The following is a 283611-nucleotide window of genomic DNA, read 5'->3' on the forward strand; positions in this document are numbered from 1 at the left end:
TCGTCAAGTTCTGAAAGTGATTCAAACCTAGGTGAAACAAGTAGCAGGTGTCTATTTCAATATTTCATTTAGTTTGAGATTATATTATATGGTTTAAAATAAACATGACAAATAAAGTTTTTTAAGTCCTCTTTTTTTTTCTCTCGTCTACTTAGTAGAATCCAGACCTTAATATTTATGTAGTATATGTACCCAATATAAATGTGACAACTTCGTATTTCCCACTTCGTTACTGTTGGATGTTACTGCCAGCCAAGTGCCAACGTGCCAGCAGTGCCAACCTTCTCGTTTTAAGTTTAGTATCTCGGTTCTCATTTTTTTATTTTATTAGATTTAGATGAATAAACATATTTTATTTTTTCTTAAATAAACGAATTGCAAAACATTATGAAATTTAAACAAAATAGTATATTTTGAAAAATCTACCGATTTTACACCACAATCTACCGATTTTTTTAACAAATTCTACCGATTTTATTTTTTTAAGTTTGGGAACACTGGTGGAATAAGGTGCAAACAATTGTCACGCCTTTTTCTTTTTTTGGTTGCCTTGGTCTAATCAAATAGCATATATAAGATAGATAATCCACATAACACATATTAAAGAAAAACATAAAGAAAAGTTCATTTTGAATACGTGTCCTATCGACAACTAAGATCAATTTAACAAGAGCAGAAGAAATAATGTGGTTATGAATCATATCAAATTGACAGTAGTGTCAACAGTAGTATTTTGGTAGTATAAACAAATTAGTTATAGAAGTTTTTAATTGTGTTAAGTTTGAATTAAAATTTTAAAAGTGTGTCATGGTAGATTTAGGGGGAGGACATGATGGACCCATTGAACATGGTTTTTCTAATTCCGTGTTTATTATTCCTGGAATAGTATTTGTTTCACTAAGTGGTAAGTAGAAAGTTTTATTATTTTCCAAATAAACTAATATGTATTAAGCTGTATTTTTACTGTTTTAAAATTATTGATTAAATATTTGTGAAGTTTAAATTTCGAATAAAATTAAATGAACATAGCAAGTCCTGTCTTAATGTCTTGATTACTTAATTAATTTATGATAGTGTTGTTTCTGAACAACACTTTAAAAGTTCATAGTTTACTAAAGTGGGTCCTCGTTTTTGGGAAGAAGCTGTTAGGAAAAGAGAATATGTTACTAATTTGTGATCCAGTTGTTTGTGTTGCAAAATACATATGCGTTAAACATTTTGTAGTTCACAAGAAGTTGTAGAAAATATAGTTATGGTGATAAACACATAGCTTAGACTTTTTGGATGCTGAAAGATGCTAGTAGCTATTAGTCACAAAAGTACTTAAAACTTGTGAATAAACTGTTACTGTATAATACATAACATAATAGAAGAAATCCATCCTTCAGATATACATTCAATATATAGTATAAATACAACATCCATCATCCATTCCATTAACTGCGTTTTTCTTTAAGACATATTTAAGGAAGATTTAAAACAAGTATCTTCCCAGATGTTGGTATATATTCATTAATGCATCAAAGAGCAACAAGAAAGTAGGTTATATTTGATTCACATAATCACTTTATAAAATCTTTTAAATCAAATAAAAAAATTAGAGTTTATACTATAAAATTAATCAGAATCTTAGGATTGGAATTTCACAGATGTTACAGCACATGTTATAGAGTTGCAAGATCCATTTTTTTTGCTCCTTGGCCAAGGTGCTTTTTTTGTTTAATGCATATATCCACACCTGAAGCTTTGCTGTTTTTTAGCCTGTTCATACTATCATAGAGTTATTTCAGTGTAAATGGAGTTCCTAGGTTGTTTGTCTTCTTTAGGGTTTGGGATTATATGCAGATTAAGCGAAAATAAAACCTTATACAAATTTAATACATATCTGAACTACGTTTGAAACAGTCAACCAATAAAAAGTTTGACACATTAACACCATACATTATAGCAGCATTAAGTTCAACATGTTGAAATTAATGCTCAATTGTCTTTTTCCTTTGCAAGGCCAGCTGAAAGCAACAGAAATTTTCATTTGTCATGCTGAGCTTGGCTGCTTCACATCAAATGTCACATTTCACTCTCAGTCCAGCCTATGCTCTTCACTTAGTAGGTTGTTAAGTCCGTAATACAGTGGAACCTCGATTATCCGCCTCTCTATTAACCATCACCTCTGTTAACCATCAGGGTCCATACATAAGTTATATTGACAACATAAGTAAAAACTTAATCATCAATTCATTTTGTTTGAGCATTGCGATAAGCCAAACGAAATTCGTTGAAAAGTACATGTGAAGTTATGCCACCACCGCATTTTTTTATGTAAATAATTATTGTTTTTATTCAGGGCTCTGGATTAAATTTCAATTTAAATAGATACTGATAAATGATACTGTGCTTTTAAAGTTTCATTTTTAGAATCGCAAGTCGAAAATAAAAACGCAGAGCACAATAATTAATACAGTCAATATCTGTGTGTCAACATAATTCAGTTTGATTCAAATTCGAACATTGATTTTGTCACTTAGTCACATTGAGCAAAAAGTATGATGTTCCGAGAACAACAATCAATGATTTAAAGAAAAATGCTGATGGAATTGAAAAGTATGCTTCGCAAATGGAATCATTGGATGGCCGGATGATGAAAAAAAGACACAATTGAATTACTTAACACGGCACGACACGACACTCTGTATTTGTGGTTCGTTCAAAAAAGAAGGGAAGGTGTTCCTTTGTCTGGACCAATTGTTGCCGAAAAAGCGTTGTTTTTCAACATGAAATTGAATGGCGATCCTTCATTCAAAGGAAACAGAGGTTGGTTGAAAAGTTCAAATATCGCCAAGGTATACAGGAACTAAAAATCGAAGGTGAAAAATTGAGCGCCGCAAGTATTGAAGTCGTTGACGAATATAAAAAAGTTTCAAGATATTATCAATGAATATGGTTTGACACGCGGTCAAGTGTTCAATGCGGATGAAACTGGTTTAAACTACAAAGCATTGCCAACGAAAACACTCACTGCACTGTCTGAAAAATATAAACCAGGATTTAAAATGCAAAGGCAACTAATCACAGCAATGATATGTTTATATGCAAGTGGTGACCATCGCCTTCTTATATTATTGATTGGTACAGCAAAAAAAACGTTGTTTCAAGGGTATAAATATGAAAGCGCTTTCCGTTAACTACTACGCACAACATAATGCATGGATGTCCTAGGAAATATTTGCTGACTGGTTCAAAAAGGTATGTACTGCAAACCAAAATTTTTTTATCTATTTTTCTAACGTCTTGTCTTTTAAGTTTTGCAAGCAAAAAATTTGACACCAAAGGCGATTCTTATTTCGGACAATGCACCTGCCCATCCTGAAGCCGATATGCTGCGAACTGACGATGAAAATTGAAAATATTACTTGCTCCTTTCTGGCTGCGAATACAACATCATTGATACAGCCAATGGATCAATTGGTCATTAAAACATTCAAAAGAAGATACAGAAAAAAATTTATTCAAAACCTAGTTATGGAAGAGGAATATTCTTTGCCAGAATACTGGAAAGCATACAATTTAAAACACGCAATCGACAATGCGGTGGGTGCTTGGGCCGATGTTTCGGAAGTAACGCTGAAAAGAGCGTGGAATAAATTATGGCCTGAATTAACTCAAGATGAAAATACCCCCGTGACAGCCGAGTTTGATGCGGTAACAAATGAAGTTATGGCGAATCAACTGTTTTGTTTTCGTTGTATAAAGATGACATAAACGAATGGTTAATTTGTGACGAGGACGCAAACGGCTATCGATTGCTGACAGATGATGAAATCGTTGAAATGGCAACAGAGGCGGACGATACTGATTCAGAAACTGACAGAGACTTTGATGGTGGCGGTGTTGATGATGCTATTGCAATTCACAAAGATTTGCGTAAAGAAAGAGAAGCTGCATCGCACATACAAGAATTCCTAAAGTGGTATTATCGGCAAGAAGAAGCAAATAAGGTAGATTTGATGATTTTACGTCGATTAAGAAATTCAGCCGTTGAAAAATGTGAAGTAACAATAAAACAAACAAAGATTTCGGAATATTTTAAATCAAATTGATTCATCTGTACTGACATAAATCCCTCTTATATTGTCAAATAAAACATACAAATATGAAAGAACAACTAGTCAGATTGATCACATCTTAATAGATTCAAGACACGGAACGGACATAATAAACTGCAGAAGTTATAGAGGCGCAAACATAGACTCAGACCATTGTTGATCTCAACACTAAGGGCTAGAAATATTGTTCTGAAGCTATTTTCTTGTGGCATTTTAAATTAATTACTATTTAAATGGGAATAAGCCACAATTAAAGGTTAAAATACGTTTATTGACGTTTCAATTTCCACTTCGGAAATCGTTCTCAAAATACAAACATTAGTAAATTAAACAAATTTTGTTTTTTTGTTACTTAGTGAAAAATTCTTCTAATCATTTAATTTTATATGACTCATCTATATTGACAATTCAGACATACCTTATACATTTTAAAGTAGACGACTTTAAAATGATATTGTCAATATTGTTGAGTTGCGTTCCTGGGACGACTTTACTTATAAGATAGTTCATTCGATTACATGAAATCAACTTTAACTTGAGAATATCCGTCAGAAAAGATCATAACATGTAATTCGTCTTTAAAAAGACAAATACATGCCATGATGACAGTAAAAGTCTCCTGTTAGTGATTCCATAGTAAATTATGAGGGAAAAACCAGGAAAAAAACCTCATAATACTATCCCGACATGGTAAGTATTTGATCGTGCATTTAGTTTACCTTCAATAAACACCAAATTCCGATTTTATATGTTTGTTATTTAAAAAACATAAATGATGTATTCTCTATATGTTACTGACTTACCAATACTGGTATTTTCCTTTTAATAACTTCCTCTTTCAATATGGGTAACCAGATCCTACTACATTCTGCCGAGGAATTCGCGACACAATTGGTCTCATTTAGCATAATTAGAGCCGCTTCTTTGATTTATTTAGAGGAAGTTATTAAAAGGAAAATACCAGTATTGGTAAGTCAGTAACATATAGAGAATACAGCCTATGCAAAAATGCTTACCCGCCGAACTAGAACAAGTATAGAGAATTACCAGACAAAGAGAAGAGAAGAAAAGAAAATATACAGAATGAAGAAACGAAACCACTTAAAAAAGGAACTTCAATATATAGAAAACCTCAACAGAGAGAAAGAATTCAGAACATTCTATAAGAAAGTTAACATCAACAGAAAAGAATTTAAGGCAAACACAAATCAATATAGAAGTTTAAATGGCGATCTCTTAACAACAAGAACAGACGTACTAAACCGATGGACGGAATATTTTATTTTATTTTATTAAGCGGAGCAGACGAGAGGGAGGAGGATCCACCAACGATCCTGGAAGTTAAAGACGCTGTAAACAAACTAGCCAGAAACAAATCACCCGGAATAGATAATCTCCCAGCGGAATTATATAAAGAAGGTGGCCACGATATCATAATAGCGCTACAGCAGCTTATAAAAGAAATATGGATACAGAAGTCCCTTCCCAATGATTGGAATATTGGAATACTTTGCACCATACACAAAAAGGGAGATATCTTTGAATGCTCTAACCATCTAGGAATTACGCTCCTAAATGCAGCGTATAAAATATTCTCCAATATACTATGCCATCGTATGGCACCATATGCAGAGCGAATAATAGGACAATACCAGGCTGGTTTCAGTGGTGGTAAATCAACAATTCATCAGATTTCAACCCTGAGACAAATTCTAGAGAAAACACTGGAATACGGTGTAGACACGCACCACATATTTATAGACTACAAGGCAGCCTACGACTCTGTAAATAGAAGATAATTGTTTAGAGCAATGATAGACCTAAGAGTACCAAATCAGTTGGTAAGTTTAACCAAACTAACCCTTGAAAAAGTTGAATGCAAAGTACGAATCCAGGGGGAACTCTCTGAACCGTTTAAAACAAATAACGGGCTACGTCAGGGAGAACCACTCTCCTGTATACTATTCAATCTAGCTCTGGAAAAAGTAATACGTACGTCACAAATCACAACTACCGGTTCAATATATAACAAATCTGTGCAAATCTTAGCATATGCTGATGATATCAATATTGTTGGGAGAACGGAAAACGCAGCACGAGAGGCGTACGTAGCATTAAAGGAAGCGGCTACAAAAATGGGTTTAATAATAAACACCAATAAAACAAAATACATGAAAATAGGTACGCAACCACAAACACTACGGCCACTTGTTATAGAAAATGACGTCATCGAAGCAGTTAACGAATTTGTATACCTGGGAACGCTCGTCAATTCTGAAAATGACACTACCGCAGAGATAAACCGCAGAATTTGCACGGCTAATAGATGCTATTTTGGGCTTAATCTCCTTTTTAAATCTACAGTTATATCAAAAAATACAAAAGTAAAACTCTACAAAACAATAATACGCCCAGTCCTAACATATGGTTCAGAAACCTGGACTTTAACAAAAAGCAATGAAAACATGTTAGGATGTTTCGAAAGAAAAATACTAAGGCGCATCTATGGAGCGGTAAATGAAAATGGTGTCTGGAGAAGACGATACAACTTCGAACTCTATAGGATATACCAGGAACCAGATATCGTAAAACACATAAAGATAGGACGTCTGAGGCGGGTAGGCCATGTAATGCGGATGGAGCAAACCGACCCAGCTAGAAAAACGCTCCTTGATAGACCTATTGGTCAAAGAAGAAGAGGAAGACCCAGAACAAGATTCCTAGATAACATCGATGAAGACATGAGAAATATGGAAATACGTGCTTGGCCGAGGAAGGCGATGGATAGGGACGACTGGAGACAAATTCTTGGGGAGGCTAGGACCCACACAGGGTTGTAAAGCCAAAATGATGATGATGATGAAACATACAAATAAAATTTGAGAGTTATACTATGAATTTTTTTTAATGTTCTGTTAACCGTCTTTTCGATTATCCGTCATACCCTTGGTCCGGTGGCCTGACCGATCGAGGTTCCACTATATATGAAAATAATTTCGTAAATACATCAAGATGTATACAGTTACAGCAAAGATGGAACTTTGAATGGAAAAGATGGAATTTAACTCGGTATTTTGGAGGTTACTTAACTCGAGAAATAGTAGATTTATTCGTTGTGTCTTTTGAGAATGAAAGGTTCCTTCAAGTTTCACAGTTGACTCAATAATTAAAAAATTTCGCAAATGTGGGTGTATTCAAAACTGTCACAAATGTAATAATCTTGGTAAATCATGTGTTCATCAAAAGAGTGAACAATGTTTAAATAAAGAAATTAATGTTTGTGCTGCTGTTGAAGCTAGTCAACCATGTGCAAGCAGGGAAATTGCTAAAGAAATAAATAACCTAAGTACTGTTCAAGTCATTTTAAAAAGAAATGGATCAGTCCTATAAAGTTAGATAGATAGACAGATAGAATTTATTCATCCACAAAGTTTACACAATTCTTACAAAAAAAAATGTATAAATCTTATCGGACTAGTCAAAATTTTAGTACAAAAGAGTAAGTACAATATATAGTAAAAGTACACATGATTAAAATAAAACAGTGATTACAATAAAATAAATAAGAAATAAAAGTTACAAATACAAATTTAGAACTATTGTTGCAAAAATGTTAAAAATTTAAAAATCCATCAACACTGTAGAATGTGTTGTCAATTAAAAATGAGTGCACAGTTTGGCTAAAACCTTTATGTGAAGAATTACTGAGAGTTAATATATTCACTATTTTATTGTAACATTTTATTCCAATATATTCAGGTGCATGCTGGGATACACCTAATCTAGAGAAAGGTTGTCGAAAATTTGATTTACCTCTAGTATTATGTGAGTGAATGCCCTCATTTCTGTCAAACTTGAGCTTGTTTTCCTCAATGTGCAATATTAATTCTAAAATTAAAAGGCTAGGTAGTGTTAAAATATTAGACTTCTTAAATAGTGGCTTACAACTATCTGAAAATGGAACACCATACATACTTCTTAAAACTTTCTTTTGAGCTATAAATGCATGTTCAAGATGAGATGAGCAACCCCAAAATATTAAGCCATATTGAAGTACAGACTGGACTAAACTAAAGTAAATCATCCGCAATATATTAAATGAGACAGTTTCTCTTAAATTATGCATTATATAGCTATAAGTTTATGATCTAGGGTTGCCCCAAAAATTTCGTTATAGTATAAGTTTCTACTGATTTGCCATGCACATGTAAATAAAAGTCAGAATTTGGAATTAAGTTTTTTGGTAAGAAACGCATAAAATGTGTTTTTGTTGCGTTGAGCTTGAGTCCATTATTTTTACAATATGTGCTAAATTCAGCAGACGCAACATTGGTATTTTCCACCAGTTGTATTGGTTCACTGTGAGACATGAGAATATTGGTATCATCAGCATACTGAACAATTTTATCTCCAATCTCCATCTCCTTTTATCTTCAAACCACTCAAGAACTTTTTCCCAAGGACAATATTAAATGAATGGAATTCTGTGAGGAGATGATGGAAAAGCAAATGAGAATGATGAAGAATTTTTTAAATAACATTTTATTTAGTGCCAATCGACATTTTCTCTTCACAAGAAACACTCATCCATTATTCGATATTGGTCTAGGGAAAATAAGCATCTTAAGTATTCCTGTGCATACACAATACCCATAGACCCCTTTTTGTGGTACCAGCATGATGGATGTCTCAGTCATAATACCAGGGCAGTTACTGAATTTATCCAAAGGGCATTTCCCAACCACGTAATTGTAACAACCGGTACAACCAAGTGACCTCCAAGATCAGCAGATTTGTCCACAAATGATTTCTTTTTTTGGAGCATTCTTAAATCAAATATTTATCGGCACAATTTTGAACGTGCCGAAAATTTAATAGAGTTAAGGGCGAAAATTGTCCAGCATTGTGCCAAAATTACGCCGAATCAACTCAGAAATACAAGAATATCTTTGTTTAATAGATTCAGCTATTGTTTGGCACAACTAGGAGGATTATTTGAACCTTTAATTCATTAAATTTTTGCCTAAATAGGTAATAAATAGTTTAGACTTCAGCAGTCCCTTGAGTATTTGATTTTTATAATATAATTCTTTGAAAGCCTTTTGTTGGCTAACTGCCTGGAGAGAGTCGAGCAGGACTACATGTAATTTATATGCTCCGGTTTGTTTTTTTTTTTCACTGAATATATATATATATATATATATATATATATATATATATATATATATATATACAGTAATACCTCGACTTACGCAACCTCGACGTACCCGTATTCGGAGTTACGCGATTTTAAAATATCGTCGATTCATCTTTTATTTTTGAAACAATTCAATTTTTTTGGTGCGGTAAAAACAAAATTGGTAACCTATGAGAAGAAGCTACTAACTTCGCAAATTACCACAAAATCCACAAAAACAGCAGCAAGAAAAAATGTGTTACATATACCATACCCTATTGGTGAAACAACGAAATGCAGCCCAAAAGAACAAAATGCATCAGAGTCAGGCGAATAGCACAAAGAAACAGAACCACATATGAAGAAAGATTTTTTGCCAAAAATAAACGAGCAATTCGAAAACGATTTTTAATTTGAGAAATCTCAGTGGCGTACCATTTGTTTCTTTAAAAAGTTTGAGACTATTACCCGTAGCCCGCGCCAATGGTGAATATAAAATTCCTAATTGTATTAAATATTATCTTTTTATGGAATAAATATTATCTTTTTATGGAATTAAGCCACAATTATTGATATAGCCAATATTATATAATTAATTACCAATAACAAAATCTTTGGTTATACACATTTTTACATAATTTGTACAAAAAACTTTTTTTGATGAAAACAATTTACAGTGGAAATTGAAACGTCAAATTAATATAAGTTAATTAAAAATGTGATTTTCATCACAATCCCAACCAATAATTACTGTGGCTTAATCCCATAAAAACATAATATTTAACTTAACCATGACACAAGACATGCGTCCATAGGAAGAAGACGAAACTCCTGGTTAAAGAATCTACGGGAATGGTATAGCTGTAGCAGCAACGAATTGTTTCGGTCAGCAGTTTCGAAAATACGTATAGCCCTGATGATGGCCAACCTTCGGAACGAAGATGGCACTTGAAGAAGAAGAAGATGCCACAAGAAAGTAGTTTCAGAACCTTCCTAATTGTACATATGTCAAAAAATACGCAATAGCCAACTCTTAAAAGCCACTAAATTTCATTTGCTTATCTCAATAAGTTTCAGTGCAGTAAATAAGTCATTACTTTGTAGGAAAAATTTCAACACCCCGCATCTCGAAAAAGAAAGCATTTGTGGCATACGTTTATGAAGCAAACTGTCATTATTTTTTATGCAGAATCACTCTCTGAAGTTAGCTGCACATATTTACTAAAACTCTGTATATTTTACAAATCTGTTTTATTCAAAATGACTATAAACGGACACTTTGAACCTACATATTATGTAACTAAATTAATTTCTGAGTTTTGGCGCAGTGATAACTTTTGATCAGCGTGACCTCTCTGCAAATATTCAGCCAATTTAATTGAAATCACTTTTACATAAGAGCCGGGATCCTTTGCTAGCATTTGCTATACCCATCAGCAAATCCCGTGTCCTAGCTACCAAAGAGTACATCCAAAAATGGTTCGCGGAATTAGATCATTGTCGTAAAAAATAATTCCATTTATATTTTAGAAACTCCAGAAGCTCCAGATGCAGAAGTAATGCTAAATGAGGAAGAGAACGGTTTTAATTTAAATCTTAAGTCGGATAAGATGTTCCTCCTAAAGTGTGGAGAAATTTATTGGATTGATAGAAACAGGAAGAATCGTTAAGGGTGCAATCGCGTTTACGAATAATTAAAACAAAGCAAACATCGAGAATTACCGACCAATATCCTTGCTATCACATCTGTATACATTACTAACTAAAATCATAACCAACCGTTTAACACATAAGCTCGATTTCTATCAACCTATCGAGCAGGCTGGATTCAGAAAACATTTTAGTACCATAGACCACTTGCACACCGTAAGAACACTGATTGAAATATGCACCGAGTATGATGTTCCAATTCATATGGCGTTCGTCGATTTCCATAAAGCATTCGATTCCATCGAATTATGGGCAGTGCTTGAATCCCTAGAAAATGCATGTATAGATTCAAGATACACTAACATAATTAAAAACATATATGAAAATGCCACCATGCAGATAAAGCTGGACGAAAGCACAAAAACTAATCCCATAAGACTACAACGGGGAGTAAGACAAGGAGACACCATCTCTCCCAAACTATTTACCCTTGCTCTAGAAGACATTTTTAAGAAACTAGAATGGAACAACAAGGGTATCAACGTCGACGGATCATACTTAAACCACTTGAGATTCGCAGATGACATAGTTTTAATAGCCGATAATATCCAAGAACTAAATGATATGTTACAACAAGTAAATGCAGTTTTAGGAGCGGTAGGTTTAAAAATGAACTACAGTAAAACAAAAATACTGAGCCGAGACCAGACAAATATAACAATACAAAATCATACCATAGAAAATGTCGAATATTATATAGGTCATGTTATCAAACTAGGAAAACCAAATCAAGATGCTGAAATTAAAAGAAGAACACAACTGGCATGGGACGCTTTCGACAAACTAGCATATATCTTGAAAAACACCTCCATTCCTGTAAACTTAAAGAAAAAGGTGTATAACACATGCATACTACCAGTTTGTATTGGAGCCCTTACCAAAAAATCTGCTAAAAAATTAGAAAACAACGCAAAGAGCAATGGAACGAATCATGCTTGGAATATCACTGAGAGACAAGATTAGAAACACCGAGATACGACGTAGAACGAAAATTAGGGATATTGTGGAAGAAATTACAAAAATGAAATGGCGCTGGGCTGGTCATGTAGCCCGATATAATGACAACAGGTGGACCGGAGAATTCTAGAATGGAAACCAAGGACGACAACAAGATACATGGGAAGACCTCAAAAAAGATGGGTAGATGACATAAGAGCAGTGGCAGGCAAACAGTGGATTAGATTGGCGCAAGATAGAGAAAGATGGAAGCAATTGGGAGAGACCTACATTCAGTAGTGAATGGAAAACGGTTGACAAAGAGAATTAATATACAAGTATAATTGAACTATTAGGAAGCTGCGCAATATCAGACAGGTAAATTGAAAATATCCTATGTATCAGATATCATTTAACCAGTAAATAACCAGTTAATAACCAGTTAATTCTATTAACTGGTTATTAACCTTATTTTGCATTCAAAACTTTTAAAATAAACAATAAACCTTGCATTAAAAGTATTATTTTTCAAATAACCTTGAAAAAACGTGTTCCTATTTTTCATTTAAAGGTTGCAGTTAATATTTAAAAAATACGGTATATAGAACATTCATTCCGTATCGATACCCTGAACTTTGTTTACTTGTTATATAAAAAGTTATCAAAATATAAATGCTTACTAGTAATGATAAGGATAACCAATGGGCTAAGGTGTATAAGCAATAGTCTGGTACAATTATAACGATTTCATTTTTAACTACATACACAAATGACGGTATGATATCAATAGTAAATTATTTGCTAGTAAGAAACGTATATATTTTTATATAGAATTTTTCTATTAATTTGCAACACTGGTGGTGACACGCAGTCTGTCGTGTTTTTGTAAACCCTTTTGTCGATTCTAACCAAGCAGAATTAAAAGTTTACTTTTAACTCGTTTGTGTACTTATTTGAAATATAAAATTGTAATAAACCATTTCTAAATATTATTCTAGTGTGCAGAGAAGCAATAGAAATGGTATGCAGTATTATAAAAAGCAATATAGGAAAACACAAAAGTGTAAAAATACTGAAGAATATTCGACGAGTATTATTATCTTTTATTATTAACGTTAATGAATGCTTCTTATTTTTTTGAGCTATGGTGATCCCTTCATAATTTTTTTCAATATAGTAGGGAAGTGGTAGGAACACTGAGACGCAAAACTTTCAATGAAAATAACTTTTTTATTAAATGCTACTTTAAACTTATATTGTACCTCTATATTTGGTATATAAACAAGAACTAAAAAATCATGTCGTTTTTGGATGGAAACTAAAGTTAACACCTCAAAAATATTAAAACTAAAAATTACTAAATGCTTCACTGTTCCTTTCAATGTGGGAACACTGAGACGCAACAATTAACATTATTTTACGTTTAGACTGTCAAAGTTTAATTTAAATTTTAAAAAGCGAACTTTGGCGCATAGTTAACCTTTGCATTACAGGGGGCGGCAAAATAATTTTAATCTCTCTTTTAATACATGTGAGACATCTGGGACAACTGGAAAAAAGAACCTGTTTTCACATTTAACACTTTTTCTTAAAAACGATATTTCAAAATCATTTTCTTTTATTTGAGACAAGACTTTGCCTACATAGTATGTATGTCTTTTGCTTAGAGTTAAATTCAACAAGCACATAATTCCCATTATTGGGACAGCGATCAAGATCTTCGAAACTAATTGGTTCGGGATCTTCACCAATAAAATCCTCTCCTCCGCTGGAATCTTGTAATTCCATCTCATTTTCAACTTGCTCATCAAAATCACTATCTAATACCTTTCCTTTGTGTTTTTTGTTGTCCTCCCCAGATTTTCTAGTGGGAGCTTTAGGATAACCCTTAAAAACTGTTGGGCTAACAAAGGTTTTCGTGGTATCAGTATTACTTGGACCTGGATTTTCTACATCTAGAGATTCATTTATATTTTCAGCAGCAGCTTCAACTGCAAGAAGTGGCCTGTCTGTCACAAAACTTGACAACAAATCTTCTTCAGTGAAGACATGCCGATCAAATGGAAATATTCCGGTTTTTCGAAAAGCGCTTGTGATGTTAACTTGCGTCATTGCTCATGGATATGCTGTGCCCACACAGGCTGCTACATTATAAATTGTAAATGTCTGACCGGGATAGTTCATCATCTATGCATCTACTGCAGCATTATAGAAAGTTTGAAATGGTTTTAATAAGCCTACGTCCAACGGCTGTAATCTCTTCGTACAGTGTGACGGTATAGTTAGGATTGTAACGCCAATATTTTTACATAAATCGATTGCCTCAATCGATAAATAACTTTGATGATTATCCATTAGCAATAAGGAAGTGTTTTCTCTGGTACTACCAGTGTGCTTAATAAAATGCTTAACAACTTGCACAAAGCACTCCGTATTCATCCAACCTGTTTTTGAAGCTAGTCCCAAAGTTCCAGGGGGCGACCCGTTTATCGTAAAATCTTTAAAGTGTACTCTCGGGAATACCAGAGCAGGAGGAATAGCTGCTCCAGATGCTCGAACAATACTGCATGTTGTTACGAGCGTTTCACGTTCGCCACTTGTAGTCTTACTAACCTGTCGTATACCTCTTTCTGCAAACACTTTTTGGGACTTTTAAACGGTAACGGTTCCTGTCTCATCTAAATTATAGATGCGACTACCATCTCCAAACACCGGGAAACGCTTTAAGACAGTTTTAAGTTAAACATTTCAACGTAAATTTATTGAAACCGGTAGCCCTTGCAAGACTACAACCTGGGGCCCGGAGGGATAAATTATTGGAATGACGTTTATGAAATCCTTTCATCCAGGCAAGTGAAGCAATTTTTGATATATGCCAGTTTGCTGGAACCACTATATTATTGTAGGCTGCGGCTTCATATGACAGTTTTCGGGTATCTTCTTTTGATAGACCATAAAACATTTTAGAACATTTAATTATATATTGGCACAAGTCCACTCCTATTCGATAGTAACATTTGTTTTACTTTGTAATTAGGAGATAAACGGACGTTCTCGTCTTGTTGATGTTTTTTTTACATATCTGTGGACTGTTTGCCAAAATACTAAGGAAGATATTTGGACCAACCCAATGCAGCGATGGTTCGTGGAGAATTAAAATGAATCACGAGCTGGATGAACTAATGCAGAGCGCAGATATTGTCAGATTTGTAAAGTCACAAAGACTAAACTGGCTTGGTCACCTAGAAAGAATGCCAGATAATCGAGCTGTAAAAGTAGTCCAGAGATGGAAGCCCCAAGGAAACAGAACAAGAGGAAGGCCCCGTAAAAGATGGATAGACGACGTAGAGAGGGATCTTAAAACCATTAATATCAGGCAGTGGCGAAGGAAAGTATCCGACAGGGCAGAATGGAAGAACATTGTTAAGCAGGCCAAGACTCACAAAGGGTTGTAGCGCCATTAGAAGAAGAAGAAGAAGTGGACTGTTTGGAAAGATAGTACTTTCATTCGTGCTGCTCGATGTATAGAGGTTTCACCTTGTACTAATTCAACAGCCTGTCTCGTGAGATCTTCAGAGAATCTTCCTATTTTCCGATTTGTTTTATTTTTTCTTGGCATTTTCTTTCTGAAAGAGAAATTATTTTGCAAATTATCTGGCTTATACAACTATAATGCAACAGTGAGACAGTAGAGGAACAGTGAGACGCATCTCATTGTTCCTTCTGCTGTGTTGTCTCACTGTGCCATAAAAATTCGTTAATAAAAGTCGATTAAAAAAACTTATAAAATGTATACAAAAATCGTTTGTTTTAATTTAATTGTCTTGTAAAATAGCTAAAATAACTTACCTTGTCTAAAAAACTTCAATTTCCGTGAAAACATCTGTCACGTAGATACGGTATATTTACTACGACGCACTTATTTCGACCAACGAGAACTAAAACATTTCTTGTTGAATCTCAACGGTTTCTTGTTTGCTTCACTTCAAGGTGTTAATAGGCATGTGGAGCATGTGACAGGGTTTAACGAATAGAAAATGATGACAAGGAAAAATTAAATATGGCGGCATACGAAAGAGACTTTAGACACCTATCTTTGCTACTCTCAGGCCAGTGGTGACATGTGAGGTACCATGACAAGATTTAGCGAATGTAATAAATACAATGACAAAGAAAAATTAAAAATTGTGGCATTCCATAAAGACCTTAAGATTATATGAAGTGTACAGGAAAAAAACCAGATAGGCCATTTCTTTCACAACCTTACAGGATCATATCAAATTTATACTATAAACAGCGAGCAAAAGTACGTGTTAACGAACAGCTGTCAGAAGAAATTGAAATTAGATGTGGAGTAAGACAGGGATGCGTATTGTCGCCAATTCTTTTCAATGCCTACTCCGAAGAGGTCCTGAAAAAAGCTCTTGAGGGTGAAACAGCTGGAATAAAGGTAAATGGAGTTCCCATTAACAACATTAGATATGCGGACGACACTGTGATCTTAGCCGAAAACATTGAAGATCGTCAGAGACTGGTGACCAGAATAGCAGAGTATGGAAAAGAGTATGGTCTAACAATGAATGTTAAGAAGACGAAATTTATGAGAATATCAACAACTCAAAGAAATAACGAGAATCTTCTAATAAACGAAACCAACGTCGAACAAGTGGACAAATATGCATACCTGGGAACAATGATTAACTCCACAAATGATTACAATCAGGAGATAAAAATAAGAATAGAAAAGGCTAGAGCAAATTTCAACAAAATGAGAAGAGTTCTATGTACTAGGGATTTAAAACTGGAACTAAGAGTTAGGTTGGCGAGGTGCTATGTTTGTTCGACTTTATTTTATGGAATGGAATCCTGGACCTTGAATGCGACATCAATGAAAAAACTGGAATCATTTGAGCTGTGGGTGTACAGAAGAATTCTGAAAATATCATGGACAGAACACGTCACAAACAAAGAGGTTCTGGGAAGGATGAACAAAGAAATGGAAATTTTAAATTCAATAAAAACAAGAAAATTAGAATATCTTGGACATATTACACGTGGAGAGAAATACACCTTGCTCCAACTGATTATGCAGGGAAATATCCAAGGAAAGAGAAGCATAGGGAGGCGTAGAATGTCATGTCTGCGCAACCTGAGAGAGTGGTACGGATGTACATCAAATGAACTTTTCAGAGCAGCCGTCTCAAAAGTCCGAATAGCTATGATGATTGCCGACCTCCGCCGTGGAGATGGCACTTGAAGAAGAAGTTTTCGTATTAATCCAGATAGTACTGGTACATTGTATGTTGAACGGTAGTAGATAAGGCGGCTATGATCAGATGATACCACTATTTTTTTTAAACTCTGAGTTTTAAATGGGCATTTTTGTAAATATATTGTGTCTTAAAATGATTTCCAATCCAGTACCATGTTTTGTGACACACTCACTATAACAAACGGCGATGGTTTGGAACGGGAATGCCTAATGACTTCTTCAAACTCTTCCAGGACCTCAGAGGGGCTCTTGAAATTCCACAATCCTACATTTTTGTCGCACTCCAAATAGGAATGTCCTCTTACAGGGAATGTGATATATATATATTTCTTTCAGATTATGAATTTTGTTGTTTACTACAAAATGAATAAATCGAAAAATAGTAAATGATTTATGTTGTCCTCGGTAGAGTCACAGAAGATTTGTAATTCTTCAACATGGTCTTGTAAGTAATTATTGATCAAATGGAGAAAAAAAGATGCAACTTCGTTTGATCCTGTTTTAGCCGTTTCTTCATGATAAGTATAAAAATAGACTAACCAGAAGAGAGGACATGTACATTAAAGGCATACATAGACAATTGGCGTTTATAGTACACATCTTTAGTGGCAATTTTCGGAATGAATTGAAACGTTTTTTGAAAAATCAATGCAGATGGCTTCCTTTTTGCTACTTTTTTTTGCAGATTTTTAGGCTTGCCTTTTTATTGGAACAAAATGGAACAAAAAGCTTTGGCACACACCGGAATATCACAATCGCGAACTCGAACTCGATACACATAACTTGCATCATGGAAACTGGCAGTATTCTCGTTTCGACTAGGCCTTATATGCTGGACAGGTAAGACCGTAATTAAACCAGTCAAATAATAATTTTGCCCATCCTGAGAGCGCAGAGCATTAACATTTCCCAATACTTCTTTTCTTTGCGCCTCATTAATTATCTAAAAGCACTTTAATCTTAAGCAGTTACAAGGCAGGACAGCTTCATGAATCGATAACTTCCAACATTTTAGAGACATCTGACATCCGGCCGGTAGTCTTCTTTTTTTGTTGAACGCATAATTTTATTCTCAACAGACCCCTCTGAATCACTATTAGCCATAATCGTTTATTAATAATCACACAAACAAACAAGAACTTACACTTTTGCGGTTACAATAATACTGGCACGTTTCTTCGCTGGTTTTTTCCCCTGAACGTCCGCTACCAAAATCAAAAAACAAAACGATCTTTTGATTATATATATCAACCTAGTAAAAAATCGTGAACGTTTCGTGCAACTTTGTATAAAAACAGTAAACAACAACAAAGAGAATCATGTTTGTGATTATATATACCACTGCCGTGCTTCTGTCGAGTCTGCTGTGCGGGACGTTTTCTTGTGGGATTTAACATACGGTTTTTAATAAGGTTGCTTATTTACTATTGTACCACAGCTGAAATATCAATTAATTGTATTCTCAGATGCTACGTCTTCAATATACTAATGTATGAAGATGAAGCATAGACACTTACACGTACTATCTATAAGAAACTGAAAGCCCTGTGAGTATGGACCTATCTACATACTCTGTGATTATTTTGGATGGACAGAGCCCCAAACACAAACGTACTGAACCAACTAAACAAACAATCATTAATCGTACGTATAAGCAACAAAGAAAATTAAAAATATTTCGAACATATTGTTCTGAAGTTATTTTCTTGTGGCATTTTAAAGTAATTAATATTTTATTGGGAATAAGCCATAATTAAAGGTTAAAACAAGTTTATTGACGTTTCAATTTCCACTTCGGAAATCGTTCTCAAAATACAACATTAATGAAACGTCAATAAACTTATTTTAACCTTCAATTGTGGCTTATTCCCATTAAAATAGTAATTATTTCGAATATATACTGCATAATACAAAATACATGTTGTTACAACTTGGTATGCAGTGTAATATTGTAGATAAAAGAAGTCAAGGTCGTTGCAATGGTAGTGAACCAGCACATCACTTTTTAGAGAGGCGGTCGACAAAGTTCAAATAGAGTTCATGACAAAGACAACAATAATGGGAACGAGAATATTGTTCACAAATTTGAAGAAAAAAATATTCTTATGCCTGTTTTCGCTTTTTAAACTTAAAAACTCTCTATTTCAATAACGACAAAATTTGTCACACATGACTAGAAGAACGTTTAGTTTTAAATTTGAATGACGAATCGCTCTCAAACATATTTCAGGTTACTTTAAAAACACCCTGTTATTAACCCATTCGTTAATATCTCTTAAATGTATTCTATAACTGAAAAATTAACAGAAATGTACAATATATGTTTTTTAATATTTAATGTAAAAACTATGAAATTTGACTGACCTATAAACATACGTGATGATTTGGCGCCACATCACTGGGTTTCAAATAAAACGTCAAAGTCCTCGAAACAACGCTGGGAAATTATATTTCATTTAAACGCTGAAAATGGCAGAAAACGGTGGTGATGTTGGTGGTATCCCGAATGTATTTGGGAAAGAAGGAAATATTCCGACAACAGAGGAACTTCTGAAGATGTTGGAAGGAATGTCGGAACTTAGTGAAGAAAATAAACAGGAATTAAGGGAGAGCATTCTAAGGGGAGGACTAGCTAGAGAAGCAGAAAATCTAGCCGATTCTGTAAAAGAAAATGTTGCATCCGGTGGTGTGTTGGGAGAATTCACAGTTTTATTCATTTTTATTTCAATAGTTTTTTTGATTCTAGGTAAGACTTTAAAGTAACATATGTTATCCTATAATTATTGTATAAGAGAATTATTTAAAAAAGTACGTAGCTGAACTTTTCGGTCACTATAATTTTGTAATTTTTATTTTTACATTTCTGTTTCGATTTCGTATTTTTTCTTTTTTTTTATAGTTTATTATATTAATTCGTATTTCCTTTTTCTGTACCTACTTACTACTTATCTTTCTGGTTTATCTATTCCTATTTCTTCTTTTTTACATTGCTGCAATTGCGCTGATCTAGCCAATCAGGCAACTTCCATTATTGGCAAATTATTATGTGTTTATTCTACTCTGTGGACTTTTTGATAGACATGGAATAGACAATCAGTTTCTGTGTACAGGGTGTTTCAAAAAGGTATGCCATAAATTAAATCACGCATTTCGAGGACAAAAATTGATTGAATCCAACTTACCTTGGTACAAAAGTGCACTTAAAAAAGTTACAGCCCTTTGAAGTTACAAAATAAAAATTGTTTTTTGCATTATCTCCTAAACTACTAGAGATTTTGTAATAAAAATGGACACGTTACTTTCTTGTTCTGAAAACATTTTTCATACAAAAGAAACAACAAAATCCAAGCACACAGAAAAATTTTAAGGGGGGTAAGCTCAGTTTTTTGAAAAAAGTGATGAGGCAAAATTTTTTTAAAAATAATGTGTTAAACTAATGATGCCACAAAATTCATGTGATTTCAACGTGCTCAAAAGTTTGGGGGGATTTAGGGCTGCACACCCCCCTTAAAATTTTTCTGTCCGCTTAGATTTTGTTGTTTCTTTTGTATGAAAAATGCTTTCAGAAGAAGAAAGTAACTTGTTTATTTTTATTACAAAATGTTAAGTAGTTTAGGAGATAATGCAAAAAAACAATTTTTATTTTGTAACTTCAAAGGGCTGTAACTTTTTTTGTGTACACTTTTGTACAAGGTAAGTTGGATTCAATCAATTTATTTTTGTCCCCAGAATGAGTGATTTAATTTATGACATACCTGTTTGAAACACCCTGTATATTATGTATTCTGTATGTATTATTTTTATTAAAGACAAATAGTCCAGTCGTCAGAGAGTTGACCCCTAAAAATCATACGAACAAGCTGAATTTTGCAGAGAACATTTTGGAACCCTAAAAAAGATGCAAAAAAGTTTACCACTTTTACCCCTGGGCTTCCCCCAAAAATCCCCGTCGCAGGGGGTTAAAAACACAAAAAAAATCGATTTATAAAGAATCTGTACAGCGTAGAAAAAATGTTTTAAATAAAACATGTTGCTGAGATAATTTTAAACAAAAATGTTTATAAGCATTTTTTGTGTAGAATGAACCGTTCTCTTAGAAACAACGCTTGAAGCCACCGTCGATTTTGCACGTCAGTTACTTTCGCGAAATCAATGTTCATTAAAATTTATATCAGCTCGACGGTAAAAATTCGATATCTTTTGATTAAAATGTCCGATCTACAAAAATCAAAATGCGTTTTAAAGGCAAAGTGTACATCTTTCGTATGAAGTTTTTGTATTTTGCGAGAATAAACTCAGTTTTTATAAAGGTGTTAAATAAATTAACGTGGCGCGATTTTTCTATTTTTTACGATTCTTTTGAGATCAATAAAATTGATCACTTTCATTGACCAGTTGTATAAAATTTTATATTTTTAGAGACCAATCTTTAAAACCTATGACATGAAATTTCAATTTTGAGTTTTGGTAAAAACGCAGAATTTAATGTTTTAGATTACAAACGATCACACGTCACGGGAAATGCATTTAAGAAGACGGTTTTGGCCGTAGTTTATTGCTGGAGCTTTGCTCTTTTAAAAAACGTAATAGTGTAATTGAAAAAAAGTTTTAAATGTTTAAATCCAGCGTTTTTTAAGCATATTTAAAATGCCTCACATTTGTTGCCAAAACTCAAAACTAAAATTTCATGCTATAGGTTTTAAGGGTTAGGTTCTAGTAATCGAAACTTCATAGTAACTAGTCATTGAAAGGCATATATTATAGATTGCATTGATCTCGTGAGAATAATAAAAAATGGCAAAAATCTCGCCACGTTTATTTATTTAACAGTTGTATAAAATTTTATTGTATAAAGTTTATTTGCGGTAAAATACAAGAACTGGATACGAAAGCTGAATTTTATTGTATAAAGTTTATTTGCGGTAAAATACAAGAACTGGATACGAAAGCTGAACTCTTTACCTTTCAAACGCATCTTGATTTTTGTCAATAGGTCACTTGAATCTAAAGATATCGAATTTTTACCGTCGAACAATACGAATTTTTACCGTCGATACAAATTTTATTGAATATTGATTTCGCGCGCTTAACTGACATGCTAAATCGACGGTCGCTTCAAGCGTTGTTTCTAAGAGAACGGTTCATTCTACACAAAAAATGCTTATAAACATTTTTGTTTAAAATTATCTCAGCTACATTTTTTATTTGAAACATTGTTTTCTACGGTGTACAGATTCTTGGTAAATTGTTTTTTTTTAGTTTTTACCCCCCTGCGAGGGGAGTTTTAGGGGGAAGCCCGGGGGTAAAAGTGGTAAACTTTGCTTGCATCCTTTTTGGGGTCCCAAAAGTAATATTCTCTGAAAAATCAGCTTGTTCGTATGATTTTTAGAGGTTCGGTGCCATTTTCGTCTCTGACGACTGGAGTAAAACTAATAATTACATCTACAGAACCATAGGACGAGTGTCGGTAGACCGTTAATGTCGCCCTCTTCCACTTCCGGGCTTCTTCTTCTATTTCACATGTCACTAATGTTTAGGTTTACAAGTTAACACAACATAACATTATGCAGTTATGATGTTCCTTCTATAGTCCGTTTTGCTTGTTACAGCTTGCAATTATACCTACAAGACGCAAGAAAGTTACCTAAAGGCATGCGCATCGTCAGCTGATTATTTCCTGAAACTTCTTGCAATTGCGCGTTAATCGGTTTGGTGCCGTTTTCTCTGCAAGTTTTCATGCAAAATCTAGGAGAATTTGTAGGAAGTTTGATTTTTCCACAATGTCAAATGTCATAATCACTGATCGACACGGATTCACCTGAGATTCCTTTTATATTTTTTTGAAATTTACTAAATAGTGTTAAATAAACAGCAATAAGTAACTAAAAAATAACACAAGTTTATAAGTTATGTTAAAGGTAAAAATTTCAACATTAATTGCATTGTAAGTCGAGCTGCAAGCTGTAAAATCGCACATAAAGACCTTGCAATATACTTGCGTGAAAGTTAGTCATGCAAGAAATTGCAGTAAGTTTTCTTGCGAGCTGTAAAGCGATCTTATTGTGTACAGGCTGTCCCAAATTGGTATGTTTTGCAGGGTATACCGAAAACTAGAGAGGATAGAAAAAAAGTAATTAAGATATCATGACTTCTTTTTTCGTTAAAGTAACGATTGCCCAATCAAATCATCAATAGCTATCCACATTACCGAGATACAAGGTGATTATTGAAAAATGTCGAGAACGACAGGGTTAAATATCTTCTTTGTTAAAAAAAAATTTAAAAAACCTTATAGGCATTTTTTATAGGTTCATTATGGAAGAGTTCAGTGTCGCACGAGAAATTTTTTTAGGGGGTCTCGCTAAGAAAATATAATACTAACTTATATTTTTTTTCTATGGGACACCCTATATATTTTGACATTTTTGGTTTATATTTTTAATTCTTTTTTACGTATGACATGACCAAACGGTCTTCCATGCGTTTACTTTTATAGCCGATCGAGGCGCGCTTCTCTCGAACAGTCCTTGGCAAAGCTTCTTGTGATTGGTCCTGTCCGTGTGTAGGTAGGCGGGGTCCTACTAGACGGTCTTGTAGTCTGATGTAGTTTTGACTTTTTCTTTAATACCGTTTTCCATGTTGTTGGAAGCCATTGAGCATCATCACTTTGGTTTATACTATTAGGATTTTTTCTATTTCTATTGATTCTATGATTTCGCTTTTTCTTTTAACTTCAATGTTAGCTAACATCGTAGTTTGGTTCAGGTTTATTGTATGTCCTATGTTTGAAACATGTTGTGCAAGGGACGTTTTTTCTCTCCTTTCGATGGCATTTCGATGTTCTTCTCGCCTAACATTGATTCTTCGGTTGGTCTGTCCGATGTACGATTTGTCACAGTCCCCACATGGAATCTCGTATACTCCTTGATTTTCTTGCGATATATTTGTTTTGGCAGATGGTAAAATGGTTGAGATTTTTCTGTCGGTATTAAATATTGTTTCTATATATATAGAAGAGGAAAAACCGATTGCAAAAGCCATTCTACCATATGTAAAGGGTACAACAGAGAAAATAGGGAGGGTGCTAAGAAAACACAAAATAGAAACGATATTTAATACCGACAGAAAAATCTCAACCATTTTACCATTCGCCAAAACAAAAATATCGTTAGAAAATCAAGAGTATACGAGATTTTCAAACCTACAAACCTACAAAATTTTAATTTTCGAAGAAGATCACCTTGTTGTAAATCTTATACTCTCTGATAGTGGTATAGATGTAGAATTTGTTACCGAAATGCTCTATGAACAACGTTTTTCGACATTCCTACCATTTTAACCACTGTTCGTGTACTTATATTTGGATTATTCTTCACAGCATCTAACATGTCGTCTTCTACATTTAATCGACAGATACTTCTTGTTCTTCCACTATTTTTTTTTTTTTTTTTTTTTTCGATACAACAGAACCAGTTTCTAATAATCTTTGAGAAATATTTACATAAATTTGAATATTAGGAGTTTGCCTTTCAAAATACCGATGCATATAAATTTGGACAGCTAAATTGCTGTTAAGTTCGTGGCATATTATCATGCACGTTGCGTTTCCAGCACATAGCGTTTAGTTTCCTAAAAATATAATTTAAATGGTTTTAAATATGAACAACTCACACTGTCCGGAACGTATGGTATCAGACACCTAACGTTTCCGTTCAGTATATTCGAAAACAATATTTTGCTGATGCCGACGGCTACGTAACGAGTCGTAACCGGTTGGTATGGATAATGTGAATTAGATGTACGTCGTTTTCCCCTCGTTGTTTATTTAGGTATTTGTTTGATTTTGATACAGAGTATTAAAAAAAATTATTTTCGAAGCTATTTTGTCATTTATGCATGTGTTTTTATTGCTTTGTGAAAATTAATCACGGAGGTGATAAACAATTAGGACTTTTGTACGGAAGTGATACCTCTTCTTTTTAAAAATACTTTTTGGTTTGATATGTATGGTTCGTTAAATGGTATTTTGTTTTTTTAACTGAAGGTGTAATTAAATTTAAAACATATTTAAACTGAATCCTATTCATTCTAAAATATCCATAATATTTTTCATCGTCATCAATTAATTCTTTGTATAAAGTCCACTATTCACCTTCCTTCTTCCTTTCTCTTAGCATTGGATGTACTTCAAACCTTCTTTTTACTACAGTTTTTCTTTCTTCATAAGTAGAAGAGCAATTGCACATATTTTTTGTCTAGAAAAGCGAGATCATATCTTCACCGAACCAAACTGAAACGTTCTATGTATGAAAATGTGAACGCGCAGGCCGATTGCTGGAGTGGAAACGCTACGTGCCGGAAACTATACGTGCACGATAATATGCCGCGACCTTTACACAGCGCTTCTTCATAAATAATCAACATATCATAGTACTCACAAATCGAAAACATTTTCGCGGTGGCACTAAACACGATTATTCGAAAATATCTGTTTACTAAAGTTGTGACTGTCTACGTTTAGATTTTCGTACTGCACGTAATTGACATATTTCTTTTTGCATACCAAAATCTATTTTCAAGCTTATCATTTTTGGTTAAACGGCTGAATTTAGAAAAAAATGTTATAAGACTTTTTGTTGCAGTTTCGCAACTATGTATAAACATTTATTAAATATTAAGACTTCTGTGTAGTTTTGATTCTCCCCGTATATCAAGATTCTATGTTCAAGGGTGCATCTGGGTTAAAAACTACATGCTACGAGACGGGCAATCTGCAAAATGAAACAGATGTGTATTTGAGATAAGCGATGCATCTACACAATTAGAGTCGAGTTTTATCTCTCAAACCACACACATGTGTGTACATAAGAGTACCTTAACACACTTGCCAGCGGTCCTTTGACCGAGGAAGTCGGTTTGATGCAGAAAAGTTGAAATTAGAAATTTTGTGGTTCCTGTTATTCGTCGGTGAAGACATATTTTTTTATTTTTTTGTATATTATTTCTATCTATAACGTGGTATATATACAATCGACAGCTATGGTTTGTTTATGGTTCTCTTTTTGTGTGTAAGTTTGTACTACATATATTCTTCTTCTTTTAACTAATATATTCTTCCTTATTTATAGTTGTATATTGGGTTTTGTTTTATTTATGGTTTATTTCACCTCTCTTTAAAATAGAGTTTTATACAGTCCACTGGTTTTCATTTCTTTTCTTTATTTGAATATACATACCCAAATCCGAAAGGGGGAAACCAGCGAGTTCTAGATTGAACATAATATCTTCTCTCCCCCTTCAGGATGACCAAAATTGTTATATTGAGGTCATCGTATGTGCAGAACGCAACATAATGGTCCTTCGAGCCGGATCTTCTTCTTCTTTTTCTGTTTTTTTGTTTGTTTAGGGTTCTCTGATAGTAGATACCTTTTTTCCATGTTCTTTTTCATATCTAGTTGCGGTTTCCTTGTGGTAGGGGCCTTGTCGGTTATGATAACCAGTTAATATGTCGTTGTTTACGGTTTCCTTATGGTAGGGACCTTATCAATTATGATAACAATTTTATTTGTCTTGCTCACGGGTTCCTTATGGTAGGAGCCTAGTCGGTTGTGATAGCTATTTGTTGGGGTATTTCTTTTATCTGAAAAGATACCCAGTCGTCTGCCGAAAGACGATACCTAGTCTGCTGAAAGACTATTTCTTTGTCAAGGTTCTCTTATGCTAGAGACCTTATTGCGGTTATCACAACCATAGTATAGTCGGGTATTTCTTTTATCTGAAAAGTTGCCCAGTCTGCCGAAAGACATTTTACTTTTTACGTTGTACAAGGTTTATTTACTGTATACCTTTTTGCGGTTATCATAACTATATAGTCAGGTATTTGTTTTATGTAAAAAGATACCTACTGGTCTGCCGAAAGACGATACCTGGTCTGCCGAAAGACTATTTCTTCTTTACATTCTTTGTTCTAGGTGCTCTTCTGACAGAGACCTTCTTTTTGCGGTTGTTATAACCATTTATTTTATACTTTTTTTCTACGAAAAGATACCTAGTCTGCCGAAAGACTATTTCTTTTTACATTGCTTTCTCGAGGTTCTCTTCTGACAGAGGCCTTTTTGTGGTTGTTATACCCATTTTTACATTACGGTATATCTTTCATACTAAAAGATATCCAGTCGTTTGCAGAAAGACGATTTTCTTATTTACATTAATTTTTAAGGTGCTCTTTTTACAGAGACCTTTTTACGGTTTTTATAACCATTTTACAGTGAGACTTCTCTTATACTGAAAGATAACTAGTCTGCCGAAAGACTATTTCTTTTTCATATCCTTTATTCAAGGTGCTCTTATGACAGAGACCTTTTCCGGTGTTTTTATACCCATTTTTGGCTGATTTTTTCGTACTTATTACAGTGAAGTATTTCTTTTGTCTAAGCATATACTCAGTCTGCCGAAAGACATTCTTACTTTTACTTTTTCAGGGTTTTCTTAAGCTAGAGACCTTTTTGCGGTTTATATAACCAATTACATTGGGGTATTTATTTTGTGAAAAAAGATACCCAGTCCGTAGAGACATTTCTTCTTTTGTGTTCGTTAGTGTTTGTGAGGTTGGAAAAAGTATTTTCGGTTATTGCAACCATTTTTTTTTTGTTTAATTTTTCCTGATTGTAGGGACATTAGTAACAGATTGAAATCGTTTTATGTTGGGATATATCTTTTCCTTGATAAGATACCTGGTCTGTGGAGACTGTTCTTATTTATTTTGTTTGTAGTTGTCTTATTATAGAGACCTGCTTTCGACTAATACAAGTATCTCTTTGGTTTGTTTCTGTAACAAATCCAGGGATTTACAATTACTTTTACTCGTTCACAATCTTTTTCCTGTTTGTCTTGTCAGTTTTAAATATTAGCTGCTCCATTTTTGTCTAAACAATGGATACCCTCAAATTCAAGAGACGGTCTGCCAAGAATGCAATTATTCGTCACTGTAATTGGATTGCAGAAAATGTTTCATTGGTCGATATTGATTATCTTTTGAAAGTTCGTCGTGAGTATTTACAGGTTGAGTATGATAAATATGAATGCGCACAGGATGCAATCGAGAACTTATTGGTAGATTCCGCTGAAGATAGCGAGGATCGAAACATTGTAGACGATTTGTTTTGTAAGGCAATGGGACTTATAATATGGGAGCCCGTCCTCTCATCCTTTACGTATTATAAAGTAGGTAGTGCATCCCATTGTTCTTCTAGGTTACATGTGGGGGAAAGACCTCCCACACTTAATTCAGATTTATGCCATCTACTCAATGTAGTTAAATCTTCTCAAAATTATATGTTAAAAGACTCATCTTTTTCACAACCTCAACCTTCTTTCGAGACATCCACGTCTCAAATACCTCGTGTGATGGCGCCTAGTTCGTCAGATCAGCTATCCTCGACTTTAGCTCATGTAGATACTGTCCCTAAGGCGTTACCTATGGGCCTTAGCAGTATTGCATATTCCCTTCCACCTGTTGCAGTGGTAAATGATAGAGAGTCCTACAAGACTCGTGACGCTCAAACAAACGCGAGTTCTTCTACGGGGCTCTCCTTTGATAATATACATCTCTCTGGACCTCAGGTCCATTCTAATATTCAATCCTTGCCCAAGGATTTTTCTTTGCACGACTTCCATGATGGGGTGTCTGATGACGCTGCCAATACAGCTTCGCGGGGAGCTAACCCCGATACACTTGATCGATCGAAATCTTGGCATTGTGAGCCAAAATTCTTGTCGTCTCGTGACAGAGACAATTTTAAAGAAGCTATTACCTTAGATATTGCGACCATAATTGGGTCAAAAGTTCCTAGAGTGGCATTACACCCATCTCTAGATTTAGCATTCGGGGTACATATGTTTAAAATGTACTCCTATCTTTCTCGTTTACGCCGAGTAAAGGCATTTGTATTTTGTTTCATCAGAAACGTTCGTAAAAAGCAAGCGGAATTGCTTATTGTTCAAGACTTCAAAAGTCTTTCGTTTCCTCGTATATTGGAATCGTTACCATCCAGTATTGCCAATCCGGATAATCAGTTGGATATTCCGAATTTATTTCCAGAGGAAATTATTTACCGTGCGAAAGTTAGCGGTCTGTTGAGGAATGCTACCATACCTTATGCTCAAAAGCATAATTTTCTTCTTTCTTCGAATAATCTAGTTGTTTTAAATATGTTCGAAACACATGTATGGTTGGGACATGTAAGGCTCCAAGATAGGTCTAATTGTAGACATCATTTCGGACTTAGTTGTTGCACATTTTATAATGTTGAGAGTCCCATCCATCATTGTGTTACCTGTTCGAGATTTCTTTTTATTGCCATAGATTATGGAATATATTTTTGCTTAAAGCTTACATAGCTTTATCTGATTATATATTTGCGCCACGTTATATTAAACTAACGGTTTTAACGTTTTAATAGTTAAGACATTTCTTTTAACATTGTACGAATTCTTTAAGGTACAAAGAATTCTTAGGAGTCACACCATTTTTGTTTTTGTTCGTTTGAAAATGGCCTTTTTATGTAAAAAATCCTTGTTTATTGAATAGTATAATGTTCGTATTTTATCTATTCTCTTTATCTCTTTATTTATCGTAATTCTGATTTATTTTAATTGACTAAGTCTACTACTAGCTTATTCACCGCTTTTTACCGAGAGGGAGCTGAGTCTCAACCTGAGATATAATTTGCTTATTGTTGTTTAAATTATCATAATTTTCTTTTATGAATAAAGCTTATGGAAGAATATAGTTTCTTCATTTTACATTTTTGTCATGTCTGTCCAGGTAGATTGCTAATATCTAGGGACAGTGTTATAATTCATACGTTATTTTCTTTTGCCTTTGCTGCTTATTCGTTTCGAATATTGTAATGGCCATTCGGGCTATAACTATTCTGTTTGTTTGTCCTTAACTTAGTTGTTGTTGCGGAGAACCATTTCCTTAGGTTTGTTAACCAGGATATTTGTCTTCTCCCATTTCCTTGCTTTTCGAGAACTATAAGAAGGTTATTTGTAGGATTTGTATTGAGTGACGTCTCTCATCATGTGTCCGAGACATCCTGATTGTTGCCTTCTAACGATATACATCACTTTTCTTTCTTTCCTCTTTCTTTTTCATACGGTCCCGTTGGTTAACTGGTCCATCCATGATATCCTGAGGATTCGCTTGTATAGCTACATCTCGATGGCTTCAAGTTCGTGTATTGTATCCTAGGATAATAGAGGAATGCACTTCCTATAAGAGAGAAAATCTGTTTTATGTATAGTACTGAGAATTGTATAATTGTAGTGATGTATATTTAGTATGTAATTATGTATTTCTATTCTATTATCGTTTGTTGTATAAGTTTATTGTTTTATGTATATGTTATTGTTCTTTGTAGTCTTTTGTAAATGTATAACTTTTCGTATTCTTGTAAGTGTGGCGTTCGTTTCGTAACCGAAGAAGTGTTTACGGTTTCGTAATTTGTACAGTGCGTCGGGAGTACAACGTACAGTTATGTGTTATTGGCACGTATGCCAACGCGGGGAGAATGTTGCAGTTTCGCAACTATGTATAAACATTTATTAAATATTAAGACTTCTGTGTAGTTTTGATTCTCCCCGTATATCAAGATTCTATGTTCAAGGGTGCATCTGGGTTAAAAACTACATGCTACGAGACGGGCAATCTGCAAAATGAAACAGATGTGTATTTGAGATAAGCGATGCATCTACACAATTAGAGTCGAGTTTTATCTCTCAAACCACACACATGTGTGTGCGTTTGGGTTAAGAGTACCTTAACACACTTGCCAGCGGTCCTTTGACCGAGGAAGTCGGTTTGATGCAGAAAAGTTGAAATTAGAAATTTTGTGGTTCCTGTTATTCGTCGGTGAAGACATATTTTTTTGCGGTGGCCGGAGTGCCATCTTCTCATTGGGTAAGGAACAATACCATAATTTTGTTGCTGCATATATCAAGTACGTTTACTTGGTATATAGATGTCATATTTGCTTCGAACTTTTTATCAGTTGTGCCGCGATCGCGATTGAACTTGATTGAGAACATTTCATTACCTTTATGTAGATTTGTATATTTTTCATATTATAATAATTTCACTATTCTTTTGTATATATATCACAGTGTTGTGTATTTTATTACCTAATATTAACTCATAATGTGTATTATGAGTATACTTTGCATTGAGTTTAATAATTTGTTTTTATATGACATATATATTCATATTTTTTTATTTTTTTGTATATTATTTCTATCTATAACGTGGTATATATACAATCGACAGCTATGGTTTGTTTATGGTTCTCTTTTTGTGTGTAAGTTTGTACTACATATATTCTTCTTCTTTTAACTAATATATTCTTCCTTATTTATAGTTGTATATTGGGTTTTGTTTTATTTATGGTTTATTTCACCTCTCTTTAAAATAGAGTTTTATACAGTCCACTGGTTTTCATTTCTTTTCTTTATTTGAATATACATACCCAAATCCGAAAGGGGGAAACCAGCGAGTTCTAGATTGAACATAATATCTTCTCTCCCCCTTCAGGATGACCAAAATTGTTATATTGAGGTCATCGTATGTGCAGAACGCAACATAATGGTCTCTAGCATAAGAAAACCTCGACAAAGAAATAGTCTTTCAGCAGACTAGGTATCGTCTTTCGGCAGACGACTGGGTTTTTTTTCAGATAAAAGAAATACCCCAACTATACTATGGTTGTAATAACCGCAATAAGGTCTCTAGCATAAGAGAACCTCGACAACGAAATAGTCTTTCGGCAGACTAGATATCGTCTTTCGGCAGACGACTGGGTATCTTTTCCAGCTAAAAGAAATACCCGACTATACTATGGTTGTGATAACCACAATAAGGTCTCTAGCATAAGAGAACCTCGACAAAGAAATAGTCTTTCAGCAGACTAGGTATCGTCTTTCGGCAGACGACTGGGTAACTTTTTAGATAAAAGAAATACCCCAACAAATAGTTATCACAACCAACTAGGCTCCTACCATAAGGAAACCGCAACTACACATGAAAAAGAACATGGAAAAAAGGTATCTACCACCAGAGAACCCCAAATACACACAAAAAAAACAGAAAAATATGAATATATATGTCATATAAAAACAAATTATTAAACTCAATGCAAAGTATACTCATAATACACATTATGAGTTAATATTAGGTAATAAAATACACAACACTGTGATATATATACAAAAGAATAGTGAAATTATTATAATATGAAAAATATACAAATCTACATAAAGGTAATGAAATGTTCTCAATCAAGTTCAATCGCGATCGCGGCACAACTGATAAAAAGTTCGAAGCAAATATGACATCTATATACCAAGTAAACGTACTTGATATATGCAGCAACAAAATTATGGTATTGTTCCTTACCCAATGAGAAGATGGCACTCCGGCCACCGCAAAAAAATATGTCTTCACCGACGAATAACAGGAACCACAAAATTTCTAATTTCAACTTTTCTGCATCAAACCGACTTCCTCGGTCAAAGGACCGCTGGCAAGTGTGTTAAGGTACTCTTAACCCAAACGCACACACATGTGTGTGGTTTGAGAGATAAAACTCGACTCTAATTGTGTAGATGCATCGCTTATCTCAAATACACATCTGTTTCATTTTGCAGATTGCCCGTCTCGTAGCATGTAGTTTTTAACCCAGATGCACCCTTGAACATAGAATCTTGATATACGGGGAGAATCAAAACTACACAGAAGTCTTAATATTTAATAAATGTTTATACATAGTTGCGAAACTGCAACATTCTCCCCGCGTTGGCATACGTGCCAATAACACATAACTGTACGTTGTACTCCCGACGCACTGTACAAATTACGAAACCGTAAACACTTCTTCGGTTACGAAACGAACGCCACACTTACAAGAATACGAAAAGTTATACATTTACAAAAGACTACAAAGAACAATAACATATACATAAAACAATAAACTTATACAACAAACGATAATAGAATAGAAATACATAATTACATACTAAATATACATCACTACAATTATACAATTCTCAGTACTATACATAAAACAGATTTTCTCTCTTATAGGAAGTGCATTCCTCTATTATCCTAGGATACAATACACGAACTTGAAGCCATCGAGATGTAGCTATACAAGCGAATCCTCAGGATATCATGGATGGACCAGTTAACCAACGGGACCGTATGAAAAAGAAAGAGGAAAGAAAGAAAAGTGATGTATATCGTTAGAAGGCAACAATCAGGATGTCTCGGACACATGATGAGAGACGTCACTCAATACAAATCCTACAAATAACCTTCTTATAGTTCTCGAAAAGCAAGGAAATGGGAGAAGACAAATATCCTGGTTAACAAACCTAAGGAAATGGTTCTCCGCAACAACAACTAAGTTAAGGACAAACAAACAGAATAGTTATAGCCCGAATGGCCATTACAATATTCGAAACGAATAAGCAGCAAAGGCAAAAGAAAATAACGTATGAATTATAACACTGTCCCTAGATATTAGCAATCTACCTGGACAGACATGACAAAAATGTAAAATGAAGAAACTATATTCTTCCATAAGCTTTATTCATAAAAGAAAATTATGATAATTTAAACAACAATAAGCAAATTATATCTCAGGTTGAGACTCAGCTCCCTCTCGGTAAAAAGCGGTGAATAAGCTAGTAGTAGACTTAGTCAATTAAAATAAATCAGAATTACGATAAATAAAGAGATAAAGAGAATAGATAAAATACGAACATTATACTATTCAATAAACAAGGCTTTTTTACATAAAAAGGCCATTTTCAAACGAACAAAAACAAAAATGGTGTGACTCCTAAGAATTCTTTGTACCTTAAAGAATTCGTACAATGTTAAAAGAAATGTCTTAACTATTAAAACGTTAAAACCGTTAGTTTAATATAACGTGGCGCAAATATATAATCAGATAAAGCTATGTAAGCTTTAAGCAAAAATATATTCCTCTTCTTTTAAGTTTATATCCTTCTTTATTTATAATTGTATATTGGGTTATGTATATTTATGTTTAATTTCACCTCTTTTTAAAATAGAGTTTTATACAGTCCACTGGTTTTTCATTTCTTTTCTTTTATTTTAATATACATACCCAATCCGAAAGGGGGAAACCAGCGAGTTCTAGATTGAACAGAATATCTTCTCTCCCCCTTCAGGATGACCAAAATTGTTATATTGTGTGTGTGCGTTTGGGTTAAGAGTACCTTAACACACTTGCCAGCGGTCCTTTGACCGAGGAAGTCGGTTTGATGCAGAAAAGTTGAAATTAGAAATTTTGTGGTTCCTGTTATTCGTCGGTGAAGACATATTTTTTTGCGGTGGCCGGAGTGCCATCTTCTCATTGGGTAAGGAACAATACCATAATTTTGTTGCTGCATATATCAAGTACGTTTACTTGGTATATAGATGTCATATTTGCTTCGAACTTTTTATCAGTTGTGCCGCGATCGCGATTGAACTTGATTGAGAACATTTCATTACCTTTATGTAGATTTGTATATTTTTCATATTATAATAATTTCACTATTCTTTTGTATATATATCACAGTGTTGTGTATTTTATTACCTAATATTAACTCATAATGTGTATTATGAGTATACTTTGCATTGAGTTTAATAATTTGTTTTTATATGACATATATATTCATATTTTTTTATTTTTTTGTATATTATTTCTATCTATAACGTGGTATATATACAATCGACAGCTATGGTTTGTTTATGGTTCTCTTTTTGTGTGTAAGTTTGTACTACATATATTCTTCTTCTTTTAACTAATATATTCTTCCTTATTTATAGTTGTATATTGGGTTTTGTTTTATTTATGGTTTATTTCACCTCTCTTTAAAATAGAGTTTTATACAGTCCACTGGTTTTCATTTCTTTTCTTTATTTGAATATACATACCCAAATCCGAAAGGGGGAAACCAGCGAGTTCTAGATTGAACATAATATCTTCTCTCCCCCTTCAGGATGACCAAAATTGTTATATTGAGGTCATCGTATGTGCAGAACGCAACATAATGCTTTTTATACATAATAAGGCAATTTTGAAACGAACGAAAAACAAAAATGGTGTGACTCCTAAGAATTCTTTGTACCTTAAAGAATTCGTACAATGTTAAAAGAAATGTCTTAACTATTAAAACGTTAAAACCGTTAGTTTAATATAACGTGGCGCAAATATATAATCAGATAAAGCTATGTAAGCTTTAAGCAAAAATATATTCCTCTTCTTTTAAGTTTATATCCTTCTTTATTTATAATTGTATATTGGGTTATGTATATTTATGTTTAATTTCACCTCTTTTTAAAATAGAGTTTTATACAGTCCACTGGTTTTTCATTTCTTTTCTTTTATTTTAATATACATACCCAATCCGAAAGGGGGAAACCAGCGAGTTCTAGATTGAACAGAATATCTTCTCTCCCCCTTCAGGATGACCAAAATTGTTATATTGAGGTCATCGTATGTGCAGAACGCAACACTTTTTTTGCTGTAAATTGTGCATTCTATCTATACCTTTAAGGAACGCACTATTTTCGGGGACACCCTGTATATATAATTTGCTTCTTTAAATTTGAAATAAAATTAATATTTGGCCTTTTTGTTTCAGTATTTTTTGGCTATAAACTATATTCATCGCTGATGGAAAAAGAAAGGAGAAAAGAGGAAAAGAAACGACAAAGGCAACAAAAGAAAAAGAAATAAGAAAATATATTGTGTATTGTAATATATACAAATTTGACTATAACAATCATTCCATTATGTACCTGTTTTCTGACTCTTTACTACGTAACTTTGTGGCAGCTGAACATATTATAAAGTGACTTTTCTTGTATTATATTAAATACGATGTGACGTATTAGAAAGTCTAAAAACAGAGCCTAGGAGTATAAGAGTTAACTGTACATTTTATGTCATTTTAAGAAAATTGTGTTCAGAGTTTCTTATATGTGAAAGTATCTATGAAGTCTATTTTAATGTTGTATTGTTGTAATATTTTATGCTATATTATTTAAAGAAATATAAATATATTTATGTCAGTTATCTTTAGTCATATAAATCAAAAAGATCACCCGCTAATATCATTCTGAATCATTCTCTTTTAAAAACGTTTGCTTGTTTACAACTATTTTTCCTTTCTTCCACATTCTTTCCCGCGTTTATGATCTCCGTTTTGTCTTCTTTTACTTGTTCCATCCATAGTAGTTCAGTATAAAGTTTGTCATATTTTCCCTTCTTAACACCTTTACTGCGGCGGTTAAATACTTAATATACTAGTTCTTGCGTCACATGCCCCCGGAGATACGTTATGGTCTATTCTGTCTGTGCGTTACATGCCCCCTATGACATGTGTACATGTAAGTACTTCATGCCCTCTAGTACACAGAAGTATAACTTTTGCAAATATTACATACAGAAAACTATTATAGAAGCATTAATCTACTTTTCTCTCAAACAGGACATGCCGCCAACATCCGGTATAGCACAGACAGCTAAACAAATTTTCTCTTGGAGGTAACTTGATAAAAATAAAGGTGTTTGTCTTATTAATTATGTGCCTTATTAAAACAAGGCAAACAGTATCCAGGTTGACCAGGGCAATCGGAACAAAAAGTTATAATCCTACGAACTTTTTTATTCACTTCACGGTAACTTAAACCTGAAGATTTTAATACTTGACAGCCTCTACATGGCTTTCGTCGTTTCCTTCCAGGTCCTTCAGGTTTGGTAAAAGTGTGCACTCTTTTTTTTGGAAGTGGTTTTTCTTCAGGTGATTGTATTAAATTATAAGCTAACTGATGTCTAAATTCTGTAATGCTCATTTTTGTTTCAGAACACATATTGAATATAATTAAACTATTGACAATAGCTGTTTCGAGTATCATCTCAAATAATACTTTCCAAAAAAAATTATATTTTTTTATATCTTATTTTTTTCTTACTGGTACCATTTGAAACTTCGACGTAGCACTGTATGGTAAGATGACATCTGGTCAGAATAGTCTACGCCTTTCTTTGCAGTGTTGTAATCAATTATACATTTCGGTTTCACAGTATCCTCTTCTTGCCTATTCTGCTTTCCTGTTGGAACCAACTGTTTAGTAGGGGCTGGGACACTTGAAATCATTAACACAGGTCTCTTATCCATTCACTTAATAATTCTTAGTCCATCTTTCTTTTTTCCAATGACCTCTGTTCGCTTCATCTTCTTGGACTGGTTAAAAATAGGTGGTATTCCTTTTCTGTTTCCTCTTAGAGTCCCACGGTACATCATATTTTCTGCTAACAATCTTTTAACGAGAGGTATTCTTGAATAAAAGTTATCAGCAAATAAAATTTTCCCAGCTTTATCTGTGATACAATGAAGTAATTTTAGAACAACTGCTTCAGAGTGTGCTACATTAACTGGTTTTTGTTCACTTTTCCTGTGTAAATACTTACATTGAAAGTATAGCCTTCAGGATAACAGAGTTTGTATAGTTTCACTCCTTATTTATGAGTCTTGTTGGAGATGCACTGACGAAAATGGAGTCTCCCTCTGAAAGGTACCATAGATTCATCTATAACGACAATCTTGCCAGGCTCCATTCTTTTGAAATTCTTTGAAAATTTTGAATCATCTTCGTAACTAAATTTTCTATTTTGCATAATCTATTAGTGGTATCAGATGTCTCCTTATTTTCAAAATGAACAATTTTCAATAAAAGCAAAAAACGGCCTCGAGTTAAAACTTTTGCGATAAATTTATTATTTGTTAAACAGCATAAATATTAGCTTTATTAACAATAATATCCAATATTTCATTAGTTACGAAATGACTAAAAACATCTATTGGTTTCTGTATCGCATGTGGTTCAATACCAACTAATGTATTCTTTCTTACTACAAAATCGTCACCATCTATATCTTCTTCTAAATCACACCATTCATCACTATCCTCAGCACTCTGTTCATTATTATCTGATGGAACTTACCCATATGGTGTAGTAATAATTTCGTCATCACTATCAATAGAAGAATTTAAATCAGGGGATGAAGAAGATTTAGGAAAATAACTTTTATCTAGCAATGAATCGTCACTGTCGAAGGGATCGTCGATACTGTCGGCATCAGATGAAGATTGAGTTGCTGTCTACTCATTCTCCATATCTAGTTCATCAGACTATTCGTTATCCATTTCGTGTTCTATTTCTGTTCGTATAAACTGTTGTTCGTTTTCATTATTAAAATTTTCATGACTTTCAATCAACCCTGTATTATCATGTAATTCATTTAAAATAGTATTTGCTTCAGAACTCTCTCCAAAGTTCATATGATCACTGAGTGTTTGCTTATTTGCAACTTCTATCACCTTTTGTTTCACTATATCAACCATATATCTTGCCCTTTTCGACATTTTAACAAGTACTGCTCACACTTCAATGAACTATAATAATTGATGGATTCGACCGTTACCTAATGGAAATTCATTTTATGTAGCAATAAAACACTGATAACTTTGTTTTCAAAATTTCCACAACATTTATTATAAAATCTTAACACTACAGCTGTTTCGGCTGATTGCCTTTCTCAACCATCCGAAACAGCTGTAGTGTTAAGATTTTATAATAAATGTTGTGGAAGTTTTGAAAACAAAGTTTTCAGTGTTTCATTGTTACGAACTATAATAAACTGGAATTTTTGTTTATGTGCAGCACGTGTCTCCGGGGGCATATCTCATATTACCGACATCAGTAGCGACAATTAAAAATTTGTTATCGATACTTAAAACGACGTACAAATACCATTTTTATCGCTACCGCAAGATGCGACGGTTTGACCAATTTTACTACAGTACAATTGAAAAATGACGAACATGCCACTGGGGATACGTGACGCAGTCAAGGTGTTAATAAGTACAAATGGCATTCGATCTTCTGCTTTTACTACTCTAACTGTCTCGTCACGTTGGATACTGGACTGGACATGGGCCCATCACTCCTGTTTCCATGGGCCCATTTTCCACGTTTGTATTCACATGGTTTTTAGTGAATGATTTGACCATTCTATCTACCATCATCTTTCTGTCTACTGCTGTGGCCCACAAATGACAATTTTGCTATGGCCATTTAAGTCTAGTTATTGTTTGTATAGACATTTTACTTTAGTCCTGCTCGTTACCGAATCATTGCTTTTCTTGCTAGTTTTATTAATCTTTTCCACGGCTATTTCTGTTTTAGCTATTTTCCATATCTTTCATCGGCGTTAAGTCGATTTAATGGATTTACGCTGCCAAAATTATTTTACAGCATGTTTCTACGATAGCTCGTACAAATCAAAGGAAAATAGTGTTTTTTTTTTAAATTGGCATGTATTTTTCATGAAAAAAAATCAAAATTTAAAACGAACAAAAAATATACTGGTTTTTATTTATAACTCCAACGTCGGTATCTGATATATAGAATTCATAATTCGGGTTACCCGGTAACAGCATTTGAATTGTTTCAGGGCAAAATGACCCTTTTCTGTACCTATTTATTACTGCTTAAAATGGTTAATAGTGGGTCAGAAGTTAAAAGAAGTCTGGTGAATATATCTAGGTTGCATTCATCCCGCGGGAACTTCAGTGGATAGTTCTTGCGGTATATTCCGATAGCTGTCCTACGGGCAATGGCATTTTTAATTATGAACTAATATTTTATGCATGGTCGGTGTCATGGGATGCCATATATTGACATATAATTTCTCAGCTGCTTTAACATATTTATCAAATTTTTGGATGTCTATTTTATGACAGCTTGAAATTTCCGATATATTCTTCTTCTTCTTTTTATGTAGGCATGACTATTGGTTTTTCAATGTGCCTCCAGTAAGTTGTCTTTCCATCATTTTCGTGGTCTTCCTACTGATCGTCTTCTTATTGGGGAACCGTCTCTTGCCGACTTGACTACTCTATTTGTTGTCATTCGGCTTATATCATCGTTTTATTCTATTCTTCTCTTTCTTACCCAGTTCTTGATGTTCTCCACCTTGCATCTACGTCGTATATCTGTACTTCTAGCTCTGTCCCATAGGGTCTTACCATCAATTTTTCTAAGTGTTTTCATCTCTGCTGTTTCTAACATCCTTTTTAACCTCTCTGTGTTAGATCGTGTTTCTGCCGCGTATGTCATTATTGGTCTAATGACTGTTTTGTAAATTCTGCCTTTCATTTCTTTCCCGATATCTTTATTTCTCCATATTGTTTCATTCTGGCAACCTGCGGCTGTGTTTGCTCTATTCACTTGATCTTCCCCTTCAGTTTCGAGCTTTCCGTAGCTAGATAATGTGATGCCTAGATATTTAAATTCCATTACTTATTCTATTATCTGACCTTCCAGCTTCAATTTACATCTTAGTAAATTTGCTGTTATTACCATGCATTTTGTCTTTTTGAGGAAATTAACATGGTAACTTTTCTGGCGGTTATATTAAATTGGTGCAGCATACGTTGTAAATCGTCTTGACTTGTAGAGTAGTATTGCGTCGTCTGCATCGCAGATTATCCCCCGTTTTTTTCTCCCATTTGGTATGTTTTTTTAGTTCTTACTTTTTTTATTATTTCATCCATAATTAGGTTGAACAATAGAGGACTCAGGTAATATCCCTGTCTTATCCCATTGCCAGCTTCAATAGGGTCGGTTAGTTCTTCTTCTGCGTTTACTTTTATTGTGTTGTTTTGGTAGGTATTTGATATTTTTGATTTTTCCTAGAGGTATCTATCTTGCGTACAATAAGTGGACAACGTCCTTTAATTTGACCCGGTAAAATGCCTTCTTAATATCCACAAAACATAGATATGCCGGTTTGTTGTATTCTAATGATTTCTCTTGCACTTGCCTCGTTATGAATATATATTCTTCAATCTATGTATTAATTCAAAATCAACTTTTGATGTATCGGAAGCCAATTGAGGATTTTCAAAGTATCTTCGGTGAGTGTTACCATCATTAAATGGTTTTTGGCATGTCGACTAACAATCCAGTTTCTTTTCAAAATTTTTCTAAATGTGTTTTTTGTGAGCACTTCTAACTTCTTTTTTTCAGCAGTTTTCTTTTCTCCAAACTTTTTTATTGATAATTTATATGTCAAATGTAACACGCTTTCAAGCATTTGGATCCTGGCATGTAATAACGACAGAAAACCAAATTTAATAGCCGTAGAACTCGTACCTAATTATGTAGTCAGATTGTTAAAGTCTTCAGATGTCGCTCCGTATGTATAACACCAATTGTAGATTTTTTATTGGTTGCAGCATTACAGACCTTGCCATCAATTATGGTCATCCTGAAGACCAATTGTAGATTTTGTATTGGTTGCAGCATTACAGACCTTGCCATCAATCATAGTCATCCTGAAGACGTGTTGCTGTGCAAAACAACTTCAGTAAGTTCTTGGCAGATTCTTCAACGTAACTGATCTCTCTGTTCGTGACACCAGTGGGTTTTTTCACAAACCTAAATCGTATAGGTCTGCAATATCTAGGCGAAGACGGTGTTGGGTCTTCCCAATCCCAGCCCATTTGAGATCCGTAACAACCCCATTTACAAATGATTTTCAAAGAATTCCTTTCATTATCATTTAGAGAACAAAGGATTTCTTCTAACGCCACTGATAAGGGTTGAATAGTGTTGTCTATCAAACTTTGTAAACTGCTTTTTGCGCTAGTACTGGTAACCTTCATGCAATCCATTGACGGGTACCATGGTTTTTCGTCATATCATGGATAAAATGATTTATTTGTATTTCTAATAATTTCATATTATCGCTTGGTTAAATCGGCTTCAACAAACATTGCTGGGGCTTAAAACAGTGTAAGAACAGTGATGTCTTCTTTATCTAATTTCCTGTACGCATCTCTGTATTTTCCTATATGAGTTGGAGAGTTTGTGATCTCTTTTAGTATTTTTGAAGCATTCCTTTTTCCTCGAGCCTGTAATGTTGTCTGTGCTGTATGAACGATAACTTCACTGTAAAGCAAAGAACGCATTCCTTCTGTTTTTCTTCTCGTCGCTCATTAAGCTGGTTTTCAGACAGTTCATTCTTATTATAATATAAAGGCTGACTAATACGACCCGTGTACTTGGCAAGTACACAAGTATTTATTTACTTTGGAAGTATACGAACTTTGCGATTGTGATGGCAAGCAGGGCGCTCACACAACGTGTACAATTGACAAATACACGAACGTGTATAGACATGGCAAGTATTTGCAAGTTTTCTTAAAAAAACCTTGCCAACTGAATAAGTGGTGTGACAGTCAATATGGATAGAGGTCGTCCGGAAAATCTCGTTGTTGCTTCCGCAGCTTTTGTTGTGATGAGCTCTGCTTATTTAATTAAATATATAAAAGGAGAAGAATATGGTAGATGATATCATTAAAAGTCGAAACAGGTAAGTACCTGTATTTAAAATGAACTAAAACAGAATTTTAAAAACAGAAACTGAAAAAAAGTATATAAATCTGTTTTGTAGATAAAGCGTCACCCATATGTTGCAGGATCTCAAACGAGATTAGCGAATCTGTTTTTTTTTCAGTTCATTTATAGTGCACTGGACAGATATGTTATCTTGTATTCTTTTCCAGGATCATTAACTGCATTACGATTTTTATGTTCTTTATGTTTGGTCATCCAAATGACCTGCTCATTTTTATAAAAATCAGGAAACTGCAACACAATCATTTTTCCAGTCCATTTCAATAAAAAAATACACACACGAATAAAACGTATGTACGCTCCTGAGGTCTTTGAAGACTAAATGAGTAGTCACAGTAACTGCCAATTATGCATTTCGTTTGAGCGACTCTGCAAGTATAGACAAGTATGTACTTCGCAAGGGTACGAATAATCGTGATCCCTTTTACCGACAACATATGGAAACCAACGAGTGACAAATAATTGTACGAGTAACCCAGTCACACAACATGGCAAGTATACACAAGTGACAATTATTCGCCAAGTACACGAGTCGTTTGAGTCCGGCTTAAACCAGTAAGGGCGGGCTTTGAGATTATTATTAGTATTCGCAATACTACGCATCAGTGCGAATTTTTCTAAGCGATAATTGTTAATGTAATTTGTAATTAAGTGAGTTTTGAGTTAGTTAAACGATGTCATCTTTCACTTAATCCCTGAACCCACAAAAAACGTAATAGTATTAAAATAGAGCAAATTATGTACTGCTTTTGAGCATATATGCTCGAAATGTACGGCAGATAAGGTATGGATTTTAGATGAAAGATTATATTTTCTTACTCAGGTCAATAATTAAAGATGAATTTTCTCGAGTACAGCTCCAACCACATATATTTATTGTTTGATTATTATTTCTTATATATATATATATATATATATATATATATATATATATATATATAATATATATATATATATATATATATATATATATATATATATATATATATATATATATATATATATGATTGAGATCTCAGTGCCGTTTGACGATTCTTGTATATATACAGAACACGATACTGGTACGTCAGGAGTGGGCAGATTTAGACCCCGAACTCGAACGGAACCGTATCCATATTGAAAATGACTCCAAAATGGGTGCCGAAACGTCGAGCTTTAAATTCTCAACGCGGTTCTTCCCGAGAACTTAGTGATTTTCATTTAACTGACTGCGGAAATATATCAAACGAGCAAGGCATGCTCGTCCTCCAGACCTCTTGATTCCATCGGTCTTCTAATTCCTTCATTCCATGAGCGTCAAGGTCTACCTCTTTTTCTTCTTCCAGAGGGCTTCCATCTGTGAAGTTTTTGGGGCCAAAGTTCGTCAGGCGTTCTCAATAGGTGTCCAAACCATTTTAAACCTCTTCTTTCTATTCTGTCAATGACCATTTCTGTAGCATTTGTGTTATTTCTTATAGATTCGTTGGTCTTCCTTTCCAGCCTTGATGTTCTAGCACTTCTCAAATAATCCATTTCAACTGCCAACAATCTTCTCTTCAGGTCTGCATTAATTATCCATACTTCAGAGCCATAACAAAAAACTGATTCAACCATGGTTTGCCCTATTCTTTTTTTGTTCTTTTTGGAAACGTTGTGATCTCACCACAAGGAGTTCAGGCATCCTACAATTTTACGTCCCTGATTTATTCGGTGTTTAATTTCGGTTTCTTCCTAGCCGTTCTTAGCAATGAGTGCACCTAAATATTAAAATTTTTCCACTTGTTTGATTTTCACGTCCTCGTCTATCAACACTTCCAACCTTGCATCTGAATCGATAACTAAATATTCTGTTCTTTCATACTGACTTGTAGCCCCCATTTTACATATTCTCTGTATAGACGCTTTATCATAAATTCTAGATCATAAGAATCTTGAGCTAGGACGACTTGGTCATCCGCAAAGTTCAGGGAGAACAGTACGTCATTTCCTATGGGGATTCCCATTCCCTGACAGTGGTTTTTCCAATTTTGGAGGGCTGCTTCAATATATAAATTAAACAGTAAGTATTTTTTAGGTAAGTAGTGTTATCCCTGTATGCTTCTGTGATTATTCCTAAAAGGTATGGACTAATGCCGAGTTGTTGTAAAGCTTGCCACAATCTAAGTCTTGGAACTGTATCATACGCCTTTTCTAGGTCGATAAAGACTAGATGTACTTCGGTACCAACCGCAACCAAAAAAAAATTCTTTTTTTTTTCTATTAATTGTTGGAGTTGGAGTCTTCGCTAATTAGATGTCCTACATCATTTTGTATTTTTCCATTTATTATCTTTCCAAACAATCTCTCGAAAGTAGGTAGGACACTTAATCCTCTGTAGCAGTTAGGATCTTTTCGATTACCCTTTTTAAAGATGGACACTTGGTGAGCGGTTTTCCATTCAGATGGTACTTTAATTTGTTGGCAGCATTGATTAATTAGAAAAGTTATTCGTTCTATTAGAAGTGGACCTCCTGCTTTAAGTAACTCTACAGCTATATTGCCAGGTCCTGGAGATCGCCCGTTTGTCATTTTCATTAACGCAGTAAGGACCTCGTTGTTAGTAGTATTAATGTTACTATTTGTTTGTTTCTTCATACAGTATTTCCTCTCATATATTCCAATCTGGACTTTTGGAGTAAATTTTTATAGTGATTTTCCCAATTTTTGTATAGGAATTAAGTTGCTTAAGGAGTTATGGGTGTTTTTCTTTAGATTATTGATAGTTCTCCATGCTTCCGTATTCTCAGAACCACCAATTAAATTTTCAACTTGTGACACATTTTTGTTCCCAGAAATTGTTTTTTGCTTCTTTTATTTGATTGCGTACTTCTCCGTTTTTCCTTTGATATGTTACTCTATTTCTAGATGTTTTATTTGTTATACACACTTTACACTACATGATTTATCATGTGATTTGTCATATGATTTGGTCATAAAGTGAAATTTACATGTTTACACTGTGTGATTTGTCATATGATTTTGTCATAAGCACTGTCATGCGGCTCGTCATAGCTTGTCACAGGAGAATAGGACGGTGCCTATTCCGCATGATAAAATCATATGATTTTCGGTAATAATACGGGTAACATTAACATATTTGAATATCGCGCCTTATTCTTATGTCAATTCAGCGACATTCTCTTACCAAGAGACAACATTCTTTATTTATTTATTTATTTTTTGTTTGTTGCATTGATATTAAACCTATTATCTAATGTGTGCTATTGTATCGTATTTTTCTTTTATTATTTATTTAGTTTATTTTATTCTTAGTTTAGTGTTTTATAGTCTTCTTAGTCATACTTTTAGTTTAGTTTTTTTATTAATTATTTTTAATTTGGTATAATATCAACAATAAATTTGATATACCCTGTCCACGATTTCTTCGTAAGAGTCACCTGCAAGCCCAAAGGTGTCTGATCTTTTTCTTCTTACTGCTGTAATCTGTACGCAGTTGTTGCCGGCGTGTTATTATTAAAAGTCGGGAAGCCAATGCAATCAACGATTTATTTTCCATTATAATGGTTTCAAAATCTAATAGTTGATACCTATACTGTGTCTAATATCTCTATGACCATAAACAAAAAGAAAAATCAAGAAAACCTCACTCATTGTCACTCATATCATAAGTCATAACTTATCATGCAGTGTAAACACGATTTTTTAAAACATCATAGAAACGAGGAATCATAACAAATCTCATATGATATTGTCATATGATAAAATCATGTAGTGTAAAGTCTACTTTAGCCATTTATTATATATTTTGTTTTTTTCTTGTATCATTTCTTTTACGTTTTCTGTCATCCATGGTGGTTCGTGGTGTTTTTTTTTTCGTTGTTCTCTGTTCGTAATACTCCATACGCATTTTTTTATTATCGTTTTGAGGTTGTTGTATTCTTGTTCTACATCGATATTTCTTTCCATCTTATTTTGTTCCTTTTCTAATCTAGATTGAAAAAGATGTTTAATACTTGGTTGGAATAAAAGGTGCAATTTATATCTCTCCTCTTTTGTACTGTGTAGTATTGTTTCCCTCACTTTCGGTGTTCTGTTTGTAGTATTGTTTGAAGGGGCACAAAAGATTAGCTAAAAGAAAGTAGTGATCTGTTCCACAGTTAGATCCTCTTTTTACTCTGCAGTCTTGGCAGAGACTATTTCTTCTATCAGTAATTATTAAATAAAGATATAATTTAAGTTATTATTAATTAATTTATACTCTGCTCTATTAATTTCTGCCACTGAATAAATAACACGAATATGCAATTAAAAAGCCTACGCATATGGAATTAACGTCATCAGTCACTTCTGTCTTTGTCTTCTGTCATCTTGTGATAAGTCAAAATTCCAGTGGGTTGGGTTACTTTACTGGTCAATCAAATAATTTTCTAGTTTATTAAGTAGTTGTTAATGAATTTCGTAAAGTAATAATATTTACTTATCCAATTAATTAATGTAAATTGATTCTTAAACGCTAAAAAATGAGTAAGAAGTGCGCAAGGTGCGACAAGACAGTATATCCTACTGAAGAACTTAAATGCTTGGACAAGGTAGGTATAGTTTTTTTTCTATAATTTTTTAATTTTATTTTGCCTGCGTTGGTGCAATGAAAGTATTTTAAATTATTGAACAATACATGCATTGTTTTTAAGACAATGAATATAGTTAAGATCTAATTAGTTAACAGATGAATTCAAGGCTGTTAGAACAAGAAAATGAGTCATAAAAATTAACTAAACCACTTCCCTTAATGAGGTTAACTTTACGAAGAAAGCACTGAGGAATGTACAATATGCGTCAATATTTTCTATTAAATTGTTTTTGTCTTTTATTCTTATGTAAAATTATATTTACAGGTTTGGCATAAGCTATGTTTCAAATGCAAAGATTGTGGAATGGCACTCAATATGAGGAACTACAAGGGTTTCAACAAGGAACCCTATTGCGAAGCGTAAGTTAACTACATATTTATTTTATGATTAGTGTGTTACTAAATATCCAAGCTTTAGAAAATTTAAAATCTATTTCATATAACACTATTTACTTGAATGTGTATGAACTATAAGCCTGTAAATAAATGAACTCTGCACATGAATTTCAACAAATTAAAATGTATATTATTTATGTACATTTAAATAAGTGCTTAAATTATACTTTCTTGTGCTAACAATATCTTCTTCAGTTTCTTCCTAAAAGATTATTTATTTACAAGAATGAGTTCGGTTATATTTTTCAACATTAGTACAATTATAAATGTATACAGCAATGTATCTGTAGATAAGTAATAATAATATTTGATTTAGTAAATTGAAATAAACATTTATATTGAAAAAATATCAATTAATACAATTTGTAAAACATTTTGATATGTGATGCAGGTGTTATTGTCATGTAATAGTAATTGACCCTATACCTGTATTTATCAATATCATCCAGTTTCTCATATCGTCTGCTTGCTATAAACCTCTTCCATATGCCTCCAGGAAATTCTATTTTAAGCAAGTTGCATCCAGATATGTATGTCTCTATTCTCTATATATGCCATCTATCCATCGTATCAGTATCTCTATTCCAATCATCTTCTAATCCATCTTGGTTTGCTGAACCTTTCTACATGTCCTTTAAATCTCCATCTTAGCCTTGATATTTTCTTATGATGTCTGTTGAGTCAATTAAGTTTTTTGAAAACATATTCCACAACTGCTGTAAAGAGCTTGAATGAGATTGTATCCCATTGTCATAACACCTCTCTCCAAAGAAAACTTGTCAGTTTTTTCAGAGTTGCATACTTGCTGTTGATTTTACATAGATGTTATTATAAAGTAAGCTGGTGTATATGTAGTCCACATAACTTGGTTAGAGCCCTGATTATTTCATTAAATTGTATTGTCGAAAGCCTTTTGGAAATCAACAAAAACTCTACAAGTGGATGGTTGTATTGCATGGTTTTCTCAGCAAGGGTTTTAGTGCTATATAATGATCATTGTTACTGAAACCTAAGTGAAAACTGACTTGTTCGGTTTATTTTCTAGTCTAATTATATAAATAGGAGAAGAGGCTTAATAGACAAAACTTGAATAGACTTCTCCTCCAACTTTAATACTCCATTACTATACCATCTTGTCCTGGTACTCTTTAATTTTTCATATTTTTGAGTACATGCTTTATTTCATTCTTGGTAATCTGTAATATGTTTTCTGAATCCTGGTTAACTTCTCTCCTTATTTTTTCTATCTTTTTGAGTGTGCTTTGTATCTTTTGTTGGCTTTTATAAAGTTCTCAGGAGAATTCATCAACTGTTGTAAATATTTCATTTTTGTTAGATGTTGTTTCACCTTTATGTTTTTTAGCTTTATAATTTCATTTCTGTTGCTAGCTAGCTTTCTTGTCGGAACTTTTGTGATTTTATTTTGTTTGATTGTTTATATAACTATATATTGAGGTCTTAGGTATTTGTGATTCAACTCTCTTCATTGTTCTATTAAGGCTTTGGTTTGGGGAGAGATTTTATTCTCTTTGTCCTGTTTGGGCAATGTTTGTTTATTGCCTTTATTACTGTTTCTGTTATTGCCTTGTTTAACTTGTTAACATTATAAATATAAACCTTGCATATATGTAATTGATTTTGAAATGTGTGAACCTTACAGCTGCCTCCTATTTTTGTAAATAACTTTTTTTGGTATCTCCTATAATAATAACAGATATGTTGATTGTTACAATATTATGTCTCATAAAGATGAAGAAAGAAAGAAGAAAAAATGATTTATTATATTTTATGATTGTGATTATGATTTTAAATCAGCTGATTTGTCATTATTAAATGACTGAGTCAGGTACATTGGGATGATTTATTATTAGATCACACAGTTAATGATGTGGTTAATGTTTTTATGATGTCATATATTGTTTTATTCATATTACTATTTCACAAAAAAAGGTATCAAAAAGAAAATTTCCATCATGATTTTCTCCAGAGTTAAAACAGCTTACAATACGGAAAAAGAAGACTCATATAAAATATACGAATATACAAATTCAGAGTTAAACAATTATATTTACTACAATAGCTTACGCTCTGAATGTAAAGTCTTCTTAAAAATGTGCTATTTGAATTTTTTTTGATAAATCTGAATCTTCGCTAATGTACCAACAAAATTATGGAACTTTGTTAAGAGTAAGAGAAATAGAAATGAATTAGCACCTCTATTATTTTTTAATAATAAACAATGTCAGTTGGATCCAGATCCCCCTGACCTGTTTGCAGAATTTTTCCAGTCAGTATAACCTTACAAAAACGTTACCCCACAAAATCAACCATCACTTAATTCCATTTGTCTATCAGATTACTGTATACCTATATCAACAATTTATGAAGATATGTCAAATGTTAAAGTAATAAAATAGACACTTACTTAAGATCAACATTAGGTTTGACAGAGATGATAGCAGAGATCAGCAGGTTTTAATTTAATTACATTTGTTGACTATATTTCAGATACCTTAGATCAAGGTGGTTAAGTACATGCTGTTTACACAGATTTTTTAAATGCATGTGATAAAGTCAATCACAAAATTTTATTAAACAAGCTAAAAATTGCTGGTGTCCAGAGAATATTGTTAGAATGGTCATCTAGTTATGTCTGAAAGATTCCAAACTGTAAAAGTAAATAATTTTTTGTCTAAAAAAATTTCCAATTCCTCTGGAGTTCCATAGGGATCCCACCTGTGATCTTTGCTATTTGTACTATTTATCAATGATATTTCAGAGTGCTTCAAGTTCAGAGCTTAAATTTCAGGCAAATCTGGCCAGACTGGATGAATGGTATAAGGTCAATGAAATGGATCTTAATATTTCTAATTGTCACTCCATAATATTTACAAAGAAACTAAACAAAATTGATTTTTAATACAGAATAAAGGGTTCAAACTTATCCCAAGTCACATCTATTCGAGATTTTGGTGTTATTATGGACTCCACACTCTCATTTGTCAATCATATTGACATGCTAGTTTCTGTACTATACTGTAGTCTTGGTAGACCCCTATTAGAATATTGCTCTCCAGACTGAAGGTTTCTGCGGTACCTAGCATATAAAGCAAATATTCCAGGCAAAGAGACTGGGCAGATCTAAAATTATTTTTTTAAATCATTAATTGTATGATTAACTGCCCTTTATTAATTTCTAAAATGTTGATGGAAGTTGCAGTTAGGAACACAAGATCACATATCATCTTTCATCAGCCCTTTAGGTGTACTAATGTTGGTTTTAATTTATACATGTCTAGAGTACCACATGTTGCAAATCTTCCTGCAGATAATATTGAATTTTTTAGCATAACTTTCAGCAAGTTTATAAGTGTGTTGAAACTACATGTTTAGCCTGAGTTCTTTAGTATTATGAGTGGTAAGATAAATTGTAGGTTTTATTTCATATCTATAAAATTTGCTTAGGTTTTAAACTATTTTTAACCAGTGGCAGGATTTTTGTCTACTTAAACATATGAACAATTGAATTAATTAGTTTGATTTCTTTATGTATAAATTATTGTATAGTTAGTATTGTTATTGAGGTTGTAAATTTTTATAATTGTATCTAAAAATGAGCTAGGCCTGTTTATAAATAAATAAATAAAGAGTAATCTCAAATTTTTAAGTTCTAAATTGTTAATTCTGTTTCCCTTAACGAGTTTGTGGAATAAAAAGGTTTAATTATGCATTATAAATTGTATAAATATTTTAATATGTAAATGTCTGCTGATAATTATTAAATTATTTACATGATTTGGGAAACTTTTATCATACTAGCTCAAACCAGTGGTTTATCATAATGAAATATTATGATAACAAAACACCTAAATTTACTTAAAATTATTATATTTATTATCAGCTGATATGTAAATATTCAAAGGTTCTTTTAAAAAAAAGTTTTATAAAATGGCAATTAGATAATTCCAAGATTAAAAACACATGTACTTCATCTTGTATACAGGGTGATCAACGTTTGTGGCAAAGTATATTATAACTGTTATTATATGAGTACCCAAAAAGTTATTTACAAAAGTAAAAGGTAGCTGTAAGCTTCACATTTTGAAATTAGTTACAAATATACAGGGTCTTCCATAACACTTACCATATCAAAGATGTTTTTTTTTTATATATAAATGAAACACCTAGTATTTGATTTTAAATTTAACATCCGTTTCCCTTCCTTGTTTACAAGATTATAAAATTGTTTTATGTTACACAGAGTATTTAAAAAGTTATAAGCAAATTTCAATGAAATTTATAATAAGTTCAACACCCTGTATAATTGAAAAGGGTTACAAAATCGACAAGCTGTTGTATCCATGGTTTTGTAATAATAGTCAAAAATTAAAAAATGATTAATTTTTATAGCATTCATTAAATCGAATACGGGGTAAGTCAAAACGCAAGCACTTTATTATCTTAAAAATTTTAAATGGTTGGTTGAATAAACAATTAAAAAAATTATAAAAAAAAATTATTTTTATTTTATTTTATATTATTATATAAATAATTTTTATTTTTCATTTACAGTCATATTCCAAAAGCCAAGGCAACGACCATGGCTGAAACCCCGGAGCTGAAACGAATCGCTGAAAATACCAAACTGCAATCTAACGTTAACTACCATGCCGATTTTGAAAAAAGTAAAGGTAAATTTACGCAAGTAGCCGACGATCCAGAAATGTTGAGAATTAAACAAAATACGAAAATAATTAGCAATGTAGCATATCATGGAGATCTTCTTAGGAAAGCCGAAATGGAACAAAAGAGGCAGATAAACGAAAATTCAAACGGTAATAAAACATCCATTTGATTTGTAATTTACAGAATAGATTTTGATATAAAGGTAGCGCCACATTTTAATAGTATTTTGCAGGCAATGTTGAATACTCATCTCAAATCTTAGATGCAAAAACAGCTTCTTAAAAAAAATTAATCTTCAATAAATTTTTTATTTATGGTCCAATTTTGATATTTTTAGACATGTAGAAGGAAAATTATATCAGATTATTACAAACAATGATGAACTCCAGCTTGAAATATCACTCAAAATTATCTGGATGCTAGCTTGGCTTATTCCTCATACATTGTTTTTCATGCATTTTTTGAAATCATTATTTGCTTCAAAGTTTGAATTATTGAATAAAGCATTGCTTTTAATAATAATTAATTGCATGTTTTTAATTATAAGGCTATGGAAGAATTAACAATTATATGATAATATAAAGAGTGAACAGTTAAATAAGAACAATACAATAAGAGTGTTATTTTACATTACAAACAACCTTATATCACTGGAAATTTGTAGCTGAAGTTGTCTATTTTCGAAAAACGGGCTTATGCAATCGAAAATAATCAGTTTTAAACGTTTTAGATTGTTTGTAATGTGAAAGTTTAAATTCATTTTTTAGGCATATTTCAAATGTCTCATGTTGTCGAGTTGTCAACTCGCTGCTAGATTCTGCTTATAGTAGGAGTAGAGATATTCTATTCTATCTCTTCTAAAGAAATCAAAGTTCATGATCCATTTTTAACATCTACCCCTTTTTTAGGGTTTAAAGATCCAGATCTCAAAAATGCTAATCAGCCTCAACCTCAACCAATGTATAATGCCTCATCTTCTCATTCCCAACCACCAGCTCCTGTACAGACTCCAGTTGCTAAAAGTATGGGAAAAATAGATGATTATGACCCACAGGCCACAGCAGGACAGGGACAGTATCAAAGCCCATATTCGTCTAGAAATTCCCAAACTCTTATTTACTCCTCAGATGTTGGAACCGTCAATAATCCGCCTCAGCGGCATATAGGTAAGTTTATTAACTGTATGTAGCTAGAGGTAAAGTTATGGAATAAATTAATTTTTTTGAGAATGGGTAAGTCATGGCAGGATTGCCATGTAAGGTTAGCGGTGGTAGATAAGGTTCTTTTCAATGTTAAGTAGCTAAGGTAGAATGAAACACATCTTTATTGCTCGAAGTTCCAGTTTATTCTGTACTTTTCAAATATCAATGTGTTCTTGCACATCTGCTCTATAATAAAATTGCTTTTCGATTAAATTAAATAATTAAATGATGACAAATTGTACCGACGACAATCTTGAACATCGTGAATCATTTCTGGAGTTATATTACGAATTTCCAATCTAATTCTATTTTTTAAATCTTGTAAATTGTGTGGTCGATCGATGTAAACTTTTGATTTTAAGTAACTATGGAAAAAAATCAAAAAGTGTAAGATCTGGAGATCTTGGGGGCTACTCTATTGTTCTTCGTCTACCAATCCATCTCCTTGGAAAACATTGGTTTAAAAAATCACGAACAGAAGTGCGAAGGTGGACCGTTTTGTTTTCATTTGGCAAATTACGATCATTTTCATTTGGAAAAATGAGGAAGGGCGGGTCTGTAAGAGTAGTTTGTAAAAAGTCTCAAGATATCTTTGTCCCGTAAGAGGCTCAATAAAGAAAAAAAGGACCTATAATTCTATTCCGGCCCATACGTTTACTTTTGAGGGACCGAGCGTGTGCTTTAGTCATCCAATTAGGATTCTCTTTAATCGAATATCTGTAGTTTTGTCGATTCATTTTTCCATGTAAACAGAAGGTTGCTTCAATAGAAAAAGGAATTTAATGAATGAAGCATGGATTTTGATTACACAAATCTTATTTTTACAGATAATATTTCTCTTTTTTTTTTCGTACATGTAAAATACATTTTTTTGAATTGTTTGTATCAGCTACAATTTGCCTTGAGTTAATTTGAGGATTCTTTGCCGCACGTAATAACACATCAAGGTTTAATGCATATCATACCTGCTATATCCAATACACAAAATAGGAAATTTTATGGAACAAGGGTATAGCATTACAAGACATAATGTATAAAGTTCTAGCTGTATCGATCAGAAATATGAAATAAAGCCAACATTGAAGGAAACTTGGGTAAGTATAAGGCTGGATAAGAGCAAACAGATCAGTAACAGACCAAATTTTTACAATTAACAGATCCTGGCTAGTTCATATGAATTCAATCTATCACTAAACATAATTGTTTATTGATTTTCGACAAGCATATGACACAATAAACAGACAAATTGATCGACACATTAAAATATTTTGACTTTTCGTATAAAATAATACGATTGACTAACTCTCCTCTGAATGAAACCAAAAGTAAAGTTATGATAGACTGCTCTAACATCACTAGAGACCTATGACAAGGTGACCCCTGTCTACTGTATTTTTTAATCTAATACTGGAAAGAATTTTAAGGGAAAGCAATATACACAAAAGGCTCAATCTACCACCATAGACATCAATGTGTAACATACGCAGGCGACCTTGCCCTAATAACAAGAAGACCAACAGAATTAAGAGAAATGTTTAAAAGACTCGAGAGAACAGCCAGGAAGTAATGCCGATGCCGCACTGCAGGAAGTTTGGTAGGATGGTGGATGGTAGATACCTGCCTGGCGACCATCCAACTACTTATACCACGAATAATACAACGACGGTAGCCGCAGTGGCCTCCCACTACCATCTAACCATCCGGTGGTCCGCCAGGCGTCTATCCACCCATATCAGTCGTGTTTGATAATCCATCCAGGTAGCCTCGCTATGGAGGAAAGCGTAATAAGTGCTGTGTATAAAAGAAGGGTCATTTGGGACCCAACAGACTAACTACAGAAAAATTCTAAAATATTGACTACATTGTGGGAAAAGGCAGCCCTCAAAGTCGGATCAGATAGTAAATACACTTTAATAAAATACTTCGCTCTTCGGTTAGCACTTTTGGTACCTATAAAGTTTATTTTCACTTTCTTTTTACTGTAAAACAATTCTTTATGAAAAATATTTTAAGCATCACGGGAGTAAAAAGAGCAAATTACAATGTAAATATATTAAGACTCGTAAATTTATCACTTTATTAGTAAAAAATATATAATAATAGTCTCCCGTTTTTATACCGCTGTCGCGGCTTTGGGAGTATAGCAGGGTAGTCTGCTATATCTAGGGCCTACGGTATACAACGAAGGTAACATGGCCAGTGCTACGCTTCAACCGTCTATTATTACCCCTGGTTTTACCCAAGGTACTCATTTTTATTCAGGCTGAGTCGACCTGGGGCCTATAGACATTTTTAAAATGTCTAGATGTTCTTGCCGGCGGTAGGATTCGAACCGGATTCGATTCCGGACCACCGGCTTGCGAGGCAAGCATCCTACCGCTTGCGCTACGCAGGCCCTATTATAGTAAAAAATATAAACAACATAAAAACACATTAATTTGCACTGTTCTTACGAATGATATTCTGAGGTAGAGCATAATCTTCCTGCCATTTGACTGAGCCAACACCATTAAAATAATCGCAGAATGTGTTTCTTGTTTTCAATGCAGCGGTTGGGAACCTGTGATGAATGGAATTATGCTGTTCTTCATTTGTATTCGATATTATTTCTCCTTGGAAAGGCATAAGTGTTAGGACAAAGTTATGCAAAACTCAAATAGCTTTCACCATTTGCACGGTATTCTCCAAATTCACCTCAATACTTTTATGTAATAGTCTCCACTTAGTAGTCATACCTAATTCCAAATGCACATTCAACACTGTTTCGTGCGCGACTTAAGCAAAAGAAGAACAAACACCTAAAACAAGACACAAGCAAGAATCTATAAAGCAGCAATTAGACCTATACAGGCTAGACATACACGGCAGAGACGAGACCTGGCACATCTAAAACAAGACAACTACTAGAAACAATAGAGATGAAGGAAAACATAAGAAAAGCATGCAATGTAGAAGGCATAAATGGATGGGTGACAAAACGGAAACAGGAGTGGAACGAACACATTAGTAGAATGGCAGAGGATAGGATAGTACGAACAGCACGAGATAAGTCACCAAATGGACGAAGAAGTATTGGCAGACCAGGAGGAAGGAGACAGAAAATAAACAGGCTTTTAAAGCCTACATACAAGAAGAAAAAGAATTATTATTTTTATTTTTTTCAATGTTTAACTGTAAAATACAACTTATCTCACAGTGATGACAGGACGTTCTTCTGCTGATATAGCTTCTCTGAAATTCGTTGAAGTTCTTTGAAATTTGCATTCAGTCAACTTCAAAAGTAAGTCGAATGCCTCAATTGACATCCTTAAATACAAATAAAATTTGTCAGAGTGTTGTCATACTTTTTTGTAGACTCTCACGAATTCTCCGTCCTGTTGCCGCCTCAAATTGTAAGTATGTACCCACGATTTTTTTTCACATTATTTGCCATTATAATTGCCGAAGATACTAACATTTTTTTCGCAACTTTAGAGAGAGACAGGATGTCTCCTCAGCAGTCAGTTGGATACTGACTTCAGACTTCATTTCACTCTTTTCACTACGTCCAGGATGCAGCGACCCTCCACCATCCACCTTTAAAATCCACCCACCAAGCCACCATCTAGCATCCTGCAGTGCGGCATCAGCCTAAGGAATGGAAGTAAATGGTTATGAGGAAAAATAAACATTTAGGATAGTTTGGAAAAGTATCTGCCCCAGACAAGGAATATAACTTTGAGATAGTTGAACAGTTCGATTATTTGGGCGTAACGTTAATAAATAGAAATGAAGACTCAAGAAAATTGAAAATAAAATGGCTAAAGGTAGTAAAAGAGCTGGAACTCTAATGCTAAGATTCAAGAAAATATCTGGAGGAGTAAAAATAAGAATATATACAACAGTTATCCGACCAATGGTGCTTTATGCTAGCGAGACCTGGATCTTAAGCAGAAACATATAACTAAAGCTAGATAGATGGTAACGAAAGATACCCAGAAGAATATATGTAAATACAAGTAAAAAAGATGGACATATCTGGAGAATAATAAATAATGCAAATACAGTATACTGCCTCTATAACGAACACGGTTATTACGAGGTTTCGCTTATAACGAGATACATTAGATATCCCGTGAAATTTCTATTGAACTATAACCGTCTATACCGAGGCAAATTTGGTTATAACGAGAGAAAACAAGATCCAAAAACGTGTTTTTTACGTTTTTGGTCCGGTCGGGGTTATAAATAAATACCTTTTCAAACAACCCCTCAATAAACTTAACTGCAGCCCGCAATAAACTTCTTTACAATGAATAAATACAACTGTTTCACATCTTTACAAAATATATGATAGAATGATACTGGACCATTTAAAGCAGTTAAAAATGAGTTCTTAAAATTGCAGAAGCAATGGTTTATGTTATCCTTGAAAATACGCTTTATACATTATGTAGTTGGAAAAAAATATAAGTACAGATTTTTTGTTTTAACGTATATCATTGATAATAAAAGTAAACGACTCTTTTAAGTTTTAATATATTTCATTGACAATAAAAGTAAATAACTTTTTTTCAAAAACGCCATTCAAACAATATTTATTAGCATCTTATATTGCTCCGAATGGCTTCACTATAGGAAGTTAATGGTTTAGAAAATTACAGATTCATATGTATGCACAGTATTATTATTGTCTGATATAACGAGATCGGCTTATAACGAGGTAATTAGTCTGTCATTTCAGTTCTCGTTATAGAGGGAGTCTACTGTATATGGACAACAAATAATTTCAAACGTTGCGAAAGTTCAAAGACTAAGATGGCTTGGACACGTAGCTAGAATCCAGGAAGAAAGAGTCCCCAAAGCATTAATAAATACTGAAACTGGCACAAAAGAGAAAAGAGAGCGACCACGAAGAAAATGGATGGAATCAGTAAAAGATTAGGGATTTAACTGAACTGTTTGAGCTGATTTATATATATAAAAAAGTAAACAGTTGGACTGAAATAGACTTTGAGGTTAATTCGAATGCCCAAAAATACATCCAGCTCTTGTAAGATCAAATCACTCCTGACAATTCCAAATCTTCAAATCTCCTCAATGACATTCGGTTCCAACAATACGGTTGTACCTCACATGGTGTACAGATACTACCGAATTACTTGAAATATAACATTCTCAGAGGTTTAAGTGATACATGAGCTATAGTATAATGACAACTTCGTTCAGAAGATTTTATGTCAAATATAGTGAAATTACTACATTAGTTTTCACCTCTTTTCCTTAAGGTGCGCTTGATTTAACATTTTGTATTTTCTTATTTATTATACTACCTTTTTGTTGATTATATATTTTTTTTCACTTTCTGTTTATATAGAAATGTTGGAAACACTTACATTGTATTTATTGTTTGTATTTTGAGAACGATTTCCGAAGTGGAAATTGAAACGTCAATAAACTTACTTTAACCTTCAATTGTGGCTTATTCCCATTAAAATAGTAATTACTTAAACGTATTTTTTAAAGAAGTTCTTATTTGAGAAATCACAAAAATACAAGTTATGGAACTTTTGTTATACAATAAAATTACAAATTAAAAAAGAATGTTGAAAATAATATGTTGCACCTATTTATTGGTTCGGTTATGCTGTGTCTGTTTTTGGGTGATCGGTCGGCTTGGGTCGTTGAGCATTGCATTTTCCCTTCCTCCTCTGGACTTGATTTCGTCCTCGAAGTCTGGGAAACTTCTGCGATTAGCTGATCTAGAATTTGAATTTGGGCTGGTAAGAGGAAAACTATTAAAATTAAACTGGTGGTGTCAAGTCCTGTTGAAATTTGTGAAAGAGGGTCCAGTGTTTCTATTGGCTGAAGCTGGCCATGGGTCTCTGGAATTTTGAGGTTTTCAATTTGAATCTTATGTTCTGGTATCAATTTTATGGGAACAACTTCTGGGATGGAGATTTCTTGTGTAGTCTTTTTATTATATTTGGTTCTTTCTATGATAATTGGTTCGTTTATCATTAAGATACTACTGGTTATGACTTTTTCTTCTTGAATCTTTATTGGATTGACTACTCCTAATAATATTACTTTATTCGTTTTTTGGAAGAAGTTTTCTGTGACAACGACTTTAATGCAATTTTGAACATTTTGTATGGAGCATCTCGATTTGATCAATTTCATACAAATCATCTACTCAGCATGTCCATTACAGTCCTTGTACCATTTATTGTTAGCATAGAAATGTGTGGGTGGCAATATCATAATGTGATCTGAATTAAGGATAGGCTAAATTCTATAGATGAGGTATAGGTAAATGTCAAGGATAGGGATTTTTATTATTATGAGCATTGTTTGAGAAGTGGCACAAACAAGGGCTTTAGATGCTTCTATAAGTTCATAAGGATGATTATTATGGATGTGAAGAGCATTTCTTGAATAAATTTGAGGGAGATTTTCTTTTAAACTTTCGAGTTCATTTAACGTGAATAATTCAATATTTGGGATATCCAAATGGGATAAAGTGATTGCTCTGATAAGATTTATTAGAAATTCGTTAATATTTTGAAGGTTAATTATTTCATTAAATAGAGCAACATAGCCGTCAAAATCGACAGATAATTTATTAACTGCGGATAAAAGTATGAAACTATTATTATTAATTTTGTTTATAAGTTTTTCGAATCTTCTGCGGCATTTTCATTTTATCTACGATTGTTAAAAATTTTTCGATAAACTAAATCGAATTTTTCGGAGTGATCAATAATTATAATATGATTTGTCGACATATCAATTGGTTCTTCTGAAATTTGGATTCCAGAAATGGGATTTTCAACTGCAGTGTGTTACGTATCGTCATAATTTTGCAGTCAGTCATATTGTTCCAAAAATTCGTCTGGGTCGAATTGTTCATCAATATCTTAAGGTTCGGCACAGTTTGAACTGGTACTTAGAGCGTTAATTTGTACTCTAGAAAGGGCGTCAGCAACTTGATTTTCCTTTCCTTTCTTATATTGTACATCAAAATTATATTCGTCAAGTTTTAGTCTACAACGTGCCATTCTACACGTAGAATCTTTAATTTTAAATATCCAGACAATGGGATTATGGTCCGTTTTGACCAAGAACCTTTAGCCATATAAATAGGGACAAAAATGTTTGCACGAATTTATGTATGATGGCTAAGAGTTCCTTTTCAATTGTGGAGTAAATTCAGCTTGTTCAGCTGAATTTAGAGTTCGCGAGTAATATGCCATTGGATAATGTTTTGAGAAAGCGCAGAACCAATAGCTACCTTGGAAGTATCAGTAGTGAGAACAAAAGGTTTTGAAAAATCTGGGTATTGGAGTAGAGGGGCATTGGTTATTAATTGTTTGCATTTTTCAAATTATTACAAATTAAAACGGAACGTTGAAAATAGTATGTTGCACGTATTTATTGGTTCGGTTATGATGCGTCTGCTTTCGGGTCATCAGTGGCTTGGTCGTTGAACATTGCATTTCCATATCTTTTGTAAAATCTAACCCTAAATTACTAACAATAATAATTTAATTTGTATAGGTTCTGTACATGATATGGATCCTGTAAATCATAACTACGGCTCTTTGGGTCGAGTTTATCGAGCAATGTACGACTATGAAGCACAGGATATAGACGAAGTGAGTTTCCAAGATGGGGATCTGATCGTAAACGTACAGAGTATAGACGGTGGTTGGATGACAGGCGAGGTGCAACGTACAGGGCAAGTAGGAATGTTGCCCGCTAATTATGTACAAATGGTAAAGATTTGAAGTGAATTTTTAGATATTTTATAACTTTTTGACCCTTTTACAATAACGACTCCTCATTTATGCATCATATAGGCATTGGTTTTGTGCTGCAACTATAGGAAAAAATTATATGATATATTTATCATGAAAAAAAAAATAGTTGTTAAAGTCTAGTGCGATTTTTCGACAGTTGCAGTATCCACATAGGAAGTACTACTTGTAATTGATATCAAATTAAATACTAAATAAAAGGCATGTTTTGCTTTGCCACGATGACAATAGTTAATAGCTGGGCTATTAAAAGAAAATGTGCCAAAATAACCATGTAGATTATTTTACAATATTATTATATTAGTACAGATTATCAATGATTACTAAATAAATGATTTGTTCTTCCCAATTTCAAGAATATTTAAAATTTTAATTCTTAAAATTATCTGACTGGCTTGTTAAAATATTGTACCATATATTTTACTTAACTTAACAATTTATCATAAGTAATAATTTTTACTGGATATCTTCATATCACGGTAATATGTATCTATGTTTAAATCAACTTTTAAATTGGGCTTCCATATACATACATAATTTTTATATTTAGACTATTTGATGCATAAAATTGGAAGAGGCAAAACTCACCGAAACATCTGCCTAAAATATCGCTATGTTCCTTGGTAGTGATTTTTTCAACCTTGACAAAACTTAATCAACTCACGTTGACTAAGTTTATGTATGTACGTGCTATTATATTTGCAATTACCAAACTTGTTTTAGTATATTTTATTCACGATTTACCATCTAACTCGCATAGCATTAGAGACTGCCTCGTTTACTAAACATTTTTAAGTTTGAAAGTCCACTATCAACTTACAATCGTTTGCTATTGTTAATAAGTAATTTGTCTTTCAAGAAGACTTCTCGAGTTACCTCAAACAAAATATTTACTAGCTTGATACAAATTACATTAGGTCTGCAAAAGAAATATTTATTAAGCCACACTGGCCCAGATATAAGGGTGAACTGGCGCAGTCGATCAAAGAAGATATATTTATTTTTATGTTTATTTATTTTTAAATACAACATACGGTATACTGTCTCGACATAACCCTTTTATTTGCTATGTTATAGACAATTTCAGTGAATATTCGAAGTCAATTTTATACACTGTCGGAATTCGAAGAACTGAACATTTGCATCGGCAACTTTTTACAAATACACGTACTTTTGTTTGTTGATGTTGGATTTTTGAAATCATTTATATATTTTATCAAAACATTGTATAAATTAGTTGTGTAAAATAGCAATAAATATATTTGAGTAACTTATAAAATCCACGTTACGGAATTAAATAAAACGTAAATGTCATTCCATATTAGCCATTGTACTTGCCATTTTGTTGGTTATGTGAAAAACAAAAGATTATCAATGGGTCAGTTTTATTTAAAAAGATATCTAAAGTTTGTTTCAAATAAGAGACCCTTAGAATTGCAACTGAAATTTTAGATCAAAAATGATGTTTTTAAATAATTTTAAAATATATATTGTTATGGTTTTTTACATACTAAGCTATATCTTTACATATACTTAAGTGATTAAATTAAGAATATGTACAGTTTATTGATTTTAAATATCCACCATTATTTATGTCCTTAGTTAGCTTATACGAAGTCTATAGTGTGATCTACAGGGGACTGTGTCTATTTTGTAATCTTAAGAAAAAACTTTTAGTAGTGTAATAAGGGACAGAAAAGGTAATAATTATTACTTGACTCACCTTTAATGTCAAATGTAATAGGAGACGAAACCCAACTAAAAATAACATACTGTAACAATTATAATGCCAATTTACCCTCCCTTATGTTGCCCATATTTCATTAACTTAATATTAATCATATCAACAAAGAGTATAACCGCAAATATTGATTTCGAAAACCAACATTTATCAGTTTCTTAATAATTAACCTCTGGCCACAAGCTTGATACATGTTCCAAGAATTTAAATAATAAACACATGTGTGAGGATCAATGAAAATAAGTTTACGGTATCTGGAGCAGACCGCAGAAGTAGAAATATGGATCAACATTTTACCAATCATGAAGGAAATGGACTTGAAAAAGAGAAAAATCAAAGAAGCCACTCTCATCCTACTTAATGAAGAAAATTGTGTAGCAAACCCATTAGAAGAATGTAGCAGGTTTTGTTTACCAATACTAAAAAAAGAAGCCAACAACAAGAATATACCAATGTATTAACAAAATAGCGATTGCCCTCTTAGTTTCACAACAGAACAAACTTCACACGGATTGAGTTCTGTTTCACGATCTAAATGTCTCGCACCAAAACAAAACGTGTCTATTTAACAGGGGACTGTTTGAATAATTTGAGGACTGCATTTGCACATAGACATTTTGATTAAAATTTTATTTTAAAAATATAATGGTGATGTCAGCAGAGTATGGGACACTTGGGCGAGACAGGACGGGACATTTGAACTACTCTGACGTCACTGTCCTTAAGCGTTGAATCTGAAGTACCGGCCGAGCATGAACCTTAGCCAAGACCGGAACCATTTTGTCAACTGTACATTATTCTTCTTTTTGGTCCGTCAATTCTTCTTAGTCTGTCAACTGTTAATTCTTCTTCTTTTCCGTAGCTAATGTCAGAATGAGGCTATACCGACGCGGGGGATATGACACAAGCATGACTTACATATTTTGATGTTTAACGATTTGAGACTATCACACGTGTGGAAACCGTAACCACAGAATAAATAATCAGAATGCCCACTCTGTTTGAAAAACTAAGTACGCGCATCTCGTTTGCGCAGACGGAATCAGCCATGTTTTAGTCGGAACCAGTGCTGTTCAGTGACATTTTATCTGGTGTGCATAGACAAATTAACCCGCTTTAATTTATTTACGGCAACTACAGACATAATCTGCACTATTTTATTCGTACTTTTAGTTGAAGAATAGATTAAATTATTTCAAATGTACTAAATTATTAATCTCTAAAAAAATTACAGTTCTGTCGTACGTTGTCACAAATTTCTCAATTCGAGTCTGTTTTCGTCTAAAACACGGCGTTCGCGTGCTGATAAACTTCAAAGGCGGCATCTGAGAGTGGGCATTTTGATTGTTATTTATTCTGTACCGTAACTTGCTGCATACTGTATTTTATCTACGACGAACAAGTAATTTATTTTTAAAGTTGTTTAGATTCTTACAGAGTTTTAAAGATGCTTACCAGTTTTTATGTATTGGGATATTTTTTATTCAATTAACGACAAATATATATATATATATATATATATATATATATATATATATATATATATATATATATATGTATATATGTTTCTTCAATCAACAAAATTTCATTAATAAAACTTAATTGCATATTTCTGCAAAAAGAACAACTTTATTATTACTTGTGCAATAATAAATTAAAATTAAAAAAAGAAACATTTGAAGCTTTTAATTGATATTAAAATGACGTCTTTTATGGCAGTAATAAAAATTAATAATAACAACACTCAATGTCACTGTCAAAAGCTAAATAAGACTTTAATTTGACAGTGGCGTAACAAACTATTAAAACCTAAATTACATAAAATAAAGAAAAGCAAAAAGTTTTTCTGTTTTTCTTTACATACTTATAACAAGATTTGTAATTCTTGAAAACGGACATAACAGGGGACTTCGTTTTGAAGTGTTTTAAGTCCATTTATTTAAACATTCCAGTATTAAATTACTAAATATGCTGTGACGTGCCAAGAATACCTTATATCGTTATTGAATAAAAAAACTTCAAAATATAACATTTTACATAAAATTACCTTGGGACAGGGATTTTTCAATTAGTGGAGAATTACCCATATATACATAATTATGTTAAGTATCGAAATATCATCCACTAAGAGAGGGAAGACCATACGGTTAAAATAAAAAAGTAGCACGTTTTTTTTTTATAATTTCTTAATTAAATTACATGAAGATTATATCAAATTTAAAAAAAAACCATAACAATAGATTTTATATAATGATTCAGGAGTGAGAATAATGTTTAAAATCTTGTACATTGACTTCTAAAACCTGTTTTTATTTCTTAATATTTTTTTATGTCATGTAATATGTTTTTGTAATATGTAACATATTTTTTCGATGTGCAAAGACTTGATATGAATAGAAGAGAAATGTTGAAAGCAATGAAAGAGCTAGGAATACCAAATCAGTTGATAAATTTAACAAACCTAATAACTCTTGAAAAAGTTGAATGTAGAGTACGAATTCAGGGGAACTGTCTGAACCTATTAAAACAAATAACGGGCTGTACCAGGGAGACTCTCTCTCCTGTATACTGTCTAATCTGGATCTGGAAAAAGTAATACGTATGTCACAAATCACAACCACTAGTTCAATATATAATAAATCAGTGCAAATTCTGGCCTATGCTGATAATATTAATATTGTTGGGAGAATGGAAAATGCTGTACGAGAGGCGTAAAAGAATCAAAATTGGGTTTAATAATAAACACCAACAAAACGAAGTATATGAAAATAAGCATGTAACCACAAATCCTACGACCACTTGTTATAGAAAACGACGTCATCGAAGCAGTGAACGAATTTGTATACCTGGGAGCTCATTAACACTTAAAATAATACTACCGCAGAGATAAACCGCATTTTTTCACGACCAGCAGATGCTATTTTGGGCTTAATCTCCTTAAATCCATAATTATATCGAGAAATGCAAAAATAAAACTACAAAACAGTAATACGCCCAGTCCTAACATATGGTTTAAAGACCTGGATTCTAACAAAAAGTAATAAGGCGAATCTATGGAGTAGTGAATGACAATGGAGTGTGGAGAAGACGATACAACTTCGAATTTTATAGAATATAACAGGAACCTAATATTGTAAAACATATTAAGATAGGACGTCTGAGGTGGATGGGGCATGTAATGTTCATGGAACAAAATGACCCAACTAGAAAAACGTTTCTTGATAGGCACATTGGTCAGAGAAGAAGAGAAAGACCCAGAAGAAGGTTCCTTGATAACATCGATGAAGACACGGGAATACGTGCTTGGCGGAGAAAGGCGATGGATAGGGACGACTGGAGAGAAATTCTTGAGGAGGCTAGGACCCACGCAGGGTTGTAAAGCCAGAATGATGATGAAGACTTGATATGAGAATATAACTAGATATCATAATAAACGAAGTGCAACTAAGAATAACCTGGAATGGTATGATATAAAAGTCTTAAAAATATCTTGAAAAGGGAGAAAGAATATTTGATCAATGTATAGTTTCAACACTGGCTACTGAGCAAACGGCTTCTAGATTATTGTGCCTTATTAACCCCAAGGACTATATAAATATATACCTGACCTAACGGTAAAAGAAATTGCATATGTGATAATAAAAGCTTTGAAGTTATAATGGAGATAACTTAGATAACCAGAACTACCAATAGTCGATTTAAAAACGAAAAGATAACGCAAACATATTTGCACTATTAGAATTGAACTTTTTAGAATAAATATCATAAAATTATTTTCATAACTTGAAGAAAAAAAATTTTAAACTATCTCACTCCTGCATCACTCAGTATAAATATTAACCTTTTTGTATTTATGTAAACTTCATTCCAATTTGCATTTATCTTGTTTAGTTTATCTTCGATGTTATAAAGCAATGGTGTGTGCCTTTATACCCAAATAATCATTTTACATTGTTAATAATTAGTATTACAGGGTAAGTCACATTTATTACTTTATATATCCATATCAATGTTTTAAAAATGACAATATTGGTGCGCTAAATGTGGCTCACTCTATACAGGATGCGCCTTGCTCAACGAGCCTACTGCAACCTATATCGAATTTAAATCATAACCGCTACAGCAAACGTTAATTATGGTGAAGTTTTGCTGATACGCCACTGAATGGTTACCGAGCTTCGTCATTAACGACGTTTGCTGTGCTTACTACGTTTTCCTGACAAATAAATGTATCTTGTAATAATTTTCTTACTAGGCTCAGTTTTGTTAGAATCTGGAACATTCTGTATATTGGTTTTTGATAGACTTTACGATGTTTGTATATTTATAACTGTTAAATATCTTACAAGACGTTTTTCGATGTGATTTTTTATACAATTTGAGATTGGAAATTAGTATTTTTGAATAGTTTTGGTCATATACCTATATTATTTAGCTCTAATATCGGCCTTTTTATATTTAGGACAATTTTATATAAATCATACACTTTTATATAAGAAAAAATTAACTAAAATAAATTAACATACTACTTATGTATTCACAAATAATTATTGTACTGTCGGTTAAACCTATCTGTCGTAATATCTACATTAAGAATCTCTGATGAATTAAATATACAAATTTTAAAATCTTTGTTAAAAAGTAGATATATAAATATATTAATTTTATCAATTGCTTACATTTTAATTAAAAAAAGTAGCTACATTACGCATGTATCTATGTATTATACTATTTATTTATTTTTCGGTAAAGCGTTTGTCCAACGGGAAATAGGATGATCATTGCAGAATGCTTCGCTTATAATAACAAAAAGACGTGACTGTTAGTCTAATGTTGAGGCAAAAGTAGTTTGAATCCTTGCTCTGAACTGGCAAGAAGACTGAAAGCAATTTGAAAACTAAGAATGATCTCTGAAGTGGAAGTTTAAACGGCAAAATAAACGTATTTTCATTTAGTGGTTATTTCTCATTAAAAAGAGTATTTAACATTAAAATGCCACAAGAAAGTAGTTTCAAGACCATATTAACAGAAGAGACTGAAAGAAAAGGTGCTATTTACTTTTTAGATGATTCTTTAATCCCTACCACTCGAATTTACAAGTTTTAAAGCAATATCACAGGACAAAATTCAGATGTAGGCCAACATTATTAAAAAAAAAAAGCTTTTTACCGGTATGGTAGCACTATTAACCCTTAAATGCATGTTTTTTTTTCGAAATTTTCCGAAAAAAATAGCGATGGATCGGAAAATTGTCGGTAAAAATGAAAAAAAAATTAGAAAATTACTATTTTTTTCCAATATTCATTAACCGGAAAAATTAGTATGTTGCTGAAAGGTAACATTTCCTATTAAGAAATGACCTTAAGTATTTATTTAATGTGGAAGCTTATATGGAACAATTATTATTCTTATTCATACATAGTGCTACGCCACACTTTCTACATTTCGTGTAGAATCGTAAACACAGCTTTGTTTCATATCAAAGACCGTAGAAAATTCGGAAATAATTTTCTTGTATTCGCCAGATGTCGTTACTACTTCTCGTTTTCGTAAATTTTCTCAATTGGACCGGAAACTCTATCGGATGGTAAGAATGAATGACCAACTACAATAAAAACTATCTCAAGTAATTTAACATTTGGTGGTGCGCTCTCGGCTAGCCATTTGCAGCACATACTCATTATCGAGTTTTTATGTTGGTCACTGCATCCATCGGCGACCAGTCGTACCTTCTTTGACATGTTGCCAAAATCAGTGTCATTGAGTCGATGAAAGACTGCAGAGGAAATTTCATTTGATCCTTTGCCAAACATCTCCTCAGTCCAACAGTATGAAAATACATTTTCCTTTGAAAGTGGAGACTTTGAGGAACCTTCAACAACAGTAAAGTTATAAAAATAAAGCTGCCTTGAATAATAAGCACTTTGATCAGGAATTTTATGGAGGACCAAATTTTTTGGCTGTCAAACGAGAAAGTGACTAGGTCTTCTCTGTTTTCTTGAAGAAATTGGAAAAATGCTTTCGCTCGAAGTTTGTGGAGCCGTTTTTCAGTCATTAGTTTAATTTTAGGTTGCTCATTTTTCTCGTATTTAATGCGTTCACTTAGCTCTAAACATTTTGACGAAACGTCGGTTCTTGGAGTTTTAAAGCTCAAATTATTTTTCTGTTAAATATATAGCGAAAATACGATCTCTTCACAGTCTCCGATGAAATTGTCTAAGCAGTGTATATTAAATACAATTTTGAGACGCTGAGTTCAGATGAAAGATACATTATTTTCTTCACTGAACGGCAGTAATGGGATTTAGTACATTTTAATTGGTTTATAAACTTATGCACTCATGTCAGCTTATCCAGATATTTCGCAGTTTTTCGATCACCACTTCTACTTCAGTTGGTGCTTGACCTGTTTCATTAAATAGTTTTATCACATAGGAAAGCCTGTGTTTTGTTATCCCTAGCACGTTGAAAAAAGCTGCTTGGCACACTGGAACTTTCTCCTTGAATAAAAAATTACGGATGAAACATTTTACCTGGTGCTTCTTTGTCGAATACTTTTCATTTTCCGGCCGACGACAGACATTACGATTCACAGTGCAGTATTTCAAAATCAAGGCATCTTGAGTCGCTTTATCTTTGGTCTCATAGAATAAGCTATGACATTTCTGTATATCGTTCATTTTCAGCAAGCAGCACTTATATGTTTTTGAATTGGGACCACATGTTGGGTATTCTGGCATATTCTTCGCAGAATATCTACAACAAAAAATAATTATGAACATAAGTACTGAAAGGGGTTCAAATATTAACAAAAACGAAATATCAAAATTCAACAACGGCTGGGAAATGGAATCATAATATTCACAAAAAAGTACTCACCTTAGATGTTTTGCAACGTTTTTCTTCCATTTTTCAGGTTGTCTTATTCGCTTTCTTGCCTTTGTTGGTGTGACAGGAGACGCATTAACTTCCATGATAAAAAATTAATACTTTTTTTGTATATAAAACTAATTTCTTAGGCACAAATATAGTTTAGGAAAAGCACAAAAGCAATGAAACGAATCCCAAAACTAAAATAAATTATAAAGGCATGATGTAATGGCAAATCTAACCATGTGTTGATCACGTGCCTGCGCTACGCGGTTCTTATTGGCCGCAGCGGAGATTGCCGTGTTTTGGTACGCACTCAGCTATGGAGATTGACGCTTTTTATCCCAACATGAACTTTTCACTGCGACAAGTTAAGACCACTTTTGGTTTTTACAAATAGTTTTATCTAACAGATAATAAAAAAATGCAACAGATGGCGTCCCTAACTCAAAACAAGGAAAAGTGGAGATTGTCGCCTTTGATTTTACACTCCTCAATTATGATTTGCGAAATCGTTGAATTAGCAACTAGCGTCATTTAAATATAAAATCCACAACCTACTTTAATAACAACTTTTCTCGATGGATTTGTATTAGTTGTTTAGAAACAAAAATGGAGATGGGATTGTTTAAGGGAGTATAGAGCAGTGAATGTTTGGTACATAATAAAATTATTTTAGTATGAATTGTTAAAAAAGACAGTATGAAATAAAATATTTAGTTACACGTCTATTAACGATTATAATGGTATTCACAGAATCTATAGACTCGTTTCCTTGCAGCCTTGTCTATAAGTATCTACTGGTACTGTCATAATGTGTTTAATGGACTATTTGTAGTGACGTTAAATACTGTTTGTTAATAATTGTCAGATTCTGTACAATTGCAATAAGTTTAATTGGGTGTAAATAATGTAGCTTCTTTTTAAAGATACGTTTTGATAAGAAAAAAGTCTGTTAATAATTATTAAGTAGTTTATAATAATAGTTCCATTATGAAAAAGTCATTTATCTATTTCAAAATGTATCTTTTACGATATTTATTTTTCTATATATACACTTTTTACATTTTCAAAACTCGGTGCTTTGTATTAAATCAAAAAACAGATTTTAATTTTAAGAATAACGTGCTTTATTTTAATTAATATCAAAAAAACGTTATGGTTTTGATATAAAATAATTCCTTTGCTCTGAGAAGTTGTATCTAGATATTCTTTTTATATGCACATCACCTGGTTTTTCTTAATATTCTTTTGTAGAATTTTTCTTTTTTCGATATCACCATATTAGAAAATACCTTTTTATATGCTTTAATTTTGTGAACTATAGTTATTATAATGTGTTAAATAAAAGTATCAGTTTATAATTATGTAGTTTCTTTTACCTTATAGGAGATTTTATGTAAACAATAAACATAAAATGAAAATTAAGAGTTTAAATCACAACTACATGCCTCAATTACGGAGAACATGAGTTTTGAAATTTTCAAATTTTTGACTTTAACTGGAAGTGGTTGGAACTTACTATACAAGACAGAATATGTGCTCAGCAATATTAATTGTAATTTAAAAATAAAAAAATGTTAACATGCAATTACAATACATGCAATACAATTTATTAACAAAATTAAATTGAATCGATTAAGACAAAGGTTTAAAGTAGTTATGTCAAAGATACGGCCAGCGATCGCAATGTGTTACAGCAAGAAGAATCGTGCTCTTTACAGCTTTTAGACTTCACTCGATTCCTCTACGGAAGTTTTAAAATGCGTACACTAGTAACGCAATCTCTTGCTTAGCAACAAGCAAGAGGAGCTTATTATTTTTGTTCGGAACAATAGAATCTTCCACGCGCTTTGAGTCTAGACTAGAGCCTTCCTTATCGATATAAAAAGAGTGAGTCAGTTGCGAAGTAGTGATTGTGAAAGTATTGTGCATTTGTTTGTGTCGTACAATATCCATAATTGTTATGTCGAGTTCAATAAATATTACCATTTTGGCATGTTAAAAAACGTAGTTGATATAGAATGTAAAGGTAAACCAGAGGTACCAAAGGTAAACACAGAAGTTTGACAAAATTTTATTGTAAAGTGTAGCGGGTTATATTGCCTACCACATTGGGATCACTTATAAGGGGTTGAAAATTGGGGACAGAAATTACTGGGCTGAGGATAGGGTAAGCAAAACAAACCGGAAAGTTTGCGAACTGCTACTCTTGGTTTGTTTGGAGAGCTGGGTAGTGAGAAAGTGAATGAAAAGGGGACTGGAGTGGGGTAACTACACAGGAAGAAAATCAAAAGGGTACTTACATGGATTTCCTGGACAACACAACACAAGAAGGCTCCTAAGCTATTTAAAATGGACGCCGCGCACAAGAATCTTACTGCTGGGTGGAAAGGTAAGCTTTTTTTTTCTAAAAAATACAAAAAGGAGTCAGAATCTTTAAAAAAATAATAATTCTCTTGGTTTAGGGAGAAACATTACATATTTATTATTATCTCACCATAAACAATTACAAATATAAATAATAATAAAAACAATTTACAATGTTGCTATCGGTTTACAACTCTAGACGTTGGGGACCCTAAGAATTTAAATTATTATTGGTACTATAGTATATATAGTACTTATATATTATATTATATTATTATAGTATATTATATATACTATATTGATACTATAACGAAAAATACATTTTTCGACCATAAGCTCCAGTATAAATATACATTTGAAATCTTCAGGGAGCACAAATCTATGATTGATTTTATAGTCACTCATAGAAAAATCTACCCAAAGCAGATTCTAGATATCCGAACTTTAAACTCAGCCGACGCAGGGAGTGAACACAAACTAGTACTAGCAAAATTAAGAATGAAAATAACACCAAAACATTTCGGTAGTATCACTGTGGAACGACTCTACAAGAGAAATGTACTAAAGGAGGCTAGCACAGAAGACACAGTTGAAACAAATAGACATCGAAGATATAAACGCGAGCTGGGAGAAAATTAAAAACAACATTGAAGAAGCATCAACACAAGCTCTAGAAAAATGCAAAGTCATACTGAACAACAGAAACAACAACAATACACCATAGTTCAGAAAAGAAATAAAAGAGAAACGAGAGGCCTACACGAAGTACAAAACATCAAATAATTATCGTGTACGGTACACAAAAACAAATATGGAGATTCATAAGAAACCAACGGAAAGAAATGGAAGAATTGAAGGAATACAATAACATACCAGCAAATGAATGGGAAAGACATCTGGCGGAACTGTTTAAAGGAAAGGAGAATAATCAACACAATAACGTACCTGAATTAAGACACGAAATAGAAATCAGTATTCAGGAAGTAGAAATAGCCATAAATTCACTCAAAAATAGAAACTCACCAGGACCAGATGGAATAACCAACGAGCTTCTAAAACACGGAGGAGAAAGTATAACCCTAGAGATGACAAAACTTATATAAAAACTAATATTGCACTGCAAGATACCAGACTCATGGAGAAACAGCATAATGATAACAATGTTCAAGAAAGGAGATAAAGATGACCCCAACAATTATAGAGTTATAAATCTACTGAACACCGCACTTAAGCTTACCACAAAAGTGCTAACCAACAAAATCAATAAACTAACAACTTTATCAGATAAACAACTAGGATTCAGATCCGGAAGATTCTGCGTAGAAGCCGTATTTGTGTAAGACAAATCACATAAAAGGCCATCGAGTACAATAAACCGGCATATCTATGTTTTATAGACCTGACAAAGGATTTCGATCGCATCCAAGTCGAAGACGTCTTACACCTACTATGTAAAAGAAACATACCAATCAATATTATATAAACCATCAAAAACATCTACTTCCATAATCGAATACAGGCAAAGATAAATGGAAAACTAACACAATGTATACCAGTACAAAGCGGAGTCAGACAGGGTGACTCGTTAAGCTCACTTCTCTTTAATATATTAATGGACGAAATAATACAAGCAGCAGTACGTAAATGTCATGGTTACAAAATGGGGAACAAAGAAATGCAAATATTATGTTATGCAGACGACGCCGCATTAATCGCCTAGACAGAAGACGAGCTCCAAAGATTAACACACATCTTCAATACAACAGCCAAGAAATACAATATGATCAGCAGAAAAAAACCAAATGTATGACAACATCTAAATACCCACTACGATGTAAAATCGAAATTGATGGGAAAATAATAAAGCAGGAAGCAAGTTTTAGATATCTGGGAATATATATATATATATATATATATATATATATATATATATATATATATATATATATATATATATATATATATATATATATATATATATATATATATATATATATATATATATATATATATTATAACTAGTTACGGATATGTTGAAGAAGAAAATACGACAACAAAGCTTAAAAGCAAGTAAAGCGGCGGGATCTCTTAATGACACAATCTGTAAGAACAAACACCTAAAGACCTAAAAACACCTAAGACAAGACACAAAAACAAGATCTAGAAAGCAGCAATTGGACCTGTATTAAGATACACGGCGGAGACAAGACCTGACACATCTAAAACAGACGACTACTAGAAACAACAGAGATGAAAGTACTTCGACGAATATTAGGGTCGAAGAGAAGCGAAAACATAAAAAGCTCTTCTGCAATATAGAAGACATTAGTAGAATGACAGAGGATAGGATAGAACGAATATCACGAGATAAGTCACCAAATAGACGAAGAAGTATTGGCAGACCAAGAAAAAGATGTTGCGATAATTTAAACAATATAAGAGGCTAATATTGAAGAAGAAACAGGCTCTAAAGCCTACATACAAGAAGGAAGAAGAAGAGTGTATAATGAAAGTTGCGATGTTACATTTTATTATTAATTTAATATTTAGTCTGACTTTGACGAGTCTGTCAGAAGTAAAAAACGTATGCTTTGTTAATACGTTATCAGGTGGCTTAAGGAGCAAAAGGTTAGTTTTTTTTTATGTAGCTTAATATATCTTTCAAAGAAAATTTATGGCTTACTATTCATATTTGACAGTAAATAAATGTTATTCATTTCCTTTGTGACTTTATGAAAGAGAACAACAGTTACAAAGAGAACAACAGTTCAACAATGAAGCATTTGCTGAAATAGTTCGTAAACATTTTCTTCAATTGATAAATCGTAAATAATTTTCTGATATAATGTTATTATTATTTAATGTTATTAATAAAATAAATGTTGATATAACAGTTGAATATATTTAAATTGTGTAAATTGAATTGTGTAAAAATTTGGAAAAATTTATTTTAATAATGATGTGTAGAAACAACTCAGCATACAATAATAATTTTTTATTTACTTATTAATCCACATTTTACATACTATAAGTCATGTTCACGTGTTAGTTGTCGGAGTTTCATATGTCTTAATAATTTGCCCAAATTGCTTTAAATCCTCTTTTCTTTCCATTTGTTCAATTTCTAATCTAGTTTGTAAGGCTTTTATTTTCTCTTCTGCTAATTCCAACTGATCTTTTAAGGTGGGATCCAAAGATCTTACGGAACTGATTGAACCATAACTCTGTCTATAAAAATTTATGATTAAAACATGATTTATTTACATTATAATTAATTTATATGGTAGTAGTTTTTATTGAACAAGCTCTGTTACTCTGCCGTAGCCGGTCCCAAGCCCGGTTGAAGGTTAGGTCGTCGGGATGGCTCACCGGCACTTGGAAAACAAAAATATCCAACAATCTCAATAAAAATCTTGGATACCGTACGGAAACGAACTCAGCAACGAAAACGGACAGTAAATATAGGATGTTGAATGTACAGGGTATAAACAATAAATACCAAGAAACTTTTACGGAACCAAAACAATAGAAAATAGACATGACGGTACTTACTGAAACAAAGAAAAAGGGTCAAGGTTACAAAATAATAGAACAATATGTTTATTACTACAGCAGGGTCAATAAAGACCAAAGAGCAAAAAAAATACAGTAAAGTCTTGTTTTATGCGGTGGATACGTTTCACAGAAAAGCGCATATAAAAAGTCGCATAAAAAAAGACATTACTTGCCTTGAAAAAGTAGGGATACGTTCCATAGCCTTCTAAAATGACATAAAACCAAGACAAAAACAAAAAAGTTTGCAGAAATTAAAACAAATAGGCTGCATTATAAATTACTTCGAATATCTGAAAGAAATTCTTACAAAAACTCAAAAAAACTTGTATTCACAGCATAATTTATTTTATTTTATTGAAAAGTAATAGGTACATATAGTTTTACATTTACATTTTTAATCATCATCGCTATTTGATAATGGTTTGCACCGTTTGCGAAGTGGCTCAAAATCATCTTTATCGTCAGAAGAAACTGTCTCTCTCTGCAATAGATATTTGCGGTAAAGGCGATGGGTTTTCACAAACTTCACTCTCGTTCTGAGTAGTTCTTCCTTTTCTGACAATGTAATTAGTAATTAAACTTTGCGATGGTGATGCTGGTAATTTTTTATGTAGCTCACGATATCTGACATGCAGTTCTGGAGCTCACGTTGTAATTTAAAGGCTCGTTCAGAATTGGAGTCATTAATAAGAAATTGATTTTCTAATTTACTGCAAAGTTGATGACCTTCTCGACTTAATTTGGGTTGGTTTTTCTTCGTCCATATTATCATCTTCTAGACTCACGACGCCATCTAAAGCTAGATCAAGGATATCGTGATCTATAATGGCTGAATAAAGCTTGTTGTATTGGGCGGAAGAAATACTATTTGAACATTTGAATGTTGTAAGTGTAGATGACCTGCTGCATTGTCAATAATTAATAAAACTTTAAAATCGAGAGATTCTTCCTTCATATAGGCTTCTACTTCTAGCAAGAAGCAATTATTGAACCATTCTGTAAAAATAGCTGTTGTCACTAAGGCTTTCTTGTTACCCATCCAATACACTGGCAGTTGTTTTAAATCTTTGACTTTTACAGTTACAAAGAACACAAAGAACAACAATAGTTACAAAGAACACAAAGAACAACAATAAAGCACGTGGTCTAAGAAATTTATTTATTTAGATCTCCTGATGCATTGCTACAAAGTAATAATGTTATTCGATCTTTACTTGCTTTATGTCCACTTGAAATTTTTCATCCTTTGCGATGTAAGTACGGTTAGACATTTTTTTTCCAATACAGTCCCGTTTAAATAGCGTTAAATACTTGATCGGCACAATTGTCAACATATTCAATAATTTTCGCTAGCTCCTGTGAAAATATTTTTGCTGCTTCATCTGCTGTAGCACTCTCTCCTGTAATCTTGATATTATAAAGTGTATTTATTTTTATAAACCCAGTTAGTCATCCTTTGCTAGCTGAAAATTCTTTACCAGCTTCGGAAGTGGAAGTTGGTGGCTCTGACTGTTTCATTAACTCATAAAACTGAAGAGCTTTTTCCTGAATTAGATAACCACTTACAGGAATTCTTCTCTGAATTGATATTGATAATAATCCAAATTGTGATGGCTCTTTTTGTTCTAATAATACATCCCTAATACATCTAATAATACATTTCAACTTCATTCTTCTTAATTGCTCTTATTAAAATGTTTTCCAATTGTCGTAGATCCTTCTTCTTTTCCCAAGCGATCTAAAATTGCAGTTATCCTTTCCAACGAAATTGATGGTCTTTGATGTTTTTTTTTTCATTGGGCCAAATAAAGAAACTTCTTATAATGAAAAATAAAACTTTACGACACTCACTTGAAACGTTTCAATCCGAAAACCGTGCTGCTTATTATACTGCAACTTGGAATCAGCAAAATTTTAAACAACCTATTATAAAACGAAGCACCGCTAAGAGAAAAATTATTTTAAAACAATAACAGGTTCTTTCAATGCCAAACTCGCATTGATATAATAGGGACATCATGTAACAAGGGAATCCCCGAATTGCAAATGCTCACTTTACTGACATCTGGATGTGAATAGTTAATATTTAATTATAATAGTTAATAATAGAAATTTTTGGACGAAATCGCACAACTTTACCGCATAAAAATAATCCGCATAAAAAGAGACCTAAGAGTACAACAAATATGTCAAGGATTGGAAAGCCATAAATGAAAAAAATCATCACTGTAGACGAGAAAATAAAAAGAATATTTATATTCATTATAGGAGTATAATTATGATATATTAACAGCTAATTATGAGGAGAAATTTTAGTTTATTTAGATAAGTATATTTAAAAATTACTACCATAAAATTATTTTGATGTTGGATTAAGCCATAACAGAAGTCTTAAATTACTTACTTTGCTATCAAAAGGCTGAACAAACGCATTTAACTTTCTATAATAGATACCTACGTTTACATCCTTAATACATAAATATATATTGAAGTTACCTTGTAGAATTTTCCAATCCCATTCTAGCTAGTGCTGATTCGCTTTTGACTACCTTTTGTTTTTCTATTTTTAACATAGCCTGAGTTTTAATATGGGCTTCTCTTTCACATTTGAGTTTTTCATTTCCAGTCTCAATTAGCTCCAAAAGACTGTTGTACCTATCCATTGGTTCTGACACTTGAATCAATTCCTCCTTTAATATAATTAATATATAAACAAGAAGTCCAAAATAGAGAATTGAGAATTGTGTAAAATGTGTTGAAAGTTGTAATGGGGCAATGTGCAAAGATATTTGACTGTTTTCGCCTCTGTGAATAACTGTGTGGCCAATGAGAATAATAGAAGTTGGAGAACCAGAATCAGAAGCGGTTTAACACTAAAACAACATCTATCAGAAACCTTTATTATCTTCCATTAATCTTAATTTTACTTTTACTTCAGTTTTGTTAGGAGGAAGGCCAACAATCATGCGGAGGAGTTAATGGTGTGTATAATATCAGTAAGAAATGCTAATGAGTTACTTGAATCCATAGACGTCATATCATCTCTTATAGTACAGTCGTCAGAGAGTTGACCCCTAAAACTTATAAGAATAACCTGAATTTTGCCGAGAATATTATTTTGGGACCCCAAAAAAGATGCAAAAAAGTTTACCACTTTTACACACTGGCTTCCCCCTAACCCCCCCCCCTGTGGGGGGTTAAAACGCAAAAAACCGATTTACCAAGAATCTGTACGACGCAGAAAAAAATGTTTTAAATAAAAAATGTAGCTGAGATAATTTTAAACAAAACTGTTTATTAGCACTTTTTGTATAGAATGAACCGTTCTCTCAGAAACAACGCTTGAAGCAACCGTCGATTTTGAATCTGAAATAAAATCGCGAAATCAATGTTCAATAAAATTTGCATCAGCTCGACAGTAAAAATTCGATATCTTTTGATCCAAGTATCCTACTAACAAAAATCAAAATGTGTTTTAAAAGTAAAGAGTACAGCTTTCGTATGCAGTTTTTGTATTTTGCAGCGAATAAACTCAGTTTTTATAAAGGTGTTAAATAAATAAACGTGGTGCGATTTTTACCATTTTTTACGATACCCGTGAGATCAATAGAATTGGTCACTTACATTGGCCAGTCGTAGTAAAATTTCCATTTTTAGAGATCAAGTTTAAAACCTATGACATGACATTTCTGGCAGCAATATGAGACATTTCAAATATGAATAAAAAACGCAGAATTTAATGTTTTAAATTACAAACGATCGCACGTCATGGGAAATGCCTCCAAGAAGACGATTTTGGGTGTAGATTATAGCAAAAGTTTTAAACGTTCTAGTGTATTTGAAAAAAAAAGTTTTAAACGTTTTAGATCGTTTTTTAAGCATATTTCAAATGCCTCACATTTGTTGCCAAAACTCAAAACTAAAATTCCATGCTATAGGTTTTGAAAGTTAGGCTTTAGTAATCGAAACTTCATAGTGGCCAGTCAATGAAGGAATAGATTGTATTGATCTCATGAGAATCATAAAAATTGGAAGAATCGCGCCACGTTTATTTATTTAACACCTTTATAAAATCTGAGTTTATTTGCGGCAAAACACAAAAATTGCATACTAAACTCTTTACCTTAAAAACGCATCTTAATTTTTGTCGATAGGAAACTTGAATCAAGAAATATCTAATTTTTACCGTTGAGCTCATACAAATTTTATTGAACAATGATTTCGCGCGCATAACTGACATTCAAAATCGACTGTCATTTTTATTAAATCTAATTTATTATCTTTATTTATTATAAAATGTTCTACATTTATAACACTTACAAGTTTATTAAAGTCTTTATTATGATATTCACTAATTTATTTCACAATATTTATTTCCGGCTTACGATTTAAACTCGATATTCAAACCTAGAACTAGAACTAACTGTTTTCAACAAAATTCCGTCTTTAAATATAAAATACCGGTAATCGAGAATTCCTTCGAATTCGGACGGCGACCCACATCGAAAAGGATGGAAGGCAGAGAGGTTTTTCGAACTTACCAGAATAGAATAGAATTAGAAATAATATGTTTACAGTTTTATGAGTCATAATATTTATCGTAACATTGCCCCCCTCTTAAAAGATTGTTCCTCCTGGAACCTTGTCGGGACTGGAACTGGAACGGTATGCTGGTATCGGCAACTGGACCATCGTTTACAACTGCCAGTTGTATAAAAATGACAAGGGACCACCCTCCACCATACTTCGGATAACCCTCCAATCTAATTGGCGGCACTCTAACTTTGAGATGTCTAACTTTTGTACGTCGGACTCTAGTACGTGCTCTTTCAATTGAAGTAAGGCTTCCCATACATCTCGGTAAGTAGGTTGGTCACGGGCAGTGTCTTTTGTTACCAGGTAGAAAAGGTAACGTGATGCATCTTGGAGTTTCAAGACTTTCTCGGGAGCTGGCACTTGGCATTGAAGTTCTGCAACTCGACCGAACTTCCTTCGAAAGCCGGATGCTAACCCTGGTGCGTCTTTCATACTGGCCGGGATGGTAAGGGCCAGCGAGTAGTCATCGGGAAGCGCGTGTAGATCTTGCTTTTCTTCAGTGGTAACACCATGTCTTGCTGCACCGGTACCTCCATAGGCCCCCATGAATTCCTCAAACGTGAGGTCAGACACATCTTGGACTTGGTTTACTTCCACTTCTTCATCTACGTCGTGGTCACCTTCGAAAGATGCCAGATCACACTTGTGATCACCCTAGATCACAAGGTAGTCGCATCTCGCGTCCGAATAGGACTCTGGCTGGTGTCTGGTCTGTTGATTCGTTAACAGCAAATCTGTAGGCCATTGTGAAGAATGGAAGATATTGGTCCCAGTCTCGCTGATGATCGGACACCATCTTTGTCAAATACTTGCCAACTGTCCTATTCATCCGTTCTACCATACCATCCGATTGCGGATGATACGCTGTAGTTCTTGTTTTCTTCATAACTAGTCTATCACATATTCCTTGGAATAGATCGCTTTCGAAGTTCCTTCCTTGGTCACTATGGATCTCCAAAGGCACTCCAAATCGGCTGATATATTCTTAGATCAACTTATCTGCAACGGTGGCAGCCTTCTGGTCTGGAAGTGCGTAAATCTCGACCCACTTAGTGAAGTAATCCATTACTACCAACATGTACTTGCCTCCATTTTCACTTTCTGGAAATGGCCCAGCGATGTCCAAAGCTATTCTTTCAAACGGGCTTCCAACATTAAATTGTCTCATATGAGCTCTCCTTTTTCGGTGAGGCCCGTTACTCGTAGCACAAATAGTATATTTCTTACACCAGTCCTTTACGTCGTCGGAACTGTTCATCCAATAAAACCGTTCCCGAATTCGCTGAATGGTTTTCTTTACACCGAAATGCCCTCCTGATGGACTGTCGTGTAACTGACGAAGTACTTTTCTGCTCTTTGGAATCACCAACTGTCTTTTCTTCTCTGACCCATCATCATTTTCCAGTACTCGTTTGAGCAAGCTATCTTCCATGATAAATGAGTCCCACTCGGCCCAATATGTCGTAACTACTAAGCATAGGTTTGATATTTCTTGCCAAGGTGGTCGACGGTTTTCCTCTTTCCATTTTCGAATTATTTGTATAACTGGATCTCTCTCTTGTTCTTCCCTTATCTTAGTAGGCGTCCAGTCGTCATTGACCATCGTTGTTCTTAGCACTGCTGCTTCTTGGATTCCGTTTTATTGCAGTCGGAACACTCTGCTGGGCATGGCCTTGGAAAGCCTGGAAAGAGAATCAGCGTTTCTGTGGCTAACTCCGGCCCGGTGCTCAATCTTGAAATCGTATTCTTGGAGTCGTTCGTTCCATCTGGCTATCTGATCCTCTGGATTCTTAAACTGCATCAACCACTTAAGGGCGGCATGGTCGGTTCGGATTAAAAACTTCCTTCCATAGAGGTATTGATAGAAGTGCTCTACTGATTTCACTACTGCTAGAAGTTCTCTTCTCGTGACGCAATAATTCCGATCAGGTTTTGAAATAACTTTACTAAAATATCCAAGGACTCGTTCCTGTCCTCCTTGAATCTGAGACAGCACTCCTCCAATTCCCACATTACTTGCATCTGTATCTAAGATGAACTCTCGTTCTGGCAGTGGATACCCTAAAATTGGTGCTGTGATTAAATGCTTTTTTAAGGTCTCAAAAGCATTTTGGCAGTCTGTATCCTTGCGGTAGTCTCTTGCTTCCTCTGTAAGTCACGTTAATGGCTTAGCGATATCTGCAAACTTCTTAATAAACCTCCGGTGGGAAGTATATAGTCCAAGAAAACTTCTCACTTGATCTTTGTCCGTTGGTACTGGCCATTCCTTAATGGAATCGATTTTTCGCTTATCCACGGCCACTCCTTCTTTACTGACTATATGACCCAGATAATTAACTTTACCTTGAAATAGCTGGCACTTCTTGGGGTTTAACATCAATTGGGCAGCTTTGTCGATTAAAAACATTTTCTAAATTCTTCAGATGATCTTCAAATGTCTCCCCCAAGACGATTATGTCATTTAGATAAACCAGACATGTTTTCCAAGATAACCATCTCAACACATTTTCCATAAGCCTCTCAAATGTCTCAGGAGCATTGCAGAGTCCAAATGGCATAACGTTGAATTACCACAATCCAGATCCTGTGGTGAAGGCTGTCTTCTCTTCTATCTACTTGGTCCATTTCTACCTGCCAATATCCAGACTTCAAATCCAAAGTAGAAAACAATTTACTTCCAGCCAATGTGTCCAATGTGTCATCGATCTGAGGCAGAGGATAACTATCTTTCTTGGTAACGTTGTTCAGCAAACGGTAATCCACACAGAACCTCGTCGTTCCGTCTTTCTTCTTAACCAGGACCACCGGAGAGACCCATGGGCTCGTAGAAGGTTCTATCACCCATCACCCGTACATTTATAACACTTACAAGTTTATTAAAGTCTTTATTACGATATTCACTAATTTATTTTACTATATTTATTTAGAACTAGAACTAACTGTTTTCAACAAAATTCCCTCTTTAAATATAAAATACCGTTAAACGAGAATTCCTTCGAATTCGGACGGCGACCCACATCGAAAAGGATGGAAGGCAAACAGATTTTTCAGCTGAGCGGCGTACTTACCAGGGGCGTAGGAAATTTCGACACTAAGCAGGTAGCGACTAAAATTTAATGGCAATTTTCGACACCAGCCCCAATTCCCGTTTTTATCTTACAGGTATATTCGACACCAAATAAATATAGCTGCGACATAAATAAAATACCATAATTAATTAATTTATTTATTTTAATAAAAGTAATGTGCAATTTATTTCTTTATAACTGTAATAATATCTAAATATAACACAACTAGTACCTAATTTTTGTACATTTTACCGTTAATATACTTGTATACAATGATTTATTTGCTATTATAGGAATGATAAGATACAGCTTTTATAAAATCTAACCTACGTATTTGTTGGGATCGTAGTTTATCCATCATTTTCTCCAAAAATGCCAATTTAGCCTTAACAGTAGTATCTTTGATTTTTGCTGGTATATGTAAACTATTTATTTTGACATAAGTGTCTACTTGAAATTCTTTTAACTTTTCAATAAAAATAAAAATAGAAGGAGGTGTTGAATAAAAAGAAGAATTAAATCTCGAATGAAAGGATTCACAGGCATTTGTGGTCCTCGCAATAGACGGGTTCTGATTAGACCATATGTGTGGTGGAAATAGAGCGCTATCGAAGTGTTGCGTTTATAGGTTGATATATATGATATTAAATCATAAAGAAAGCATTCTTCAACTTCTGCTGGATTTAAATAAGTTAAACCAAACGTATGCCTTAACCATTTTCCAATTTCTGAATTTGTATCCTTATATTCTTGTACCAAACCCAAAGATTGAATTTTTTTAAACCAGTTTTGGTGTAAGTGAAAACGGCATCCACTAATTTTTGCATTGGGCCACATATACAATAAAGCACAGTGAATTGCTTTTTCAAAGTCCACAAATATTTCAGTTGCCTCTAATGATAATTGAAATGTTTCAAAAATCTTAGACCTTAATAAAGAAAATAAATTTTTGTATGTCATTGACAATTTGTCCTTTAACAAACAATATGCTAAAGGAACATAATGTCCATTTTCCAAGACATGTATAGTAAATAATTGTAGAAAATATTTGGTACTGTATGAAAATGTACCATCCATATACAAAGTTTTTAATTTACACAACAAACGAATATTTGTCTTGCATGAAAATACAGCAACAGCAGTTCTTGTAATTTTGGCAGGCTTTTCCGATATGTCCTCTTGGGCTTTTCTTTTACATGCATTGGTTACCATCTTTACTTCAAGCTTTTTTGGATCGGCTTCATGATTATGTACCAAATCACTTCTTGTGATGGTGATGTCCTCACAGCCTATTGTAAACACTTTTGCGGAACACTTAGTGTTTCTTTGGATGCAGCGCCAAGATATCTCGCCGCTTTTTAACACTTTCTGTTTCGAGAACGAATGATGCTCCACCACTAATAAATCTCGACCACTGGAACTTTTTATCAAACTCATTTTTTAAATATCCGTATACGTGCACAAGTCAACGTCAAACAAGAAATAAATTACAACTGAAATAATTTAGTCACAAGTACACAAGTGCCACGCCCCCCGCCATGACAATAAATATTGGGAAAACCCGCTTGTCCTGCTTGGGTGCAAATGTCCATCGCCGCTAATTACCTACCTACCTGCTTTACGCCGCGGTGTCGAAATTTCCTATAATAAAATTTGACCCTTCGATTATATGTTTACAGTTTTATGAGTCATAATATTTATCGTAACACTACACAAAAAGTGCTAATAAACATTTTTGTGTAAAATTATCTCAGCTACATTTTTTACGTAAAACATTTTTTTACGGTGTACAGATTCTTGGTAAATCGATTTTTTTGCGTTTTTACCTCCCTACGAGGGGGATTTTAGGGGGAAGCCCAGAGGTAAAAGTGATAAACTTTTTTCATCTTTTTTGGAGTCTCAAAATTAATATTCTCAGCAAAATTCAGCTTGTTCGTATGATTTTTAGAGGTTCAGTGGCATTTTCCTCTCTGATGGCTGCAGTAAATGCATGGGCCAATGCGTTTTAAATGCATTAATTTTTTTCGGATCCTAAAAACTAATAAGTATTTTTGAAAAATTTAAACGCATAATGAAAGATTACATTATTGTCGAGGGCAGAAAGTCCCTGAAAACTTCTATAATGTTTATTTTAGTAAGTTACAGGGGTGAAAAAGAAGAGAAAATTAATTGTGATTTTTAATTTCAAATATCTCACTCGAAAGATTTTTTTTTATTTTAAGGGACTTTTGGCACTCGGTAATAATGCAATCTTTCATTCTGCGTTTAAATTTTTTAAAAATATTTATTAGTTTTCTTAGGATTCGAAAAAAATGAATGCATTTAAAAAGCATTAGCACAATTAACAAAAAAATCCAAATGCAAAAGCATGTGAAGATTACAGAATAATTAGCCTGATAAGTAATTTAGTTAAGACCTCATTAAAAATGATACATAGCAGAATATATAAAAAATGTGAAGAACAAAGTGTCATGGCTCTTTTCACTGTGAACGTTTTAATTCAGAGATGCAGATGTCAACTGCGACGTACATATTTGTTTTGTCGATTACAGGAAGGCGTTTGGTAGAATAAAACATGATTTAGTTCTAAAAATGTCCTAAACTATCTTTGTAAACTTACACTTTTATCCAAATTATTAAATGTCGCTTTTTTTTCAAGCTCTGCTCCTTTTTCTTTTAATTCTTCCCGAAGACTTTTAATTACAGATTTGTATTCTTCAATTTCCAATACAAATTGCTTTTTTTCTGCTTGAAGTTTTGTGATCGATCGCTCTTTTTGTAAAATGAGATCATTTTTCATTTCCTTTGAAGAATTTAACTGTCCCTAAAACAAACAAAAAAGTTAAATATGTGTTTAATATTGTCAACGTTTAAATCGCCTAAAATATAATTGAAGGTTTGATGAAAAAAATCAACTAGATTACATTACTATCAATGAGCATTTTTGAAACTCTGTAAAAGTAGTCAAAACATATCCTGTGGCGATGTTCCTTTAGATCATATCCCCTTAGTCAGTGATTTGAAACTAAGACTCAAGAAATTTATAAAGCAACAACCTAATAGCAGGTGGTTCGATGTCGACTCTCTAAGTTATATAGCTTCATCAACCACTTGCATCTAGTTTGGAAAATTAATTTGAAGAAGACCAAGAGTTTCACAATATTGAAGATCACTGGCATCATTTTAAAACTGTAATAAACAAAACTACGTTCGACTTACCTAAAATCAAATATAAAAATAACAGTCGATAAACGATGATAAATTATTTGTTTATGATGATATACCTATTATTTATTCTGTGCTAGAACTTGAGGACAATAAGGAAGACGATTTTTAAAGTGTAGTGCGCGTATTGTCCGCTAGATATACACAATTAAGGTGGCAAAAAATGTAAATATTGTTTGAAATTTCAATTTTATATGGAATTTTGTGTCAGTGGTTTTAAGTAAGACAATCTCCTGGCCGCAAAATAATCATTTTTTACTTATACGAGTGGATTTTTAAATCATAATGATATCGCTATTAAACTCGCGGGATAGGTATCATTTTTTGTAATTGTTTTGACATAAAACAATCGATTTGCTTGCCTTTAAGTTGATAAAAAAAGTCGCAAAATTCAGTATTCTATGATACTATATCACTAAATCATAAAGAAAGCTAACGTACACGAGATATTTAAAAATTTTCTTACATACAGTCAAGTGTAATTTTCAAATTCTTGCCACTCTTATTTTTTCCGCCGAAAATAGCGCCCTCTATCCAGCTCCAACTCTGTCTTAATGGACCGTGGAAGTGATGACGTAGATTTTATTGACATCTGTCAGTTTCACTTTCCAAACAAACCTTGTTTAGTGTGGATAATTTGTATTTTTCGTTATTTTTTAATTTTTATTACAGAATCTTTCCGCTTTTTGCAATATCTAAGTATTCTAATAGTTAGTACAACAATTTTACAAGGTTGTGTAAATAATAAAGCATGTTGTTTTATAAAAATAGCAATAAAATGCATGTATTAATAAAGTAAGGTTAGAATGTCTTTAATTTAAATTTTTAAACTATATTTCATAGAAATAGAACACTGAATTATGATGGTATTATCGTAAAAACACTATACTTAAAAAAAAGCAGCAGAGGAAGCAAAATGTTAACTTTATAGAATTTAAAAAGTCTTGAGATTGGGCATTTCAACTTTTGTTTGGAAAGTAATTGACAGTTGTGACGTCACACTTCCACTGTCCATACAGAGAATGTACGATGTATGTAATCTTAACGATCATATGGACACCGATATGGAGTTCGACTTCCAGTAGCGCACCTAGAATTTGCCTCGGGGGGGGGGGGTTTGGTTGGTCACCGAAATTTTTTTTATGATGCTACTGTCATCAAGTGCCACCAATCACGCACTTCGATGTTCATCGCCCTTCCTTCTGGGACTTATAATTAAATTTAATTGGTTGAGAAATGAAAAGGTTTCATATAAAAGTTAATTTATCTTTAAATATGGGACATTTTCGGATCTCGAGTCAGTTGTGATAGTAGTGTCTAACTCATGGTTTTACCCGTGTAGGGTAGCTCCCTAGAGCACTTTGCTCGAAGGGCTCTGTTTCTTTCTAAGACTCTGAAGCTGAATTTTTTTCTTCTTAGAAAGAATGTGTTTTATTTCCACCACCTAATAAAACCATAATGGCATTGTCTCTTCAAGATAATGCCACAATAAGAGCGTACCGGCCAACTACGCAATATAACACCATATTGCGCAATAGTTGGACAAATTAATAAACATGGAAACTTGCACCAAGTTGCAATCAGTTTTTCATACGTTAATTAATTACACCGGAGACGACATGGCGCCCAACCTTCAACGAACTCTACCACGACTCCGAGATGTTAGAGTTCTCATGCTCCGCGATCGAAAATCGCAAACAGTTCCAACACGATGCCTGCATCAAAACCACTCAAGAAAACAGCGGGGAGAAGCATCGGATGTTAGTACACCAAACTAACAGGCCGATATCCACCTTCTGCAGCCCTGAAACCGTCGATGTGCCATATCTCCGACGAGCCAGCCTACTTGATGCTAAGTACCTGATGCAATAGATGTCTCCGCAGTAGCCAGTCACTGCCTGCCCTACCATTATGTGGTCCAGAGCACCACGGAGGCCCAGGCAAACTCGCCTACGACACACCGGCGACATGCAGATGAGAAACGTACAGCTAGAGAGGACGAAGCTGCCGTAGAACGAGAGCACGTCGTCGAGGATGGACCTGCAGATGCTGTCAACAACACCGACCACCGCCTGTGAGTGTTTTTGTGCAGTGTAAGTGCGCGCTACGCGAGTGTAGTGTGTGTTAGAGGACTTGTAAGTAATTTGACAATATAGACATATTCATTTTGATATATTTCATGTTATATTTGATATATTTTATGCATTTTTTTTCTTTTCTATATGTGATTTGTAAAAAAAATTGTTTTCTTAAGTTTTTTAATAAAATCATCTTTTTTTATCAGCCTCAGAGTCTCCAAAGCAGGGGGGATGTCATCAAGTGCCACCAATCACGCACTTCGATGTTCATCGCCCTTCCTTCTGGAACTTATAATTAAATTTAATTGGTTGAGAAATGAAAAGGTTTCATATAAAAGTTAATTTATCTTTAAATATGGGACATTTTCGGATCGCGAGTCAGTTGTGATAGTAGTGTCTAACTCATGGTTTTACCCGTGTAGGGTAGCTCCCTAGAGCACTTTGCTCGAAGGGCTCTGTTTCTTTCTAAGACTCTGAAGCTGAATTTTTTTCTTCTTAGAAAGAATGTGTTTTATTTCCACCACCTAATAAAACCATAATGGCATTGTCTCTTCAAGATAATGCCACAATAAGAGCGTACCGGCCAACTACGCAACATAACACCATATTGCGCAATAGTTGGACAACACTAGTAATTACACCGGAGATGACACTACCTCCATTTTGAGTCCCTAAAATGTGTGAGTAACAGTGACGGAATTGGGCCCTGGGGTGGGGGGGTTTAACCCCCAAAACCCCCCCTGGGTGCGCCACTCACACTGTCGACTTCTATATAGATATAGGTTATTTAATAGAACCAAATAGAAGTCTGTGGATGGTCCAAAGAGAACTTGAAATGAATGAATCTTGTATGTATAAAAATATAAAAGAAACGAACAGAACAGAAAACAAAAGAATAACAAAATTTTACATGCCAACGATCATAGTACGTAGTCCTCTAGAAAGGTAAGTCCCACAGAAAGATTTGGGAGAATTTTTAGCGCTAAATGCGGACGGGCCGAAACAAATTTTATTTAGCAGCAAATTTAAAACGTAGGTTCTGAATTTTAGGAGGCAAATTAAAAAAATATGCTCTGAATTTTAGACGGCAAAATTCAAAAAGTATATGCTTTCAATGGAAAATAAATATAGTTATGAAAAAAAAAATAAAAACTTATTTTATGTCAAAAAATATATTCTCTCTGTCCAAAAATATAGTATATATACACTTACGCATTTTTATATATAAATATATACAAAATAAAACACAGATATCCTGACACTTATTTGTATAATTTTCTTTGGTAAAGTGTTGGCAACAAATGTCCTGTGACTGCAGTGTTGCTAGGGTTATGTTATTACCTTAAACCAAAGAATATAGATTTTAGTATATTATTATTATTAGCTATAGCGTCTATATTCTTTGCTTAAACTAACAGTAAATTCAAACTTAGCTTAGTCAAATCTTGGCTACTTTATAAACTTACAGTAAACTACAGTAGGAAGTTTGTAATTGTTACAGTATAACCAAAGAATATATAAGCGTCTATATTCTTTGGTATGTATAACGCGTTCGGTTTTTCTATGATAACGCTATAGTAATTATAACTTGCCGCGGAATAAGACACAATTATGTGGTTTTGTCAAGTTTAGAAATGTTTACATTTACCATGTACTCATTTATTAAAATTGTAAAATCCGCAACACTGCAACTGTCTTCTGTGTTCTGTATCGTTCGGAATTATTCGAATCCCACACGTTTTTAATTTGTTTATATTAAGAAATTTCGGAAAAACCCACTTGCTTGTTTTAGCCAACTTTAATTTGACTCATTTGACTGGTTTCTCCTGCTTACGACATCACCGAAACTGAGGATTACCATTACCACCGCAGGGAAATTATTCCAGCGAAAGCTATCAGTGGGTTATTTTAGTTAGTAGTTACATTATTTTTACATGTATTACAATAACTTTCATCTTAAAAAATGTATATACACCAATTACTAGATGAACCCAAAAGAAAATTATGCAAAATTCTTGACAAAGATAATAAATGGCTAGTGCTAGGAGCTGTTCACATGAAATATGATGTTACAGATTTGGAAGAAATAAAAAGGTTAGTAAAAAAGGGTGCATCTATTACTTCAGAGTTGCTAACTGTATGGGGCCATCAAAACCACACAGTATTAGAGTTGTTTGTCTTACTCGGTCACATGAAGCAGTATCAAGCAATGATGGTATTAAAAGAATTAGTTGATAAAATGTATCATGTACTCATTAAAGACAGTGTGGATGAATTAAATCCTGTGGTTCATCAAATGCTTCTGGAGAAAAAGAAAATTAAAAACATTGATTATAGAATACATCCCAATAACTATAATGGCGATTCTGAGAAGATATTGAATACTAAACTAGTTCCTCAGCTACCAACAATAGTAAGTGATGAAAATAACGAAAGTAGTAATTTGCTTCTACCTAAATCTCCCGTTAATTTGATAAGATCCAAAATGTATACAACCTCAGATATATCAGTTGTAGCAGAGTCACTTGGGGGACTGCCATCACTTCCCTATGAAGAATTGCAGGCATCTACTAACAATTGGTGTGAAACCACAGTTCTTGGAAAGGGTGGCTTTGGGAAAGTATATAAAGGTAAGTGCAATTTAGATATTTGCTAGTATTTGTTTGTTAATTTTTCCAATTTCTATTATGATGTTTATAGCATATGGTGTTCTATATTGCTATGGTGTTTTTGTATTCAGTTGTGGATTTTTTCTTCAAATAATTTCTTTCTCTATTGCTCTCCTATTTTCGAAACTATTTTTTAGTATGATTCTTGATTTTAATATAATAGCATAAGTAGGTTTTTATAATTCTCTGTCTGTTCCTTTCTGCCACATGAATTACTCCTCTCACTATGTTGGAATCAATATAAATTTTAGGAATTGATATTTAGACTTTTGATACCAATCAGTCGAATATGTATATAGTGGTAAATTTAATTTTTATATGTTTATTGTGAAACTAGAGTTTAGTAAAACATGGATGTATGTGTAGAAAAAGGAACCATAAACATTTTACAGTACTTTTTGCACAATTTTTTTTTAGTTGTAAATATCTGCATCAACCATGCATGGTTATTAGCGGAATAATTATTTTGTGTAGAGTAAGTACCATGTTACTATGTTAAGTTGGCTTCATCATCTTCATTATAAAAAAGATGGGAATTTTTATTCTTTATTTAATATAGAATTATGCATTTGAACACATGACCTTTTACAAAGTAGGTTAGCACTCTCCCTCTAAGCTACTAAGATGGTTTGCACAATATTTGGGTTTTTACAACTAGAGCAACAGTATATTTATTAACAAGAATTTATATCTGGTCGATTTTGTAGATAATACTAGTTTGTTTAAACATGTTGGCTATATTTTTGAATATTTTAGGTACTTGGAAGTGTACACAAGTTGCAATTAAACGCCTCGACCAGAAAGATCAAAAGGAATATGGAACAGAACAAATAAAACAGTCAATAACTGAGCTGCATTGTCTAAATGCTTACAGGCATGATAATATTCTGCCATTGTATGGATACAGTATTGGAGGTCCACATCCTTGTTTGATTTACCAGTACATGGCAGGAGGATCTCTCGATAACAGACTTCGAACTAGAGATCCTGAGAAAGTGTTAAAGTGGCCATCAAGACTGAATATTGCTGTTGGAGTCGCAAGAGGTAAATACTAAATACAATATTCAATTAATAGACTAGTACATTTTAAATTAATTATCATTAATCAATATGTTATATTTAGTTCTGCTATTAAAGTAAATTCATTTAACAGAAAAGTAGCGGTCAACAAATGCATGCACATAACACGCGAAACCCGATGTTTATATAATTGTACAGGGTTGTATTAAGATTCTAGCAGCCTATACCATCTGAATTTGAAATGAATTAATTTATAATTTTTAGGATTACTGTTAAAATAATAGTAATCAATGATTCATCTTTCAAAGAAGTATACTTAAATAATATTTTTGTAAACTGTCATTCACACATCATTAGTTAATTGTGGTATTAATCAAAAGGCAAAAAATAGAAAGTTGTTTTTATACATTTTACGCTTTAAATCCAATATTTGGAAATAAGTAATAATATAATCATTAATGATATAAAAAGAGACCTCTTCTTGTGTAAAAGTTCGGGAAAATACTTATACATAATTATAGGGTAGATAGACTTATACATTTAACATTACATTAACATTAATAAATAAAATTTATTAAGTCGACGTTTCGATATCGATTTAACATTTATTTGTGTCAGCAGAAACGAATGTATATTTAGAAGAATTGTGACATCACTATATTTGACTTTGATGCCGGTTATGTCGAAGATGGTTCGAGATATCAAAATGCCGCTTTCAGATTTTGACTCAGGAGAAAAAACTATATATGAATCCATCAATAGATCGTCCCCAAAGTATTGTATAGGCGACAACGCACAAACGAACATACTTTGCGGATGTAAAACGAAAGTTTTTCTTTGAAAATGATGAAAAAAACTTTTTACTATTACATATAAGTAATATCGAATTACGAAAAATAAGTACTGGAAAAGTAGATAGGTACAATGAGTAAAATGGGTTACAGTTTTTCATTTTTAAAATATTCCATTTTGTTTATGTAATTTAGAATTATTTCGTATCTTTTATTTATCATTGTTACTCATTTCCACATCAAAAGCTAGATCCACCTTCAACCGGATGGGGGCCTTCTTCAAGAGCCACAACCTCTCTCTTGGTATAAAAGTAAGAATGCTGCGATGCTACCTACGTCTTCTCGGTTCTTTTTATGGTGTTGAATCGTGGACCTTAAACGAAGATATGTGCAGAAAATTTGAAGCATTTGAGATGTGGCTATATCGGAGAATACTTAAAATCCCGTGGACTGACCGAGTCACCAATGAGGAGGTCCTCAGAAGAATGAAGAAGAACCGAGAGGTACTGACCACCATCAAATCTCGAAAGTTACAGTACTTTGGACACATTATGCGAAATGAATCCACATCCGGACTGTATATAGTTTAAAAACTTGTGGAAGATGGAAAATCACATATTATGCAGTAGGATGTCCTTTTTTTGTTTTTTGTTGTTTTTGTCACAGGTTCTTACAAGGTTAAGACCTAAAGGTCTTTATTTTGTAAGACCTTTTATTTACATACATATATAATGATCAACATATCACCTCACTACAATGATAGTGTCAAAAGGAAAAGATGAAGACAGACAGTACCCTGGATGTAAGCGGAAAACTTCTTATTGGCGATATCTATACTATTGTTTTTTAACAAAACAAACTCTTTGCTGGGCCTGAGGATGAGGCAAATATTGTAAGCCTCGAAACCGATCGCTTCTGTAAAACTTTGAAAGTAAATATTAGATTGTGAGTATTGACCTTTTTAATATATTTGTTCAATTATGGACTCACACTTGCAACCCTTTTATCATTATAATAATTATTATAATACAGTCAAAATAATATTAAATTTACTTACTTCAGTTGAGAGAAAACAGCAAACACCTTAAAAATGTTCACAGTTCTAAGTTTATTTAAATAACACTATAATTATAAACCAACACTATAAATATACCAACACACATATATAGAGCTATTAAAAGTAAAAATTATATTTATATAATTCAACAGACATAAATATGATTCGTAAGGATTACTGAATCCATATCTGTTAAAACTGCAAATTATGCGTCTTTGTTTAGAGGTGTAGATTGTCGTTACTTGTGAGTTTCTACTTGTTACTTTTGATACGCTTTTGTATATAATCAGTTACAGTATAAGTGATTTTGTAACAAGTAGATATCTCTTCAGCATCTCTAGATACTTGGAATGAATATATCACGCGTCCCTAGTTTCTATATTCTACTTTTCTGTTAGGCGAATATGGTATAGTATTGCTAGTGATAAATACTTTTCACATCTTCCATCTACCTTTGTCATTTCATTCAGTTCTGACATAACTTATTTTAACATGGCTTGGCCTATGTATTTATCCAGGATATTCTACATCTACCTATGGGGCTCTGTTAGGTTAATCCTTTATCTGTCTCCTGTCATCAGCATTTTTTTACACGATTTTAATCTTTTCTCTTCTGTATAATGTTAATTTTTCTTTTTCTTGTGGTGTTCTTCATCCTATTACCTCATTTCTTTTTTATCCATTCTAGTTACTTGGTGGCATCTCCTGAGACCATTACGTCTCTTTTATAACTTATTGCTGTTATTTTGTTTATTATCAAATTTTCTGCGCATTATGTCATAATACTTCAAACCAATGTTTTATAGACCCGTCTTTTGTTTTCTTACTTGGTTAGCTATCCCACCAAATCTGTGTTTTTGTTTTCATGCTTAAGTGTCTATTTTGCAACATTTTATTCAGTTATCTATTTGCTGTTCCTGTAGACTTTGTTTGATATCTTTTTCAATTGATGCATTTCCCTTATTTTTAAGGGGTCCAAGTAGTTGCATGTATCCTTCCTTATGATAATTTCATTGCAAGGGTGGTACTGCCAAAAGGCTGTAGGGTTGTGTACTCTTCAATAAAATGCTGTGAAAAAAGAATACAATGAAACTATTTTAATTCCTAAATTTCTAACAATTTTATTAATCATATTACAATCAGACAAGCGAGAGCTGGTGGGTTGCGTGTAGAACAAATTGAAAAGTGGAAGGGATTGCTCATTTCTATTGCTGTCGGCTGGGAGTTCACATCGAAGCGATTATTACTAGATTTCTGACAGTGTTGTCAAGCATTTACATTTTTATTTGAAGTGGCCCCATATTATAAACTATTATTTATATTTATTAAAATGGCAAGTGTATTAAAGGGCAAACCTTTGGGATCTCAAGCATGACAAATAATTTTCAATGTTTTTAAGTTTACAACCGAAGAAGGTAATACAGATAAAGTTTTAATTTATTTAAAAAAGATACAAGAACATGTAGCTCACTTAACAGGTAATTATAATACTCATTTTCAAAATAAATTCAGATTTAAATAATTTAATTTAAGTTAAGTTACAATCAATAAAATTCCAATAAATAAATAATTACAGTGCATTAGATTACGAGTAAATAATAAGTAAACAATGGATCAGTTAAATAGTAATTTACAGTTCACTATTACTATAATCTAGTTATAGTTATCATTTATTTTAATTATAAATTTAATTTTAATTTAATTATAAATTTAATTTAAAAATTGGTCAAAACTTTTGGATCAATTGCCTAACATAATTATATGGTAAGTATGCAATGTATATCTACTAATGTAATTTTCTGTGACTACGACTAAGTACCTCTCCTATCTCTCTTAGAATAATTCCTTTCCTATTTTCGGGCAGTCACCCGCCAGCTCTCGCTTGTCGGATTGTACATAATTAAACTTCTTCAAAATATTGTAGTAAATCAGTCAAATCACTCAAATTTTCCTTGTTCGCCCATCATACTAAGGTATAATAAACAGGAACACACAGTTTTCATTTTCCGTCGTGGGAATCACTCGATTCAATTAGAAATAAACATTATAAATTGGACAGGCCTTTGTCGAAATTAAAGTTAATTCAAGTGAATGATGTGGAAAGAAAAGTCTCTGCTCACAATCTTTTTATTAATTAATAATTGATGCTATGTTTCTGTGACCAATTTCAGAGTTTAAAGATTTTTACTCCATCATTAGGCCTATGAAACTAATAAATGGATCTGTATAATGAACATATTAATCTATAGATGTTATAGTAAGTTTAACCACCATAAATAAATCTTCCACCAGTTATCTATTTTTAAAATTGTTTAAAAACGATGGACACTAACATATTAAAATAAAATAATTAACATAATTAAACTCACACCACTCAATGTTAAAATAATTTTTTGTCCAGGGGATTTTTTGGTGTGTTTGCAAATCTTGTCTTAAATATGATCTTTTTAAACGATTTTTAATGGTGAACTTGGGTGAACTTTCCGCAGGTAACCATTTCATCACTAATTAAAGTGAGTAAACGGAAGACAGAAGAAATAAATTTGATCTGTAATTTTTTAAAAAATATAGGCAAAAAAATTGTTTATGTGGATATGAAGTGACATTTATTGTACTGTTTTTTTCTATTGATTTACAATATCGCGTCAAATAGGAACTCTAGAACTTCTAAAAAAATAAAGAAGAATAAACCTTCGAGGAGACATTAATTCTGTCATTGCACTTGCAGTTCTGTTAAAACAAATATAACGGCACAATTAAGTTCTGCTTCCAAAAATTGAAGTCCAGAAAGAAAAATATCGTTCACCAACATTTAATCTTATTTAGAAAGATTCTTCTGAAGCTATTTTCTTGTGGCATTTTAAATTAATTACTATTTAAATGGGAATAAGCCACAATGAAAGGTTAAAATACGTTTATTGACGTTTCAATTTCCACTTCGGAAATCGTTCTCAAAATACAAACATTAGTTTGTAAACACTAATGTTTGTATTTTGAGAACGATTTCCGAAGTGGAAATTGAAACGTCAATAAACGTATTTTAACCTTTAATTGTGGCTTATTCCCATTTAAATAGAAAGATTCTGTTAAAGAAACTTTTACGGAACGAAAAAATTTGAAAATGGACATAGCGGTACATACAGAAATAAATAAAAAGGGCAAAGGAAACGAAATAATAGAAGAATATGTGAAAAGACCAAAGAGCAAAAAGGGAGTGTCTGCAGCAATAAGAAAAAAATATAATAAATATGTCAGTCAAGGATTTAACAGTCATAAATGAAATAATCAGTGTAAATATGACTTTAAAAAGACAAACATTCATTTTAGAAGCCGCAGTTAGAATGCAGTGCAGGTAAGATAGGCAACATATTTCTTACGGGAGAAAGGAAGACCACGTTGCCGGTTTGCCCCGAGCGACGCATCAGGACCGGATTTAAGAATCATAGTACTGGAATATATGTGCATACAACAATTGTCTACAGTTGTATAAAAGACTATCATTATTGTTTCAAATAAAGCATGATTCTGTCATTGATGCATATATAAGAGAGTTACATTACCAAACAATAACATGAAGAAAAATACTATAAAAAAAGTAAAATATATCAAAAATTCATTGTCGATAGCTTATCTATATTTATCAATTTTCAATAGTAAACACATTCTTTGGGAAATAAAGATCATTAGAAAGAAAGTCATTAGAAGAAGCGAATCAGTTTTAATCTCCAAGTATGACTCTTAGTGTGCAAGTAAAGCATGTGTTGTTAAATGTATTGAACTATCATCTGAACTTAAAAAATTGTGACAGCTTGACTATTAATGTGGAAAAAGTTTCGAAAATGTGTGGTGTGAGTGTTCGCAAAATTTATGACATGCGCGAAGAGGCCCAGCAAGGCGAACTGAAACCGGTACAAAAAAGAAAGAAAAACTGTTTCCAGTCTAATCCACATGAGAATACTTACGCCGAGGGAATGAAATCTTGAATAACGAAAATTGGCCATGATTTTTTTTTTGGAAAACACCACCAACCGTCGACAGCATAATGAACAGAGTGAAGGATGATGAGGACCTACCAGCTTTTTCAAAAACCACATTTCGTAGGCTACTAAATGACATGGGTTTTGAATATGGTAAAAGAGGTTGTGATTCGATAATGATGGAAAGAATAGATATATCCTGGAGATACAAGTACCTCAGACAAATAAAAATATTGAGGAAGAAGGATAATGTAAACCTTGTTTATACCGATGAGTATACGGAAAGTAGTACGGAAAAATATGGCGTTCAGATTTTGAGACCTCCGCCTTACCATTGCAAGCTGAACCCAATTGAGATGGTATGGAGTCAAGTGAAAAGGTATGTGGCTTCAAACATCGTCGATTTTGAAGAAAAAAAAAACGGTAGAACGGTTGATAAAAGAAGCTTACCAACGCGTACCGTCCTGATTTCTCAATCTGTCGCCAAACCACCACACACCTACCACTGTGCCGACATGAGCGGCATCGCTGCGCGCCGTAAGACCAACACTGCATTCTAACTGTGGCTTCTACTATAGTGATAATTGGAGTATATGCCCTTAGCAATGACAATAAAGGAGACAAAAAAAAGATCAGTTCGAAAAAACACTAGAAAACGTAAATAGTGGGAAAGAAATTGTATTGATAGGAGATCTTAATGCAAGAACTGGAAGAAAGGATAGTAATGAAATAATAGGACCATATGGAGAAAATGTCTTGAATTATAATGGAACGAGACTGGTTCACTTATGTGACCAGTATTCCTTAAGAATATGTAATAGTTTCGTTAGACATAAAGATGTACATAAATATACATACTATACAAATCCAGTCCTCAATTAAAAATCATTAATAGACTATGTAATTGTTATACATGAGTCAACGATCAAGGTTATAGTACTTTCATTCTATTTCCATATCGGCTTTCAGTCGATCAGAAAATAATCCGATTAACAGTCTGTCTCCTTCAGTCTCTCATATCTTTAATATTTGTATTACTCCCTATTATTTTATTATTATGCTATTATATTATCGATTTTAATTGTTTTATATTTTATATCCATGTGCATGTATATATTTATTAGTGAGTTTAAAATCCATTGGTGATCTTTAGGTTGTGGAATTTGAAATTGTAGAAGTCCTTGGTACAGCCACTTCAACAAATTATATCACAGAGATAAATAAAATTAGTGTCCAAAACTGATTACCAAATAATAGACCTAACAATTTAAAAGACTGATATATTTGTAGACACTTAAGAAATCTTAATGGGTGTAAAGAACATATATTATTTACACATTTAAAAAATTGTATCTCAAAATAAATAATTTATGCAGTTTTCTTGTACAATTTTTACTATGTGTATTAGTACACTAGTTAAAATAAAAACCTTTCTTTTTCTTTGCCCATTTAACTGTTTTCAATGCTGCGACGTATCACCTTCAATGACCTTAAATATATCTTAAGTGTAATTCAAGAGATAACCAAATGTTTTACATAAACACCTATCATGTACAAATAATTTACTCAAATTAGACGACTTATTGTGGCAAATCAGTGGTGGTTCAAGATAGTACCCATAGTTTGAGGAAACAAACATTTTTTTCATGCAAATTTGAAATTTTGATACGATCCGAACAACGATTGTTTTATTTAAATCACAGTTAAGTTTTCTATATATAAACAAAGAGATTTTGATGTTTACAAAATAAAAATACTTAATTTTTATATACAAACATTGAGTTGACAAATATATTATATTAACTCTTTCATTACAACTAAGAAATCGGATAGATTGCCACTGTAGGATCTGATCGAGCATTTTCCACCTGAAAAGTGAATTGGAGCACCTGCCACTAGTCCATTCGGGTTGAAAAAAAAGGCCTAATCTTTTGAGGTATTCTTTCTTTACAAATTTTTTCGCGCTGTCGATATTTTACGAGTTAAGGTGGAAAATAGTGGAAAGGGGGAGGGAACCATAATTTTCGAATTATCTTGTTTATTGTTAACTTGACGACATGAATATACATAAATAAAAATGGAGAGAATTATATTTTATACAATTTTGGTCTCTCATTTTTTTGCTGAAATCAATATTTAACTCGGCACTACACGCGCCAAAAAACTTACGTTGTAACACGCACGGTCAAATCGACCGTATACATAGTTTTGGTTTTAAATTAATAAAAAAAAAAGAAGTAGAACCAAACCAGAAGTAAAATATAAAACAAAAATCTATTATTTTAAACTTACGTTACAATTTTTTCATTTATTGTTGTCTTTTATAGCATTTAGTACAAAGCTGGGAAGTATGTTCTCGGCATATATACTTTTGACAAGACGCATAGGGTTTTCGTTTTTCTGTTCTTTTTCGACGAGCAAAAATGACAACTACCAGGAACGTCATACTGGCTATGTTGCGTAGATACCTCCGGGATATCCAATATTTCTTTTATACAACTTCTCATAGTTACTGGTAATATAACTATTTCTCGACGACATTCAAGTTGCGGTGTAATGAGAGTTATTGCTAATGATTTCAAAAAGTTTCGGAGAGTACTATTAGTATTGTTATTTTTGTCAGCAACGATATGGATATTTATTCCAGATATATTCAAGGAAGTAAAAAATAATGTTAGAGGCCATCGGCAACTTTTTCGTAACACAGAGTAACTTCCTTTTAGCTCATCAACGGTATCAACACCTCTCTTTCTTGCATTGTAAAATGTAATCATTGTTGGCTTGTATGCATCGCCACTTTCTGGATCAATCTCCTCTTTGTAATGCATTGTTGACAATAATGTAACTATTTTGTTTTGCTTGGGCTTGAAGGATACCAAAGTCATATCTTCGGTGAAACCAAAAATGTTCGAATTAACTTTACGCTCCTTTAACTTTGCAGTAAAAATGTCAGGAATTTCTTTTTTATTTTTGCGAATTGTGCCCGTAACAGTTAGTTTGTGTTTTTTTAGCAAATCTAAGGCTAAAAGTATCGACGTAAACCAATTATCAAAAGTTACATTTCTTCTAATTCCAGAAATTGGTTTAATTAATCTTTGTATTACTGAACTATTGTCAATTTTATAGGCCCCATCTGGTTGAGTCCCAACATACACCTCTAGAGTCTAGATTATAGGTGTAATATGACGTGGAATCAACAAGCGCTAATAGTTTGATTACATACTTTGCAGGTTTATTAGGTATATCGAGGGGTTCGAGCGAAAACCCGATAAATGACAAAATTATGAAATCCGGTATTTTTATTTCTTCTGTATTAAAAACACGTCTTCTATCACTGAAATTTTTTTTAAATTGATATTAACATTTTTAAGCACAATAATTGGTAAAAACCAAACATGGTAAAAACCGTTAACTCATATTTTTAAATAACACCAACCCGATAATATAACTTTACTAATAAAAATACTTTGAAGTAAACATATTTATAATATGAGAATCCGGTAGAATCATTTATCTTCTTTTCCTGTGTAAAGTTACTAATTTTATTAGAAATATTTCTGAGTTAAAAACAGATAATTAATTTTATCGGAAATTGAAATTCATAATAAATGTCTGAACTATAAAATCAGTTCTAGGAAAAATAAGCTAGAACAACTTAACTGCTTTCTTTTTAAAAGAAATTCACAAGTTAAGATTTTAAAAATATATAAATTCATTTATCGGATATGAAGATTACAAAGCTGTTAATTTTAACAAAATATATTCATGCGAAAATCCAATAAAGAATTTTATACTATGATACTTTATTAAATTTCAGCACATTTTTGTCCTGCGAAAACCCAGTAAACCAATTTTAGGTTACACGAAGTACAATGATTTACCTTTTTGGGTCGGTAGTTCTGATTAGTTCACTCATGTCTGGACATTATTACGGACGTTGCGTTCTCTAATAAAAGTATAGTTTGATTTAATTTGACGATACTACTTCTTTATTTGGAGGTGATTATTCTGACGTAGATCCAAACTACTGCACAGAGTCATCTTTGGATTCTAAAGATATTGGCGTATCTGAAAATGATCTCGTAAACCAAAAAAAAAGTTCAACGTAAGAAAATTTTATACTCTGAGACGTCTACATCTTTAGTGACATTAATAATTGAAGGCATTTTAGAAACAGTACTGCGTAAGGTAACAAAGCCAAAAAGGTGGCGTAAAAGCAATCCCGCTGAATGGAAATTGAATATTGCGAAAAAAAGACGGTCAGAAGGGAGCACATATATAACGAAAAACAAAATCAGAGCTCAACCAGCAAGTCAATTGTGATAAATGTAAATTTAAGTGTACTGAAAAGTTTTCTGAAGATTATAGAAACAAACTCTGTAGAAATTACTGGAGTCTAGATTTTAAATCTAGAAAAAAATTTATTTTGCGCAATATAACTGTAAAACAAATTAGGACTAGACTTGTCCTTAAAACTTCCAAAAGAAAGGAACGAAAATTTAGCAAAAAATGTTTTTTTCCACTAGCTAACAACGAACGGATTCCAGTGTGCCAAAAGTTTTTTACAAAAACGCTGTGTATATCCCCAGATGTTATAATAAATGCTGTAGCTAACAGTTATTCTACTGGTTGCTATTCTAAAGACGATAATCTCGGAAAACAGGAACCAGTTAACAAAACAAAGGCTGAAGATGTTCTATTTGTTAAAAGTCATATTGAATCCTTTCCGGTTATGGAATCTCATTATACCCGAAAGGATACCATTAGAAAATACTTACATCCCACTCTAAATATAAAAAAAATGTACCAGCTTTAATTAGATATCTGCATATATCTGCGAAAATAATAGAGACCCTGTTGCTTTACGTAAATATCGATCTATTTTTTGTGAAGAGTATAATCTAAGTTTTTTCACGCCCAAAAAGGACCAGAGTCTTATCTGTGCCAAATATGCTAAGGCTGATCTAGAGCAGAGACAAAACCTTGAAATAATCTACGAAGAACACGAAGAACGAAATTTTTCAGGCCGCTAAAAGAATAGATACAGAAAAAGCAAATAAAATAAAGACAAGACATTTATGTCTGTAACATTGGATTTACAAGCAATTTTACAAATACCCAAACGATCTATTAGTCAATTATACTATCGTAGAAAATTGGTAGTATACAAACTTACTATTTGGGAGTCACCGCTACCCAATAACGCACATTGCTTGTGCTGGAATGAAATCAATGGCAAAAAGGGTAGTTCTGAAATCGGAACTTGTATGTATTACTATTTAAGTGAATGCTTAAGACCTGAGGTTAAGCATGTAACAATTTTTTCAGAGACTTGTGGCGGTCAAAACCGTAATCAGTTTATAGCCGTACTGTTGTTGTGGATCGTACAAAATATTGACCAATTGGAAATTATAGAACAAAAGTTCTTAGAAGCAGGACATACTTATATGGAAGTGGATTCTATGCACTCGGCAATAGAATCTGCAAGTAAACATGTAAATGTAACTTGCATAAATGACTGGAAAAATATATTTCAAACAGCAAGAAAACAGAAAATGAAGACAGTAGACAATGTGAAACATAATATACGCCCATACAAGGTAAAAGAAATAAAATATAATGAATTTTTAGATTTAAAGTTACTTTCAGCAAATATATTGCAAAACAGAACAGTAGATTCTGACGGTAATACTGCGCAGTGGTTAAAAATCAAGAGACTAAAATATATTAAAGGTGAAAGAAGGAAAATTTTTTTCAACTACGATCTCTCAGAAGAATTAAAGTGTTTAAACATATCAGAAGATATGGTTTGAATTAAAAAAAAACTCCTACTCTACGGTCTAAAAGGCCAAAACAAATTTTATCCCAAAAAGCAACCCTAGACTTACCAACTCCGGGTAATTTACCAAAGTTATACAAAGTACTCTTCCAATAAGCGAAGCAAAAAAAAAGGATTTAATAAAGATGTGCCAAGAAAACATTTTTCCGGAAGAGCTGCATGCTTGGATATCAAGTTTAAAAATAGGGAATAATGTCGTAGATCGAATTCCAGACATAATGGTGAGAGAAGAATCGGGAGAAGAAGATATTACCTTTTAATTTCCCAAAAAGAATGTAGATTGTGATTTGTTTTATTTGAATAAAATACAGTTTATTTTTATTTTATAATTAACAAAATTAAAAATAAAAACCAATAAAATGAAATGTTGTACTCATCCAGCGAGGAAAAACCCGATAAATATTATGTTTTATTTTTTTTGTAAATACCTTTTCATAAGTTAAACTAAAAATGAATTATTCTAACTAAACATTAAATTCTCTACTGTTTGGCTTTAACTAATATTTGAAACAATTTCCTATGACGATTTTAAAGCCTCTTCAATGTTACGAAAATCTTTAATCGCGATTATCTCCGAACAATGATTTTGTTAGTTATCGGGTTTTCGCTCGAACCCCTCGATATATGTATTGCCGAAATTCACATTTGCCGCGAAATGACTCGAGCATTTCATCAATTGTCACAAATTCACTTAGAGCATAATTGGCTTTGCATCGCTCAACAAATCCATCAACAAATTCTTTTATAGGAGATAGCTTATTGTACTGTTTCCGTTCCTCTCTATCATCAAGATCGTCAAAGCGAAGCGCTCGCAACAAAAATTGAAATCGATTAATTCCCATTTTAAGATGCAATATTCGTTATAAAGCAAATTACTGAGAAATCACTAGAGTATAATAGACCAGCATTTCTGTGTCTGATTGACCTAAAGAATGCGTTTAGCGACAGAGTAAGACTCAAAGATGTAATTTATCTTCGGTATAATAGAGAAATTCCACTAAATATTATAAAAACTATCTAAAACATCTACCAAAACAGTAAAATGGAAGTCAGAATAGATGGACAACTTAGAGAAACTATAGAAATAGATAGCGGAATAAGACAAGGGAACTCATTGAGCCCCATGCTCTTCAATTTAATTATGGATGAAATCATAAAAAGTGTTAACAAAGGAAAAGAGATACAGAATGGGAAACAAAGAAATAAAAATACTCTGTTACGCAGACGACGCAATATTGACAGCCCAAAATTAAGATAGTCTGCAAAGACTGGTCCACAGATTTAACATAAGAGCAAAAGAATTTAATATGACAATCTCATCTCAGAAAACTAAAACAATAGTATTCAGCAAAGAACCAACCAGATGTAAAATAGAAATTGATGGCATCAGTATTGAACAAGCAACGGAAATAAAATACCTGGGAATTACACTGCCCAGCTATGGAGACCTGGACAAAGAAGTGAGAGATCAAGTACAAAAAGCAAATAGACTGAGATGAAGTCAAGAATTTATAAAGCCAGTGTAAGACCAATAATGACATATGCCTCAGAAACAAGACCCGACGCAGCCACAACACAAAGGCTACTGGAAACGGCAGAGATGAGAGTACTGAGACGAATTACAGGAAATACGCTGAGAGATCGAAAGAGAAGTGAAGAAATTAGAAGAAAATGTAACGTACAGTGTATAAATGAATGGACACAAAAGGGAAAAAAAGAATGGAATAACCACATAAGCAGAATGTAGGAGACCCGTGTCGTCAAAATAGCAAGAGATAAGTCACCAATCTGCAAAAGAAGTATCAGACCGCCGCGCAAAAGATGGAGTGAACAGGCAGAATTTCTTATAAAGTGGAAGAAGAAGAAGAATTTTGCTGTCGTCTTCGTAAGATGTTCTTTAAAGCTTACCGCTCTATCGAGTGTTACACCTAGGTATTTTGGGTGTTTAGTGTGGCTGAGGAGTCTGTCCGAAGCCTAATTGCGTAACAGGTTTGTTGAGAAAGATTAGAACTTCTGCGTCGCGTCATAATAATGTTAAAACAAACAAATTGGCGGGCAAACTAAATCTTTTTTCACAACAAATTACAGACAACATAAAAATATACTGTAGTGACATATTAACTCGAGCTGGCCTTAGCTCGAATTTATTTGTGTTGAATTCCCGATCTATTTAAATGTTTTTAATATTGTTACCAAGCTCAGTCATTAAATTGGTAAAAACAAAACAAATCATTTAGTTAGTAGTTTTGACCGACTTTACAGCTCTTGACGTGATACTAATTCCTAAAAATACCCCTAAGATCAAGATTATTGTTTTTTTCGTAAACTTTTACGATATTTCCGTATAGATTATTATTATTATATTAAAACTTATTTTGCAATTAAGGAAATTTGCAATTAACTATTACCGCACAAAACGTGAACAGTGTCGTAACCCGTCCACACTCTTTACATTCACTGATCCTAGCTGATAACAAGCTGAATTTTACCGAGAATATCAATTTTGTGACCCCAAAAAAGATGCAAAAAAGTTTACCACTTTAGCCCCCGGGCTTCCCCCTAAAACGCCCCTCTTAGGGGGGTAAAAACGCAAAAAAATCGATTTACCAAGAATCTGCACGCCGTAGAAAAAATATTTCAAATAAAAAATGTAGCTGAGATAATTTTGAACAAGAATGTTTATTAGCACTTTTTGCGTAGAACGAACCGTTCTCTCAGAAACAACGCTTAAAGCGACCGGCGATTTTGAACAAATTAAGGTCAAAAACGGTAAATTTTAGCTTTTTTGTTTATCGGCAAAAAGTGAAGCATTTGAAACAATAAAAATGAAATAGACAGTTAAGGTTTGATTTCGTTACAGCGAAGCAACCATTCGCTGATTGCATATTTCTGCCTCTTGGCTTCCTCAGAGCGAGTTCATGGTAAGCTCGTACTAGCTCTTAAGAGCTATGTGACTTGGTAGAGCCTATATTGCCATTAATATGACTAGATTTTAGTTTAGAAAGTTCTTTTGGGACACTATGCATACATAATATTAAATTGTTCATTCTTTTTAATTCACAACTACCTAATTTTAAGGAATCCATTTTTAAAACGTTTTTTTTTTTCAACAGGTCTTCAATTTCTGCATACGAATAGAATAAATGGCAAACCGTTGGTTCATGGAGATATAAAGTCGGCGAATATTTTATTAGACCCTTGCAACCAACCACGCATCGGCGATTTTGGCCTAGCTCGCGAGGGTCCTCAGAGTCAATATACGTACATAAAGGTGAGCCGAATCCATGGTACTCGCCCCTACCTACCAGAAGAATTTCTAAGAGCAAAAAAGTTTTCCACCAAAGTCGACACCTACAGCTTTGGAGTACTGCTATTCGAAATCGCAACCTCGTTATCGCCTCATTCTGAACATCGAGAGGAAAAGTTCTTGAGGGATCATGTGGTGAATTATCCAGGTGACATTTTAGAGCTTAAAGATAAACGCGTAAAGGATTACGACGATTGCTTTAAACAGATACTAGAGATAGGTAAGATGTGTGTAAAAAGGTGGGCAAAAGAAAGACCTGAAATGGTTGCTGTACTGAGAATGTTGGAGAAAGTATCTCTAGTGGAATAAGACTTTTAATTTAAACTTTTAAGGCGCATTTACACATGCTTATTAAAATAACCTTGGTAGTTGTATGCCGTGTTGCTACACATATGAGTTTTTATTTACGTATACTATTTCGTAGTATCTTGTTAATTGACATGCTAATTTAGTTAATATTCTGGAATTTGTGTTTGAATATTCAATACGTACAGTTACTATATTTATAATGTAAACAATTGTGATCATGTTATTTATTTATCAACATCTAATTTAAAATACTGGGGTACAACAAAAAAAGAAAAAAAGATTAAAAGTGGATTAACTGAAGTTGTTCTTCATTAACTTCTTGTACTGTTTTTAAAAAACTAAGGACTGAATAAAGGATCTCGTTAGGAAGCAATAATTAATAAAATATACAGTACATTCAACCAATTTACACCTGTAAACGATTATTGGAATTCGCAGAAAACCTTTCGTTGTAGTAAAAGGCACGGCAAACTGCACAGGAGTTCTCCATAATCTTTTTTAATAAGTATTTACTTTGTTTAGAATATTTTTGCCTGTATTATCAGTTAGAGTTAATTTCTATAAAATGAGGAGCAATAATTCAAATGGGATTTTAAATATTATTGTTTGTTTGGCTAATAATGAATGTATAAATATAATGGTTAACCTGCTGTAATTATTTTGTAAATAACATTATAATAGTGTACTTACTAATTATTTAAATTTATAAATCATCATCATCGTCTCTAAATTTACTACCGCTATCATTATGTAAATCTATAATCACTGGATTAATTTCACTAATTTTATTTTCCCGAATCCACCACTATTCTATTAATTTTTCACATTTATTTACAGTTTTGGCCCATATTTCTGGAGCTACAGTTTTAAGAGCTTCTTGCCAAATTTCCCTAACTGCATCGTCACTATCCACTGCATCCAACGTGATTATCATAAATATACGTTTTACATATACCCCAGATGTGTTCGATGGGATTAAACTGGCAGTGATACTGCGGTAACCGTAGTACTTGATGTCCATAACTTGATACAATTTAGTCAACTATATAAACTGTTGGTTTTTCATTACATTTCGAAATTTCCAATAACTCTGATTTGAAGGCGTATTCCGGAAAATTGATATTATTTTTATAGATCACCTAGTTTGACTGTGAGTATTAACAAAATAGGGATTGCCTATTGCATAGTAATGAAAATTATGCTGATTTACCGTTCCATTTTTGTGAAATGTAGACTCATCTCCAAAAAGCACATAATCGAAAAAAAATCGGTCTCTTTGCACTTGCTGCTGAGACCATTGACAAAAAGCTGTTGCCGTGAAATTTCACGAGTGCTGATGTGAGGATCTTCAGTAGTAGCTATTAGCAAATTATATTCCTTTTCTTAGAACAGGTTTGGTTATCTAATTTTTTTCATATACAACTGACCCAGGGCGAACAAAACGATCCATTAATTTTTTAAAAGCTCTTTCGTTTGGGTTCCTCCTTTCAGTATATCGCTCGTGATATATTATGGATGCAAATAAGCAATTTCTCGAACTTTCTCCTAATACCCACATCTTATCTGTTAACTCTTCTTCAGAAAAATTCATATTTAACAATAAAGACAAGCCGCACAGTTCGATTAAAAAGGTAATAATATGAAAACTGTCATTTTTTCAAAACTATTTTACCTTTGTAACTGACACAAATGGCCTTTTACTTATTAATAACTGCGCGTCACAATCGGCAGTTAGGAATGTTTTATTAAAAATTTCTGGCTTAGAATACTGTTGATATAACAATCTAAAAATTGTTACATCAATTGTATATTATTTTGCTTTCTGTTTTGTGTGAGTTATTTATTGAATAAAAATAATCTTGTTATATTATTATACAAAACATATTATCTTGTAGGAAGTTTAGGAATCTTGTATTTCATTAAGGAAATATGATATTTCCATAATATCACATTTATTGATACATTCATTGCATATTGTTATGGTTTATATTTTTTGTTAGTTACTTAATAAAAATAATTTTGTTATATTACCACTCAATACTCAATACTTATTTCTACTTATAAAAATTGAATGTATCTCCTAAATTTGAAGAAAACTAAAAAATCTCAGAAAGTAATGAGTTTAGGTATAGGAAATGCTATATAAAAATGAAAGAGTATCATATATACAATATTTCTAAAATATAAAATATAGGGTGATTCATTTAAAAAATTGAGAAAATCGTAATTTTGTTTTGTAGTTCACCCTGTATACAAATTTTTGTCAATGATTTCAACTAAACTTAATTTAAAATCTACAATATATTGTTTACTTTATTATATAAAATAAATAATTGTTTATGCGTTACTTCTTTATATACATGGTGTTGATTTCATAGGAATTTCGAAATAAAAATGGTCATAACTTGTTAAATACTCTGTATAGTAATGCACACCCAATACAATAAGAACAAGAATTATAAGAAGAATACAAATTTGAAAAAATATATATGGTGTCCCATTTAAAAAATTGTATGTTTGCTGTACCACGTGGTTATTAATCACCCTGTAGAATTCCACATATTTTTCTAGTATGTAGAATATCATTGTCTACATTTTTTCTAAATAAGTTTTTTGGATATTCAATACCATAATGGAATTATCAACCGATGTCGCACTAAAAACTCACCCTGTAAATGAAAACGTACGTAGGCCTAAAAATGAATATGACAAAAACAGAAACTATGACAAACGTCTGACGTATGACTATAAATGGTAATGAGATAGAACAAATTCAAGAATATATCTACCTAAGCCAAATTCTGAAACTTGATAAAGGGAGCCAAAGTGCTCTTTACAAATAATAATAACCCTATGTAACCTGCACCAAGATATTCCCGACTTAAAAAAATGAGCCTGAATGGCCTCTCTGAGCATATCCAGGACCATGGAGTGACTTCCTTGAACCAATAAGCTGACTACATAGTCTCGACATCAACGTTTAATAATATTTTAATGCTATTTGTATTATTTTTATGTAAAGTTTGTAATTTATAGCATTTAAATTATAACTAAACGTTTGCGCCAAGTCTTAAAAACTCTACATAAAATTGCATATCATTTAAATAAATTAACTGCAGCTGTTATTGTAGGAAGTAGCTGTAGTTGTAGCGCATCCTAATAATAAGAAATATAGCAACAACGTCTTACCTAGACTGTCAAGAGTTAGCGTAACCGCTGGAGGATTAAAAATCTACTAGATTGTTGTCTCTAAAAAACTAGCAATCTAATATTTTAAAATCCTATTTGGGCAAAGCCTGCTCATGTTGGTAGATATTAGAATTGATTGGCATGTGCAAAAGCGTCTTAATATATGTTTAACTATACTTACTATGAATTGTAACCCTCCAGTTAGGGTTTCATTCATTTAATTTTTTATTTTACTCATAAATATATTGTGTTTTATTTCTAATGTTCGCTTAAAAAAAAACAGTGTTTTATATAACCTATTGGTTAGGTCATTTCGTGTACTACCAACTTCTGTCTCGCATATTTAAAAGTAACAAAAAGAAAGCATCAAAGCAACAATTGACGTCAAAGGGAGGTGTGTCCCTAGAAATGTTCGTAAAGGGTCCGGTAAAGAATATATCATTTACGTTTGATGGGAAAAATTCAATTCTATAATTATAAGATTGAAGTACTAGCTGCAACTGACGTATTCATATCTGTTTGAGCAAAAGATATTGGCTTGCAGATATTATTCAACTCTGCAAGGGCAAAAATATTATAGTATGTATTTGCTTATGTATGTAATATATACTATTAATTATGTCTGTATTTTTATTCAGTTATCACAGAGGCTTTCTTGAAAAATTTCTATAAACTAACACTATTTTCTAGCGGTTCCTAAATTTGGTTCTACATCACTATTTAACATCCATTTTTTTCATTGTAAATACATCTGCATTCGCTTATAATCCGGTCAATTTATACATAAAAATAGTGGCCAAATAACAAAAATTCCCAGAAAGCCAAATATTGGTGAAGAGCTGGGGTACGAATAAAGTTTTAAAAATCCCCATCGATTGTATGTGTGCTACAAAAGTTATTTGAGATCAAAGGTCAAAATTTGAAGTTTTTTCGATTTTAATCGAAAACGGTAAGTTTTATCGAAAAAAACCCTTAAACCAAAGTTGTAGATCTTAAAATTCTCTACAAAAAATAGTATTTATGATTTTTTTTTTCCTAAGGGTTGCCAGTCCTGGGATATCGCGTTTCTAAGAATCACATTATATATATATATATATATATATATATATATATATATATATATATATATATATATATATGATATGCACATATAAGCCACGTATATACATATCAGGCACTTAATACAAGTATAAATACCTATTTGTGTCTCTTATATATATTATACTATTCTGAAAACATTTATTCAAAGGGTAGTCAGTCCCTAACTGAATCCCCTTTACCCACGGTGCCTTGAAAAACATCTGGCTATTCTATTGTCCGTAGGTCTTATTCATATACCTGTTTCTTTTAGTGCTAAAGGTTCAGTTCAAGTGAATATACGTACTTATTACAAGCGTCTACCATTTAGGTTATTTCTGCTATTTTATAGCTCTAAAAAATGTCTCAGTTTTGCTTTATTTGCAATAAACTTTTAAGTGAAGATAAAACAGTTGTGGTTGATCGTGTGGAAAGCTATTTTAGTTTAATTTACTGAGTATTTAAGAACTCAAAAATACTGTGTATTTTGTGCAATGCAATGAGGCCAATGAATAAACTGAGAAAAAGAAAGCACAGCATCTTTGAAAAAAAATTGTAAAGTGACTACACTAAAATTCAAAGAATCCTTGTTGAAATTAGCTTAAGATCGTTCTGATGATGTTTCAAAGGCTGTTCTTGAATGTATTAATTTTGAGTATGATTTAGTCGCTGCTGATGCAAAATACCATGACAGTTTTTACAAATCTTTCTCCAAACCTAATACTGGTGGTAAAATTGACCGTCCACAAGATGAAATTGTAAACTCTATGGAGAAAATTTTTCAATTCATAGAAGCAAATGATGATTACCAGCTTTCGTTGGATGAACTAAGGAATGTTTGTCAAGATGTAGATGACAGAACTATAAAAATACGATTGAAATTGAAGTATGGCACTAGAATAATTATTACGGAGAAGCCTGGAAAATTAACATTTATTTGTTTTATTGACAATTACCAAGGTATTGTCAAGTTTGGTCAGATAAAAAACTACTTGCATTGATAAATACCGATAATTTTGTAAAAAATACGAGAAACAAGAAACAAGTACCTCTATCATGTCTTCCTCCAAAATCGACATCTGCTATTCAACACTTGTATCGAGTGTACTATCAAGTTCAAACATGGCTAGGCAATCAACTGAATCCAGAAAACTGGGGTTGGAAATTGATAGATAATACTCTGGAACCGATTAAAACTTTACTCCCACCTGCTCCAGAAATCTCAACACTATTTTTTGCAATTGCGGAAAAGGTTGTAGTGTCAAATGCGGCTGTAAACAAGTCGGGTTGCTGTGTTCTCCAAAGTGTACCAATTGCCGAGGTCGTTCTTACTCAAATGTCCAGTTAAGTACAATAGAGGAAGATTCCTGTGAATGAAGAGACCAATGACTCAGTCACATTTGAACAATTTATGAACATCCAGCAAGAGGAAGAAGAAGAAATCGAAGAAGACTTGACTGTTGAAGTGGAGAATCTGATTAAAATATCTAAACTAAAGAAATCAAAACAATAGTTAACCCAATAATCAATAGCAATATCAATAATAAGGTAATATCTAAAATTTGACAGGTATTGTTCCCTTAAATTATCCTAAAATTGCCATTACAGTTAGTGGAGTAGGCCTACAAGAGAAAACACGGTAAAAAAACGGGCCCAGTACACTACCTCACAGTTGGCGTGGAAATGTGTGCATATCATGTATAATGTGACACTTAGAATCGTGATATTTCAGAAATGGTAAATCTTAAGAAAAAAATTATGACGACCATTTTTGTAGAGAATTTTAAGATCTACAACTTTGGTTTAAGGTTTTTTTTTTAAACTTACCGTTTTCGAGAAAAATTCAGAAAACTTCAAATTTTGACCTTTGACCTCGAATAACTTTTGTAGCACACATACGATCGATGGGGATTTTTAAAACTTTATTCGTAATGGTAAACCCCAGATCTCCACCAATATTTGGCTTTCTGGGAATTTTTGTTATTTTAAATGTCTATATTATTAATCCGGTAATAACCGGAGTATTAATCCATTAGACAAGACGAAGACGTCGATTGGAAACTAAATTTACTGATCTTACACGTTGTGTTTAGGTTATACATAATAATTTTAATTAATGAAAATTAATTACCTATATATAATTATGCAAATAAATAAATTCAAACTATGTTTTTGAAACATTTCCACTGCTTTTCGTTATACATGATAAATTTCACAACACTAGCTTTTTCAAATATTAAGGTACAGCTATCAAAACGAAAATAAGCGTTTATTACAATTTTATTATTGGTACAGTGAAAACATATAAATATTGAAATTCTAACATTGCATTTTTATGAAAGCACTATTAGTCGTTAAGGAGATTGTGTTTTTATGTCGATTAATTTCTAAAATTTCTAAATAAAAAAATTTCATTTATACCTTATGTTTGTCAATTCTCAGTTTAAAATTTCTAATGTTTTACCTATATAAAATTTGAAAACAAACTTTTCAAAATTAGGTGATACTGGGAGGTTGTAAAAAATATAGGTACAAAATTTTACAGAACATGAATAACGACATGAAAGATGGACAAGCAACAGTTTGCAATCGATTTCAATTGAATTTTTTAACTGGTGGCACTATACCGTAAATATGTTCAATTTAAGAAGATTTAAACATGTTAAACTGATGTACATGTAGATTTCACGAAATCACGATGCTTGAAAACAAGCGACCGACTAGGAAGAAGCAGAGAAATGTATCAAAATACAATGTTCTCAACAACAATTTAGTTTTTATTATTGATAATTTAATACTTGTGAAACTGAACACATTTCTTGTATAGTGTTATCAGTTACAGCTTTTAAAAAATAAAACTTATCTTAAAACTAAAATCCTGATTTTTATTAACTGTTTTTAGGAGCATTTTAATTTTAAATAAACCAATTATTATGTTTTATTATGGGTAGCTGTAACATTGTCTTCCAAAAGAACTATTTTTATAGTTCATCTATTTTTATAGTTCATATACATATGCTAAAAGCAAGTTTGTAATTCAATTATAAATATATATACTGTGATACATTTTCAATAAAGTTTTTATTTATTGTATTATTAGAGTTCTTTTTTAATAACTGTTCTAGAAAATATACCTTATAATCAGACTTAGGTAAATATGCATATTCAAACGCAGAGTACAGTAAAACCTGCCACATCAAGATATCAAGACCATTTAAAAATATATAGCTGTAAACGGCCTGAAATTTATATAATAGTTTATAGCGTTTTAGGCTATAAAAATCTAAACATTATAGTTTTAGAGTTTTCAACCTGTATTTCGGTTCTTATAAACAAAAATTAAACGTTTATAAACTTAGTACATACATACATTCAATATGATCCATACTATAAACAATTTATTTACAAAAAGTTACACATTACAGTTATAGTATTCGAAGGAAAATTAACTTTAAATTAAAATTACAAAGATTTCAGTTACACCAGTTCCAAAGAGGAACAAGTATTAATTTTAGTGATTTCGAGGAAAGTATTGGAAAGTGCTTCAATAACCAATATTTACGAATTCCAAAGGGTAACAACTCATATAATATCGTTCTGTGAAGATGTCACACATATTTTTTGTCATAAAATGATACTTATTTTAATTCCAAAGTGTAACAATTCGAGTTGTTTCATTTTGTAACTGATTTCTTTTCCTAGGCGATATATTTTTTCAGTTCCAAACCGTAACATTTCTAAATTTTACACTTCAAAATTGGCAACATTGCTTACGTCTAAATTTGAATCAGATTTTTCTTGTGGATCTGATGAAATATTCATTCCAGAATCCTCCGATACATTATCTGACATGATAGGTACCAGATACTACTAAATGCCAAAAGTTACCTGTTCCTACGGCTAGCATAAGGGATGCAGCAGCTCCTGGCGTAAATAATGAACCAGCACCTGCTAGTAGTAGTAGCAGTGCTTCAAACAGGTCTTAAAATCGAATTCGCCAGCCTTCGAAGTCGACTAAGAATATAAGAAAAAGCGCAATTCTGGGCAAACTTCTAAAAATTCTGCTGGGAAAGAGATTGCATCCCGTAAAGTGCAAGGATAAATAGCTGACGAAGAGAGGCAACAGATTCACACAAGCTATTGGTGTTTATCAGACATTAACAGACAACAGGATTTCTTAGTCAAAAATCTTAAACCAATCAAGCCTAAATATTCTACAAAGCAGCCTGGAAGTACAAGGACATGCAATTATGGATACTATTTCAATTTACACAAAAATGAAATTAGTATCTGTAAGACCTATTTCAACAATACATTGAATATAAACAACATAGTTATACATACAGCTTTAAAGAAGATAACAAATGCAGGTTTTATAGAAAATAACAGAAGAGGTGGTAATGTAAAGGCTGAACGTCCAAGGATAGATGATGAAAGAAAGAATTTTGTAAGAAGGCACATAGATTCTTTCCCTGTAATAGAATCCCATTACTACCGAGTATGCACACAAAGAACATATTTACAGGTTGACTTACATCGATTGTATTTGTACAGAAAATAATTGTCAACCTATTAAAAAGCATTTATATGAAAATATTTTCAATACTGAGTATAATATTTCGTTTTTTCAGCAAAAAAGGATGCATGTTGTTTCTGAGAATATTTTAAAAATATATCCAATGAAGAGAAGCTGAAAACCAGGAAAGCTTTGATACTTACATTAATAAAAAGAGCCGAAGTCGATTAGAAAAAGAAAATGATTTAAAAATGTCTTCTTCGTCAACTGTAGTATGTCGTTTTGACTTGCAAGTAGTTCAAGTTGTTCCAAACGGAGACAGAAGTGATCTTTTTTTATAAAATAAGGCTTGCATGTTATAACTTCACAATTTACGATATAAATAATAAACAAGGATATTGTTATTTATGGCACGAAGGAGTAACTCGTAGAGGTGTCAACGAAATAGGTAGTTGTTTGGTAAACTGTTTGAGAGATCATGTTACGGTAAAACATGTCGTATTTTACTCAGATAATTGCCTGGGCAAAATAAAAATAAGTTTATATGGACTCTTTACTCCTACATTGTACTAAATACACATATTGAAAGCATTACCCATAAGTTTTTTGTGGTAGGACACACCCAGAACCAGGGCGATGCAATGCATGCTCTTATAGAACGTGAAAAAACACGTGCTCTGAAAGGAGGACCACTGTATCACAACTAACACCTATAATAAATTTGGCAAAGAAAAATGGAAAACCCTACATTACTAACGAATTTCGAGATTTCGTGAAAATTACAGCTTTGGTTAAAAACATAGATAACTATACCAAAAATAACAGCGGATAAACAATTAAATGGAGTGATGTGCATATTGTTCAAGTAGAAAAATCAGCTCCCTACACAATTTTATACAAAAAATCATTTTTTGAGAAAGAATTCAAAAGTATAAATGTTGATCGGGAGAAGAATATTCGGTGGCATCTGTGAAAATGGTGTTTGGAGAAGGAGGTACAACTGCGAGATATATCATAGATATAAACATATATTTGGTGGTAAAGACGTAGTATCCTTTATAAAAATAGGAAGACTAAGATGGGCAGGACATCTGGCAAGATCACAGCAGAACAACCCTCCTAGAAGAATCCTTATGTCACAACCTGTGGGAAGTAGTGGTAGGGGTAGGCCAAAACTCAGATGGAGGGATGGTGTAGATGAGGATGGTAGACAAATAGGCGCAGCAAACTGGCAACATTTGGCAATGGATAAAACTGACTGGCGTAATAGACTTGGGAAGGTCGAGGCTCTTTTATAGGGCTGTAGTACCAATGATGATGATGATGAAATGTTGATCGGAGAACAAGAGGACAGCGAGTAAACATTAAGCTAAACCCTGCTTATAGCTATCCACCAGGTATTTCATCTTTAACGAAAAAGACTTGATTTCCTTGTGCAATTCTAGGTCGATCCCAAGAGCATATTGGGATTTTTATTACGGCCTTCCTGTAGCCACCACAAGGGTAAACGAAGAAAACATCAGATTAATAAATTAAGGTCTTGTAGTATATATATATATATATATATATATATATATATATATATATATATATATATATATATATATATATATATATAACGAGTTTATTACAGCTGCCACCGTTTCTCGCAACCTAGCTTCCAACGCTTGCGATCGTTCCAGTCATCTACTTGTAGACCCCTATCTTCCATTGCACCTTTTACTTCTTGTCTCCACGATCTTCTTGGTCTTCCCTTTTTACTGCGGTTGGTGGGGATCCACTGTAACATTCTCTTTGGCCATCGTTGATCATTCATCCTTTCTACATGGCCATACCATTTCAGCCTTTTGCATTCTATAGTTTCCAGGACGTCAATGTCTATGCCCATACGCTCTCTGATTTCAGTATTCCTTACTCTATCTCTTCTAGTGAGTTGGCAACATCTTCTCCAATAATTCATTTCCATTGCTTTTATTTTGGATGCGTCATTTTTATTTATTACCCAAAGCTCTGAACCATATGTAGCAATGCTTTCTATGATACTTTTGTATATCCTAATTTTTGTGATGTGGTTATTCCAAAGTATACTATTCAGTTGACGTATTACTGAATTTCCTTGACCAATTCTAGTAGCTATTTCTTTTGTATTCCGACCATTGTTTGTAATGTTTACACCGAGATATTTATAGCTATCAGTATTTTGAATTTGTTTGCTTCCTAGTTCTAAGTGCTTTCCTTCACCTCCCACTACTACCTACTCTGTTTTTGATGGATTAATTGATAAGCCCCACTTAGTATATTCTTCATCTATTTTTCGTAACATGTAGTGGATATCATCTTGATCTTCTGCAAATATCACTTGGTCATCAGCAAAATGCAAGCTGTACAGTGTATGGTCTCTAATTTTAACACCCATAGGTTCACATTTTCTTTTCCAAATATCCAAACCCCCTCCAAATAAATTTTAAAGAGTGTAGGTGCAATGCAGCAGCCTTGCCGAAGTCCTTTGGCCACTTTTATCTTTTTTGTCACTTTTTGTCCAATCTTTATTACACTCGTCATATCATCGTACAACTCCCTTACAGCATTAATGTAAATCGGTGGAATATTCTTGTCTTCTAGCACCTGCCATAGCTTGGCTAAGGGACACTGTCATACGCTTTTTGAAGATCAATAAATACCATGTGTGTCTCCATATTATGTTCCAAACGCTTTTCTATTGTTTGTTTTAGGCAGAACACATTGTCTATACAAGCCACTTTGATCTTCAGCGTCTTCCCAGCAATCTTCAATTCGGCTTTTAATTATCTTCCCTTAGACTCTACAGATTGAGTTAGTTACACTAAGCCCTCGGTAGTTCTTACAATCTTTTCTGTCGCCTTTATTTTTGTATAGATTGCTGATATATGCAGTTTTCCATTTTGGGGGTAGCTCTTCTCCTCTCAAGAATAAATTAAAAGTATAAGCCAATAGCTGAAATAGTTTGTCAGAGCCATATTTAATTAGTTCATTGGGTACTCCCCCCGGTCCTGAAACCTTTCCATTTTTCATAGCGTTGGCGTGTTTTTTAATTTCTTCTGGTGTTATTTCAGTTTCTTCGCGGTAGGAAATATCATATTTTTGGTAGCCAATATCTTGGAATACTGTTCGATCTTCTGTCAGCATTTGTTCATAATATTCGATCCATAATTCTGGGGCTATTAGAGTTAACCTACTGCATTCTTTTCTATCTGTTCTACTACCTCTGGAACGGGCTGGGTTCCTCTGCACCGTCCAAGTGGGCCGAATAAATACTTCGGCTGGGTACAAATAATTATAAGGTAATTATTTCGGATTAGCCTTCGATTTGGTATATTTCCATTAAGCGGTGGTTCTTTTTGTTACATGGATTTAATTAAAAACTACTCTTGCTCAGTAGAGATGTATTTTGATTATCAATAGTATACCCTTAATTGTTTGATGAACAATATACTAATTACTATTTATTTGCTCATTGCTTGTGTAATGAATATTAACACTTACAGTTATTATTGTTGACGTGATCGGATGGTTCAGAGCGATGTGTCTTCTCGGAGAGTTGAACGTACAAGAGAGAGAATTGTGTGCAATCTTTCGTATCGTCAAATTTTTGGTCTGTAACAAAGGGTGGTTAGGGGTAGGACGCGAGGGCGCGGTTGCCAGTTTGGATCAAATCCGAACATACTCCCCGGCCGTTGAATGTCTCATTCAATAACGAGGTGGAAGGAAGAAAGGAATGAGATATAATGGTTCAGTTGGAACGTGAGAAGATACAGAAGACCTATGATATATAAACAAGAAAGTAAGCAGGAATAAGAAGAAAGTAATAAACGACAATCAAATTAAGAATCTTGAGGCAAGGGACATAGCTTTGTGATGGGCCTAATGAAGACTCCTTCACTAGTTCGAATCCGTACAGCTCTGACCGGAAAGTAAGGGCTGTGGTCCGACATGACCAAGTCTAGTATGTTCGTGTGAAAGCAGTAGAGTGACTACATGTGATTTAGAGGGAAGTAAAATAGGGTGTTTGTAATATTCTAGAATGTCTGCATTTTTTAAGCGTCCACCGACACATAAAAAACCAGAGTGATTTATGAATGGGCTAAGTGAGACCATGTTTTTATTTGAGAGTGATTCGCTATTTTGGATTTCAGAGATTTCTGAACTGAAGTGTTGGTGTTGAACAATTTTACAAATTGAGTTAGTGGACGTGAGAAGTTCATCTACAGATAGTGGACCAGTAAGAGTTTTAGTGGGAAATCTTGAATTGTGAATAAATCTGTGAACATATGCCATTGCGTGCACTAGTCTAGAAAATTTAGAAAATCTAAGAAATATTTTATGCCAAAAATTTTCTTCGGTAGGTTTAGTGGTAAGAAGTGAGATTTGTCTCTCTTCTGGTAAGTTGCATTCATTAATTTTTTCATTAAAATGAGCGAGATTTAGATTGGGGTCTTGCAGAAATGAAGGACCTGACCACCATAAATCTAATTTTAAAATGTTTTGGGCTAGTAATCCTCGAGATGGGTAGTCGGCAGCATTTTCTGCAGATTTTATGTGGCGCCACTGAAAGGCATTTGTCAATTCAGTGATTTGAGCAACTCGATTGGAAACAAAGGTATTCCAGCGGGATGCGTGGGATTGTATCCACGATAGTGCTATCCTTGAATCGCTCCACAAATTGACACTAGAGAATGACAGTTTGTTTTCATATATTGATATGATTCTTTTGGTGAGTTTTGAGAGGAGTAACATGGCACAGAGTTCAAGTCTAGGTAGGGTAGTTGTCCTGATAGGGCTTACCCGAGATTTTCCTGTAACCAGTATGCAGGAAACTGTGTTATCAGAGTATACAGTACGAAAGTAAATGCATGCTGCATAAGCCCTTTCGCTGCTGTCAGCAAAGCCATGAATTTGTATGTGTGCGACTTTCTTATTAAGAAATAGACAGCGTGGGATTTTTAAGGACTTTAAGTGAGGTATACTGTTTACAAAGGTTGTCCATTCTTTTTCCAAAGAGGGAGGCAAGATATCGTCCCAGTCCATTCGTTCAAGGAAAAGTTTCTTAATAAATAACTTTCCATGTAGAATCACAGGAGTTATTAACCCTAAGGGGTCATACATTTTGGCTAGAGTGGATAAGGCAATTCTTTTTGTAACGCGAGTGTTAGTTGGGGCTTCAGGTACTGAAATTGAGAGTGTGTCTGGAGAAGGGTTCCATGAAAGTCCTAAAACTTTATTAGAGGCATTTTCGATTTGGATGTCATATGAAGTGGGTTGATCATTGTTACAATATTTTTCAGTGAACCTTGTGGAATTGGAAACCCATTTATGAGTTGAAATGCAAGCACTACCTAGAACGGTATTTAATTCGTGATATGTGGTTTCTAGGTCAGCTTCAGTTTCGGCACCACAGAGGATGTCGTCTACGTAAGTTTGTGTAAGTAAGGCTTCACAAGCGAGGGGGTATTTTTGGATGTTAGTGGATGCAAGCTCTTTTATAGCCCGAGTAGATAAGAAGCTTGAAGATCTGAGGCCGTACGTTACGCTAGTAAGTTCAATGCATTCAAGTGGTTTAGAGGGATCATCTCTCCACAGTATATTTTGCAGGAAGGTTTGATTTGGGTTAATATTTATTTGACGGTACATTTTTTGAATATCAGCAGTACAAACAAATTGGGGTATTCTAAAACGGCAAATGATGTCAAATAGATCAGGTTGTACCTGTGGACCTGTGAGCATAATGTCATTTAAAGAGGTTCCAGAAGAGGATTTACAAGATCCATCAAAAACAACGCGTAATCGAGTGCTGGTACTGCTCTCTTTTATCACGCAATGATGGGGCAAGAAATATTTGTGTTCGGATAAATTATTGTATAGTGTGAGTGGGATATATCGTGCATGATTAAGTGTAATGTATTCATCGATAAACCTTTTGTATTCAAGAAATAGAGAGTGATTTAATTGGAATTTCTTTTCTAAGCCTTCGAATCGTTTTTTAGCGATATGAAAAGAGTCACCTAGTTTGGTATGCTCTGAGGGGCATTTAAGGGGAAGATTGACTTGGAATCGTCCGGTTTCTAAAATTTCAAAGTTTTTCTTGAAGTCAAGTTCAGCAATTTCTTCAGTCGGGGTGAGAAGTTTTTTAGTGGGTATTTCCTCCATTTCCCAGAATTTGGGAAGAAGCGAGTTAAGGGAAGAAGTGTTTTCGGAGATAACATTGGAAGTTTGAGTAAATAAGGATACTCTTTTATTTTTTAGATGATTATGAGGTACACTACCAGCGACAATCCAACCAAAAAAGGTATTTTGAAGTACAGGGAGATTTTTTCCTAATCTTACGATGCCATCGGTAATGAGTTCGTAGTATTTGTCAGCACCTATCAAAATGTCAATGCTTGAAGTTGAAAAGAACTCATTGTCGGCTAAGGAAATGTTGTGTGGTATTTCGAGCAATTCTAGGAGTATATGTGTCTGCGGTAGTGGGGTAGTTATTCTATCGAGTACGTAACAAGACATGTTAAGTTTATTGCTTTTATCATTAGTAGAGAAAATTGTAAGATTTGCCATTATGTTAGACATGATTGAGCTCTGGGCAATTCCAGAAATTTGAAGTGGTTGTTGGAGGGTTTTACAGCTAATTTTTTCAAAAAGATTCCTTGATATAAAGCTACTTTGACTAGCATTATCGAGAAGTGCCTTGGCTGTTATCATATGTCCTGATTTTGATTGAATAGATATTTTAATTGTTGCTAATAGAACATTACAAGGTTTAGCGGAGAATGTAAGGTCGCCTGTGGTATCTAGAGATACCGCTGTGACAGACTCGGGGTGGATGTTATTGCCAGAGGAGGATGGCATGTCGTCGAATTCTGTATGGTTTTTATTAGAATTTAAATTAGGGTTTGATTTTTCTTGAGTTTGATGATAATTATGTTTTCTGGAGTTGGCATCAGAATGTGTTTGATTTGAATTGGATCTCCAATTATGTTGATTGCCTTGAGGATAGATAGTTCTTTGGCCTTGAGATGTGCCTGGATTGTGAGATGGATGCGAGAAGTTAGTGTTGTGGGTTTTGCGTACGTGCAAGAGAGTGTGATGTTTTTTAGAACAAATCGAGCAAGTTTTAGAGATGCATTCATTGTAAGAATGTCCTGTGCCCAAGCAGTTTGTGCACATGTGTTGAGAATGTGTGAAATTTAGTTTATCAGAGTGTGGTAGAGATGAGAAACGGGGACAACGATATATTTTATGAGACAAGTCATTACAGTATATGCATTTAGAAGTGGAAGAATTATTGTAGGTAATATTGGTGTGAAGAGAAGTAGTGCGAGAGAATTTCGGAGAAGGTTTTTCCGTTTTATAGTCACGTGAATCACTTAAATCATCTAATAAATTGCACCTATCTTCTAAAATGTCTAGAAACTCGTCTAATGTGGGTAAATCTGATTTAATTCTTTTTTCTCCGTATTGTTTTTTGGAGTTATAGTCAATTTTTCTTGATAAAATATAAACTAAGATGATGTCCCAAGTGTCTAATGGAATGTTTAAGTTTTTTAAAGATTGAATGTGTTTTCTTATTGTAGTTACGAAGTCTCTGAGTGTTTGGGCATTAACCTTAGTGAGAGTGGGGTAGTCCAAAATGGATTTTAAGTGTGCGTTGATTATATTTAAATTATTAGAGTATCGTTTTTCCAAGAGGTCAAGAGCAATGGTAAAGTTTTCGTGGGTTAATTCGAGAGAGTCAATTAAGGCGAGAGCTTAATTTTTTAGAGAAGATTTTAGGTATATAAACCGTTGAATATTTGTCAGAGAGGGGTTATCAATGATTAAAGAGGTAAAGAGTTGATAAAATGATATCCATTCATCGTAGTTGCCTGAGAAGATTTGAAGTGATAATTGGGGTAGTTTTACATTAGTAGGCGTGGTTTGTGTAACAGTGGGAGTTTGAGTGGTAAGACTGGGTAGATTTGACTCTACGAGAGATTTGCACTTTTCGCGTAATAAAGTTAAATATTTAAAATAATGTTTTTCCATAAGATCACGATTTTCAAGAGCATCGGCATCGTCAGTGGCTTGTTCTAAGTTATCTTGTATAACATTATAACGTTCAAAATGTTTAATTATTGATTCTTCTCTTAGTTGTAGTTCTGTTATAGTTAGTTGAGAATGTAAAAATTGATCACACCAATTGTATGCTCGCGTTAAAGCCGACTTTGCCGTTGCTCGTTGTTTCTTCAGTGCCTCCATTATTAAATATAGGTTTTAAATCTAAACAAGTATGATATGCAATCAGTAAAAACACCTTAAATTCACTTGCGAAAACACTACCGCGTTAGATATAGCACAACTTTTATAAGCGCCCTGAAAGAAAAACAATATAATACAAACAAATCAATAGGAATATCAATAAATGAATATTTAAATGTGTTGTAGAATATGTGTAGTATATATAAAATCGTTAAATATATGGAGGCACTGTGAAATCGGTAAGTATAATATTTATGATGTGTAAAAATATTAAAAGTATTTATTTAGTGAAATTTCAAAGATAAATAATAATAAGTTTTTCGCTTGAGCAAATAAATGTTTTTAATTCTTAAAACTAATTATTACAAAGAATTTCTTAAAATAATTATTATTCAAATTTTTATTTTATGCGAAACAATAGTGTCTTTCTTAGTATCGAAATTATTCTGTGAGCACGTGGGAAGAAAGAACTTTTTCTGTACCTGCAGTGATGAGCGGTGTACCTGATGCCGTGAATTCTCACACAGCCAATGACGCGACGTAGCAATTTGTAGAATATAATATATTTTAAATATATTTGTGTTGAATTTGTTATTTATATAAATCCTAGTTTATAACATATGGGAGAAGGACCATGGTACGGGCTGGGTTCCTCTGCACCGTCCAAGTGGGCCGAATAAATACTTCGGCTGGGTACAAATAATTATAAGGTAATTATTTCGGATTAGCCTTCGATTTGGTATATTTCCATTAAGCGGTGGTTCTTTTTGTTACATGGATTTAATTAAAAACTACTCTTGCTCAGTAGAGATGTATTTTGATTATCAATAGTATACCCTTAATTGTTTGATGAACAATATACTAATTACTATTTATTTGCTCATTGCTTGTGTAATGAATATTAACACTTACAGTTATTATTGTTGACGTGATCGGATGGTTCAGAGCGATGTGTCTTCTCGGAGAGTTGAACGTACAAGAGAGAGAATTGTGTGCAATCTTTCGTATCGTCAAATTTTTGGTCTGTAACAAAGGGTGGTTAGGGGTAGGACGCGAGGGCGCGGTTGCCAGTTTGGATCAAATCCGAACAACCTCTAATTGTTTTCCAGGCTTCTTTGCTTCTTGCTGTACCCATAAAATTTTCTACGTTATCGCAGGCTTTATTCCACATCTGATTTTTGGCTTTATTTACCTCTTTTTTTACTTCTTTGTTTAAGCTGTTGTACTGTTGTCGATAGTAAGGGTCCTTTGTTGCTAGCCATTTGTTATACATATTCTTCTTCTTCCCCACAAGATCTTCTATTTCTTTATTCCACCATTTATTTCTATTTTTTATGCTCTCCACTTCTCCAATAGCTTCCATTGCAGCTTCGTCAAAAGCTTTCATAATTTCGTTGTACGTATTAATTGGTGAGGAGTAACAAACATCGTGCAATTTCAGATTCAACCTCATTCGATACAGAAACTGGGTAGGCTCATTGTCAAAACCTTGTAGATTATATCTCTTTGTTGAAATGTCTTGCAGTATCATTGAACCTTGTTTTTCATTTTGTCGTTGGCTTCCTTTAAATGTAAATAGTAGTGATGCTTTAAGCAAATGGTGATCAGATCCACATTCTGCTCCTCGATGGACTCTAACGTTATTAACCTTTATTGTGGAGTTTTCTTTGCATATACAGTAATCGATTATTGATTTCAAATTCCTCGTTGGCTGAATCCACGTGAATTTATGAATATCCTTGTGCTGATAATATCCATTCATTATCTTTAAATTCATATGATCGCAGAAACTTATTAATATCTCACCGTTTTTATTTATTTTTTCTTCTCCAAATGGACCGACCACTTTGCTATTTATTTTTCTTCCGGTTCTAGCATTTAAGTCACCTAGTAGAATTACTTCCTTCCTAGTTCCAATACTCTCTACCAGGTCCGTCAATTCGTCGTAAAATTTATCCTTTACTTCGTCCTTTTCATCTTCAGAAGGTGCATATGCGCCCACTACCACTATGTCACGTCCTTTTAGCTTCATCTCAACTTTTATTAGCCTTTCGTTTATTTGTTCCCAGTTCTTAATATTTCGTGACAGCCTTTTCTTTATCAATATACTTACACCTGCTGCTGCTCTTCTGTATTTTCCTACTCCACTATAGAAATGAACAAAATCTTTAAACTCGTCTGTCCCTTTCCCTTTCTTTTTTGTTTCTGTAAGGACTGTTACATCTAATTGAAATCTCTTAATTTCTTTCAACACATTTGTTGTTTTGTAGTATATTTAATAAATATAGGACCATACGTTTTTTTTTTGTTTTGTTTTATTCAAACAAATCTCAGACCTAATTTGAGCTTTCAATGAAATATGGAAAATCTTTAGTTGCAAAGTGTAACAACTAGACAAATACCTTCAAATTACTTATTATATATGTATATATTTCTTTTTTAATAACATCATAGTTTAGCTTGTATTTCTTGAAACATTAATAAAATGTTGATTGTTATTATATTAACAAAATAATAAAATTATCTGACACAAACTTGTTGGAGAATAGATTTTCCTTGTTTTCTCGTAACTAATTATTTCTGACTTGTTACACTTTGGAACTGGTGTATCGATATATAATTGTAACAAAGTTCTTACTCACAGAATAACCTCAGTTTTTGAAAAAGTCGGTTATTTTCTGCTGCTTTCCACACTGTACACGTTTTTGTTTGAAGCCATGTCTGTCTTCCTTTTTAAGAGCATCACGTCACTTGCACAAGTATATTTTTGACTTTGAACGTATCACAGCAGACCCTCGAACGACTTAAATGCTTCGAAGCGGCTCAGTACGACCGAATATTTGTCAGTGCTTTTATCCCCTTCGTTGTCTGATTTTTTATCATTATTCTTGCATGCCATGTTCAATATATCGCCGTCTGTTAATTCGTTCTTTCCGTTTACACTCAACCTCTTGTTAACATCGTCTTCCTTAATTTTTTCACATTCCGGCAGGTTCTTTACCAGTTTAGAAATCTCTTCTTCGTTGGAAGTTTCATCGGTACCTTCCTCTGGGTTCTTTTCCGTCCATTCATTATATGCTTTGTGGTCTAACAGCTTCTTTCATGACCTTACCATTGTTATTGGTTTTATGTCATCCCATCCTTGGGCCACCCACATCATTACATCCAACATGTCCACTTTTTTTAAAGTCTCTGTAACGTTTTCTCCTTCATCTATTCCAGCGATCAACGCCGTCAGTAACTTTCGTAGATCGACACGTTTTATAGACGTTTTATAGATTCTATACTACCTTGGTCCATAAGCTGACAAAAGGATGTCCCATTTGGGGACAAAAAAACACACTTTATATCTTTTAGTTCTTTTTAGTTGGGAGAAGAGGGTGCGTTGTCCAACAGCATGGCTGCTGTTGGATGAACAGAATACTGTTCATCCAAGCACACTTTTGATGACGTTATCAAACTGGCAGAGAAGAAAAGTCTCTAAGGTTTTTGAACACCCTAGGTTTTTTTGACTTTCTGATAAATCTTAGAGGGAGTTTATGAGATCCTGTAGTTTTGCTGTAGACTAAAATTGTCACTCTTTCCTTTTTCTTCTTGAATCCTGGTGCACTGTCTTCTTGTTTTAAGGCCAGAGTGTAGGTCGGCAACATTTTATAATTGGTACCTGTTTCGTCACAATTGTAAAGCTGGACTCCGGTAATTCCTTCTTCTTCTAGTAAGCTGTGCTTTTTGAAGACTCCGACAACTTCTGGTTTAGCAGACAGTTTCACACCACATATCTGTAGCTTCCGCAAAACGTACTGATTTTTCCAACTCTCCAACCATCCTTCACGTGCCTTGAAATCATTATCACCTCCTATTTCTTTGTTGAAGTGTAAAGTTTTTTCTTTTAACATAGGCCCTGACATTGGTAATCTCTGCGTCCTTCATTTGCTTGAACCAAAGATACAAACACTCACTGATATAGTTGTTGGGGGCTTTTTTCATAATTTTCAGTTTCTTACCCCAGTTATTGAAGCCTGCGATGAGCACCATTTTTCAATTTTGTTTCTAGATTTTTTCCAGTCACTACTACTAGTCCCTACTTCCATCTCAACAACAATCTTCTTAGCCGTTTTACCAGAATCTAGCCTCTTCAACGCACGAAACTTTTCTTTTATTGTTACATTTTTTTCCTTTTCTCGGCCATATCACTACGAAAACAATGGACAAACAACGATCACAATGTCAAGCAGGTATGAATATAAAAAATTTCACGCCAATAACTGTCACTACTCAAAAGCAAACAAAGACTGAGAGCAAACACAGACCGACAGTTGGGACGTATAGAAAGGGCGGAAGAAAGTCAAAAGAGTCAACTTAAGATCACAGACCCCGCAAAACATACACCCATGCGTAGAGAACTAGGCGCGGATCCATTCATATCTTCTTTCGCCCGTCGCACAGTTCTAAAAATTTATTCAGCCCGCCATCCGGGTATGGGGAAGTCCGGATGTGACAGGTTCCAAATATGCACGTCAATAATATGCACAAAAATTTATTTTATCAATAATTTGCAGAAAAAATTTAACAAAACACACTATGGATTTTATTTTTAAATGTTCGTTGAGCACAAGAAATTGCTAGATTATTGTCATCATAAAACTCAAAAATTTTACTTTTTAAAATGATCTGCGAAAAAATACAGCCTCTAACCAGTTTTCCCATTTTTTCACCAATGGTTGTGGGGGAAGTGGTGTACTAGGAAGCCTGTCTTTATACAGTTGAACTCTTAATGGCGCATCAACAAAAATTTTTTTACACTCAAAATTAAATCATTGACGCATATTCTGGGATGCAGCAGGAAATTAGCCAATATAAAACCCTTTTTTTCAATACATTATAAAAAATATTTCATATTTTGCGACCCTTGTCATATGATTAAATTAATTAGGAACATTTTTGGAGATAAACCTCATACAATAATCGACGAAGATGAAAATTATATAAATTGGAACTATATAAAATATCTTCAAGAGTTACAAGAACACGAGGGTTTACATTTGGCTAACAAACTTCATAAAAATCACGTTAAGTTTTTTAATCAAAAAATAAAAGTGCGTCTAGTGGTTCAACTTTTAAGTGCGTCTGTTGCCGACTGTCTTTCTTGTTTAAATGAATTAAAGATAAAAGAATTTTTCGGTTGTGAAGCTACTATAAAATTTATACAGATTATAAATAATGTTTTTGATATTTTAAACAGTCGTTCAGTAAGAACAAAACATTTTAAGAAATCATTATGTGATAGCAATAAAGAACAAACAAAAAAGTTTGTACAAGAGGCTATTACGTACTTCTCAAATCTTAAATTTGATAATGGACAGTTAGTAACCGATTCGGGAAAAAAACTGGATTTTTGGGAGTTATCGTCTCTTTAAAAAGTGCTCTTGGGTTGTACGAGGACATTGTTGTTCAGAAAAAAAATATTACATTACCTTTCTTTGTACAAAGTTAGTCAAGATCATGTTGAACTTTTTTTTTCTAGTATAAGATCAAAAGGGGGATGGAATAATAATCCGACTGCCAGACAATTCACTGCTGCTTATGAGGTTGTTAGTGTGTAGTGAAATTCGATCTGGTGGTTTAGGAAATTGTGTTCCATTGGACAATATTCCTATTTTAAGTGGTTCAAGTCGATTTAAAAAACCTAAGTTGAATATTTGTTCACCTGGAGCTCGATTATTAGAAACATTTTATGAACAATTTTTAGAAACTATTTGGAGCGAACATGACTACATAATGAATTCAACTGTAATTAGCGGATGTTCCATTCAAATAATTACTTACATAGCAGGTTTTGTAGCCCGAAAATTGCAAAGTACAATAAAATGTGTAGATTGTGTAGATGCATTGTCTGGAAGCAAATTAAATTATTTAAACTCATTAATTACAAAAAAAAATCAAAGAGGATTAACATATTCGTCCAAAGATGTGATTGCAATTTGCAAAACATCGGAAAATTTTTTAAGAATAAACGAGCAAAATTTGGGAAAACCCAATTTTATCTCTATTCTAAAAAATAAAATCATGTTCAACTGCGTTCAATTTGAACAATATTTTTGCAATCTACAAGAACATATTTTAGGGTGTGCTTCAAATCATATATATTTTTTAATTGAAGCAATAGTGGATAAATATTTAAACATAAGATTACATTTTATAACAAAAAAACAAAATGAATTTGATAATGTTATTTGAAATAAATATAACAAATGAATACTGTTTAGTGGACAATAAATCAATCATTCAAAAAGTTGTTTGCTTTTATCACATCCCGTAATCCTAGTTTATTTCGACCTATGTATAAAAGTTCGACAAATTAAAAGACTGTCATTTTTTTAAATCTTTTTTGTACGTCTTGCATAATGTTATGTAAAATTAATAAAAATAGAAAATTAAACTAACATTATGATTACTATTATTTGGAATTTAATTATGTAGTTTTATATTGTTCTTATTGGCCTAGGTGATACGCCACTGGTACACGTATTTGGTGCTCACTCGGCTTCACTGTTGTTATCGTTGCGGTCACTCCTTTGACGAGTAGTTCTCTAAGGTCCTCTGGTAAGGTAAGTCCGACAGAAAGATTTGGGAGAGTTTTTAGCGCTAAATGCGGACGGGCCGAAACTAATTTTATTTAGCTGTAAATTTAAAACGTAGGTTCTGAATTTTAGGAGGCAAATTAAAAAAATATGCTCTGAATTTTAGACGGCAAAATTCAAAAAGTATATGCTTTCAATGGAAAATAAATATAGTTATGAAAAAAAAATAAAAACTTATTTGATGTCAAAAAATATATATTCTCTTTGTCCAAAAATATAGATATAAATATAGATCATATATAAACTTACGCATTTTTATATATAAATGTACACAAAATAAAACAAAGATATCCATCCTGACACTTCTTGTTTATTTGTATAATTTTAATTTTCTTTGGTAAAAAGTGTTGGCAACAAATGTGATGTGACTGCAGTGTTGCTAGAGTTATGTTATTTCCTTAAACTAACAGTAAATTCAAACTTAGCTTAGTCAAATCTTGGCTACTTTATAAACTTTACAGTAAACTACAGTAGTAAGTTTGTAATTTTTACAGTGTAACGCGATAGTAATTATAACTTGCGGCGGAATAAGACACAATTATGTGGCAATGTTTACATTTACATGTAAATACTTATTTATTAAAATTGTAAAATTCGCAACACTGCAACTGTCTTCTGTATCATTCGGAATTATTCGAATCCCACACGTTTTTAATTTGTTTATTTTAAGAAATTTCGGAAAAACCCACTTGCTTGTTTTTTAGCCTACTTTAATTTGAGTGGTTTCTCCTGCTTACGACATCACCAAAACTGAGGATTACCATTTTACCATTACCACCACAGGGAAATTATTCCAGCGAAAGCTATCAGTGGGTTATTTTAGTTAGTAGTTACATTATTTTTACATGTATTACAATAACTTTCATCTTAAAAAATGTATATACATGAATTATTAGATGAACCCAAAAGAAAATTATGCAAAATTCTTGACAAAGATAATAAATGGCTAGTGCTAGGAGGTGTTCACATGAAGTATGATGTTACAGATTTGGAAGAAATAAAAAGGTCAGTAAAAGAGGGTGCATCTATTACTTCAGAGTTGCTAACTGTATGGGGCCATCAAAACCACACAGTATTAGAGTTGTTTGTCTTACTCGGTCGCATGAAGCAGTATCAAGCAATGATGGTATTAAAAGAATTAGTTGATAAAAAGTATCATGTACTCATTAAAGACAGTGTGGATGAATTAAATCCTGTGGTTCGTCAAATGCTTCTGGAGAAAAAGAAAATTAAAAACATTGATTATAGAATACATCCCAATAACTACAATGGCGATTCTGAGAAGATACTGAATACTAAACTAGTTCCTCGGCTACCAAAAATAGTAAGTGATGAAAATAATGAAAGTAGTAATTTGCTTCTACCTAAATCTCCCGTTAATTTGATAAGATCCAAAATGTATACAACCTCAGATATATCAGTTGTAGCAGAGTCACTTGGGGGACTGCCATCACTTCCCTATGAAGAATTGCAGGCATCTACTAACAATTGGTGTGAAACCACAGTTCTTGGAAAGGGTGGCTTTGGGAAAGTATATAAAGGTAAGTGCAATTTAGATATTTGCTAATATTTGTTTGTTAATTTTTCCAATTTCTATTATGGTGTTTATACCATATGGTGTTCTATATTGCTATGGTGTTTTTGTATTCAGTTGTGGATTTTTTCTTCAAATAATTTCTTTCTCTATTGCTTTCCTATTTTTGAAACTATTTTTTAGTATGATTCTTGATTTTAATATAATAGCATAAGTAGGTTTTTATAATTCTCTGTCTGTTCCTTTCTGCCACATGAATTACTCCTCTCACTATGTTGGAATCAATATAAATTTTAGGAATTGATATTTAGACTTTTGATACCAATCAGTCGCATATATATATATATATATATATATATATATATATATATATATATATATATATATATATATATATATATATATATATATATATATATAGTGGTAAATTTAATTTTTATATGTTTATTGTGAAACTAGAGTTTAGTAAACCATGGATGTATGTGTAGAAAAAGGAACCATAAACATTTTACAGTACTTTTTGCACAATTTTTTTTTAGTTGTAAATATCTGCATCAACCATGCATGGTTATTAGCAGAATAATTATTTTGTGTAGAGTAAGTACCATGTTACTATGTTAAGTTGGCTCCATCATCTTTATTAATACAAAGATGGGAATTTTTATTCTTTATTTAATATAGAATTATGCATTTGAACACATGACCTTTTACAAAGTAGGTTAGCACTCTCCCTCTAAGCTATTAAGATGGTTTGCACAATATTTGGGTTTTTACAACTAGAGCAACAGTATATTTATTAACAAGAATTTATATCTTGTCGATTTTGTAGATAATACTAGTTTGTTTAAACATGTTGGCTATATTTTTGAATATTTTAGGTACTTGGAAGTGTACACAAGTTGCAATTAAACGCCTCGACCAGAAAGATCAAAAGGAATATGGAACAGAACAAATAAAACAGTCAATAACTGAGCTGCATTGTCTAAATGCTTACAGGCATGATAATATTCTGCCATTGTATGGATACAGTATTGGAGGTCCACATCCTTGTTTGATTTACCAGTACATGGCAGGAGGATCTCTCGATAACAGACTTCGAACTAGAGATCCTGAGAAAGTGTTAAAGTGGCCATCAAGACTGAATATTGCTGTTGGAGTCGCAAGAGGTAAATACTAAATACAATATTCAATTAATAGACTAGAACATTTTAAATTAATTATCATTAATCAATATGTTATATTTAGTTCTGCTATTAGTATTGCTAGTGATAAATACTTTTCACATCTTCCATCTACCTTTGTCATTTCATTCAGTTCTGACATAACTTATTTTAACATGGCTTGGCCTATGTATTTATCCAGGATATTCTACATCTACCTATGGGGCTCTGTTAGGTTAATCCTTTATCTGTCTCCTGTCATCAGCGTTTTTTTACACGATTTTAATCTTTTCTCTTCTATATAATGTTAATTTTTCTTTTTCTTGTGGTGTTCTTCATCCTATTACCTCATTTCTTTTTTATCAATTCTAGTTACTTGGTGGCATCTCCTGAGACCATTACGTCTCTTTTATAACTTATTGCTGTTATTTTGTTTATTATCAAATTTTCTGCGCATTATGTCATAATACTTCAAACCAATGTTTCATAGACCCGTCTTTTGTTTTCTTACTTGGTTAGCTATCCCACCAAATCTGTGTTTTTGTTTTCATGCTTAAGTGTCTATTTTGCAACATTTTATTCAGTTATCTATTTGCTGTTCCTGTAGACTTTGTTTGATATCTTTTTCAATTGATGCATTTCCCTTATTTTTAAGGGGTCCAAGTAGTTGCATGTATCCTTCCTTATGATAATTTCATTGCAAGAGTGGTACTGCCAAAAAGCTGTAGGGTTGTGTACTCTTCAATAAAATGCTGTGAAAAAAGAATACAATGAAACTATTTTAATTCCTAAATTTCTAACAATTTTATTAATCATATTACAATCAGACAAGCGAGAGCTGGTGGGTTGCGTGTAGAACAAATTGAAAAGTGGAAGGGATTGCTCATTTCTATTGCTGTCGACTGGGAGTTCACATCGAAGCGATTATTACTAGATTTCTGACAGTGTTGTCAAGCATTTACATTTTTATTTGAAGTGGCCCCATATTATAAACTATTATTTATATTTATTAAAATGGCAAGTGTATTAAAGGGCAAACCTTTGGGATCTCAAGCATGACAAATAATTTTCAATGTTTTTAAGTTTACAACCGGAGAAGGTAATACAGATAAAGTTTTAATTTATTTAAAAAAGATACAAGAACATGTAGCTCACTTAACAGGTAATTATAATACTCATTTTCAAAATAAATTCAGATTTAAATAATTTAATTTAAGTTAAGTTACAATCAATAAAATTCCAATAAATAAATAATTACAGTGCATTAGATTACGAGTAAATAATAAGTAAACAATGGATCAGTTAAATAGTAATTTACAGTTCACTATTACTATAATCTAGTTATAGTTATCATTTATTTTAATTATAAATTTAATTTTAATTTAATTATAAATTTAATTCAAAAATTGGTCAAAACTTTTGGATCAATTGCCTAACATAATTATATGGTAAGTATGCAATGTATATCTACTAATGTAATTTTCTGTGACTACGACTAAGTACCTCTCCTATCTCTCTTAGAATAATTCCTTTCCTATTTTCGGGCAGTCACCCGCCAGCTCTCGCTTGTCGGATTGTACATAATTAAGCTTCTTCAAAATATTGTAGTAAATCAGTCAAATCACTCAAATTTTCCTTGTTCGCCCATCATACTAAGGTATAATAAACAGGAACACACAGTTTTCATTTTCCGTCGTGGGAATCACTCGATTCAATTAGAAATAAACATTATAAATTGGACAGGCCTTTGTCGAAATTAAAGTTAATTCAAGTGAATGATGTGGAAAGAAAAGTCTCTGCTCACAATCTTTTTATTAATTAATAATTGATGCTATGTTTCTGTGACCAATTTCAGAGTTTAAAGATTTTTACTCCATCATTAGGCCTATGAAACTAATAAATGGATCTGTATAATGAACATATTAATCTATAGATGTTATAGTAAGTTTAACCACCATAAATAAATCTTCCACCAGTTATCTATTTTTAAAATTGTTTAAAAACGATGGACACTAACATATTAAAATAAAATAATTAACATAATTAAACTCACACCACTCAATGTTAAAATAATTTTTTGTCCAGGGGATTTTTTGGTGTGTTTGCAAATCTTGTCTTAAATATGATCTTTTTAAACGATTTTTAATGGTGAACTTGGGTGAACTTTCCGCAGGTAACCATTTCATCACTAATTAAAGTGAGTAAACGGAAGACAGAAAAAATAAATTTGATCTGTAATTTTTTAAAAAATATAGGCAAAAAAATTGTTTATGTGGATATGAAGTGACATTTATTGTACTGTTTTTTTCTATTGATTTACAATATCGCGTCAAATAGGAACTCTAGAACTTCTAAAAAAATAAAGAAGAATAAACCTTCGAGGAGACATTAATTCTGTCATTGCACTTGCAGTTCTGTTAAAACAAATATAACGGCACAATTAAGTTCTGCTTCCAAAAATTGAAGTCGAGAAAGAAAAATATCGTTCACCAACATTTAATCTTATTTAGAAAGATTCTTCTGAAGCTATTTTCTTGTGGCATTTTAAATTAATTACTATTTAAATGGGAATAAGCCACAATGAAAGGTTAAAATACGTTTATTGACGTTTCAATTTCCACTTCGGAAATCGTTCTCAAAATACAAACATTAGTTTGTAAACACTAATGTTTGTATTTTGAGAACGATTTCCGAAGTGGAAATTGAAACGTCAATAAACGTATTTTAACCTTTAATTGTGGCTTATTCCCATTTAAATAGAAAGATTCTGTTAAAGAAACTTTTACGGAACGAAAAAATTTGAAAATGGACATAGCGGTACATACAGAAATAAATGAAAAGGGCAAAGGAAACGAAATAATAGAAGAATATGTGAAAAGACCAAAGAGCAAAAAGGGAGTGTCTGCAGCAATAAGAAAAAAATATAATAAATATGTCAGTCAAGGATTTAACAGTCATAAATGAAATAATCAGTGTAAATATGACTTTAAAAAGACAAACATTCATTTTAGAAGCCGCAGTTAGAATGCAGTGCAGGTAAGATAGGCAACATATTTCTTACGGGAGAACGGAAGACTACGTTGCCGGTCTGCCCCTAGCGACGCATCAGGACCGGATTTAAGAATCATAGTACTGGAATATATGTGCATACAACAATTGTCTACAGTTGTATAAAAGACTATCATTATTGTTTCAAATAAAGCATGATTCTGTCATTGATGCATATATAAGAGAGTTACATTACCAAACAATAACATGAAGAAAAATACTATAAAAAAAGTAAAATATATCAAAAATTCATTGTCGATAGCTTATCTATATTAATCAATTTTCAATAGTAAACACATTCTTTGGGAAATAAAGATCATTAGAAAGAAAGTCATTAGAAGAAGCGAATCAGTTTTAATCTCCAAGTATGACTCTTACTGTGCAAGTAAAGCATGTGTTGTTAAATGTATTGAACTATCATCTGAACTTAAAAAATTGTGACAGGTTGACTATTACTGTGGAAAAAGTTTCGAAAATGTGTGGTGTGAGTGTTCGCAAAATTTATGACATGCGCGAAGAGGCCCAGCAAGGCGAACTGAAACCGGTACAAAAAAGAAAGAAAAACTGTTTCCAGTCTAATCCACATGAGAATACTTACGCTGAGAGAATGAAATCTTGAATAAAGAAAATTGTACATGATTTTTTTTTTTGGAAACACCACCAACCGTCGACAGCATAATGAACAGAGTGAAGGGTGATGAGGACCTACCAGCTTTTTCAAAAACTACATTTCGTAGGGTACTAAATGACATGGGTTTTGAATATGGTAAAAGAGGTTGTGATTCGATAATGATGGAAAGAATAGATATATCCTGGAGATACAAGTACCTCAGACAAATAAAAATATTGAGGAAGAAGGATAATGTAAACCTTGTTTATACCGATGAGTATACGGAAAGTAGTACGGAAAAATATGGCGTTCAGATTTTGAGACCTCCGCCTTACCATTGCAAGCTGAACCCAATTGAGATGGTATGGAGTCAAGTGAAAAGGTATGTGGCTTCAAACATCGTCGATTTTGAAGAAAAAAAACGGTAGAACGGTTGATAAAAGAAGCTTACCAACGCGTACCGTCCTGATTTCTCAATCTGTCGCCAAACCACCACACACCTACCACTGTGCCGACATGAGCGGCATCGCTGCGCGCCGTAAGACCAACACTGCATTCTAACTGTAGCTTCTACTATAGTGATAATTGGAGTATATGCCCCTAGCAATGACAATAAAGGAGACAAAAAAAAGATCAGTTCGAAAAAACACTAGAAAACGTAAATAGTGGGAAAGAAATTGTATTGATAGGAGATCTTAATGCAAGAACTGGAAGAAAGGATAGTAATGAAATAATAGGACCATATGGAGAAAATGTCTTGAATTATAATGGAACGAGACTGGTTCACTTATGTGACCAGTATTCCTTAAGAATATGTAATAGTTTCGTTAGACATAAAGATGTACATAAATATACATACTATACAAATCCAGTCCTCAATTAAAAATCATTAATAGACTATGTAATTGTTATACATGAGTCAACGATCAAGGTTATAGTACTTTCATTCTATTTCCATATCTGCTTTCAGTCGATCAGAAAATAATCTGATTAACAGTCTGTCTCCTTCAGTCTCTCATATCTTTAATATTTGTATTACTCCCTATTATTTTATTATTATGCTATTATATTATCGATTTTAATTGTTTCATATTTTATATCCATGTGCATGTATATATTTATTTGTGAGTTTAAAATCCATTGGTGATCTTTAGGTTGTGGAATTTGAAATTGTAGAAGTCCTTGGTACAGCCACTTCAACAAATTATATCACAGAGATAAATAAAATTAGTGTCCAAAACTGATTACCAAATAATAGACCTAACAATTTAAGAGACTGATATATTTGTAGACACTTAAGAAATCTTAATGGGTGTAAAGAACATATATTATTTACACATTTAAAAAATTGTATCTCAAAATAAATAATTTATGCAGTTTTCTTGTACAATTTTTACTATGTGTATTAGTACACTAGTTAAAATAAAAACCTTTCTTTTTCTTTGCCCATTTAACTGTTTTCAATGCTGCGACGTATCACCTTCAATGACCTTAAATATATCTTAAGTGTAATTCAAGAGATAACCAAATGTTTTACATAAACACCCATCATGTACAAATAATTTACTCAAATTAGACGACTTATTGTGGCAAATCAGTGGTGTTTCAAGATAGTACCTATAGTTTGAGGACACAAACATTTTTTTCATGCAAATTTGAAATTTTGATACGATCCGAACAACGATTGTTTTATTTAAATCACAATTAAGTTTTCTATATATAAACAAAGAGATTTTGATGTTTACAAAATAAAAATACTTAATTTTTATATACAAACATTGAGTTGACAAATATATTATATTAACTCTTTCATTTCAACTAAGAAATCGGATAGATTGCCACTGTAGGATCTGATCGAGCATTTTCCACCTGAAAAGTGAATTGGAGCACCTGCCACTAGTCCATTCGGGTTGAAAAAAAGGCCTAATCTTTTGAGGCATTCTTTCTTTACAAATTTTTTCGCGCTGTCGATATTTTACGAGTTAAGGTGGAAAATAGTGGAAAGAGGGAGGGAAACATAATTTTCAAATTATCTTGTTTATTGTTAACTTTACGACATGAATATACATAAACAAAAATGGAGAGAATTATATTTTATACAATTTTGATCTCTCTCATTTTTTTGCTGAAATCAATATTTAACCCGGCACTACACGCGCCAAAAAACTTACGTTGTAACACGCGCACGGTCAAATCGACCCTATACATAGTTTCTCGGCATATATACTTTTGACAAGACGCATAGGGTTTTCGTTTTTCTGTTCTTTTTCGACGAGCAAAAATGACAACTACCAGGAACGTCATACTGGCTATGTTGCGTAGATACCTCCGGGATATCCAATATTTCTTTTATACGACTTCTCATAGTTACTGGTAATATAACTATTTCTCGACGACATTCAAGTTGCGGTGTAATGAGAGTTATTGCTAATGATTTCAAAAAGTTTCGGAGAGTACTATTAGTATTGTTATTTTTGTCAGCAACGATATGGCTATTTATTCCAGATATATTCAAGGAAGTAAAAAATAATGTTAGAGGTCATCAGCAACTTTTTCGTAACACAGAGTAACTTCCTTTTAGCTCATCAACGGTATCAACACCTCTCTTTCTTGCATTGTAAAATGTAATCATTGTTGGCTTGTATGCATCGCCACTTTCTGGATCAATCTCCTCTTTGTAATGCATTGTTGACAATAATGTAACTATTTTGTTTTGCTTGGGCTTGAAGGATACAAAAAGTCATGTCTTCGGTGAAACCAAAAATGCTCGAAGTAACTTTACGCTCCTTTAACTTTGCAGTAAAAATGTCAGGAATTTCTTTTTTATTTTTGCGAATTGTGCCCGTAACAGTTAGTTTGTGTTTTTTTAGCAAATCTAAGGCTAAAAGTATCGACGTAAACCAATTATCAAAAGTTACATTTCTTCTAATTCCAGAAATTGGTTTAATTAATCTTTGTATTACTGAACTATTGTCAATTTTATAGGCCCCATGTGGTTGAGTCCCAACATACACCTCTAGAGTCTAGATTATAGGTGTAATATGAACGTGGAATCAACAAGCGCTAATAGTTTGATTACATACTTTGCAGGTTTATTAGGTATATATGTATTGCCGAAATTCACATTTGCCGCGAAATGACTCAAGCATTTCATCAATTGTCACAAATTCACTTAGAGCATAATTGGCTTTGCATCGCTCAACAAATCCATCAACAAATTCTTTTATAGGAGATAGCTTATCGTATTGTTTCCGTTCCTCTCTATCATCAAGATCGTCAAAGCGAAGCGCTCGCAACAAAAATTGAAATCGATTAATTCCCATTTTAAGATGCAATATTCGTTATAAAGCAAATTACTGAGAAATCACTAGAGTATAATAGACCAGCATTTCTGTGTCTGATTGACCTAAAGAATGCGTTTAGCGACAGAGTAAGACTCAAAGATGTAATTTATCTTCGTTATAATAGAGAAGTTCCACTAAATATTATAAAAACTATCTAAAACATCTACCAAAACAGTAAAATGGAAGTCAGAATAGATGGACAACTTAGAGAAACTATAGAAATAGATAGCGGAATAAGACAAGGGAACTCATTGAGCCCCATGCTCTTCAATTTAATTATGGATGAAATCATAAAAAGTGTTAACAAAGGAAGAGAGATACAGAATGGGAAACAAAGAAATAAAAATACTCTGTTACGCAGACGACGCAATATTGACAGCCCAAAATTAAGATAGTCTGCAAAGACTGGTCCACAGATTTAACATAAGAGCAAAAGAATTTAATATGACAATCTCATCTCAGAAAACTAAAACAATAGTATTCAGCAAAGAACCAACCAGATGTAAAATAGAAATTGATGGCATCAGTATTGAACAAGCAACGGAAATAAAATACCTGGGAATTACACTGCCCAGCTATGGAGACCTGGACAAAGAAGTGAGAGATCAAGTACAAAAAGCAAATAGACTGAGATGAAGTCAAGAATTTATAAAGCCAGTGTAAGACCAATAATGACATATGCCTCAGAAACAAGACCCGACGCAGCCACAACACAAAGGCTACTGGAAACGGCAGAGATGAGAGTACTGAGACGAATTACAGGAAATACGCTGAGAGATCGAAAGAGAAGTGAAGAAATTAGAAGAAAATGTAACGTACAGTGTATAAATGAATGGACACAAAATGGAAAAAAAGAATGGAATAACCACATAAGCAGAATGTAGGAGACCCGTGTCGTCAAAATAGCAAGAGATAAGTCACCAATCTGCAAAAGAAGTATCAGACCACCGCGCAAAAGATGGAGTGAACAGGCAGAATTTCTTATAAAGTGGAAGAAGAAGAAGAATTTTGCTGTCGTCTTCGTAAGATGTTCTTTAAAGCTTACCGCTCTATCGAGTGTTACACCTAGGTATTTTGGGTGTTTAGTGTGGCTGAGGAGTCTGTCCGAAGCCTAATTGCGTAACAGGTTTGTTGAGAAAGATTAGAACTTCTGCGTCGCGTCATAATAATGTTAAAACAAACAAATTGGCGAGCAACCTAAATCTTTTTTCACAACAAATTACAGACAACATAAAAAATATACTGTAGTGACATATTAACTCGAGCTGGCCTTAGCTCGAATTTATTTGTGTTGAATTCCCGATCTATTAAAATGTTTTTAATATTGTTACCAAGCTCAGTCATTAAATTGGTAAAAACAATACAAATCATTTAGTTAGTAGTTTTGACCGACTTGACAGCTCTTGACGTGATACTAATTCCTAAAAAATACCCCTAAGATCAAGATTATTGTTTTTTTCGTAAACTTTTACGATATTTCCGTATAGATTATTATTATTATATTAAAACTTATTTTGCAATTAAGGAAATTTGCAATGAACTATTACCGCACAAAACGTGAACAGTGTCATAACCCGTCCACACTCTTTACATTCACTGGCGGGTAGCATAAGTCGTTTCGCGGCTAAGTCTAATGATTTTCGCGCATACTCGTATTAGGGAAATAAGCAAAAAAAGTACATTGTTTGTGACACTGACCGCTTCAGGCAAACGACAGTTGTTTTGAGTAGTATGGACGTCTATAAGAGGATATATGGACTTAATAGTCAAGCCGTCAGAGATTTGACCCCTAAAAATCATACGAACAAGCTGAATTTTACCGAGAATATCAATTTTGTGACCCCAAAAAAGATGCAAAAAAGTTTACCACTTTAACCCCCGGGCTTCCCCCTAAAACGCCCCTATTAGGGGGGTAAAAACGCAGAAAAATCGATTTACCAAGAATCTGCACGCCGTAGAAAAAATATTTCAAATAAAAAATGTAGCTGAGATAATTTTGAACAAAAATGTTTATTAGCACTTTTTGCGTAGAACGAACCGTTCTCTCAGAAACAATGCTTGCAGCGACCGGCGATTTTGAACAAATTAAGGTCAAAAACGGTAAATTTTTGCTTTTTTTGTTTATCAGCAAAAAGTGAAGCATTTGAAACAATAAAAATGAAATAGACAGTTAAGCTTTGATTTCGTTACAGCGAAGCAACCATTCGCTGATTGCATATTTCTGCCTCTTGGCTTCCTCAGAGCGAGTTCATGGTAAGCTCGTACTAGCTCTTAAGAGCTATGTGACTTGGTAGAGCCTATAATGCCATTAATATGACTAGATTTTAGTTTGGAAAGTTCTTTTGGGACACTATGCATACATAATATTAAATTTTTCATTCTTTTTAATTCACAAATACCTAATTTTAAGGAATCCATTTTTAAAACGTTTTTTTTTTCAACAGGTCTTCAATTTCTGCATACGAATAGAATAAATGGCAAACCGTTGGTTCATGGAGATATAAAGTCGGCGAATATTTTATTAGACCCTTGCAACCAACCACGCATCGGAGATTTTGGCCTAGCTCGCGAGGGTCCTCAGAGTCAATATACGTACATAAAGGTGAGCCGAATCCATGGTACTCGCCCCTACCTACCAGAAGAATTTCTAAGAGCAAAAAAGTTTTCCACCAAAGTCGACACCTACAGCTTTGGAGTACTGCTATTCGAAATCGCAACCTCGTTATCGCCTCATTCTGAACATCGAGAGGAAAAGTTCTTGAGGGATCATGTGGTGAATTATCCAGGTGACATTTTAGAGCTTAAAGATAAACGCGTAAAGGATTACGACGATTGCTTTAAACAGATACTAGAGATAGGTAAGATGTGTGTAAAAAGGTGGGCAAAAGAAAGACCTGAAATGGTTGCTGTACTGAGAATGTTGGAGAAAGTATCTCTAGTGGAATAAGACTTTTAATTTAAACTTTTAAGGCGCATTTACACATGCTTATTAAAATAACCTTGGTAGTTGTATGCCGTGTTGCTACACATATGAGTTTTTATTTACGTATACTATTTCGTAGTATCTTGTTAATTGACATGCTAATTTAGTTAATATTCTGGAATTTGTGTTTGAATATTCAATACGTACAGTTACTATATTTATAATGTAAACAATTGTGATCATGTTATTTATTTATCAACATCTAATTTAAAATACTGGGGTACAACAGAAAAAGAAAAAAAAATGATTAAAAGTGGATTAACTGAAGTTGTTCTTCATTAACTTCATTGTACTGTTTTTAAAAAACTAAGGACTGAATAAAGGATCTCGTTAGGAAGCAACAATTAATAAAATATACAGTACATTCAACCAATTTACACCTGTAAACGATTATTGGAATTCGCAGAAAACCTTTCGTTGTGGTAAAAGGCACGGCAAACTGCACAGGAGTTCTCCATAATCTTTTTTACGTATTTACTTTGTTTAGAATATTTTTGCCTGGATTATCAGTTAGAGTTAATTTCTATAAAATGAGGAGCAATAATTCAAATGGAATTTTAAATATTATTGTTTGTTTGGCTAATAATGAATGTATAAATATAATGGTTAACCTGCTGTAATTATTTTGTAAATAACATTATAATAGTGTACTTACTAATTATTTAAATTTATAAATCATCATCATCGTCTCTAAATTCACTACCGCTGTCATTATGTAACCAACTGGAAAAACAAAGCAAGGAACAGAACAGAATGGCGGAAAATCCTAGAACAAGCCAGGACCCAGAAATGGTTGTCGAGCTACTGATGATGATGATGTCATTATGTAAATCTATAATCACTGGATTAATTTCACTAATTTTATTTTCCCGAATCCACCACTATTCTATTAATTTTTCACATTTATTTACAGTTTTGGCCTATATTTCTGGAGCTACAGTTTTAAGAGCTTCTTGCCAAATTTCCCTAACTGCATCGTCACTGTATCCACTGCATCCAACGTGATTATCATAAATATACGTTTTACATATACCCCAGATGTGTTCGATGGGATTAAACTGGCAGTGATACGGCGGTAACCGTAGTACTTGATGTCCATAACTTGATACAATTTAGTCAACTATATAAACTGTTGGTTTTTCATTACATTTCGAAATTTCCAATAACTCTGATTTGAAGGAGTATTCCGGAAAATTGATATTATTTTTATAGATCACCTAGTTTGACTATGAGTATTAACAAAATAGGGATTGCCTATTGCATAGTAATGAAAATTATGCTGATTCACCGTTCCATTTTTGTGAAATGTAGACTCATCTCCAAAAAGCACACAATCGAAAAAAAAATCGGTCTCTTTGCACTTGCTGCTGAGACCATTGGCAAAAAGCTAATCTGTGTTGATAATAATCCACTGTCAATTCTTAATGTAATTGTATGCGGTAAGGTATGTTTACGAAGGATTTTTGCTGCCAAAGTTTGACTAATATCATGTTGACGTGAAATTTCACGAGTGCTGATGTGAGGATCTTCAGTAGTAGCTATTAGCAAATTATATTCCTTTTCTTAGAACAGGTTTGGTTATCTAATTTTTTTCATATACAACTGACCCAGGGCGAACAAAACGATCCATTAATTTTTTAAAAGCTCTTGCGTTTGCGTTCCTCCTTTCAGTATATCGCTCGTGATATATTATGGATGCAAATAAGCAATTTCTCGAACTTTCTCCTAATACCCACATCATATCTGTTAACTCTTCTTCAGAAAAATTCATATTTAACAATAAAGACAAGCCGCAGAGTTCGATTAAAAAGGTAATAATATGAAAACTGTCATTTTTCAAAACTATTTTACCTTTGTAACTGACACAAATGGCCTTTTACTTATTAATAACTGCGCGTCACAATCGGCAGTTAGGAATGTTTTATTAAAAATTCCTGGCTTAGAATACTGTTGATATAACAATCTAAAAATTGTTACATCAATTGTATATTATTTTGCTTTCTGTTTTGTGTGGGTTATTTATTGAATAAAAATAATCTTGTTATATTATTATACAAAACAAATTATCTTGTAGGAATTTTACGAATCTTTTATTTCATTAAGGAAATATGATATTTCCATAATATCACATTTATTGATACAGTCATTGCATATTGTTATGGTTTATATTTTTTGTTAGTTACTTAATAAAAATAATTTTGTTATATTATCACTCAATGCTCAATACTTATTTCTACTTATAAAAATTGAATGTGTCTCCGAAATTTGAAGAAAACTAAAAAATCTCAGAAAGTAATGAGTTTAGGTATAGGAAATGCTATATAAAAATGAAAGAATGTATATCATATATACAATATTTCTAAAATATAAAATATAGGGTGATTCATTTAAAAAATTGAGAAAATCGTAATTTTGTTTTGTCGTTCACCCTGTATACAAATTTTTGTCAATGATTTCAACTAAACTTAATTTAAAATCTACAATATATTGTTTACTTTATTATATAAAATAAATAATTGTTTATGCGTTACTTCTTTATATACATGGTGTTGATTTCATAGGAATTTCGAAATAAAAATGGTCATAACTTGTTAAATACTCTGTATAGTAATGCACACCCAATACAATAAGAACAAGAATTATAAGAAGAATACAAATTTGAAAAAATATATATGGTGTCCCATTTAAAAAATTGTATGTTTGCTATATCACGTGGTTATTAATCACCCTGTAGAATTCCACATATTTTTCTAGTATGTAGAATATCATTGTCTACATTTTTTCTAAATAAGTTTTTTGGATATTCTATACCATAATGGAATTATCAACCGATGTCGCACTAAAAACTCACCCTGTAAATGAAAACGTACGTAGGCCTAAAAATGAATATGACAAAAACAAAAACTATGGCAAACGTCTGACGTATGACTATAAATGGTAATGAGATAGAACAAATTCAAGAATATATCTACCTAAGCCAAATTCTGAAACTTGATAAAGGGAGCCAAAGTGCTCTTTACAAATAATAATTGATCTTTACAAATAATAATAACCCTATGTAACCTGCACCAAGATATTCCCGACTTAAAAAAAATGAGCCTGAATGGCCTCTCTGAGCATATCCAGGACCACAGAGTGACTTTCTTGAACCAATAAGCTGACTACATAGTCTCGACATCAACGTTTAATAATATTTTAATGCTATTTGTATTATTTTTATGTAAAGTTTGTAATTTATAGCATTTAAATTATAACTAAACGTTTGCGCCAATAAAAACTCTACATAAAATTGCATATCATTTAAATAAATTAACTGCAGCTGTTATTGGAGGAAGTAGCTGTAGTTGTAGCGCATCCTAATAATAAGAAATATAGCAACAACGTCTTACCTAGACTGTCAAGAGTTAGCGTAACCGCTGGAGGATTAAAAATATACTAGATTGTTGTCTCTAAAAAACTAGCAATCTAATATTTTAAAATCCTATTTGGGCAAAGCCTGCTCATGTTGGTAGATATTTGAATTGATTGGCATGTGCAAAAGCGTCTTAATATATGTTTAACTATACTTACTATGAATTGTAACCCTCCAGTTAGGGTTTCATTCATTTAATTTTTTATTTTACTCATAAATATATTGTATTTTATTTCTAATGTTCGCTTAACAAAAAACAGTGTTTTATATAACCTATTGGTTAGGTCATTTCGTGTACTACCAACTTCTGTCTCGCATATTTAAAAGTAACAAAAAGAAAGCATCAAAGCAACAATTGACGTCAAAGGGAGGTGTGTCCCTAGAAATGTTCGTAAAGGGTCCGGTAAAGAATATATCATTTACGTTTGATGGGAAAAATTCAATTCTATAATTATAAGATTGAAGTACTAGCTGCAACTGACGTATTCATATCTGTTTGAGCAAAAGATATTGGCTTGCAGATATTATTCAACTCTGCAAGGGCAAAAATATTATAGTATGTATTTGCTTATGTATGTAATATATACTATTAATTATGTCTGTATTTTTATTCAGTTATCACAGAGGCTTTCTTGAAAAATTTCTATAAACTAACACTATTTTCTAGCGGTTCCTAAATTTGGTTCTACATCACTATTTAACATCCATTTTTTTCATTGTAAATACATCTGCATTCGCTTATAATCCGGTCAATTTATACATAAAAATAGTGGCCAAATAACAAAAATTCCCAGAAAGCCAAATATTGGTGAAGAGCTGGGGTACGAATAAAGTTTTAAAAATCCCCATCGATTGTATGTGTGCTACAAAAGTTATTTGAGATCAAAGGTCAAAATTTGAAGTTTTTTCGATTTTAATCGAAAACGGTAAGTTTTATCGAAAAAAACCCTTAAACCAAAGTTGTAGATCTTAAAATTCTCTACAAAAAATAGTATTTATGATTTTTTTTTTCCTAAGGGTTGCCAGTCCTGGGATATCGCGTTTCTAAGAATCACATTATATATATATATATATATATATATATATATATATATATATATATATATATATATATATATGATATGCACATATAAGCCACGTATATACATATCAGGCACTTAATACAAGTATAAATACCTATTTGTGTCTCTTATATATATTATACTATTCTGAAAACATTTATTCAAAGGGTAGTCAGTCCCTAACTGAATCCCCTTTACCCACGGTGCCTTGAAAAACATCTGGCTATTCTATTGTCCGTAGGTCTTATTCATATACCTGTTTCTTTTAGTGCTAAAGGTTCAGTTCAAGTGAATATACGTACTTATTACAAGCGTCTACCATTTAGGTTATTTCTGCTATTTTATAGCTCTAAAAAATGTCTCAGTTTTGCTTTATTTGCAATAAACTTTTAAGTGAAGATAAAACAGTTGTGGTTGATCGTGTGGAAAGCTATTTTAGTTTAATTTACTGAGTATTTAAGAACTCAAAAATACTGTGTATTTTGTGCAATGCAATGAGGCCAATGAATAAACTGAGAAAAAGAAAGCACAGCATCTTTGAAAAAAAATTGTAAAGTGACTACACTAAAATTCAAAGAATCCTTGTTGAAATTAGCTTAAGATCGTTCTGATGATGTTTCAAAGGCTGTTCTTGAATGTATTAATTTTGAGTATGATTTAGTCGCTGCTGATGCAAAATACCATGACAGTTTTTACAAATCTTTCTCCAAACCTAATACTGGTGGTAAAATTGACCGTCCACAAGATGAAATTGTAAACTCTATGGAGAAAATTTTTCAATTCATAGAAGCAAATGATGATTACCAGCTTTCGTTGGATGAACTAAGGAATGTTTGTCAAGATGTAGATGACAGAACTATAAAAATACGATTGAAATTGAAGTATGGCACTAGAATAATTATTACGGAGAAGCCTGGAAAATTAACATTTATTTGTTTTATTGACAATTACCAAGGTATTTTAAGTCAAGTTTGGTCAGATAAAAAACTACTTGCATTGATAAATACCGATAATTTTGTAAAAAATACGAGAAACAAGAAACAAGTACCTCTATCATGTCTTCCTCCAAAATCGACATCTGCTATTCAACACTTGTATCGAGTGTACTATCAAGTTCAAACATGGCTAGGCAATCAACTGAATCCAGAAAACTGGGGTTGGAAATTGATAGATAATACTCTGGAACCGATTAAAACTTTACTCCCACCTGCTCCAGAAATCTCAACACTATTTTTTGCAATTGCGGAAAAGGTTGTAGTGTCAAATGCGGCTGTAAACAAGTCGGGTTGCTGTGTTCTCCAAAGTGTACCAATTGCCGAGGTCGTTCTTACTCAAATGTCCAGTTAAGTACAATAGAGGAAGATTCCTGTGAATGAAGAGACCAATGACTCAGTCACATTTGAACAATTTATGAACATCCAGCAAGAGGAAGAAGAAGAAATCGAAGAAGACTTGACTGTTGAAGTGGAGAATCTGATTAAAATATCTAAACTAAAGAAATCAAAACAATAGTTAACCCAATAATCAATAGCAATATCAATAATAAGGTAATATCTAAAATTTGACAGGTATTGTTCCCTTAAATTATCCTAAAATTGCCATTACAGTTAGTGGAGTAGGCCTACAAGAGAAAACACGGTAAAAAAACGGGCCCAGTACACTACCTCACAGTTGGCGTGGAAATGTGTGCATATCATGTATAATGTGACACTTAGAATCGTGATATTTCAGAAATGGTAAATCTTAAGAAAAAAATTATGACGACCATTTTTGTAGAGAATTTTAAGATCTACAACTTTGGTTTAAGGTTTTTTTTTTAAACTTACCGTTTTCGAGAAAAATTCAGAAAACTTCAAATTTTGACCTTTGACCTCGAATAACTTTTGTAGCACACATACGATCGATGGGGATTTTTAAAACTTTATTCGTAATGGTAAACCCCAGATCTCCACCAATATTTGGCTTTCTGGGAATTTTTGTTATTTTAAATGTCTATATTATTAATCCGGTAATAACCGGAGTATTAATCCATTAGACAAGACGAAGACGTCGATTGGAAACTAAATTTACTGATCTTACACGTTGTGTTTAGGTTATACATAATAATTTTAATTAATGAAAATTAATTACCTATATATAATTATGCAAATAAATAAATTCAAACTATGTTTTTGAAAAATTTCCACTGCTTTTCGTTATACATGATAAATTTCACAACACTAGCTTTTTCAAATATTAAGGTACAGCTATCAAAACGAAAATAAGCGTTTATTACAATTTTATTATTGGTACAGTGAAAACATATAAATATTGAAATTCTAACATTGCATTTTTATGAAAGCACTATTAGTCGTTAAGGAGATTGTGTTTTTATGTCGATTAATTTCTAAAATTTCTAAATAAAAAAATTTCATTTATACCTTATGTTTGTCAATTCTCAGTTTAAAATTTCTAATGTTTTACCTATATAAAATTTGAAAACAAACTTTTCAAAATTAGGTGATACTGGGAGGTTGTAAAAAATATAGGTACAAAATTTTACAGAACATGAATAACGACATGAAAGATGGACAAGCAACAGTTTGCAATCGATTTCAATTGAATTTTTTAACTGGTGGCACTATACCGTAAATATGTTCAATTTAAGAAGATTTAAACATGTTAAACTGATGTACATGTAGATTTCACGAAATCACGATGCTTGAAAACAAGCGACCGACTAGGAAGAAGCAGAGAAATGTATCAAAATACAATGTTCTCAACAACAATTTAGTTTTTATTATTGATAATTTAATACTTGTGAAACTGAACACATTTCTTGTATAGTGTTATCAGTTACAGCTTTTAAAAAATAAAACTTATCTTAAAACTAAAATCCTGATTTTTATTAACTGTTTTTAGGAGCATTTTAATTTTAAATAAACCAATTATTATGTTTTATTATGGGTAGCTGTAACATTGTCTTCCAAAAGAACTATTTTTATAGTTCATCTATTTTTATAGTTCATATACATATGCTAAAAGCAAGTTTGTAATTCAATTATAAATATATATACTGTGATACATTTTCAATAAAGTTTTTATTTATTGTATTATTAGAGTTCTTTTTTAATAACTGTTCTAGAAAATATACCTTATAATCAGACTTAGGTAAATATGCATATTCAAACGCAGAGTACAGTAAAACCTGCCACATCAAGATATCAAGACCATTTAAAAATATATAGCTGTAAACGGCCTGAAATTTATATAATAGTTTATAGCGTTTTAGGCTATAAAAATCTAAACATTATAGTTTTAGAGTTTTCAACCTGTATTTCGGTTCTTATAAACAAAAATTAAACGTTTATAAACTTAGTACATACATACATTCAATATGATCCATACTATAAACAATTTATTTACAAAAAGTTACACATTACAGTTATAGTATTCGAAGGAAAATTAACTTTAAATTAAAATTACAAAGATTTCAGTTACACCAGTTCCAAAGAGGAACAAGTATTAATTTTAGTGATTTCGAGGAAAGTATTGGAAAGTGCTTCAATAACCAATATTTACGAATTCCAAAGGGTAACAACTCATATAATATCGTTCTGTGAAGATGTCACACATATTTTTTGTCATAAAATGATACTTATTTTAATTCCAAAGTGTAACAATTCGAGTTGTTTCATTTTGTAACTGATTTCTTTTCCTAGGCGATATATTTTTTCAGTTCCAAACCGTAACATTTCTAAATTTTACACTTCAAAATTGGCAACATTGCTTACGTCTAAATTTGAATCAGATTTTTCTTGTGGATCTGATGAAATATTCATTCCAGAATCCTCCGATACATTATCTGACATGATAGGTACCAGATACTACTAAATGCCAAAAGTTACCTGTTCCTACGGCTAGCATAAGGGATGCAGCAGCTCCTGGCGTAAATAATGAACCAGCACCTGCTAGAAGTAGTAGCAGTGCTTCAAACAGGTCTAAAAAACGAATTCGCCAGCCTTCGAAGTCGACTAAGAATATAAGAAAAAGCGCAATTCTGGGCAAACTTCTAAAAATTCTGCTGGGAAAGAGATTGCATCCCGTAAAGTGCAAGGATAAATAACTGACGAAGAGAGGCAACAGATTCACACAAGCTATTGGTGTTTATCAGACATTAACAGACAACAGGATTTCTTAGTCAAAAATCTTAAACCAATCAAGCCTAAATATTCTACAAAGCAGCCTGGAAGTACAAGGACATGCAATTATGGATACTATTTCAATTTACACAAAAATGAAATTAGTATCTGTAAGACCTATTTCAACAATACATTGAATATAAACAACATAGTTATACATACAGCTTTAAAGAAGATAACAAATGCAAGTTTTATAGAAAATAACAGAAGAGGTGGTAATGTAAAGGCTGAACGTCCAAGGATAGATGATGAAAGAAAGAATTTTGTAAGAAGGCACATAGATTCTTTCCCTGTAATAGAATCCCATTACTACCGAGTATGCACACAAAGAACATATTTACAGGTTGACTTACATCGATTGTATTTGTACAGAAAATAATTGTCAACCTATTAAAAAGCATTTATATGAAAATATTTTCAATACTGAGTATAATATTTCGTTTTTTCAGCAAAAAAGGATGCATGTTGTTTCTGAGAATATTTTAAAAATATATCCAATGAAGAGAAGCTGAAAACCAGGAAAGCTTTGATACTTACATTAATAAAAAGAGCCGAAGTCGATTAGAAAAAGAAAATGATTTAAAAATGTCTTCTTCGTCAACTGTAGTATGTCGTTTTGACTTGCAAGTAGTTCAAGTTGTTCCAAACGGAGACAGAAGTGATCTTTTTTTATAAAATAAGGCTTGCATGTTATAACTTCACAATTTACGATATAAATAATAAACAAGGATATTGTTATTTATGGCACGAAGGAGTAACTCGTAGAGGTGTCAACGAAATAGGTAGTTGTTTGGTAAACTGTTTGAGAGATCATGTTACGGTAAAACATGTCGTATTTTACTCAGATAATTGCCTGGGCAAAATAAAAATAAGTTTATATGGACTCTTTACTCCTACATTGTACTAAATACACATATTGAAAGCATTACCCATAAGTTTTTTGTGGTAGGACACACCCAGAACCAGGGCGATACAATGCATGCTCTTATAGAACGTGAAAAAACACGTGCTCTGAAAGGAGGACCACTGTATCACAACTAACACCTATAATAAATTTGGCAAAGAAAAATGGAAAACCCTACATTACTAACGAATTTCGAGATTTCGTGAAAATTACAGCTTTGGTTAAAAACATAGATAACTATACCAAAAATAACAGCGGATAAACAATTAAATGGAGTGATGTGCATATTGTTCAAGTAGAAAAATCAGCTCCCTACACAATTTTATACAAAAAATCATTTTTTGAGAAAGAATTCAAAAGTATAAATGTTGATCGGGAGAAGAATATTCGGTGGCATCTGTGAAAATGGTGTTTGGAGAAGGAGGTACAACTGCGAGATATATCATAGATATAAACATATATTTGGTGGCAAAGACGTAGTATCCTTTATAAAAATAGGAAGACTAAGATGGGCAGGACATCTGGCAAGATCACAGCAGAACAACCCTCCTAGAAGAATCCTTATGTCACAACCTGTGGGAAGTAGAAGTAGGGGTAGGCCAAAACTCAGATGGAGGGATGGTGTAGATGAGGATGGTAGACAAATAGGCGCAGCAAACTGGCAACATTTGGCAATGGATAGAACTGACTGGCGTAATAGACTTGGGAAGGTCGAGGCTCTTTTATAGGGCTGTAGTACCAATGATGATGATGATGAAATGTTGATCGGAGAACAAGAGGACAGCGAGTAAACATTAAGCTAAACCCTGCTTATAGCTATCCACCGGGTATTTCATCTTTAACGAAAAAGACTTGATTTCCTTGTGCAATTCTAGGTCGATCCCAAGAGCATATTGGGATTTTTATTACGGCCTTCCTGTAGCCACCACAAGGGTAAACGAAGAAAACATCAGATTAATAAATTAAGGTCTTGTAGTATATATATATATATATATATATATATATATATATATATATATATATATTTATATATATATATATATATATATATATATATATATATATATATATATATATATATATATATAACGAGTTTATTACAGCTGCCACCGTTTCTCGCAACCTAGCTTCCAACGCTTGCGATCGTTCCAGTCATCTACTTGTAGACCCCTATCTTCCATTGCACCTTTTACTTCTTGTCTCCACGATCTTCTTGGTCTTCCCTTTTTACTGCGGTTGGTGGGGATCCACTGTAACATTCTCTTTGGCCATCGTTGATCTTCATCCTTTCTACATGGTCATACCATTTCAGCCTTTTGCATTCAATAGTTTCCAGGACGTCAATGTCTATGCCCATACGCTCTCTGATTTCAGTATTCCTTACTCTATCTCTTCTAGTGAGTTGGCAACATCTTCTCCAATAATTCATTTCCATTGCTTTTATTTTGGATGCGTCATTTTTATTTATTACCCAAAGCTCTGAACCATATGTAGCAATGCTTTCTATGATACTTTTGTATATCCTAATTTTTGTGATGTGGTTATTCCAAAGTATACTATTCAGTTGACGTATTACTGAATTTCCTTGACCAATTCTAGTAGCTATTTCTTTTGTATTCCGACCATTGTTTGTAATGTTTACACCGAGATATTTATAGCTATCAGTATTTTGAATTTGTTTGCTTCCTAGTTCTAAGTGCTTTCCTTCACCTCCCACTACTACGTACTCTGTTTTTGATGGATTAATTGATAAGCCCCACTTAGTATATTCTTCATCTATTTTTCGTAACATGTAGTGGATATCATCTTGATCTTCTGCAAATATCACTTGGTCATCAGCAAAATGCAAGCTGTACAGTGTATGGTCTCTAATTTTAACACCCATAGGTTCACATTTTCTTTTCCAAATATCCAAACCCCCTCCAAATAAATTTTAAAGAGTGTAGGTGCAATGCAGCAGCCTTGCCGAAGTCCTTTGGTCACTTTTATCTTTTTTGTCACTTTTTGTCCAATCTTTATTACACTCGTCATATCATCGTACAACTCCCTTACAGCATTAATGTAAATCGGTGGAATATTCTTGTCTTCTAGCACCTGCCATAGCTTGGCTAAGGGACACTGTCATACGCTTTTTGAAGATCAATAAATACCATGTGTGTCTCCATATTATGTTCCAAACGCTTTTCTATTGTTTGTGTTAGGCAGAACACATTGTCTATACAAGCCACTTTGATCTTCAGCGTCTTCCCAGCAATCTTCAATTCGGCTTTTAATTATCTTCCCTTAGACTCTACAGATTGAGTTAGTTACACTAAGCCCTCGGTAGTTCTTACAATCTTTTCTGTCGCCTTTATTTTTGTATAGATTGCTGATATATGCAGTTTTCCATTTTGGGGGTAGCTCTTCTCCTCTCAAGAATAAATTAAAAGTATAAGCCAATAGCTGAAATAGTTTGTCAGGGCCATATTTAATCAGTTCATTGGGTACTCCCCCCGGTCCTGAAACCTTTCCATTTTTCATAGCGTTGGCGTGTTTTTTAATTTCTTCTAGTGTTATTTCAGTTTCTTCGCGGTAGGAAATATCATATTTTTGGTAGCCAATATCTTGGAATACTGTTCGATCTTCTGTCAGCATTTGTTCATAATATTCGATCCATAATTCTGGGGCTATTAGAGTTAACCTACTGCATTCTTTTCTATCTGTTCTACTACCTCTAATTGTTTTCCAGGCTTCTTTGCTTCTTGCTGTACCCATAAAATTTTCTACGTTATCGCAGGCTTTATTCCACATCTGATTTTTGGCTTTATTTACCTCTTTTTTTACTTCTTTGTTTAAGCTGTTGTACTGTTGTCGATAGTAAGGGTCCTTTGTTGCTAGCCATTTGTTATATATATTCTTCTTCTTCCCCACAAGGTCTTCTATTTCTTTATTCCACCATTCATTTCTATTTTTTATGCTCTCCACTTCTCCAATAGCTTCCATTGCAGCTTCGTCAAAAGCTTTCATAATTTCGTTGTACGTATTAATTGGTGAGGAGTAACAAACATCGTGCAATTTCAGATTCAACCTCATTCGATACAGAAACTGGGTAGGCTCATTGTCAAAACCTTGTAGATTATATCTCTTTGTTGAAATGTCTTGCAGTATCATTGAACCTTGTTTTTCATTTTGTCGTTGGCTTCCTTTAAATGTAAATAGTAGTGATGCTTTAAGCAAATGGTGATCAGATCCACATTCTGCTCCTCGATGGACTCTAACGTTATTAACCTTTATTGTGGAGTTTTCTTTGCATATACAGTAATCGATTATTGATTTCAAATTCCTCGTTGGCTGAATCCACGTGAATTTATGAATATCCTTGTGCTGATAATATCCATTCATTATCTTTAAATTCATATGATCGCAGAAACTTATTAATATCTCACCGTTTTTATTTATTTTTTCTTCTCCAAATGGACCGACCACTTTGCTATTTATTTTTCTTCCGGTTCTAGCATTTAAGTCACCTAGTAGAATTACTTCCTTCCTAGTTCCAATACTCTCTACCAGGTCCGTCAATTCGTCGTAAAATTTATCCTTTACTTCGTCCTTTTCATCTTCAGAAGGTGCATATGCGCCCACTACCACTATGTCACGTCCTTTTAGCTTCATCTCAACTTTTATTAGCCTTTCGTTTATTTGTTCCCAGTTCTTAATATTTCATGACAGCCTTTTCTTTATCAATATACTTACACCTGCTGCTGCTCTTCTGTCTTTTCCTACTCCACTATAGAAATGAACAAAATCTTTAAACTCGTCTGTCCCTTTCCCTTTCTTTTTTGTTTCTGTAAGGAGTGTTACATCTAATTGAAATCTCTTAATTTCTTTCAACACATTTGTTGTTTTGTAGTATATTTAATAAATATAGGACCATACGTTTTTTTTTTGTTTTGTTTTATTCAAACAAATCTCAGACCTAATTTGAGCTTTCAATGAAATATGGAAAATCTTTAGTTGCAAAGTGTAACAACTAGACAAATACCTTCAAATTACTTATTATATATGTATATATTTCTTTTTTAATAACATCATAGTTTAGCTTGTATTTCTTGAAACATTAATAAAATGTTGATTGTTATTATATTTACAAAATAATAAAATTATCTGACACAAACTTGTTGGAGAATAGATTTTCCTTGTTTTCTCGTAACTAATTATTTCTGACTTGTTACACTTTGGAACTGGTGTATCGATATATAATTGTAACAAAGTTCTTACTCACAGAATAACCTCAGTTTTTGAAAAAGTCGGTTATTTTCTGCTGCTTTCCACACTGTACACGTTTTTGTTTGAAGCCATGTCTGTCTTCCTTTTTAAGAGCATCACGTCACTTGCACAAGTATATTTTTGACTTTGAACGTATCACAGCAGACCCTCGAACGACTTAAATGCTTCGAAGCGGCTCAGTACGACCGAATATTTGTCAGTGCTTTTATCCCCTTCGTTGTCTGATTTTTTATCATTATTCTTGCATGCCATGTTCAATATATCGCCGTCTGTTAATTCGTTCTTTCCGTTTACACTCAACCTCTTGTTAACATCGTCTTCCTTAATTTTTTCACATTCCGGCAGGTTCTTTACCAGTTTAGAAATCTCTTCTTCGTTGGAAGTTTCATCGGTACCTTCCTCTGGGTTCTTTTCCGTCCATTCATTATATGCTTTGTGGTCTAACAGCTTCTTTCATGACCTTACCATTGTTATTGGTTTTATGTCATCCCATCCTTGGGCAACCCACATCATTACATCCAACATGTCCACTTTTTTTAAAGTCTCTGTAACGTTTTCTCCTTCATCTATTCCAGCGATCAACGCCGTCAGTAACTTTCGTAGATCGACACGTTTTATAGACGTTTTATAGATTCTATACTACCTTGGTCCATAAGCTGACAAAAGGATGTCCCATTTGGGGACAAAAAAACACACTTTATATCTTTTAGTTCTTTTTAGTTGGGAGAAGAGGGTGCGTTGTCCAACAGCATGGCTGCTGTTGGATGAACAGAATACTGTTCATCCAAGCACACTTTTGATGACGTTATCAAACTGGCAGAGAAGAAAAGTCTCTAAGGTTTTTGAACACCCTAGGTTTTTTTGACTTTCTGATAAATCTTAGAGGGAGTTTATGAGATCCTGTAGTTTTGCTGTAGACTAAAATTGTCACTCTTTCCTTTTTCTTCTTGAATCCTGGTGCACTGTCTTCTTGTTTTAAGGCCAGAGTGTAGGTCGGCAACATTTTATAATTGGTACCTGTTTCGTCACAATTGTAAAGCTGGACTCCGGTAATTCCTTCTTCTTCTAGTAAGATGTGCTTTTTGAAGACTCCGACAACTTCTGGTTTAGCAGACAGTTTCACACCACATATCTGTAGCTTCCGCAAAACGTACTGATTTTTCCAACTCTCCAACCATCCTTCACGTGCCTTGAAATCATTATCACCTCCTATTTCTTTGTTGAAGTGTAAAGTTTTTTCTTTTAACATAGGCCCTGACATTGGTAATCTCTGCGTCCTTCATTTGCTTGAACCAAAGATACAAACACTCACTGATATAGTTGTTGGGGGCTTTTTTCATAATTTTCAGTTTCTTACCCCAGTTATTGAAGCCTGCGATGAGCACCATTTTTCAATTTTGTTTCTAGATTTTTTCCAGTCACTACTACTAGTCCCTACTTCCATCTCAACAACAATCTTCTTAGCCGTTTTACCAGAATCTAGCCTCTTCAACGCACGAAACTTTTCTTTTATTGTTACAACATTTTTTTCCTTTTCTCGGCCATATCACTACGAAAACAGTGGACAAACAACGATCACAATGTCAAGCAGGTATGAATATAAAAAATTTCACGCCAATAACTGTCACTACTCAAAAGCAAACAAAGACTGAGAGCAAACACAGACCGACAGTTGGGACGTATAGAAAGGGCGGAAGAAAGTCAAAAGAGTCAACTTAAGATCACAGACCCCGCAAAACATACACCCATGCGTAGAGAACTAGGCGCGGATCCATTCATATCTTCTTTCGTCCGTCGCACAGTTCTAAAAATTTATTCAGCCCACCATCCGGGTATGGGGAAGTCCGGATGTGACAGGTTCCAAATATGCACGTCAATAATATGCACAAAAATTTATTTTATCAATAATTTGCAGAAAAAATTTAACAAAACACACTATGGATTTTATTTTTAAATGTTCGTTGAGCACAAGAAATTGCTAGATTATTGTCATCATAAAACTCAAAAATTTTACTTTTTAAAATGATCTGCGAAAAAATACAGCCTCTAACCAGTTTTCCCATTTTTTCACCAATGGTTGTCGGGGAAGTGGTGTACTAGGAAGCCTGTCTTTATACAGTTGAACTCTTAATGGCGCATTAACAAAAATTTTTTTACACTCAAAATTAAATCATTGACAAGCGGAAAGTTTTTCTAATTTCTTCAGCAACCCTGTTAATACCATCAAAGAATATAGACGCTTATAAGCTAAGCGTCTATATTCTGTGATACCATCATTGGCTTAACATGTAAAAATATAACATCAACTATTTTGCCACAAGATCCCGTTTCCTATCTCACCAATTCAAAAATGGACCATAAAATTTTTCTTAAATCTCCCAAAAAAGGTGATGGAAGTCCTGGTCTCACTAATTAATGATTCCTTTGAAAAAGCTATATTTCCAGAGTGCCTAAAGACAGCCATTATTATTTATATTTATAAGGGTGATGAAAAATCGAATGTCTGCAACTATAGATCTATCTTACTACCGGTTCTATCCAAAATTATTGAGAGAGTTATAAAAGCCCGACTTATGTCCTTTCTCGCTAAAAACAACATTTTATTACAAAGTCAGTTCGGCTTTTTATCTAATAAATGTACCAGTGATGCTATGTTTTATGTACTACATGAGGTATACCAAGCACTGAACAATTATCTTTACACTGCCACTGTTTTTTGTGACTCTGCCAAAGCTTTTGATTGTGTAAATCACATTTTGATAAAAAATTTAATTTTTTACGGAATTCGAGATATTTCTTTGAATTGGTTCCAATCTTACTTGGGAAATAGGAAACAACTAGTTAGAGCAAATGATACTGACTCTAGTCACAAAAGCATTGTATGTGAAGTACCACAAGGTTCAGTATTGGGTACTCTACTTTTCCCTATCTTTATAAATGACATCACTAACTTAAAAATCAGTGGACAAATTTTTCTTTTTGCTAATGATACCAGTATCACCTGGAGGAACTCTAATATTGCAACTCTTTATGCAACTATAATTTCTGATCTACTTAAAATAAAAACCTGGTCCGACTCTAATTTACTCTCTTTTAAAGTGGATAGGACAGTAGCATTATCCTATAAAGGAACTCTTCAACCCTTGCTTCTTAATAATAGCCAGATCAGTATCGTTGATTCTGTAAAATTTCTTGGTATTTTTATAGACAGCAACCTTAAATGGCCCCTTCATATCGATTTGTTAAGTAAGAAACTAGCCTTAGCCTGTTATGCAATAAGATCTATTTCGAAGGAAATCAATTTAGCATCTTCCAAAATAACATATTTTTCTTAGTCCAAGTCTCATCTTCGATGAAGTCTTCCTTTTTGGGGGTTCTAGTACAGCTGCCCAATCTGATGTTATTGTTAAATTAGAAAAAAAAAAAAAACAATACGGTTTTTTTTTGGCCTCAGTAGAATAACACATTGCAGAAACTACTTAAAAAATCACGGCAATTTAGCGCTTCCCTCTTTACATATTTTAGAAACTGTTCCAGCAAGACCTAATCATGACTACTCCACCAGGAATTCATCCTTTGATGTTTATTTACCGATCCCGTCCACTGAGTTGGTAAAGAAATCTATATATTCTATATATTCGCCAAAAAAATTATACAATCATATCCCTTTACAACTTAAAACTGCAACATCTTTCCCCAAGTTCCGTAAAATGACAAAAGCCTATCTGAAAGAGCATATTTTTCAGTAGAAGAGTTTCTTAACGAATTACTAAGAAATTGCAGTATCTTTATGAACAAAGTAACTATAGTATTTTAATATATATTTGGGTATCACATGCAGCAACTTAAACATATTAGTTCGTAATGTTTTATTATACAATTCGCAATTCGACAATTTATCTAATTTCAGTAAATTTTAAATTGTTATTGTTATTTTTCTGACTTTTTTAAGCTTTGTTCATAAAATTGTATAATTTTCAGTGACAATAAAGCATATTTCTATTCTAAATGGTCACTATTTAAGTGTACTTGTTAGTATCTTTGTTATAGCCCTGCTAATTTTTTGGGACACTATTATATACAAAGTATTTATAGTTAATAAAAATTAATCATACCAGTAATGAGCTAATAACTTCCTGATCTCTAGTGGCTTGTTCCTTTAACATGGTTGATTTCGATTTTAGTAGGGTAACATCCATGTCTGCAACTTTATATCTGGCTCTTAATGCATCATGTTTTTTCTTTAGTTCCTCATTTTTACTTTTTAACTGTTCAATTTCCTTTGTCAACGTAATCAATTGGGTGTCGTTTCTAGATGCAAAAGAGACCAACTCTGTTGGATTAGAACCTACTTAAAGAAGACAATTTTTTTTAATAAAGAGAAAAAAAAAACGAAGTGTTTAAGTAAATTAGAAGCATAAGCAATCTAATAAAGAAATGTAAAAGTACACTGTCTTTTTAACATTTATTCAGAATGAATAACCCAGAAAGATTCTTCTTCTTCTTCTTCAAGTGCCCTGTCCGTTGCGAACGTTGGCTATTAACATGGCAATTCTGATCTTGTTTGCGGCGCTTCTGAATAGTTCGACCGATGTGAGCCCGAACCACTTCCTCAGATTTTGGAGCCACGAGTGTCTTCTCCTGCCTGGCCCTCGCTTACTGTCTATTTTTCCCTGGACAATCAATTACAGTAGACGGTACTTATCGTATCTCAATATGTGGCCTAGATATTCAAGATTTCTTTGTTTAATTGTATTCACGATTTCTTTCTCCTTTCCGATTCTTTGGATTACCTCTATGTTGGTGACATGTTCGGTCCAGGATATACGAAGAATGCGTCGGTACACCCACATTTCGAATGCTTCTAGTTTTCTCGTGAGCATCTCCGTCAGCGTCCAGGCCTCCACACCATACAGTAAGATCGGAAAAATGTAGCATTTAACTAGACGTAGTTTTAGGGGAAGAGACAAATCCCTGAAAGATTACAGAGGGAATTTTCGATAAATCACACATATGCTCTCAGCTATTGTAAACTGTATCTATACTACCGATTCTTGTGCTAAATGTAAACTTATTAATTTAAAAATAAATAAAACATCGAATTTATACTAATTATGTTTCTGTTTTTTTTTTCATGGCACACTTATCTTCTTCGTCTTAGTCGTTAACCTGTGACTTTACGAGTTGATATCTCTAATCTTTCTCCATTCTTCTATATCTTCTAACATTCTCGCACATTCTGGGAGAAGAATAGCCATGATTACGACAAACTGGACTCATTTGTTCTTCGCAGGGTTCGCAGGATTCTAAGCATTCATCGCGAAAAGAATATTTTGAATGCATAAACGGAGCTTTTAGCTTTCTTCTTACGAGTGCAGAAATCGGCAACATACGGGAAAACGAAGCCTCTTATGAGTCTAATTTTAGTCAAGACAGTTATTTAATGGCTTTTCCAGATTTTTGTCACTTTAGCCATATCGTTTTTGGCAATTGCTGATCTCGGCAGTAATTCTTCAGTGCATTCTCTGAAAGGAATAATTGGACCTTAGAAGCACACATTGGTCGACAACACCAATTTTGTTGATTTATAATAGACGACTTATTATAATCCTTCATTTTTCCTTATTTATTTTAAGACCCAGTCTTGTACCGATTTTTTTCCATCTTTCCTTATAGGTTTTAATTTCCATTTTTTGTGAGTTATTAAAAACAGTTGTATACAGGGCGAGTTTTTAGTGCGACATCGGTCGATAATTCTATTATGGTATAGAATATCCAAGAAACTTATTTAGAAAATATGTAGGCAATGATATTTTCCATACTTGAAAAATATGTGGAATTCTACAGGGTGATTAATAACTACGTGGAATAGTAAACATACAATTTTTTAAACGGGACACCCTATATATTTTTTCAAATTTGTATTCTTCTCATAATTCTTGTTCTTATATTATTGGGTTTTGCATTACTATACAGAGTATTTAACAAGTTATGACCATTTTTATTTCGAAATCCCTATGAAATGAACACCATGTATATAAAGAAGTAATGCATAAACAATTATTTATTTTATGTAATAAAGTTTAATTGAAATCACTGACAAAAAATTGTATACAGGGTGAACTACAAAACAAAATTACGATTTTCTCAATTTTTTTAAATGGATCACACTATATTTTATTTTTTAGAAATATTTTATTTATGATACTCTTTCATTTTTATATAGCATTCCCTATACCTAAACTCATTACTTTCCGAGATATTAATAGTTTTCTTCAAATTTCGGAAATACATTCAATTTTTGTAAGTACATAGAAGTAAGTATTAAGTATTGAGTGATAATATAACAAAATTATTTTTATCCAATAAGTAACTAACAAAAAATATAAACCATAACAATATGCAATGAATGTATCAATAAATGTGATATTATGGAAATATTATATTTCCTTAATGAAATACAAGATTCGTAAAATTCCTACAAGATAATATGTTTTGTATAATAATATAACAAGATTATTTTTATTCAATAAATAACTCACACAAAACAGAAAGCAAAACAATATACAATTTTTTTTTTTTTTTATTTAGAAAATCGCATCGACCAAATGGCCATTAGCGAAAAATTAGTGGATTACATTAGGTACAATTACTTCATTACAATTTGGTTTATTAAATATTGTGGTACTTATTAATGTCTTTCAAGAAATTCAGAGTATTGTTAAAGTTACAGTCTGCACCTAGAGCTTCTATAAGTGTTCCTGGTATCTTGTTATTGCTTCGTTGTTGATTGTAGAGGGGACATTCAGATAGTAGGTGCATTATTGTTAGTGTCGTATTACACGTTTCACATCGCGGCGGTTCGCACTTTTTAATTAAGTAATCATGCGTTAACCTAGTATGTCCGAGTCTGAGGCGCGTTATTATTATTTCTTGGCTTCTTGACTTAGGTAACACATTCCATGCCTCTATGCTGGGTTTCACTTGTTTTAATTTTGAATTCGACACATTCCATTTATTTTTCCACGCACTTAAGATTGATTTTTTTATATAAGCTTTTATATCCGTTGATACTGATGTGTTTACGATCTCGGAAACGTCACTCACTATCGCGTCTTTCGCACTATGGTCAGCAGTTTCATTGCCTTTTATTCCTATATGGGATGGGATCCAGATGAAATTTATCTCATTATGATTGATATAAGCCTGAAGAAGGACTGTTTTAATTTTTTTTTAAAGCGGGTTTTTTGGATACAGTTGTCGGATGCTTTGTATGGCACTAAGTGAGTCTGTTAAGATAATATATTTGGAGTTTGTTGTCAGATTGATTAGTTCTATGGCGCGATAGAGAGCATACAGTTCAGCTGTATAGATAGTACTAACATTAGATAGTTTGAATTTAAGGACCTTCTCTGGAGTTACTACAGACGCTCCCACACCTTCGGATGATTTTGAACCATCAGTGTATATCTGGGTATGATTTTTATAACGACTAATGATTTTTCTAAAATGGGAAATAATTAGATCAGGATTAGTGGAGTTTTTATCAAATGACGTAAGTTCAAAGTTATATGATGGTATGTTTTGAATCCAAGGTGGATTATGATCATATGTGTATGGAAGACATTCAGGTATGACAATATCAAACAGATGCAAATGGTCTTTTATTCTTTTATAGAAAGGTTTATTAGAACGGTGATTTGCATTAAGGTTTGGGTAATTATCAGTAAAAGTATTTCTATAGACAGGATTTTTTGCATTATCCTTAATTTTTGTTGCATATGTTAGACTAAGGTAAGCTCTTCTATCATTTAACGACAATTCATTTGCTTCGCAAAGTAAACTTTCAATCGGTGTTGTACAAAAGGCTCCCAGGCATATTCTGAGTGCTGTGTTATGAATAGTATCGAGCTTTTTAAGTACTGATTTCGATGCTGAGTCGTAAGCTATAGCCGCGTAGTCTAGCTGTGATCGTATAATAGTTCTGTATATAATTAGCAATGTACTCCTGTCTGAACCCCAATTCTTGTGTGCTAGAATTTTTAGTAAATTTAATCTTCTGTAACATTTACATGCTAGATTATTGATATGTTCTTTCCAATTCAACTTTCTGTCAAAAGTAACTCCTAGCAATTTTAGCGAATCTTTTTGTTGTAGTGATTGGTTGTATAGATATAATGAGATTGGTGTACTGACTTTGTTTTTAGAAAATACTATATATTTAGTTTTAGTTGTTGAAAAGATAAATCCAGTTTCCTTTGACCATTTGTCAATATCTAACAAGAAACTCTGTGCAAGTTGTGAGAGGTTGTTTAAGTTTTTGCTTTAACCAAATATTACGAGATCGTCAGCATATAAGCGGCCTTTAAGTGGAAGTTTTAAATTTCGTAGAACATCATTTATGGCAATTAAAAATAGCGTAGGACTTATAACAGATCCCTGAGGAATTCCATTTTCCAATTCCACTTTTGACGACAAATTACCATTTACTCTAACTTGGATATATCTTTTATATAAAAAGTTTTTTATAAATGCAAGGCAATGTCCTTTGATTTCTAAATCGTACAGTAATCTGATGATACGGTGGCGCCAAGCTGTATCAAAGGCTCTTTCAATATCGAAGAATATTCCAATACATTTTTGATTAAGGGAGAAGGCTTCATGTACACTGCTTTCTAGGTCTATAATATTGTCTAGAGTTGATCTATTTTGTCGGAAACCACTTTGTTCAGGAATAATAATATTTCGATCTTCAAGTGTCCAGAGGAGACGACGGTTGGCCATTTTTTCTAACAGTTTGCATGCAGTACATGTTAGCGCAATTGGTCTATAAGACTCAGGATCTGTTTTGGAGCATTTTGGTTTTAATATAGGTATTATAATAGAATCTCTCCATGCTGTTGGAAATTTCTGTTCTGTCCAAATAATATTAAATATATTAAGAAGATGATTGTGTGCATTCTCAGGTAAATGTTTAAGAAAAACCATTGGGATGTTATCTGGACCCTCACTAGTCTCTTTAAATGAGTTTAATGCATCTTTGTATTCATTTATACTAAATTTGGTGTTTAAAGCATCTGTGTCATCTACAAACGGTATAATTACATTGCATTCTTCGTTCTGTTTAAAGTTGATAAAATTATTATTATAATTGCTTGTATTAGATCTATTTTTATACGTATTAGCAAATTCTTCTTCTATTTCTAGGTCATCTGTGATTATTTGATTATCTTTCTTTAGTTGAGTGATTTTGTTATAAGCCGGTATTCCAGATATTTTTTTGACATTCTTCCACATTTCAGACATAGGGGTCCTACTGTTTATACTGGACACAAATTGAGCCCACGAATTTCTTTTTGAAGTTTTTACTACTAACTGAGCCTTAGCTTTAAGTTTTTGAAATTCTATTTTATTGTTAAGTGTTTTATGTCTTTTGTATTTGTTAAAGGCTTTTTTGGAAGCTTCGATCGATGTCTTACATTGTTCATTCCACCAAGGGACTGGTTTATGTTTTGTAATAGGTGCAGTTTTCTTAATGGTTTCCTCGGCTGCTTTTAATATGATACTGAAGAAGGTTTCGATGTCTGTGTCAATACTGTTGGATATTTTACAGTTTGTGACATGTTTTTCTATAATATCTTCAAATAATGTCCAATTTGCTTCCTTCGTTCTCCACCTAGGGGCGTGCTTTCCATTTTTGGGCTTGAGCAAGTTATTGGTGATTATTATTGGGTAATGGTCACTGTTATAAGTGTAGTCTAATCTGTTCCATGTCATTAATGCAGAGAAGTTATTATCCGCTATCGTTAAGTCCAAGGGCGTTGATTCGCCTGTTTGTATATTGAATCTTGTAGGGCGTCCATCATTCAACAGTGATAAGTTATACTGATCTATTAATTCTTCAATAAAAGTCCCCTTTTGTCGTCATATGTAGAGCCCCAAATACTGTTGTAAGCATTAAAATCACCTGTTAAAATACGCGGAGAAGGTATTTGTCTCACGAGGTTAAAAAGGTCCTGTTTATCAATTGGTTGTCCTGGGGGTAAGTAATATTGCAAATATTTATTTTTGTGGTGCCTTCTAGAGAAATAGCTACAGCTTCTAAATGTGATTGTAGGGGTAACCTACTTGCGGTTAATTTGTTATTTACAAGAATTGTCACTCCACCGCTTGCTATTCTTTGGTTTACTCTATTTTTTGAAAAACTTTGATAATTATGTAAACAAGATTCTTGGTTGCTCTTAAGATTCGTTTCTTGAAGACAAATAATATCTGGTAGATACTCTGATTGTAGAATTTTTAACATCGGTAAGTTATTATAGTATCCGTTTATATTCCACTGAATAATTGAATTAAACGACGCCATTTTTACTTTCTAGTTATAAAAAAGTTTTAATTTTATTAAGACTCTGGGTCTGTGTCAAGTAAAATGTCATTTTCGTTGTCGGTAGAAGAAAGTTCATCATTTAGGTGTTTTGTGATTTTTTTTCTAAGTTTGGTGCATTTGATTTTAAGAGATCTATCTGTTATGTGAGCATATAAGTTACTAATCATTGCTAGTAATCCAGTAAAATCATGTGTATAATTAGTTATAGTGGTGATAATATTTGGAGAACCTGGTGCGTTTTCTAACAGATCTATAAATTGGTCGTGATTAAGGATATATGGTGGTGAATGTTCATTTATTATTGTTTTTAGGTCAGTATCAGAACTTTTCTTGGGTTTTTTGTTGGGTTTTTGTGTAGGTTTCCTAAAATTTATTTCTGTTTGTTTATCTTTTTCTGACAGAGCTGGTGTATATGTTGGTGAAGGTGATAGAATTTCATCTACGTCACGCTTACGGCTTGTCTGTTGAGTAATATCTAGTGATATAGCGCTGTTATTTTCTGGAGGTGTAATGGTATTGGTAACTGAGGATGCTTTTGGTTCGACATGTTCAGGATTTGTACTGTTTGTTAAGGAAGTAGATTGCTGATTGGGAAGTTTTTGTATGGTGTCCATTTGTGAAGGAGTATTTAACGATGTTGAAATAGTTTGAGGTGTGGGTGTTTGTTGAGAGTTTGTGGGATTTTTACAATTATTAGCATTATGTCCTTGCTGTTTGCAGTTAAAGCATAACTGATTATCTTGCGATAAGAAAATTCGATAGGATTTGTTATCGTAATTAATCAAAAAAGATTCTGGTAAAGGATTTATAACAGGGTTGATAAAAACTTGTCTTCTAAAACTGTAAATATGATTGAATTCCGGTAAGGTAGAGCTAATACGAAGAATGGTCATTGATGACACTGGCTTGAGACCTAGGTTTTCTAATTCGTGAATAATAATATCATGGGGAATTGAGGGGCATACATTCGATAGAACTAACCTATCCGCTGGAGTAATATATTTTCTAGCTTGAACTGGTTCACCATTTATTAGTATTATACCATCATATACCTGCATAAAGTTATCCACAATTTCTTTGCTCGCTAGATACATGCATACTCGATTATTGGAGACCCTTGAAGAAAATAAGATGTTTTTGGGCTGTATAAGTGCTCCTAGTGGTATGGGGTAGTCCTGTAGGCGTAATCCATCCTTTGAAGAGAAAACAATCGCTTGTTCAGGACTAGGATATGTATGTTGGCTTAGAACTTTTGAGTAGGATTTAACTGTGTTGGTATGTTGTGGTACAGAGTTAATTACGTTGGAACTTCCATCTGATGTTACGGACATGATGAATCCTCTATATGCGATTTTAACAGGACTTTATTTTATATATATAGCTTAAATCAAATAAAGTCCGACTCTGTTTATTTTAAAACTAGTTGATCGGCTGGTAATTACCAAATTAGCTGAATAACGATAAGAGTACAACTAGTTTTTTGGTTAATTTGTAACTACAATTATTGATGAGAATATGTTATTGATGCTTAAAAGTGATATTTCTAATCAAACTATGATTAACTGGAAAGAAGTACTTACGGCACTTAACAAATCACTGTAAACTTCTTTGATATATCACTTTTAATTATTTAAATTTATACTTTTTTTATTAAAAACTATAAAAGTTGTGGAGCTTAAAATTAAGTCGACTTTAATGCCTGACATTCAGGGCCGGATCACAATATACAATTGATGTATCAATTTTTAGATTGTTATATCAACAGTAATCTAAGCCAGGAATTTTTAATAAAACATTCTTATGTTATTATTATGTTATGTTAGTTATTAATAAGTAAAAGGCCATTTGTGTCAGTTACAAAGGTAAAATAGTAGGCCGGAAAAAATGACAGTTTTCATATTATTTAACCGTAAACGGTAGGCTTTGAAAATGACGGTTTTCATGTTATTACTCTTTTAATCGGTCTGTGTGGCTTGTCTTTATTGTTAAAAATGAATTTTTCTGTAGAAGAGTTAACATATATGATCTGAGTATTAGGAGAAAGTTCGAGAAATTGCTTACTTGCATCCAGAATATATCACGAGCGATATCCTGAACGGAGGAATTCAAACAAAAGAGCTTTTAAAAAATTAATGGATTGTTTTGTTCGCACTGGGTCAGTTGTATACCAAAAAAAAAAAAAAAAAAAAAATGAGCGAACCAAAGCTATTGAGCAGCTACTGATAGCTACTACTGAAGATCCCCACATCAGCAATCGTGAAATTTCACGTCAACATGACATTAGTCAAACTTCGGCGGCAAAAATCCTTCATAAACATAAACTGCATCCTTACCGCATACAGTTACATCGAGAATTGACAGTCGATGATTATCAACGCAGATTAGCTTTTTGTCAGCAAGCATTACATTAAGCAATCCCTATTTTGTTAACACTCATAGTCAAACTAGGTGGTCTATAAATGTCTGGTGTGGTATTGTTGGCGATTATGTGATTGGCCCACATTTTTTTACGGTCGTGTGAGTGGTGCCATATATCTGGATTTTCTAAATAATCATTTGCCAATACTACTGCAAAATGTACCGCTTAATATTCGACAACAAATGTGGTTGTCGAATGTGGTTGTCAAACTTTAGTCCAGTCCACCACACTGCTTATATTCACAATCATCTAAATAATAATTTACCTGTCAGGTGAATAGGTAGGGCAGGATCAACTGTTTGGCCACCGCGATCACCGGAATTCTCCAAAATTGATTTTTTCATGTGGGGTTATATAAAAGACCTTGTATACCAGAAGACTCCAACAACGCCAGATAATATGAAAAATAGAATAAGAGAAGCTTTTAATAAAATTGACTTACAAATGTTAAGAAATGTGGCTCAGTCATTGGAATATCAGTTACAAACTTGTAAGACGTTGGGTGGACATTTTGAACATTTTTAGATTTATTTCCTTAATATCACATTAATTGTTACATTCATTACATATTATTATGGTTTATATTTTTTGTTAGTTACTTATTGAATAAAAATAATTTTGCTATATTATCACTCAATACTTAATACTTATTTCTACTTACAAAAATTGAATGTATTCCCGAAATTTGAAGAAAACTAAAATTATCTCGGAAAATAATGAGTTTAGGTGTAGGGAATTCCATATAAAAATGAAAAATTTCTGAAAAATTTTGAAAATTTTCTAGAACTTTTTTTAAAAAAATTGAGAAAATCGTAATTTTGTTTTGTAGTTCACCCTTTATACAAACTTTAGTCAATGATTTCAATTAAACCTAATTTAAAAACTACAATATATTGTTTACCTTATTATAGAAAATAAATAATTGTTTATGCATTACTTCTTTATATACACGGTGTTGATATCATAGGGATCTCGAAATAAAAATGGTCATAACTTGTTAAATACTCTGTATAGTAATGCAAAGCCCAATATTATAAGACCAAGAATTATGAGAGGAATATAAATGTGAAAAAAGATATAGGATGTCCCATTTAAAAAATTGTATGTTTGCTATACCACGTAGTTATTAATACCACCCTGTATATTGGGACTTGTTTACAGCCTTGTTTCACATCCCTGGATGACCTTGAAAGATTCAGTTAGTTCTCCATTTACTTTAAAACTGGCACATTTGATATTATACAGATTTTGTATCAGTAGTATCAGATGATGTGGTGCTCCTATTTCAAATACAATCTGCTACACATTCTTTTAGTTTATTGTATCAAAGGCTTTACTTTAATCAATGAAACACAAATTTCTTGTATTTTATTACAACCTGTTATACGTTTAATAATTGAGGAGTCAGGGGAAAAACAATCTAAGTCCACAAATACAGTTTTCATGGAAATAGAAATTTAATGTTTCAAATTAAAACAAATTGTTTTAACTCAAAAAACAAATTGTTTTAACTCAACCGTATAAATCGGTAAATTTTTTCAGTGGTGTGTTGACACGTTTACCGAGGAAAAATCAAGAGTGTGATGGCATGGACGATGAACGTTCTTCCTCAGTACCTTCAAGCCTCTGCGTCACAAAATGTTTCTTCCTCCGAACTTAACTTCTGTTCCGTACCTTGTAAATTAGTGTACAACTTTCTAGAGTTTACATTTTCCAAATATTTGGTCAAGTGAAGAAGATCTTATAACTCAGCAGCTTTGACCGGAAGTGGGCCGTTGTAAAAAGCTTCGGGATGATTGTGGCTAGTAACTTCCGGAGTTGTGATATTATGAGCTTTCCTTAAATTTCTTTTCAGGTTTCGTTTAACTTTGCATTCAAACAGCGAGCTTGTTGTGAAAAATAAATTGAGGGCTATTTTTCCTGATTTCCAACACTCAAATAGGTCTCGTCGGCATTGGGCATTTCTTGTGATATTTGTTGGAGAAATACTTAGTCCAATTCAGAAATTTGATATCTTTCCCACAGTCCACCACTTGGAACGGTTTCGATTTCGCTCTGCTATTGCGGATGACTTCTCTCCAATCATCCGGAGTTTACGTATAAGCTTTGTCATTAATTAAACTCATATCCCGCACATAGCACTCCCGATAGCACTCTAGATAGAAATGTCCTCTGGTGGGAAAAATTATTTTCACAAACTCAAACCGTTCTTCTGTCTGAACTAGATAATGAAGGAACCGAAAAACTGTAATTTTTATTTTGCCCTCCACAAGAACCGCAAAATATTATCAAATTTCGAACCTGAGATGACTGTGAGGGAGCCTTATAACTTGGCTACCTACACTCGAGAGTTGGAAATCTTTTGATTCCAAGCCTTACTTCAAAGGACTTTTGAATGGATGTATCTCCATAGGTTTGGTTCTTCAGAGACCGTTGAAGGATAAGGATTCTTAATATGAGCAAATATAGCTCCAGAGAAATAAAATCACTTTAAGTTTATCGATTTATAATTAAATATTTTTAGAGTAGAGAGGCCCAACACGGCCGTAGCGTACTATACAATGTCAAAAAATTCTTTCTTTATAACACGCGAAAGAGAAAACCGTATGTATGAGAAAAATGCCCGATTTCGGCGTAGAGAAATATTTTATACATGAACTGAGAGTGTTTAAAAATGTAATGCCTCAAGGGCGGTGTGTGAGAACGAACTGATAAAACACTACTTGATGCGTAAAAGTGAAGATTACTCCCCTTTTATTTAGGTGTGAAAAAATATTTAAGGGGCTAAGACGCCAGGGTGTCGCGAACAAACTTGATAAACTGACTATTTTACTTATTCTACACTAAGAAAAGTATAAAGAATTACATTTTTATTTTATATATTAAAAACAATATGTTCATTTCTGGAACAATGACAGTACGTTATACAAAAAGTGATGAATCATCGAACACACATCGTCAGCCCCCTTTTTGCTACCTATTCGTCATAAGTATAAAAAACAGAGGTAAAATCGGCCAATACATGTACATTAAAGCTTATAAAATTAAGTTGTCGTTTATAGTGGACATCTTTTGAGGTCACATTAGGGGTAGGTAAATTTTTTTGGAAGTCTATGGTTATGGCTTGGGTTTCGATTGCTTTTAACGACAACGATATTTTTTTTTCACAGAATAAAATTTTTCCTTTCTCGCAAGATGAAGTTGTTTCTCGTTGTTCTTTCTTGTAATTTCTCCAAGATTTGGGTTTTATATTCATCACTGTTGGCATCTAATTTCTGCGAAAGCATCGCCGCTAAACTAAGAAAGAGAATCACAGAAATGCTGCACCCGACCCGACCTGTTTTATGTTTATTAATTTTTAATTTAATTTAATTCAATTGTAATTACTAATAGTATTTTAATATAACATTATAATACCTTGAGAAGTTTTTAACTTTTCTTTTAACTCTGAATTTTTCTGTTGCAGATCTATAATGTGTTGAGCTCGCCCTCTCCAACCGTTTGAGTTGTTTAGCTTTTGAAGAACTTCAAAATTTTCGCCTGTTTCTTGTTGAATAATTTTCTTAGCTAATTTTAATTCATTCTTTAGTAGCAAAATTAAATTGTTGCATTCAGATAATTTGATGTTCAATGTTTCTAGCTTTTCAGTTTGTCTTTTATTTTCTTCTTTAGGTAAATTGTCTGTGGGTGTCTCTTGGGTATTACATTCTTTAACTAGAAAATAATTAAAATTACTGCATAACATTTATGATAATTTTAAAGTTAAAGTTTGATTATTATTTGGTGTAGTTTGAATATTATATGGTAGGTACATTATATTCCTGTTTAGAAGAACAAAAACATCGCATTCAAGCAAATCAAATTTGCATTACTTAACCCATTAATGCCCACCGTATTTTATGTAATACGCGAGACACTGCTACATATTTCGTCTTCTGATAGAAAAAAAAAACATTAGTTGTTTTCCCAATATAGGTTACAGAGTAGATATTGGAAGGTAACTGTTTATCATAACATTAGAAATTTATAACCGTTTGGTGGTGAAGGGTGATTATTTTTGTGCTTAGTTTTCTTAGGTTATATTATAGTTCACCGGTTGCATTTTAGGAGAGTTTGTAGGACTTTTTCGACTTATTTTGAAAAATCTTTTGTAGTGTTCAACTAGTAAGACTTCAAAATATCAAATAGTGATATAAATAGTATTGAAATTTATACTGGTGAGTATTTTTAAAGATGTGCGAGTCAGAAGAGGAGCAGAATGTGGAACGGACCATAGACTATTGACAGCAAAATGGGCATTAATTGGAAACATAACAAGACCCCCTCTAAAGAAGAACCGTTGAACACTATAAGAGAAAAACAATACAATATAGAACTACTCCAAGAACAATCAATAAGAAAACTATACCAACAACGTCTAGACCAAAAATTAATAGAATTTAAGTACGGCAACATCGAAGAAATATACGAGCATATAAAGGCGAGTATAAAGCAAGCAGCATTCGAAGCCCTTGGAGAAAAAGAACATATAACAAATAAACAGCACTATTATGAAATAAATGAACCAACAAAAAGAATAATTGAAGAAAAAAAGCAAATATACAGAAAATGGATGACTACAAACAACGATTAAGTTTATAAAGAATATAGAGAAAAGATAAAGAAGTGAAAAAACAAATAACACAACAAAAGAATGAAGAATGGGAAAGAACCTGCTTAAATATTGAAACATACATAGGAGGTACAAGGACTTCGGAGCCATGAAAAGTACTGAGAGGATTGAAACAAAACTCAAAAGAGAAAATTAAATTGGGAAATATACAGGACAAAGAATGAAAGGACTATTACAAGGAACTATTAACAGAACAAAGACCACAATTCATTGGAAAAGAAAACAGGCGAAGGCGAAGCAGATCCTCACAACAAGAAATAGAAATAACAGATAGGGAAATGAGAACGGCCATAAAAGCAATCAAAAATAAGAAAGCACCGGGACCTGGTGGCATGTCACCTGAGCTTATAGCTAAAAATACGGATAAAAAAAAATTACACCGGATGATACAATGGATATTTCAGAAAGCCATAAATGGAGAACAGCTCAAAAAGGAATGGACGGAGGCATATATGACATCTATATTTAAGAAAGGAGATTGAAAACGATGCGAAAACTACAGGGGAATAAGCGTAATATCAATAGGAATATTATATGGGAAGATACTGCGAGAAAAGATAAGAACAAGCGATAAAAGGCAAAATCGGGGAGGATCAGGCAGGCTTCACGGCAGGAAGATCATGCATATACCACATATACACACTGGAACAACTGTTGGAAAAGAAAAAAGCAAAAAATAGAGATATACATTTGGCATTTGTGGACATGAGAAAGGCATATGACTCTGTACCAAGGTCAGAACTATGGGAGGCAATGTACAAATTAGAAATACATACGGAACTCATAGAAGCTACAAAAGCTCTGTATAAAGAAAATAAACTGTCCATTCAAATGGTAACAAGAATCATAGGAGACTTCACCACAACAAAAGGGCTCCTACAGGATTGTTCCACATCTCCAACCCTACTCAAAATATACTTAGAGAAAGCCTTGATTACATGAAAAAGAAAATGCGAAGGCACGGGAATACCGGTACGGAACGAATACCTATATACGTTAAGCTTTGCAGACGATCAAGTAGTGATTGCACAAGACCAAGACGACCTCAGCTACATGATGAAGAAACTACAAGAAGAATATACCAAGGCTGGCCTAGATATTAACCTCGCGAAAACAGAGTACCTATTTACAAGTGAAGAAGACATAGAAGATCTACAGATTGATGACAACGTAATAATAAAAGGAAAGGATAAATTCAAATACTTGGGGTTTATAATCACGAAAAAGGCAACAACAGAGGAAGAAATTACACAAAGATTAGGACAAACAAGAACAGCAATCCGACAACTTAACTCAGTATGGTGGGATAGACACCTAAATATAAAGACAAAAACACAGATTTATAAAACATTAGTGCGAAGTATTATGACATATGGGCTGAAAATTGGATCATAAACAAGAAAAACAGCAGTAAGATAGTAGCAACAGAGATGGAAAAATATAGGAAGGAGGAAAAGAGGACGATCCCGAAAATCTTGGAGGGACGAAGTAGACGACGCCATGAGTAAGAGAGGCCTAAACGATGGAGAATGGGACAACAGAGAGAAATGGAAACGGTTGAGCGAGGGAAGGCAGCGAATACTGTAGAATCCCTGAATATATATGAAAATTTTGAAGGTCCTTGATTCTAGAATATGATATATACCTAATACGCTGTGCAATCGTGGTAACTAATCAATATTGTTTCTATTTTAGAAAAAACGACGAAAAAATATGATCCTAATAATCCCAAAGATGCAGAGGAATTGTTAAAAATATATGAGAGTTTAGAAGATGATACTTTGACTCAGGAAATTGACAGAGATGTTGCCGGAAATGATGAGGAAGACCAGTTTAATTACACTTTTCAAAGTATTCGCCGAGGTACACTATATCAAAGCATGGATATTACAGCTGTTTCTCGAAAAAATACAGCAATTGAGAAAACAGTGTTGTCAACTACAACTGTCACTGAAACTCATGAATCAGGTAACAAAAGAAAAAGGGAGGTTGCAGAAACTTCACAAGATTCTGAAAATAGAAAAAAATCTATGAAAAGAATCGATCGTAAATGAGAAGAAAAAAACTTGAAAAAGGAGCCATAAATGATATTTTCAAAAAAAATAATATTGAACCCCATATACTAAATGAATGGAAACAACAAAATTTGAAGCCATTCGATGTGTTTAAATTACTTTTTGATGAAAAATTCATGGACTATCTTTGTAAAGAAACGGTAAAGTAGGCTTCACAAAAATCCTGCCCTTTCTCTTTGTCCGTTGATGATTTATATAAATACTTTGGCATCCTTATTCTCTCTGGATACCACCCATTGCCTTCTCGGAGAATGTATTGGGAATGTCGAGGGGACTCTCACTCACATCTAGTTAATAATACTATGAGTCGAAACAGATTCATAGATTTTTACCCTTTAACGAAAATACGTTGTACCAACAAACCAATAAAGCGTTCGAAGTTCAACTCCTAATTGATCATCTAAATGAACGTTTTCATCATTACCTCCATCCAGTGAACGGAAGTTTCTCAGTGGAAGAAACCACGGAGCCGTATTATGGACATCGTTCACTAAAGCAGTTTATTCGAAGAAAACCCATCCGTGGGTTTCTTCGAATACCACCACCAAATTCTGGTGCTTTACGACCATTAAAGGTTATCTTGCAAAATTTCACCCCTATACTGGAAGTGGAGATCAATTACAGGGTAACTCGTTAGGAAGTTCCGTAACCGAAAAACTGTGTACAATGTTTTTACCACAAGAATCTGTTATTTATATTGATAATTTTTTTACATCTTTACCTTAACACACAAGGTTGGGAGATCAAAAGATACAATGTATCGACACAATTAAAAAAGATAGGGTTAAAAGAGTTCCATTCAAAGAAATAAAAAACAAATCCGTGGAACTTCCCACTCTACATAGCGAAGAACATCAGTTCACTCTTGTTCGCTGAAATAACAATAATGAAGTTACTATGGCAACTAATATTTCAACTTCAGAAATATTTATTCGATAAGCTAAGAGGTTTATATAGGATCCGAATTCGATCTAAAAATGAGAGGGTGAGGTTTAGATTTTGCTTGAATTGGGCAATAGTCAACATGTCGCTTCTTTACCGCAACATTAAGGCAATTTCTTTATTAGAATTTTACAGGCGAATTGTAGAGGCCCTGCTGACAGCAATGCCACATGGAGCACGTCCAAAATTGAAAAACAACGAAGGTGCGACGAATGTACCAAATATCGATGCATTAAATGTAATGTAGGACTTCATCCCCAGCAATGTTTTGTCAAATATCTCACGTTGTAAAAATTTTAAAATAAATAATGTTTTATGAAATATTGTGTCCTTCATTGCCCAGCGTATGATATATCATGCGTAAAAAAAAGACAGTTACAAAGAAAAAAACGTAAATTTTGCAAATTGCTAATAAAAACAACCTATCTTTATTTCATTCTGAAGTTTTGATTTCGTTTTGATAAAAATTTAATTTTGAGCATTAAAGGGTTTTAAACAGAATTATTATTTCAACTTGAATTACTTACCACTTATAAGTTGTTCATCTTCTAATTGTTGTTTTAAATTGAAAGCGTATGTCTCAGCTTTGGAGCATCTTGCTTTAAGAGTCTCAATTTCCAAAGTTTTTTCTCGTAATTTCTTGCTAAGTTCAATTATTTTTGAAGTAGCTACTTGGGAGGATTTAGCATTATCATAGATCTTTTCATAGTCATTCAGTTTTTCCTCTAGTTTTTTAATGTTATCTTTACTGTTCATATAACGAACTTCCAAATCATTCAAATTTTGTTGTAGTAACCCGCTCTTTTGAACATGATACTAAAAGTAATAAATTAGACATATAAAGAGTGTTTCAAAAAAAAGGTAACATCATCCCTAGGATAGCTAAAAAACTGGAAAATCAATTTTATTTAACTTAATTATTAATAATTATCAATAATTCATATACTAGTAAACTTGAGATACTAAAAAAGTATCATAGATAAACATGGATTTCTTCCAGATATTCCTCCATGAATCCTCAATGAAAAAAGTTCATAATAAAATACCTTCATTAAATTGGTGTTTCATTAAAAACAAATATTTTCGTTGCAATAATAGATCCATAACAAGTACAAACGGTTTTATGTTTAGGTCTTCGTCTAGTATGTGAGTGCGAGCCATCAGTTTCCTTCATATGATACTAACTGTATGCAAGGGATCCCATAAGATCGATTTCCCACTGGAGTAATCAACGTTAAATTAGTTTACGATCATAATCAACCATCTAAGTAAATTATTAATACCAGCTCCTTATTTTTTTGATTTTCTGCAGTATATTTCTTACATTCTGTCAAATATTTTAATCAACATTTATAGACTTAAACCACTCTCATTCAATGTTCATAACATATTTAAAAAGATATACTAACTCTAAGCTGTTCTCGTAAAAAATTATTTAATTCGTTAGGATATATTATATCCTGAGGTATATCTGGAATGATTTCTCTGTGGGGTGTATATTGTAACTTTTTCGGTATCTTTACAATATTTGTATTAACAGATTTTCCCTCATTCATTACAAATTATGGTAAATAAAACGAAAGGACTTTAATAAATGTCAAAATCATAAATTTGTCAGATTCAAAATCAATTGACAGTAGTGACTTAAGAGGGTGTTGGAAACTCTCAGGATATATAAATGGGCTTTTGAAAATAGTATCTATATATGCAGAGCACTATCTATTGGGACGTGTACGAACTCATTACTTTATAGCCTCCCATACAATTATTAGACCCTCCGAGATATAGCAAACTGGTCACCGGCAACCCTTTGGAGACCCGTAAACTGATCACCTCAGATAGGTAAACTCATCACCAGCTGCTATGTAATTACGGCTTTGAAAGGAAAAATAGTCGAAGTTAGTATGCATTTGGGAAGAAGGTGAAAAAAATTCCAAAACACGAAATGAAAAATAGAAAAGAAAGAAAGAAGAATATAATAGAGCACGGACTACGTAAGCTCGAAAGACAAAAGACAAAAGAACGATGGGATTAGAGAACCAGAAAAAAGAAATAAAATTATAACAAATTTCTTCCTAAAATAATTTGAGTGTGGCAGAACGGGAACTGGGATATAGAACCAGATAGAGATGCTCAACAAAATAAAAACAGCGACAGTTAATTTAATCTTCAGAAAATTAACAAATCTGTGGGTTAAAAAAATAAAATTTTCTAGATTAATTTACGATTGCATAATCGATTTTTTGACCAAATGTAATATTTTTCTTTAGTTAAAAAAAAAAAATTGGTTTTTACTTTTTACCTTTGTTTTCTCTAATTTATATGTTTAATCCTATTTACCGTGGCCTAGTTCTGTGTATGTTATATATTATAATGTCCTGATGGTCCCCTGGACGTGAAACGAGTGACCCATGTTAATTGTATATGTTTATGGATATATATGTGTATGTATTATTTATATTTTTTCTCTTCTTTTTGTTAAATGTTGTAAATTTATCTATTTTAGTCTATTCGATTGCAAATAACTCAAAAACTTTTTACTGTACCTAATGAGATTAAAAGATCATGTAACTGGCTGTGTGGCAAACTGCCGAAGCCATAAAAAAAAAGTTTTAAAAAACGTTTTGATTTATTTTCGTTGAACTGACTACCCTGTAAAGTGAAACTTAAAAGAGATATGTAATAAGGCAAAACAAACGCAAATATAAAATATATACTCAAAATCTTGGAGTTTATCGCGCTGCGACTAGCAGCCATAAAAATCCTGAATAAACTCTTCACTTGAAGACTTGCAATGACTGATGAACCACATGAGTGTTTGCAATCACCACACCATAGTGCAAAATATCATGTAGTCAGACGGAATTTGGTCCCGTAAATTCACGTATGATGTAAGAAAACTAGTCGATTTTCAGAATCGTATAACTATAAACCATTTATGGTGAGAAGAATGTTGAAGAAATTGGAAGCATCCAAAAAGTAAACCCATTTACTTATTATATAAAGAACGGACGAAAAGTTACCCAAACCAAAACCTTGGAATAATAAAATATTCAAAAAAAAAACCCAATTCCTCTCCTAGCAATTAATGTAGTGCCTATAAACCCCTTTTTTAAAGTTTTATGTTTGTTTTGTCCTGTTAATTGTGTTCTGTTTGTCCCTAATTGTGTTTTAATTTATTATTTAAACATTTGACATCACTATTCTCTTCCTAGCAGAAATTAAATGCTTTCAATCAAAAGTTGATAATTACACGTCAAAGAAATTGCACACCCACAAAATAGTACAAGTACTTTCATTCATTGTCATATAACTGTCCTCTTTCCTTAAAAAATTTTTCAATAATTTAACACACATTTCAAAATATATCTCTTCAATAAATATAAATAACTTTAATAATTTAAATAATATAAAACATCACATTTTCTTTCAACAACAACATATACCTTACTCCTATATCATCTGTTAACATCCCTCCCCTCAAGAAACTTCCTCCTAAGTTGTTAGATAGTTACAACATTGACCGAAGATCACTCATTATCAGTAATAAGGGATAGTTTGAACTATGAATCACCAATCACTATATAATAACTCTTGTGCCGGAATGTAATTAGTATTTTGTTTATTTCTAATTTATTACAATTCAACCTTTTTTGATCTTTATCCTTATAAGACAGCACCCTAATATGGGCTTTTTATAATTTCAGCATTTAATTTACTTTGTACCACTGACCTGATGATGCTTTGCAAATTTTAGAAAGCGAAACCGGTCATCTTAGATAGTAAAATTAAACTGATTGTGAGTAAGTCTAATTTATTTCTTTCTTTTTTACCTCTTTAATAAAATATTGTTTTAGAATTTATAAAACTAAAACGGACAATTTTACTAGTATGGAAATTCATAATTACTTTGTACAACGGATCTTCCCTACACGATGCAACTGTGCTCACCGACTACTTATAAAATATAGAATTTCGTTCTTAGTGGTTCGTAAAAGATAATCAAAATTTCACTTTTTACAAAACGAAATGATGTGTAAAGGTGGGAACTAATATTTTTTTTTTGAAGCTTTTTAACTGTAAGACAGCATTTTTGCTAATTGCTATTAGCTGTTATATTTCTTGTTTACAATAATTCTAAAATATTTATTATTTATATCGGGTGTCAGCAACAGTTCAACAGCTCTTTGAGTTGTTCTGTCTATTGAGAGATTGGTTAGTAACTGTCATTGTTTTAATTCCATAAGTCATGACAGGAAGGATACAAGTGTCAGAAACTTTCTGCACTATGATTTTGTTTCCCTTGCTTTATTTTATGTCCAAAGTACACATATTCTTCTACATTTTAAATATTTTTATCATCAAGAGTGATATGCAATTCTTCAGTTAACATTACCTTAGTTTTCTCATGTTCATTTTAGTCCTATTTTCTCTGACACTTGATTTTAATTATGTAAAAATTTCTTACAGCACCTCTACAAAAGTGCTAATTAGTACAATATCATCTGCAAATCGCAAGTGATTTACGTAGCGTCCATCTATGTTTATACCTTTTTGTTCCCATTCTTGTTTTTTTAGAGATCTCTTCTAAGGCAAGTTTAAATAATTTAGGCGATATCATTCCTCATCTCCTCATTTATATTGCGTTGGTTTCAAGTTTTCAGTTATTTTAACTTTAAATGTTGTTTCCTGTAAATATTTTCCAAGAGCTTTTTATATCGGCAGTTTATCCTGGCCTTATCCAATACATGGACTATTGCCCATTGTTCTATGGGATCGAAAGCTTTATTATAATCAACGAATGCTAACTGAAGTGGAATTTTTTTTACGACGGTGCTTGGTAAGGTTCCAATTTATTTGTAATGTAGACTTTAACCATTTCAGGACTGAATACATTCCGTAGATATCCAAATCTTTTCAGACAAAAAAAATATTATCAATAGTCTTATACTGGTGCCCAAAATAATCTATTTTTTTAAAATTTCCTTAAATTTGGGTTATTCAATCAACGCTTAAATCCTTTGGTAGGACCGTTGATTGAATAACCCAAATTATTCAATCAACGGTAGGACATAGGACAACTATATCCTAGTAGTGTTTTATATTGGGACCAATGTGTCCCATTAGTAATACACGAAGAAATTTTGAAGATAATTTTATGGAAAAAAATATAAAACCACATAAAAAAAAAATTAACAATGATGTGAAAAAAATACGTCTTAGATAGTGGAAAATCACAGACGATACAAATTGTTTTGGTTCTTGTCTCTTACTTACTGAGAGAACATCTATGACATCTCCTCCTGGTAGAAATTTGCTTTGACAATTAGTTCCCGACATTCACCATGCTCTTTTGGCGTTCTTTGCTTTGACTTTGAATCTGCCATGCTCTATAAGCTGCTCTGCCAAAGGAACTAGAAAGCTCAGGATACTTTTTTTCTTATTTATAACTTCGTGTATAATTGTTTCCACATTACGAGACCAGACTGGTCGTCATCTGGATCTGCCTTCTCCTCCTCTTCTTCTTCAGAATCTATCCTTTCGAGATCTCTTTTAAAACCTAACTCTTGCGAAAAATGTTCTTGTTGATCTGAACCTTCATGAGACTTTCCGCCACTGGGTAGATATTCTTCAGAATCTGAGCCAAGAAAAGGTTCCTCTGGTTCTGACAAGTCACTTAACTCTTCAACGACGTTTTCCAATTCTTTTTGTGTTAAAATACGTCTGACCATAATTCAGGAACTGCAAAGAGTCGAACTGTTGTCACTATTTTAGAGTGAAATAAAAGACCGAGGGACACTAATGACTCGAGCAAAAAGACTACTGGAACATCCATGTCCCATTACATGAATTGTGCAAAAACAATGACGGAAAATGGATTTTATTAGAAATTTTACTTACTTTCAACAACAAACGCTTTCAGGATTGTTTTGGAATAGTATTTTGCAGGCAAAAACACTAAATATGTATCGCAGCAATAAAACACAGAACTACGTTGTACAAGAACACCTATTTCTAGAAAAGTTGAGGTTATATAATCGAATTGTTCGTAGCATAACAAAACGAAATGTTTATCGATAGATATATTTGATTAAAGTGAATTTAAGCGACAAATAGGCACCACTAGAATTTTTTTTAATTTCGTGGGACATATAGGCCCCACACATAACTTATATGTGTGTGGTAAAAGACTAATTGGTCGGTAAGTATTCAGTTTCTCTTCTCGTGCGAAAGGATTATTTGTGGGATTCTGGGATTTTTTTAGTTGTAATTCTAGTTAAGTAGAGTTTTTATTGCATCTAGAATGATTTCTTCATCTATTTCGGAAGAAACGAAATTCGCGAAAAGTCTAAAAATTAGAATAAAGGGCATTTTCCTGGTTATCGTCTTTATTTGAAACATATTGAACAAAGTCTTAGAGTTAAGTTATATTTCGAGAAGTATAATGATAAAAAATTAAAATATTAATCACTTTCGTCTTCATCACTAAAATATTCACTTTTTTTAATTTTCTTTCTAGGAATTTTGTTCGAACTGTTTTCTTCGACTGGACAATAATTTCCTGTGGCAACTTTATATCTGTAATCCTCTAGTTCATGTTTTTCATGCTATAAACAAAATAAAAATAAATTATATCTTGTCATACATATATTATTACATATTAGAAAATCATAATGGTTAATGTAGTGGACCGGAAATGACAAAGACAAAATAAAAAACCAATTAATTGAATTCAATTATAAATCATAATAAATGACCACCTCGTTAACGGGAGGCCATAACAGTGAAATTTGGCAACAGTAAATAGAGGGCCTACAAAAACGCCTGTTTGTATTTATACAGAGTGGCCCAAAAGTATGGAAACGGCCAATTATCTCGTAAATTGCTAGTCATAATTGTACAACATTTGAGATAGACCTATTTTGGGATACGGAGATTCCATATTTGATATTTGCAATGTTGCTAGATTTGCCGATTCTCTTATATTATTACTAATTTTGGTTTTTCAAATTCATCACCTGTAGATTCAGTCATTATTGGAATCTCCTATTCAATACGAGTTCAACCATATGTAACACTTATGATTTTATGTAGTCTGGAAGGTCTTAAATACATAAAACTGAAGTCTGGCAACGCCTAATTGTCTCAATAATTTTTTTAATACTAACTATTTTTATCTACATTAAAACGTAACAATTGATAGATTACAACATTTTTTAACATAATGGTTACTTTATCCAGTGTTCAAAATGTGCTCCATTTGTGAGTTGACAGTACCTTAATCGATGGTAGAATGCGTCTAACACATTTCTCCATGATTGTCTAGAAATTATTCGAGATTCATCGATAAAATTCGTTGGCTTGGCTCTGCAAGACTTGCTGGTTTAGTTTTGTAAACTGAATTTCACAAGTATCCCCAATAAAAATAATCTTTAGGATTGAAATCAGGTGAACATGGAGGCCATTCAATTCTAACTCGTCTTCGTCCGAAAAATATCTCATCTAAATAACGCCGAACATTTACACCAAAATGAGCTGGAGCTCCTACTTGCTGAAACCATATCTGATTAAAATTGGCCCCAAACAAGTTTCTCAGTGTAGGTACAATTCATTTCTAAGTAACATTTCGTAACTATCTGACGTTAAATTTCCTTCGATAAAACATGGTCCAATTAACTGAGTACCTATTATGCCTGACCATACATTTAATTTTCGGGTCTTTGAGTATGGTTTTCACGCATCCAGTGTGGATTTACGTCACTCCAGTACCTTACATTGTGTCGATTTACACTTCCACACAGTGTAAAGTTTGCTTCATCGGAAAAACCAAATTATCCACCATTACCTCAGTAAATTCTAATCTACGATCGAAGGCATCTTCACTTAATTCTTGCAATAAGTTAATTTTGTATGGCTTAAATTTATTCTTATGTAATACACGTAAGACTGAAGAACGACCTAAGATTCCTCAAATCGCTTTACAGTTTTTTGTACCGTCGCCTTATGAATAGGAGAACGGTTTGGGAAAGTATCATTGAAGAAATTGGCTACTTCACAATAAGATCTTTTTCTGTCACCGTACCCTCTCATCATTCGAATAGTAATTCGTTCTTTTTTGTTAAGAGCCATTTTAGAGAAGCAATTTATCTTACAGAACTTTTTCAAACACAACTACTGTCAGTTTTAGTTAATAATGTAAATGGTGAATAAATGTCAAAATCACAGCATTCTACATTTAAATATTTAAATTTATTAAAATCTACATATTTTGCTCTGTTTTATGTATTTAAGACTTTCCAGACTAAATAAAATCTAGAAGCTAATCGCAACATTTGGGATGTCGTAAGTCGCCATTGGACCAATAGGACCTAAGATACGTAACTAAGGTCCTTTTAATATGCTGCTGTATTTGATGTTTCTGGATTGGACCAATAGAACTGAAGATACAGAACTATGGTCCTTTTAACATGCTGCTTTCATTGTATTCTGTTGGTTAAATCCTATTATTTGTATCTTATGCCTTTATGGAATGATGTTATGTTTAATTTTTCTATACTTTTCAATTTTTTAAATCCTCTCACATGATACCTCGCATATCTCTACGTTAAGCCGTTTAGGCACTACATACCTACAATCTTTATTTGTTTTAGTTATTTTATTTTTATAATAATTTATTTATTTAATATTTTAATTTAAAAATAGCGATAACTATATATCTTTCACTCACTCTTACTAAAAAGGTACTTCTCCCTCTAACACGTTGATTTCGCTATCTTGTTAGTCGTACAAACATTGCCTTTCTACTACTATTACTAGAATCTAAAAGTGTTACATATGGTTGAACTCGTATTGAATAGGAGATTCCAAGAAAGACTGAATATACAAGGCGATGAATTTAAAAAACCAAAGTTACTAATAATATAAGAGAAACGGCAAATCTGGCAACATTGCAAATATCAAATATGGAATCTCCGTATCCCAAAATAGGTGTACCTCAAATTTTGTAAAATTATGACTAGCAATTTACTAGATAATTAGTCGTTTCCAGACTTGGGCCACTCTGTATAATATGCATATTTGTATTTATATATGCATTCTGCTGAACAAAACATTTGATCTTATAGGTTTATTTTACTCTTTTTGAGTATACTATACATTGAGGTAAGTGTAGCAACTGCCCATTCTCAAGTTTATGCCAATATCCCACCACATTAAGCGATAGCACAATGCGATTGATAACTCGATAATCGGGACCTTAGAAACTGTTAGCTGTACGCCTTTATTTTCAATTGGACCCGTGGCAATTATTATCAATGCAATTCTTTGTCAGAATGTGTAGATCTATTTGCTAATACTTTCGAAAATAGAGCTATACCTTGTAGACAAACAATTGCAATTTTTGTAAATAGTTTTGAAACAGCATTATTGTTTACAAGATTGTACAAAATGTACAATTAATTGTATACATTGTACATTGTACCATTAAATACAAGCTGGTCGATTTCTATACAGATATGATAAAATCAGGGGAAATCCCCCATTCACTAAAAAGGGCCTCCATTATAGCCATATTAAAACCGGGAAACGCAAATGATCAGCCTCAAAACTACCGACCGATTGCACTGCTGAGCTGTGTCTATAAATTGTTGGAACGATTAATCTACAACAGAATTAGTAAAAACATATTTGAATTGATACCTATTGAGCAAGCAGGGTTCAGACCTAACCGCAGCTGCACAGATCAGATCCTATCCCTAACAACACATATTGAAGCAGGTTTTCAAAGAAAGCAAAAAACATCCGTTGCTTTCATTGACCTATCAGCTGCATACAATACCGTCTGGAGACAGTATCTTGCTAATCTGCAAACTAATCCGTGCCATCCCGTGTCAAAAGATAACTAGACTCATTGATAGCATGCTCACCGACAGACCTTTCCAAGTCACAATGGGCAACTCTACAAGTGTCCAAATGAAGCTCAGCAATGGACTGCCACAGGGATCTGTTTTGGCACCCTTACTGTTTAATTTATACATCGCGGACCTACCTAGGACAAATTCGCAGAAATTTGGCTACGCTGACGACGGGGCCATTGCAGCAAGACATAATAACATGGCAGTTACAGAAACAATACTAACGGATGACCTTGCCATTATGGGAGAATACTTTCGCAAATGGAGGCTACGGCCTAATGCGACGAAAACCGAAGTGTGCTGTTTCCATCTAAATAATGCCCAAGCCAACAAAAAACTGTCCGTTCACTTTGAAGACAGACTACTAACTCATAACTCAACACCAAAATATCTTGGAGTGACTCTTGACAGAACTTTAAGTTTTAAAGAACACCTACAAAGAACGGCAGCAAAACTGAAAACGCGAAATAATATAATCCAAAAGCTATGTGGTACCACATGGGGGTCCTCAGCCTCCGTACTCAGATCATCTGCTATCGGACTTGTATACTCGACAGCTGAATATGCTTCCCCAGTATGGCTCAATAGCAAACACAAAGATTATTGACACCCAATTAAACCAGACAATGCGAATGATTTCAGGTACAATTAGACCAACACCCAACTATTGGCTTCCCATCCTGAGTCACATTCCACCGCCGAAACTACGAAGAAGTCACTCCCTTCTCAGAGAATATCGAAAAATCCAGTCTAACCATCAACTACCCATCCACCATGATAAGCTTGATATCGAAATGAACAGACTGCGCTCCAGATATCCTGTCATGTTAAGGGCCACCTCCTTATATCAGGAACATTTCGACCTCACCAACGCTTGGAGAAGACAATGGGAGCGCGACTCACCACAGGAAGCACAGCAAATGGCCTGTATCGATCAGAAACCGCCAGGCTTTGAACTGACCCGGAGTACATGGACAACGCTAAACAGAATAAGAACAAGAAGCGGTAGATGTGATGACAGCTTACATAAATGGGGAAAAGCCCTTACTCCTGAGTGTGACTGTGGTGCGCAACGACAGACCGTCCGTCACATTGTTGAAGAATGCCCCCGAAGGCGGTTCCCTGGAGTTTTTGACGAGTTCCTGAATGCGAGCGAAAATGTTTTAGACTATATTAATGCATTAGATGTTCGTTTGTAATACTCCATGTAATGTTTTATATTGCTTTTTAAATATGTGTTCTTATTGTATGCCATACGATAAATAAAAAAATAAAATGTACAAAATGTCACAAACGAAAAGAGATGTCCCCGAAAAGACAGCAGGAATTAGAAAGGAGAGATGTGTTTGTGCTTCCATTGAGGAGGATAACTCCAGAACCACTAGAAGTGTCGCCGAGGAGTTGGAGGTCTCGTATACCACAGTTAATTAAGTTTTAAAAAAATATCACTTATAAAGATAAACATAGCGTGTTAAAAACTTTGCAAAGAAACTCATAGAGAAATTGCTCTTCCAAAAATATTTCCAGAACTTCCAAAATATTTGACAAAGCAAGATGGTGCTAAAAGGAGCAGCTCCAAAAAAAGACTAGAGAAAAGAAGATTAAAAAAGAGAAAGAGAATTAATTATAAATAGACAGCAACAACAACAAGGCGAAAGGCTTGAAAGTAAAGTGCTATAGTATATTTTTATATAGTAGTTTTATATAGTATAGTGCACTATACTATATAGTATTTTATATAGTATAGTGCTTATAGTAGATTTTTGTAGTTTCAGTGAAAATTTTAAGCGTAAGTTAAGTTTTTATTTGTTGAAATAGAAGTGGCATCAAGAAGAAAATCATATTTATTTTTAACTTGTAAAAATTGAGCGTGATGAGCAAAAATCAGTTGTACTATTAAAATTAAAGAAACAATGGACCTACAAGTACGTATTAACCATACATTATTATTATAAGATGAATTAACTGGATGGTACCAACAACTTCGTAGGTCTACCACATTTCTTTATGGTTCTATTATTTCAAAAACAAAACTGTTATAATATATAACTTACTTCTAAAGCTATAGCAGCACTTAACGTTTCACAATCATCAACTGCTTCCTCTTCCTCATCGTTTTCATCATTATTACCTCTGTCCTCATCACTAGAGTCAAAGTATTCCTTTTGCTCCTAAAAATAATATACTTAAGGGTTGCGTAAATAAAATTAAACATATTCATCAAGTTAATAATGTAATAAATCGACAGATACGACACAATCAACTTAGGTTCTTCACAAATTTAATTTGCATTCTAAGACTCTAAAAAAATAGTCATTTTTATTTTTTTTAGGTACCTATTCACTAAAGAGTAGTACTCAAAGTTTTATATTTTTTCCCTAGAAACTGTCTGTTTAATAATATTGTAGAAAAATATACCACAATTGTCCAAGTTCTGCTCATGGTGGCACCCTAATTCTTTCTACAAATAATGATTTCTCTCCTATAACAAAATATGACTTTCTGTTGAATGAATCCTTTTTTGAGTTTTCATTGGTTTATAACAAGAATCTTAATCTATACATTCTTTGCATTTATAGATCACCTGATTCTTCCACGAAACTAATTTTTCAGAACTTGTTAAATTTGTTAGACGACCTGCCCAATAAAAGCAGAAAGATTCTATGCGGTGACTTGAATATTAATTACGCTGTTGCTAGTGCTACCCAATTATCCTTGGTCAATATATTCAAATCGTACGGTTTTACAATGCATGTTAATTATTCTACAAGAATTACTAAAACAACATAAATTCCAAAATTTGTGCTTGACTTCTGTGTGGCACTTTCCCTCTGTGGACATGGACTATAATTTCAGTGATTTTTTAGATAGGCTTGTCTGTATTTTCAATAAGGCAAATCCTTTAATTACAATTAAGTCAAAAATTACAGAGAAACTTATCTAAAACTTATCCAAACAACTAAAAAAATGTACTACCAGAATCGTCTGGGAAGCTCTAAAAATGTTGCAAGAAAAACTTGGTCCATAATAAACGATCTTCGAAATAGAACTGACACAGCTCAATCATTTTCTCTTCCAAATCCTGAAAATTTAATGAATACTTCGTTAATGTGAGTAAAAATATAACATCAAGTATTTTGCCACAAAAAGATCCTATTTCCTATCTCCCCAATTCAAGAAAGGTCTCGAATTAATTCTTTATAAGACCAGTTGAAAAATCTGAACTGATCCAAACAATCAGTAGTATCAAAAGCAAATCTTCCTGTAGTACTGATGGACTATCAATAAAAATTTTCTTAAATCTTCCAAAAAATGTGTTGGAAGTCCTGGTCTCATTAATTAACGATTCCTTTGAAAAAGGTATATTTCCAGAGTGTCTAAAGACAGCCATTATTATTCCTCTTCATAAGGGTGGCAAAAAATCGAATGGGCGCAACTATAGACCTATTGCCTTACTACCGGTCCTATCCAAAATTATTAAGAGACTTATAAAAGCCCGACTTATGTCCTTTCTCATTGAAAACAACATTTTATCACAAAGTCAGTTCAGCTTTTTATCTAATAAATATATCAGTTCCAACCATCTCCCTTTGCAACTTAAATCTACAACTTCTTTCCTTAAGTTCCGTAAATTGACAAAAGCCTATCTATCTGAAAGACCATATTATTCAGTGGAAGAGTTTCTAAACGAATAACTAAGAAATTACAGTACATTTAGGTACAAGCAACTAAAGTATTTTTTATATTTGGGTATCACATGCAGCAACTTAAACTTATTAGTTTGTAAGGTTTTATTATGCAATTTGCATTTTAGTTAAATTTTGCAATGGATTGTGTGTTTTATTAACTTTTATTTTGTGATATGGATGATTTATGTAATTTTAGTAAATTTTAATTGTTATTGTTATTTTTTTGACTTTTGTAAGCTTTGTCGATAAAATTGTACAATTTTCAGTGACAATAAAGCATATTTCTATTCTATTCTATCTATCTTTTGTATTCCTTAATAATTTATTTTTAGTAAAGCTAAGTGTAGCTAAATCATCATCATCATCATGCCATAATCTATCCATTTTTGGATAAAGGATTTCTCTTCGCTGGTCTTCACTGTTGAATGATTTACTTTAAGTGAAGCGAAGTCTAGTTCCATCTAGTTCTAACATGTTTCTTAAAATCCATATTCCATTTAATCTGATGTCTCTCTTCCTCCTTTGTATTTATTCTCAAATAATATGCAAAGTTTCTTAACATTTGATAAATTGCTCTCGAACCTTTCTCAACTTTGGCATTTTATTATCCCAGTAAGGTACATTTTATTAAACGATCCGCAATATGTTGCTACTAACATAAATTTATAAAAAATAGTATAACATAACTAAATTTACCTTAGTTAACTTGTTGAATGTTTCATTCCTTTTCTTCCTTTTTCTAATTTTCTTAGGTGGAGGTTCCCTTTCACCTAATAAATTTTTCTCACATTTATAGCTTAAGTGACCATACTCCCCACATTCATAACACATTGTTTTATTTGGATACTCCTAAAAATATTCAATTATAAATCAATAATTTTAATACAAAATTAACCAAAAAAATCTATCAAAATAATGTACGAACACTGAAGTAATAACAGTACTACTACTACATGCCAGTTAACGTTCTCCGCCGTTTTCTGATTTATAATTGATATTTCATCCAGTTGTTTCATAGTTCCATTTCTTTATCTCACCTCTTTGTCTATTTCTTCACTCCAACTTCTCAGTCTATCTCGTTTTCTCTTGCTTTCTGGTTGCCATTTTAGTATTTTCTTTGGTACTTGTTGTTCATCCATTCTTTGTATATGTCTGAACCAGATAAGTTCTTTTGTTGATAAGTCATCTGCGATTGTTAATTTAATTCCCATTATTTCTCTAATGCATTCATTGTTAATCCTTTCTCTTCTAGATCTTCCTGCTGTTCATCTCCAAAATTACATTTCCTTTGCTCTCAGTGTTGCCAACATTCTTTCTTTCAGTGGCTATACACCACAGCTACATAGATTTATACTTTTCACTATAGTCTCATATATCATCTTTTTATTTTGTTTGCTGATGGGTCTAATGTTCCATCATACAAAATATTTATACCTAGACACCTGTAGTCATAGCAGTGCTTTGAGTTGTGGTTTTTTGTCTAATGTGAGATCTTTTTGTTTTCCTCCAATGCACAAGTATTCGGTTTTCTTTTTATTCACTTCTAGACCCCCTATTTTTTCGGGCCATATAGTTTAACTTGCCATAATCTTGAGCCACTATTACTTGGTCATCTGCAAAGTTGAGCCATTGTATAGTACTTTCACAGTTTTTATTCACTCAACCATCGAAGGCTTTCCATAGGTTGGTGGAGAACAGATGAATTTCTTAATTCTGTGCCATCTTTTTTTCTATTATTTGGGTTATAGTAATAACTTTTAGGTTATTAGTGTGACAGACTAGCCATATTAGAATACTTATATAACTAAAGAGATTTTAGTTGTTAATAATAATAAAGATTGGTAAAAAACATTAGAAAATAGTTGTTCAAGAATGACAGCAAAAAAGGGGATTCAAAACAAATATTTGTTTAGAAATGTATTTAATAGAAATTACTATACCTTTCTTCTAATAAATTCCTTTGTTCTCCCATTATCTTTGGCAATACTCGCCTTTAAAGTCCTTCCAAACATCTACGATAAGAAAGTATATTGATTTTAAACTATGTGGATACCTTGAATAAAAATATTTTACAATCAAATGAAATCATATACTCAAAGTAGCAGATTTTGAAGAATAAATTATTAATTCACAGCAACTCCAGTATTCAACATATTTAGAGGCGAAAACCAGCAGTTGGGAATTCACATCAGTAATTCAAATACCAGTTCTACTTGCAAAACCAGTTAAATTAATTTGTTGATTTCAAAACGGAACAAATCTGGTTAAAAAATTGAATTTTCCCCACCTGTATGTGTGTTATTTAAACAAAATTTGGATCAAAATTTGGATTATGGAGAATCGAGTACCTTAAATGAGGCTAAATGTTGTGGATAAAATTTCTGCCCCATGAAATTGTAAGCCAGATTTCCATTCAACTTTATTCTTAAAATTTCTGAGAATAAGACTGCTTTTTTGGTGTTTTATGTCAAGGATACTTGAACAATGGAGAAGTACAGACATAAAAAAAAGATAAAGAAATCTAGTGTTCTAAGGTGAGTTGAAACTCCCTTTTGTTCAAATATTGAAAAATTCACTATAAATTTTGAGTTTATTAACAATCTAACATTTTTTAAGCATTAAATCTTTAAATTAATATGGTGCATTAATTATGGAATAGGGCAGATCAAGTAAGAGGTAAATGTGGCAATAATGACTAGGTTTAAGTGAGATCTGCCTATTGACTATGCATTATTGACTGAATATGTATTATATATATTTGTTCACTTTAGTTGAAAAATATATAAATTCTTTAAATAACACATATTTTAATGGTTACATCAAAATCACTACTGCAATTGGCACTGAAGTAGACAATGAAATTTAAAATGACATATATAGTGAATTTTATATGCTGTTAGAAATTTTTTTATAAATATTTTATACACAAATATTTTTTTATAAATTTATGACATCAACTGATGTCATAAATTGATAACTCATAATTTCAACTATAAAATACTTACTTCTTTCAAGTTAATTTCATTAACACAATTTGCTGCATCTTCCTGTTTCAAAAATAATATAAAAGCAACTCCTTTACTCCTTCTTGTATCTCTTTCTTTCAGAACAGTTACTCTAAAAGTTAAAATAACAGTATTTATGTAACAATATTTTTCAGAAATATCAGTACATTAGTTTTAAATTAAATCATGATATCTATTTTGGGTAAACTTATTATATAAACATAATTTGTTGTTTAAGGTTCAGAATCTTTCTGACTTAAATGTCTATGGAAAGATTCACTATATACCAACATAAATATTACTTATAGTCCTCTATTCTTTCTTGCCTTACTGTAAAATTAGTATCTCAATCTATTTTAACCCAGAGTGTGGTGTTAGAGTATTTTAAAGCCATGCTCGAACTACAGATACTAATTTTCAACAATAATTCATCAATACCTTATTAGTATAATAATAATAACATGCCAACAAGATTGTGCAGCTGCAGCAAGTATTTTAATCGGTTTTACTGATTTCTTTAGATGACTTCCTTTTTTAAAATTGTTGCAATTACATAGTGTCCAGTACTAGCCTAGCCTTTTCAAAATTTCTTCTGCATTCTCTTGATAATTCTTGTCTCTGTTTATACCCTCGCTAGCTTTAGTACTCAACACTTGAAATTTTTGTTAATCCAAAATACATAACAACAGGAAACCAAATATTAATTAGACAAAAAAGATTAACTTACTTTACAATTTTCCCATGTTTTTCAAACAATTTATGAATATCATTATTTTTTAAATCAAAAGGTAAATTTGAAACGTACACAGTACTTTTACTTGGTACTAAACCTCCACTCATGGTCGTATTATAGTATAAAATATATTTTAAAAACAATTTTTTTGTTATAATTGCATCTAGTCATTTTTGACATTTAAAAATAAGGTTAGATTTTTGATTTTTGTCAACACATTCTTCTTTATGTAAAACCTAAAGTTTTCATTCATTTTATTTTCAAGCTCATTTTCAAAACTCCAAAACTCATTTTTGGTAATTTTGAATTAACGCTACCAAACTAGTAAAAACTTAATATTGTAAAGCTGTTTCTTGTGGCATTTTAATTATTTTTATTGGAAATATTAGCAATATTTCCAATAGAATACAATACAATAGAACCACAAACCACATAGAACTATCGATATCGATAGTTCTGGATTGGATTATCAAAATGCCAGAGGCCACTGACAGGTGACAGACGACTGATCTTGTTTCGAGAATTGTAATGAATGTCAAGTTTGTTTGTGATTGTTAAAAAAACATAATTTTGCAGAAACAAATTCAAACCCAAATTGGGATAAGTTTCAGCCCTTATGAAGGATAGATTTGAAGTAACCAAACGTTTGCTTGTAGTTGCTTTGTTTTTACTATTTATTTGGACGTGTCAGCAAATATTTGGAGATTAATTTTTAGTTGTTTTAAAAAACCTTTATACCATCATGTCTAAACAAAAAGTTTCATATTTTTTTAATCCCGATGTGGGGAATTTCCATTATGGGACAGGTCATCCTATGAAACCTCATAGATTATCTGTTATCCACAGTTTAATAATGAATTATGGTCTTCATAAACGAATGCAAATTTATAGGCCTTATAAAGCTAGCGCCCATGATATGTGTAGGTTTCATTCGGATGAATACATAGGTAAGACATACAATTTGTTAAAGTAATGATTTATCATTCATTTTTCGTTTTATTAGATTTCCTACAGAAGGTAACACCCCAAAATATTCAAGCCTTCACCAAACATCTTAGTCATTATAATGTAGGAGATGACTGTCCTGTCTTTTATGGCTTATTTGATTTTTGTTCAATGTACACTGGGGCTTCTTTGGAAGGAGCTATGAAATTAAATAACAATGAGTGTGATATTGCAATAAATTGGTCAGGTATGTGTATATTGAATTTTATAAAAAAAATTTGTGTTCTGTATATACCAGTAATTTCTGGTGGAATTTCGTAGGGTTTTTTGTTCACTAACTTAATGCATGCATTAGGAATTTGTTCGATAGGATTAGTGGGCCTGTTAGGACATTTAGGCAACCATGCTTTGTGTACATTACATTTTTAACTAATATTTGATGTTTCAATTTTCACTCCTGAAATTGTTTTAAAAAAAGATTATTTAAGAATTATGTGGAAAAAGAGTGTAACCACCAAAGCTGTTGAGGGGATATGTGTAATTAACACATATACAGTGTAGGTAAAAGTTTATGGTCGGTATGGTAAAATTTAACAGGATATCTAACGCAGATATAAAATCATATTTTCAGCGAACAGACAAAGATAACTAATCATATTTCCCCTTGGTCTCCCCTACATATTTCTTATTGCTGCCCATTGCCCAGTAGTAAGACGATTAGTTCCGATTAGTTTCGATTAGTTCCGATCTGACATTATACATATCTCTGGTTCCGATCCTAAGAAACTAGAGGTGGGTCGTTGACTTTTTTATCGGAACCGTTTTTCGTAAACTGTAACTAGTTGATTGTTTATCAGTAGTTTCAAATAAGCGAGTACACAAAAAACATATTGGCTATTATATTGAAAGAAACTAACGAAGGATATATTTATTATAATTTAAAAAATAAATTAAACAATACAAATAGTACTTACATTTACATGACACATTATTAAATCGCGAATCATCTAAATTGACATTTAAAAACATATGTTTTTCCACTTTTCTTGTTGTTTCTTCTTTTGTTTAAAATTAAACCAGATTTTGAACATGTGTTCACAATGAACAGATTTTGTTACATTACTACAATATTTTATGAATATAGTGGTTAAGTTAGGATATACATGGCGATGGTTTTTCCACCACTGTAATGGACAGTTCCAATCACCGTTCGAAATTTTTTGTGGGTAATATCGTCAGACAAATACATGTCAACTTCTTTTATATCTCTAGATACAGGTGTATGTTTAGATGAGTCATGTCTAATAAATTCATCAAAAATACTCCATGGACTTAAGTCATCTTTATCAGTTTCTTTTTCTTGTACTGGTTGATTTTCCCTAGTACAATCTTCTTTTTCTTTTTTTATAGAAGTAACCAGCTTCTTAACTATTTCTTTTGTTTTTTATAACTAGGTATTCTGATTAATGAATGAGTTTCAATTTACGATTGATCTGCATTTTCGATTTCAAATATTTATTGATAGTTCGTCAAAGGATTTATTTATTGTAAATATTCAATTATGAATTATTTTTCTTAGTAAAAAGTATTGACCTAGTATAAGAATAATAATTTTATTTTCAAAAAATGCGCATTTGTAGAAGATGCAGCTTTTATGGTCCACTTTCTGAATATTGCAATGATTAAAACTTCTCCTGACGCATTTCTGTCCGTTTCGACTACTTCTACTACAAGTACTGACATACTGCCACCGCCACCCAAGCGTCAAAAGGTGATGGATACTTCCACTAATAAAAATATTAGTTTAGAACAAAAGAAACAAATAGATATGGATTTAATAAACCTATGCACTCGTTTCATCCGTTTTCCATAGTTGAAGAACGAGCTTTTAAAAAGTTTGCAGGGTGGATTCCTGGATATAAACCACCAACAAGAAAAACTTGTTCATTACGTCAGGCTGATTACTTCAAGAATGTTATACCAAAACTAAGCAAATTATTAGATCACAAGTTGTTGAAGAAGTAGAAAATATCTGTATTACTACTGACCTTTGGACATATGGAGTAACTGAGAGTTACATCGCATTAACAGGACAATATTTAACCAAAAATTTAGAATTTAAAACGATTTTATTAGGCTGCTGCCATTTTTCTGGAAACCATAATTCAGAAAAGATCGCTTTTGGAATTAGTGAAATTACGCTGTATTTATTCAAGAATGCTTACTGTTTCTATATAAGAATAAAATACTCTTTAGGAACTTTGAGCCCAATAGTATAGTAAATACCAGGTTATATAATTATAAAATTCCAATACACAGGTTAAGTATAACAGAAAAAAACGCTCTTTATTGCTGCATCAAATTGTTTAATAAACTGCCTGAACCTATTAAAAGGGAGGAAAGATTAAGTTTGTATAAACAACAAATATTTAAATTACTGGTAGCTCTTGAGCGATATTCTGTGGAGGACTATTTGTATATGTAACGGTTAGGAATAAGTAAATAATATTTTCGTTTGTGACACTGTTTTTTTTTTAATAATTTTATGTTCACGGAATGTATATTATTTTCTAAAAATAAAGATATTGTTATGTTATGTTATGTTATGTTATTTCACTAATTTCAAATTTCAGTTTCTAAAAAAACACATTTCAAGAAAAGTACCTTATCTTTAGAAAGGCTTTTAAAGTATCAATTACAACATAACAAGGTTCCCAAACGGCCAATCCAAGACGTGGAAACTAGGTAGAACTTCACCTATTACATGTTAAAAAGAATGACCGAGTTAGAAGAGGCAATCCGTTCCACTTTTGTATTAGTTAATACAGACTTAGACTTGGACCAAATCTAAATAATGAAGACTGGATTATCGGTCCCCATTTTTCCCTAATTTTACGGCTTTTTAAAGAAATAACAAGTACAATGAGTGGCCAAAAATACTTGAAGGGTAGTTCAGTGATTGTTATGGTATGCTGCCTTCAAGAATCTTGCAATAAAATTTTAGCAAACGGTAACCTTATATCCATAGTATCCGACGTAGTACAATTACTAATATCGGGTTTAGCAAAAAGTATTGTAAATGTGAACACATGTTCAAAATCTGGTTTAATTTTAAATAAAAGAAGAACAAGGTTAACAAGAAGTAAAGTAGAAAAACTTATGTTTTTAAATGTCAATTTAGACGATTCGCGATTTAATAATAACGTGTAATGTAAATGTAAGTACGATTTACTATTTGTATTGTTTAGTTTATTTTTCAAGTTATAATAAATATATCCTTTATTAGTTTCTTTCACTTCAATAAATATACACATAAACGATAATATCCATTATGTTTGTTTATGTAGGTACTCTCTTATTTGAAACTACTGTTAAACAATCATAGTTATTGTTTACGAAAATCGGTTTAGTTGCGTTAAGAGCGTAGGCGCAAAATTTCAGGCCAATGCTTTTTAAATGTATTCATTTTTTCGAATCCTGAGAAAACTAACAAATATTTTTGAAAAATTTAAACGCAGAATGAAAGGTGACATTATTGCCGAGGGCCGAAATAAACAAAAAGTTTTTTTGAATGAGATACTTAAAATTCAAAATCACACTAAATTTTCTCTTTTTTCGCCCCTGTAATTTATTAAAATAAACATTATAGAAGTTTTCAGATACTTTCGGCCCTCGGTAATAATGTATTCTTTCATTCTGCGTTTAAATTTTTCAAAAATATTTATTAGTTTTCTCAGGATTCGAAAAAAAAAGAATGCCCACCTCTACTCTTTCGTTACCTGTGTTCCTACTTTGATTCGGTGCTTTGACTACGCGACATGAAACGTTGCCAAATAATTTCGTATGAAGGTTTATTTATTGTGGAGTTATATGCATTTTATTATTTTTATTGGAAATAAGGCACAATGTGACTTTAAAATAAGCTTATTTTGATATTTAGATTTTTAATTCGGAAATCGTACTTAAAATACGAAACATTAATAAATTTTATTTACATAAAACGATTTCCGAAGTGGAAATCAAAATGTTAAATTAAACTTATTGTAAAGAAAAATTGTGGCAAATTTAAAATAAAAAACAGTAAGCTGCCATTTAAATCAATTCGCCCAAATTTGATTATCTTAGAACGTTGTTAAAATGCTAAAAAGACAACAGGTCAAATAAAACCAATAAGTTTGGCAACATTGAACTTCTCCTCTTTTCTTAGTTCCACTAATGCTATTTCGACGATATAATGGGCTGACCTAATATACCTCTGTCTTTTTAAATAGGTGTTTCTCACTCCATCTCACATAAGGTACATACCGACCATAAACTTTTACCTACACTGTATACATGATATAAATATAGAGACTCAAAGTTTGAGAATGCATTACAGATCTGTATAAAATCTTCTGCTTTTATTTGTCTCTTTTTTTTCTATCATCTATCCTGGCAAATTATAAACAATGTCTTCACAATAGAATTAATGTATAAATAATAAGATATAAATAAATAAAACAAAAATCAACAATTGCAATTGCACCTTTGTTTTACTAAATCAGTACCAAAAAGAATTATTGTGGTACCAAATCATGTTTTTTTATCTCTGCTAAGATACTAAGGAAGTAAGTAGTTGCAATTTATGTAATGAATATTTATTTTCCAGGGGGATTGCATCACGCAAAAAAGTTTGAAGCATCTGGATTTTGTTATGTTAATGATATTGTTATAGCCATTTTAGAATTGCTTAAGCATCATCCTAGAGTTTTGTATATAGACATTGATGTTCATCATGGAGATGGTGTCCAGGAAGCATTTTACTTAACAGATAGGGTTATGACAGTGAGTTTCCATAAATATGGAAATTATTTCTTCCCTGGTAAATATTTATATATTTTATCTGTTTTTTTTTAATTTATAATAACAAGTATTTGCTACAATATTTGTATCTTTTGTTAAACCATTGTTATTGCTATTTTGTAAGTGGAGATAGAATGATATTGCATAAAACTTTGTATCTGTTTGAAAGCTGTGATCTTTTTTAAATAGTCAATAAAATGTAAAATATGTCATTGATACAGTTGTTATAATTTCTTATTCATTTTTAGGAACAGGAGACATGTATGAAATAGGAGCAGAAAGTGGAAGATATTATTCTGTTAATGTACCTTTAAAAGAAGGAATTGATGATGCCAGTTATTGGCAAGTATTTAAGCCAGTTGTATCTGCTGTTATGGATTTTTATCAACCGTCTGCAATAGTATTACAATGTGGAGCTGATTCTTTAGCTATGGATAGGTATAATTAATATAATTACTTAATGTTATATCAGTTGCAGAGAAAATGGCAAGCAATAATAAATTATCTCATATATTTATTTATGTTTTAGATTAGGGTGTTTTTCTTTAAGTACAAAGGGCCATGGTGAATGTGTCAAATTTGTTAAAGATTTGAATGTACCCACTTTGGTTGTGGGAGGAGGAGGTTATACATTAAGAAATGTGGCTCGTTGTTGGACTTACGAAACATCATTATTGGTTGACGAACAAATATCGAATGAATTACCTTTTACTGAATATTTGGAATTTTTTGCTCCTGATTTTACTTTGCATCCAGAAGTAGTGACCAGGCAAGATAATGCAAATAGCAAGCATTATTTAGAAGCAATTACAAAGTAAGCAATTTTAATTTTATTTATCAATCATATAGTTGCAGGGTTTATTCAGATCTATACATCTATAGATCTATCAAAACAGGTAATTCACATAAAAAGATCAAACTTGTAATAATAATAAGACCAATGTAAAATATCTCTCCAATATATATCACAACTTAATAAATCGATTTTTTCATAAATGCACCATTCCAGTTGTAGTTACAAGTGTCTGCCTTGTGTCTTTTTTCTCATCTTCCTTTGTTGAGCTCTAGAGAGGCGTTATTTGAGACTTACTTATTTATTTTTTTAATTTAAAAATCCGAAATTATACTTCACAATTTTCGAATTTTTAAATTGTAAAAAATAATTCTTTGGCGTATGTGCTAAAAAGCAATTTTAGCGCACTAACAAGATCAGGAATTGTTTTTTGATCGAAACACCTTACAATTTTCTGGGCTTTCTCTCCCGGTGATTGAGTTTTAATTAATTTTATTTATAATTTATAAGGAGAGAGTTTTAATTATATTATTTGTGGATTTGTACATATTTAAATTAAAAATTTGAATCATAATATTTTTTCTAAAAAGATCCTTTTATTAAAAGTTAAAATTATATTTTATTTTCTTCAAAAAATTCTACATATAAAAATAACCAAAGTTGCATTTGTTGTCCCAGCCTTTCATATTTTAGAAGCAGTACTAGCGCTGACACATGACCGCTCCCTAGTGGTACAAATAAGGAACTAAAATCTTGATCAACCTCTGATTCATGTGTATAACCTTTGCTGACGCTAAAAAATTACAGTGAAAGATCCTTCTATATACGTCTATATTCTTTGGTAAGACTCCTAATTGGGATTGCTGACCCTGAGATATAGTCTCTCTATGGGCACTAAGTAGCAACTCTCGAGTAGCAAAGATGTAATAATTAATTTCATTTAAAAGGTTTTTATCTACATATTTAGTACCTTCACTTGTGTATATACTTGTGTATTACCCACCCAGACGAACTCTATTATCGGTCCCAGTGGGAAATAGGAGTAGAGGCAGACCACTACTGAGATGGAGGGACGGTGTGGACGAGGACGCAAGGAAAATCGGCGCGGCAAATTGGCAACGGTTGGCGATGAACAGAAACGACTGGCGAAATAGACTGGGGAAGGTCAAGGCTCAACTAGAGCTGTAGCACCACTGATGATGATGATGACTTGTGTATACCTGGTAACTGCACTGATGATAAACTTGTTAGCTAGAAAAATTCTGTGATGTAGCCCAAATATACGTTTTCTAAAGGATTTTTAAATAAAATTTTTGATTTATGTTTTACAGCCAACTACAGGAATTTCATTTTCCTTGTTAATTTTTTTTTATTAATATTATCTTTAAGATCTCTTTCCACATCATCATTAATCTTCTATGCTTTTGTCCTCTACTTCTTCTGCCTTCTGAGTTTTAGAATGTCAATTTCTTCGTGTACTCATTATCTGACAACCTAGCAATAAACATGACTGTTTAAATAAACGTTTTTCATTTTACTTATATCTTGTTTTAGGTACACCTTTGACAACTTAAAAATGTGTCAGAATTCTCCTAGTGTGCAAATGCATGACGTTCCTGGTCCGGCGATAACTGAGGATGAAAAAGTAAAGGAAGAAGAGGATCCTGATGTTAGAATAAGTCAACAATTGGAAGATAAAATCGTAGAACCGAAAAACGAATTTTATGATGGTGATAAAGACAATGATAGAGAACAATGATTGTAGAACTTAAACTTAGTTGTAAGAATTTTTATTAGACTTTTGTACAATATGTAGTTTTAATTTTTTTACGTTTTACGATTTGTGAGGTTGTGTACAAGTGGCGTGCGATCGAAGGCAACTAGAATATATATTATTATATATTATTGTGTATTATTATTGTTTACTCCACACCGTAGGCTAAGAAGTTAGAAAGAAGAAATATCTAACAAGATCAGAAGCACTTTAGACAACTTAGGGAGGCCTGTGTTCAACAGTGGACACTACAGGCTGTGTGATGATGATCAAGGTTATTAGTGAATTGAAGAGAAAACAAGTATAACTTGTATATCATCATTAGCTCGAAAAACCGTTATGAGTCATGGTCTTTTCCAAGATTAGTCCAGGGAAAAAAAAATGTTCTCAAGACACTGACCCCTTCAGACAAACGACAGTTGTTTTGAGTAGTATCTACCTCTATAACAAGAACCTATATGTTTCCTGCAGTTGATTTTTTGGACTTAATTAGTTATTAACAAATTAACTTAAAAAAACGGTAAATTTTCGATTTTTTTGTGTATTAGCAAAAAGTTTTTGCATTTGAAACAAATTTGAGAGTAAGGAACTTGTAAGTCATATAAAAACCTTCAAAATGGCGTTTTTTAATGCTTCTATCGTTTTTTGGGGTAAACTAACTCTAACTAAAACACTAGCTGGAGCCGATGTCCCCTCAGATCATAACTTATTAATCAGTGACATAAAACTCAAACTTAAAAAAGAAAAACGCCAACAACCCACTAACCGAATAAACCTTGACTGTGTCGAAATAATAATTGTTTTATTAGCAGAAATTCAAATCGAAAATATATCCACTGGTCCAAACATAACACTCGATGAAATGGAAAGAGCTATAAAGTTATCAAAGAATAGGAAAGCAACCGGTTCAGATGAAATTCCAAGCGAAATAATCAAACTACTCGATGATAAGAGTAAACATTCTCTTCTAAGCCTCTTCAATAAAATATATGAAACAGGACATATACCAACAGACTGGCTACTGTCAACATTTGTAATGATCTTCTTAGGGTGCCTGTCCGTTCCGAACGTTGGTGATCATTCTGGCTATGATGACTTTGTTGGTTGCTATACGGAATAGCTGTGTTGAGGTCTTTCTATACCATGCTCTCAGGTTAGCAAGCCAGGATATTCTCCTTCGTCCTGAGGCCCCTTTTCCTTCAATTTTACCTTGAAAAATGCATTGAAGTAGCTCGTATCTGCCTTGATTTCTCATTATATGTCCCAAGTACTGCAGCTTACGGTTCTTCACGATGTTGACCAAATCCGGAGTTGTGTTCATCTTCCGCAGTACTTCTTCATTGGTGACTTTGTCTGTCCATGGTATCTTCAGGATCCTTCTGTATGACCATAGCTCAAAAGCCTGAAGTTTTGATAGAGTTTCCGCCTTCAATGTCCACGTTTCTACTCCGTACAGAAGCACTGAGTATACATAACATTTAAGGAGCCTTATTTTTGTTTCTAGGGTGAGGTCGTGGCTCTTGAACACAGAACTCATAGTCAAGAATGCACTTTTTGCCTTTCCGCTGCGACATTTATTCTCTTGGGTATTGTCCCACGACTCATTGATTATAGTTCCCAAGTAGTTGTATTGTGAGACACGTTCAATTCTCATTTGGTTTACATACAGATTTGCTCCAGTTATGTTTTCCTTGCTGATGATCATTAGCTTGGTTTTGCTGGTGTTTATATCCAGTCCATATTTTCTATTTGATTCCGTTATTTTGTTCATTAAGTTTTGCAGCCCTTCTATGGTATTGGAAAACACTATTGTATCATCTGCATACTGCAGGTTATTGAGCTTGACTCCATTTATTGAGATGCCTTCATCAATATCTTTTAGAGCCTCTTCAAAAATGGGCTCCGAGTACAGATTGAATATCAGTGGTGAAATTATGCACCCCTGTCTCACTCCCCTTAAGATTTTGACCTAATCTGTATATTCTCCATCTATTCGGAGTACCGCTGATTGATTCCAATACAGGTTAGCTATTATTTTTAAGTCTTTTCCGTCAATCCCTGTCCTCTTCAGCACTTCCATCATTTGTTCATGCCTAACTCTTTCAAAAGCATTCTTGTAGTTAATCAGGCATGCAAAAACAATACAGCTGACATCTTTACATTTCTGAAACAATACCTGCACGCTAAATAAAGCTTCCCTCGTACCAACGGCGTTCACAAATCCAAACTGATTGAGCGCAATTTGTTCCTCGCATTTCCGGTAAATTCTTTTGTGGATGACTTTTAAAAACAGCTTCAGCAGATGGCTCATTAGGCTTATGGTCCTATAATCTTCACAAACTTTTGCTCCTGGTTTTTTGGGCAATGGTATGAACTCCGATTTGAGCCACTCTACTGGTATTTTTCCTGCCTTGTATATTTCATTAAATATTTCAGTTATTATTTTTATTTGTTCTGCATCTAATAGCTTTAACAGTTCTGCAGGAATTTCATCAAGTCCCGGTGCCTTTCCATCTTTAATTTGTCTGACGGCTGCCGTTATTTCTTCTGGTAGTATTTCGGGACCTGAATTTTCTTCAATGGTGGACTCTTGTATTGTTCTAAGGTCATGGAAAAGCTTCTCCAAGTATTATTCCCATACTTTCTTTTTATCTTCTTTGGTTAGGGCAAGATTGCCTTCATCATCTGTTATTTTTCCGCTGTTGCGTTTTCGGAACTTTGCAGCTATTTCCTTCACCTTTTGATGGACATTGAAGTTATCATATCGACTCTGATACTCCTCTATTTCTTGGCATTGTCCTGTTTTTTTGTTTCTCTTTGGCTTCTCTTATTTTTCTTCTGACGATGGTATGTATTTTCTTATATTCTTGGAGATTTTCTTTATTTTTTTTCTCTGATCCATAAGTTCAAGTATTTCATCAGTCATCCACGATTTCCGTTTCTCTGTATCTTTCAGGTGTTGTTCTTTAATTTCTCTTACTGTTTCTTGTATGATGGTCAGACTTTCCTCTATAGTTCCTGCATTTTTGCATTTTAGCACCTTTGTATTGAGGTTTTCACTCACCTTCAGTCGAACATTGGCATCTTTCAGTTTTCTAACATCATACTTCTTCATCGACTTACTTGTAACCTTCTTGATTCTGACTTTGAAATTACGTACAACTGGTACATGATCAGAATTTATGTCTGCCCCAGAACTTGTATTTCTGTAACTTGTAACTTGGAACTCAGAATTTGTAATGATACCGAAAAAAATAAATGCCAAACAGTGTAGCGACCATCGCACTATCAGTCTGATGAGTCATGTACTGAAAATTTTCCTAAGAATACTGCACTCGAAAATTTACAACAAAATAGAACCACAACTTAGTGTAACACAATTTGCTTTCACACAAACAACCTTGGAACCAGAGAAGCACTCTTCAGTTTGTAGGTCAAGGTGTAAAGATGTAGAGATATCGAACAATGGGTATATATGTGTTTTATCGACTTCGAAAAGGCCTTTGACCGAGTAAACCATGACAAACTTATAGGTGTCTTGCAATAGGTGGGAATTGATGACCGAGATCTCTGTATTATCAAAAATTTGATTGGCATCAATGTGCAAACATACGAATTGGGCACAACACGACGGAAGCAGTGGAAATACGACATGGAGTGAAGCAAGGATGCTACTATCGCCTCTACTTTTTAATATCTACTCCGAATTTATTTTCAAAGAAGCCTTAGTTGAACATACAGGCATTAAAATCAATGGAATTAATGTCAATCAATCTCAGATATGCAGACGACACGGTACTTATTGCATTCAATGAAGAAGACCTGCAACTTATAATTAAACGAAATACGACTTATAAACAGGGTAACCGAAGCATGTGATGAATATGGGCTAAAATTTAATACTTCTAAGACAAAACTTATGGTTGCCAGCAATACGGAGTTACAACCAACGAACATCAGAGCGTATGGAATAGAGTTAGAAAGAGTCCACAATATTACCTATTTGGGCGCAAACGTTAACGATAACTGGGACATAAATAAAGAAATAAGAATACGCATTGAAAAAGCCAGGGCCGCCTTCTGTAAATTAAAGAAAATTCTAATTAATAGAGATATTACGTTAAACCTTAAAATCAGATTATACGCTGCTACATATTCTCCACATTGCTGTATGGTATGGAAAGCTGGACCATTACAGAGACATTAATGAAAACATTGGAGGCCTTTGAGATGTGGATTTATCGACGAATATTGCGGATAAGTTGGGTTGACCGAATAAGAAATGAAATAGTTTTACATCGAATGAAAAAGAACACAGAAATAACAAAAACGATAAAAATTCGAAAGTAACAATATTTCGGTCATAATACAGGGTAAGATCGCCGGAAGGAGAGGCCCAGGCCTTAGAAGAACATCCTGGCTCCGAAATCTCCGAGAATGGTATCAAGAGACCACCGCTAATTTATTTAGAGCCGACATAAACAAAGTTATTATTGCTATTATGATCGCCAACCATAATCGGACAGGGTACTAAAAAGATCCTTTTTTGCTCAGAAAGTTGCAAAATAAGTCAGAAATTTCGATTTTTTATAAATGTTAATAACTTTTTCAAAAATGAACTTAGAACCTTTATATTACATGGAAAGTTGGTACTTGTGGTGCTTAAAATATGATCATAATTTCAAAGCGCTGGATCAAATAGTTTAAAAGTTATTTTATTTGTTTATCTTAAATTAAATTTTTTTGCTACAATGTAAGTCAGAAAATATTAAAGTTACAGTCATTCTACGGGTAGCTTATAAAAGAAGATTTATTCTATCAGTAGTATCACAGAATACATCACCCAACAAGAAGCGAAACGAAGGGCTTTTTCCCTTTTTATGGCTTTTTTTTCCGAAGTTAGTGGTCTGTGGCTTTTTCGCAATCCAAATTTCTGTGAGATCCGCCATGTTCTAAATAGTTTATCTGTCAACCTATAAAAACTGAAGTTTGTTTACGTTGTTTCGTGTGTGTTGTGTAATAGTAAAAAAACAATAATACTGTCACAGAATAATAAATAATCAGAATGCCCACTCTGCTTGAAAAAATAAGTACGCGCCTCTCGTTCGCGCAGACGGAATCAGCCATGTTTTAAACGGAACCAGTGCTGTTCAGTGACAGTTCATTTTATCTGGTGTGCATAGAAAAATTAACCCGGTTTAATTTGATTACGGCAACTATAGACATAATATGCAATATTTTATTCGTACTTTTAGTTGAAGAATAGATTAAATTATTATAAGGCGGCATCTGTGAGTGGACATTCTGATTGTTATTTATTCTGTGATACTGTTATACATATTTTTGTATAAGTATACATATACATATTTTAATACCTTAATATATATATATATATATATATATATATATATATATATATATATATATATATATATATATATATATATATATAATAATAATATAAAAAAGTATAATATAATAGTAAAAAAAGAATAATAAATGTAAATAAAAATATATATTTTATATATACAGTCCATCTAATTTAGATAACGATTTACGTCATTATCTACGTCAGAGATTGAAGTTGACATAGTTGCCAAAGTATAAAAAAATCCTGAATCCATTTTAAATCAAATAGGTCACATAATTATTGCAAAAGTGGATTATACAACAAAACAAATTAATATTTAATGTAAATAAATAGAAACAAAACAAGAGTTAAAAAATAATCTTGTTAAAAACAATTTGAGCCGCTTGTTTAAAAAACAACATAGTTTAATTAATAGTAAATAATAAAACCAAAACTGAAGTGTCAACACCGCAACTGTCAAATAAGTGTTACCAATTTATGCCAAAATATCACCTTCGTTTGATTACAGTTACAGTGTGTTCCGAACAAATGTTCTTCATAAAAACGCTTTATAATGCATTTATACAAATTAAATCAAACATATTATTGTGTATTTCTTTAAGTTAACATGAATAGAAATCTTTAAACATTATTTCTACGCGTATATAATAAAATATGTCTAGTGGCTGTAATGCCAGTGTACTCGGCAAAGTGATTCTAAATAAGAACACACCTACACCCTAATTATTTCGTGTTGGTATCATGTGACGTCACAGGCTATGACGCCGATGACGTGCCTCGTTATATAAATTAGATGAAGTGTACATATATACTTCATCTAATTGACATACCGTTGCACGTCATCCGCGTCATAGTCCGTGAGGTCACATGATACCAACACGAAATATTTAGGCGGTAGGTGTGTTCTTATTTAGAATCACTTTGCCGAGTACACTGGCATTATAGCCACTAGACATATTTTATTATATACGCGTAGAAATAATATTTAAAGATTTCTATTAATGTTAATTTAAAGAAATACATAATAATATGATTCATTTAATTTGTATAAATGCATTATAAAGCGTTTTTATGAAGACCATTTGTTCGGAACACACTGTAACTGTAATCGAACGAAGGTGATATTTTGGCATAAATTGGTAACACTATTTGACAGTTGCGGTGTTGACTAATGTCAATAAGTAATGAAAAAAGTGTTGTTTTTGTTTTAGTATTCCATTTTACATCTTTATACGACGCATACAAGCGGCTCAAATTGTTTTGAACAAGATTATTTTTTAACTCTTGTTTTGTCTGTATTTATTTACATTAAATATTAAGTAATTTATTTTGTTGTATAATCCAGTTTTGCAATAATTGTGACCTATTTGATTTAAAATGGATTCAGAATTTTTTTATACTTTGGCAACTATGTCAACTTCGATAACTGTCAATGATAATGACGCATGATACTATAACAAACAAGATATGCTCATTTGCCGCATGACTAATTTTAATCGACTTTGCGCATGAAGTCGTAGCGAGACAAAGCCAGGGGACTTGTGTGTATCTTATTTTAACGATGCATCATATGGCAACGTTGTTCCATTACTGTAATGAACATCTTCGAAACTTAAACTGTTAACGGTAAGTATACCACGATGCCATATCTTACACTAAGAAGTCATAACTAGTTACTTTCTGTGAAACCGTGGTTTGAAAATTAATAAGTAATTTGTAAAATGAATTAAAGAAATATATAAATCTACGATTTGTTTGTGTGTATAACAAACAAAATAAATATTGCTACAAAACATAAATTAAATATAAAAGGCCGGTAAAATGTAAAGAATTTGAACCATAAAGGAAAAGCGGGTCATACTCGAGACTTTATGAATATCATTTAAACATTTATTTTACAATCTTTGTGATTTTTATCTTGTGGATATTGTAATTATCTTTAATATTTTTATTTAGAATTATGTTAAAATATGTTAAAATAAGTTCCAGTTCACTCATTTAGTTACAAATTCCAGTGTTGGTTTGAGTAAACCACCCTCAGAAACGTGGTTCACCCAAGTAAACGATTTATCGTTAGAGTCCGGAATATATCCAAGTATTTCTTTTTTTGTATTAAATGCAATGAAACCGGCTGAATTTTCCAATGCATCCCATTCAAGGTCTTTTATATTCGAATTAATAAAGTCTTGATGACTGTCAATTAAATCTTCAGGATTAATTTCTGTATCACCACTAGGAAGGTTTAGCGAGAAAAAGATCTCTTCAGTGACAATAAACAATAGTCAGCTTCTGTAAAATGTTTTGATCATATCCTAGCGGTTTCTGCATTAAATTTGTCTCGCTAAAAACACTTGAAGACCCATACTTTACGCATTTGTTTGTCTCTAGGAAACACAAAAAAACAACACTTTGAAAAAGTTTTACTTTTTTTATTATAATTGTTTAAACAACCTACCACTGCACAATACATTATGGCAACCAAATAATTAGTCTTCTTTATAAAGTAGCTACAGGTAGTCGAGAGGAAATTGAGTACGATAAATAAATTAGGTGATATTAACACAGTAAACTGAATGTTTTCACCACAAAATTTGTATAACAATATAATATACAAAGTCTTTACTACATCAATGAATAAATAAACATATCATTCACTACGTTTTGAAGCACACAGGATAGCAACACATAGAGCATTTAACTTGGCATCATTAAAGTTGTCTCGGGCTTACGTCACAGGTGTGCGAGAGAGATGCAAGAACATGCGCGTTGACTCATCTTGTTAGTTATAGTATCATGATAATGACGTGCAACGGTAAGCAAATTAGATGGACTGTACATATTTTAATACTTATATTAATAAAAGTAATAGAAATCGACTGATTTTCAGCTCTATTTTGAAATTTACTCTCAAATTCAATAGCTTTTTATCGGTATTTTAACGTACTAAAATACTTTTAGTACGTTAATTTATTTTTTTAAAAAAGACAAATCGATATTTTTGACTTAAAATCTTTTTATTTATCAGTACAGAATTGATATATGGGTTGTATTAAATTTTACAGAAAAAAATACAATTCATACAAAACAGATCTACTTAAAAAACATTAGTTTTAATGATTACTTCATTTCTCAGTGTAACTATAATTTTACTACGCTACAGTTTTGAACGTCTTCCTCATTACTTTTCTTAGTGTACTAAATAGTTTAACTGTCACTGTCACTCCGAAATTTCTGTCCTACCGACAAAGCTTTCGCTTCTTGTTGGATGATGTATTTTGTGGTATTATAAAAAGAAATGAAGAAAAACAATTTTCAATATTGCAAAATTATTTTGCAAAAACATCGATTTTTTTCTTATAAACAATTAGAATAACTTTTTAACCATAGCCTGCAGGAAAATAATTTTTTCATATTTGCACAGCTTGCGTTTTTTCACAAATTTAAAAAAAGAAAAAATTGTCCTAGGACAATTTTGGACGAAGTTACGTTTTTTTTTTAATTCACGACAGCTTTATTTAAAATAATTAAGAGTTCTAATTAGCGTCATTTGAAAGAACATACTTTAAAGTTTTAATGTGCCAAATTCGAAAAAGATTGCATTTCAACGGAATCATCCACAAAGCTTCAAAATGCAGTCCTCAAAATGTTCGGCTTTGAAGGTCGAGGGAGCGATGGAGAGGGAGCTCTACGAATGAATTATAAAGTTTGTTGAGGTTGAGATTTAAAATAACATCATATACTTGTAAAAATAGTTTATTCTATGCATACAATAAAATGTCACATATACAAAATTATACTATTCAAAAATATTTAAGTACAAAATTTCTATATTTATATTACAATTATCACATCACTTTGGTCCCTTAATTTTACATATATTTACAGTTATTACAATAAATCCATAGCAAATGTGTGTTGTTTTCAGATATATTTAAAATGTGTCTAATAGGTATCTGGTCTATCTCTCTAAAAGTGTCTATCTCTCTAAAAGTAATAAATAAAGGAGTAGTACATCAGTGGACCTGGAACTCTAGAACAACGAACGGTAGAATAAAAGAAAAAGAGGAAAATATTTTAATTTTCCCTGAAATCTAAGAAACTTTACAAACGGTTGAGAACGTCGTTTTAGTTAGTAAACACTACCGTGAAACCTGTGATTGTCTAGTTGAGGTAAGTATATTTTTTATTGAAAAAAGCTTGTTTTAATTATGGCTATATTTTTGATAAGTTTCTTTAGCTTCCTAACTTTCCGGTGCCTGAGAAAAACTGAAAAAATGTGCGATTTTAACTAATTATCTTAATAGTTACATGTTATCTGGCAATACATGTCAACAAGCTATTTGTCAGGGTATCATAATTTACACGGGAAATTTAAAAATTCAAAATGGAGCTAATTTGATCAGGTCTCTGGGAAGAAATTGATCTCCACCGGGGGCAAATTTGATAACATTTTTTCTGAAGAAATCTTAAATTAGTGCTTTCTTTTCAGAAAAAATCGTTCGAAATTATATAAGAAAACTTGGTGCTAGTCCGTATAAGAACTATGACGATTTTAGGGTGGAAAATGCCCATTAACATATTCAATTACGACTCGGAAATAAGAAAATGATATTTCAACGTGGTAACAAATATCCCGAACGGGTTTTTAATTTTACTAAAGCAGCAACGGCTACAATGATGTATGCTTCGGCTTCAGGATTGCTGTTACCACCATATATAATTTATAAAGCAGAAAAAATGTGGTTACAACGGACTGAAAAATGGCCAGTATCTTGCTGTACTGACAGATGCTGCTCTATAGGTTCTCGATATAATCGCATCCATCGTGGATGAATAGATTCACAGACATTTAGGAACGTCTTGAAGGGCGAAAAATCATCATAGGAGGTAACCTTTCCTCACATTTTACCGATGAGGTGATGTCTTTATGAGAACAAATCAATTTGGGCTTTATATGTTTGGCCAAAAACTCAACACATTTGACCTAACCACTTGATGTCGATTTTTTCGATCCCTTTCAGATGGTTTGGAGGTAAACTCTCAGTGATTGAAAAAACTGCCACCCCATATTAACCACAATAGATAAGAAAGATTTTCCAAACTTGTTAAACAGTACTCTTCAGCACATGGACAAAAAACAAAAACAGCGGACGAAAACAGCGCTATAAAACGAATTATTGTTTCCTCCTTTGCAGTTAAGGGAATTTACCTACCCTTTCTCCTCCGAGAAAGTTTTAAATAAGTTACCTAGAGAAGATGAAGAAATAGAGGGCCAAATCGACAACCTTTTGGTACATTATCTAAAGAAGAAAAGATATTTAGCTGCATCATCCAGGCAAAATATTAAGCGAACCAAACTAAATGTCGAGCCAGGAAAAAGTGTTGTAGCTCAGCAACCTGATGAAATAATGAAACTGAAAGCGACAGTGAAGAAAAGCCATAAAGTGATAATGAAACAGAAAGTGAAACGTCTAACTTGGATGAGTCTGACAATAATGATGGGGTTGAATATTTTGCCTATAACAAGGATGACATCAAAGAAGGAGTTTTTTCTGTTAGTAAAGGTATTGGGAGGAAGAAGGAAGAAGCAATACTAGAGGAAAGGACCTAGACGTTGTAGGATATAAATCTACGGATGAAGTAAAGAAGGCCTTCAAGCCGGTCAAACATGATAAATTTTCGGTTGAATTGGGTGATATTATTCCCATTTTGCCCTATCCTGAATTCCTTAATTCAACGGAAACAGCTTGTATGTTTAAAAAACGGGTTGATGTAATGGAGATGTAGAATATCATTTTAAACTTAATATACATATGTTCAAAGATGTTTAAAATTATGTTTTTTGGTGTTCTACATTGCAGTACTAGCAAAACTTTGTCATTCTTTGGTATAAGCATATTAAAGTTTACTTTTCATGACATGTTTCGTACTATTACAATTTTTAGAAAATATTAATTTTTAATGAATATGGCTCTTTGGTTCAGTTTTTTGTTTGTGAAACCTAATTTAGGGCGTATTAGCATATTTTTGTTTTTTGTGTGAATAAAATAAATCTGTAGAAAAGCAAATTGTGATTTAAATTGCAATGATCAATTTCGCCCCAGTATACATTTTTTAGAATGCTTACATTTTTTGAAAAATATTTATAACGTGGGGTGAACATGATCGGCCGGCATTACATATTATGATATTCTCATTCACTTAAAAATTTCGCCCCATTCAGGGTATGAAATTGTTCATCCAGTTGTTTGCATTTTTTAGTCAAAATCTTAATCCAAAAAATATTTTTTATGGAGAAATATTTAATATAGATCTTGTCGAATCATTGGTAAAAAATATTTTTATAATTTTACAATTTACTATCATATTTTTGAACGAATAACTTTAGAGTGATCAAATTCACCCCATTTTACAGTACTTCAAGTAAAAAAAATTGGTACAGTAGGTGGTACTGTAGACTAGCGCGAATATTTTTAAAATTGAATAAAGTAATTTAATTATTTATTATTTTTTTTTATTTTACGAATTTTTTACAGTAATGTATTTACAAAGTATATTTATTTTAACAATTTTTTGTACATTCGAAAGTACATCAAACCGCTGTTAGTTAATATCCATTATATATAATTTAATAAAATTGAAAAAGTTTACATGTTGTATAAAGGACGCCGCTCAACAAGTAAATTGACTCTTCCAACTATTTTGTGGCGCTAATTTCGTGACGATCGCCTCGTTCGATCGCTAGTTTTTTACTATAGAGAAAAATTAATTCAACGGCAGTAAAGCTTTGTTTGATATAATTTGTTAGGAAAAAGAGAGTGGCAAATATATTTACAGTTGATGGATTTTCAAACACCCTAATTTTTTTCTTTTTAGATTTTCATTAAGATTAGCGAAGTGAATTGGACTTTCATTTTTTGTTCTTTCAACTTTTGTATTTCCTCATCTAACAGTCTTAAGCCATATCTGAACAGCACACATTTCCGAATGAAATTTATGCTTTAATTAAAAAGTTAACTTTACAATTAGTAACATTCTTTTTTAAGCTTACTTTTCTCTGTTAATTTATTTTTCAAATCTTGTTTAATATTAATCATATTATATTTTTTATCTATTACATAACTGGAAGAGTAACTATGATCAAAGTTGGTGTTGTAATAGATGTTTGAAGTTCTAACTGCTTTTTGCTTATTGGGATCCAAATATTTTTTAACAAATGATTGCAATGTGAAACTAATTCCGGCATCGTGCGTTTTTTTCTTTATCTGCATTTGTTCTTCAAACGTGTGATTCTTTACGTGTTTGCGGAGACTACTTGGGTCCGTGTATTTTTTGGCACAACCTAGTACTTGACAGGCGTATGGTTTCTGGAAAGAGAGAAAAACATTACGATATTTTATATTGATATAATTCGTAAGAGATGCATTGGCAACCTTGCATTGGTTAAAGAAGTGATTTATAGTTAAATGGATAACAGTGATAGCAAAGAGAAAAAAAAATATAAAATTGGTGAATTCTATTAGTAAAGAACAAAAAGTGAGGTTAGTATCATAAGATTGTAGTCTGTTTTGCTAGAAGCATAGTAATCGAGGCACACTTTAAACTATTTTAATGTTTTATTAACAAGGAACTACATACTAAAACAAGTAAGAAAACAATAATCGTTCCCTTTTTGGGGTATGAACGTCGTAGCTGTCGATAGGTCGTATGTTGTGAAAACTTGCAAATCGCACTAACTTTATCCGGAAATGGAAGAACGCCAGTTGGAGAGACTGTGGCACCCAGGAAGTTCACTGTACGTTTTCGGAATTTTGATTTATCCTTGTTGATTTGGAATCTGTTTGCTTCCGAAGAATCCGAAGTACTGATGCCAGGTGTTGTTCATGCTCAGTGACAGTTTCCGAGGCAACCAAAATATCGTCAATGTATATGTACACAAAGGAGCATTCTCGAAAAAGGTGGTCGAGGTATTTCTGGAACGTGTGGGCAGCATTTCACAAACCAAACGGCATTCTGAGGAACTCGTACAGGCCAAAGGGGGTTATTACAGCCCTTTTTTGTACATCCTTAGTGTGGACTGGGATTTGGTAAAAAGCACGTATCAAATCAATGCATGAGAAAATTTTCTTGCCATGTACCTGGTTAGCAAAATCCTGGATGTGCGGTATTGTATAGCGATCTGGTTTCATCATGGCATTTAGACGGCGGAAATCTCCACAGGCACGCCATCGTCCATTAGACTTTTGAACCATGTGAAGCGGGCTTGCCCGATGACTTTATTGGTCGAATAATGTCTGCCTCCATCATCTCGTTGAATTCTGCTTGTGCAGCTTGAAGACGGTCTGGTGGGAGTCTACGTGGTTTACGTGTTCTAATGCTATCCATGGCCAGAACTTGCACCCGGTGAAGCAGTTGAGTAGGTTTTAAGTCACCCAAAGTGAGTTCCATCAACCTGTGGATATTTTTATCTGGGCTGATGCCATAACTGTCGAGAAGCCGGCCTTTTAATTATTCATAGGTATTGCCGTTAGTTGGGTTTCTCACTATGTCTGCTACTTCTAATAATATATCACTGTTTAAGCTAGCTACTATGTGGTCAAACTTACAGCTATCTGAAGTAATCTTTGCTTGTCGAAATTGAGCTTCTAGTCGGAGAAACCATAGCTCTGGCTCGGCAAGCCAAAATTCTGGTGTTTTGATGCCTACTCCAGCAATTAGAGTCTGTTCATCGTATTCACTATTCATAATGATTTAAACAGTTGTCGGGGTCACCAATGTAGCCTGTTTTGCGAGAAGCATAGTAATCGAGGCACACTTACTAAGAGAAATGTACAAATAGAAATGAGAAAAGGTAATTTAGAATATAAAGAATAGATAATAGAATTTAAAAAGTCAGAGGTGAAAATAAAAAAGCAATTAAAAAACAGAGTAACATCTAAATGAGGTGGAAAATAGGTTGGAAGGGCTCGAAAAGAAACAATATTGTAGTAACTGAATTAAAGATTGAGTAAACAATTTTTTAGACCTAAGTATAGCAGTTTTAAACGATACTTAAATGAATACGGTAAAAACGAAATTGACGAAACTTTATAAAAATAAATTGAATTATAATATATTACGAAATAATTCTGTTATTAAACTCAAATATTAAAACTTACTGTATCAAAATGAGTTCTCTGGTGTTTGGCTCGATCAGAACTGTTGGAAAAGCTTTTCGGGCACGTCGAAAACTGACATACGTAAGGTCGTTCCCCTGTGTGACTCCGCTGATGTATTTTTAAATTTTCTAGTCTTGAAAAAGCCTTGTTACATCCTTTAAACTAAAAAAAATAATGTAATATAAATAAAACTTTTCGAAAACTATTTATCTTATAGTAAACCAACCCTGATACGTGTCGATTGTAATTATCAAACATAGATTGAGTGTAGCGTTAGTGAAACACGAAATACACAATATAAAGGCAATTATAACGCTTCATCATGTCCCTCTAATATGTTTATATAAAATTTATCTTGTTTTAAATTAGTGGGAAAATCATAATAAACCTGGAAAGTATCGTAGTTACGTGCATTTATAAATCCTTGAACTTTTCATTTATTTTAAAAAGTTCCATTAATATAAATTTACTTCTTTAATTTTCTCGGGCAGTGTAATTTTTAAAACGATTATATTTTTATCATTGAAGAAATATTTTTGCTAAGCGATTTGTTGAAACAGTAACGAAATAAACATTTTTTATTGTATAAAAGAACTATCAATTTAGTCTAAGTACCGTATAGAATAAATATTACTTGTCTATAGTGCAGTGGGTTAATGTTTTTCTTGTAAACTATGTATGCGACGTGAAAATAAATATTTCGGTAATCCATGTGTCCCGAGGCGTAGCACAACGCCTCTACGGTTTATTTAGGTCTGTATTCAAGCTAAGCAGCTACAGGTGCAAGTTATTAATTAAATATACAGTGGTGGATTCAGCTTAAAAAATATGGAGTTAATTAAAAGTTATGGTTTTATAGAATTTGAAAAGTGGATATTGCTCATGTGTTAATGAATATAGTAAGCTTTATACTATGTTTTCTGTATTTTTAAAATTTAAATAATGTTTTTAAAATTGAATAAAGTACCTAATTTTATTATTTATTTATTTTTTTTTATAGAGAGCGTGACGCTCGCCTCAGCAATTTACTGCAGAGAAAAAGTTATAATATAGAATTCATTCAGGATTGTACAGTTAGGACACTTTTCGCTCAGGGGTTCATCAGAGCGACTTCATTATAACACACAAGACATAAACCACCGTTAGATAGGTGGGCAACAAATAGGTACACATATAAAGGAAATATCCACTCACACGATCGATTTGTAATTCACACCTTTAACCCATTAGTGCCCAGATTATTTTTTCGCAGTTTTTAATGTGATGCTAACATTTTTTTGGGGGCAGTTTTATTAAAAACATAAATTTAATTAAATTTATGCATTCGGATTTATAAATCACTCAGTATACGATGTTACATATATGTAACGCTAGAGCTAATGAGTGCAAAAAATAAAAAATATATCTGTAAACAGTTCTATTTATTTAAAAACTGAAATAAATGAAAAAGGAATTTAAACATTTTGTTTTGTGTTACATTACATTTTTTACACATCGTGCGTGTTAAACTTTTGCAAAATCTTCCAGCACAACGTCTTCTTTTGTCGTTTGGAATTTTATCCACTAGGAGTTCCATCCTATCATATATAATTTCATCTGCTACTCTTTGCGCATTAGAAGATGGAGATTCAGTCCTGCTAGTGCCTTTGGGAGATGACAAATATTTCTTCTAATAAACTTGCACGATAGCCCTTCGAAAGTCTATTTGGGACATCTGAGAGTTGTTTGATTTTCGATACAAACACCACGCGTTATTGACTGAAACATCAAGAAGCCATGTAAACAATGCCCAGTACCGTTTTCTGTTTCTAATTTGAATCCTGTACTGCTCAATTTTCTTATCCATTCGATCAGTATCACCCATTTTTTTGTTATACTCTGCAAGTACTGCTGGTCTGCTAACTTGTATGTGTTTTTTTCCTTTTGCGAATAACGTTTAACATTTGTTATTGGATTGATGCCATATCTATTTGAAGCAATGCAAACTACGGAATTATCGACCCACTTAGCTACTAGTACAGCATCCGTCTTACTAATAGTACTTTTATACTATCCCCTTTCCTTTTTCTGAATATCTTTTTTAGCTAATAAAGGACATTTCCTAGGTAAACGGTTTTCCCTTATAGTCCCCGTGCCTCCGTATCCTTTCAAACGTAAATAAGTCAATAAACTGAAGGTAATAAATAAATTGTTAAAGTAAAATAAGAATGGAAAAGATTTCAGATTATCAGGTAGTTCTTCTATCATTTTCATCAGTGGTGCTTCCGCCTTCCAAAGTTTCTGTCTATATCAGTATCAGGAGTTACAGATTTTCCTTGATATATCTAGAAATCAATCAAATATCTCATCACTGTATTTAGGCACCAGACTTTATAACCAAATTGTATGGGTTTGGCTCTTAAAAATTGCTTGCTATGTTTACCGTAGTATTTGACCATACTTTCGTCGAAAGCCAGATCTTTTTCAGGAACAAAATACTTTCTGAATCTGTCCTTCCCTTTATTTATAAATGATCGTATTTTTCAGAGCTTATCACCCTTATCAATATTTGCGTTAGAATTCAAGTGAATAAGCCTCAAAATTTGCTCAAATCTGTTGCGTCTCATAACAATATAAACAAGTTCGTTTCTAGTGTCAAGACTTTGCTCCCAATACATACGCTTGCTGGGAATATTATTATAACCACTAAGAATCAATATAGCAATGAAACATTTCATTTCCTCTGGCGAGACTCCTGAGTCGTGTAGGTTCTTGAAAGTAGCATATTGGTTTGTTTCCTGTACCAGGAATAAAATGATTTCTTCATCTATGAACATTTCGAATATATCAACGTCTGATTTGTTTTCAAACAGTGAATAATCTGACTCAGGAAATTTTTTCTCCTTATATGTGAAATCTCCCGAAACTCAATCCCGGGATTCAGAAATTTTTTAATATACCATATGAGCAGGTGTGCAGAACTGCAGCAAGGCCTCTGAAATTAAAAAATATTTTATAGGTATATACTGCATTTTTAAATTTCAAATTTTTAAATTTTAAAGTTCTATAAACACTCTGTATACTAATACTTCGAAAAATTTTACTAAAAATACCATACAATGAAAACAAAACATATGATATATTGGTACAAAATAACCGGAGAATATGCGTACATTACATCCTAGCGTTACAAATATGTAACAGTCAATTTCCTAACCGAACAACTTTTTTATTTGAAAAAATATCCAAGCTTTTTTACACAAAAAATATGTATTTATATTTTCTTATACTATTTGTTTTCTAATATTAACTTTATTATACAAAATAAGATTTATATACTTACTCTTTATCAACGAAGTCCATTATTTGAAGCTTTATTTTTTTCGTTATTTTTTCTCCAGACACAGATTCAAAACAAAGTTCTAATAAAATCGCACATTTACAACGATATAAACACTAGCACTTTCCGACAAGAACTAACCTGTAACCTGTTTTCAACTAAAAATTTGCGACGTAGGCGATAGAGGATCTATTTAATTGAGATGGCACCACGTTGCCGTTACATAATCGTAATGCTAGGAACTAATGGGTTTTTAATTTTTTGCATCAATACCATAATCAGTTAAAAAATTTTTGAATTATTTTCACTTAATAGTACATTCAAGTTTAATGGCGTCTTTAAACCTGCGTTCAGCAATTCTTAAAGCAGCTATTTGTATTGAGGTGTAAGGGACAGTTAAAGAATATGTTGAATATGAACTTTGTAAAATTGGTTCGCAGCTACTGTTGGTTTTAATTTAAACAAATTAGTGCTTGTTATGTCACCGATCTAAATCTAACGTCTATCCCATTTAAATTTAATATGCTCTTTCACATATGCAGTGAGATCACATGTGTTAAATTGTTCAATCAATAGAGTGCTTTAGTGGATTTTTGGCTATTGAATAGGAAATACTAGTATCCAATATATCTGAGTGTCCCTTAACCCATACAAATTTAACATCATATGATGAGGCTGATAATTTTAGTAACAGTTGAAAATGCGTACAGATTAAAAAAGAAGTGGACTTAAAACAGCTCCCTGTGGAATGCCAAAAGGTATTCCACAGGGAATGCCAAATGGAATCATTGGTTCTATGATATTATGACCTATTCGAAACGATACGTTTCTGTTTTTATATAAATTTGATAGTAAATATGCTATGGATTTTGGAACTCCAAGAAATACAAGTTTATCACACAGTATATTTAAATCAATATTGTCATAAGCACTTTTTATGTCGATAAACAATGTATCTATCAATAAACAATGTCATGGAATTTGAAAAGCCAATTTAAACATCTGTAGTGAGACGAACGATTGCGTCCGTCGTTCCACAGCCTTGTTTATAGCCAAATTGTGTTGTTGGTAGTATACTTTGCCGCCTTATCCAAGTTTCCATTCTCAATTTTAGAATTCTTTCGAATGTTTTAAACATGCATGACTGAATGAATGTAATTGGTCTATATGAATCCGGATGATCTTTATTTTTTTTTCCGGTTTTAGAATTAATATAACAAAGGAATCATTAAATTTGTAAGCAAGTATTCCAGTTTGCAAGATAGTAGTGCTACATTCACAAAAAAAAAGAAAATTCTAATGTGTATAATGCACAATTATTGTGTTTGGGGATACATAAAAGCATTTGGTTATTCCGTTCCTTTACAAAATCGTGCACAACTCTAGCTAAGGATACAAGATGCTTGCAACGAATTTATAAATAAATTTAGAATTTTTGCAAGATTTCTGAGTTCGCTAAGCAAAAGAGCAAATTTATGCATAGAGACTAATGGTTATCGAGCAATCAGTCATCAATAGAGACATCGAGCATCTTTTGTAACTATCTACTTTTGATATTTGTTTTTTTGTGTTAGTTTCGTTTCATGTAATAAATACTTCGTTTTTAAACCCCTTCAAATAAAATTTTGTTTCAATTTGATTATTTGCTTCTTTTCCCAAAGAGTGAAATTTTTCAGGGTTTCTACGTTGTGCTGCTCGAGCGTTACACCTCATTTCGCCATAAACTAAAACATATTAGCGTATTCCCCGTTAGTAAAAACCATTTTTGTTTAATTGAAATTGTTATATTTGAATCCCAGAAAGTAAAAAACTAAAAGATAAACTTCGCGAACTGACCACAATTTGACAATGAAAAACGTAGGTTATAGTTTTGTTGACAGGTCAAAGCCAACTAGTGCAAATATATTAATTTAACTTTCATGACTAAAAAACGAAAAATTTTTAAATCGATTTTTCTGGACAACGGTGTATCCTATCAACTTAAGGTATAAGTACCTTTTAGTACTAGAATACCTGAAAATTTAATAATCTAGTATCGCGAATGCTTAAAAGTTAAAGACAAAAAAAGTTATACATTAAAATAACCGTTGACCTACCCAAAACGGACGCCAATGACCGGTACTAGAAATTCGAAATTAATGGAATCGAATCAACTCTGGATGATAAATAATTGTACCCTAACTAGAAGCGTTTTGGAGGTATTAAAAAAAACTAATTATAAGGAGCCATTTTTCAAGAGCTCTAGCTCCCTTTGGAAGCATTTTCGGACTAGGTGAATTGAGTTAAATTGTCTTAAAATTATCTGAGAATCTCCGGTCTTCGTTTGTCACGAGAGTTTCTGGACACCCTGTATAGAACTGTAGCAACATTTATGATGTAAATTGTAAGTTTGGTCAGGTTTCTGATTCTGCAACCTGATACAAGTTGCCAAACGAGGAAATACATTCTATATAATGCAAAGCAAAGCAGTGGTTAAAAGAAATATCAGATAAATTTACGAAACTAAAGAGTGCCAGAGAAAGAGTGTACCCAGCTCTTCAACTTCCCGTTGTAAATTTCTGTCATGTGTTGGTACTTCTCCCAGATAGGGTTTATCATATTTTTTCAATAATTTTCGTTATGTTCGACCTAATTTTTACCGCCACTAAGACAGATAAAAGAACGAGTTGTTGACATTTCTCAAACATGTGTCTGTTTGTAGTCACGTTAGATGAACGCAATTTTTTTTCGACGACTTGCCAATGAACTCTTTAATTTAACACTGACAGGGTTACGGTTAATTTATAATGCAGCGTAAAAAATTGCGGAAATGATTTTTTTCTTTTGCGAAAAAACATTTGGCTTTATAAACTTGAATGGTGAATTAAGAAAGTTCCCATTCATGTTTTGAAAAGATGATGTCATTTTGTAGAATGTATGTTAGGGATATGTTTTGTGCGTCTTTTTTTAGACAAACACATTTAGCGAATGTGAGGCTACTAACTTGTTTATACTTGAAATTTTAACAATTTAATAATTGTGTATGAATTATAATGAATTAATAAAATTGCTATGAAAATATTTCTATTTTAATTTCTGTTTTCCACTCAATTCTTTCTCCATTTTTTTGAGGGTTATTCCTAATAATATCAAGCATTAGTAAGTATATTTTCGAATGCTAGTTGTATGAATATAATACTTTTGGGATTATCATATTTGTCAATATACATATAAGAATATTATAGAAACAAAATTTTAAAATTTTCCAGCTACTCTGTACAATTCGATATCGGTTACTATTTCCTAAAAACAATTGTATTGTTCTTAGAAAATAGTAAATTATGATTATATATCACATAAGTTCAAAAGTTTGGAATATTTCATCTTTTTATTGATTTTTATATACAAACTTTTCTGAATAGGTAAATATAATTTTGCTTCAATCCTCATTAATACTAAGTAAATCTCAAAGCCAGATAAAAGATATGCAAAAAAATGTTTTAATCTCTTGGAGTGAAAAACTTAAAATGTACCTTCTTCTTCTTAACTTGCCATACACCAAAGTGCGTAGGCGACTATCTCATTACTAGAATTCTGTTCTTGGCGGCGTGACACAGCTCGCCTGTATTGTGTATTCCTGTCCATTCTTTAATATTCCTTAACCAGGATAATTGCTTGCGGCCGGCTCCTCTCCTACCTTCGATCTTCCCTTGTAGGATTAACTGTGGTATTTCATATTTTGCTCCTCTCAATATGTGCCCAAGGTAACCAATCTTGCGTTTTTTAATTAATTCAAAGAGTTTTCTTTCCACGCCGGCTCTCTTAAGGACGTCATCGTTTCGAACTCTATCCACCCAAGGTATGCGCATCATTCTTCTCAATGACCACATTTCAAATGCTTCAAGTTTGTTGATAGATGTTTTTTTTCAAAGTCCACGTTTCCATGCCATAAAGCAAGATGGACCATATGTAGCACTTGACCATTCTGTAGCGTATTTCGAAATTTAGGTTTTGATTACATAGGAGCGGTCTGAATTTCACAAAAGCTTGTCTTGCCATTTGTATTCGGGTTTTTATTTCTTGTTGTGGATCCGATTGGTCATTGATTGTGGTGCCAAGGTATTTAAAAGTTTTCACGCGTTTTATGCGATCGTCACCTAAGCATATTATCGGGTTTTCTGGAGGGTTTCTGCTAATGACCATATATTTCGTTTTCAAAATGTTGATTTTGAGGCCATATTTTTTACCTATGCTATTCACCCTATCAATTAATAACTGCTGATTTTCCAAATTATCAGTTATAATCACTGTGTCGTCCGCATAGCGTAGGTTGCTAATTGGTATGCCGTTCACCTTAATGCCTAATTCCGTGTCTTCTAATGCTTCCGCAAATATATTTTCAACATATAAATTAAAAAGCATCGGAGAGAGTATGCAGCCTTGGCGGACACCTTTCCGGATTTCAAATTCATCCGTATATTGGTCTTGATCAATCCTCACCTTTGCCATTTGGTTCCAGTATAGATTCTGAATAATTCTGATCTCCTTCTGGTCAATGTTGGCCCTATGTAGTAGTTCCATCATGATATCATGTTTAACATTGTCAAATGCCTTCTCGTAGTCGATGAAGGTGAGGTAGACATCTTTTCGTTGATCTAAACAGTTTTGTATTAAGGTGTTCAAACATAAAATTGCCTCTCTTGTTCCTAGTCCTCCCTTAAAACCGAATTGTGTTGACCCGCTAAGTTCTTCTAGTATCTTGTACATTCTTGAGTGTAATATCTTAAGGAAGAGTTTCAGCAAGTGACTCATTAAACTGATTAAGCGGTGTTCATTGCATTTTGTGGCATTAGCTGTTTTTGGGATCATCACAAAGGATGACTGCAGCCATTCTCGCGGAATGTAACCAGTATCATAAATTCTATTGAACAGCTTTACCAAGATTTCGATATTCTCCTCGTCTATTAGTTTTATTGCTTCTATATTAATTTCATCTGGACCTGTTGCTTTATGCATCTTTGTGGTTCTAACTGCATATTCTATTTCACTTCGCATTATTGATGGCCCTGATAAGTTTTCGGAAGGAAGTTTGCGCGTTGGTTGTGTTGGTCTTTCGCCATTAAAAAGTCTTTCTGCGTATTCTTTCCACGCCATTGCTATCTCCTCTTCTGACTCTATGTATTCGTTTCTGTCGTTGCGTATTCTTGTTCTGTGATGGCTTTCGTGTATATTCGATATTTCTTTGATCTTCTTATGTAGTCCAAAACTAATTGCTTTTTCCTGCAATTGTTCTATTTCGTTGCACCTTTCCACCATCCAACGTTCTTTTGCTTTCTTAACCTTCTGGCGAATTTCTTTGTGTATCTGTTTGTATTTGTCTTGATTACGTTGTTGTTTATGTTGTCTTCGCTTTTCCATTAGATCCATAATTTCGTCCGTCATCCATTCGTTATGCTTTCTCTTTCTGATCTGTGTTTTAACTTCCCTGTTTACTGCCAGAATCGTTCCTTTAATATTATTGACCATCTCTTCGATATCATCATTTTGTTCTATTATTCGCATTCCTTCATTAATTTGATTTGCATAACTCTTCTTAAGATTTTCGTCTCTCATCAGTTCTCTTGCATATATAGGCGTGCTGGTGTTTGTACTTGTTCTCTTAATTTTTGCTAGTTTTAACCTCACATCTGCTATTAGCGGATTATGATCGGATGCAATATCAGCACCTGGATATGCTGCGATTGTTTTGATAGCGTTACGAAATCTTCTGTTTATTAAAACGTAGTCAATTTGGTTTCTAAATATTCGATTTGGACGGTCTCCTGGTGATTTCCAAGTATATAACTTACGAGGCGGGAGCTGAAACCATGTGTTCATGACGACAAAACCGTTCTCCTTGCAGAATTCACACAACAGGTCGCCTCTTTCATTTCTAACTACGTTAGGCTACTTCTAAGGCCGTACTCTCCAATTATGTCTTCATATCTTTCTTTACCCACCTTGGCGTTAAAGTCGCCCATTAATATGTTTATGTCCTCTTTCTTTGTTAGTCTTATTGTTTTTTCCAGATCTTTATAGAACTTAGTTATTTCTTCTTCTGACTTATCTGCTGTTGGTGCATATGCTTGTGTCACATTTATGTTTACTGGTTTGCCTGTCATTTTGATCAACATGACTCGTTCGGAAATTGGAACAAAATCTGTCACCGATTTACTGGTCTTCCTGTCAAGAGCAATAGCCACTTCATGTCGGTGATGTCTATCTGTTGGGTCACTACACGAGTAATAAATAGTAATCTTATCTTTCGTAAACTGTCCAGACTCCCATTATATTTATTTTCAGCCGATTCATTTCCTTTATAAGGTTGTGTAGTTTTCCTGGTTCGTAAAGACTATTAACATTCCATGTTGAAAATGTTCCACTTAAAATGTACCACTTACATATAAAAACACATTAGTATAGATAAAAAGAATTTCTAATAAAACTAAAAAGCAGAATTTTCACCTTTGGCCTATATGCATGCCAGTAGGCGATTTGGAATGCTGCCGATTAACACGTCGAGCTGGGCTTGCGGAATTCTCTCCCATTCTTCACGAGCAGCATCTTTTAGTTCTCGAAGTGTAATAGGGTGATTGCTTCGCTTCTTGATGCACGACAGGATTTAAAACTTCCTCGATCTATACAGCACCAGTGACTGTTCTCTCCATAACCAGTAGTGGCATTCGTGTAACACTAATAATAACACCCCAAACCATAATACTGCCACTTTCAAATTGGACATGCAGTTGGGCTGTTTTTAGTTGGGCTTGTCGTCCTGGGGCCCTCCCAACCAATGTTCGCGAATCAGAAACCAAGATAATCTTTGATTCATCAGCATCAGAGAACATCACGTTATTCCAGTTAGAACCATGATGCACCGTTTCTCTAGCTCATGACAACCTTAACATTTTATGTTGGTAGGAATATGCAGTCCTTGAAGCCTAGCAACTTCTTTGGATATACCACTTACAGATTCCAGACATTTCTTCGAGCTATCAATGTTATGTGTTAGATCTGTCAAAATGAGATATCAAATTTCTAAGCATTTTTAAACGGCTCAAATAAAATTTAAACATAGACTGAAATAATGTGTAAATACGCGAATCAGTTGAATGTGGCCAAAATTATACAAAAACGATTCAAATTTATTATCATTTTCATTTAAAAACGCTCTAGAATGAATGACAACAATAGTTTTGACACCACCATAGGCGTAGATATTTGCACGTATTCCATATATTATGTGTACATAAATATATAAATATATATATATATATATATATATATATATATATATTATTCTAAAAAGACCAATATGAAAATCATTTCGATATTTCAAATTTATATAAGTTCTACCTGTAGATATTCGGCTTTTGCAGACCTTAGAAGGTTAGTGTGACGATATTTGATCCGTGAATAAGAAATCGACGATTGGGGGAATCAATCAGAAGTCACATTCATTTCTCAGTGCGAAGTGAATGTCTACGGAGAGATATGTCCGTTTCAACACATTAGACGGTAAAGGAAACTCTGTGGCCACATTCAACGCATGTAGTTAACACAGCAAGAATGCCTCTAATATATTTTGTTCGGTCTTTTATATAGCCAGTGACGGTATAAAAACATGTTATGTTGAATACATTCGTACTCTAGACGAAAAGAGTATATTATAAAAAACTTGGTTATTTCCCTCCACTTTTCCCTGTCCCTTGTTTTTTTCTCCAATCTCTCACGCCTATTATTTAATAAGTATTGCTTTACTGCTTCCAACCACTTCTCCACGACCTCTTCTTTTTTTTTCATTTATTCCTCCTTCAGTATTGTTTTAACATTTAAGTTCTCTGGCATTCGTATAACTAAGCCTTCTAGCTCTTTAGGCTCGTATTTTTGCCGTGATTATTGGTTTTCCGTACATCCTCATTATTTCTTTATTTGTTGGTCTTTTTCAAATATTCTCTGCCGTTTGTATTGCGCCGAAAATTGTTCTAAACACCTTTCTTTCCAAGATCTCTACTTTATTTTCTTCCATCTGGTTCATAATGCACGTTTCGTTGGCATACATCATCCATGGTCAGATTACTGTTTCATAGATTCGCAATTTAGCTGTCCTTGACACATTTTTTGGTTTCAGTATTATACAGACAGCTCTGCTTTCCTATCTCTTTTCTTTCTTTTCCCGTGTTCGTTATGGTTGCTCCTAAGTATTAAATTTTTTTCAAAACGATAGACAGTTTCTGCTCCTTTTATTTTGATATATTTGCTATCATTTGTTATGTCTCCTCTCATTTCTAAATATTGCGATTTTGTTTGGTTTATAGTTAGTCCGTATCTTTTCGCTTCTTTTTTAAATTTCTGGAAAACATTTTCTAGATGTTTTTCGTTCTCGCTAGTATCAACACAGCATTCGTATACGCTATATATTGTTCCTTGTACTTTGCTGTTATTAGTGTATGGTCACTGTTGATATCTGCCCCTCTGTAACTCATGCAATCGACTATTGCCTTATTATGTTCGCTTTTTGTTAGAAGATGTTATATCTGATTTTTTACTTTTCCATCGGGGGAAGTTCATGCTACCTTATAAATGCCTTTATGATCAAAACTTTTTCCCATTTTCATTTGATTATAATTATTAATGCAAATTTGGTTCCCCTGTTATTTGTCTATATATTTCCTCTTTATCACTTTCGCATTCATGTCTCCAATGATTATTTTTATATCATAATTCTGTATAGTTTTTATTAGGGTGTTTAGCGTTTCGAAGAATTCTGTTTTTGTTTCTAAATCTTTATCTTCAGCGGGCGCATGCATGTTGATGATACTTGTTTTTCTCTACGATTACTTTCCTCTTACTCTCAAGTAACATATTCGATCTGATATTGCTTGGAAATCTGCAACTGCTTTGTTTACTTTCTCGAATATCATGAATTCCACTCCAAAATATCTCTTGATCTCCCACTATTGAACAGTGTGCTTTCCAATTTTTTTTATTTCATTTTCCAGTTGTTTCGTTTCGTGTATTACAAGTATATCTATTGTATATGTTTCCATTATATACCAAAATAACATCTGACTATATAATATAATATCGGACTTTATCTTTTATTTATAATTATTTAATTTATTAAAATAATTTAATTAATAATACGATTAATAGTACTTACAGGACATTTGTTTGGTTTCTCTCCACTGTGCACCCTCATATGTATCAGTAGTTTGTATCGTGCATTAAATGGTTTGGTTTTCCTTGGACAGTTTGTCCAAAAACAAGTAAATTCTTCTCCTAAAAGAAAAAAACAAATCACTTCCATTTTTTGTTTAGTTTTGAATATCAAATATTGATCTACATTTTATTTTATTACCTCGTTTCAGTTCCACATGGGATTTTTCAATGTGTTTTACCAGACATGTCTGTGATTCATAAAATTGAAAACAGTTTTCCCATTTACACTGTACGTTTACTGAACTGCTAACCTCTTCACATTCTAGATCTTCCACATCATGGATATCGTTCTGAAATATGAAAGAATAATGGATTTGTTTAAACTGTTTTTTTATATAAAGTATTATTGATTGCAAAAAGACTGTGTAATATTAATAAATATAGACAAAATATTTCTTTCATAGGCGTGAAATTTTTTGATGTCACATAACATATATGCAAAACATTTCAATTTGAATTTTTGTCAGACGAAGTTCCGAAGACATGTCGCCTGTCGATGCCAAAATGTAAGGGCATGTAATAAAGTTAAGGTCCGGAAAATGTGGAGAAGCATCATTAGGAACCCCCACAAGAGATGGGGATGCAGGTAAAGAGAATGTTGATAACGCTGATGTAACATATTATAATTTTTATTGCACAAAGTGAACTTGTAAAATAAACAAAAAATATTGCAAGATGAGTAAAAAGTTCCTAAAGACAAATGGTGGTTTGTTTTAACCATCATTTGTGAATGCGCGCGTAGGTAGCTGTTAGTGACGTTTTGTTCTCTAAGCTCAGTAGTAAGCTTTTTAAATAATGTGATATTTTGTGATCTTCACCTTATTTTTTAAGGTGATTGCGATGGAATCGAATAATTCAGGTAGGAATCAATATTTCTTGACGGACATTTCTATTTAATTTGTATGTTTGGTTACAGGTACTTGCGTAAAAAGCAGTTTACAAAGTTCAAGACTGCCAAGAACTTAACACGTAGGTACTGAAGTTGTTTTGTACGGTAATACATCCATGTTTGAACATACCTTCAAGATGACCCTAATTGATGGCAAGGTCTGTAATTTCGCAACCAATACAAAATCTATAAGTCGGTGTTATATATATGGTGCGACATCTAAAGATTTTAACAATCTGACTAAAAAATTACAGGTTTTACGGCAATTGAATTTGCTCTGTTATCTGCAAGTATCCGAATGCTTGAAAGCGTTTTTCGTTTGGCGTATAAATTATCGATAAAAAATATGTAGAGAAGATAACTAATGAAGAAAAGGAGTTAGTGCTCATAAAAAACACATTCAGGAAAGATTTACAAAAGAAACTGAATTGTTAGTCGGCATGCAAAAGCCAATTTCGGGAATACTAATAACGGTAACACTAGCCGAAGATTCTTTGAAATCCTCAGTTTGCTATCGAAATAACAAAAGCTAAGAATAAGATTTTTGATTATACCGCGAGATTTATGTACGAAGTTCTTGCGGGAGGAATGCAATCTACTTGGATGTATTCAGCAGAGTTCTGAGTCCGATATGTAAGACACCGATATCTGAGGTATAAATAAAAACCTGTTTCTATATTTTTTGTTCATTTTAAATTTTGATTTTGATTTTTTCCATCAAAAATATACGCTAATTTTTAAAAATTAATATTTTCCTTTGATTTGTATGAGTTTTAGTAGAAATATGTTATAAAATAATTTTGCCCACTATCATTTATAGTATAAATGTTTCTACTTTAAAATGTCTAACAAATAAACAATATTGAAACAAATTAAACGTTACCTCATTTTTAATTTGTCCACAAGTGGTTGAACTAAGGAAAGGATCGTCGTTAAGAAGCGCTTCACTTTGTGTCAGTACCATTTGATTCTCCTCTATGTTGAAAAATGCTGCTGATGGATCCTGCGTTATACTGTTATCGATAAATTGTATTGAACATTTTGAGTTCAGCAAATGACCAAATTCATTATTGGATACAGCACAATCCTAAAATAAAAGAGACAATGTCTATATGGTTATGTTTAATATCAACCTGTTTATATAATTTTATATAAAAGAATAATACAAATTCGAAAAAACTTAACTAATACAGAAATCTATACTGGTTACATAGTTAACAAGGTAACAAGGTACACTGAACATAAAAATTGTAGATATAAACTGGTGTATTTTATCGCTAAAAATAAAACTTCATAGGCCTGATAGGCCCAACGTATGCTCCGTAGGGTTAACATGACAATTTTATGCTTATCCCTACATCATGACCATTATAAATAATATATTATTAGTATTTAATAATAAGTATTTAAGTATATAAGTCTTTAAATAAAATCACTAGGATTTAGATCAGGCGATATTCGTATCACAGTAATTTCCACCAAATTCTCTCTGTCAAAGTCGTTCAAAAAACTATGAGAAACTTTGCTACAATTATAATCAAATACCTAAAATGTAGAAGTAAAACATTCTCCAAATAAAAAATTTATTAAAATCCTTTATAAAAGGTATATAATTAAAAAACCCAATCGGGCTATATCATAAAGACAAAACGTTTTCGGAATCCGTATTCCATCATCAGTATACATGTTTAAAGCCACTAAATATCTGGGTAAAAACCCGTTAAAAGTTGTAGGTTAAAATTAAGTTTACATTATTCGATCTTATGTATTAAGATGTTAAAGTCACCAGTGGATTTGATAACACGGCAACTTACGACTCTACATGAAGTTGCTGGTCCTGAGACAAAGTGTTTACGAGAACTTGATGATAAGAACTGATTGAAATGACAATATTGACATTTCAATCAGTAGAGTCGTAAGTTGCCATGTTATCAAATCCACTGGCAACTTTAACATCTTAATACATAAGATCGAATAATGTAAACTTAATTTTAACCTACAACTTTTAACGGGTTTTTACCCAGATATTTAGTGGCTTTAAACATGTATACCTAGACACTGATGATGGAATACGGATTCCGAAAACGTTTTGTCTTTATGATATAGCCCGATTGGGTTTTTTAATTATATACCTTTTATAAAGGATTTTAATACATTTTTTGTAATACATGGTATACAGCCAGCTACAAAAATTTAGTTTCCTTGTGGATTCTCCAAATGTTTAAATAACGTTTCCCGTTTAAATATACTTTTTTATTATCTACTTACTCTAGAAATAGAGAGATTATAGTAATTAAGCACTCACGTTCATAATAAAATAAGGCATGCAGGCCAGTAAAGAAAAAAAAGCTGAAAAAATCTTATACAGGTTTCTGAAGGTTCTAATTGGTGTACGAGGGATAGCTGATGACAAATCATTGAAGAAGTACAGTTGATTTTGCTTTGTTTTTTTCTTAAATCATAAAAAGTGGAAAAAAGATTCTTTACGTATAAAACGATTCGTTACACATTTCAGAGAAAAATGATTCAAATAAAAGTTGTAAATCTTAAAAATATCTTGAATATGCAATTCTAAATTAGAATACATACACAATTGTCCGAGATGATTGCATTTATATAAAAACCATTATTTTTGCAGTAATTTATAAATGTTTATAACTTTGTTTTTACATAATGACATATAATGTAACTACTTAAAATTATGGCAATTAATGAGTAATTGAAGTGTGCAACATCCCAGTTAGAACGACTAAATAGTTTGTAAGTTTTCAATTTGTTTATCAACGAGAATGATTATTTAAACAACTGTACTTGCCGAAACAGTGACTCTAGAGGTATTTAGCAGATCGCAGTCGATTCTTCAAGGCTTCAATTTTAAGATATATCAAAAACATTTCATTCAAACAAAATCATTTATCAAAATTGTTAAACTTTAAATTAAAAAAACTGTTTGATAAAAGACTGACTTTTTAACCGATAAACATTTATAATAACTATGATGGTGGTGAAAAACGTAATTTTTTGTTAATATTAAAAGCTAAAAATTGACAAATGATAAACAAAGATCTCAATTTTATAATCCATTTTATGGATGGCATATATCGAGGACTTAAAACGTATAATCTGTTAAGGTGATAGTACTCGTAAAATACTCGTAAATCTGTTTAATATTATTTGGCTACAGCACAAATTGCCTAAAAAATGGCATGAATCCACAGTAATACTTATACAAAAACCTAATAGTATTAAAACAGGTCCTGAGTCATACCGACCGATATCTTTAACATGCGCCATGTGTAAGTTACTAGAAAAAATTATTAATAATAGACTAAGATGGCACCTGGAGAGACAAGATTTAATTATTCCAGAAAAAAGTGGTTTTAGAGAGCAAAGATCAACCATAGATAATATCATAGATTTGGAAAGGGACATTTCTGAAGCATTCGCACTAAGGAGTAAATGTCTAGCTCTTTGACATATCAAGAGCTTTTGATACAGCCTGGCACTGTTATACAATAAAAAAACTACAAAGTTGGAACATCCAAGGTCACTGCCTTCTCTTTATTAAGAACTTCCTTTAAAATAGAGCTTTTAGAGTTAGGACAAACAACACAATATCAGATATAATGTATCCAGAAAATGGCATTCCTCAAGGCTCGGTTATAAGTCCTACGCTCTTCATAGTGGCAAATCGCCTATAAAGGCAGGCATCTACGCGTATAATCTTGTAGTTTTTTGCAAAGGTAAAAATATACAAAATATATTTTGTCACACACATAACTTTATACAACACTTAGAATTTTTCCCTTGAAAAAACTCGTTTCATCTTGTTTTCTAAGAAAAATGTCACGAACACTCTCAACCTAAGACCATGTGATAAGAACCTAAAACGTATAACGTCAATAAAGTTCTTGGGCATGACATTCGAAGAAACTCTAAGCTGAAAACTACATATAACAAATTTGATCTTATCTTGTCACAAGCGATTAAATCTTCTAAAAACTCTGGCAAATAAAGAATGGGGTGAGGATCGTCAAACACTTTTGATGTTATAGCGAACATTAATCAGATCAAAATTAGATTATGGATCTACTGTGTATTCTACAGCCACTAAGACACTGCTAATAAAACTTGACAGTTCTCACAATCTCTCTTACGAAAGATCTGGAGCTTTTCGCACAACACCAATCGAAAGTATTTATTGTGAAGTTGGTGAACCGTCTTTAGAAGACAGAAGACTCTATTTAAGTGTAGCATACGCCGCAAAAATCATGTCTAACTCAAAAAACCCTACTATTTAAAATTGTTTTACAGAAAAGTTTCCAAGTCTCTTTATAAACAAGCCAAGAACGGCCAAACTCTTCTACGCAAGGATTAGAAGCTATTTAAATCAATTAAACTACACGTTCCCAGAATGCTTTCCCTCCCAATCGTCCTCAATTCTTCCATGGCAAATAAAGAACCCTCAGTGCTTAACCCGCCTCATCTCTTTCGACAAACATTCAACAAACCCATAGGTAATCAAATCCGCCTTCAATGATATGCTTCACAACTACAAGGATTATACACAATATACACAGACGCATCTAAATGAAATGAAGGTACTGATGCTGCAGTCGTAACCCCAACATCGACAAATAAATACAAACTCCCTTCAGAGTACTCCATTTACTCTGCTGAACTATACGCTATATACCAGACCACCCTTGCTGTCAATGTATCCAATAATACCAATTATATTATACTCACAGACTCTCTAAGTTCCGTACAGTCAATCCAATATGTCTATCCAACTAATCCTTTGGTCATCAAGATAAAACAAGAAGTTCATACCGCTCAACTGAAAGGAAAAAAATATTATATTATTCTGGATACCATCCAATATTGGAATTCAAGGAAATGAAGAGGCAGACAACGCTGCGAAAGAAGCTGCAACTTGTGATAGTGCGGAGTGTACTGAAACATTTACGACTGCGGACGTGAAAGCGGTGGTCAAATGTAAAGTGCAATATATGTGGGAAGAAAAGTGGAAAGTGTCATCTGCCAAGATACACGATAGTAAAAATTGATAAAACCCTGGTCCACATTACCAACAAGTCGTAAAAACCAGGTAATAACGCGACTCCGCAATTAACTAACAGCCATGTGTTTTCCAACAAACAAAAATCAAGATGTGACAACTGTGAAGAAAAGTTAACAATCAAATATATATTACAGAAATGTCCAGCATTAACGCCAAAGCGCATGTTGTACAATATACACAACAAACTAAGTGATTTTTTAGGTCTACAGTGTACAAACCTAAAAAGTTTCTTAACTTCAATTAACATTCTAAACGCTATCTAAACATATAAAAATGTAATACAAATTATTGTTCGCTACTATTGTTTCGCTAATAGCTAATTTGGCTGATGCGATTTTGTTCATAAAAAAAATTTAGCATACTTCAATAACTCATTAATTGCCATAATTTCAAGTAGTCATTACATGCCATTTATTCAAAAAAAAAATTATTAACATTGATAAATTACTACAAAAATAAGGGGGTTTTGCTATTATATCGGTCAATTGTTTATGTTTTTAATTTTGAAACTCGTAAATTAAAGAACATTTTAACATCTACAACTTTTACTTAAATCATTTTTTCTTAATGAATAAGGAACGTTTTATAGGCAAAAAATGATTTTTTTTTAGGTTTTATGATTGTTAAAAAAAAGCAAAATCAGCTGTACTCCTTTAAGGATTTGTCATCAGCTACATAACCTCATGTACCTTTTACACGGAGTTAGAAATTAGATTCTAACTCGATGACCTTTTAGAACCTTCAAAAACCTGTATTAGATTTCTACGTGAAATCGATGATTTTTTCACAGATTGACTGGGGTATTATATAAAGTAAACTATATAGATATATTTACCTGGTTAGTAAATTCCAAATCGTTGCATACAGTTTTCCGTAAAAAATTGTTAAAATTCGTATTATTTCTTATGGTTTCCACAGGCGGCAAAAAACCATTGCATTCATTATCATCCGAATCTTTTTCATCTGTTTTCAAATCATTCAACAAATATGAGCCGTCCACTAGTTCAGTAGTAATATTGATATTTTCTAAATTAATATAATCTCCGTTCTTAATTTCAACCTTATGTCCACTAAACGGAGGAGGAACAAAAAACTTCGAGAAGCCTTCGTATGTTGAGGATTCCGAGAAAGAATTTTCGGTGGTAAACGTTTCCGTATCAAAGTTTTCCTCTACACTTGTTTTGGTGTTGTGGTCAAAGTCAATTTCGAAATCATCAAAATCGAAATTAATATCAATTTCGCTGTTAGGGGTACTTACTGGAGAATCATTGGAAATTAAATAGTCTATAAGATAATCATCGGTGACTTGTTCAGAATAATTTTCAGTTTCAGATAAGGGTTCGTTGAATGTTGAAAGAATATCACTTTTAGACAGAGTTTGTGCTTCGTAAAACGCGAGGTTGAACTTCTCCATGAGTTCTGCTTGTGTGAGATGGTTGATGGGATTGTATAGTTGGTCTGTCATTTCGTAGTTTTTCAATAACATCTAAAAAGTTACATTTCAGTTAAAACTATTCATAATTAAATATTGAATTACATTTAAAAATAACCAATTGTACCTATAAAGATATACGCAATCTTTAACCAACGTAACTTCTTCTCGCACTCCTTATGCCATATAAGAGCATCGGAGATAAGTAACATAACTATCAGTATTAAATAGTATATTTCACGAATTAGTGACTGTTTTGGATTATCAACAAGTAATTTCAAAATGCTGAAGGAAGGCGGAGAAGAAGCCATCACATATCTAAAAATACTATTTAATAAATGTCTATTCCAAGGCAACATACCCGAACAATGGAATACTGCTAAAACAGTACTAATACACAAAAAGGGAGACACCACAGATCTGAAAAAATAGTAGAACAAGCCCGACTTAGAAAAGGGTACAGCACCTGTGACCATCTATATACTTTGAAAATATTAATAGAAAAGACTAACGAATACAATCTCCCATTATGTCTGGCTTAACTGTGGCTTAATTATATAACTGTGGGCAATAGAAGAAGCATTGGTCAACAACAGGATCGACTCCAGGTACAGAATATTAATACATAATATTTACGAAGAAGCTGAAATGATAGTGACGCTGGGTAATGGAATCGAAACAAGACCAGTAAAAATCAACCGAGGAGTAAGACAAGGAGACACAATATTTCCAAAATTATTTCCAGCTGCCCTAGAAGATATCTTTAAGTCAATAGACTGGGAAAATAAGGGAATCCCTATTAACGGAAGATACTTGAACCATCTTAGATACGCAGATGATGTAGTACTAATAGCCGACATGTGGAATGCTCTTAATACGATGATTGAGGAGCTACACATAGAATCCCTAAAAAAGGACTGAAAATAAATTTCAGCAAAACTAAACTAATGTCAAACAAAGATGACAAACCTATGATAAAAATTGAAGCGACAAAGATAGAACACGTAGATGAATATACATATCTGGGTCAAAATGTCAAGGTAAGCAAAGAAAATCATACTATCAAAATAAGCAGACGTGTAAAAATCGGATGGGCAGCATTCGGAAGACTCTCAGACGTACTTAAAAATAAAAATATACATCAAAGACTGCGACCAAAGTATTTAATTCCTGTATCCTACCTGTACCTACATATGGAGCTCAAACCTGGACATTCACTAAAATAAACATGGAGAAGATCAGAAAAACTCAGAGAGCTATGGAATGACAGATGCTGGGTATCTCACTCAAAGACCATAAAACCAATGAAAACATTCGTGATAGAACAACAGTAAAATATGCTGTCGAACAGGCTAAAGTAAAATGGAAATGGGCTGGACATAACGAACGTGTTACGGATGGCCGATGGAATAAAGAAATCGGGAATTGGCGGCCATATGAAGCCAAAAGACCACGAGGAAGACCGCAAATGCGATGTAGCGACGATATTAAAAGAACTACAGGGCCAATTTGGAAACGTCTTACAAACAACAGAGATGAATGGCGAGAATTAGGAGAGGCCTATATTTGGCAATCCAAATAGAGAAGAGGGCTTAAAAAATAATTCAAAATTGTATTAGGAGACATGAATGCAAGAATAGAACGAAAGCGAGTTTTCATGCCCACGATAGAAAAACATAGCCTACACAACATCAGTAGCGATAATGGATTACGACTGATAAACTTAGCAGCAACACTGAATATGACAGTCGCTAGCACCTATTTTGAACACAAGAATATACACAAGGTAACTTAGACCTCTCCTGATGGAAGAACAAAGAGTCAGATTGATCATATCTTAATAGATTCAAGGCATGGAACAGACGTAAAAAACTGCAGAAGTTATAGAGGCGCAAACATGGCCTCAGTTCATTGCCTAGTGATCTTAACATTGAGGGCTAGAATTTCAAACACCAGTAAAGAAAATAAAATGGAAAGAAAAAAATGGAATGTGCAAAAGCTGAGAGATGCGACAATTGCAGAACGGAAAATAGCACCAACAGGCTAAGGAATCAAAATGTAAATAAAGAAGGCCAGACAGATATAGACTTCTACTGGACCAGAATAAAGGAAGATATTGAAGCAGCAGCCAAAGTTGAAATAGGAATAAAAAAACTACAGGAAGATGCTTACCCGACGAATTAGAACAACTGTAGATAATTACCAGACAAATAGAAGAGAAGAAAAGAGGATACAAAAAAGAAAAAACAAAACCACTTAAATAAGGAACTTAAATATATATAAAACATCAACAAAAAGAAAGAATTCAGAGCATCCTATAAAAAAGTTAACATCAATAGAAAAGAATTCAAGGCAACCATAAGACACTGCAGAAGTCAGAATGGGGACCTATTAACAACAAGGAAAGATGTTTTGAATAGATGGATGGAATACTTTAACCAGGCACTTAATATAAAGGCAGAAGAAGAAAATCTGAAAGACGAAGAGGTAAGGGGAACAGACGAGAGGAAAGAGGAACCACCAACGATTTTTGAAGTTAAAGATGCAGTTAAAAAAACTAACCAGAAACAAAATCAACCATCTTTGAATGCTCTAACCACAAAGGAATTACGCTTCTAAATACAGCGTATAAAATATTATCCACAGTACTATGTCACCGTATGGCACCATATGCAGAACGGATAGTAGGAAAATATCAGGTTGGTTTCAGAGTTGATAAATGGACAATTCATCAGATTGCAACCCTGAAACAAATTTTGGAAAAAACACTGGAATATAGCATTGATACTCATCACATATTTATAGAGTACAAAGCATTTTACGATTCTGTGAATGGAAGAGAAATATTCAAAGCAATGAAAAAGGGAGGAATACTAAACCAGTTGGTAAATTTAACAAAATTAACTCTTGAAAAACTTTAAAACAAATAACGGCCTGCGCCAGGGACACCCCCTCTCCTGTATATTGCTCAATCTGGCTCTGGAAAAAGTAATACGTATGTCACAGATCAAAACCACTGGTTCAATATATAATAAATCAGTGCAAATCCTGGCCTATGCTGGTGATATCAATATTGTTGGGAGAACGGAAAACGCTGTACGAGAGGCGTATGTAGCATTAAAAGAATCAGCTACAAAAATGGGTTTAATAATAAACACCAACAAAACGAAGTATATGAAAATAAGCACGCAACCACAAATCCTACAACCACTTGTTATAGAAAACGACGTCATCGAAGTGAACCAATTTGTATACCTGGTAGCGCTCCTTAACAATGAAAACAATACTACCGCAGAGATAAACCGCAGAATTTGCACCGCCAACAGATGCTATTTTGGGCCCAATCTCCTCTTTAAATCCACTATTATATCGAGAAATACAAAAATAAAACTCTACAAAACAATAATACGCCCAGTCCTAACATATGGTTCAGAGACCTGGACTCTAACAAAAAATAATGAAAACATGGATGTTTCGAAAGAAAAGTACTAAGGCGAATCTATGGAGCAGTGAATAACAATGGAGTGTGGAGAAGCGATACAGCTTCGAACTTTATAGAATATACCAGGAAGCTGATATCGGAAAACATATTAATATAGGACGTCTGAGGCGGATGGAACAAAATGACCCACCTAGAAAAACCTTCCTTGAAAGACCCATTGGAGGAAGAGGAAGACCCAGAACAAGGCTCCTTGATAACAACGATGAGGTCATGAGAAATATGGGAATATGTGCTTGGCGGAGAAAGGCGATGTGTAGGGACCACTGGAGCGAAATGATTGAGGAGGCTGGGATCCAGCCTCCTCAATCATTTCAGTTGTAAAGCCAGAATGATGATAATGGATTCCAGAATTAAATTTAAAAAATCCTTTTGTAATCTTTTTTTACAAAATTAATAAGAAATTATTCCCAAAATGTTTGTTTGCCTTGCAGTTTTATCTTTTTTGCTCAACATTAAAGACAGTTAGTTCCATATTAACAAGGTTATGAAAAAATTTAGATTTTTGAAACATTTATTTTATATGTAACTGCAAAATATTTTTTACAACCAGATTGGTTATTACTAGAGGGACAAATACGCAAAAAGCTATATTGCAAATTTTGCATATTTTATGAAATAAAAATTTGAAAATTTGAAATTATTTAAATCCGTAGATTCAAATGATGACACCTTTAATTCAAGATGATTTGGACAGGTTGAGTATTTGGTGTCAGAATAATATTTCGCATTTAAATGTTGCTAAAAGCTGCTCTGTAAGTTTTTTTATAGAGAATGATAGAGATATTAGAAAATGCGATACTTCTTATACAATTAATGATAATGAATTATCTTATCTCAAAACAATAAAAGACTTAGTAGTCACATTTGATGAACAGATGCGTTTTGTACAACATATAAATGATGTAACAGTTAATTCAATAAAATCTTTAGGCTTTATCATTCGCAACTGTCTGAGACTATCTGTCAACGGTTTATTATGGTTTGGTCATATCTAAAGTGGAATATGCATCTACTGTATGGTCTCCACAATATCAAGTTCATTCTATTATATTGGAGAGATTACAGAACAAATTTTTAAGATATTTTGCATATAAATCAAACATACGCATTATTAACCATGATTATACAGATATTTTAAAAACACTCAACATGAATTTATTAAAAACACGAGATAACTTTGATTTAGTATTTGTGTTTAAATTAATAAATGGTTTAATTTGTTGTCCTGCACTTCTTATATCTATTAGTTTATATGTTCCCTCCAGAAGTCTCAGATATGTTGATCTGTTTTATACAGTATGATGCAAATGTATGGAATAAATTCATTATTTCAGAAACAGACGAATTTTAAAAAGAATCTTAAAACACGTGAATTTTAATTTTTGAATGACCATCAACTGATATATATGTGTTGGACATTACGTCGTCTGTCAAATAATAGACATCAAAATTTTACTCTTCGAGTTTTTTGCCGACATTAATAACAGCATTTACAAAAATGAAACTAACAGAAACAGAACGAATCGAGATTTTAATCATGATTGGTTATGGAGATAGAGTGAGGACACAAGCAGAAGTTCGTAATTTATTTATTGCTAAATACCCCAATCGCGAACCAATTACTCAATCAACAAATCAAAATAGAGAAACGGGTCATGTTAAAGATCTTCCTAGAAGTGGTAGAAAATCAATATCCGAAGATAAGAAACTGGACGTTGTACTGGTGTTTTAAGAAAATCCCCATACCAGTTCTAGGCAGGTCGCACTAGATAACAATGTCCACCAATCAACTGTTGTAAGAGTGCTTAAAAAGGAGAAGTGGCATCCATACAAAGTACATCTAGTGCAGGAGCTATTAGAAGATGACTTTGATAGAAGAATCGAATTCTGCGAAACCGTTATAGAAAAATGTAACAGATATCAGTCATATTTTTTTGAGGAGAACTTAACTGCTTTTCGTTATTTAGAATTTTTTAGGATTATCTGTTGTCACAGCTGAATCAGCTATGTCCAAATAGAAATGATTTTTGGTACCAACATGATGGGGCTCCCCACACTACAGCGTTGAGGTACGAAATTACCTTAATAACGTTTTCCCAGCTAGGTGGATAGGTAGAAGGGGGCCCATCGAATGGCCAATGAGGTCTCCAGATTTGACTACGTTAGACTTTTTTTTGAGGATATTTATAGAGCAGAGAGTATCAAAATCGACCGAATAATGTAGAAGAGTTGAAGAAGCGCATCAGAACGGAAATTGCACAAATAACACCTGAAGTCATCGAAAACGTTAGGAAAAGAGAAGAATTTATTTCCCAACTTTCACATTGTATTATTGCTGAAGGTCGTCATTTTAGACATTTGTTGTAATTTAATTGTATTTAAGTAAACATTATTTATTGTAAGTTAATTGTATTAATAAACCAACAGTTTTGATTAACCCTATAGAAATAAATATTCAAATGATTATATCGTTGTAAAGGCTATAAGGAGACCTTTTAAATTAGCTATCGCGTGACCTCAGTTTGTATTTAAAAAAATCGTCGATTACGTCATCACGCCGACATTAATGACGTAACGTCCAACACATACATATCAGTTGATTGTAATTCAAAAATTAAAATTGACGTGTTTTACATTTTTTTTAAAGTCGTCTGTTTCTGAAATAATGAATTTAGTCCATACATTTGCATCATACTGTATACCTTTTCACCGTACAAATTATGGTATGCATTCGCCCATTGAGTGAACACTGAAAATTATAAATAGGAAAAATTTAGAAATATTTGGTTTCTCATTGGCTTCATTTAAAAATCGGGTAAAAAGAGTTTGACAAGTTATAGGTAATTTTTTGTTTATTTTAATTCATCTTGTTTCATATATAATTAATATTTTGTTTTATTTATAATTATTCTTTTAATTTCACTTATTTTGTAAGCAATTACAGATATTGATTTTTATACTGTATGTTAACATATATATTTATACAATTGTTAAATACTTCTTTATTTGAATATATATTTTTAAGTCTCACGCACAAGGGGTGCTACTTTTATAGTAGCTCTCTAAGTAGTAGCTAATTAAGTAGTTACTCTACTTCAGTGAGTTTTTATGTTTATTTAGTATTTAGTATGCTTTTTGTTTCTTGTAATCTATGTAAGCTTCCTAGATAAACATTATTATTATATTATTATTGTTATATTTTTTTTGTAATATGGGTAATCCCGTATATTAATAAATAAATAAAAATCTAGGAATTTTGTATACTTATACAAAAAAAATGCATTAACCCATTTAGCGCTAATGGTGCGAAAACGCACCATTTTTTTGTAGAATTTTTTATTGGCAACACTCTAATTTTTTATCGTGGTATTTAGCTTTGTTATAATCTAGGGTTTTAAGGTTGTGTAGTGTTGTAGACAACATGTCGATTTTAAAAAATAACCCTAAAAGGGTTCTAACTTTGTTGGAATTAGAAGCCGAATTGGAGAATCTCAATGGTAAACTATTTCCTATTTTTTGTTTCATATCATCTATTACGTGACTACAATGAGATTCGAGAGATTGCCGGTAGATTTGAGATTTCTGCTATAGATACCGTTCTTCGGGAACCTTCCACAAGTAAATCCGAAGTTGCCGGCTTTGTAGAAATTCCTGCTAGGGAGTCATACGACGCCGAACCAACAAGTATCAAATCAAATAAAAAACGTAAAGTTTGTAGTGTGACAACTCCAAAATGGTCTATAAAACTGATCCAACATTTTTATCAGCACCACAATCACAAGAAATTGAAAAGGGGATAGAAATTGAGAACCGCGTCGCCGGAAAAACCCCTTACGAATGTTTCCAGCTCTTCTTCGGTGATGAATTTTACAACCTTATTATTAATTTTCCCATAAAATATGTCCACGATAAAGACTGTCACGATTTTCATTTGGCAAATGCATCACTGAAAAAGTTTTTGGGAATACTCATTCTTACAGGATATCACACCTTGTCACAAATAGATATGTACTGGAGCAAGGACCAGGATAATAACGTGATATTCATTAGGAACTGTATGACTAGAAATCAATTTCGGTGTATCAAAAAGTATATTCACGTAAGTGATAATACAGTGTTACAAAAAAAAACTGATAAATTTGCAAAACAATAGCCACTTTTTTGACTTAATGAATCAAAAGTTCAAGGGCCTGCGTAGCGCAAGCGGTAGGATGCTTGACTCGCAAGCCGATGGTCCGGGGTTCGAATCCCACCGCCGGCAAGAACATCTAGACATTTTAAAAAATGTCTATAGGCCCCAGGTCGACTCAGCCTGAATAAAAATGAGTACCTTGGGTAAAACCAGGGGTAATAATAGACGGTTGAAGCGTAGCACTGGCCATGTTACCTTCCTTGTATACCGTAGGCCCTAGATATAGCAGACTACCCTGCTATACTCCCAAAGCCGCGAAGCGGTATAAAACGGGAGACTATTATTGAATCAAAAGTTCCTGCTATTTGGTATTTTCGTATATAATTTATCTGTAGACGAAGAAATGGTACCGTATTTTGGAAGGCACTCTGCAAAAATGTTTCTAAAGGGAAAACTTAAACGTTTTGGGTATAAGTTATGGTGCCTATGTTCATCTGATCGATATCTATCCATCTCATCCATACCTATGGTTTATCCCCTACGGTGGTGCTAGCACAACAAACTCAGATTTAGGCTTGGGTGCTGATGTAGTATTAAAATTAGTAAGTGTTGGAGAAACTCCCTTTAACCACAGGGTATTTTTTGACAACTTATTTTTGTCTTATAGGCTGTTCACAATATTGGAAGAAAAGGGAATGTATACAACTGGCACGGTGCGACAAAACAGGATTGAGAAGTAAAAAAAAATTTGAAACAAAAATAAAAAAAAAACTCAATGGTTTTCAGAAACTTAACTGAGGTAGCTGACGTTCTTGTTGGTTATTTTTGCGATGAAATAGATTTAGAACTAAATATTTTTGTGAATTTAAAATATGCTTACATTATATCAGTTGATGTGGAAAGAAGTTTCTTAATTTACAAATATATGTACACATATAGAAGCCATAAGATTTTATTAAAAAATTTTTAAAAACATTTGGTCATTTATTGTTTCTATAATTCTCAGTAATAGTATTTTACCTTTTTACTACTTTCATTACAATTAATTAGTACATTACTACTACTTAATTTTTAAATTTATTTATATTGTTTTCTAATTATTAAAATAAACATTAATATACCATTATTAAATATATGTTTCTATTGACAGTATTAATATTTAAAAAAAGCATATTTAATGCATTTTTTTGGCTAAATTAGTGCTTATTTTTTCGCATATTTGTTACTCTTTTTGCATATTTGCCTAGTCTAGTGATAAATATCACGGGTAATAAGATCATCTATTGATTCGGAGTCTATGAGAAGACTTTGAGAAAACGTTAAATCAAATAAAACACCTATCTCTTTTACAAAATTTAAGCACTGAAAAAGATTGTTATATGTAATCATATTTGATAATAAATCAATAGAATTAGTTTCAAGGGTGTCTACATCTTGACAAAATGTTTCAATATAATGATGCCTTTGGCAGTATACAAACACTTCCTATCACTTAAGAAGAATTATGTCTTATGTTATTACAACAAAAAATATCTCTGGGGTAAACAATTTGAATAAATTTTAAACTAACTTATGGATCAAGCTGAAATTTTAACGGTTTGTTAAGTAAGTACTATAAAACCACCGTTTAAGAGTAACCATAAAAGTTTAAGTAAATTTTTACAAAAGTTACAAGCCACTAACGATTTTGCCTTCTTTTGCTGTTTTTGGAGCAACAAATTAATTAAAAAATTTTTATAATATGCTATTTTAAAGTTTTTTTCTATTTTTTTTTGAACAATTTGAAAACATCGCATTTTTCGCACTTAATAGTTAATAATTAAAAACCACGCGGAAGTTTGTACAGAAAACATATAGATTTTTTGAGAAAAATAGGTACTTGGCTTTTGAGATGTCCTGAACCCACTTAACTTTTGTTTATTTTCCTGTATTATTAATAAGTTAGTTCAAAATGAGTGATTTAATAATTAATAAAATAAAGACAGAACTGATATAAAAAATTATTCTATCTCACACAGAATTAATAGGACAACGAGTTATGAACAAGTTTAGATAAAAGAAGTTTACTTACCCTTAAATACGCTGTTTGACACTATATAACTTTCACAACGCACAAAATGTAAAAATAAAAAAAAACAGGTAAAACTTATATAGGTTACATTAAAAAAATTGAAATAACCGCACACAAAAAATAAATCTAAGAATGTCTGTCAATGAAATCGATTAAAAATGTTTGACGATGGTAGCCCTAATGAGTACACTGAATACATCAAGTGGAGTCATCAAAATATCATAACTAAATTAAGATGACATCTTTAAGTGTTATAATTTTAAACCCCATGAGATTCCGACAGTTGGTAAAAAATCTTTCGTGCATGATCGCCGTTTCTCGGAAGAGCTTGCGAAGCTTTCCTAATGTTTTGTCTCGATCTCTGTCTATTACGCTATATTCTATAATATTTGTCTCGTAATAATGTACCTATGCTACAAATTTGTGCTTTGATTGTTGACGATAAGTTTCAGTGAAAGCATTATAAGACGTTTCCTGAAAATTGCACAATGAAAGGCGTCTATATTCCTTGATAAAAGGTTAATCGCTGAATGTATTTATTAGAAATAAGTTTCTTCATAAATGCCCTAGGAAAAAAAGTTTGTAAGATTATACAGGGAAAAATTTTTAATGATTTGAAATTTATTTATATAAGTTTTAGAAACTGTATGCCTGGCTTTACTCAATTTAATTTAATTATCCAGTTCTCTTAAAAATCCCTATTTTTTACCAACGTTTTACCATTTTTTGTGTAAATAGTTCTTTTATCATACGTTGGTTTAAACTCTAAATCATAACAATTGCATTTTATTCTTTTTGTGTAAATTTTACTACAAACGGAATTAAGGTAATTCTTTCGTGAACATATTTAGTACAAACTGTAATTTGGAATCAGTAGAGCCATTATATACATACAAAACAACGTACAAAAACATGAAAAAGACATACAAAAACTGAAACAAATCAACGTAAAACAACAAACGCATGAAGAAATAAACACAAAATTTAACGATATTGCAACGCATAATAGGAAAGATATAGATACAATGTGGAACGAGATCAAAGATGTATTGGTAACAACAACAATAAACAACATCAAACAGGAAAGACAAATAAAACAACCATGGATGACATATTAGATTTTAGAGCTTATGGAGCAAAGAAGAGAGTTTAAGAATAAAGACGCAGAAAAGTACAAGGAATACCACAAAAAGGTACTTAAAGAAATAAAATTAGCAAAAGAATCCTGGCTGTTAGAGAAATGCTTAGAAATAGAGATCCTACAGAAAAAACATGATATATTCAATATGCACAGGAAGATCAAAGAAATGGCAGGAATATATAGAACAACAACGCCCACTGCACTGTTTGATAAAGAGGAAAACATACTATTTAATACGCAAGAAAAACTGGACAGATAGCAGGAATATATAGCAGAACTGTTCAGTGACAACCAACACATTGAAGTATATGACAACGTCGAGAATGGACCAACAATAACAAAATCAGAAGTAAGATCTGCTATAAGTCGTCTAAAAAACAACAAAGCGCCAGGACCTGATGGAATATATGCTGAGGTATTGCAATTGATAGAAAATAATCAACTTGACATTATGACAGAATTATTTAACCGTATATATGAAACGGGAACTTTACCAAAAGATTGGTACATGTCCATATTTATACCACTGCCAAAAAAGCAGATACTAAGAAATGTGAAGAACACCGAATCAATAGCCTCATGAACCACTCACTCAAAATATTCTTAAACATCATCCATGCTCGCATATACAAGAAATTGGAGGAGGGTATTGCTGATGTAAAATTTGGATTTCGCAGCGGTCTTGTCACAAGCAGAAGCACTTTTTAGCATACAAGTATTGATACAACGAGCAAGAGATGTTAATACAGATGTCTTTGCCTGTTTCATTGACTTCGAAAAGGCATTTTACAAAGTACAGCATGAGAGGCTTATTGAAACTTTGCGAATCGCAAACATCGATGACAAGGATATAAGAATAATAGCCAATCTCTATAGGAAAGAAGTAGCCAATATTCGAGTAGACAATCAATTATTATCCGATGAAGTCCCAATACAAAGAGGAGTACGACAAGGTTGCATACTCTCGCCTTTGCTGTTTAATGCGTACTCTGAATATCTATTTCGAGAAGCTTTGGGAGAAACGACTGATGGCGTGATTGTTAACGATGAAGTAATAAATAATCTAAGATATGCAGACGATACTGTCCTTGTTGCGGATAGTTCTGAACGATTACAAAGACTGATAGATCAAGTAGTTAACATCGGTAGAAAATATGGAATGAAACTTAATAATAAGAAGACGAAAATTATGATCATAAGCAAAAACCAAGATACAGATGCAAAGTTTATGGCAGACAATGAGGTATTGGATAGAACAGAAAAAATAACGACATAACATACGAGATTAAATATAGGATCGAAAAAGCAAGGAGTGCCTTCCAACAGATGAAGAAAGTTCTCTGCAATTTAACCTTGAACTTACATCTGCGACTCAAAATCCTTAATTGTTATGTGTTTTTTGTTCTTATGTATGGAGCAGAGGCATGGACACTCATTGATGCGTCTTGCAGAAGGTTGCAGCCTTTCAAGATGTGGTGCTATCGTCGCATGCTCAGAATATCATATGTACATTGTACATCATATAACTATAGTGTTAAATGAAAATAAATACAGAATACTACTATTGATATTAGAAGGGCAAATAGAAGGAAATAGAGGACAAGGACGCCGCCGAATATCCTGGCTTAAGAATTTGAGACAGTGGACAGGTATGACCACCACAGACCTATTTCGAACAGCTGCCAATAAAATACGATCGGCCATTGTGGTAGCCAACATCTATAGAGGATAGGCACTGGCAGAAGTAGAAGAGCCATTATGATACATTACTGAGTATAAAGGGCAATGGCGTAGCCAGGTTTTAAGGTCGGCAGGAGGGGGGGGGGTCCAAGAAAATAAAACATAAATTCTATACTAAGAACCGTCTACCTTCCTGCACAATAGAAGTTATTCTTTTCTTTTTCTTCTTTTTATGTAGATATGGCTCTGTTTGTTTTTCAATGTACCTCCTGTAAGTTGTCGTTCCATAGTTTTCGTGGTCTTCCTACTGATCAGCTTCCTATTGGAGAACTGTCTCTTGCCGTCTTTTTTACTCTATTTGTTGTCATTCGGCTTATATGATCGTTCTATTCTACTCTTCTATTTCTAACTCCGTTCTTGATGTTCTCCACCTTGCATCTATGTCGTATATCTGTACTTCTAGCTCTGTCCCATAGTGTCTTACCATAAATTTTTCTAAGTGCTTTCATCTCTGCTGTTTCTGACACCCTTTTTGTCCTCTCTGTGGCAGGTCGTGTTTCTGCCGCGTAAATCATTATTGGTCTGATGACTGTTTTGTAAATTCTGCCTTTCATTTCTTTCCCGATATTTTTATTTCTCTATATTGTTTCATTCAGGCAACCTGTGGCTCTGTTTACTCTATTCACTTGATGTTCCACTTCAGTTTCGAGCTTTCCGTAGCTGGATATTGCGATTTTTAGATATTTGAACTCTATCACTTGTTCTATTATCTGACCTTCCAGCTCCAATTCACATCTTGTAAATCTGCTGTTATAACCGTGCATTTGGTCTTTTTTGGGGAAATTAACATGTTAAATTATCTGGTTATTAATATATTAAATATAATAATAATATATCAAATTGCAGCATACGTTGTAAATCATCTTCACTTTGAGAGAGTAGTATTGGCGACACGAGGTCTTATGTCAGAAATAGAGCTCAAGCACTTTAGAATAGGTTATATCATACTGTATTACTAAAAGTAATAATAATATAGATGTACAACAGTCTGTGTTAAACATTATTAAATGGCGCAGTCAGTAGGATAATAATTATATCAGAATAAGGATCATAAGCCATTGATTTCGATAATGAAGAAAGGCATAGCAGAAGTAGACTCTCCAAGACTACAACGTACGAAGGTGAAATTTTTTAAATATGTCTTAACTGTAGAATATAAGCCAGGCAAGGAATTGCTGACAGCTGACTTGTTGTCTCAAAATTTTTTGAAGAAAAAGGTAGGAGAGAGGAATTTAAAGCTAAAACTAAACAGGATAAGGAACTTCAAATGATGAAAGATTTTTATGAAAAAGGTTTGCTGTGCTTCAAGGATACCCTACATAGTAAAAGATTATTTTAATATAGGCCTGACGTTTACTCATTAAATAATTTGATATTTATAGAGACAGTGTGTAAGTTCCGGATTCTTTGCGGCATAGGATGTTAAAGTTGCTTCATAGAACACACTTTGGGGTTACAAAAACACAGCAAAGAGCGAAACAGTTGTTGTTCTGGCCAAATATGAATAAGAACATAGTGTATTTGGTTAGAAATTATGTTGATTGTCAGAAATATCAGAGAAATAATGTTATAGAGCCGTTAATACTAAAAGAAATTCCAGAACTACCATTTCAAATGCTAGCGGCTGATATTTGTGAATTTGGAGGAGGTGATTTATTTAATCGTAATAAATATTATCTCACAAAGTGGATTTAAATTGTTCCGTTGCAGTCCAAAATATCCCAGTCAATAATAAATTCGTTTAAGACTATGTTTGCCACTCACAGGATTCCTTTAGAAGTCGTATCTGATAATATGCCTTTTGGCTCTAACGAATGTCGAGAATTCTCTAAGGAATGGAACTTTAAATTTGTGAAATCTAGCCTTAGACATCCTAGAGCAAATGGGCAGGTAGAACAAGCCGTCCAGATAGCTAAAAATATTTTCAGGAAGTGTGAAGATCTTCAGTTAGCCTTATTAGAATATAGGAACACACCGCTATTAGGATCAGATAAATCCCCAGTATAACTCTTGAATAGTCGTAGACTTAAACTTCCAGTTTTACATGAAAAATATTTACCAGAACAGGTAGACCTAAAAAATGAAAAGAATAAATTAGATAATAGAAGAAAATTGTACAAGCACTACTATGATAGAAATACAGCTACAAAAGAAGACTTAAGTGTAAGGAATAATGTGGTTCTAAGAAAAGATGGGCAATGGAAACCTGCTGTGGTTAGACGATGTTTACAAGAGCCAAGATCATACGTTGTTGAGAAAGAAAATCGGACATTGGTAAGAAGAAATAGCTATCACTTGAGATCATCTAATAATATTCCTTATACATTATATTAACCTTGCAGATGATTTTGATCAAAATGACAGACCTTCCACATCAACGGCCGCTGATAGTGAAATACCGAATGAGTTTCCTATCAGAAGTAAAATATTAATTAAACCACGATCTAGATAAAATATAATGATTTCAGATGTTCTAGTTTTGCAATCAGTATTATTATTAGTTTTTATTTTAGAATGTTTTTATCCTAGTTCATTGTTGTAGGTTCTATGTTTTATTGGAAGGAAAAGATGTTATGAGACTGAATAGCTCATGAATGTAAAGTCCTGACAGGACTATGACATGGGACAGGCGGCACGAGGTCTCATTGCAGAAATAAAGGGTAAGTACTTTAGAATAGGTTATCATAATACCACAGAATAAATAACAATCCGAATGTCCACTCTCAGATGCCGCATTTGAAGTCTGTCAGCACGCCATCGATAAATTTTAAACGAAAACAGAGACTCGGATTGAGAAATTTGTGACAAGGTACGGCAGAACCATAATTTAAATTTTTAGAGATTAATAATTTAGTAAATTTGAAATAATTTAATCTTTTCTTCAACTAAAAGTACGACATAAAATATTGTATATTATGTCTATGGTTGCCGTAAATCAATTAAACCAAGCAGAGTGGGCATTTTGATTGTTATTTATTCTGTGATTATACTGTATTACTGAAAGTAATAATAAAGATGTACAACAGTCCGTATTAAACATTATTACAGTATTGATATCATTTTTTGTTGCAAGTTTTTTCGTTAATGACAAACTACTCTTTACTTAAAAAAAATATATTTAAGAGTAAACATTTTTGTTATAAAAAAATTATAAAAACAATTTTGATTGAATTTCTAAACGTACTGTAAAAAATGGGGAGGGATGAACTTAAAGGAGTGGACAATCCGACAATCCCCGAAATAAAGTCCCGGCCCGGCTACGTCACTGTCTTTAGATAAGTCTCATGTTATATTTGGCAATATTTAGGTACCGAATTTTATTTTTATGTTATACATCAGATACTAGAAATACGTCAATATTTTTCGACTTCTGTTGTCGAAAAACTTCTGTTTATGTTGCTAATAAAACTTACGTGTTTGTTTATAACACACGCATAATGCAATGTGATTTTTACAAAGGGGTAAAAATGTTAATATCTACAGTTATATCATTGACTTTATTACATGAACCTTAACGTACACAAACCATTTCACATTTTTTCTTTATGGCAAACAAAAAAGTGCTTCGTGCTGAGTGCTAATGGCATTTCATATGTTTTCATACAGGAGGCTTTTCATTGGTTGCTTGCACGTGGCCGAAAGTTTTTTACCACCCAGTAATTTGATACCTCATCTCGACTCGTCCTGCACTTGTCGCCGACTAATGAAGAGAGATAAACGTATAGTTTTGTTTTATTCATAACAGTTGGCATTAACTTTCTTTTTAATCATTTTTGACGCTTCTGTAGCGGTACATTATGAAGTGTCTAGTATTTTTATACGGGGTGGTTTGAAAATTATTTAATTAAATTTTATAATATAAGTAAACTTGGACAAATATGGAAAAAAAGTGAAAAATATGCACTAATTTAACCAAAAAATATATTTAATAATGGTATAGTAATTAATATTTATTTTAATAATTGAAAAACAATATAAATTTAAAAACTAACTACGTAATTGTAATGTAGGGGAGATCGGGGCTAGTTGACTAAAGGGGTTAGTTGGGGGACATTTTACAATATCGCTCTTATGGTCGCTTGTGTTTTGAGTCGGTGGGAACCAGAAATCTAGAATCATCCTTGGTAAGTAATTACTTTGGTTCTCAACATTTTCGTATTATTATCTATAAAATCGTTCGTCACAAATTTCACTGAATATTTTTAAGAAGTACCTAACATACATTGACTATGATTTGACGTGATTTATTCATATCTAAGTTAACGCAGGTCTATCATACGGCCCTCGGAATGACGGGGTCAAGCATGGAGCTTGTCGACTAAGTCATGCCGGGGTCTATTGATTTAGTAGACAAACCCCATCATGTACTCAAATTTCAAAATTTGTTGAGAGTGATATCGAGGTATTTGGAAACTATTAACAACTTTTATATTGCATATGTTTCTCCAAATGTAAGTCTATCCGAAGAGTTAATCGTCTTTATTTTGCAAGTGTGTAAATTTGCAAGCATCGACTATTTGGAACGTTGAAGAGACGGGTATCACAACAGAAAGCCAGATAAAATAGTGGCACAACGTGGCTTCAACCAAATAGGCAAACTTACGTTGGCAGAAAGAGGATCCTCACTGTTGCAGTTTCAGCAAGTAGTAATACTGTTCATCCGTTCTTCATTTTTCCGAGGGTAAACTACAGGAAGCACTTTATTACAGATGCACCTATCGGAAGCCTAGGCGATGCAAATCCATCAGGATGGATGAAATTTTCTATTCTACACAAGATTTCTTAAGAAGCGCCCTATACTTTTGCTGATCGACAACCTTGAATCTGATCTTTCTGTCGAGGCGGTAGATATTTTTGAGAAAAACAAGGTAACAGTTTTATCTTTTCCTCCGCACTGCTCGCATAAATTGCAGCCTCTAGATAGGTGTGTTTACGGACCCCTAAAAAATACTGCAATTCAGCTATGGATAACTGGATGGTGAACAATCCAGGTAAGGTATTTTTCATATATGACGTCCTGGCATTGTAAAATTGAGTCTGTCTTCAGCTGCTACGCCAACAAATATAATGAATGGGTTCAGTAAAGCAGAGATATATCCTCTGAATGAGGGTATTTTCACAGAGAGTGACTTCTTGCCATCATATGTGACAGACAGGTCTACACCAGCATATGAAGAAGGAAACGTTACCGAAAACAACAGAAAAAACATTTCAACAGTGGGGCAAGCTAAAACCATGGAGAATTCACCGAAAATTCTAGAACCTTTCCCAGATGTTAACGACAATTTGTCTGAAAACACAGTCGCATTGAGCAAAATAGAACCTGCAAGTTTGATATTACTTTCTCCTACAGAAATAAAGAAGTTTTCAAAACCAGGTTTTCGACAAAATTCGAGAAAATAACGGAAAAAGAGACAAATTGCTATTTTAACCGATACTTTGATAAAAGACACTCTCACGGAAGAATGCGTAAGAAAAGAAAGATTTACACAAAAGAAAAATATGCAACCAAAAGAAAGACATCAAAAACGCGAAAATGAGAGATGGTCGAAAATTTCTTTCCCAGGAATATGTCTGCAACTCATCATGACCCTAGATCCTCGGAGAGTGAAACTGAGTGCTTAGTATGTGAAGAACCCTATCAAAATAGTTCTAGAGGGGATGACTGGATGCACTGCACCTATTGCAGCAGATGGACCCACATCAAATGCACGAACAAAAGTAATATCACTTTTTTTATATGCATCAATTGTGATTCAGATGATGATTTGTGAGTTTCGTTTTTAATTGTTAGATTTTCTTAATGTCCATGGTCAATATTAGCTTGAAAAATTGAATCTTCATTTGTTTTTGGATTGTCTCACTATTATTACCCTTATGATATTACCAAGAAAATATTGATTAACCTAAAACCACACCCGGGGCTACTTGACTTATTGGCAAAGGAGTCAAAATTTACTTGAAACTTTTTTCTACTACGAACTCGAATATATTGAAAATGTATGTACAATACCTGCAGGAGTATAGAATCAGCTGACATACTTGAATTTAACAGTATGCAAAAAATAAATCATTAAAAATTAATTATTGAAAAAATAAGTCAACAAACCCCGAGTAATAGTTTTTTGAAGCAAACTAAAATTTTATTTAATCAATGAAAGTTGCTGCTGAAGGACGTTGTTTTTAAAAATTTGTTTAGCATCTATCAGAGATTGGGTAATTTCATCCGTTAAAGTGTCAATTATATTTTTTAAATCTATGAGACAGTCAAAATAGAAAAAAAAACGGCTTCCAACCATGTTCCCCATCGTGTTAGAACGGGTTCTGGTGGAAGTGGAATATTTGGAAGCATTTCTTTATAAAGTTGAATTTTTTTTCTAATTTCTTCAGCAACTCTGTTCATTCCATGTGCTAGGGAAGTAACGTGTATTAAGTTGGTAAAAATATTTTTAAATTTTGTCCTGGTGCAGCATCGGATAAAAAAGCAATAATAGAAAAAAAAATTTGATATTTCTTGTTGTACAAAATGCGATATTGTTGCACGTTTGGTTTTTTCTAATTGCTTGCGTGAAATTAAATAGTGTTTTGGTAAGATCTGATCGCTTAGAACACCAATCATTAAATGAGCAATATATTCTTCGTGACGACTGAGTGGTTTCGTCAACACACACGTAGAAGCAATTGTCACTAAAATTAATTTTTTTATTTATTACTGACGAGTACAACGAGTTGACATGGTTTCTCTTTAGAATCCTTTCGCTTGGAATATTCAATTTACAATATTTTTTTTTTTAAAAGAAGTTATCATTAAACATTTTAAAAGCGATATATTTGAAGAGATTAATGCATGGCACAAGTCTTCATTAAAAGTATCTTGTTCGTTTCCTTCCATCGAACTTGACCAAAAATACGTATTTATACTAATATTTTTTTTCCAGATATAGTTTTGTATCTTTTGGCTAAATGTGACGCAGTCATTGGACGTTGATCTATCTGAAATTTCTTTTTGCATGCAACCTGTAATAGATTTTTTAATATAAATAACTATAGTTAGAACCGATTTCTTTATAATCTTAAACTAAAGGAATCAATAGAAGAAATGCCATTCAAGTAACTGTGCGATTATTGAATGGCAGTCACTGATATTTCAGCAATAGTTAAAATATTTATTTTATAAAAATATATAAATAAATAGGTATGGTATTATACTAAAATTTAATTATATTATTCCCGTTTTATTAACGTTAAGTTATGCAATCATTAAATATTTTAAATAACATATCAAATATAGAAAAGTATTAAATATTTACTACTTTCAATTTTGCCGCAAACTGAACAATAAACTTTATCCATATCCATAGATAGGCTCTTTGTAAGGTTTAATCCAATTAGAGACACTAGTTATTTTCGCAATTTTAAAATCAAAATAGTTAACAAATTAAACAAGCTTGACTGATAATAATTCTATTCATACCCCATAATAAACTTTTGAAACACCCTTTTCTTAAGGGATTATAATCGGTTACCTGCTGCAACAATACCAAGAATATTAGGTATTGTCTATAGGTACTATCGGTAATATTGAAGACTGGAATATGGTTTAGGAAACTGGACAGTTTCCTAAACGTCATAAATTGTGTGTTTTGAGGTCAAAGTAAATCTTTTTGTGATGACGACATTTATCTTGAAAACATTTATAGGATAATATCAAAACGAGAATCCAAAATATCGTGTTTAATGGTGTCAAAAAGTGGAAGGCCAAATAAAGCACTTAGTAAAGATTTATTTACTATTACATAGTATATAAATAGTAGCATATGAATTACATTACTATTTATATATTAATGTTTCCATTTTACACTTCTTTATGTAAGATATCCATCGTTGTTTCTATTTTGTTTAAGTTTGTATATTCATTAATACCTTTAATGATTTTCCAAACTTTTGTTTGTGGTCCATATAAGTAGATCGTGTTCCATGATTTATGTATATCATCATTATCACTAATATATTAGCAGATGTGTTGTGGTTGATCATTCTGCTCGGATAGTCTGATAATGATATTTCTCCACCGGTCGAGGTCATCTGCTACATGTACTGCCTTAGTATACTGCTCATTGAGAAACTTTTTCGTGATGTCTGTATAGCTATGGAGATCTGCCGCGTTGGCGTTGACTCTGAGGCCTTCCTTGGACCACTAACCGCTCCATTTTGTGATCACTTCGATAGATATAACCAAAGAACTTTAAAATTCTAGAGTAAACAGTACTAGAGAGACGCTGATTGGGTTTTATTTTATCTAGAACCCCTATGGATATAATAAAGGTGAAATGTAATGACATGTATCTCAAATTTTACCTTTAATATTCACTCGCATTAACATTTTCTATTTGTTTTAAACGTTTTAACGTTTGGCATTCATTTCATCAGGTAGCTGTAGCTTTCTTCGTAGGGTTTGTTAGTTGTTGCCCTGGAAACGATCAGGCTCTTCTAACTCTATTGTCGCAAATTGGTCGCATTGTTCCTGTAGTAGCTCCTTTCTCAAGTTAACATGCCCCTTTTATAACTTCTGCACCCTACTGATGACGACTAAATAGTCAGAAATACGTATTTACATTTGCCTTCCATAAATATACCTATAAACGCAATAAAATAACGAGTTTCCCATAAGAATACCCATAAGAAATATCTTTGAGATGCCACAATTTCTTAAGACACCTTGTATATATTTAAAAAAAAATAACTGTAAAATCTTTCGAAAAAACAAACTACTAAAGTGACAAAATTATGATATATATATATATATATATATATATATATATATATATATATATACATATATATATATATATATAAATGTATATATATATATATATATATATATGTATATATATATATATATATATATATATATATATATATATATATATATCTGTATCTCGGAGGGATACAACACTATGTCCATTTTTTTTAATTTTGTTTTTTTTTTAATAATAATTAACTTTTATCACTTTATTTAAAGGAATAGAGCACTAGGTCCTAAACCGTTTGCTAATTGAGATAGTGACATTTATGGTGTGTTTACAGTTGTTTGTTACTAATAATAAGAATAATGCACCATAATTCTCGTGGGAGAAAGATTTTTGAACTACTGAAAAGTTCTGCGAACTCTTCTACTGCATTTACAGGTAAACTACCGTTTTTGCTCATTATTTTTAAATTATTCAAAAGCATAAACTCAAATGTAGTGATTTGATACTAACCTAACCTTAAAATAGCAATATTATTATATATTCTACAACTAATATTATAAGCCTAGTTTTATTTTAGAATCAAATAATACACACCAAGCAATGATGTTTTAAATGAAGAGCATATTATAAGAGATGCCTTGAGTTTTGATAAAGAAGATGAGTCATATATAGACAAAAGTTATGATGAACTACTCGTAGTGGAAATGAAATCGGATCTGCATTAAGCCTAGTTCGCACTATGCTAGTATTTTAGTCGAGTAGCGAGTAATTTAGTAACCAAAATACATACTACTGCCCAAAAATCGTTCGCACTTGTTCTAGTACAGTTCACAAGTGGGTTGGGTTTCGCAAGATGAATAGCCTATAACGCAATAAAGTAAATAAACTAATTAAGCTAATGGTAACGGCTGTTTAAGAAGAGATGGCTGAGGAAATTTGTGTGATTAATAAAAAGAAGCTATGGATACGAAATTGGATCGATAGAAGAGATAAACTAGGAGCTACCAATTGTCTTCTAAAAGCTATTAGCATTGGAAGATCACAAAGAATACTTTGATATTTTTAGAATGTCTGAAAGTTCTGTAAATTTTCTGGTAATGAAAAAACACTCTCAAATACAAATATAGCGGACCCTTTTAAGAAGTGAGATTCCTGCAATAACAAAATTACAAGCAGTTCTATACTTTCTTAATATTCCACAATCGTTTATGTTCTAAATATTTGTAAACGAATTTTAGTTGTTTCTCCGCACCAGCGAAACGAAATTTTTGCGGCAACTAATAAACTCAACTAATTTAACTGGTTCGGACTTGTTTAGCCGGTGAACCAGTGAGCACGGACGCGTGTTGGTAGGTGCTACTCGCCCGAAAAATATAGAATAAAATGGATCGACTCGACTAAATTACTTACTAATCTACTCGACTAAATTTTTGTTGTTCAGACAGGTTAAGTTACTAAATTACTCGCTACTCGACTAAAATACTAGCATAGTCCGAACTAGGCTTTACTGAAATATACAGATACCCTCATTCCTGGCAGTGAGATAGAAGAAAGCATACTATGGTCGGTACGGCCAGAATAAAAATGTAAGCATTATTATGTGTTTTTTTTGGATACACAATAAGTATCCTCAAGTAAAAATTATCACTCAGAAGTTTATTCAATCCTTGTATGAGCCTTGGTAGAATATCAGTTCGACTTTCAATAATATCTTCAGGATTTGTTGTTTCATTAAATGAAAATCAGTAACCAAAATGTTTATGGTAAAAATATTTCAATAAAATAGAGTTGCCCTATAACTATTGTAATATTTTTATTAATCTAATTTATTGTCTTTATTTATTATCAAAGGTTCTACACTTATAACACTTACAAGTTTATTTAATGTCTTTATTTGTACAATATAACTAATTTATTTCACACTAATAATTATATAATTTATCTACATTTATTACAATACGTGCGTTACATTTTAAAAACTCGACGCGATGTTCAAAACTAACTGTTCCTTTAAATAAAATGTCTGATATATATATAAACAACCGTTAGTTCTGGAATTACGGCGAAGAATCGATGACCTTCCATCGAAGGAATTTCATCAAAAGCAGGTTTTTTTATATCGTAGGGGGACCCATTGCTCTAGAGATATCAGCCGGCAGGTATATTTATGATCTAGAAAAGATGAATGGGTTAGAAATAATATGTTTACAGTTTTATGCGTCATAATATTTATCGTAACACTATACTAGCAAAGTACATACAAATACTCACAATCCAATGTTATTATTGTTTGATATTGTTATACTTTACTATTATAAACAACGTTTCTAATTAAAGAAAATACAGCTATACGGATTCGAAGTATCTAAGAAAAACAAACTACAACTTCTATGTATAGCTACCAAAGTAAATCTCTGATAAATATCTGTAAGAAAATTAATAAAAACAAAATTATATACAACAGAATGGAAATTCCTATTAACGAAACTCACATTACATTAGAAAATACAACCAAACAAAACAAATATTTTAATTATTATACCAATCACAAAACAACTGTTTCTATTTTCCTTTTTTACCTAGTTTATACATTTTAAAGACAGGTCCGTTATCGACTTATCACAAAAAGCAGTAATTTTAGACGTCCAACCTTCAAAATATTCTTTTAACCAAATACTTGCAATGAATCACATACTTGGATTTAATTAGTTGACAACAAAACATATAGAAAGCATTATAGACGATATCAGGAAGTAATTGGTTAAGTAAATAACCAATTTTCTGCTGTAAATTGACTCATTTAAATAAAATAGGTGGATCATTTAATGAATCATCACCACTCAGAAGTTACTCCTAAAGGATCACACTGTCCATGCGTTGATAGAGCGAAAGAGAAAAAAAAACTTAACAAAATTTCTGTTTTAACGCCCTAGGACTGGCAGCAGTTAGTCAGACAAACCTCATTGAAATATACCGTACATAATATGGAACTAGAAGATTTTAACAATTTTAGGTCTTTGTATAATGTCAAAACATCTCAAAATCCGCCTTTGATTAATAGAAAAGAGAATAGACGAGAGAGAGGAGAGATTAACAAACAAGTTCTTCTATCAAACTGTGTTTAACTGCAAGTAAAAGAAAACAGCATGGGAACTCTGTTTTTGAAAAGTAATTTTCATTATGAAAACCAGGAGATTGACATTGTTAAGTTTCGAAGGCGACATCTTACATTGTCAAAAGATTTGCAACTGGTATCACAAAGCCAATACCTATATCACAACAAAGTCAAATAGTATTGTAGTTGTTATTGCATACCCCAAACTAAGTCTTACACTACAATAACTTTATTAGAGGGCTACATCACTATGACCATTAAAACAGTTAAGAAACACAGAAACAAAATTTGTGTTTTAAATTATAACAAATGCATTATGTAAATAACAATAGATATAATGTTCTATTAAAATATTGTTTTAATATCTCAATAAATAGCTGCAGCAATAACACTTATGTATGTAAAGGTATATTTAAAAAATTTGTCACTTTAGTAGTTTGTGTTTTTTTCTGAAGATTTTACAGTTGTTTTATAGTTAAATTAAATTTATACACTAGACATACAGTCTGCCGTATATCGGATACTCTGATTTTAACTTACTTGTAGTACCATATGTGTTTTAGAAAGGTTCTTAGAAAATATGTCACTTAAAAAGAATATATTAAATATGGTGCGTTTGAACTGTCCTGTCAAAATCAACCTAACGATTTATGGAAACATATGAAAATAATAAAATTCTAAGGGTTGAATCTCTTGAACCATAAAAGCCATCCGTGGGAAACGCAGACAAATATAAAAAATAAATGAGATAAAAATAAATTAAGACAGGAGCAAAAACCATCTCAAATAAATATAAATAAGGAAAGAGCTTTTTATTTAGTAGCTGTCTTTAAGATGCGAGTGTAAATTAATACTATAAGTCATTTTCTTTAAAGAGGGGTGTTTTTTGCTTTATATAATTTGTGCACCTGTTTCGAGAAGTTAAATATGATCTGTTCTACAAGCAGGACGAAAACTTAATGATGTATAACTATGGAATGTTATTTTATTAAGGTGATAATTTTTTTTATAAATGTATACAATATTGATTCTTTTATTGTTTTTTTTTGCAAATAAATCATAAACGGTCAAATGAATCCCGTATTGGATGTTACGAGTTCCAGATGGGAACTCGTTCTATTAATTTTAAAATAGTTTATATTTCTAAGACACAAGGCATTTGTCGAATTAATGCATTGAAGAGAAAATATCAGATATTTTACAAAAATGATCCTTGTCAAGCTTGCAACTAGCTTATAATCAGCTCATAAACTTGTCTCATGAGCAACAAAGTTTCTGTATGGGAAGGTCATGTAGGTGAAACATGAAATATTTGTTCAACACTGAGGTTAGTCCAATCTATGATATTCCTCAGCCAAGATTTCTTCTTTCTTCCCAAGCCTTTTCTTCCCTCTATTCTTCCTTGTAAGATGACGTTCAGAAGATAGTATTTATGGTTTCGAAGTATGTGGCCTAGATACGATGTATTTCTTATTTTAATTGTATTCATAAGCTTTCTGCCATATTCAACTCATCTTAACACTTCTTCGTTTAAGACTTTTGCAGTCCAAGGAATTTTTAGAAAATGTCTATATAGCTACAGTTCGAATGCTTCTAATGTTTTTACGGATTGGGCTTTCAGAGTCTAAGCTTCTACCACATATACCAGTTGTGACCATACATAACATTCGACGAACCTTAATGTGATAACCATCCTCAATTTATTATTTGTAAACATTGACTTGTATTTTATAAATCCTTTTCGAGCTATTTCAATTCTGACCTTTATCTCATCATCTCGATCTAACTGGGAATTTATAATTGCTCCAAAGTATTTATACTTGTCGACCCTCTCTAACGGTTTACCTTCCAAAGTCAGATGTATGTTGTCAACAGGGCTTTTAGAGATCACCGTGTATTTGTTTTTTTTTTTATATTTATTGTTAGTCCCATCTTTTTGCTTTCTCTGTTAATGATTTCTATAAGAATTTGTAAATCTTCTATATTTTCTACCATGATTGCGGTATCGTCTGCAAATCTTATGTTATTAATGATGCTCACTCTAATCCTTACACCTTCAATTCTTTCCCATAGTGCCTCCTGAAATATTAGTTGGGAGTACACATTAAATAATTGTGGCGACAGCACACATCCCTGTCTGACTTAATGTCCTTGGATCTAGGACCCCGCTAGACCAGATATTATAAAAACAATTGAAAACGTTTTAATAAGGTAGAAGTCAGAATATATGGACAACTTATGGAACCTATAGATACAGACAATGAAATAAGACGGGATTCACTAATCCCCATGCTATTCATTCTAATCAAGGATAAAGTCATAAAAAGCGTTAATAAAAGAATTCACGTAAAAATCTTTTACAGGTTTGTGAAGGCTCTACCAGTTATATGAGGGATAGCTGATGACAAATCCTTGAAGACGTATAGTTGATTTTGCTCTATGTTTTTTTAACAATCATAAAAAGTGGAAAAATTCATTTTTTGCCTATAAAACGTTTTTTATTCATTTTAGAGAAAAATGTAGTTAATATTATATTTTTCACTTCACATATATAATATAAAAACTAAAATTAAGACGTTTTTACTTTTTATTTTAACTACAAAATATACTTGCATGTACCACTGGTGTTACCGGATGATTACGTTTATCGAGCAACATCCAACCCTCGGACCAGAGGTCCTCTTCCTGGATTATATTGCACTCCGGGCGTAATCATTTTACTTACACTATTAATGCATAAATAACTATTAAACCATTGTTTTTTAATTGATAATTAAGCGCGTATGGCAGGGAAGGCGTTCGTTTGTAAAATGAGAATTTAACACTTTGCATGTGGATGTTCGATCCTGAGACTTATACTCTGAACTGACTCTTATTTATTAATTGCATAGCTCACATGTATGCCACCAGGTATGTACACCAGGTAAAGGTACTTGCACCAGGAACGGATGGCGCACATGTATATCGCAGGGAGAATATTTAAAATATGTTCATGTTGCAAAATGTGTTCCAACACGCAAGCCTGGTTTTTCACCTTTCAGTGGTCTAATGACAGAACTCTTTTTTATTTCGGGAGCAATATATACTAGGTTTGTAAGAAACATCGCTCAGTTCAACTCTTCTATCTCACTATGACTTTCGAGCAAGATGTGTAATAGTTCTTTTTCACTAAAATTTTTCGATTTTGTGGACGATATTTTGATATTTTGATATGGCTCAAAATACTTATCGAAAAATGATAGAACAAGGTATCAACTTGAATATAGATCCTTTGTTAAATCACAAATAATATTTTTTACTTGTGTTTTTGAGCCTTGTAAATCGTAATTTTGCATTTATCTTAGTTTTAAATTATTTAGAACTCGAAAACGGTTACAGTTTGTTTAAAAAAAATTGTTTAAAAAAATTTGAACCACTTTTCGTCTGGGACCTGCGATCTCTTGAACTTTATTTTGGGGTATCTCACGAAAGTCTCATGGGAATGTTTTTCCGAACGAAACCGAGCTTCGTACACTTGAGTGCAAAATTATTTTTCGTCTCCTGTTTCAATCTTAAAAGTGTAAATTTAAAAATATTTAGCGTACAATCATTAACCTCATTATTGAGTTTTAAAAAAGTTTTATTTTTTGGTGAATGGGATGACGTATTACAAATAAATAATGCAACACGTAGGGAGGGGGTATAAATTTGACTCATTGAAATCGACACGCATCGACTTAAGGCGTTCGGTTAACATCGTACGCATCAATTTCCATATCAATCCACTAATACATCAGTCATTTAAGTTCGCAACTGCATTACAAATGGATACCACATTCGTCAAAGTAGCTCAAGCAGTAGCATTATTGAGAGAAGTCCTGAGCCAAAGGTCTGTGGCAAATCGACTAAATTTAAACCGACCTGCTGTGTCCCGAGTGTATCGTCGGTACCAAGATGCTGGTGATTCTAAGAGGCCGTCAATGAATATCGAATATGTGTGTATCGAAATCCCTGAGAAATCGACATTTGACTGGTGCTAATCTCAAAGAAGAGCTTAGAGAGGTCCGAGGTGTAGTTACCAGCATTTGGTACGTCAGAAGCAGATTAAGGGCAGCCAATCTGACACCAAAAAGGGCAGCTACCGATCCCTGCTAACTGCAGCCCAAAAAACAATTAGAATTTGCTCGTAAACATCTGGATTGGGACGACTATCAATGGAGTCAGATATTATTCTGTATATTAAATTGGCCTGCGTTGAATCCGGACATAAGAGAGAGCTGTGCTTAATGATGAATGGGAAACAATGCCCCAAGAATGTATTAGAAAAGTCATCCAAAAGTGTAATTAGGAATAGGGTTAGTAATATCAAATACTGAAAATAAAGAAATTCATTTTGTAATTGATGATTTCTCTATTCATAACGTCTTTCTTGTGTTAGTTCTAATGATGAACATTTAGGAAACTCTGTTCGTATTGCATGTTGTTTTTATAATGCGTCTTCCAAATAATGCAATAGCAGTTTTTGTAATTACAAACACGTACTTTAAATTACCTATGAAACGGTTATATACATGGCGCTCACCAGCAGATAACCGGAAAAAGTGGTAAGAAACCAAATCGATTATATAATGATTAAGGAGAGATATCGTAACACCATCAAATCAGTTAAAATATATCCAGGAGCAGATGCCACATTAGACCATAAACCACTAATCGCTAATGTCACGCTTAAGCTGAAACGTATTCGAAAACTCCAAAGAACTCCAAAATTAGATGTTAGAAAACTGAAAGAACCTGATACAAAAAACAAGCTCCAACCAAAAATATACGAAAACCTTGATAAATTAGATACTAACATCTACGAGATAAAGCAACAATGGGAAACATTAAAAAATGCCTCCTAGTTCTATGCAAAGAGCTATTAAAAGAACCGATAAGAAAGAGAGACAACTGGATGACCGACGAAATACTCGGCAGGATGGATCAAAGAAGACAATCCAAAAACAAGTCCCAATTACAAAATCATTACAACCACAACACAACTCTTTTAGATAAAAATGGAAATACTATAATAACGACTGACGTAAAGCTAAAACGATGAAAAGAATATATGGAAGAGCTCTTCGACGACGAAAGGGAAAACCTTCAAGACATATCTTTCGAGGACAGTGAAACAAGTATAGAAATTACAAAGGAAGAAATATTGTATGCACTAAAGAATACCACAAACAGAAAAAGCCCGGAGTCAGATCAACTGCCTATTGATATCCTCAAAATAATAGAAAATGAGTACTAGGATATCCTCTTAAAACACTTTAATGAAATTTATCAGTCGGCTGACATACCCAATGAATGGTTGACCTCAACATTTATTTGTCTCCTAAAAAAAGAAAAATGCTAGAGAATGCACCGATCACCGCACCATAAGCCTGATCTTACACACTTAAAATGTTTTTAAAAATCATCCATAAACGCATTTACCAAATACTTGATATGGATATTGAAGAAACTCAATTTTGATTCCGTAGAGGCGTAGGTACCCGTGAAGCAAGATATGTACGTCTGTTTTATAGATTACAACAAGGTTTTCTATAAAATCGGCCACAAAGAGGTAATGGACGTCCTCAAAGCAAAACAATTACAATACAATGACCTTCGAATTATAACAAATCTATATTATAAACAGCAGGCACACATACGCATTAATGAACACACATCAGAAGAGTTCGAAATTAAAAGAGGAGTGCGACAGGGGTGTGTGACCACTACTATTCAATGCATACTCTTAAGAAATTATGAAAAGAGCTCTTGAGGGAGAAACAGCAGAAATAAAAGTCAATGGAACACCAATTAATAACAGATATACGAACGATACTGTCATAATAGCAGACAACTTCCAAGATCTCCAAAAGCTAATGAACAAGATATTTGAGTATGGAGAAGAATATGGATTATCAATAAACATCAAGAAAACTAAATATATGACTATATCAAAAACCCAAAATAATGATGAAAGCCTGAAAATTTAATGGTAAAAATTTAGAACAAATTGAAAATTACAATTATCTTGGCACAATAATTAATCATACAAACGATTACTCCAAAGAAAAAGTTCGAATAGAGAAAGCACGAACAAACTTCAATAACATGAGAAAGGTACTTTGTGCAAGAGAACTGAAATTAGACTTAAAAGTTAAGCTGGCAAAATGTTATATTTTCTCGACTCTGTTTTACGGGATAAAAGCATGAAGAACTGTGGGTGTATAGAAGAATCCTGAAGATATCATGGACCGAGCATGAACAAAGTCATGAGAAGACTCAACAAAAAAATGGAAATATTGGAAGTCATTAAGACACGAAAGCTGCAATACCTAGGGCATGTTATGCGTAATGAAAGATACAACATACTTCAATTAATTATATAAGGGAAAATCCAGGGCAAGAGAAGCGTAGAAAGGAGAAGAATCTTATGGTTGCGAAACTTAAGGGGAATGGTACGGATGCAGATCAATCGAACTATTCAGAGCGGCAGCATCTAAGATCAGAATAGCCATGATGATTGCCAACATCCGTCGCGGAGATGGCACGTGAAGAAGAAGTTTTTGTAGGTTCAATAATAAAGGTATTGCTTTGCAAGTTTTAGAAAGTACAGTGGTAACGATTTGAATTCAGTTTCGCCAGGTAAGAAATCTTATGATTTCTCTTGTTAATAAAGTCATTGTTTGCACATTACATATTTTTATTTTCATACTTCTTATATTGGAAGAGGAGGTGTAATCTCAAATACTGCTTTTGAGTCGATTGTTTTGCACTTAAGTGTATATTTAAATTCAACTTGTTTGTAAAGGGTGATTCAGGGTGAAGGGTGAACAGTATTGTTTGACATTTCATGATGGAAAGACTTAGCCCGGTACAGCGTCTAGTAATTATTAAGTTGTATTTTGAAAATGGGAGTTCTGTGAGGAATGTGTTTCGTGCGTTTAGAGCAATTTATGGTCCACATAATCGGCCTACCAAACCTACAATTTGCTTTACGATTAGTAAGTTTGAAACCCAGTTTTCATTATTGGATAACACGCGACCAAATAGACCACATTCAGCACGTACCGAAGAAAATATAGCGGCGGTAACGGATAATGTACTCGAAAATAATGAAGAATCGATTCGTCGCCGTTCTCAACAGCTTGGCTTGTCATATGCAACAACTTGGTTTATTTTACGTAAGGATCTTGGTTTAAAAGCATCATCATCATCATCATTCAGTCCCATTTTCACATCCATTGTTGGATATAGGCCTCCTCCAAACGTCTCCAGTTCTCTCTATCTCTAGCTGCTGCAATCCAGTTTGTTTCTATTCTCCTTAGGTCGTCGTTCCATCGGGTGGGTGGTCTGCCTCGACTTCGCTTGTCGGCTCTTGGTCTCCACTCCAATAATCTCTTCGTCCATCTTCCGTCTTCCATTCTAGCAACATGTCCAGCCCACCTCCACTTTTGTTTATTGATTCGCAGTATAATATCGTCTACGCCAGTTCGTCGGCGTATCTCCTCATTTCTCACGCGATCTTTCAAGGTCAGGCCCAGCATTGATGTCTCCATTCGCCTTTGTGTTACCCTCAGTTTTTCGGCAGTAGCTTTCGTTAAAGTTAGGGTCTCTGCTCCGTAGGTCAAGACTGGCAAGACGCATTGGTTAAATGCCTTCCTTTTCAGGTGAATTGGGGTATTTGTTTTAAAAATGTCTCTCATCCTTCCATATGCCGCCCATCCCAACGCGATTCGTCTATTTAACTCGCAGGTTTGGTTGTCTCTGGTTATTCTAATTTCATGACCCAAGTATGTGTATTTATCGATTAATTCTACCTTGTTGCTATTGATCGCTGGGAACCATATTGGTCATCATTTTGGTTTTCTCGAAATTTATCTCCAGCCCAGTTTCTGGTAGTATGTCATTCAGTTCTTGGAGCATGTCTTTGATCTCTCCCAGATTATCTGACAGAAGCACGATATCGTCCGCAAAACGTAGATGGTTTAATCTTTCTCTATCGATGGATATTCCTTTCTGTTGCCATGTTTAAAAGCATACAAAATTCAATTAGTGCAAGAGCTAAAGCCGACCGACCTTCAGAGTCGTCACCGTTTTACTCGATGGGCTCCTGATAAGCTTTCAGAAGATCCACTGTTTTTGAGAAAAATTTTTGTTTTCAGATGAGGCCCAGTTTTGGCTTAATGGGTACGTTAATGGACAAAATGCCCATATTTGGGGTGACGAACAATCCAAAGAGGTTCAAGAGTTGCCATTACACCCTAAAAAACAACTGTTTGGTGTGGTTTATGGGCTGGTGGAATCGTTGATCCATATTTATTTAAAACAGAGGCCGGCCAGAATGTTACTGTGAATGGAAACCGTTATCGTGCCATGATAACGGACTATTTGGTACCTGAAATTGAAGCTCGTGATCTTGACAACATTTGGTTTTAACAAGATGTCGCCACTTGTCATACAACCCGTGAAAGCATGGCTTTACTGCGAGAACGATTCGGTAAATAAAATATTTCACGTTTGTTCACAGTGAATTGGCCGCCTAGATTCTGTGACATCTCACCTCTAGACTATTTCTTTTGGGGCTACCTAAAGTCCAAAGTCTACACGAATAAACCAAATACGATTGAGGCTTTGGAGGCCAATATTACTCGAGTCATTGGTGAAATACCAATCGAAATGCTGGAACGAGTCATCGAGAATTGGAACTTCAGAATGAATCAACTTAATCGTAGTCATGGCCAATATTTAAAAGAAATTATCTTTAAGAATTAATTGTAAAGAATGGTTCTTTTCTATGATAATAAATATTTTCAAATAAAATTTATTTTTTTTATTGTTTTTCTTGTTGAAAAAAGTACCTCTAAATGAATCACCCTTTATATTGTTAAATTCATAAAATAGGAAACTATAATGTAATCTAAATGTTCTCTAATTTTTAAAATCATAACACCTCCAATGTAATCGTTTATAAATACCAGATTCATAGTGATTTAAAAATAAAAAGTCTTTTTCTAAACGATAAATTTAATATCTCGATGTACCCCCGGACAGTACTTCTAAAAACAGTCGCGAGCCCAAAGAAAAAACAATGAAATTACTTCGCAGCTGCGTTTTCGAAATAATTCATGTAAATATGAGACGGCCTAATGTGTATAGTATAGTTTACATTTTTTCATTCTTCTAGACGTTTTTGTGCCTATTTTTTTCCTCCTTCAACGCCAACACGTGTTCGAAGCACGTTAAGATACAAAAAGACATGCATAAGAAAACCAAAAAGGTTTTATAATTACTCCATATTCTGATAACATTAAGCAGGAGAGCTGGCGACGTCTATTTTTACTTTATTTGCATTTAAAGTTTCTAGAGAAATGTTTAACGTAACCAACAGCATTGTAAACATTTTATATAATTATCTGAATAACTGAGATATTTTAATCTTGCTTCAACATTTGATGATATATTACTTTGATTACGTCACATAAAAATATAAAATAATATTTTTATTTCTTTTCTTAAGCCGTCTCTTCTATATCGGTCGTTTCGCAGCCAATTTGGTTATTGTACATCTTTCATTAACTACTTTTCTAACACTTTTCTACACAACCAACCTGCTTCGGTATGCTACGAAGGATTCACCAACACAAGCGTTAACCTTTTTTTGGCTTCCGAAGGACTTCCCATTAAGACTGAAGATCTACGAAAAATCCTTCTAGAATTCACCGATAACTATGGAATTGGTCCAAGTAAGGTGGAAGCTGATCGTGCTGCTTTTAGGTCCTTTCCCATTTCGAAAAGAATTATTCACCTGCAAAAATAAAGGGAAAGTCACCAAAATTACTATTTCGTTGTCTCTCCAAAACAAATTTTTTAAATAATACGACTTGTTCTGTGGGACAAGAAACCTCAAATTATGTTAGTGATGACAACTGATTATGTTTCTGATTAATATTCGTTCTATAAGATATAAAACAGATAAATTATTTTTGTTTCTAGAGGAATTAGGATTTCCCCGATAGTTGTGGTTACATAGCATTGGCTTGAAGTCAACGAGTTTTTTTTGTGGAAAAATATACCACAATTGCTAGGTATGATCGTCCCAGTTCAGCACATGGTGGCACCCTAATTCTATCTACAAATAATGATTTCTCTCAGGTAACAAAATATGACTTTCTATTGAATGAAGCCATTTTTGAGTTTTTATTAGTTTATAAAAAGAATCTTAATCTATAGACGCTTTGCATTTATATATCACCTGATTCTTCCACGGAACTATTTTTTCAGAACCTGCTAAATTTATTAGATGACCTGCCCAATAAAAGCAGAAACATTCTGTGCGGTGACTTAAATATTAATTACGCTGTTGCTTGTGCTACTCAACTATCCTGGTCAATATATACAAATCGTATGGTTTCACAATGCACGTTAATTTTCCTACAAGAATTACTATTTAGTTTTATTTAGGTCAAACATCAAGGCCATTAAATGTTAGAATAAGTGAACATCAATCCTATATTAAAAATAGAGAATTTGATAGATCTCAAATATGTAAACACGCATGGGATAATGAACATAGGGTTCAATGGAATGATTCAAATATAGTCCTAAAAGAAACGGATGGTAAAAAGAGAAAAATCAAAGAAGCGGCTCTAATTATGCTAAATGAGACCAATTGTGTCGCGAATTCCTCGGCAGAATGTAGTAGGATCTGGTTACCCATATTGAAAGAGGAAGTTATTAAAAGGAACATACCAATATTGGTAAGTCAGTAACATATAGAGAATGCATCATTTATGTTTTTTTTTAAATAACAAACATATAAAATCGGAATTTGATGTTTATTGAAGGTAAACTAAATGATCGATCAAATACTTACCATGTCGGGATAGTATTATGAGGTTTTTTTCCTGGTTTTTCCCTCATAATTTACTATGGAATCACTAACAGGAGAATTTTACTGTCATCATGGCATGTATTTGTCTTTTTAAAGACGAATTACATGTTATGATCTTTTCTGACGGATATTCTCAAGTTAAAGTTGATTTCATGTAATCGAATGAACTATCTTATAAGTAAAGTCGTCACAGGAACGCAACTCAACAATATTGGCAATATCATTTTTAAGTCATCTACTTTAAAATGTATAATGTATGTCTGAATTGCCAATATAGATGAGTCAGATAAAATTAAATTATTAGAAGAATTTATCACTAAGTAACAAAAAACAAAATTTGTTTAATTTACTAATGTTTGTATTTTGAGAACGATTTCCGAAGTGGAAATTGAAACGTCAATAAACGTATTTTAACCTTTAATTGTGGCTTATTCCCATTTAAATAGTAATTAAGAATTACTTAAACAACATCTATCATAATTGATTATATTGTCTCAGATTTCTCACTCCTTGATGTACGCTCTACAATAATTATTAATGCACGGCTATCTGATCATGAAACAATATATAAAGCTTAACACTCTCAACAAACCCTCCTCGAAAACCCGACATTTAGGTAAAATTTTTTCCGCTCAGAACTTTCGTAATTTCCAAAATTTATGCTTGATTTCTGGATGGCACTTTCCTTTTGTGGACGTAGACTATAATTTCAGTGGTTTTTAGATAGGTTTATCTGTATTTTCAATAAGGCATTTCCTTTAATTACAATTAAGTCAAAACATCACAAACCCTGGACTACCAAAGGTATCCGCATATCAGCCAAGAATAAATGTTCACTACTGTACATCAAGAAATTTACTACCAACGTCTTTGTTACTAAAAATATTACCAAGTACAGAGAAACCTATCTAAAACTTATCAAAACAGCTAAGAAAATATACTATCAAAATCTTCTGGGAAGCTCTAAAAATGTTGCAGAAGAAACTTGGTCCATAAAAACGTGCTTCGAAATAAAACTAACACAGATCAAACATTTTCTCTTCCAAACCCTGAAAATCTAAATAAATACTAGTTAATGTAAGTAAAAATATAACATATAACATAACTATCTTGCCACAACAAGATCGCATTTCTTATCTCCCCAATTCAAGAAAGGTCTCCTTGGAAGGATGAAAGAATAGTATCAAAAGCAAATCTTCCTCTAGTACTAATAAACTATCCATAAAAAGTTTCTTAAATCTCCCAAAAAATGTGTTGGAAGTCCTGGCCTTATTAATTAATGATTCCTTTGAAAAAGATATATTTCCAGAGTACCTGAAGACAGCTATTATTATTCCTCTTTATAAAGGTGGTGAAAAATAGAATTTTTGCAACTATAGACCTATTGTCTTACTACCGGTACTATCCAAAATTATTAAGAATTTTATAAAAGCCCGACTTATGTCCTTTCTCGTTGAAAACAACATTTTATCACAAAGTCATTTCGGCTTTTTATCTAATAAATGTACTAGTGATGCTATGTTTGATGTAATACATTCTACCGAGCACTGAACAATAATCTTTACACTGCCACTGTTTTTTGTGACTGCCAAAGCTTTTGATTGTGTAAATCACATTTTGATAAAAAATTTTTTCTACGGAATTCGAGGTATTTCTTTGAATTGATTCCAATCTTACTTGGAAAATAGGAAACAACTAGTTAGAGAAAATGATACTGACTCTAGTCACAAAATCCTTGTATGTGGAGTAACACAACGTTCAGTATTGAGTCCCCTACTTTTCCTTATATTTATAAATGACATCACTTTGAAAATCGATGGAAATTTTTTTCTTATTGCTGATAATACCAGTATCACCTGGAGGAACTCTCAGTAGCATTACTCTATAAAGTAGCTCTTCAACCCTTGATTTTTATAGACGGCAGCCTTAAATGGTCCCTTCATATCGATTTGTTAAGTAAGAAACTAGTCTCAGCCTGCTATGCAATAAGATCTGTTTCGAAGGAAATCAAGTTAGCATCTTCCAAAATAACATATTTTTCTTTGTTTGAGTCTCATATTCGATATGGCCTTCCATTTTGGGGTTCTCGTACAGCTGCCCAATCTGATGTTATTTTTAAATTACAAAAAAGAGCAATACACTATCTTTTTGACCTCAGTAGCTACTTCAAAACTCACGGGATTTTAACTCTTCCCTCTTTATATATTTTAGAAACTGTTTGTTTAATTCGTAAACACCTACATGTTTTTCCAGCAAGACCTAATCATGACTACTCCATCAGAAATTCAATCTTTAATGAGTATTTACAGATCACGTCCGTATAAATAAATCTTTACTTATTCGGCAAAAAATTATGCAATCAAAAGAATTAGAATTGGAAGAGACATACTAGAATATAGTTTCACAAGAGATATTATATATATATATATATATATATATATATATATATATATATATATATATATATATATATATATATATATATATATATATATGTTTACAAATATACATCGCGTACCAGTCGTGATTATAAACAAAAGTTAATTGTTAATCGATAAAATAATATATGAAAATGATACATTTTTATTATGAGTTCATTTGACTAAGGACTAAAGGCACCTCGTCCCAACACCAACCTATTTTATATTACAAAAAGCCTACCTCTTAAAATGGAACTCATCATATCCGTTGACATGATTACCAGCTAATTGACCAGTTCAGAGTATTATAATACACTATTTGATAAAATACTTTCAGTCCGATTCATGCAATAATTTTTGTAAAATATTAAATGGTTATTCTTTATAACATTATTTTGCAGAAACTAATAAATTTACAATGATTTTAATAAAATGTTATTGCAAAAATAGGGTTTGTTGACAATATAAACATTTAACATAACTTTGCTCCTATTATATATGGAAACATGATTTCTTCTAATATGAAAAGCTGGCATTTTTACACGAAATAAAGCAGGGCATTCACGATCCGATTTGAAGAGTCCCACTTAGTAGGATTACTAGTTGGATAGTCGGCTCCACTCACGCTCCGACTTGCTATCAAAGTAGCGCTCCAACTTCAGTCCTAGTCTGTTTTCACGGAAGTGTACATCACTTGGGCAAAAAATATATCTAGTAAAGTCTACGCAAAATATAATTAGGACGAGGAAAGTGACCGCAGCATTCTGCTTGTTAGCCTCACCATTTGAAAAGAAGGAACAAAATGTTGGATGAAAAAATTATTCGTTGATCGTGTGAAATATTGTGACACGAACTTACTTAATGTCAATGATGAGGATGATTACAGAAACTACCGAAGAACCCTATGTTGGCAGTGTTTTCATACTTCAATATCACATTCAGCAGGTGTTGTTGGGCTGATTTCGGCGCATTTCGGTTCGCGTATAGAGCACTTACTAGTATCTAACAAACAGAGGCTATTTCTGTAAATACCAATAAATTCAGAAAATTCTTCACTGTTTATTACGGAAGGCGAGCAGTAGTTACTTAACGTCAAACGTTGACTGAAGAAAGTTTTGATCCGACTTCCAACCACTCCATTCACGCTCCCACTTCGTCGCCAGTCGGAAGTCGGACCTTTGAATCGTCCCTACAACTAAATGTTCCGACTATAGACTGTTACAACTAGATTTCCAACAACCTAGCCAGCACACTCACGGTCCAATATCGGAGATTGGACCACAAGTCGGACTAAATTCGGAACATGAATGCCCAGCTTAAAGAAAAAGTTGGTTTAGGTTAATATGGGGCAAAGTTAGCTATTTTTTTTTTGATAAAAAAATTATATTTCATTTGTTTATAATAATTAACAATTCTAACAAACGCTATTTTAAAAACAAAAAACTGATTTTTTTGCATACATAGATACAGTCCAATTATACAATTTCTTTATTTATAAATAAATTAATTTGTTTAAACGTTTAATTTTTTTTTGTGCAAAATATCAGTACTTTTTCTATGATTCTTGTTTATGCATGCATGTAACGATAAGACTACCAAAGAGAATTGAAATACTATTATAAAATTAATACCTCAATCAACCATGGGAGCTTATCGTTTATGCTTTTCCTAGCTCAGTATCTCAAGTGTGAATTCGTCTTGTCTTGAACTATGAATTAAACCATGAACCCTTAGCTGATAGCAAATAAAATAATTACTTAACTAATCATATTTATTAAAAACAGGAAACAATCAACCCTCCTAATGCTTAACAATGAATAAATTCGAATGATACTGATGGCATCATGGCATCGATGGGCCGCTTGTGTGGCCTCCCAATTAGACGTTAGGTCCTCCGGAGAACTGCAGTTATACCATGTGAGTGTAGCCTCCCAATTAAGTGGTTAGGTCCTCCAATGATCAATAAATTTTCATAATACGGTCAATAAACCGTGAATATGGTTAATTAATTCTTGAATATGGTCAATAAAATCATCAATAAACTAAAATATAAGGAACAACTTGTATTATATACACATCATAAAGGATTTAATTTCCTTGTCATTTTACAAAATTACAATTAAACAAGTAGCGGATGGCAAGGATAAAATGAAATACAATTATTATTACTTATGTCGTCGTAACTGAAGTAGACCTCTAAAATTGTCTACTTCATTGTATGCTCTGCACTAGAATATTCGTGTATAGTATACGATATATCCTAGTAGGCACTTATCCGATGTAGAGTCGGACGTAGATTTAATTATTACCAAGTCTTGATAAAGACTTGGCATACATTTCTTACATGAACAACTAATGTGTATGGTTGTAGAAATAAAACTCAAATTTGTATAAAATACAAAGACAACCTCAAGGTCTTAGGTTAAGAAGTCGGGGCAGAGCCCCGTTGATCGGCTCCCTAGAGTTTAGGGCTCTAGGAGAGACCGAGGTAAATTGTGAACTGTCTTTGGCACACACACACACACACAAATGAGTTCATCCCAACCCCTAGGAACATGAGTGTACCATTGCTAGTCAGTGGGACCCCTATGTCCTTCCTCCACCCCTCCTCTACATCTGACATACGCAGAGGAGGCTATGAACTGTTACGGCGGGCGATTTTGAGAAAAGAAAACACCCTCCGTTTTTCTTGACTTGTGGTTAGGCCACCTGACTGTAGGGGTAGCTTCGTGTAGCTTTTCTCCCTATTTACTTTACTGAGTTTAACTTTTGCATGACTTTGGGCCTGTGTCTCGGAAAAAAAAATGTGAGTCCGATCAGGGGGTCGGCAGGAGGCTGATATCCCCCTGTTAGGAAGTTGTGTGCTCGATTAAACAGTCGCCAATTTGGCAAAAACTAGTTTTGGTCGCCTTGCCGGCTGAGTGATCGATGGGTCTGGGCATCAAGCCCGTGCTTGTCGCACACGGCCTCAATGCTCAGATTTCGCATTTGCCTAGGGCAATTGGTCCTGAAGGGCTGTTTCCTGAAGGGTTTTGCCTGAAGGGCATGCCTGAGGGGCTTTTGCCTGATGGGCTTTAATGACGTGTGGATCTGTGTCCAGCTATTTTTTCTTTAAATCTTTAAAGTTAACAGTTTGTTTGTTAGTGAGGATTTTGGGTGAAAATAATAGGGGTAGGGTTTAAGGGTGGGTGGGATGTGCATTCCCAAGTGTATAATGCTCTCATACATCCCGTGTATATGTTTTTTGGGCACAACACTTAGCTTGAACCTGGGGGCCGGATGTTACTGCATCTCCCTCTGTGGTGGACTCCATCTGCGGTCGGTGTACCATTTCCCTCGGCGGGTTCGTCTTCTTCTCTGCAATCAGGTTTTCCATGGCTACGTCCAGCCGGCAGTAGCTTGCTCCCTATGTGGCGTTCAGTTACCAGGTAAGCACTGCGTGCTACTCCGGGGGACTTTTCGGTAGCTTCCGGGGCTTCAAGCGTCGAAGAAGGCTGGCTCGTAGAGACATCTAGCACACGTAAGGCGTCAGGACTGCTACAGAGCTCGATGGCGGGGTGTTAGAGTATAGCTTTCTAACATTCCGTTGCTCTCCCCAGTGTTCTCTTGACTTCAACCAATGTTGAAGTCAATTGTGTGTTTCCATGTGTGCATCGAGCTGGGTCGTGCTTCGGAAATAAATCCATGATTGGGCGCCATATGTCGTCTTAACCGAGAAGGCATCACGTGACTAAAAACGACCTCACTTCGGCCATATTGTTAAGATTGTTTTGACACTTTTGACAGATCGTATATGTATGTTTACGTTTGTTGTTTTTCGAATATTTTTAGTTTTATAATACTTTTATAGAAACTGTAATAATATATTGTGATAGTGCATAATAATGGTCTCTATTAACAATGTTAATAAAAAATCTTCAGGAATAACGTTCTACAGGTTAGTATACAAATATGTAAACAAAGTAATGGCCCGTACTTCAGAGAATAAATTAATAGTATTTGACTATTAATTTATCTTTATGTATAATATATTGTGTTTTTACTGTTTACCGCGGGATAAATAAATCATAGTTTATTAAAAATGTATTGCACTTTTTTAGATTATAATTAAATCTTCTGAATAACTAGTCATATTTTTATAGTAGTTTTAATATTATTGAGTCCGGCCATGATCCCACCGCCATATTGGTATCATCGTTAGCCACGCCTACCTACGCCGTTTTTAATACACACATTAATATGCTCATAGCTTCTCCATAGATTCTAACTCAATGATATCCAACTATGTCAGAAAAGCTGATTGACGAAAAATAAGTGGGAGATTGAAATGAAGTTAGCATCTATGACATCTGATAGGATGTATACCTATGATGTAACTAGCTTAGTTACAGCTTAGAATATTTAGTCTACCGAACAGAAAGAGAGAAGGCAAATATTTATTCTACCGGAAAGAAAGAGAAAGAAAAGAAAGACAGTAGGTGCCAACTACTTGTCGAAGAAAAAATAGTAAAAACGAATCTGAAGGCAGGAATTAATAAATTAATAAAAAAATTAAAATAAAATAACTATTTAAATATAAATTAATAAAGATGTGACGTTTATAACGTTATATGCGTAGTAGTTTAAATAACCATTATTTAACAAAATATTTTCATTAACCATATTATTTTTAATTACCATTCTTTCCCAAAAACTTTTTTTATTAAATTGTCACGAAACTATGCAATATGCCCATTCATATTATTCAAACACATGTTTGAAAAGCTATATTTTATCTAGAAATTAACTAAATGATAATTGTTTATTAAAATATTTAGTTAAATATTGATTATTTAAATTAATTACTACTATTTAAATGTTTAAACAAATTTATTTATTTATAACTTTATAAACATATAACTTTATGTACATTCTGTTCATAAAGTGTGAAAAGGGTCTATTATATCATGACTTAATTAATTTAAGTTAAAGCTCTGACAGGTCGATTTTTATTTTTTTACCTTTCTGGAAAAAAAATAACTATAACCCCTACTACCTTAGCAGATGTGACGTCATCGATATTTTTTTTAAATAGAAAGGGCATATTTTTAACTCATCACATTCAAACTCCAGTATACAGAATGTAAAGGAAACCAGTGGCCATATTTCTTAAAATTTAATTCAAAATTTATTTTACAAAGAAAATTATTAAAGAAGTCATTTCCTATTAAAGACAAACAAATAACATAATTACAACAAATGCTCCAATGGAGTGGCTTAATGTTGTACGATACAAAAGGTAGATTGTTTATCTATTAAAGATAACTAATTCCATTCAAATGATAATTGATAATGGCTTTGTCATGGGCTGTAGATCAACAATACAATAAAATAAAGTGGTAACGACTGTACGGTATTAAGTAGGCTGTGAAGGGATGTCAAATTCCCTAGCAAACAGACAGTACCATTGGATATGTCAATAGTTATTAGAAGTCTGCACTATTACCTTTTTGAGAAGATACGATGGTGCTGTCAGAAAAACAGCGAATAGAAGTTTTGATCATATCACGGCGATCGTAAATATGGCGGAAGTAAGTATATGCGATATCTTTAATGAAACATTCCTGATCGAGTACCAATAAGTAAAGCGACGATAAGCAAATATTGCATAAATTTAATGATATTGGCAATATTAGAGATAAGCTCAAGAGTGGCAGATCCACTGTTTCCGACGACAATCAATTAAATGTATTACTTGAAATTGAAGAAACTCCTCATTCTTCAATTACAACTTTAACTAACAATGAGATATGTCTTAGTGCTGTTTATAAAATTCTAAAAAAGACCAAATTACATCCATATAAAATTAAACTTATACATGAACTCAATGAAGACAACTTTTATAGAGGCATGGAGTTTTTGGGGGTGAATATAATATCTTGTTTTCCGACGATGCCACTTTTTATTTAAATGGTACCGTTAATAGGCAAAATTGTCATTATTGGGCAACAGAAAATCCCAAATGGACAATGGAAGTTTATACGCAATATCCCCAAAAAGTAAATGTATGGGCTGGGATTGTTAGGACTACCAATGTAGGACCGTATTTTTTGACATTACTGTGACGGGTGAAAGGTACATTTCCGCAACATTTCCAGATATCAATAATTCTGGTCAAATAGATCCGACCGTTTGGTGTCATCGGACTGGAGCATGTCCACATTAGTTAGAAATTTTCTAAAAGCAGCTCTTCCCAATCACTGGATTGGACAATGCGGCCACGTTGAATGGCCTGCTAGGTCGCCAGATTTGAATGCCATGGACTTTTCTATTTGGAGTAATTTGAAAAGTAAGGTATATGTAAACCGACCTACCAATTTGGTAGACCTCAAACAAAGAATCAGTACTGAAATGCAACAAATTACATCAGTGATGGTATCAAACATAACCTAAGAATTCATTAAACGTCTTGGATACTGTCAATTAAACCAGGAGCTCAATTCGAACATTTGTTGTAATTATGTTGTTTGTTTGTCTTTAATATAAAGTGACTTCTTTAATAATTTTCTTTGGAAAATTTTGCAGTAAATTTTAAGAAAAACGAGCACTCGATTCCTTTACACCCCGTATACTGAAGTTTGAATGTGATGAGTTTGGTACGGTTCTACTCAGAAAAATATGGGCTTTTAATTTTTTAGATAAAATATGCCCTTTCTATTAAAAAAAAAACATTATCGATGACGTCACATCTGCTAAGGTAGTGGGGTAAAAGTTTTTTTTTCCAAAAAGGTTAAAAATAAAAATAAAAATTGACCTGTCAGTGCTTTAACTCTAAAAATAATTGAGTCATGAAATAATAGACTGTTTCCACATTTTATAAATGCACTGTATAGCATATTTGGACTATACATAAAAAGCTATCACAAATTAAAAAAGAATCATTCAAATCGGTCAATTTTATTAGTTCCAAAGATATTGCATAAAGATTTTCTAAAATGAATTTGAAGAACAGATACAAATTTTTGTGAGCACTGATTTGAGGGTTTCCCTT

General features: G+C 32.8%; 8 protein-coding genes across 10 annotated transcripts; 5 read left to right on the forward strand and 3 right to left on the reverse strand.

The window, feature by feature from the left end:
* The first annotated feature begins 19608 nt into the window (after positions 1-19608).
* On the forward strand, positions 19609-36347 carry LOC140445664 (uncharacterized). Its single transcript, XM_072537902.1, has 2 exons — positions 19609-19943; positions 35912-36347. Exons 1-2 carry the CDS (start codon positions 19667-19669, stop codon positions 36004-36006), a joined length of 372 nt encoding a protein of 123 aa, XP_072394003.1. The 5' UTR covers positions 19609-19666; the 3' UTR covers positions 36007-36347.
* Positions 36348-47094: 10747 nt separating this feature from the next.
* Positions 47095-71425, forward strand: Lasp (LIM and SH3 domain protein Lasp). 2 transcript variants are annotated; one of them, XM_072537893.1, is made up of 5 exons: positions 47095-47326; positions 47633-47727; positions 52336-52598; positions 53367-53615; positions 61191-71425. In XM_072537893.1, exons 1-5 carry the CDS (start codon positions 47258-47260, stop codon positions 61418-61420), a joined length of 906 nt encoding a protein of 301 aa, XP_072393994.1. In that variant the 5' UTR covers positions 47095-47257; the 3' UTR covers positions 61421-71425. The 2 variants fall into 2 exon arrangements, with proteins under 2 accessions (XP_072393994.1, XP_072393993.1); XM_072537892.1 differs by having other exon boundaries at positions 47098-47326; positions 53358-53615.
* Positions 71426-75419: 3994 nt separating this feature from the next.
* Positions 75420-180218, reverse strand: LOC140445657 (uncharacterized). 2 transcript variants are annotated; one of them, XM_072537895.1, is made up of 7 exons: positions 180021-180218; positions 179139-179427; positions 174340-174636; positions 162232-162464; positions 86271-86474; positions 78483-78676; positions 75420-75659 (listed from the first exon to the last, which is right to left on the reverse strand). In XM_072537895.1, the coding sequence occupies exons 1-7, from the start codon at positions 180165-180167 to the stop codon at positions 75470-75472; spliced, it is 1554 nt and encodes a 517-aa protein (XP_072393996.1). In that variant the 5' UTR covers positions 180168-180218; the 3' UTR covers positions 75420-75469. The 2 variants fall into 2 exon arrangements, with proteins under 2 accessions (XP_072393996.1, XP_072393995.1); XM_072537894.1 differs by having other exon boundaries at positions 162232-162467.
* On the forward strand, positions 90541-111730 carry LOC140445658 (serine/threonine-protein kinase pelle-like). Its single transcript, XM_072537896.1, has 3 exons — positions 90541-91583; positions 92379-92666; positions 107420-111730. Exons 1-3 carry the CDS (start codon positions 90917-90919, stop codon positions 107920-107922), a joined length of 1458 nt encoding a protein of 485 aa, XP_072393997.1. The 5' UTR covers positions 90541-90916; the 3' UTR covers positions 107923-111730.
* Positions 132294-147355, forward strand: LOC140445659 (serine/threonine-protein kinase pelle-like). Its single transcript, XM_072537897.1, has 3 exons — positions 132294-133154; positions 134026-134313; positions 143754-147355. The coding sequence occupies exons 1-3, from the start codon at positions 132488-132490 to the stop codon at positions 144254-144256; spliced, it is 1458 nt and encodes a 485-aa protein (XP_072393998.1). The 5' UTR covers positions 132294-132487; the 3' UTR covers positions 144257-147355.
* A 4764-nt stretch (positions 180219-184982) lies between the features above and the next one.
* Positions 184983-196156, reverse strand: LOC140446901 (zinc finger CCHC-type and RNA-binding motif-containing protein 1-like). Its single transcript, XM_072539487.1, has 6 exons — positions 195947-196156; positions 195220-195331; positions 194155-194226; positions 192911-193063; positions 190580-190696; positions 184983-185219 (listed from the first exon to the last, which is right to left on the reverse strand). Exons 1-6 carry the CDS (start codon positions 196057-196059, stop codon positions 185076-185078), a joined length of 711 nt encoding a protein of 236 aa, XP_072395588.1. The 5' UTR covers positions 196060-196156; the 3' UTR covers positions 184983-185075.
* Positions 196157-196460: 304 nt separating this feature from the next.
* Positions 196461-204437, forward strand: HDAC3 (histone deacetylase 3). Its single transcript, XM_072537898.1, has 6 exons — positions 196461-196899; positions 196956-197144; positions 201546-201758; positions 201988-202177; positions 202269-202553; positions 204087-204437. Exons 1-6 carry the CDS (start codon positions 196695-196697, stop codon positions 204289-204291), a joined length of 1287 nt encoding a protein of 428 aa, XP_072393999.1. The 5' UTR covers positions 196461-196694; the 3' UTR covers positions 204292-204437.
* A 12123-nt stretch (positions 204438-216560) lies between these two features.
* Positions 216561-248732, reverse strand: LOC140445663 (uncharacterized). Its single transcript, XM_072537900.1, has 7 exons — positions 248504-248732; positions 238202-238852; positions 233167-233370; positions 231534-231684; positions 231336-231454; positions 218836-218997; positions 216561-217044 (listed from the first exon to the last, which is right to left on the reverse strand). The coding sequence occupies exons 2-7, from the start codon at positions 238850-238852 to the stop codon at positions 216703-216705; spliced, it is 1629 nt and encodes a 542-aa protein (XP_072394001.1). The 5' UTR covers positions 248504-248732; the 3' UTR covers positions 216561-216702.
* Between the last annotated feature and the right edge of the window lie 34879 nt (positions 248733-283611).

This window comes from Diabrotica undecimpunctata, chromosome 7, assembly GCF_040954645.1.
Source record: "Diabrotica undecimpunctata isolate CICGRU chromosome 7, icDiaUnde3, whole genome shotgun sequence".
NCBI lineage: Eukaryota > Metazoa > Arthropoda > Insecta > Coleoptera > Chrysomelidae > Diabrotica > Diabrotica undecimpunctata.

Bases quoted from the DNA above. Each gene is read 5' to 3' on its own strand.
- HDAC3 (XM_072537898.1), top strand. From the start codon at position 196,695: ATGTCTAAACAAAAAGTTTCATATTTTTTTAATCCCGATGTGGGGAAT. The intron at 197,145-201,545 runs GTATGTGTATAT...TTTATTTTCCAG, and splicing joins TATTGCAATAAATTGGTCAG to GGGGATTGCATCACGCAAAA. The intron at 202,178-202,268 runs GTATAATTAATA...TTTATGTTTTAG, and splicing joins GATTCTTTAGCTATGGATAG to ATTAGGGTGTTTTTCTTTAA.
- LOC140446901 (XM_072539487.1), bottom strand. From the start codon at position 196,059: ATGAGTGGAGGTTTAGTACCAAGTAAAAGTACTGTGTACGTTTCAAAT. The intron at 194,227-195,219 runs GTAAGTATTTTA...TTCTTATCGTAG, and splicing joins ATGAAATTAACTTGAAAGAA to ATGTTTGGAAGGACTTTAAA. The intron at 185,220-190,579 runs GTAAGTTATATA...TTTTGTTTATAG, and splicing joins GTGCTGCTATAGCTTTAGAA to CATGAAAAACATGAACTAGA.
- LOC140445659 (XM_072537897.1), top strand. From the start codon at position 132,488: ATGTATATACATGAATTATTAGATGAACCCAAAAGAAAATTATGCAAA. The intron at 133,155-134,025 runs GTAAGTGCAATT...TGAATATTTTAG, and splicing joins CTTTGGGAAAGTATATAAAG to GTACTTGGAAGTGTACACAA. The intron at 134,314-143,753 runs GTAAATACTAAA...TTTTTTCAACAG, and splicing joins TGCTGTTGGAGTCGCAAGAG to GTCTTCAATTTCTGCATACG.
- LOC140445664 (XM_072537902.1), top strand. From the start codon at position 19,667: ATGGCAGAAAACGGTGGTGATGTTGGTGGTATCCCGAATGTATTTGGG. The intron at 19,944-35,911 runs GTAAGACTTTAA...TTTTTGTTTCAG, and splicing joins AATAGTTTTTTTGATTCTAG to TATTTTTTGGCTATAAACTA.
- LOC140445657 (XM_072537894.1), bottom strand. From the start codon at position 180,167: ATGAATGAGGGAAAATCTGTTAATACAAATATTGTAAAGATACCGAAA. The intron at 179,428-180,020 runs GTTAGTATATCT...TATTACTTTTAG, and splicing joins TTTTACGAGAACAGCTTAGA to TATCATGTTCAAAAGAGCGG. The intron at 75,660-78,482 runs GTAACTTCAATA...AAATTTTTATAG, and splicing joins GGATTGGAAAATTCTACAAG to ACAGAGTTATGGTTCAATCA.
- LOC140445658 (XM_072537896.1), top strand. From the start codon at position 90,917: ATGTATATACACCAATTACTAGATGAACCCAAAAGAAAATTATGCAAA. The intron at 91,584-92,378 runs GTAAGTGCAATT...TGAATATTTTAG, and splicing joins CTTTGGGAAAGTATATAAAG to GTACTTGGAAGTGTACACAA. The intron at 92,667-107,419 runs GTAAATACTAAA...TTTTTTCAACAG, and splicing joins TGCTGTTGGAGTCGCAAGAG to GTCTTCAATTTCTGCATACG.
- LOC140445663 (XM_072537900.1), bottom strand. From the start codon at position 238,852: ATGTTATTGAAAAACTACGAAATGACAGACCAACTATACAATCCCATC. The intron at 231,685-233,166 runs GTAACGTTTAAT...TTCATATTTCAG, and splicing joins GTGGACAAATTAAAAATGAG to AACGATATCCATGATGTGGA. The intron at 231,455-231,533 runs GTAATAAAATAA...TTTTTCTTTTAG, and splicing joins CCATGTGGAACTGAAACGAG to GAGAAGAATTTACTTGTTTT.
- Lasp (XM_072537892.1), top strand. From the start codon at position 47,258: ATGAGTAAGAAGTGCGCAAGGTGCGACAAGACAGTATATCCTACTGAA. The intron at 47,728-52,335 runs GTAAGTTAACTA...TTTCATTTACAG, and splicing joins AAGGAACCCTATTGCGAAGC to TCATATTCCAAAAGCCAAGG. The intron at 53,616-61,190 runs GTAAGTTTATTA...TAATTTGTATAG, and splicing joins TCCGCCTCAGCGGCATATAG to GTTCTGTACATGATATGGAT.